The sequence below is a fragment of the Plecotus auritus genome, assembly GCF_963455305.1.
Source record: "Plecotus auritus genome assembly, chromosome: 8".
Taxonomy (NCBI): domain Eukaryota; kingdom Metazoa; phylum Chordata; class Mammalia; order Chiroptera; family Vespertilionidae; genus Plecotus; species Plecotus auritus.
Genome location: NC_137782.1, coordinates 27,525,998 through 27,766,847, shown reverse-complemented (window position 1 = coordinate 27,766,847; position 240,850 = coordinate 27,525,998). Strand labels below are relative to the sequence as shown.

The following is a 240,850-nucleotide window of genomic DNA, read 5'->3' as shown; positions in this document are numbered from 1 at the left end:
GAGGTCGGCAAACTGCGGCTCCCAAGCCACATGCAGCTCTTTGGCCCCTTGAGTGTGGCTCTTCCACAAAATACCACGGCCTGGGCGAGTCTATTTTGAAGAAGTGGCGTTAAAAGAAGTTTAAGTTTAAAAAATTTGGCTCTCAAAAGGAATTTCAATCGTTGTACTGTTGATATTTGGCTCTGTTGACTAGTGAGTTTGCTGACCACTGCACTAGGTAATACAGTCATATGCCTCGAAGAGGGCCCTGTGTTAGTCCCGCCCAGCCACCCTGGTCTCCTTCCTGCGCATCCCTGAGCCCGCATTTGCAAACCAACACCGAGGACGTTTCCTCCCCCTCTCTGTGCACAAGTGGCAGCATTTGATACACACTCTTCTGTCCTGTCCCCCTTTCTTTATGTAAAGCTTGGCTGCTGTTCCGTGTTGGTACCGGTCTAGTGCGGCCCTGCATGTGGGAGAGGACAATGCCTGTCACAGCCCTCAGTTGATGGTACCCAGATGGGCAGGGAAACAGTGAGGGGCCCCTGGGACTCATCCCAGTGGCTGCACGGGAGGGTCAGGAGTGGGCAGATAAGGGGGAAGGACTTAGATGATCCAGACAGGACTGTGGGCCCTTCTTCCTCTGACTTTAGTCTGGATCCAGTGTTTCCAGATGCCCAATGTCTCTGACTCCATGAATGAGGAAAGGAGGGAGGGCACCATGGGCTCTGCATGGTCCTTGCTCTTTTCTCTTAGCAATGTCCAGGCAGGGGCCAGGATCGGCCAGGATGGGGGTGATCTTGAATGCAATTAAGTCCTCTCGCCACCTGGTGGCCACTAAGCAGAAGTGCAGCCCCAGAGAGCGCTGGAGCAAGGAGAAAGGTGGGCTCAAGTCGTTCATTCAGGGCACTCCATAGGAGCCAAGTACTGGAGACAAGTGCTGAGCAAAACAGGTGCGGCCTCTGCCCTTACCTGCCTGGTATCCTCATTGGGAAGACATCAAATGTGCACCTAAAGGTGGGGCAGATGCACTGGTGGTAAATAAGCAGGGTGAGAGGGAGTCCGATGGTGTGATTGCCCACGGCCTGAGAAGCTGCCTGTGAGCAACAACTGAAGAGGTGGGGACAGAGCTGGGGTTGCTAGGACAGCGATTCTAAACTCTGGCTGAACATTAGAAGCACCCGGGGAGATATAAAACAAACCAAAAATGCCAGATGCCACTTCCCTGAGTAATGACAGCCGTCTCTCTGGGGCTTGAGCATCTGTACCTCGCAAAGCTGCTCGGGTGACCCTAATGGGCAGCAGAACTGAGAGCTACTAACCTTGTTGGAAGAACAACCCAGGTGGAAGGAAGAGCGAGTGTAAAAGGCCTGAGGCGGGAACCTGGCATCTTTCAGGAAGAGAAGGCAGGCCAGTGAGGCCAGAATGGAGGGCTGGGGGTGGGGGTGGGGGTGGGGCTGAGGAGCTCAGAGAGGCAGAGGGCTGGCTGAAGTGGGAGGTGAGATGGGTGTATCTGCATTGGTTAAACCTAGGTTCCACGTGGGTGTATCTGATAATTGAGCCTAAGTACCTGAGATATTTAATTGGCTGAACCTGGATACCATCTTGATCTATCTGATTGGTTGAGTGTAGGTCACGTGCTTAGTCCAACTGCAAGGGAGGCTGGAAATGTGAGATTCTGCCTGCTTCTGGTGCAGACTCCTGAGGTGGGGAATTGTCCAAACAAAAGGCCTTGGGTTGACAAAAACATTGATAGCACCCATTGCAGAACTGCCCAAAGTTTCTGTCAGTCAGGTAGGTTGTAGAGAGCAGAATTCACCCAGCCAGTTAGAGCAGAAGGGTTTGGTAAGCCCACAGGGGTGTAATCTGTACAGTGTCAATTTGGCTAGGTTGGGAACTACATTTCCCAGAATCCCTTTCCTCGAATGGTTCTGAGTTAGAATTGACCAAAAGAGCAACTTGTGTGAGATTTTTGAAGGTGGATAGGAAGCAGTGTTAGGGGCAGAAATAGAATTCTGGGGACTAGCTATTAGTTATAAGAAATAAGAAATATTAATCATGCTCTGTTAACTGTGATTGTTTTGTTCTGGTTAAAGAAAGCACATTCTAACCTGGCTGGGAGGTGTACAGGGGACCTGGGAACTCCCCTGGAGATGCTGCTCATCTGCTCCATCCGGGAGGTGCCTGTTACCATGGAAAGAATAACAACCTTGTTGAGGAAAGGAAACAATGGAGTCCGGGTGTCCCCTGCCCTTTGCAAACCCCAGCCCACGTTGCTTGTAATCTGTAGCCATTACACCCATTCTTATTCCTTTTGCCCACTTCCCACGTAACCGTTGTCCTTGTACCCCATATAAACAGCTGGCTTATGGGGGAGGAGTGCAGAGGGGATTTTCGTGGGTGACCTGCGGCGCTCTCATGCTGCTGGCATTATTGGAATAAATGCTCATATATGATTCCACCCTGTCTCTGTTGAATTGGCTCACATAGTGACAGGCAGCCTGGACCCCTTGGTGGTCCAGTTTCAGCAGCAGCCTCTTTTCTTGCAAGGTCACTGTGGCTAAACCTGGCGACAGACAGCTGCAGACGTGCAGCAGGCTCCCTGGCCCTTGCTGTCCTCCGCGCTGCGTCCAGGTCTTCTTGACTCCTGGGTTCCAGTGCCTGGCCCACCCCTGGATGCTTGGCTGCAGAAGTGATGGCTCCCCATTGATTTATCTACCAGTGCCCCACTGCAGACTCACTCGGGTGGCTGGACGTGCCTCACGGCTTTTCAGATTGCCTGGCTGTTGACTCCCTCTTCCCCCTTTCAGACCTCCACTTCCCCAGCTCCTCCCACCACGGGATAAGGTCCAGTGCCCATCAGATGTTACTTACCCCAAACACCTGGGCCATCTAGCTGCGTCCCTGATTGGGTCTGATTGAAACAGGATGAGTATTTACAGAATCACTAGGAAGACCGAGAAAGCCGCACTGTGGGACTGAGTCACCAGTGGGGGTTGGCGTTGGGGTTGGGTGGGGGTGGTGCTGTTCCCACAGGATAGGGTCGGCCCGTGCCAGCTTTGCTCTGGTCAGCACCTGCAGGCACATGCCCCGTGCGCAGCCACCTTTCTCCCTCTGACCTCAGTACCTAATACAGTCTCTGTGACCGCAGCTGGTTGGTGGGCTGTACCTGCTCCAGATCCTGGCTGTGAGGGAGTCTGCGGGGCCGTTCCAGCTTTCTAGCCTCATCAGTTCAGGAAAGCAAAGCAGAAGGAGGAGGGCTGGCTGGATGTCGAACAAGCCAGTTCTCACCCAAAGACGTGGCCGGGGATTACACCTTTGGCTTTGCCATCTGGCCCAGGACATGATGTTAATGCGAAACCGCTGTCTACCTGGCCCAGCATATAGTCCGAGGCCAGGCCAGTTGGGCACGAGACAGCTTGTTAAAACAATCCCGCACAGACCTTGGTTCACCTTGATAAACGGAAGAAGGGAAGTTCATTTACGCAGCATCTTCTATAGTTCAGGCAATTTACGTACAGTGCATTGCAATAACCTGCTTTTTGCAGCTGATGACATCAGGCCCAGAGATTGAGAAAGCTGCCTGAGGTCACACAGCTATTTAGTGGCAGAAGCTGAACTTGACCCCAGTCTGATGACACACAAAAAATGCCTGCTCTTAACCATTACTATACCTTTGTCACTACTGGAGAAGCTTTTGTATAAAAGCCACTCATTCACTCACTCATTCACTCATTCATTCTTAACTAGGTACTCAGTCTCAGCTGGGCAGTTTCATGTGCTGGGGACAGTGGTGGACAAAACAGAAAGAGGTACTGCCAGACTGGTGTGGCTCAGTGGTTAATCATTGACCTATGGACCAAGAGGTCATGGTTTGATTCCTGGTCAGGGCACACGCCTGGGTTTCGTGCAGGAGGCAGCCAGCCTATCAATGATTCTCTCTCATCATTGATGCTTCCATCTCTCTATCTCTCTCCCTTCCTCTCTGAAACCAATAAAAAATATTAAGAAAGAGTAGATATAAAGAAAAACCACACAAAAGCAGACAGAGGTAGATATAGGGTAGTGGGAATTACAAACTGCTCCCAGGGCCAGGCAGAGAATAGAAACCAGAGGAACAAGTTGGAGAGGAAAGAAGACATAGACATGCTTTCTTTTTAAATTAAACGTTAGAATAGATTTGTGCATCATTTTTCTCTCCTTGTAACATGTAGGTCCCTTGGTCTAGTTTTTGTTTTTCCACTTTTGATAGAAAAATATTTCTCCACGATGAAAAACACAGTATGTGTGACTGTGATGCTAAATAGTAACTGATACTTGGCCTCAGTGTGTCGGGGAGACAATAGGGTGTGGTGGGGACTGTGGCAAACAGGCGAGCCTGGAGAGTACCGCAGCCGTGGTGTGGCTCCGGTGATCTGGTGCAAGTGCAGGCCCAGTGTCTCCAGATCGTCCATTTTTTTTTTTTTTTTTTGAGGAATGTTGAAAATTTAGGCTTTGAGTTCCATCTCCCAATTTTAAATAGTTGGATCAAAGTTTGAAAACATAACGTGAAAGGAATAAAACTGGTCTGTGGACCAGATCTGGCCTGTGAGCCACTGGACTGCCACCGTGGGCTGAAGAGCATTAGTTGAGGAGTCAACGACGCTGGTTGGAGTCTAAGCCCTGCCACCTTTCAGCTGGGAGGTCGTAGGTGAGCCACAACACCTCTCTGGGCCTCAGTGTGGCCCTCTGTAAAATGGGATTTATCAACAGCATTGCTTGCCAAGCCTTTTTCTCAACTAGTATTTTCCAAACAATGGGCTGCGAAATTGATTTGGATTTTGACCTGCACCATTTAAAAACAAAATAGAGCCGAAACCGGTTTGGCTCAGTGGATAGAGCGTCGGCCTGCGGACTGAAGGGTCCCAGGTTCGATTCCGGTCAAGGGCACGTACCTTGGTTGCGGGCACATCCCCGGTAGGGGGCGTGTGCAGGAGGCAGCTGATCGATGTTTCTCTCTCATCGATGTTTCTGACTCTCTATCCCTCTCTCTTCCTCTCTGTAGAAAATCAATAAAATATATTAAAACAAACAAACACACAAAATAGAATAGGATCGAAAAAAAGGCTGCATCGTGGTAGTATAGGAAGGCATTGCTCTGTGAAACATTTGAGCTTCACACGCATGACAGGCATGCACTAGTATTTACACACACACACACACACACACACGTCTGTGTTCTGCTGGGTCTTGATGTAATTTGCATTTCTTACTGAGGACTGGGGTCAAAAAGTTTGAAAACCACTGTTCTAAGTGTTGTTCATGTCTGAATGCACTCAATGCTAACAACAAATCTGTGAGGCTGGCTCTCTGTCATTCCCATTAATAACTGAAAAGCTGGGGTTCACAGAGGTGACATCCCCATAGATAGTAAAAGGAAGATCTGGGATTTGACCCAATGCCCACATCTTAACCATCATGCTATCCTTTCTCTCCAGACAGGGCCATGGTGGTTGTGAGGATGAAATGAGCTGATTCAGGTTAAGGGCTTAGTCTAGTGCAGGGGTGGGCAAACTTTTTGACTTGAGGGCCACAATGGGTTCTTAAACTGGACCGGAGGGCCGGAACAAAAGCATGGATGGAGTGTTTGTGTGAACTAATATAAATTCAAAGTAAAGGAGCGGAGGGGAGAGCAAGAGAACCCTCCACTCTTTCGGCTCCGCGGGCCGGGTAGAACAGCCGAACGGGCCGGATCCGGCCCGCGGGCCGTAGTTTGCCCACGGCTGGTCTAGTGCCTGGGACACAGTAGGTGCTTAATAAATGTTAAAAGCTGGGCTTGTAATTGCGACTTCTCCATATGTATATATACTAGAGGCCCGTTGCACGATATTAGTGCAAGAATTGGCCTACCTTCCACTGGCTTCGCTCCCGGCTGCCCGGGAGCCGCCAAGTCCTTGCTCCCGGTCAGAGCACTGCTCCTGTAGCTCCCTCCGCCCCCCTCCCTCCCCCTCATAGCAGGCATCCCACCCCTGCCATCTTTGGTTGGTTAATTTGCATACTCACTCCTGATTGGCTGTGGGCATAGCGGAGTTACAGTCAATTTACATGTTTGTCTATTATTAAGTAATATATATATATATATATATATATATATATATACACATATACATATACATATATATACATACACACACACACACTAATAAAAGGGTAATATGCTAATTAGAATGGGTGACCAGACATCTTCTGGACACCCAACTTCCTTTCAGACAGTTAGGGAGCAGCCATGCAGGCAGGCGAGCAGTTATGGGCCAGGGGTCCCGGATTGCAGAGGGATGTCCGACTGCCGGTTTAGGCCCAATCCCAGTCAGACATCCCCCAAGGGGTCCCTGATTGGAAAGGGTACAGGCCAGGCTGAAGGACCCTCGCGCCCTGTTCATGAATTTCATGCACCGGGCCTCTAGTATGTGTGTGTATATATATATATATATGGAGAGAGAGAGAGAGAGAGAGAGAAAGAGAGAGAGAGGAGGGCTGGGTCTCTGTAGGCCCATTTATAGCAGAGTGGGGGGCGGGGCTGTACGGGCAAAGACACACCCTCACTACCTACAGCCAGTGTTCACCAAATATTCATTTTTTTTTTTTTTTGCCAAGTAGTTAATGATGGAATTTAAAAAGCAGTATTTGGCTGGAGCAAGCTTATCAGCATCCTCAGAAGTTCTGGATATAAAAATAAATCCCCATTTCCCCCAAACAGTTTAAACTATTATTACATTCACAATCAGAGCAGGCAATGTTTAAAGTTGGGCAGAGCACGGGGACCAGTGCTTCCCAGCCCTGTGGGCCGATGGCTCCTGAGGCCACCACAGCGCCCAGTTGCCTCCCGGCACAGACACTCCTCTCCACTGGGATCTCCACGTGGCACAAGTCAGTTTACCACGAAGCCTGGGCGGGGCCTGAAGGAGATGCTTTGGGAAGCCTTTCAAGGGCACGTGCAGGAGGCTCAGGCGGGCCGCGGCATCGCACTGCCCTCTGGTGGTCACCGGAGAGCACAGCCCCGCCTGCACTGAGCTAGCGTCAACAGGGGCTGAACAGTGCTGGGACAATGGTCCAGCTTCTCACTCAGACTCTCCTTTACCCAGAATGACTGCAGACCATGCAACAACTGGAGCCACCTCAAACGCATCATGCGAGAGCGAAGCCAGGCACAGCGGGGAACATCCCGAGGGCCCGTTCACTCGTGTATGAACTAGATAAGGCCAAGCGAAGTGACAAACCAGAAGCCTGTGGAATGTGGGCAGAGGCTGGGCAGGGCCACGAGGGAGCTTTCTGGGGCTCGGAAATATCTTCCGTCTCTATCTGGGTGGCTGGTGCTCACCCAAGGGCAATCACAGGTAAAGACACACCAAGATGCCTACTTGCGCTTTGTGAGTGAACTCCCTGGATTATAAAATAAAGCTAGAAAATCTCCTTTAAGTTCATGGAGAGTCCTGTGACCAAAGGCCCTGCCCCCATCTTTCCCACTCCAAGCCATTCTCCCCACAGTGGCCATTCTCCTGCTTAGAAGTCTGGAGTCCTCGTTGGATTTGGAATAAAATCCCTATTCCAATGAAGTCCAAAACCCATGACCAAAAGGGTCCAGCCAGATCCGACCTGGCCTTGCCCTCTGCCCCCTGGCCTCTGCCCAGGCTTCCGGCCACTCGGGCCTCCTTTCCTTTCCTGCAGCCGGAAAGCCCCCTCCTGCTCACCTGGGAACGCTCAATCTCCCGGTCTCTCCCTGGAACGCGTTCTCCGGCTTTTCTCATCATCCGGGTCTGATCTTGGCTGTCACCTGCGCTGAGGTGACCAGCACCGCATCGCCCCACCTGCAGCCAGGGTCTGAGGAGGAAGGCAGCCTCCATCGCTGACCGAGCAGCACCAGGCCGCACATTCTGAAAGTCAAAATCTCAACCAACAAGAAGACGCACCATGACTGTCCCTGGGACAAGCACAGGCCACTTTGTGGAGCCTGAATGCTGCTTGGGATACACCCCGGGACACTCTCAGGACCACTTTCAACTGGTTTCCTTGATGTTGGCGGGCCTCAGCCTCCGATCCACCTTCTCCTCCCCGGAGGTCACGTGGCCTGCTCTCTCCTCCTGACCTCCTCCTCTTCTTGAAAGGGGACTGAGGTGTGACTCAAGCGGGAAAGCAAGCCTGTGCCGGGTGGTGTGCAGAGGAACAGGGTGTGCGTACTAGTTTCCTGCTCTGGTCTGCGGGCCCTCTCCGCCTTTCTTCTCGCGGGACAAGGCTGGTGAGTGAGAAAGTCGGGGTCACAGTTCGTCTGCCTGCTTCCTGGCGTGTTCCCTGCGCAGGAATGTCAGCTCCGGGAGGGTAGAGACGGCTTCTGTCCATTCGCACCCGGAAGTCGAGAAGAGCGCCTGGTAGATGGTTGACCCCTTGACCCCGCTTGACCGGGTGGGATGAATGAGTGGCTGCAGCACCACCACTCACACACCTGCCAGGACTTTCCTGGTGTCCCAGCCCAGACCGCTGACACCACCACGGCCCTGCTTTGGCGGCAGTGGCTCGGCAGAGGCGAGGCTCCTGGAATGGGACAAGGAGGAGGTCGTCTGATTCACAGAACTGGTCTCCTCAGCCTTCGCACCAGCACCGTGAGGCCCACGGGAAAGGGCTGGTGTTGTCATTTGGGGGGAGACTATGGCCAGAAACAAGCTCCATCTGTCCATCCAAACATCCATGCACTCACTCACTCATCTTCACACAAAACCACACCATCATCCACTCATACAAACAGCCACATACCCATTCATCTCACCACACAAGCACTTGGTCATCAATTCAGCCTTCCATCCAATCATCCATCTACCCATAACTCTACATAGAAAACCATCCATCTAGTCATCCTAACATAGTTAATCATCCATTTACCCATCCATCCTCCTATCACCCAGCTAGGCATTCACCTTCTAATTCTCTACTATCCAGTCACCTAACCAACCATCCACCCACCCACCCAACTATTTAACCACATATTCATCCATCTGTCCAAATGTCCATCTGACTATGATTCCAGTCATACTTCCATCCTTCCTTCCATCTCATCTAGAACGGGATTCTAATAGGTAACAGCATCCACTCGGTGCTTGATCTGGGATGCAGAGTTGAAATCAACAGAACCTGCCCCAAGGGAGCTCAGGGTCTAGCGGGGGAGTCTGTCTCACCCTGGGTGATGGCCTTCTAGCCTCAGAGATTCTAGCTCGGAGACGCCAATCACCACATCATCTACCGTCTCCACCAACGTGGGTACACCAGCAATTAGAGGGGGGAGCCTATACTTGTATTTAGCATCTAACCAGATGGATCTGGGCCCTGCTGGGAACTCTATGAGCAGCACAAGTCCTCAAGATGTCCTCCGAACTTCTCTAAATGACCCTCCTGCCCCATCCATGGGGTCCTTGGCTCACCCACTGGAAAATAAAGTCTTAGCATTAGACTGGAAGGTGTTGTATTTTCCAGCCCAGCCCGCATTTCCCCCAGTGCTTTTAGTAATGGCCCACTGACTTTTCCTTTGGGGGACCAGCTCTCCCCAGCTTGATGTTCATGAGGGATCACACCCCAAATCCAGCTCCATGGAGCCCGTGACTCTGCCCGTGTGGTTTTGCTAGAAGATTCTCGGAGCTCTTTGCCACTCAGGGAAGAGCCTGCCGGGGAAGTAAGGCCACGCAGGGGAACATAATTTGGTCACCTGGATCCAGCTACGCCTGGAGGAGCCATCACCTAAAGTTTCTGAAGACTTTTTTTTGGCTTCATCAAGTCTGAGTTGGATTTTATTCCTTTGTAAGTGAAAAGGTTCTGGAAAGACCAACAGATGCAAAAGCCTCAGGAGTGGCCATGAAGTAATGACACCCTACCCAGTTCAAAATGTAAACGTGGTTTTATTTAATGCCTTTTCTCCATCACAAAGTACCGCCTCCTCCCCAGGGCCCCCTCTTTCTAGAAAACAAGATGGCAGCATAAGGCACGTGCACTGTCCACATGACGTCAGGTTAGGTCCTTAAACACAAAAATAAGCAACAGTCTTCCCACAGCCCCCAATCGCCTCCCTCACCAATTGCTCGAAGATGATTGTCCCCCCCAAAGCACACCTGGAGCGGAGTGCTCCCATTAGAACCCCAGGCCGCTCCACATGCCCGTTTCAAAACAAAACCAGAGCAACACTAAGGAAACCAACCACACGGGAATGAGAACATAACAGCGGGGTAATGAGATTCGTCCATAAATTAAGAAGAAGAAGAAAACCCGAGCCTGTCCCGCCTCGTCCCAGCCCTCCCCCAGACCAGCAACGCCTCGCTTTTGTTCTGTGAGACTCGTAGGAAAGTCTGGACTCCCAGTCAGCCCTTTTCCCCAAAGTTAAACGCCCCAAAGCCTCTGCTGGGGACTCTGCGTCTCCGGACCCACGTCTGGACGGAAAGAACAGCTTCAGGGATGGTCCCGGACGCCTCCTCCTGGCTGCAGGGACCCTGCCCAGGGCCCAGCATCTGGGGGAGGTGAGGCCTGGGTGGGGTGCTCCTGGGAGGGCAGATGTGATGCGTGGGTTCTGCTATAAATACTCCAGCTCCAGGGCGTGCCTCAGCGCCTCCAGGTCAGCGTGGCAGGATATCCGCCAGAAAGGCATGTTGTGCTGGAACATAGAACACCAGCCCCACGGTTAGGCCCTGCTCCGCGCCCCCGCAGCCCCCGGGCGCCGTACCCAGAGTTAGAGCCCTATGCGATGGCAACGCGAGGCAGCAGAGCCAGTGGGCATTTTCCAAACTGGGAGGCACGGGACGTTGTCAGCAAACCGGTACCCACCAGTCAGGCCACACCGGTTTCATCCCCTCTGGCCTGTTCTGATCAGGTCATCCTGCGCTGCCTGATCCTCCACCGAGACCGCCTGGCATTAACCACACAGCGAGAAAGCGAGGGATTTAAAACTTGTTCTCAATCCTGCTGCATCCAGAAGAAAGTCTCAGCGAGGTGCCAGCCCCTCCCGAACACCTGTTCCTCTCCGCGTGAACAGCGTGCCGTGCGGGCAGGCCTCGGCAAGCAGGAGGGGAGGTTTGTTTTCTTTGTCACTTTTGTTTTTCTCTTTTCCTTTTCTTTACAGCAGGTGATGCTCGCTCTGTTACTGCCATGGGATCAAGTTTTCTTTCTTTTAATTTTTATATATTGATTTTATTTTTTAAAAAATGTGTTTTTATTGATTTCAGGGAGAGGAAGAGAGAGGGAGAGAGACTCATCCATTGGCTGCCTCGGGCATGCCCTGAATTGGGGATTGAGCCAATAACCCGGGCATGTGCCCTGACCGGGAATCGAACCAGGGTCCTCCTGGCTCATGGGTCGATGCTCAACTACTGAGCTACACCAGCCGGGCTTATTTATTAATTTATACAGAGAGACAGAGAGAGAGAGAGAGTCACTGTTGTTCCACTTATCTGTGCATTCACTGATTGATTCTCGTATGTGTCCTGACCAGGGATTGAACCTGCAACCTTGGCATATTGGGAAGACTGAGCTACCGGGCCAGGGCAGGATCAATTTTTGAAATTTAATTTATTTTTAATTAAGTAATTAAATTTTGTTGTTGTTGTTGTTAATCTTCACCTGAGGATATTTTCCACTGATTTCTAAAGAGAGTGGAAGGGAGGGGAGAGACACAGAGAGAGAAACATCGATGTGAGAGCACGATTGGTTGCCTCCCACATGCGCTCGATCCTCAACCAGGGTTGGGGGTTGAGCCTGCAACTGAGGTCTGTGACCTTGACTGGAATTAAACCCAAGACCCTCCAGTCCTCGGGCCAATGCTCTATCCACTGAACCAAACTGGCAGGGCAGCTTTCCAATTTTAAATAGAAGTGAGTTGATTGGAAGGAACACATTAAGTAGATAATAGTATAGGTCAGTAATTTTCAACCGCTGTGATGCAAGAATTTTTAAAGCATACAATACCTGACTATTCAGTCAGGGGCACTGACCTCTTTTCCCTTAGACTGTCAAAGGAAAAAAAAATGACAACAGCCAACACAACAATAGCTGTCCAGTGTTAATGAATCAAAATTACACCAATTTTTGGGGTCAAATCAACAAAAAATTTTTTTTGGTGTGCCGCAAAATTTTAATAATTAGTTTACGTGTGCCATGAGATGAAGAAGGCTGAAAATCGCTGGTACAGGTAGTATGCAGATAGAACAAAAGTGGTGGCTGGTCTATGTTAACGGTGAAACCACTCATGTGAGCAAGAAGTGTGTGAACTATTTCCACAGCCTGAGAGTTAGGAGCAGTGTCCTGGCCAAAGCTCGGCTCTACCGCCACCTGCTGGGTGACCTTAAGCAAGTCACTCTGCTGTTTGTAAGATGTAAGCTATTTGCTGTGTCCCATCGCCGTGGCGAGTCACGTATACTAAGTGCTCCATAAGTATTAGCTGCTATCGTGATTATGTGTACGTACGTCATGTCTATTTCTACAAGGACATGCTGTATAAGTAGGACAAAGTCAGGAAGCATGCAGGACAAGCAGTATATGTATGTGAAGGGATGAATTTGGGGGGTCTTCAGCAGTTTAAACAGTAAGTAAGATGTGCAATGTTTTGACACACAATGTTTTAAATAACAGTCTTTTAAATCTACTGTTACTGAGCCAGACACTGTGCTAGGTGCTTTATTATCTTACCGAGTCACCAAAACAAACAAAAACATCTTTTTCCAGTGAGGGAGGAGAAAGAGACGAGACTTTATGTAACTAAAGTTACAGTAGTGGCAAGCTAGCGATAACTAGGATTGCAATCATAGTCATAATGCAATGCATTACTCCACCTAACCCAATTGGGACCCTCTGAGAGAGGCATATGTCTATCTTATCTTACAGACGAGGCAACTGAGGCACAGAGAGGTCATGTCTGGCTCCAGAGAAGAAAGCTGACTGCATTTTTGTCACTGGAAAATGTAACCATTGGCTAAAGTGGTTGCCTGCCCAAAAGCCATCCTTCCTACCCCTTGCTTCCAGAACCCTGAATCTGGCAGCGCCGTGCCCAGATGCAGGCCACGAGCTGTGATAATCTAAGCGAGCAATGCAACCCCATTCCTGTTTGCCAGGGATCTGTCTGGCATCTCCCCGACTTGTGACCTGTTGAAGCCAACAGGGAAGTTGGCTGGGGGCGTCTGGGAAAGGTTTGCTTCCATGATGCGAGAGAAGCACCTGAGGCGAACTCCTACCTCCTTACTCCCTTCCTATTTGGATGCTGTCATGTTAGTGTGTGATGCCTGGAGCTGTGGCAGCTGTTTTGAGGTCACGAAGCCGCAAACCAGAGAGAACAAGGCCAAAGGTAGAGCAAAATGATGGAAAGGGATGCTTGTGCCCCACTGAAACATCCCAGGCACAACTACTTCCAATCTGGTTAGGTAAGCGAGTGCTTCCCGTCATCACTGCCTAGTTCCGGCCACCTGCCGCTCACAGATACCGAGCCTCCTCAGGACAGTCACTGGCCTTACATTACTAAGTCGCTAGAGGGAGCTTGCTGAGCACGTGGGTGCTCGGAGTTCTTGTGAGAATCCTGCTGCCCCGAGGTTCGTGCCCCTGGGGTAGAAACTGCAGATGCCCTTTCAGGTCCTGAGAACATCAAACCCTTTCCTGCCTCTGGGGTCGCTGCCTCAGTACTCGGCCAGCGCTTCACAGCCCCGCTCATCCCCACCTTCCCGGCTACTGTGGGCAGGATCATCGTCATCCAGAGAGATCCGCGTCCCGGGCCCTAGCGCCTGTGCATGTGCGACCTTACATGGCAAAAGGGGTTCTGTGCACCTGACTAAGTAAAGGGTCTGAGGTGGGGAGATTACCCAGAGGGCAGGGGCTTTGTCTACCACTGTGTCTCCAAGGGGCCTCGGGATAGGCGGCGACCACCTGTGGGGTTCACATCGGAGGCTCAGGTAGTAAGTCCACAGATGAGAAATAAACACGATCATTTTATCTCGTGCTAAGTGCTCTGAAGGAAATAGAATGGAGGGTAGAACGCAGCTGAGGGGAGGGTATCTACCTTTGCTGGCCGGGTCAGGGAAGGCCTCTGTGGAGGGGGTGACATTTAAGCAGGTCCCAGAGGATGAGAAGGAGGAACCGTGCAAACGTGTGGGGTGGCAGTTGAGACAGAAGGTTGCAAGTGCAAAGCCCCGAGGAGGGTGGGAGCCTGGATGTCAGGTTCGCTGCAGCATCGCATGGCTCCGGGCACATAATAGGTGCGCAAGCAATATTCGTGGGAGGAAGGGAAAGAGGAAGGAGGGAGGAGAGGGCAGGTGTGTTCGTCAAGCAAAGTCCTCAACAAACGCATCTCTCTCTCTCTTTTTTACAGATGGTGGGCTGCTAGCTGGTCAGAACCAGCCTTTGACATTTAGCACAATCTCTTGCTCCAGGGAAGCAGAATCCTATCCATCATGGGCAGATGCCATCTCTTTAATGGCTTCCAGTGGCTCAGCTCCCCTCCCTCTCCTCGCCCCGCCCACCCTTCCTTCCTCTGCAAGGGTGGCTTCTGGTCGCCACTCCTGTCCCCCTTTAAAGACGGTCATTCACTTTTCCAGGAGGATATGAGCACAGGAGGGAGGGAATGCTTCCGTCGCCTCCATCCCCCCCGGGGCCTGATGGGTCCAGAGCGCAGGCGGATTTATCACGTGTGGAGAGGTGGAGACAAATGACCCACTAAAATGGAGATATTAACAACACTGTCAGCTGAAACAAAGCCCTCTGTCCTGTTGCCATATTTCAGGCTGCTCAGGTGTCTGGTGGCCGGGGCTAATGACTCCCCCCCCCCCCCCCCATCAAGCCAGGAGAGCCGCTGGCACACAGCGCTCCTCACTAATGGGCAGAGCTGCTGCTTCCGACACTGGGGAGGGTTTTAGGGGAGTCGGTGTGTGGGGGGTGTGCGCCCTAGTCTTCTTAGGTGGACTCCATCTCATCTGACAAGCTCAGGGGTGTAGTCTGACAGGGTTTGAAACTCCTAAGTCTGTCTCCTTCCTGCCAGGTGCTTGGAGCAAAACGCACATCAGTTTGCCTACACCAGCTGTGTGACCTTAAGTAAATTAATTAACCCCTCTGAGTATCAAATGTGTCTCCTGCAAAATGAAGTGGAATAATACCCACTTTGCAGGGAGGTTTTAAGGATTAAATAAAGTGATAATGGCAGTAGTAAAGAGTTGTAGTTAAGGGCATGAGTGTAAATAATTCTCCCGTTATTTCTCTAATAGAATCATTAGATATTGATGTTTTGGGCAGTTATATGTTATACTATCATTAGTATTTCATTTCAGGACAATAAAGGGGTCATTTAAATATATCTGTGCCCTATCCAATTGGGCATTTGGCAGTGGCTGGTCCAAGGATGTCCCTGACATTCTCCAGGTGAGAACGAGAGGGTGTGCTCAGGCCACAGGCCGAAGCTGCTCTCCCACCCAACTTTGATAGAAGCAAAAAGCTCAATATTCAGTGTCCCGGCTTAGGACAGAGCTTTCCACTCCATCTGCACTGGGAGAGGGAGAGGAAGAGGGGCTCTCGACGCCCCGGGCCCTGGCAGTGGGCTGCGGGCAGTCTCACCAAGCAGACTGCGCGCGGGACCTGGCACGGCGCTTCTGGAACTCCAGTAATTCAGGGATAATTCCCGAGACTCAGGCCACCACTGTGGCCGTATCCTTGTGTATCACCTCTATCACTGTCATTTATGTAACACTTTTCCCTCTAATCCAATTCATTGTTAAAAGTGAAAGCACTTCCTCTTAAAGCAAGTGCTCAGAGTAAAAGCTGAGGTCCTCAGAAGGGCCCCTCACCGCCACCACTCCCCACTTGCCTGGGCCACCTCTGTGGCCACGCTGGCTCCCTGCAGGGGGCTCCAGCCTGCAGGCCTCTGAACTTCTTGGTTCCTCTCTTGGAATGCCCTCCCTCTGATATCCACTTGGCTCACTTCTCTTCCTCCTCCGTCTTCAATCAGATGCCACCTCGCAGGGAGGCCTGCCTTGGCCACGAGCTACACTTGCAACCTGCCCCACCCCTAGAGTCCCCTCTGTTCCCACTCTCTGCTTTATTTCCCCCCAAAGCTCTGCTCACTACCTGACATACAGTTACACGTAGGTGCTTATTGTCGCAGCCTGTGAGCTGAGGGAGGGGTGAGAGCGCTGTCTGTTCTACTCACTGCGGGATCCCCAACAACAGTGGCCAGCACACAGTAGGTACTCAGCCAATGGAGCTTACACTGCAGCTGGAGGATTTGTGATTAAGCCACTGATTACATAGATAATCCTTTCATGACAAGTGGGGACAATGTCCTGAAGGAAGAATAAGGACCGTGGGGGTGGGGAAGGGGGTCACCGGCAGGACTGATGTAGCTGGAAGGGCAGAGAGGGAGCCGGTCTGAGAACTCTTCACGGTCTGAGAACTCTTCACGCAGGAAGTACTGCTGGGCTGAGACCTGAAGGATGGGGGGGGGGGGGGGGGGGGAGAGGAAGGGGAGAGAAGGAGCCTTCCAGGTGGAGGGAGCAGTGTATGCCCAGGTTCCAAGCTCTCCTCTCCCGAGCCCCTCTCCCACACACTCGGGGCCCTCCCTCTCCTTATGGTTCATCCTCTGAGACCCTAAACATGGCTACATTTCCTTGGAATTTGTTGCTGGGGGAAGAGGGAGGAAACCAGGCCCGAATGAAGCTCTGTGACATTAACAATCCACTTCCCAGGCCTCTGGGAGGGCCTGAGAGGGCCTGCAGGTCCCTGGGACACTGTTGACAGGCTCGGACCCAGGCCTTTGGCAGCTGTTTCTTTTCCAAGAACAGAGCTGCGGCTACCAGGACCCCCAGCCCCTCTCCTCCCGGGCCTGAGATCACATGTGGGACTTTCTTTCTCATTAGCTTAATGCTGTCTTTATTAACTGGGAAGGGTTCCTGGAACATACGATCAGTGAGTATTACATAAAACACACACGTGCCCCAGCCCCACCAGCCTGCCCTGACAGAGCATCTCCTGCTCAGAGCAGTTGTCCCAGAAACAATCCAGGGCTACCAGGGCGGCGGCCAGAGGCATGGAGGGGGATTTGCAGAAGGAAATTACTCAGGATGCTTCTGCGATGTGCAAATGGGAACGACCGGCAGCAAAGAGCCGGAGGGGGCCCAGCCAGCAGCAGGTGTGCCCAGAGCCCTGGAAACACGAGATGGCTCCGGAGAGGAGCAAAAGCAGCTGCGAGATGGAAGAAGTACCTTTTTTGCTCCCTGCTCCTCTTCGACCCCGTCCCCGATCACGATGTAGACGGCTTTCCTGCCGAACCTCTGCATTATCCGCTCGAAGCAGCTCTCCTTCCCTGCATGCACGGAAGAAGGAGAGGGAGGAGAGAAGCTCGTGAGGCACAGAGCGTGGTGAGTGAGGCGCGCTGGCTGAGCCCTCGCTGGGTGCACTGTCCTCCTAAGGGTCAAGTGTTCATCATCTCACCTTCCAGCAACTGAGGCTCACACGGTTGTCATCCCCATGTGACCGATGACAACCAGAGTCACAGAGAGGTTAAGGGGCCTGCCCAGGGGGTCACAGCAGAAGAGGCAGCACAGGGTTTGCAGCAGGCTCCGGAGTCTATGCAGCTGTCTGGGGTAGGAGTGACGGACCCATTTTCCAGATGTGGTCATGAGGCTCGAGGGGTGAGGCGATTTTCCCAGGATCCCCAGGCCCACCTGTGATGACCGCCTCCCCTATTCACCTTCTTCCCAGTGTCTGGGCAGCAGCGTAAGTCCAGACACGATGGATTCACATCTTAGTTCATCCTGATTGCGTCAGCAAGTTTGGTAACCATAACAACAACAAAACAGCACTAATAACAACGAGTGACTGCTGCACTCTGACTTTACTATACACCAGGCTCTCTGCTAAGTGCTTCACCTACATCAGGCCTGCTCAGCCTCAGCCTGTGGCCCTTTGGGCCGGACACGTCTGTGCTGTGGTGCATCCTGTGCCCTGTGGGTCAGCAGCATCCCTGGTCTGTCCCCCGTGGCTGCCAGTAGCAACTCTTCCAGTTATGAAAATGAAAAATATCCCCAGATGTTCTCAGCTGTCCTCTGGGAGGCACCTTGCCCCACTGTTGGGAACCACTGACCTACATTAACTCACTCATTGAACTAACACAGCAATCCTGGTGAAACTGGAATCAACATAATCCCATTTTAGAGAGAAAGAAACTGAGGCTCAAGGTCGGTTAGGTGCCTTGAAGATGAGTGGGATAGTAGGAGGAGGAATGAGAGTAATCATACAATAGCTCCTATTTTTGAGTACCTGTGCTCTGCTGGGAACTGCTCAGTGTTTTACACACACTATTCATCATATGCTTAGAGGCATGTGAGCATCCATTTTACAGATGGGCAAGCTGAGGCAGAGAGAGGTGAAGTCACCTGCCTTAGGCCAAGCGCAGGGCCAGGATTTGAACCCAGGCTGCCTGCCTCCAGTGTCTGAGCTCTGAACTCCTCTGTTAACACTGCTCTCAAGGGAATCAACTCTGTTGCAGACCATTCCTCCCTGGGGGCCTGTTTCCTCCTCTGTGGGAGCAGAGGCTGGGTCAAAGCAGGGGGTCATAACTGTCATCTGACTTAAAAGAATTATACGTCCTTGCCCTTTGCCACTGCAGTGCCTCTCACTAGAGGAGGTGGAGCCTGTTTCCCACCCCACTGATGCTGGGTTGGCCATGTGACTTGCTTGGACCAATGACATGTTAGGGACCTGCCATGAGAAATGGGCGTGGGTGGTCTGTCTTGGCCTCCTTCACTTCTGCCGTGAGAAGAGCGTGGCCCTGGATGGCCGTTGGTTCCACAATGAGGAGCTATGCGGAGCAGACCGGAACGTGGAGTCAAGCCCAGCAGAACCACAGCTGACTCACCAACCCCGGAGTGAGAAATGAAAACTGGCTGCTGTAAGCCACCGAGTGTCGGGATGTTTGTTATGCAGCATTATCGGAGCAGAACCTGACTTGAAACAATTACGATTTTTAGGTTAAAACAGGGGGCTGGTGACCAAATTCCTGTCCTTTCTCAATGATGACTGTTGCAGTTCTTTGATCTTCAGGCTCCCCAAGTGGAAAACAAGAGTCGCTCTGCCACTTCTCTGACGGCATTCGATCCCTCGGACACAGGGGTCCGCTGCAGAATCTCTCACAGCCGTTTGGGGCGTGACTTCCTATGATTTCAAAATCTAAAGGCACTTCCACGTGATGTTCACACCTAGAATTTTAGTAAAGGCCAAAGTTGCTCTAAGAAAATGCTTCCAAAGTACTACAAATTGGCTTTTTATCTCCAGAGAAAAAAAACCAAGGGTAAATATTTCTAATGAAAAACATCTTAACTAGATTTGTTATTTATTTATTTATTTTTCCATCACCATTTATCCCATTCCTGCCCTCTCCTACCTCCACCTGATAGGTTTATTTTTGAATTATTTATATTGTATTTAGTTTTTTTTGTATTTATATTTTATTTTTGTATTTTATTTATATTGTATTTAGTATTTTTTTGGAATAAAAAATCCCAGTTCTCCCACACATTAAAAAACCCCAAGCAAACCAGTATTACTTGCCCTGATACTGTTAATTTTTAGTCACTAAATCCTCTTATCTCATAAAAGCTTTGAGCGTAAGGCTTGTTCTCTTTGTTAGTAACGGAGATTACCAAGCGTTAGAGAGGTGTTAAAGCCGGTGAGCACTAAATGGAGACTCTCTCCTGAAAAGAGAATTAAAAACTTTTCTATGTGGTTCAAGGTTAAATTCAAGGTTATCTGATGATTGTATCACCTAAATTAATCCCCTTATGTACCATGCTGTGGTGGGAACTGTTTTCCTCTTTTTCCTTAGTAATAGAATTCCATGAGCTCTACCTGTGCTCATAGTCACTTAGCTATGGACTACATTTCCCAGCCTCCCTTGCAACTAGTTGCAGCCAGGGGACTAACTTGAGCAGAAGTAACTTGCACTCCTTCTGAATCTTGGCTTTAAAATATTGGATGGGCTTTACACCTTCCTCTTTTCCACCTCTGCATACACTGGCAGGTCGACGTGGCAGGTCGACGCTGATTTGACCACATACGTGAGGATAAAACCGTAAGGGAGGGTGGAAAATAAAATGGGGAGAACCTGGGTGAGTGTAAGGAGAGGGTTACCCGCCAGCCTGGATCACGCCCCTCCGGTCAGTGGGCCTGGGAGGGAGAATCAGCTTTGACTCCGATGTAAGCCTTTTATTTGGGGTGTTCGTTAGAGCAGGTGTGCAGGTATCCTAACTGTGGAAAACTGTGTTCCTAACCAAATTCCGGTTGTAAGGGTTGTTCTGGGGATCTGAGCCCTGCCCTTGGACAAGTTCTGGAACATCACTAGTGCCATCTTCCTCGAACTTCCCATGCCTGGGGCCGAACGCTACCCCCGCCCTGCGTTGCCTGGGGGCTGGCTCCCCTTACCTGTCTTGGTGGCACTGTAGATATTCTCGATAGGGAACACGGAGCCCAGTCCATACAGCAGGACTTTGGCCAGGGCAGGGATTAGCTGAGTGGTGGTGACCAGCACGTTGACACAGTTGGGCCTGAGGACAAGGGAGATTGTAGTCAGAACTCCAAGGAACCACAAGGCCAGGCCCTCAGCAGCCACGGCAGCTACTTGCTCAGCCATGGCACAAGGTGTCCACGGTGAACTCCGTTTTACCAAGTGTCTGGAAAGTGCCAGTGAGGATCTGGAGAGTCCTATTCCCCCGAGTGTGGAAATGGGAGGAAGGAAAATGAGGGCTCCCACTTACCGGGAATGGATGAGGTTCAGTGCCTTCAGGGAGTGGGTCAGCCAGAGGTCAGTCAGAGCTTCCAGCTCAGCTCTGAGCTGCAGCCAGGTCTCTCTTTTGGGAGCGCCTATCAAGCCTATGGACACGGGGAAGAAAGATGTGGCGGCTGTCATTTTAGGAAGGCCCGGGAGGGCTTAGGACTAGGGAAGGGGAGTCTAGCTACCTTGAGGTTTCAAATCAGATGACCCCCAAAGTCAGCTTCACTCCAGTAATCTTAATCTTATTTTGGGATTGACTGATTGATCCATTCATCCATCCATCCAACAAAAATTCAGAAGTGCCTTCTGCATGGTCAGTATTGTGACAGGCACAGAACATACTGGGATAAACAAATTATCCCAACTATAGAGCTTACACTGTTACAATGGAGACAACAGTTAATAATAATAATAAAAGATTAACATTTATTGAGTGCCTACTGTGTGCAGGGCCCTGTGCTTTTAACATGGCATTTCATTTTATTGTTACATGGACCCTAGAGGCGGACACTTTTTATTTTTTACATTGAGATATAACATTAGGTTAGCCCAGTGGTCGGCAAACTGCAGCTCACGAGAAGAAGTGGCGTTAGAAGAAGTTTAAATTTGCCCTAACCGGTTTGGCTCAGTGGATAGACCGTCAGCCTGCGGACTCAAGGGTCCCAGGGCATGTACCTTGGTTGCATGTACCTTGGTTGCGGGCATATCCCAAGTAGGGGGTGTGCAGGAGGCAGCTGATTGATGTTTCTCTCTCATCAATGTTTCTAACTCTCTCTCCCTCTCCCTTCCTCTCTATTAAAAAATCAATAAAATATATTTTTAAAAAAAGAAGTTTAAATTAAAAAAATTTGGCTCTCAAAAGAAATTTCAATCGTTGTACTGTTGATATTTGGCTCTGTTGACTAATGAGTTTGCCGACCACTGGGTTAGCCAGTTAAAGAAACAGGCTTTGTGGGGCTTTGTGACTGGCTCACCATCGAAAGGAAATAATGGAGAAGGAGACAGGCAGCTGACCCCCGGAGCCCACTTTACGGTGTTTCTAAACCTGACTGTCATCTCTCAGCCATCAGTGTCCTTAAGAGAATGTGCAGACTCAACAGCCCATGGCCCTGCCCCACTGCCCTGATGTCCTTCCATTCCAGCCGAGTGGCCTCCTCATTGGTCCTTCAAACACCAAATATGTTCCTGCCTTAGGACCTTTATATGCCTCATGTCCTACCCTGAACCACTCTTCTTATCTTTTTTAATCCTCACCTGAGGACATGCTTAGAGAGAGAAAGGGAGGGATGGAGAGAGAGAGAGAGAGAAAGCGAGAGAGAGAGAGAGAGAGAGAGAGAGAGAGAGAGAGAGAGAGAGGTGAGACTGGGGATAGAACCCACGAGCTTTTAGTGCACTGGATGATGCTCAACCAACTGAGCCATGTTGACTGGGCCCACTCTTCTTATCTTACCTTGCCTTTTTGCCTTGCTAAATCCTTCACGCTCATCATAAATGTCCTTAATTCTGGAAGGCCTATTCTGGTCAGTTCCTTCTACTTTATGCTATCCCAACACACTGAACCTCTTCTTCTCACAGCTGTAATTTAAAGTGTATCTGTGTGATCATATGTGTGGTGTCTGCCTCGGCCATTGGATGGCTGGCTCTATGAGGGCAGGAACCAAGTCGGTCTTGTTCACGCCACAGTACCAGCCCTAGAGCTGGGGCTAACGTGGCTGGTAATGAATCAGGATGTGTTGAAGCGAGAATGATTCACTGGGACAAAGCGCTGCCTCGTGCCTGTGCTATTTAGACAACATCATCTCCATTAGAAGACCCTCCCCGTGGCCTACAAGGCCCTGTGCCATATGGGCACTGGCCTCTCTCATCCCACCTCTTACCACATGCCCCCTCGCGGCAGCCACACTGGCTTCTTTATTTTCCTGAAAAGCGCCAAGTTCTTTTGTTCTTGGGGCTTTTCGTTTGCTATTTGTGGTAGACATGGCTAGCTGCCTTCTACTAGCCATTTCTCTCTTTAATAATTAACACAATAACGCTATAACAATCTCATTAGTAACAAGAACCATGATTTTGGAGCTAAGTACCTGGCTGCCAAGCTAGAAGGCTACATTCCTCAGTCTCCACTGCAGCCTCTGCAGGCTAGTTCTGTGATGCAGAATCAGCTAGAGGTGGGGGAGGAGGCAGCAGAGACTGCATGGGGGGGAGAGGAGGGGGCTGCCCATGGCATCCTGCCAGCTCTGAGCTCCCGGCCTGTTGACACGACAAGTAATTTCCCCTCAGTTTATGGGAAAGCAAAGCAGCCTGACAGAAACCCTGGGTATTTCCTGGGGCTTAACCTGGATGGGGAGCAGATGGCCTCCGCTGGCTGACTCCATCCCTGTCTCTCCACCCAAGCTCCCTTCCTCCCCTCTTTCTCCTTGTTGGGCTGGGTGAGCGAGCAGGGCTGACCCAGAAGCTCCCTGCTTCACTCCTGTATAGACAGACGGGTGTGAGAGGCCTTGAATGTGGGTGAGGTGGTGGAGCTGCTGGCCCGAGCTGTGTGATGCGGGGCAGGTTACTTAACCTCTCTGACCTCAGTTTCCACCCTCACACACACTGATGATAAAACCACTTAACTTATAGGGATGTTGTGAAGAGCAAATAAACTATTAGACAAAAAGCCCTCAAAACAAAGTCTGGCATAGAGTAAGTGCTCAATAAACATTAGTTATCCCCAGGACTGCATTCGTCTGCAGCCACAGGCGAGACAGAAGGTCCCGAAGAGCTGATAGTCCCTCTGGGAAAGTGGAAGACCCAGGAGATCCCGAAAAACTCCCAAGCAAAACTGGAAGGAACTAGTGACACATGCTACCATTGGTTATTCAGTGCTATGAACCAGGCACGGAGACAGGCCTTTTGTCTGCATTAACAACAAACCTCTCCATCACCCAGGAAGCAGGATTATTTTTAGCCCCGTTTCGTAGACTTAGAAACCGAGGCTCAGAGAGACTGACATAGAAAGTGCCAGCACTAGGACTGGAAGTGGATTCTACCTGGTTTGAGGAGGAGGGAGCCTCGGAGCTTTGGGGCCAAGGGCATATGGTAGACACCACTAGCTTTCCCTTAATGGGCTTTTCCCTTCAAATGCCTCCGGGGGTATCATCTCCTGAAGATCCACGGACTTAGAGGGTAGTGAGCTAGGGCAGTGGTCGGCAAACCGCGGCTCGCGAGCCACATGCGGCTCTTTGGCCCCTTGAGTGTGGCTCTTCCACAAAATACCACGGCCTGGGCAAGTCTATTTTGAAGAAGTGGCGTTAGAAGAAGTTTAAGTTTAAAAAATTTGGCTCTCAAAAGAAATTTCAATCGTTGTACTGTTGATGTTTGGCTCTGTTGACTAATGAGTTTGCTGACCCCTGAGCTAGGGCCTGGGGACTATGAGCCTCCCCTGCCCCAGCCCCTCCCAGACTGCTTGTTCAGTGCGATAAAGCACCGCTCTCCTGCTCCGAAGCCGGCAGCTTTCACGTTTGCCGCACATTAGCGTCACCAGGGGACCGTATATATCCTGATGCTGGGGCTGCGGGCAGACCGAGGAAATCAGATCAGACATCCCTCAGGTGGTGCCAATAGGAGCCAAGTTCGAGAACCAGTGGCTTCCAGTGCTTCTTTGACTTTGTTGCCACAGATTACCTGTTGTCCTGAGATCTAACAAGCACCCAGGTGATGCTCATGTGGCTGGTCCACGGACCACAATCTGAGCAGCGAGGGCTGAAACCCCAAACTGGAGTGTGCGTCAGAATCACCTGGAGGGGTGACAAAAACCCATGGCCGTGCCCACCCCAGAGCTTCAGACTCCACAGGTCTGTGCGGGGCCAGGGAACCTGCATTTCTAGCACCTCCAGGCGATGCCCATGCTGCTGGCCGAGGACCACACTTGGAGAAGCAGTGGTTGTGAGGGAGGCCTGGGGTTCTGTAATCTTGAGCAACATGTGTCCTCTACTCCTCAGCCTCCTCCCCACACAGTGACGGTGAGGACACACGAGCCCTCTTCCGGGGGCAGCATGAGGATGGTACTGCGTGAGCCAATACCCGCTACCCGCTCAGAGCAGCGCCTGGCACAGAGCCCGCGAGGTCAGTGACAGTGGCCATCCTCGCTGCACTTGCCGTGGTGGGGTGTGGCCCGCACACCGACAGGCCCGTGACCAGGTGGGCGGCCCTCTCCTGGCCCACTCACCGCCAACGTTGTTCTTGTAGGTGTTGTACATCTCCTTGACCCGCCGGTAGCGGAAGGCCAGCTTCCTCATCCAGTCCACGCCGCCGTGGACGCCGGAGCCCAGGCACAGGTTGGCTCCCGGGGCCGAACTGTGGAAGCCATCGGCGGAGAAGTTGTACGTGCTGGGGAGGGAGAGGGGGCAGGAGAGGGAGAAGAGGCAGTGTTAATGGGGGAGGAGGCCCTCAGAACCGTGGGTGGGGCTCAGGGGTCCACAGCCCCCCGAGTGTGTAAGGTGCCGTGTGCGTGTACGTCTGGGAGCAGCAGGACCACAGTGTTATCGGCTTCCCGAAGAATCGGGGCGCCTTTTGCTCTTGCCTAATCAGCATCCGTTTTCCTTTCTTTTGGTAGGAAATAACATGTCTATTTTCTTTTTGGGGGACTAGCCCTGTCCCTGTGTGCAGAGGCCACGCTAGGGAAAGTCCCTCTTTCTCCCTTTAGAATTTCTGGATGAAAGAGAATTAAAAAAAAAAAAAAAAAAGGTTGGATTTGGTTCATCCTGACAGAAGAATCCATAAGAAAACTGGTTCCCACTACTGTGATCCCCGAATCTGTCCTGCTCCCCATCCCTTCTAAGGCCAGCCTGCTGCCCCTGCTCCCCATTCTGTGAGCACCTCCATATCTTGCCACAGAAATTCCCTACTTTAATCTGTTTACTTGTTACCAGAGGCAGAGTGGATTGCTGGTGCTTGGCAGGTAGAACCCCGCCCCGAATGTGGCTGCTGGGCCAAGGAGTTCCCCGTGCGGAGACTGGGGCGCAGTCAGAGCCGCCCACGGAATTAACCAGAGTGGCCGCTGGGAGCCAGGGGGACGGTGGGGAGGTTCCCACCCACGGCAGCCACAGCGTGAGCGTGGGAACCCCAGCTCTCCAGGGCGCACGGCTTTCCTTCCCCACCAGAAGCTTTGGGAGTAAATCGCGGGGAGCGCGCTTGCTTTAAGGTCGCGGGGAAAACCCGAGAGTGTGTAGCAGGAAACAGTCACTCTGGTACAGGGCCGCCGCAGGGTGTGGGTGCGGCTGATGATTTTCGCTTTGCACTATTTGCTCTTTCTGGATTTCCTACAAGTTCAGGAGTGAAAAAGACAATTCATCTTTTGAAAAGATGCAATGCAATAACAATGAAACAACACTTGGAAATTGTATCTTAAGTACCTCCTGTTTAGCACCACTGCTACATGGAGATAAAAAGAAATTTGAGCCTGGCCAGCATGGCTCGGTGGTTGAGCATCGACCTGTGAACCAGGAGGTCACAGCTGGGTTCCCGGTTGCAGGCTCGATCCCCAGCGTGGGGTGTGCAGGAGGCAGCCGATCAATGATTCTCTCTCATCGTTGATGTTTCTCTCTTCCTCCCTTCCTCTCTGAAATCAATAATAATAAAAAAAATATATAAAGGAATTTGAAAAGTGTGATGTGGGAACCAGAACGCGGCGTGATGTGACACGTGGCCATCATCCACAAAACTCAGCCTTACTCTGAGCACAGGCCAGGCCTCCATGCCTGGATGTAAAACTCTTTAAATCATCTTTACATTCTTGTCCATTTACATATGCACACAGATCCACATAAACATGTACGCACTGCTCCCTGATGCACATACACCTGTGCTGTTCACAGACATCGTGTGAGGGTCACAAAATGGGAAGCAAGAGAGTCACAAGGGCAGAAAGTGGTTAGTCCGAGGTGGGGAGGCTATGGCGATTTTAGCCTCTTCTCTGCTCTTTATTGAATGACTCAAATTTAGAGAGACCTGCGGAGACATGACTGCTCTAACCACGCGTCTGCATAGACACTTCCTCTTTCCCGTGAAAGGTATGACAGACAGGCTGCTTCTTCGTCCCTCTCGGCTCTTGGCTGGGGTGCTGGTGACCAGGGGCTAAAGATAAATGAAATGCACTCAACGAGTCAAGGGAGCAGAGAGCATCTCACCACGGGACAGAGTCCTTTATCAAGGACTCGCTGTGCGCCGGGCACCTTTCCAGCACCTTCTTAACCCGCCAGGAAGGGGCTCCAGGCCGTCGTCCCATCGCAGCCCCTGGTTCCCGAGCCCACACTTCAGTCACCATGTGGTCCTTCCTCTCTAGTGTGAAGGCTGCCATCATGCTAATTTCTTTTTTGCTTCCTGTCAATCTCATTTCCAGTTTCTGTTTAAGAGTTTGTGGAAGAATGGCTTCAGACCACAAGTGGTTGCTCCTGCCCATTCAGTGGCCTGAGCAGTGGGGGCTGCAGGCCAGTCCTCGGGGAACCGGGTGGGCACAGAGGGCACCTGCACCTGCAGACCCAGTGCCACCTTGGGTTGGACAGCAGTGAACCCGGGAGCTGGAGCTGCCCGTCCGCCTTAAATCCCTCCTCCTCGCCAGTCTGCTCGGGATCTCGGCCGAGTACAGGGCAGCCAGGACCTCCCGTGGGTGCTCACGGAGACGGTGCCACGCGTGTGCTGCACTTCCCGGGCCAGCACCCACTTCAGACCCACCCTGTGAGCTTGTCCACCTGGCACAGAGGAGAGGTGCCACACGGAGCTGTGGTAGGCAGGCCCTGAGATCAGCACCCACGGGAGGTCTTGGCTGCTGGAAGGCTGTCTGACCTGGTGAGTGCAGGTGCCAGGAGCGAAGCTGCCAGCCACAGAAGTGGCCATGGTGGCAGCAGTAAACTTCAGCACAGCCTGCCAGACAGCCGTCCTGGAGGCTATGACACTGATGGGCTTTTGGGGGCAGCCAGGGCATGAGCTGCCCCCACTGAAGCTGCTGGCAGGTTCTCTTCAGATGACGGAGCTGCCGTCCTTCCTGTGCAGATGAACTGTTCCATTTGGAAGGAAAGGCTGGTGCCATCCCACTGGCTCCTGCTGCAAGGAACCTGAGGACCACTCCCTTCCTTTGCAGGACATCAGAAGCTCCAGACACTGTGAACATTTTCCTTTAAGTTCCCACAGAAACCCAGAACTAAGCCGTGTGGCTGTCTCCAGGTGGTGCAAAAAGGCGAGATAATTTACTCTTGAAAAAGAACACTGGGAACTCATTGGACACCCTGGGGAGCTGCCTGGATGTTCTGCCAAGAGGTGGAGGGCAGGGCAGGGTGTCCATGAATCCTGCTGCCCCTACTCCAGCTGCGTGAGGTTGGGCAGGGAACCTAATCTCTCTGTGCCTCCCGCTCCCCACTGTAAAACGGGGCTGATGAGAAGGTGAAGATGCAATGAGTTAATCCATGTAAAACATCCAGAACAGGTTTTACATGATGTCAAGTAAGGATGTTATCAAGGTTGGTTTTTATTGCTAATGGAAGAAAAACAACAAAAGACAACAAGGGGTGTTCGATGCTTGGGGTCTAGCACATAATAGGTACTCAATAAACATCTCTTGAATGAGTAAGTGGGAAATTCAGGTTCTAGGGAATAAAACACCCTTGGGCCATGAGGAACCAGACAGCTCAGCATGAGACAGGGTGCAGAGGAACATTGCTCTAAATTCCAAGCCAGCTACAGGTGAAAACTTAAAAAAAACGGAACCATCATTGCTCATAGCAATGACTTCATGGAAAGGGCACAGGTACCCTGGGCCTAGGGCTTATTTACTCCATCAATTGAGATGCCCGGGCTGGCATGGGAGCCTTGCTCCTTGCCAGTCCTGATGGCGAGGGGTTTTCTGAATGGCTAGTTAAAACGAAGCAGCTGCCTCCCCGCCCCCCCTCCCCCCCCCCCCCCCGTCACTTCTAATTGTGCTGGGCTTGGAGAAGACTTGCAGGGCTCAGTCACAGAACCTTTGGTGTCCTTTTCTGGAGTAGCTGGAAGACACACACCTAGGAAGCAAACACTAAGTGAAGTTACGACAGGCCCCATAAGCAAAACATAATTTGGTCTAATATTTTTGATGGGCCTAGAGGCATTGAATTGTGATAATTTTGGATAAGCACAGGTTAACTATGGCTCATTTTTATAAAGTTTCTCTAGGGGCAGGTTTGGAACATTCTAGCCACATTCTTCTGAAAACTGTCTCATTTTGAGCAGCTGGGCACCTGATTTCTGCAATCCATGTCCTAGGAGTGTTTTTCTCTAGGAACCAGATAAACATACCACTTATTCACTCAAGAAATATTTTTCTCTCTTACCGACTGTATTAACTTTCATATTAAACTAGAGGCCTGGTGCACGAAATTCGTTCACTGGGGGCGGGGGTGGAGTGTCCCTCAGCCCAGCCTGCACCCTCTCGCAGTCCAGGTCCCCTTGCTCCTTACCGCCCGCCTGCTTGCTGCTCCTTACTGCTTGGCTCGCTGCTCCTTACCACTGACGCGGAGGCAGGAGAAGCTCCTGCCACCGCTGCTGCATTTGTCAGCCATGAGCCCAGCTTCTGGCTGAGTGGTGCTCCCCTTGTGGGAGCATATTGACCACCAGGGGGCAGCTCCTGTGTTGAGCATCTGTTCCCTGGTGGTCAGTGTGCGTCATAGCAACTGGTCGATCTGTCGTTCTGGTCATTCTGCCGTTCGGTCACTGGGCTTTTATTATATAGGATAATATACACTGAGTGGCCAGATTATTATGATCTCTGAACGCATAATAATCTGGCCACTCAGTGTATATCTACACTAATAAAAGAGAAACATGGAAATTGACCGTACCTCTGCTATGCCCAGAAGCCACGCCCACCAGCCAATCAGGAGCGAGTGTGCAAATTAACCCAACCAAGATGGCTGCAGCCATGTAGCGAGCAGGAGGCTTGTGTTTCCCTGGCAATGGAGGAAGCCAAGCTTCCCGCCTGCTGTGGCTGGCCCTGGCCTCTGCTCAAGGCTACAAAGTTTCAATTATAGAAGATAAATAAATCCCAACAAAAATGGTGGCAGCCACGGAGCTGGAGCGAGCAGGAGGCTTGGGTTGCCCCCAGTGATGGAGGAAGCCAAGCTTCCTGGCCGGCCCTGGCCTCTGCTCAAGGCTACAAAGTTTCAATTGTAGAAGATAAATAAATCCCAGATACCAGGGCCTCTGCTTGGCTCGTTGGGGGGGAGGGGCGTGGCTGGCCTGCAAACCACCATAGGCCCCTCGCCCAGGCCGCCCCATGCCCCAAGAGAACCCCCACCCTGATCCGGGACACCCTTTAGGGCAAACCAGCCGGCCCCACCCGTGCACCAGGTCTCTATCCTATCTAATAAAAGAGTAATATGCAAATTGACTCTCACTCCAACACACAAGATGGCTGCCCCCATGTGGTCAAAGATGGCTGCCCCCATGTGGACACAAGATGGCCACCACAAGATGGCCAGCAGGGGAGGGCAGTTGGGAGGGACCAGGCCTGCAAGGGAGGGCAGTTGGGGGCAATCAAGCCTGCAGGGGATGGCAGTTAGGGGTGACCAGGCCAGCAGAGGAGGGAAATTGGGGGTGATTGGGCCTGCAGGGAAGGGCAGTTGGGGGGACCAGGCCTGCAGGGGAGGGCAGTTAGGGGTGACCAGGCCTGTAGGGGAGGGGAGTTAGGAGCAAACAGACTGGCAGGGGAGCAGTTAGGCATCAATCAGGATGTCAGGGGAGTGGTTAGGGGGTGATCAGGCTGGCAGGCAGAAGCAGTTAGGGGCAATCAGGAAGGCAGGCAGGCGAGCAGTTGGGAGCCAGCAATCCTGGATTGTGAGAGGGATATCCGACTGCCCGTTTAGGCCCGATCCCGATAGGGCCTAAACATAATAATCAGATTATTATGCATTCAGAGATCATAATAATAAACGGGCAGTCGGACATCCCTCAAGGGGTCCCAGATTGGAGAGGGTGCAGGCTGGGCTGAGGGACACCCCCCAACCCTGTGCATGAATTTTGTGCACCGGGCCTCTAGTCCTATATAATAAAAGGCTAATATGCAAATTGTCCCCTCGACCAGGAGTTCGACCAGCAGGCAGGTTGGCCAACCACCCATGTCCCCTCCCCCTGGCCAGGCTGGCCGGACCCCACCCATGCACAAATTCATGCACCGGGCCTCTAATACATATATATGTATATATATGTATGTATGTATATGTATATATATATGTATATACTGAGTGGCAAGATTATTATGCGTTCAGAGATCATAATAATCTGGCCACTCAGTGTATGTATACTAAAGAATGCAATCAAACTTTAGAAGAATATATACCAAACTCTCTTTTTAAAAAATATTTTTAAATTTATTTCAGAGAGCAAGGGAGAGGGAGAGATAGAAACATCAATGATGAGAGAGAATCATTGATCAGCTGTCTCCTGCACGCCCCCTACTGGAGATTGAGCCCACAACCTAGGCATGTGCCCTGACCAGGAATTGAACCAGGACTCTTAGGTCTGCAGGCTGAAGCTCTATCCACTGAGCAAAACTGGCTAGGACTATACCAAACTCTTAATGGTGGTGATTCTGGGAGGCAAGGTCAGGAGTGGTTGAATTAAAAAAAAAAAAGTTTTTATTTATTTATTTATTTTTGAGAGAGAGAGGAAGGGAGAGGGAGAGGGAGAGGGGAGGGGGAGAGGGAGAGAGGGAGAGGGAGAGAAAGAGAGAAGTCAGTGAGAGAGAACCATTGATAGGCTGCCTCCTGCACACTCCCTACTGACATGTGCCCAGACCCGGAACCAGACCTCTAGGTGCATGGGACAATGTTCAACCAACTGAGCCACCTGGCCACAGCTGAATTTTTTATAATGTGCATGTATTACTTTAGCAAACAGGAAATAGAGAGAGAAACGTAAGTAGGCTCACGGAGAATTTGTGGAAGTCTCAGCCTCAATGACTTGAGGGGATGTGGAGGAGGCTGCAGGGTGGGGGTGTGGTTTCTGAGTGCAGAGAAACACAAGTCCCAGTTCTGGCTGGAAGCAGGCGTGTCTTGTTCTGATAACCAGCCCGCCCCGCCTCTCCACTTCCTAGTAAAAGGCCAGTGCGATGACCAATCCAAAGGGGCATACTTGACTCCCCTCCACCAATTCCTACCTTAAATCTTGGCCATTGTCATCAGATGAGACATCATCAACGTGGATCTGGTCACAATCCTATGGGGAATTTGGCAAGAAGGGGAAAAGAGGGAGAAATGTGACTGGTTAGATGCCACCTTTAAGAATTGGTTTCATAGAGGAGGGGTAGGATGAGCACTGGACTGTGAGGCAGAGCCCTGAATTCTAGTCCGAGCTTTGCCACTAAAGGTCGATGACCTTGGGCAAAGTCTCATCCTCTTTTACCTTTGGTTTCCTTATAAACAATGGGTTGGCTATAAGGATATAATTTATCATGCAAACCAAGGTAGTTTTGCAAGTAAGAGGGGCTGCTATTAATATTACATTGGGAGGACAGGCACACAATGAGACCACCCTGTCCGTCCGCTCCCAGGCACACCAGGACATATGGTGGAAACCTCTACTTTGTTCCAGGTGTTTCCTCTGCTTGGAATTCTCTCCCACCTTCACCTACTTAGTGAACCTAGTATTCTTCTAGCATTAGCTTCTGGATGTACCCCCTTCCCAAGTCCCATGACCTGTGATCATTGCCTATTGAGCACTTACTATGTGCCAGGCACTATCCCAAGGGCTTGCCATTCAATAGACTCCAATGACATGCTGCTTGCGACCACCCATAAGTCTCTCAGTTCCCTTGGGGAAACACTTTATCAAATGTGGGTTAAGACCACAGGGAGGGGAATGATGAAGGTGGGCACATAATCCAGGCTCAACCAATCAAAGGGACCTGGCATCCCTCTGGTTAAAGTGATTGCTTCAGGGAGAGCATGTGGTCTAAGTTGGACCAATGGGAACGAGCCATGGGACTCTGGCTGGGACTTCTGGAAGAGAGAGGTGCTCTCTGGGAGCTGGAGGGAGGGGTCACATTGTTTGGTCTCCTGGATCCAGCCATAACTGAAACCAAGCCACCCGGACCATGGTCAGCTGAATAAAGGTCCCCCAAAGATGTCCACGTTCTAATCCCTGAAAACTTATATGGCAAAAGGGACTTGGCAGATGTGATTAAGTTAAGGATTTGAGGTGGGGAGATTATGTGGATACTCCAGGTGGCCCCAAATGTAATCACAAGGTCCTGTAAATACGAGGCGGAGGGATATTTGATGACAGAGAGGATAAGGAGATTGGAGTGGTGCCCTTTGAAGATGGAGGAAGAGGCCAGAAGGCAAGAAATACAAGAAGAAGCCGAAAAGGCAAAGGACAGATTTCCCCTCAGAGCTCCAGGAGAACCGCACCCCCCGCCCCCTCCCCATGCTGACACCTGCAGCCCAGTGAGACTCACGTTGGCCTGCTGGCTTCCAGAACTGTAAGAGAATACATTTGTGTTGCTTTAAGCCACTAAGTGTGCGGTAATTTGTTACAGCAGCCAAAGGAAACTGATACCTTTTCAGTTTAAGCTAGAGGGGTTGGATTTCTGTCACTTTGCAACCAGGAGTTAAGAGTGATGCTACGCACCCCACAGAAGCTATATGCAGTACACACCAATCCTGTCAACTCCGCCTCCATCAGAGAGTACATCTGGATATGCTGATGCGGCAAAACCTGTGAGCCTGCTGTGCCAGCCCGTTAAAGCTCAGGCTCCAGAATCTTACCGCCTGGGTTTGGGTCCTGGATCCAACCACGTCCCAGCTGTGTGACCTCGAGCAACCAGAGGTCGGGCTGGTACATGGAGATAATGATGGAACCTTTTTCACAGGGTTGACGGGAGGAAAAGTGAGATGCCTGGCACGCAGTAGGTGATACATAAATGTGAGTTCTTATTATTGCAAAGAACACTGTGGGCAGTAGATGGCGATTCCAGTTGTGAAACTCTTCGGAGAGTGCTGGAAAAAACTGGGGGACAGCGAGGGACCCCTCTGGAGCCAGCAGATAACTGGCCTACACCTAAAGCCTCTTCTGCTCATTATTTTGTGTTTCCTTTCTTCCCAAGTATAGGACTCTAACTCATGTTTGGTGGTCTCAGGTATAATTTATGACCCCCTCCCCAAAGTAACTGAGTTCTATGGTGCACCCCAAAATTACAAAAATCTCACTGTCATGTTAATATTGTAGCAATTAGCCACATGTGGTTATCTATAGTTATATTTAAATTAATTAAAATTAAATAAACTTCATAATTCAGTTCCTTAATTCAATTTTTCTTTTATTTCCCCCCCCTTAATCCAATTTCAAGTGCTCAATAGCCACACGGACCTAGTGGCTACCATAGGGGATGGTGCATGTATTCCCATCATCACAGAAAATCCTATTGGGATATTGAGGGACAAAAGAAGTAGGCTGACAACTTATCTCCTATGCTGGTAAATTCAATTAGGGAAGAGCTGACAAGCTGGCTGGGAGACATAGCTTATTTAGCTACAGTGCACTTAACGTTTGTTTCTGGAAACCATACCCAGGTGTAAACCCAGGGAGTCTCCGTGTCTCTGTCTCTGATTTTCAGCTACTTTGAGAATTTACAAGCCCCGGCAATGTAGGGCTTGCATTCCTATATCCAGGCAATCGATGGCTGGGACATCCAGTTCCCCAGTGTCTCCTGGGTTTTCTTCATTTTACATCACCTGCTCACTTGGCCTCTGAGGACATCCGAGTTTGAGACCTCTGGTCCACAGTCATCGGACAGAGATGGAAGGGTCTTAGGATCAGTGCTCCTGGCATTTTAATGAAAACTATTTAAAAACCAACGCAGACTTGACAGAGCACAGAGAAAATGAAATGAATAGCAGATTACGCCCAGCCCTTTGCTTTGCCTGAAAGTGGAAAAACACCTCCCTGTGCCCTCCAGTCCTTCGCTCAAGCTCAGAAGCTGCTCTGGGGGTCACAGGCTCCGGCCCCCTGGGCAGGGCTCCCTGTTCTTTCCCTGATGTCAGGGGAAAGGTATGTGGGAGGCTCTGGTTTTCTCATTTGCAAGGGGATTGTTGGGGGCGCTAAAGTGTGACAACAGTAGCGATCACATTTCGGACTTGGTAAAATACCATGACGCTCAGCGAGACACTACCTCATACTCCACCAGCTGACCTGGATTGAGTTACCTGCAATGGGGGAGGGGGACAAGACGAGGACATAAGGACGGTGCTGAGCTCTTGGGGAAGCGGGTCCTATGCCTCTCAACCCTGCTAATGGCTTCCCCGGGTCAAAGTGTGATTATCCTGGGGGGTCTGAGCCGAACCAGCTGGCAAAGACAGAGGAAGGGACCCAGGGGGACATGGGTAAGGCACCGTGCAATCCTGGCCTCAAATAATTCTCACTTTCTGACTCAGAGAGACACCCGCCAAGAGCCTGTGCACGGATGCCCATCATTCCAGTGAGAAACTGGAAAACACCCGAAGTTCCCAGGATTGGACCACAGCTAAATGAAATATGGTCCACCCAGTCAGGGGAGTCCTACCCAGCAGTTCAGAAGAACGAGGTGGGTTTTCATGTTAGCACGTGGAATTATTTCCAGGACACCCTATCGTGTGAGAAAAGCAGGCTGGAGACCGTAACAGCCATGGAACAGGACCTACCGCAGAGGGTGTCGTAAGGGTTCAGTGAACCATACAGGTAAAGCACTTTGGAAGTGCTCTCTCACAGAAAATGCCATGTACACGCTTGGAAAAATCATTGCTGTTATCACCTTTCTGCATTCTATAGGCCCAAGCTCTGTGCCTGGGACTGTCATGGTCAAATTAAATCGAGGTCACCACTGAGAGAGGCTCAAGGGTGCCATCCTGCCGATGCGGCCGTTTAGAAGCAAAGCAGGACACTGACTCCTCAGCTCACTCTCCATGCATGCTCTGCACTCATGCACCCCAGGAGCCAGGCAGACGAGGGCTGGGGCAGACACGCTCAGGTCCACGTGACTGAGACATGTGGTGCCCTTGGCGTTCAAATGCCCCTCCCTGGGCTCCAATCCCTGCCCTGCATTTTCTAGATGTGTCATCTCGGGCCACTTGCGTAATACCTTTGAATCTTCAGTTGTTGTTTTAAATAAACTCTTAATGTTAGAATAGTTTTAGATTTACAGAAACGTTGTGAATAGAGTATAGAGAGGTCCCATATCTCCAAGCCCAGTTACCCTCATTGTTAACATCTGATAGTCACTGTTAACACCTGATAGTCATAGTCACAACTAATAAATAAACATCACAATATTATTATTAACTAATGCCAGTTCTTTATCCGTTGTTTTTCCACTAATGTCCTTTTTTTCTCTTCTAGGATCCCAGCCAGGGAACCCCATTACATTTTGTCATCTTGTCTCTTTAAGTTCCTCTGAGATGTGATAGTTTCTCAGAATTTTTCCCTTGGTTTTGATGGCAATTTAAAGGCGTATTAGTCAGGAATTTTGTAGAATGTCTCTCAACTGGGATTTGTCTGATGTTTTTCTCATGGTAGGACTGGGGTTATGAGTTTCAGGAAGGAAGATCTCAGCGGTGAAATGCCATTCTCATCACATCGTATCAGGGTGCATGCTATAGGCACAGCTTATCGCTGTTGATGTTGACCTTCATCACCTGGCTCAGAAGTGTTCGTCAGGTTCTCCACTGTAAAGTTATTCTCCCCCACCGCCCCACATTATACTCTTTGGAAGGAAGTCACGATGCAAAGTGACTCCACAATCAAGGGTAGAGGATCTAAATAAATTATCTGGAGTTTTTCTATATGAAGATGTTTATTTTCCCACACCATGTTTATGGGGTGTCTTCCCTGCTCCATAGAATTAGCCATTTATTTAGGAGCCCTGGTTCTTTTTACTGGAAAATGGTATTAGAAACCAAGGTCTGGAGGTGGGTGTGCTTGTTGCTACAGGAGTGTCATGGCTTCTGAGCCCCCTCTAGCCACAGAGCAAGGTCTCCAGTTTTTCTTTTTAAAAAAATTATGAAACATGGGGCCCTGAGAATGTAGTCCGGTTGGTTAGAGCATCGTCCTGATATGCCAAGGTTGCAAGTTCTATCCCTAGTCAGGGCACCTACAAGAATCAACCAATGAATGCATAAATAGGTGGAACAACAAACTGATGTTTCTCTCTCTTCCCCCCCGCCCTCTAAAATAAATAAACATACATGTAAAATTATGAAACAGGGTGACTGTATCCACGTCAGGTGTGTTATGAGGCATGTGGCAGGCCTACTAAACGGTCCCAGTTAGGGTCCAGAGCATCTTTCACCAGAGGTCTGAAACGGAAGTGCAGACAGGCTCCAAGTGGAATCACGTTCAGAGTCACAGGGCACCAGCAGAGCGATCTGAGGGATTGCAGGGACTGTATATCTGTCATGTGCCCAAAGTCCTAAAGATTTAGGTTCAGGGCGACACTGGTCTCATAAAAGGCGTGGGGGAGGATTCAATTTTTCTCTTTGTTCTGTAGTTTGTGCAAGACGAGACTTAGCCTTTCCTTCAGTGTCTGGTGGACTCATGTTTAAAACTAGCTGGTGCCTTTTTTTTGGATTACATCCTCAACTACCATTTCAATTTCTCATGACCACTGGTTTCATTTATTTTTAAATTCCCTCTTGAGTTAATTTTGGTAATTTGTATCTTCCTGTAAAGTGTCCACTTCATCTAGGTTTTCAAACTCATTGGTATAATATTGTACATGGTATTCTCATAATTTTAAAATAAGGATCTCCCCTGAATCTGTAGCAATGTCCAGCCTTTCATTCTGAATGTTGTTTATCATCAATCTCTTCTTTTTCTTTTCTCTTTTATTTCCTGTTCATGCTTGCCAAAGGCTCCACGACCTTCACAGTCTTTTTCAATGACCACTTCTTGTTCGTTTTCCTGTTTTTCTAGTGAATGTAATTCAAGGCTGGATGTTGTTTATCTGGATCATCCTTTATCTGCATCCCACAGGTATGGATACTTAGTATGCTCATGGTTGCTCATTTCTGAACAGTAAGTTCAGTGACTAATATTTATCAAACAAACCCTTTTCTGATTAAGCTGGTGACAGCCAGGGTTCCCCAACCTGCCCTCCTGTGGTCCGATCCCATTACTTTTTGTCCTTGGCTGCCTGGAGACACAACTGCAGAAAGGAAATTGTTGACAAATTTGCTTGAGAAAAATGACTCTTGTCAGGGCCCAGATGGGCTCCCTGGCCACCCCTCCTTCGAGGCAAGTATATTTTTAAGTGCAATTGCTTAATGCTGCTGCTCAACTAGCAGAGAGGGGCCTGCTCCCTGGAGGGGAACCGGGCCATCTTTCTTGTGTTGTCTAAATGTTTAACTTATCTTAAGAGCATTAAAGAGGCCGAGGGCCGCACTGCATTAATGGCCAGTTGGGCAGGACGCCTTGGAGAGCAGCTCAGCGCTGACACGGTGAAATATTACCCTCCCTGATAGCTCCTGCGGAACGGTAAATCACGCCTGCCCAGACCCCAGCCACTCCGAGTCCCTCCACAGAGGTCCTTCCCAAAGCTCCGTGCATGTGGACACGCACCCCTCCAGCCTGCCGCCTGCCTGGCCACGCCTGCATTGGACCAGAGGTACCTGCTGCGGAACCCTTTAGGTGAATCTTGTTTCTTATGAAGGACTCTGCCGCAGTGCATCTGAAAACTACCTCCCAAGGAGAACAAATGCCTCAGCTCAGAAGTCAGCTTGGCCTGGGACCAAATCCGCACACTAGCTAGGCGACCTGGGAAAACGACCTCTTTGGGCCTCACCTTTAAAACAGAGATTTAAAAAATCTCCACTGCAGGGTTGTTATGAGGTTTCAGTGAGAAAATGCATGTGTGATGCCTGGCACGGGGTAAGAGCTCAATACATGTCAGTGCTGGGCAAGTTAACCTCGTGGAGCCTCAGTTTCCCCACCTCTAAAATGGGGCCATCTGGCAGTATTTACCTCCTGTGGCTGTTTATAAAGGTTAAATGAATGAGTGCAGGTGGGCTCTCAGTACCTGTCAGCTGTGGTCGCGTTTAGTATTCCCCTAAATAAAGAGGAATCCACATCCTCCTTTCCAGAAATGCCTTCAGACCTTTTGCATGTTGCTTTGCTCACCTTCAGGGTGGGGAGCGAGCGTGCTTCTTCCATTCAGTGTGGTTTTGGTGGTGGTTATTTGTGTGACCTTTGTTTTGCAAATACAATGCGCAGATATGCTGACTCACGGAGGAGTTTTCCATCTTTCACCCGCCCTCTGTGTCTACGCTGGGAATTTCTCCTCCCCTTGCTGCCAGCGCTTGCTTGTCCTCCTCCAGGCTTCCTGGCTACTCCATCCATCCCTGCTCTTCCTGTGAACCCACCCTCTCCAGTACTATGTAAGTCTAGATTTCCCGTTGGGAATCTTCTCTCTCAAACCAGATGGCAAGCATTTCCCTGGGAAAATCCACAGCATAGCAAGTAGGTAAGTGCAAGGACTATGGGGCCAGGCCACACGGGCCTGAATACTGCCACTGCCACCTGTGTGACTTTGGGCTGCTCACTTAACCTCTCTGTGCCCCAATTTCTTCACCTGTAAAATGGGTTTTATGGAGTGAATTTTTATAGTCCCCCCAGTATGGCTGTATTTGACGATGGGACCTCTAAGGAAGTAATTACGGTCAAATGAGGTCATAAGGGTGGGGGCCTTGATCTCATAGGATTAGTGTCCTTTTATTAAGAAACATTAGAGCACGCTCTCTCCCCCTCTATCTGCACAGGTACTGAGGAAAGACCAGGTGGAGACATAGTGAGAAGGTGACCTTCTACAAGCCAGGAAGAGAGTCCTCACCAGAAACCAAATTTGCAGGCACAAGAATCTGGGAGTTTTGCCCCCAGAACTGCAAGAAAATTAATTTGTGTTGTACATGCATCCAGTCTGTGGTTATTTTGTTATGATAGCCCGAGCAGATTTATACAATGGGGATAATAATAGTGAGGATTAAATGAGTTAATATATAAACTGCTTAAGACAGTGCCTGGCACAGCACATGGTAACTTCTCAGTAAATTTCAGCAATGACTACTGTTATCACCATCATAACTGAAAATACAGTCCATATCTTATAAATTAAAACTCTACAGAGTTACACTGTCTGGTAGAACTTTCTACAAGGATGTAAATGTTCTGTTCTGTCTGATACAATAGCCACCAGCCACATGTGGCTATTACATTAAAATTAGCAAAAAAGTTGCCTGGTGGCATTGTTTAGTGGTTGAGAGTAGACCTATGAACCAGGAGGTCTACACTCAACCATTCCATTCCTGGTCAGGGCGCATGCCCAGGTTGCAGGCTCAGTCCCCAGTGTGGGACATGCAAGAGGCAGCCAATGATTCTCCCTCATCATTGATGTTTCTATCTCTCTCTCCCTCTTTCTTCCTCTCTGAAATCAATAAAAATACTTTAAAAATTACAAAAAGAATCAATAAAAATGTATTAAAAAGCCCAGCCAGTATTGCTCAGTGGTTGAGCATCAACCCATGAACCAAGAGGTTGCTGGTTTGATTCATGGTCAGAGCACATGCCCAGGTTGCAGGCTCAATCCTCTGTAGGGGGCGTGCAGGAGGCAGATGATCAATGATGTTTCTCTCTCATAAATGTTTCTCTCTATCCCTCTTTCTTCCTCTCTCTCTAAAAATAAAAAAAAATCAATAAAATTAGTTAAAATGAAATACAATGAAAAAGTCAGTGCCTCAGTTGCACTAGTCATATTTCAAGTGCTCAGCTACCACATGTGACTAATGGAGACCGCACGGGACAGGGCAGAATGGAACATGTATGCCATTGTAGAGAACCCCATTGACAGCACTGCTCTACAGCACTGGCTTCCAAAGGTTTTTGACTGTGACCTTCAGTAAGAAATACACTTCCCATCACACAGAGACTTACATGGCTGAAACATACCTTATATTACTGAAATAAATTTTAAAGCAATATTCACCACTACTATTTGTGGTATATCCTATATTCTATTTTATTCCTTACTCTTTAATTATTTAAGATATTATGCTGGTCTTCACCCTTTATGTGGGTCATGGTTTGCTCTTCTGCAGTACTGATACTGAATTATACTGAGTGGCCAGATTATTATGATCTCTGAACACATAATAATCTGGCCACTCAGAGTATTGTATATATATATTTTAGAGGCCCAGTACATGAATTTGTGCATGGGTGGGGTCCGGCCAGCCTGGTCAGGGGGAGGAGACATGGACAGTTGGCTGGCTGGCCTGCCTGCTGATCGAACTCCTGGTCGAGGGGACAATTTGCATATTAGCCTTTTATTATATAGGATATACACTGAGTGGCCAGATTATTATGTGTTCAGAGATCATAATAATCTGGCCACTCAGAGTATTGTAAAATCAGGGGTTGGGCAAGCTAGTTATATTTTCTAACTTGCAGTAAAATAAAGATCTAACAATTTAAACTATTTGCCACTCTACCATGTACCCCTTGCATAGTACCAGTGGCACCTATAGTCCTTGTTGGGCATGTAAAGTATGCCAGGCTCTGGGCTGACTGCTTTCATCCATCTCCCACCATCATCACAACTGTGGAAGGTAGAGCCTTTTCTTCTAACCATTTAACAGATGAGGCAACTGAGGCTCAAGGAGAGAGAGCAACTTGCCCAAGACGCAGCCTGGAGATGGTGGAGCCAGGACTCAAAGGCAGACTGAAACAGGGGCGGGCAAACTTTTTGACTCGAGGGCCACAATGGGTTCTTAAACTGGACCGGAGGGCCGGAACAAAAGCATGGATGGAGTGTTTGTGTGAACTAATATAAATTCAAAGTAAAGGAGCGGAGGGGAGAGCAAGAGAACCGGATAGAACAGCCAGATCCGGCCCACGGGCCGTAGTTTGCCCGAGGCTGGGTTAGAAGGTGCTTTTCTTTTTTTAAAATATATTTTATTGATTTTTACAGAGAGGAAGGGAAAGAGATAGAGAGTTAGAAACATCGATGAGAGAGAAACATCGATCAGCTGCCTCCTGCACACCTCCTACTGGGGATGTGCCCGAAACCAAGGTACATGCCCTTGTCCGGAATTGAACCTGGGACCCTTCAGTCCGCAGGCCGACACTCTATCCATTGAGAAAAACGGTTAGGGCAGAAGGTGCTTTTCTTAAACTCAGAACACACATCCTGAATGGCCTGAGATACAGCTGAACGTGGCACCTACCTTGTCTTTGATATGCCTCACAGGCTCTCCTCCTGAGTGCTCTGGGAGTCTGGGAACCACTTATCTAACGCAGATACCTGTTTCCACCCTTGCCTCCTCCAGTCTGTTCTCCACCCAGCAGCCAGAGGGAGCCTCTAAACCGTAAATCAGATCATATGGCTGCCCTGCTCAAAACCCTCCAATAGCTTTTTGTCATCCTTAGAATATTATCCAAAGCCTAACAGCCTAACGACAGCACAAAGGCCCCATGGGATCTGCCTCTAACCCCCACTGATCACCACAATCCTTCCTGCTCCTTCTGCTCCAACTACCATGTTCGTGTAACCTACCCCAGGGCCTTTGCACTGCTATTCTCGTGGCCTGACACACTCTTCACCCAGATTCTCACCTCCTTCCCTTCTCTGCTCAGATGTCAAAGAAACCTTATGGGATAAGCCAAGAAAAATAACAGCTCCTGTAGCCATCACCTCCCTGACTCTGCTGGCCTCCCTTGGGAGCCCTCCACCTGACATTATATATTCAGTTGTTTATGGTCCGCTTCCCCAGCTGGAAGGTCAATGCCTTGAGGGTGCGGATCTTGCTGTGTTTGTTTGCCTCCAAATCCACAGCACTTAGGGGAGGGCTGGCAGAGGGTGAGTTCTCCCTAAATGGCTGCTGCACCCGGGAGCTGACCTCTTTGCAGCCAGACGGCAGGCTCAGAGTAGAAAGGGCCTGACTTTGTTCCCTAAACTGAGCATCCTGCAGGAGCCTGGCCTCCCCTGGGCTCCCACAGGCCCTGGGCCTCTCCGCAACCCCAGCGGCCTCCCTCGGAGCCACAGCACGCTGCCTTTAGATTTCCACAGGACCCCCTGCACCCGCAAGCAGTATGTTTTCACTTGTGTGTGTCTTAACGTCTCCATCGTGTAACATGGCTTCAATCCTGCCGAGAAGCCCTGGGGGCTTCTGGCACTGGGGGCATTTTTGAAAAAATTTAGAGAATAAAAACAAACTGGCTTCCCCGAGCAACTCCAGCTCCAGCTGGTAATTAAGGTCCTTCTCCAGGAGGTGCAACCTTGCCTTGGGGCCGGGGAGGAACAGAAGGAGGGCAAGATGCTGAAGCATGGCTCCGAACACACACCAATCCCGCAAAATACCTGCTCTGAGCCTCAGGTTCAAGCAAGACTGACAAAAGCCTGCTGTGTGTCTGGCGCTTTTACTGCCTGGGAGCGTCAGACTCGTGTATCTGCCTGTCCACTTGGTATCTCAAACCCCACGTGCCCTTGACAGAAGGATGGACTTCCCCACCGCACGCTCATGTCTTCCCTGGTTGGCCCATCTCAGAGAATGGCACCATTGGCCTGGTGGGACCAAGACCAGGGGTCCCTCTGACGCCTCTCTCTCCTCATCCCCACACCTACCCCGTCAGCAAGCCCTCTGGGCTTTACCTCCATCCCTGAGCCACATCTTCTTCCCACCTTGTTCCATCCCATTTTTCCTCTTTTGCTTGGACAACTGCAATATCTCCTTCTGGTCTCCCTGCCTCCACCTTTCCCCTCCTATTGCTAATTCTCCATGTATTAGCCGGAATGGTCTTTTAAGAACATAAACCAGGTCATGTGCACCCCCAGCCCCATGGCTGTCCACAGTACTTGCAAATAAACTGATGTCTGTGACCATGTCGGGCCCACGCCTAGGACTCCAGGCTCATCTATCCCACTGATCCTGCACTCCCTCCTTCACTGCTCTCACGTGGCCTCTCTGACCCCAGATTATTTCACACGTGTGCTTACCTCAGGGCCTCTGTACTTGTTGCTCCCACCTGCCTAGATCTCCACCCTGCTGGCTCAAGTGTCACCCCCTCTAGAGGCATTCCTGGCCCCCGTGAGAATGCTGGCCACCACCCTACCCCCTCTCACCCATTGCTCACTATCATATCTCATTGTTTTATTTTTTCCACATCCTTTTCACTACCACAAATTCTCTTGTTTATGGATCTGTTTGGCTGTTTACTGCCTGGGCCAGGGAAATTTTGGGTGAACCAGGCAGGCATGATCCCTGCTCTCAGGAAACTGACATCCTAAGGAGGAGACAGGGAAGAGTTAAATCTACTTTTCCACACAAGGCCAATAGCTTCCATTTTTTTTGATAAAGTGAGTTTGGTTTCTTTTGCTATTTGCAGTCAGCGAAGCCTTTATTATGCTAGACTCCATAAGCCCTTGCTGAGTTCATCTGACATGCTTATTTTGTTTTGCTCTGTTTTAGTTTCTCTCCCTCTTCTTCTATTCCTTCTCCCTCTCTCTTTTACCCCCTAGGACATGAGAGGTCATTTCAACAGAAGCCTGCACACTGCCTTTGGCTAGGGACACAGTCCTGGGCCCTGATGCTACTGGTATTCTCTTTCTTCATCAACAAGTTTCTACCTCAGTCCTCTCTTTGAAACACATGGTGGGCAGAGAGCAATGCCTTTTCATAGACAGGAGGGCTGAGGCCCAAGCAGCCTGCCGAGACTGGACAGAATGTAGACGGATGCTTTCAGTGAGGACCTGCCCCCTGGGACTAGCGGGCTGCAGGCTGGGAAGGAAAACCCGAGTCCCTTCCTGATGGTGAACAATAGCAAATGATCTGGCTGGTCAGGATGGGTTTGGAACTCAGAGCCTTTATATTTCTACTTTGCAGTTTAGTCTCCAGTGATTTCCCAGATTCTGGGGGAAAAATTCCTACTAGGATCAGTAAAATTGTTCTTTCGCAAACAGTTTTATTTTAGGTTGCCTTTACTTTTCAATCTGGTAAACCAACAATGAGAATATAATTTATAAAGCCAGAAGATCCCTACATTACTCCTCTTATCAGCCAAAACAATCCTTTTCACCTTAGAGAAAGCTGCTTGCTCTTTCTTTGGGGGAGGTAAGCAATGCATATTTCCCTCTTTGCTTTGGCTACCAGGAAGCTCGGGGATTAACTCTGGACTTAACGTCAATACTCAGCTTGAGCCGGATTTTTGGAGTACAATGCCTTACCCTAGCTTTCTATTCCTTTGCTGTAGTAGTTCCATTGAAAATACGTTTTCCATTTGAAATTATGTCCAAATCTTTTTGACACAGGCTGGATATAAGCAAATGAATTAAACTGATTTCTGAAGCTCCTCTCCCACTGTGTCCTATCTCCTTTGAAGGGTGCTTATGGCACAGAAGCAGATACTTTAAATAAGCATAGTCCCTCTGCTCGCTCTCTCTCTTTGTAAAACATGTTTTCAGGGGGATGTAAATTGTTTTTAAAACCTTCCATCCTGGCCCACTGCTAATTATTACTGACCCAGGAGGATCTGTACTAATTTGCCTTAATCAAGTTATTAAACAGCGAATTTCAGGAGGAAGAAACTCTGCAGCCTTTATTGGATTAGTAAAGCTGCCAGGGGACGTCGCCGCGAGAGCAGAAAGGCCCATTAACTGCTCTGGGACGCTGGGGAGATAATCCGGTCAAGTGTGTTTTCAATAAACTGTCGCTGGCCATAGTTTTGTGCCTTTTGGGGGGTTGCTAGCACAAGTTTCTAGCCTCCAAAGGAAAAAGAGGGGGTGAGGGTGGGGGAAGAAAAGGCAGCATCTCTTCCCCCAAACCAGATGTAGGGGGTTACAAACGGTGAATATGGAATGAAACAAGCAATTCCAAACCTCCAGGTCATTGAAGAACAGGTGCGTGTCTGCAAGGTTGAAGATCATTTCTTCCATCATCAGGCCGATGCGCACGGACGTCGTGGTGTCCTGCCAGAAGGAAGAGGGAGGGCCATGAGTGAGTGAGCCTTGTCATTACAGCCTCCCTCTCCCTCCTGTCCCACCTCCAAAAGGCCTTTCCTCAACCGCAGGGCCCGCGCCTGGCCTAAGTCGTGTCTCCGCGTGGTGTCAGGGTGCTAACGTTATACAGCTTCTGAGCTTTCCCTTCTAGCTTTTCATCACTGTATTTACCATCATAGTATCCAATCTCCCTCAAATGCCCCTGGAATTGCAGCTGTGTTCAGTGTTGTGAGGACCAGAGTGGCTCTAATACAGAGGGCCCCTAGGAAATGTGTCTTCAGGGAGGCCGAGAGATTTCGGGAAGGCAGTATAAACCATGTATAAATCACTGGCGAGCTGGGATGCTGGCTCTCTCTTTACAACAATCTCTCTGTGGAGGCTGCCTTATTCCTCCTGGTATTTTAAATGCCACTGGTACCTAACAATGGAGATTCATTTAAAAAACAAATATACAAACAAAACCCATTATGGTGCATCCATACCAGGGAAAACGAGACAGCCACTAAAAAAATGAAGTCATGCTAGCGCTGCTGACATGAAACTGTCATGAAAAAATATACCATTAAGGGACAAAAGGTAGTGATGTCACAGTATCTGTGGGGAGCACAGTGGACAACACAACAGCCCATTCTCACGCTCTGTCTCTTTTCTGTACACATGGCGTGTAGACTGCATTCCTCTTCACCCATATTTGGGATCCCTTCCTGAAGAGTCTCCCTGTAGGAGGTGATGTCTACCAGGGGTTGGCAAACTGAATCTCACCTGTTGCCTGCTTTTGCATGGCTCATGAGCTAAGAATGATTTCTGCATTGAAACATTTTTTTTTTTTTTTTTAGGGAGAGGAAGAGAGAGAGAAACATTGATGCAAGAGTGCGACATTGATTGGCCACCTCCTGCACATCTTTCCCTGGGGATGGAGCCTGACTGGGAATCGAATCAGGCAAACTTTTGGTGCCTGGGATGATGCCCAACTAACTGAGCCACACCAGCCAGGCTGATTTCTGCAGTTTTCGACAGTGTTTGTCTATGACTACTTTTGTGCTTTGAAGGCAGTGGAGAGTCATTGCAACAGTAGTTGGTCTATGTTCTGTAGAGCCTAACATATTTACCATCTGGCTATTCCCAGTCTGCTGGCCCCGATGTAGACCATCCCTATAGAACTCAGGTGTGATCATGTGACTTGCTTTGGCCAATGATATCTGAGCAGAAGTAATGTTTCACTTCTGGTCAGAAGCTTTAAGAGTCAGTGCATGGTTTGCTGTGCTTTACATAAAAGCTACCCTGACAGTCTGGGTTCTAGAATAAAGATGATATGTGTTAGGGCTGCAACAAATCACAATGGACATGTACCATCAATGAGAGGTCGATGAGATTTGGGGGATGTTTGTTACTATAGCATAAACTCACGGATCCAAACTGACACATGTGGAAAATGTGCAGCATAAGGTGTCTCAAACCTGGCTGTACACTGCAATGATGTGAGGAGCATTTAAAAATCCTGAGGCTCGGCACCCCACACTGTAAAATCAGAATTGCTGAGGGTGAGGTCTGGGCATTGGGAATGTGTAAAGCTCCCCCACGTGATTTTAATGTACAGCCAAGGTTAAGAACCACTGATCTAAGAGGATATACACACTTAGGCATATTCCTGGTTAATATCCATTATATGTTTTCTCTGTGCCACTTTATACATATTAACACTTAATTCAGACAAAGCTCTTTGAGGGGAGCACTACTGTTTTCCCATTTTACAGATGAGAAAACTGAGGCTCACAAAGGTTAGGTAACTGCCTCGAGGTCACATGGCTAGGAAGTGCTAGGATCTGAACCCAGGAAATCTGGCTCTAGAGCAGCACTGCTTTTGAGGAGGTCTTGGACGGGCCGGCGATGGGGTGCAAAGGGGACCTGTACTGTCACTCTGTATACAAAGGCTGTATTACTTCTGTTATAAAAATAAAAACGACATCAACCCTTCTTGACCCTTAAAAAAAAAGGGAAAGAGTGTAGCTGGTGATCTCAGCTTCACACACAGCACTGTGAAGAATGAAGCCCAGGAACGCAGCCATTAGGGGAAACACCTCATCAGAGCCCCAACCGCCAAAGCTTAGCACTCTGAGTCCTGGCTGGATGTCGCGGGGTAGAGTACTCAGTGAAAAATGAAGAGAAAATGAGGAAAACAAACTTTTCAGGGCCAAGGAGGGAATCATTGTGTGACCTGGGAAAAGGTTTTTGGGGTGTTTTCACACATTACTCATACCCAAACCATTTCACCTCTGCAAACTTGCACATTCCTTGTAGGCCAGGCTGTCTGAACACCTAACCACCGATGGCCGGCCCTCGATGCACTGACAGGAAGCAAGAAGATGCTGCCATCCACACTCATCCGCTGAAAGGATCGACTTAGAAAAATGTCAACTCCCAGGCCAGCACATAAAACAGGAAAAGTAATTATTGTGTACAAAATGGCTTATCTGTGAAACATATTTGTGTAGTTATAAAAGGCAAATACTCTATGTTGATAAAGTGATTATTTATTGATATTGGGAGGAGGTGAAGAGAAAGTGTGCATGTGTGTGATGGGGGCAAGGATGAGAAAAAAAGAGCTGAATTGTCTTCTAGTTTGGGAAGCCAGAGATCATGCCTTAAATAGACAAAAAGAAAAACCAAGAAGTAGTAACATAAGTAGGTTACTTGGAAATTTGGAGGTAAATACCAAAAGAACTAGCAAGAGTTCAAAGTTGTCACCTCTAGGCAGGAGAAAGAAGGGGGGGTGGTGGCACGGGGGGCTGCCGTTTTTCATTAAACTTCCCTTTGGAGGACCATCTGAGTTTTAAACTATATGCATATATTTCTTGGATTAAAAATCTAAATTAAAAATAAAAGAAAACATTCTCAGTAATTCCACTTCTCATTATCTATCCTAGAAAAAAGCCCATACATGTGAGCAAGGAACATATAAAAAGATGTTCAATACAGAATTGTTGATAAATAGCCAAAGAATTGTTTGTCCAGCCAAAGGAGATTAGAGAAATGAAATATCTCTCTATATACAAGACTAAATGACTGAATGACTGAATGACCATTTGACCGGTCACTATGATGGGCACTGACCACCAGAGGGCAGACGCTCAATGCAGACATCCCCCGAGAGGTCCCAGGTTGCGAGAGGGTGCAGGCCAGGCTGAGGGATCCCACTGGTGCATGAATTCATGTACTGGGCCTCTAGTAGTAGTATATTCAACAATATAAAACCAAATTCAATTGAAAGAAATGAACCTGACTTCCACGTATTGACATGGATACACACAAAAAATATTGTGTAAAAAAGCAGTAGTCTTCTAAAAGTTATACACTGCATATTATTACCATATATTAGAAACACATAAAATGTTCTTACATATTTTCCATGGGCACTTACATATTTATAAATATCAGAAAGGATATACCTAGAGTCAGAACAGTAATTACTCCTGGCAGACAGAGAGGCAGGAACAGGAATTAGAGGTGATGATCAAAGTAAACCAGCATTATCTAGAATATTCTGAATTTTTTTAAAAGAGAAGGGATTCAAATAGTTATGTGTAATTAAAAATTAAAATAGCCCTGGCTGGTGTGGCTCAGTTGGTTGGGTGTCATCCCATGCATCGAAAGGTTGCCGGTTCGATTCCTGGTCAGGGCACATGCCTGGATTTTGGGCTCAGTCCCCAGTAGGGGGTGTGCAACCCATCAATTCTTCACTCTGGCATTGATGTTTCTCTCTCTCCCGCTCCCTTCCTTTCTCTCTGAAAAATCCTATATAATAAAGAGGTAATATGCAAATGGTCATTACACCTTGATGCGTAATGACCAGCCGTGACGTGTAACGGTAACGACCAACAGCAGGAGGGCGGGGCAGCGAGCTGCAAGCAGCTGAGAGCTAGAGGAGGGGGCGGGGCAGCAAGTTATCAGCGGCAGAGAGCTATGAGTGGTGGTGAGCTGGGCCGCCAGCTGAGGTAAGCGGCAGCGAGCTACTCAAATAAATAAATACAAAAATTCAAAGGTGCCCAAATGTTTCTGAGGAGAACCCCTAGGATACCAAGCTATTCCTTGAGCATTCTCGTTATTTCTGGTTTTCTTAAAATCTGCGTGCATGTTGCTTATTAGATTGTTTTGAACTGTGGAGGTGGGACCCCTTTTCAAGTTGTACAGAGGCAGAAAAGTCTGGGATAGCCCAAGAAAAGCACAACTGTCCCAGTAGTTAAGTAATGCAGAGTGTTACCCTGGGCAGACCACTTTATCCCAGCAGAAGGTGGTTTTCCAGGCTTGCAAAGACTGAGAAAATAAGAAAAACAAACAACAACAAAAAACTGGTGGCGACTCGGCATTAATGAATGTGAAACACATCTGGAATAAGGGTAAGACAACAGCCATCAGTTTCATCGTGAGCGGCCTGCTGAATACATCCCTAATATAACCCAGAAACACACCACCCTGGTGTGGGCTTCAGTCACCCTGTGCAGCTCAGAGGGTGAGGACCCTGTGTCTGACCTAGCATGTCACCCAATGAAATAAAGCTTCCACACCATTCCTCAGCTAATAAAAGGCCACTGACCCATTCAAGTCCACTCTGATCCCTCTATCATCTACTGTTGTTATGAGGATGACATGAGATGGCACGTGTGTAAACACCAGCGTGACACGCAGCAGGCTCTGCAAGCGCCCCTTATTGTCAAAATCCTGCAACCCACTTTCTCGCACCCTTAAGCGGAGAACACGTAATCATATGGTACCATCTCACATGAATACCATTTTCTTCATCATTATATACTATTTGGAGTAAAGATGGAAAATCAGTGTTTAATTTCCTAAACAAGCAACAGCAGAAAGAGATTTGCTTTTAAGAAATGATCAGTTTAAACCAGAACAGAGAACTGAGAAAAGGGAATTTTTCCAACACAGGCTTCAATTTGTACCTTGTCCATCCAAGGACTGTGCTGGGGGCTGGAGGGGTTGGGTGGATGGAATGTCATCTTTGAGAGTTTGGGGGTGGTTCTCTCCCAATGAAGGAACCAATCTGATTAGGGCACTGCAGTTTTTTTTTCAGTGTGCCCTAATGTTCTACAGATTCTCAGGGTTTGGTTTTGATGATGGCGAGGTGGGCTATGCACCCATTCATTTAGGAGGCTCAGAGCACTGGACACCCCCTCCCCGGGCCCCAGGCAGAGGACCTGGATGCCGTTCAGTAACCTAATTATTACGCATTCTTGGCAAAGTTCTCTTAATTAGAAGAGTTGGTGGGGACTTTCACCATATGGACTGCTCTCAGATCTGCCTTGAGGATCAGTAAATTATTTTGTGATGTATGGTTGCAATTCCTGGATGGAGGGGAGAGGGTAGGAGTGTAAAAAAAGACTTTCTTTTTTAAAATATATTTTTATTGATTTCATAGAGGAAGGGAGAGGGAGAGAGAACCATCAATGATGAGAAAGAATCATTCATAGGCTGCCTCCAGCACGCCCCCTACTAGGGATTGAGCCAGTAACCAGGGCATGTGCCCTGACTGGGAATAAAAAACCATGACCTCCTGGTTCATAGGTCGATGCTCAACCACTGAGCCACTCCGGCTGGGCAAGATAGTCTTTCTAAAATCAAAATTAATCTGATGTCACAATCAAATGAGGAAAATAGCATGTGGATTCTTGGGGGTTTCGAAACCCAAACGCAAAAGTTCATCAGGGTTAAGATGAAAGCAGTTGTTTCTATCAAGGGTCTCCACCATCCCCAATTTCCAAAGCTCCCCAATTTAAACTGCACCCCTACAGGTCTACTTCCCAATCCCCATAGATCAGGAGGCAACCATTTTCATTAAAAACAAGTTGTTTTTAATAACCCACAACTCTATTTATCCATTAAAGAATTTCCTTTTCTGAGTTTTCTAAGTTTTATAATAGATGGTTCTAAAGGGTGTTTAAGTCAAAGAAATGAGATCCACATACTGTTCAGCATCACAACCCTTTGAAGGCACACCCCGAATTCATTTTGAAATTGGCTTTTATGACTATGGTTTTTTTGGATTCTTTCACAGCTGACTGAATAATAGTAACAACAACAACAATAATAACAATGATAACAATAGCCAATATTTATTGAGTGCTTTGGCATATATGTTAAAAAGGTGGGCTCTGACCCTGGCTGGTGTTCAGTGGTTAGAGCGTCGTCCTGTAGACTGTAGGGTTGTGAGTTTGATTCCCAGTCAAGGGCACGTACCTTGGTTGCAGGCTCCATTCTCAGCCCTGGTTGGGGTGTGTGGGAGGCAACCAATCAATGCACCTCTCTCACATAGATATTTCTCTCTCTAACTCTCCTTTCTCCCCTCCACTCTCTCTAAAAAAATTCAATAGAAAAAATATAACCTCAGGTAAGGATTAACAAAAAAAGAAAAAAAAAGAAAGAAAGGTGGCTCTGGGCCAGACCGCTTATAATCCAGGCCAGTTCCATTTCTTACCAGCTAGATGACCTTGTACAAACTGTGTGCCTCAGTTTCTCCTCTGTGAAATGAGGTTACTTACCTCATAGGATTATTATGAAGATTAAACGAGTCTTTCAAAGTGCAGGTAATAATCCTTTTAGTGAAAGTCTACTTTAACAACCAGTATTAAACAGGAAAAAAGGATGGAAGAAGTACAAGAGAATCCAGGGGTAGGTAAACTATGGCCCACGGCCTGTATTTATTAAACTAGAGTTTTATTAGGACACAGCCATGCCCATTTGTTCACGTGTGTTTATAGCCGCTTTTGAGTTACAATGGCAGAGTTAGTAGTCACTACAGAGCCTAGCTTAAAGCCTGAAATATTTACTAGCCCTTTATGAAAAACTAGAGGCCTGGTGCACGAATCCGTGGGGTCCCTTGGTGTGGCCTGCAGACATTCCCCAAGGGGTCCTGGATTGCAAGAGAGTGCAGGACAGGCTGAGGAACCCCTCCGGTGCACGATCAGGGCTGGGGAGGGACCGTGGGAGGGCTCCAGGGCATGTCTGGCCCATCTCTCCCAGTCCTGATCGGCTGGACCCCAGCAGCAAGCTAACCTACTGGTTGGAGCGTTTGCCCCCCTGGTCAGTGCACATCATAGTGACTGGTTGAACCGTCGAATGAATGGTCAGACACTTAGCATATTAGGCTTTTATTAGATAGGATAGTTTGCTAACCCCTAGAATAGATGACAAAATGTCAGAGTATGTCATATACAGTAATGGTGAACTTCTATTTCAGTTGGAGTATGTGTGTGTGTGTTTTATATTGCGATGACTATTACTACTGTTACTATGTGACTTGTTCACGGTCACCTCTAAGAGGCAGTGTGGGGACAGGAGCTCAGATTCCATAATCCTCTGGCTATGCCATGATGCCTGTTCCGGCTTCCCTGCTTCGAGAGCGTGTTGGCCTCCCATGGCCCAGCTGCATGACAAGAAAGAAGAAGTCCCCTCAGGCCGTTATAGTATCTGGTGGTCTCCATTTGAACTGAGCCATTTAAATGATTTCACTTGGGGTCCTGTCTGTGCAGGAAAGGTTTAACTCAGCAGGCCTGGGGTGATCAAACCCTGCACATTCCTAGGAAAGATCTGTCTTCAAGACTGGCCTTTGGCTGGCTCCTGGTAGATGAGCTCTGAGCCCTGAGGCCACGCAGTCCCAGTTGCCCTGATAGTTTATGCTAACAATGTGATTTATGGGGAACACCTGCTTTTGTTCTGGGGGGCTGGCATCTGAGTAACGGAGGTCAATCCCAAAGGCACACATGCCTATGTCACTGACCCCAGTAAGACCCTGGACATCAAAGCTCAGGTGAAGTCCCCAGGCTGGCAACACTTCCTGCGTGTTGTCACATGTCAGTGCTGGGAGAATGACTGGAGTGTGGGCGCTCCACTGGGAGAGGACACTGGAAGGTTGTGCCTTTCTCTCGGACTTCACTCCATGCCCCCTTTCCCTTCGTTGACCTTAAGATGTTTTCATTGTCATAAACTGTAACCGTGAGTATGATAACTTATAGGTCCTTCTCGCTACTCATCCAGCTGGAGGGTGTCTTGGGAACGCCCACTGCAGTGTCTTTATCAGACACCTTGAAAAAGAGGCAGCATGATATTGTGGAGATACGTAATCTCTCTGGGAACGAATCTTCATGTCTGTAAATTAGCGGTTAATCATTCTAGTAAAGAACATACCCAGACTTCAAAGGCCTGGCCGGGATCATAGTGACTGGTTCAGGATGGTCATGTGGTCAATGGTAGCCAATGAAAATTGGCTCTAGGACTTTAGCTATAACTATTGGGAAAGAGGAACCTTCTTAATTCTAGAGAGGCTGAGTTGATAGACTCCACACTTGAGGATGCTGGTAGCCATCTTATCATGAACACAGGTGGAGCCTTCTTGGCAGTACACACATATTCACATGAAAGTATTTGGGGATCAGATCCCATTGCTCCTGAGGTCTAATGTATTTTTCCATGTATAAGATGCCCCCCACTTTTCCAACCCAAAATTCAGAAATCAATATTGTAAACATTTTGCTGGTTTTTCTTTTAAGGCCTTTTTCTTTTTTGGCATCTTAAGGAGTTATTCTTCCTGTTTTCTCCACTGTCTGATCAAACACTCAGTGGGAGGAGGTCCAAATAGTCTCTCTGCAGCTCTATTTCCATGCTGTTTTGCATAGCTGATTACATTCAGTTTGAATTTTGCAGAGTAAGACAATCGCTTACTGTTATTTATCTTTTTATTTTTTAACATGGCTCAGAACGCTCCGGTCCCTGTTGCATCTGTGCACTCTCCACCTCCACCTCCACCTCCAATTACAGCATCAGCTGATGTCAGTAACAATAAGGCTCATGATTGGAGGAAGCTTGTTTGACAAGGTATGGGCAGCTATGTACCCTCGTGGCTCCCTCCTTGGGTGACTTCCGTGTATAAGACACCCCTCGATTTTCAGTCTAACGATTTCAGAAAAAATAATAGCGTCTTATACACGAAAAATATGGTACTTCTGAACATTTCAAGTTACATGAGCAAATACATTTTCCTTTTGGGCTTAAATGATGGCACCTCTAATCCCCCCACCCAAGGTGATATAAGCCAGATGCAAAGAAGGGTCTGAGGTATTGTCTTAGAGCACATCTGTATGCTCTTCCTAGTGTACAGCCAGCGTGGCTCAGTGATTGAGTGTTGACCTGTGAACCAGGAAGTCAGGGTTCAATTCCCGGTCAGGGCACATGCCAGGTTGCGGGCTTGATCCCCAGTTGGGGCATGCAGGAGGCAGCCAATCAATAATTTTCTCTCATCATTGATGTTTCTATCTCTATCTCCCTCTCTAAAATCAATAAAAATATGTAAAAAACCCCAGAACCCACTAGCTTCCCATGGCCTCTGAGTAAAGCCAGCATCCTTCAGTGGCCACCATTTACTTCTCTGCTCCAGCTCATTTCTCTGCTCCTTGAACATGCCAAACTTACTCCTGCCTCAGTGTCTTTGCACTTGCTGTTGCCACTACCCAGAATTCCCTTTCCCTAGGCACTTCCAAGGCTGGTTCCTTTATGACATTCAGTTCCCACAAAGGACTTCTCTCATCATTTCATCTAGAGCAGGCGTCCTCAAACTATGGCCCGTGGGCCACATGTGGCCCGCCGAGGACATTTATCCGGCCCGCCGGGTGCCACTGCCTGTCCTGCTTAGCAGCCGACTTGTCCCGGGCCCGCAGTGCGCATAGGAATTTGTTCATAGTTTTTTTTTAAACTATAGTCCGGCCTTCCAATGGTCTGAGGGACAGTGAACTGGCCCCCTGTTTAAAAAGTTTGAGGACCCCTGATCTAGAGTAATCCCAATGCTCACCCTCCACTCACTCTACATCTCATTATCCTGTTAAAGTTTTAACAGCATTTATCATTATCTGAAACTAGAGGCCCGGTACACGAGATTCGTGCACCTGGCGGGGGGGGGGGGGGGGCAGCTCCCTCAGCCCCGCCTGCACCCACTCGCAGTCAGGGAGCCCTCGGGAGGTGTGCAACTGATGGCTTAGGCCTGCTCCCCATGGGCCTAAGCAGGCAGTCGGACATCCTTAGTGCTGCCGCAGAGAGGGGAGAGGCTCCTGCTACCGCCGCTGTGCCCACCAGCTGTGAGCTGGCTTCTGGCTGGGCGGTGCTCCCCCTGTGGGAGCGCACTGACCACCAGGGGGCAGCTCCTGCATTGAGCATCTGCCCCCTGGTGGTCAGTGCACATCAGAGCAACCGGTCGTTCTGCCGTTTGGTCGATTTGCATATTAGCCTTTCATTATATAGGATAACCTTATTTTAAAACTTTTGATTTTTGATGCTTCTACCTCAACCAGAAGGCTCTATGAGAACTACTGCTATGTCCCTTGTACCTGATACATAGTCCAATACACAGCAGGTGCTCAGTTAAGTATTTTTTAAATGAGTATATGAATGTGTGTGAGCTTTATATACATTATTACATTTTCTCCTCAAAATATCTTTTCCTATTTCACAGATAAATCAAGACTCAAAGCAACCATGTGACTTGTCCAAGGTCACTCTGCTAATAAGTGTCAGAGTTGGGATCCAAACCCAGGAGTATATGCTGAAGAACCCCCCCAAGTCTTAACCTTTTTACTCACTGAATATGTCTTTGTTGGAACTAATAACATCAAATAAAATATTTTATTAGGGAAAAGAAGCTTAAGGCAGATTATCATCAGATTTTTTAACAAAAATAAATGCCTCATTTAAAACGGTTGAATATCTATTTTTAGTGAAATGAATGATCCACTGAATGAAATTACGCTTCCATCCTTGGAAGAACTGATAAACAACTGCCATGAAAACTCAGCCCTGATTCTTGTCCCAGGTCTCAGGCTGGCTTTCCTTTCTACAACCGCTGGGCTTCGGGAGGATAAAGGTGGGCCCGGGGGTGGGAAAGATCTCCCCTTACTGCCTCTGAGCATTTGTGCTTTCATTTCCTGGACTTGATATGGAAAAGCAAAGTTCTCTTGTTAAATCCTCACTCTTCACTGCCCTCCTCCCTGCCCCAATGCCAGGAATGGCTGTATGGAAACCAGACACCTTGGCCGAGATTGGAAATCAGATCACTTTAGCCGACCCTAGAGGGCCCCAAATCCCTTCTTTGCTTCCCCCACTCCCCTCCCCACACACTTACTGGTACCCCTGTAACTTTTTTAGGATGTCATCCTAGGAGTCAAAAGGAGGTGTGATATGGAAAGACCATTTTAGTAACCAACCTTAGGGCCTCTCTGGGTCCGTTAATGGTATCAGATGCAATGTTTCCAAAGCAAACTTCCAGAAAGAACCCGACCGACCGACCAACCACCCAACGGAGCAAACAAGAAGCAGAAGACAACTCGATGTAAACGCCGTCTGGTTCTCACAGTGACCGCGGCCAGCTGCTTCCAGGTCCGTGTCGCCTTTATCAGGGCTGTCTCAGGCGGAATGCCATGGGCAGTCCTTTGAGATGAGGACAGGCAAGCCCAGTCTCTACTCCCAGATGCTTGAGTTCTGACACCCTGCCCATTAAGCTCCCTCCCAGTCCTAGTCCTCCGAGCAGGCCCAGTCCCCGGGTGAGCCCGCCGGGGCTGTTTGCTTCTTTTTCCTGCTCCAAATGCAGCTCTGAGCGCTCCCAGGAAGGGAAGGTTTTGGTGGCTCCCAAGAGGCACCGGGAGATTCCTGATCACTTCTCAGCACGAAGCTTCTGGAATGACGGACTTCGTTTTAACCCTGCTTCGTGCTCCTCATGAGGCCTTGGTGAAGGAAGCTGGTATAGCAAGCAGAGGTAGGTGTTGGGAATTGGGACGCAGTTGTCAAATAGTCCTGTGCCAGCAAGGTCATCCATGGCTAATGTTTGGGTGAGAACTGTTAGCTCCTTAGATGTGTTTCTGAAAAACTTCTGGTGGCCTGGTGAACAGTCTAAATCACTAAGATAATTAATTATTTTTAAAGATGCGGTTTGGCCCAGTCTTTACGGGGTCTGATAGGTGAGCACATTAATATTGCTTTTGTGTGCTTATAAAATGTCTCTAGAATGAGAAATGTGAGTGTTCAATAAATCCGGGATTTTCAGCCGCGGCACAGTTGACATTTGCGCCAGATCTTTCTTCACTGAGACTGTCCTGTGCACTGTAGGGTGTTTAGCAGCCTCCCTGGCCTCTACCCACTAGATGCCAGCAGCACCCTTCACCCAGTGACAACCCAAATGGTCCCTAGACATTGTCACAGGTATTAGGGAAGCAAAATTGCACATCCCCCCCACCAACCCCCCGCCCACACACACACTGGAGAACCACTGCTCTAAATGATTAAAATAATGAAAAGGCTTGAGCCTTAGTGTCCATCAATCAACTTTGTACTTACAGAGTGGGCAACCTTATTAATGAAACTGACTTTCTAACTAAGTGATGAGTTAAAAAAAAACCTGAATCTGTCAACCAGCTGAGTGGAAGAAGCTGTTTTCCTGTCTCGCTGTGAGACCCTCGCTGCACGGAGACCTGTCTGCAAGCCCAGCTCTGCCCTTCCTGCTGGAAGGTGGGTGACTGGGCAAGTCGCTGTGCCCGTTTCCTCGCCTGTACCGTGTGGGCAGCTGTAGCATTCCCTCCTAAAGTGAGGGGGAGAGCAGGTGAGCTGATGTATTACGGAAAGCACGGCAGTGGGTGTGGGCTCAGAGCTAGTCGTCCGGGGGGTGAGTCCTTATTCACAGAACAACTTCTTCTTGGGGGCTCCTCAGCACTTGCACTTGGCTGTCCTTTTCTCAGGTACTACCTGAAGGCAGGTCAGGGGATCACTGCAGGGTTGGAGCTCGGCTTGGCATGTTTCCATCTGGCCCTTCCTCCTCATCTCAGCGCCCAGACTGCCGTGAGCCAGGCTTGTGTCTCGGTGGGACCCTGTCTGGGCTTGCAGACTTTTGCTGCAAAGGGCAGACGTGCCCACTCTGGAGCCAGCTCACAAACACAGGCAGCCCGCCACCTGCGCTCGCCTCGCTTTTCTTCTGTGAGTACCCTGCCATCCCAGGACAATGAGCTTCTGCACCTCTCCTGGAATGGAGACCTCTCCCCCCTCCCTCTTAAAGAAAAAACACACAAACACACAAAACCAATCAAAGCCATCATACCATGCAAGCCAACTGGGCCTTTAAAAATATCACTGCCAAGTAGCTGTTTACAAGCTGAACAAATAATTACTCTGCCACAAGGAAGAAAAGTATTAATTAAAGCTATTCATTAAACCAGCCTCCCTATTCTGTGGGGCTTATCTCTTGGAAGTGTCAGCCAGAGGTTAGGGATGGATTAACACACAATGGAGGGCTTTGCCAGTTAAATCTCCTCCTTGTGGTTAGCTTTGAATAATAAAGTTGTCATTAAAAGAGAGAATTTAATGGTTTTAATTGGGTTTAATTACTTGGAAACTCCTGGAAAACAGATCAGCTTGTTTAAAAGAGGAAGACAAGAAAATGATGGTTGTAAAGAAAAAACAGGTTGATTCACATGTTTAAACAGTCAAGATAAAAAACACACAACAACCCAGCCGTTTCATAGAACACAGAAAATAGACCTTAGCTCAGCAAATGGGTCTATTTGTACTAACAAGAATTTTACCAAAAGAGCTGTAAGATCAATCCCATCATTGCTGAATCACAAAAGAGTCAAGCTGACTACAGCTGATAAAATCACGGTCAAATTCAAGAGAACAAAGAAAGATGTCTAAGCAGGTTCCTCTCTGGGAGCTTTACACAAACGCAAACGCTCAGTCTCTCAGGTCGGTTTATCCTTTGAAAAATGTTCTTTCAGCTGGAGGTATGTACCAGCGTTTAAAGCATTTCCTAGGATATACATTTAAAGACAAAAGCAACAAAAAAATAGACACATGGAGCTGCGAATGTAGAGTAGGAAACCAGCTGTCCCCATGTGCCCCAGCTGAGGGGGTTCTTGGGACTTGGGACCTTGAGTGTTTAAAATGTGAAAGTTCCAGACAGACCCAGATGAGATGATCACCCTAAACGCCCAGGACCAGGGGGCACTGCAGGGCATGGAGTTTACAGAAGTTCATACCAAGTGCCTAGAACAGAGCCTGACACTCAGCAAGCCCCTGTTGAGTCTGTCCAGCACCAACACTCCTCAACACGGTGAGTCTTCAGGGAACCTTCAGCATGCCTTTCACGGAGGGGGCATTCTTACACAAGCAGCAACACGCTTCCAAAGCTGCAGTTCTTTAAAAGACTTTTATTTATTTATTCATTCATTATTATTGATAATATTTATCCATTTAGTCTACAAAAGCTATTTACTGTGTATCAGGCACAGTATCAAGCACTTCACATGTATTAGCTCATTTAAACCTCCCCCACAGATCCTGTGAGGTAAGTATCATTGCTATTAGACCCATGTTACACAGGTGGAAACTGACACAGGGAGGCACAGTGACTTGCCTGAGGTCACTGGCTGGGGCATGGAGCTGGCTGTGAAGCTGAGCAGTCTGGCTCCAGAGCCCATGTTATAAACCTTCTCTATAAAGGGCCAGACAGCAAATATTTTAGGCTCTGTTGCCCATACGATCTCTGTCACAACTACTCAACTCTGCTGTTGTAGCAAAAAAGCAGTCGTAGATAATATGTAAACAAAAGGGCATGGCTGTGTTCCAATAAAACTTTATTAAAAAAAACAAACAGGTGGCGTGCCAGATTTGGCCCACAAGATGGATGTAGTTTGCCAGCTGCTGGTGTAGACCATTATGCTAACTGGCTCCTTGCTCTCAGACAAGAAAGTCTCTTGCCCCATGGAGCTTGCATTCTCTTGGAGGGGGAGGGCCGGGAAAAACTAAGACACATTTCAGACAGTGACAGGTGCTCTGAAGAAAATGAGACATGAGTATTGCTGGGGGGGGGGGGGGGGAGAGAGAGAGACAGAGAGAGAGAAAAAGAGAGAGGGAGGAGAGGGAGGCACACAGTGAATGTGTCTGTGTTTGTATGTTTTACAGAGGACTACTAGAGAGGGGTGGTCAGGGAAGTTCCCAATGAGGAGGTGACATCAGAGCAGAGACCCAAATGAAACAAAGGTGCCAGCCAGGGGAAGGAACAGCCAGTGCGTGCAAAGGCCTGAGGCAGGGACAAGCTTTGTGTGTTTGAGAAGCACCCCCACAGTGTAATGTCTGACATGGGGAGAAACAGGGTTAGACTGAAAGTTTTGAACTTGGGGGCCTTGTGATTGGCTGTGGTCAGCCCGGATGCAGAGGGGCTTAGAATCGCCTCTGGAGTTCTGGGTCTGTTTCCTTCTCTGCCACTTGCTAGCTTGGTAGTCTTGGCCTCAGTGTCCTTCTGGGTAGAATGATGATCTCCATGTCTACCTTGTAGTTTTGTCTTGAGGACCAAGGATATGACTCATGACCTAGTGCCATACATGTGGGGAGAGATTTATAGTTTTTATCCCTATAATTGAAGGTGTCTGGGTATGGCTTATATACTACTAACTGAAAGTCACCGTGAAAGTAAATACTTTTTTTTATTTAGCTCTAGACACATAAATTTGACAATGGACGAAATGGACCAGTTCCTCGAAAACCACAACTACTAAAACTCACCCAGGATGAAACAGCTACAAGTATGAAAGAAACTGAATTCACAGTTAAAAACCTCCAAAAACAAAGTCTCCAGGCTCAGATGATTTCACTGGAGAATTTTACCAAACGTTTCTAGAAGAATTAGCACCAGTTCTCCACGATTTTGGCCGGAAAAGAAAAGAGGAGGCCACGCTTCACAACTCATTTTATACGGCCGGCATTTCCCTAACACCAAACCAGCTGAAGAGAACCTAAAAAACACACGAACAAACAAAAACACCCCAATTTTTAAAGTAAAAAAATGTTCATTTTTTACCGGCTCTGGGAAGTTTGTACTCCTTCAGCAGTTCCCACGGTGTTTTTGGGAAACAGACGATTCTCAGACTGGTCTTTTGAGGTCAGTGGGGCAGCAATGGTTATTTCAGTTTTACAGATGAGCAAACCTCTAGCTAGATAGTTCCAACCTATTTTCACCAGCTCAAAGAGAAACTCCATATCCCCGAGGCATATCTCTACGGCTTTACCTGTTCTGGACATTTCATATGAATAGAACCACACAACCTCTGAACTTGCATGTCTGGCTTCTTTCACTTAGCATAATGTTTTTGGGGTCTGTCCGCATTGTAGCTCAAATCAGAACTTCATGCCTTTTTACAGCTGGAAAACATTCCATTGTATGAATACCCTACGATGTGTTTATCCATTTATCCATGGATGGATTTTTCCAAAGAGATTCTTAAATTGCATATTTCTACTTTGAATTAGGCCCGCTCAGGGGAATGTGCATGGGAGTGTCCCCCTCACCCTGCCATCAGAAAGGCCTACAGATTCACTAATTCACAGAGGAAGTATGGGAAGCAGGCATGGTGTGTGTGTGTGGCGGGGGCGCGGCGGGGGAGACCTCCTATTTCCCCTAAGACAACCACCTTGACACCTCCTACCATCCAGGGAGCAACACCCTCATCACCAGAGGCTCGCGGGATTTCCAGCGATCTTTGGACAGCTCAAGAGCCCTATTGTTGGGCAATAAGTACCGTAGACAGTGCAGGTGAGGCGCTGGGGGAGACAGCTTCTCAACCTGCTTAGTTAAGTGTGAAGGAAAATTGTTCCCATTATTTAGGTTCGTAGGGTGCCTGGGATATTTTTTCACCACTTAGCATTGTGAGCGGCAACCCCTATATTTACAGAAGACAAAAGAGCTTCTCACTCTACCCCAACCGGCAATTTGTTGTAGGTTTTGCATAGGAGACTTAAATCCCTCTTATTACTATCATTTTTTCAGATGCCCTTCAGCATTCATTGAAGGGTGGGACTAAGAGAAGGGGTGGAAAAAGTTGGCAAAAGACGCCTGGGGAAGCAGTTGGCATGTGTTAGATTTGTGGGCGGAAAATGAGAGCACTCGGGAGCCTTAACTAGCCCGAAACTCTCCACCTAAGATGAGTGATTCTGCGAGGTCTCTCTCCAAGCAGCAGTGAGCACGGGCCTTCAAAGGCAGTCTCTGCTAATGAGCACTTTCCTGACAACCCCAAACCATCTCTAAAATATATTTTATGTTGGAAATAATCCTTTAATGATCTAAAATATATAAGCAGAAGCACTTGGCATGGAAGCCCCCTGGCTCAGGGAAGCGCTATTACAGGGGATTAAATCTACAAAGGGTCGCCCCCTACCCCCCAGCCCGTGGCCCCTGCAACTGTCATTCACCTCTAGGACATCTTTCAAAGCTCCAGCCTCCTCCTCAGCCACCCCTGCCAGAATAACAACTGCAGATGTCTGCTTCTTGCCCTTACTGGATGGAAAGAAGTGACGAGTTAAGTCACCATCCCTAGTCCTACAAAGCAAATAATCATTGCTGGAGAGGGCCAATCAAAGCCATCATTTCTTTATTAGCCACAAAGACTAAATGCCTTTTACTTAACGGAAAAAGAACTGGGGGTGGGGAGGGGGAGATTTAAATACAAGGTTTAACCCCCAGTGGGGGAAAGAAATCTCCGACTTCCTCAGAAAATCCTTTCCAAATTGTATTCATCTTGACTTAATCCACATCTACCGAGTGAATTAGGCAGTATTTATTTTGAAAATCTATTTTATAGAGTTCCAAGGACTCTGTTTTCCTTGGGCAGGGCTGGAGGCCGCGGCAAGGGAGGGCCCGGCCAGGCCTGAAATGTCCAAGGTGCTCGCCTCACATGGCTAACACAAGGTAAATAAACACAGCTGAGCCCGGAGAAGCGGGAAGGTTTTCTCATTAAAGAAATAAAATAAACAGATGTCCTTAAGCACTTTGGCTTGTGTTTTGTCAGAGGATGGAAAGCTCTGGATGGCTGAGGGCAGAAGTGAATTAGAGCTGCATCTCAAGGTAGACGGGGAAGAAAGAGAAGGAAAGACTGCGGTCCTCTGAATTAACTAATAGTCCTCCAGAGAGGGCACTTTTGATTTGAACCTTAGCAACTTCTACAAATAGTTTTTAACTGCAGGGTCATAAAAGTATTTTTTTTTTTTTTAATTTCTTCTCAGTTTGTAAAGCAGTAACGGACAGGCCAGGCTGTGTATCGCCAACTGGATCTGATTACATCCCGATGGCACTGTGCTGGGGATTGGATTCTGGAATCCGAGCCGGGACCCTGTAATAACACGGCTGAGGAATGGTTCCGGGGAGGACTGGCTGAGCGCAGGGTCACAGGGGCCAAGCTCTGGCCGGGCGCTCCCTACCCAGCCTCTCCTAGGTGCACGGGAGGCTGGCTGGATCCATGGGAAAAGCTGTCACCAGGTGAATTCATGGCTTACATCTCACTTCACAGACTAATATGTGAAGGAATCACCTGGAGGTCAAGTTTACATGTCCATCCTAGTTCAGTACCTCTGCAATGGGACCCGAGACTGCATGTCTAGCAGATGCTGGTCCCTGGACCACATTTCCGGAAGCCAGGAGGGCTTGTGTTACCACAGGGGTCTGGCAGGGAGGAGTTTCAGTTCTGATAAGAAATCTGAGCAATCACACCCCCTCGATGTCTTAGTCTGGGTCTCCCCGAAGCATCCCCCAGCCTAGGACTCAGGTGCAAGCAGTTTCCCGGCGAGGCGACTCTGGGAAGCACTGGTGGCAGAGCATGGAAGTAAGGGGGAGAGGAAGGAAGTCAACAAGGGTGGGTGAATGAGCAGGCTGCTGCTGTGGGCAACTGGGGCTCTGTCCCTCTGGGTGACATGTGGGAGACTGTGAAGAACATTCCTGAGTGTCACAGGTACCCAGCCATCATGCCTATGAAAATGGGGAGGCTGCAGGGATAAAGGTGGGGCCTTAACTATGCTGCTAACTGAAAATTCAATCCCAGCATGTTTATTTATTTATTTTATTCCAGAGAGGAAGGGAGAGGGAGAGAGAGAGAGATAGAAACATTAATGATGAGAAAGAATCATTGATCAGCTGGCTCCTGCATGCCTCCTACTGGGGACTGAGCCCGCAACCTGGGCATGTGCTCTTGACCAGAACCGAACCTGGGACCCTTTGGCTTTGGGACCCTGAGCCAAACCGGCTAGGGCTATTAGCAATGATTTTAGAATTCAAGAAAATTCCAGGGGACACAACTAAACCTGTGTTCAGGCTAAAGCTAACCCTGGATTGCCAGTTTGAAACTAATCTCTTCAGATTGAGCAGGGCACCTGGCCCTTTAAAAGTATGACACAGAAGGAAGTCCTGGAAAGGATTCTGCTCAGTAGACAACAAGGGTCACCTGGCCGGATCCCAGGTCCTCCACCTGCTAAAGTGTCAGTGGCCCCAAGCATCGAGGAGCCACTTGTTAAACACTCCACAGCCTCTGCTGAGCCCTGCTGTGGGCTGAGCTCTGGATGAGGCCAGGCCAGATGGCACGCAGCATCTCGGCTCTGGAGAGACGCTGACAGGCCTCTGTGTTGTCACAGTGTGGAGACCTGTTCCTTCGAGGGCAGGTACCCTGGAATCTCTTTTCTGCCATGCTTGCAATCACACACGCTGAAAAGTCCCTATCCACAAGCTATTTATTTATTTGTGTATTCAACAAATATTTGTCAAGTGAATGTGCCAGGCACTGCTGGGTGCCAGGGGATGAAGCTATGGACACATCAGACCCAATCCCTGTGCTCCTGGAGCTCACAGGCCAAGCAGAAGGGTTTATTCCAGAGCCTCTTATTTTCTACCCCAGTCCATTCCTGAGACTCCTGGGGGTGCAGCTTAGATACATAGTTAAGAGTAGTGGGCCACATCCTAACTTTCATTCCTTCCCAGCTGGGTAACCTTGGCTGACTCACTCCACCTCGGAGCCTCAGCTTCTCCGCAAATGGGCATAGTAGGAGAAACCATGCCTCATAGGTTTGTGGTGGGGATTCAATGAGAGAGAGGTGTAAGGCTCAGAGCAGTCCTAAAGGAATCTTGCCACACGGTTGTCTGTGCTGGTGGGGAGTTAGCGGAGCCTGGTGTCCTTCCTGTGGGGGCTGCGGATAAGTAAGACATGGAACGCTGGGTTCAGAGCAGCAGTTTCTCAATAGCAGCATGATGGACATTGGGGGCTGGATAATTCTTGGTTGTGGGGACCATCTGTGTGTGGCGGGACATGGAGCAGCATCCCTGGCCTCCACCCACTAGATGCCAGCAGCACTCCCCTAAGACGTGACAACCACAGATGTTTATGACACTGCTAAATGTCCTATGGGGCTACATCACCTCCAGCTGAGAACCACTGAGCTGGGCTTGTGGCAATGTGGAAGCATCTAGAACAGTGGTTCTCAACCTTCCTAATGCCGAGACCCTTTAATACAATTCCTCATGTTGTGGTGACCCCCAACCATAAAACTATTTTCGTTGCTACTTCATAACTGTAATTTTGCTACTGTTATGAATCGTAATGTAAATATCTGTGTTTTCCGATGGTCTTAGGCGATCCCTGTGAAAGGGGTCGTGACCCACAGGTTGAGAACCGCTGTCAGGGGTCGCCTAAGACCATCGGAAAACACAGATATTTACATTACGATTCATAACAGTAGCAAAATTACAGTTATGAAGTAGCAATGAAAATAATTTTATGGTTGGGGGTCACCACAACACAAGGAACTGTATTAAAGGGTCCCGGCATTAGGAAGGTTGAGAACCACTGATCTAGAACCACCGTGCAGAGGGGGAAACGTGAGAAGCACAGGGTACTTAAATAATGCCATTGACATACGTGACAAGTTAATGCACACAAAAGAAAAATTCAAGTTTTACAGGAAAGCAAACAAGAAGCTACACATTAAACCATGGAGGGGGCGGGGGGAGCACAAGTGGCTCTAAAAGGAAATACACCCACCTGTTCTAGTGGAACAAGAAGGGGCCCTATGTGGACAAAGGATGTGAATAACTGTGTCTGCCTTTCAGGCCCAGCTTATTAAGAACATTCACAGCAGAGCACTTGGCATATAGTGAACATGCAAAAAAGGGGAGAATTTGTCCAACAGGAATTTGCTAGTTGGCAATAGAGTGAGAAGAGATCAGGTCCCTTCAGAGGGAGACCATGGACAGAAAACAGAACATCCTTGTAGCCTAGGGGGTGAGAATAAGGAATCACGTTGCATCTGTGGTTGGTTCTGCCTTCAAAATATATCTGCTTTAAAGGACACTATAAATAAAGTGGAAAGAAAAGCTACAGAATGTGAGAAAATATTTGCAAATTGTATGTCTGATAATGGACCGGTATCCAGAATATATAAAGAACCCTTACAACTCAACAATAAAAAGACACACTAAAAAATGGGCAAAGGATTTGAATACTATAGCTATTTCTCCAAAGAAAATATTACAACTGGCCAATAAGCAACAGAAAACATCATTAGTCAGTCCACATAATTAGTCATTAGAGAAATACAAATCAGAATTACAATGAAATACCACTTCACATCCACTAAGAGGACTATAACCAAAAAGGCAGACAATAACAAGTGACGGTGAGTATGTGGAGAAACTGGAGCGCTTACACATTGTTTATGGGAATGTAAAATGGTGCAACTACTCTGGAAATCAGTCTGGCAGTTCCTCAAAATGTTAAACCTCGAGTTACCATATGACCCCGCAATGCTACTTCTAGGTATACACCGAAGAGCATTGAAAATGTATGTCCACACAAAAACCTGTACACGAATGTTCACGGCAGCGTTGTTCATAACAGCCAAAAGTGGCAGCAGCCCAACTGCCACGTGATGAATGATGGACAAAATGTGGCAGAATGGAAAATTATGTGGCAACAAAAAGGAAGCAAGTACTGTGCATCTACAACATGGATGGCCACGGAAAACATTATGCTACGTAAAAGCAGCCTCACACAAAAGACCACATAATGCAGGATTCAATTCACACACAATGTCCAGAAGCAGCAAATCTATATAGAGGGGAAGATCAGTGGTTGTCAGGGGCTGTGGGGAGGGGGAAATGGGGAATGTTTATTAATTGATATGGGTTTCATTTTGGGTGATGAAAACGTTTTAAAATTAGACAGTGGTGATGGTTGCACAACTCTGAATATACTAAAAGCCACTGAATTGTACACATTAACACAGTAAATTCATGGTATGTGATTATATCTCACTAAAGCTGTTATTAAAAAAACACACACAACTGGGTCTGGAATTGAGTTTCCAATTGGTACTGAGCTGTCTGGAAGGCAAGTTACAAAGAAGGAGCCTGGGCCGAGCCACTGTGAAGCCCAGGACTGCTGAGCAATCCCTCTCAGAATCCTGGCCACAGGCAGAGACTCCTGACCACCTTGCCTTTGCCTGATCTCAGCTGGAAAAAACAGAGTTCAGGGACAGGGCGGGAGGAGGAGAGGTCAGAAAAGAAGTGGCAGTTTCTGGCTACGCCAGCTCTCCAGGGAACTCCTAATGGATCCACAGCATGTGGGAAGGTACAGACACCAAAGGGATGCTCTGGCTCTGAGAACGGGGTAGGCAGAAATGGAAAGGAAGTGGAGAGATGACAGCCTCGAGCAGCACATGCTCTGACTGGGAACAGGAAGAGAGCCCGGTTTCTGTTTTAAAACTCAAACATTCTGTTTTGAATCATTCCTTAATCATTTTAGGTCTGTTGGTCTGACTTCCCTAAGTAAACAGTGAGCCACCCCTTTGGCTGGGACCACAATTGATATGATTTCTGCTTCCTGTACAGTTCTCAACACAATGGCCACAGGCAAATGGCATGGATGTACAGGGGTCTTCGACTTCAGAGCCAATTCTGGACCTCCATAGTCTTCACTCTCTTCTGGAAAGAGCACTTCAGTTTCTTTTGGGGGACCACTCCTTTTCACAGGGTTCATTTGGTTGGGATGGAGCTGACCTGATTCTCTACTCTCTCCTTGCCAGAAATGGGCTGTTGATCTAGGCTTGCCAATCAGAGGTTGGTGAATGGATGGACATTTGACCCAGTTTGGGCCAGTGAGATTTGAGCCTGAGAGTTGTGCTGGAATTTGGGAAGTAGAAGGTCTCCTTTTTAAGTTGGGATTGCTGAGAGGGAGCCACTATATGAAGAAAGTTGGCTGAGGGGTGCAGAAACACTAAACTCTGAGAATATTGCTTGAGCTCCTGGATCCAGCTCAACCTGAATCCCATATACCCCTGGAATTTTCATTTCTTGTGATCCAGTAAGTTTCCATTGTAGCCTAAATACTCCATTCTTCACACTGAGAGTCCTGATTGATACTAGCTATTGTTTTTTCTTTTAATTTTTAAAATTTTATTTTTATTGTTGATAATACTAGATATTAATAATAAGCTCCACATGGCTGCAGCTACTGGAAAAGCACAAAGAGAAAGAGCTATGGGCCAAAAGTCAAGGCCAAGTATTTTAGCTCTGTTATGAATACCCTGACTATACAATCTCCCTGTGTCTCAGTTACTCTGTCTGCAAAATGGGGCTCACACTCTCCTGTTCCTCTCGATCTTCTATAATTCTATGACTTTCAAGGTTATAGTCCAGACTTCTCTTTGGATCTTCAGACCCGCAAATCCAATTGAAAAGAACTTTTGAACAGCACTGATTTTATTTTTCCACAATATTTTTCTTTCATTGTTCTTCCTCTTATTACATGGTACTTTGTGCTGAAAACTGCTAGTTGTCTTCCAATATCAATTCTTCCTTTCTCCCTCTGAGAAAAATAGCCTCTAAATTTTAATGGGGCATATGACTAGACTACACGTCTCAGACTCCCTTGCAGCTAGGTGTGGCCATCTGATAAAATTCCAGCCAATGGGATGTGAGTAGAAATGATATGTGTAACTTCTGGGTCTGGCCTTTAAAGAGAGGGACAATAAAATAAAACAAAATGAAATGAAAGATAGAGGGGTGAACTCCCCTTTTCCTCTTCCCCTTTCTAACTGGCTAGAATCCAGACACAGAGTGACCTATGTCTTACCTTGGCAATGAGGGCAATGCTCCAGGGATGGCAGAGAGTAAGACAGAAGTTCCCTGGTGCCCTATAGCAGCCTTACCAGCTTGAACTGCTACACCTGTTAGGCTAGGGCTGTGGTCGGCAAACTGCGGCTCGTGAGCCACATGCGGCTCTTTGGCCCCTTGAGTGTGGCTCTTCCACAAAATACCATGGCCTGGGCGAGTCTATTTTAAAGAAGTGGCGTTAGAAGAAGTTTAAGTTTAAAAAATTTGGCTCTCAAAAGAAATTTCAATCGTTGTACTGTTGATATTTGGCTCTGTTGATTAATGAGTTTGCCGACCACTGGGCTAGGGGAATTTTCTATCTTGTTTAAGCCACAGTTATTTTGAATCTCTCTCAGGGTTGCTGGATTTAGTAAATAAAAAATACTCATTTCTCACCTAAGAAAGAGATGGAGGAGGGAGGGGGGAATTCTACAAGAGTAATGAAGATGGCACAGGACACCTAGGGGCTCCAATAGCTTCTCACCTCAGTTTTCCCTGTACATCCTGAGAGCACAAGGAGGCAAGTGAGCCTGAAGTCTGACTCTTATTCTGTCCTGGAGCCTCAGTTTCTCTTTATGTACTATGAAGACTAATTGGGCATGATGGTCTCCTAGGTCAGTGGTCGGCAAACTCATTAGTCAACAGAGCCAAATATCAACAGTACAATGATTGAAATTTCTTTTGAGAGCCAACTTTTTTAAACTTAAACTTCTTCTAACACCACTTCTTCAAAATAGACTTGCCCAGGCCGTGGTATTTTGTGGAAGAGCCACACTCAAGGGGCCAAAGAGCCTCATGTAGCTCGCGAGCCGCAGTTTGCCGACCACTGTCCTAGGTCCTTCCAGCTCTGACATTCTGTGGTTCTGTAATTCTAGGATGAATGTTGAAATTCAGATGCTAGCCCTAGCTGGTTTGGCTCAGTGGATAGAGTGATGGCCTGCGAACTGAAGGGTCCCAGGTTCGATTCCTGTCAGGGGCATATGCCCGGGATGCTGGCTTGATCGCCAGGGTGGGGCATTCAGGAGGCCAATCAATGATACTCTCTCATCATTGATGTTTCTATCTCTCTCTCCCTCTCGCTTTCTCTCTGAAATCAATAAAAAATATATATTTTTAAAAAGACATGTTCACTCAAAAATGATATGTCATTAAAAAAAAAGAAGGAAATTCAGATGCTAATGGGGCCAGCAGGGCCCCATAAACAAATTAAATAGGTCGGGTTGGGGCTGTGGATGGGCTGGAGAGCATACGGCCTGATAATAAGGCAGTTGCTACTCTGCTCCTGCTGATAGCTGCCTTTGGGAATGTAGGATTGACAGACTTTCTAATTTTTCAAGAAGAGCTAGAAATCTAGATTGTTTTGGTCTGTGCAGTCTCCTGATTTTTAAGTGTTGGCAACAAATTCACATTTTTCCAAGCACTCTAGAGACCAAACTAAAAATGTCTGCAGGCTGAATTTGGCTGGCAGCCATCAGTTAGAAGTCTTTTGTTTTGATATTATTTTCCTTCCTTCCTTCCTTTATTCAACAAATATTTATTTGATGCCCACTATGTGGGGGGCACTGTTCTATGCCCTGGGGATAAAGCAACAAACAAAACAGGAGAAAGAGTGCCTGTCGTCACACAGCTTTCATTCTAGAGAATCATGCTGATTCATTCATGCCACAAATATTTATTGAGCAATTCTGGACCACGCATTGACTTGTTGGGTTGATAAAATAATGTTCATGGTCCCTGCCCTCACAGTACATATATCCTAGGAGGGATAAAGACAGTAAGTATAGAATTATAATTATAAATGAAAAATACAGTGATGGGGAGAGATGCAATTTAGATGGAAAGTCCTCTTGGAGGAACTGAAAAGATAAATAAGATTTGACCTTGTAAAATAACTTTATAGATATAGCAAAGGCTTCTAATGTGCCTCTTTCCCATGTCCCCTCAGTCGTCACCATTCCTGGACATGCAAAGGCTTTCCTTGCCCTCAACCCATGATAGAAGGGAACCTGTGGATAAATATCCCAGCACCCTCATTCTTTGGGTGAGTCAACTCTGCGGGTTCCTAGTGGAATTGAACCCCAGTTACCATAGTAACTATTTATGCACACTACATGGGCTACCTCATTTCCTCCCTCTGCATCGGATGTCTCTTGGAATCCACCCCCAAATAAACGAGCTGCACTCATTTGTCTGAGGCTCTGTTTCTGGAAGAAGTCCAGCAGATATGGGCGAGAACGTGGCAGGTTCAAGGACAGAAAGCAACTCAGGACGAGTAGGAGGAGATGGGGCTAGAGAGTGGGGCAAGAGCCAGCTCCTGAAGAGCCCTGGCGGCTGGGGTTAGGGCTTGTCAATGGGGAGCCCACTGATGGCTTTTCAGTAGGGGGAGTGATAGGACCAGGCTTGTGTGGGGGGCTGTGAAGGGCAAGAGTGGGAGCTGGGAGACCAGATAGCTGGAGGTGAAGGTAACTGGGATTAGGTGTTAGGGTTGGAGAGGTAGTTGGCAATGAGGAATCATATGGACCAGGTGGCATGGGGTTTTGAAAGCAGCTCTTTCCTGGCTTTGTCCCTGTCTTGAGGGAGCCCACAATTTGGTTTAAGAAGTGGTGGTGGGACACAGACACAAAAATCATCCTTAAGATGACAAAGCCCTATACAATTCCCGAGAACCGATTGCTGCACAAGGTGTGCAACTTCAGAGTGGGCTATCTCTAAGGGCAAGAAGAGTGAAGGAATGCTTTTTTGACTTGACCCGGTTGAGTGTGGGTAGAAAACCCATACAACACCCAGACCTAGAGAGCAACTCACTACAGCAGCCCCTTGGAACAGCCCCACTTTTGGCAATGGTGGCCAACTCCACTCGGGTGTTTTTTTTGCAGCTCTTGACTCTGCCCTCCTCTACCTAACCTGTGCATAGACCAAACATGCATGCCGGATTTCCCGCAGGCACTGCTAGACATATTAACGGCATTCCTACAACCATAAGAGATTTCTGCACCACCAACACCATTTTTATATTCTTTACAACATAATGGCAGACGATAAATCTATCTTGCTAATTGCACATCCAGCTTGTTATACCTCTCATAAAAACACGAGCAGCTGGAAAAGCCATGAGGTGATGTCAAATCATATTCCTGGTCTCTAAACAGAAACAGAAATATTTTCCAGGCGCTGGCGAGTCTCATAGTTCCTACCCATGCGTGGAAGCAGCTGCCAATAGGTCGTTCACCCCGGATGAGATGGGAACTCACCAGTCCTCGGAAGCTCCACCCTTCCACCCCCACCTGTCTCCCTGTAGAGATGGCAGACATCCGGTGCATCCACATGTGGTTTGTTGGGAAGCCCACAGGGTGAATGCAAAGAATCAGCAGGGTTTGGGTGTTAGCAATTGGGCCCATTTTTGCATTCTTCAAGTGGTTTCAATGCTTCTTTCATTCACCACCAATCAGCCGACAGCAATTGCCCAGAATTCTAAGGGAATGGTTCCCCAACATAATTTGTCAAGGATACATTTGCAAAGCTGTTGCTAAGTTCCATGCTGGAGCTGACAAAATGCCTCCCCCTCATCTCAGAAAAACGGAAGGAAAATTAAATTCATCTACTGGAGACACTAAGATAAACAACAGGGAAGAAGAAAAAGATTTCACCTCCTTTTATTGAAAGCTAGGATTACTGGTTTGGGCTGCAGCGTATCCTCTTAGAAAGAAGGTAGCCAATGACTATGAGCTTATATCTTATCAAGTGAGTTGGTGAATGCTTCATGTGTTGGAAGAAAAGGCATGGGAGACAACAGAAGGGGAAGCTAATTAAATTTTCACATGTCAAGGGAAAATTCCGTAGGCTTTCTCCAACATAGGCAGACCCAAAGGGCCTGCTTTTGTTAGAGAAGCTGCCTCATAAACTGCCCCCACAATTCCCTGGACAAATCAGCTGCACACAAGTCATGTTGGAAAAAAAGACAGACAAATGGATTCTTACCTTCCCGTATCTGGATGCAAAAGTCCCCGTGAGTAAGGAGTGAAAAATAATTATTGTCTCATCCAAGTCCCACACGAACACACGCTGTGATAAAAAGAGAGGAAGAGAATGGAGACAAATGGACTCACTTGCGTCTGACTTAATGTCTGCAGGAAGTAATTCCCTGGAGGAAAAAGAAGTCTTGAAAAACATTATCTTTAAGTTATAAAACATTCGACCTACTGATGTGTCCTTACGTCCCCATCCAACCTCAGCTGTGTAAAGAGTATGCTGATGGCCAAGTTTTGGGATCCTCTCAACCCAGTCAATGCCAGAAACCAAGAAGCCCGTTCTTGCCTTCCACATAAAAGCTCAAAAAAGGAAAAGTTCAGCCCAGAAATAGCAATAAAGATCATATAGCTCGTTTGACAAAATGAAATATTAGCATTTTACATTCACAGCTCACCATAAGTCCAACTACTTCTGACCATTTCTCTTTTTAGCAATTCTGTTGGTTAACTCTAAATAACATACTTATATCTTTGTTTATTGATGTGCCAACTTTAGACAACATTTTTAACTTGGCAATCTGAAAGATTTGGGTTTATTTCCCCCCATATATGAATGCCTCTATTTTCCATTCCATCAGCTTTGGATATTCTTCCTTGGCTAAAACAGTAAATCCAATATGAAGATATGAATATTGGAGTCCCTAGCCTTTCCCCTACTTCCTCCCCTCTCAATCAGCTTTTGCCTTACTTCAGCATTGTCAGTGTGGATAAACTGGTTTGTGCATTTGGTTTAATAAGTACACTTAAGGCTTCTCTGCTCTGTCTATATGTTGCTTTTACAAGTTGGTAACCAGTAAAGAGCACTCACATCTTGTGAAGACTGTTCACTGCAAAGCCAAGTAATATACTAGAATTTCACTTCATTCTCTATGGGTCAAATGTTCTAACTCCAGAGCCAAGATTGTTCTTACCATCAAGGTCATAGTCTCCTTTTTTTGCACTCCATCCAATTAAAATGATGCCATCTCTCAGTTTGTTCACATAGGAATCATACCTGTTAGATATAACTGTTTGTTTTTGCTGGAGTTTATTAATTGCCTTTATTTTTTCTCATTTCTATTAATGTGCCTTCATTAGAATCTCAAATTCAGCCACACCCTCGGTATCGAAGTTGTCCATCCTCCATGACAGAATACTCTAATATGGTGTGGATCATTTTAGCTTGCTGCATAGCTAGCATGACTGTTATTTCTGGGTCAAATCTGCTGTTTCCTAGATCCCAAATCTTTTTCTTGCTTTTCTTTCTTGTTGTGCTTGAGTATATCTTTGAGTTTCTTCTTCTGAAAGGGTTCATGGAAAATAATTTTCCAGAATTCTTGCATATCTGGTGATATCTTCATTTTGCTTTACAGTTCCTGTGGGTACAGAATTCTAATAGGAAAACAATGCCCTCTAGTCCTTTGAAAGAATTCCTCAGCTTGTGGTGTCGACTGTGATTGATGAGTAGTCTGATGTTTCATTGGTCCTCACTCCTTTGTAGGTTTTACTTTTTTTCTCTTTAGAATTTTTTTAAAAGGATCTTTTCTTTATACTTGGTATCCTCAAAATCCCATAAAGATATATCTACGCGTGGTCTTTTTTTCATTCATACAGTTCACATTTCCGATCTTATTTCTTTAAATAATTTCCTTCCATCTTTCCCACTGTTCTCTCTTTCTGGAATTTCCAATAGTCAAATTAGACATCCTGAGTTGATGCTGCTTATCTTTAAAAATGTATTTTCTATAATTTTATCCTTTTTGTTGATAGATTTCTTAAACTTTCTCTTCCAACTCTTCTATTAAACTTCTGATTCTTGCTGACATTTAAAAATTTACACTTACTCATTGTTTGTCTTTGAGTGTCCCTTTCCCAATACTTCTGCCTCTTAATTTAAGAATGCAAAATCTTGAATCTTTATTAAGAAAAACAATCAGAATTTTAAACATTTCCTTTCTCTTTCACCTTTCTTGATATTTATTTTATTTATTTATCTTGGACCTTATTTTTCATACTGTTGTCCTAATTTTCCTGGTGATCATTATTTTTAAGAACAAAAGGCCTAGTGATCACTTATATAGCTAGTCTTGGGCAAGGTCAGAATGGGGGACAAATGCACCTGCTAAGTATGCCATTGTCAACGAGCCAAGTTTAAAACCTTTCTGGAGTTCAGTGGCTGTATTTACTTCTTAGCATTTGCCACGCCCTTAAAGATAAAGAGAAGGGTGATATCTAGAAGTAAAAAGGTCAGTTAGTGCAGGGATTTTCAAACAGCAGACCTGCATATTATTTTTGTGAGTTTTTTTTTTTGTCTCGTTATATATTTATGTATATGTATATGCTGGGTCATGATATTAAGTATAGTTCTTACTTTGGGTCATAGTAAAAAAAATGTTTAGCCGAAACCGGTTTGGCTCAGTGGATAGAGCGTCAGCCTGCAGACTGAAGGGTCCCAGGTTCGATTCCGGTCAAGGGCATGTACCTTGGTTGCAGGCACGTCCCTAGTTGGGGGTGTGCAGGAGGCAGCTGATCGATGTTTCTCTCTCATCGATGTTTCTAACTCTCTATCCCTCTCCCTTCCTCTCTGTAAAAAATCAATAAAATATATTTTAAAAAAATGTTTAAAAACCACTGTTTTTGAGGAGGGCTTCTGAGGTTTAAATATGCAAGTCCTAATTTATCTGAACTAACTAGGTTGGTTAAACTTAGACATTTTAGTAAGAGAGTTAAAAAAAATCAGCAAATATTTTCAAATTTAATGCAGGCTCAATTAATTTACCTACATCTCCTCTGAAGAAGGCCTGTTCCTGTCCCCCACCAGCCTCCATCTATCCCCCTGGCCTAGATCCTTAGTGGGCAAGTTCCTGGGGGCCATTCTGCAGGTAATCCTATTCCCTAGCCCACTGGGTTTGATCTAGGACAGGTCCCTAACCCCATATGAGTCAGAGGCCTTGCCTTGGGAACTTAAAATTAGGGCCTAGAAGGAAATTAATCATCTTTGGGTGGTTGTTGGAGGCTAAATGTGAAGGACAGGGAAGGCAGAGAGAGAGGAACAAAGAGGTGAAAGATGGAAAGACAACACTTTTGCAGGACCTGGCTTCAGTTAGAAGCAGAATGAGACTGGCCTGTGTGTCTCAGTGGTTGAGCATCAACCCAGGAACAAAGAGGTCACCGGTTCTATTCCCATTAGGCACATGCCTGGGTTGCGGGCTTGATCCCCAGTAGGGGGCATGCAGGAGGCAGCTGGTCAATGGTGTTTCTCTCTCATCGATGTTTCTATCTTTCTATCCCTCTTCCTTCCTCTCTCCTAAAAATCAATAAAAACATATTAAAAAAAAAAAAGCAGAATGGGCTGTGCCCAGTAACCTGTGCATGGGGCACTCAAAAGACATGCTTGCTTGGAGATTCCAGCACCTTCACTGTGGCATGTGGGGAGAGAAGTGTAAATGCAGTTCCTTGCCCTGGCTACCTATGGTCCTAGGTCTTGCTGATACTCCACTGTACCCTGTCCTTGGGTTCTAAGAGAATCTGTGTATCCTTAAAATAAATTCTGCTTTTTCGTTTTAGCTAGCTCAAGTTGGTTTCTGGCACCTGAAGTCGAGGAATTTAAACTAATACACACTCAGAATTTTCCTCCTTTCCACTTCTGTACATAATTTCTGTCTCATGGGCTTCAGTCATTAGCAAAACTGCCAAGACTTAGGAGGTGCGACCGTGCAAACCCTCCCTGTGACAAGAAGCACAGAAGTGAAACACAGCTCACACCTTTTCAACTGTTCCTGCCCAGTGGTACTTACTTTGGAATCAAGAAGCAGATGTTTCCAGAATAATATCACCCTGCAATCCGTGACTTCCATGCCACCTCCACCCCCCTCTCAGTTTAATGAAAAAAATGTCTTTTTACCTCACCATCCCCTACCAAGAGCAGAAACCATGTTAGCTAACTGAATCACCGTTTTTAAATACTAAAGTATGCATTTCTCTGGGTGATTTCTACAGTTCTGCAACTTCAAGCTGGTAGAAAACCCTCAGGAATATGGGAGGGCAGAAAGTAGGGACAACCTGGAGTCAAAACATTTTCTTTTGCTGAAGGGATTGTGCGATGTCTCCCCAATTTTGGAAGGTGGGGGCCTTTAAGAATTAGAGGAAAAGCAAGGACAAAATCCCCTGGATTGAGAATAGTCCCATTTGACAGGCCCCCAGGGTGGTCAACTCTCAGAGGAGATGGCTGCTGGAGGTTGACCAAATGTAGGGGACACGCATGATGTCTGCGTGATGTCCCAAATACTTAACACCTAGGAAGACTGGGACAGACACCAGTTGTAAATAACCACTACAGCCCTACCAGTGAACACCGGCTAAGTAACACAGCCCTACCAGTGAACACTGGCTAACTAGTACAGCCCTACCAGTGAATACTGGATAAATATCAAATGCCCCAGCCGTGAGCATCTGTTATTTGGGCCCCCAGCGCACCCCCCGCCCTGTTACAAGAGCACCAGTTTGCTTCTTTGTCCACTGTGTGCTGTCTTGGCGGACGGTCCATCGGAGGCAAGCATAAGAGCCATGCCAGGCCCATGGGATGCTGTCTCCTTGCATTGGAACATGGAGTGACGTGGCACTAGAATCAAATGGTTCACCTCCAGCAGGGGCTGGCATCCCGAGGGTTTCCTGTGACTGTTTTTTCTAACCTTGGTTTCACGACTTCCTCCCAGTAAAAGCCTTTTGGCTTCAGTAACCAGAACTGGATTCTGTTGCTTACAACCGAAGGATTGTAGCTAATAGTCCAAGGTTCTTGTCCTCAACAAGGATTTCCATGCCTGATGGACAGCATGGAAACCCCAGAGAGGGGTGGACTTGTACTGACCACAGCAGGCACTGACAGTGAGGAGGGTGGCAGTGACCAAGCCACACTGGACATTAGAAGCTCTTCTTCTGTTTCATGAGACCACTTAAATCCCGAAATTCTTATACAATTCTGGGAGGAGAGGGGCCCGAATAATAAGATGGTATTTCCTACCCACCTAGATGGGATGGGGACTCAGGGTCAAAATTACCTTGATCTTAAAGAAATGATGAAAATGGTCTTTCGTAGCATATCTGAATTTGCGGGCTGAGCTTTGTAGCTGTTACATGAATTGGACAGGATAAGGAATAGGGATGTGATGATGCATTTGAGTTTTTGGCACTGACACTGACTTTGAAATACTATACACATTCCTACGGCACACTCAAGCCAATGAATGACTGCCTTTTGCAAATAAGTACAAATTACTGCACATGCTCATTTTTCTCCCTTGACAGGTAACAGTTGCCTCTCTCTATATATTTTTTTGCATCCATCTGGCCTCTGTACCCTCTCCCTCTCTCATGCTATTCTTTTTTGTTTTTTTGAAAATGTCAGTGCCTGACCAATAATCCTACACCTGCTTTCTTACAATAAAGATTGGTGCATCCCTTACATCAGCCGTTCTCAGCCTGGGGCATACGCCAGAATAACCTGGATAGCTTAAAATCCTGATCCCTGGGTCCCATCCTCAGGGAGTCTCATTTAGTTGATCTGGGGTCCAGCTTGAGAACAAAGATTTCTCAAAGCTCCCCAGGAGATTCCAAGGTGCAGCCCAGGCCGAGAACCACGGTCTGAGAAACTCAGAACCATGCGTGCTCATCCGAGCCAGCCTCCTGTCTCCAGGCAGATAAATATCTAGGCCACATTGGAACCACTAGGGGAGCTTTCAGAACTCCCTGCAATGTCTATGTAATTACTCTGGGTGGGGCCTGGGCATCTGTATTTTAAAAGCATCCCAGGTGATTCTAATGTATAGCCAGGGTTAAGAACCACTCTGACCCAGCGGAGAAGGTCCGCTGCCCATTGTCGTGTGTATCAGGGGCTCCCAGAGTGTGGTCCTCAACCCAGCAGCGTCAGCAGCATCAGCAGCATCTGGGAAGTTGTTAGTTGCGCAAGTTCTCAGGCCCTGCCCCAGATCTACTGAATTGGAAACTCTGGGGGTGGGGCCCAGCAGACGGGGTTTTCCTTAGTCCCTGAGGATTCTGCTGCTGCTTATGCTTGAGAACCACACTGTTCCACACTGTTCTTTACTAGCCCGTCAGTCAGTAGCGTTTCCCTATGGCCAGCCTAATTCTTCCCTACTTTTCCTCCAAGGGCTCTTTTCTCTGTAACTGGGCTTTGTGAATGCAAATGGCCATTCTCCTCCATGTACTTGGACAGAGCTCTGTCCCCTGCCCTTCTGTTCAGGCCACAGATGAAGATTACATTCACCAAGTCAGAGGTAGTTGGAGTTACCTCGATCTCGTTGTCCCCTGCTGGGGAAGGGTCACTGCTCCGCTTAGAACGGCCTCGGAGCTTCCCGTCGGAGGCCCGATGTGGCCTGTCTGTGTCTCCCTCTTTTGCTGGCGTGGAAGGTCCATTGTGCGTGTTATATTCACCTGGTGGAGGAAAGGGAAGCTTTGCTGAGAGTCTCCTCCCAGGATATATCACATCAGAACTGTCTAATGCCACAGTGGTGGGTCTCAAATGCAGCATCGAAGGAAAAGATGATGTAGAATCAAAATTACTTGTCAGGCTCTTAAATTGCCCATGCATACTCATTCATTCGGCCAACAAACATTTACTGAGTAGGCATAGTTTCAGGCACTGATGCTCACAGCACCTAAATTCTAGAGAGAGGAGAGACATTAGACAAGTAAATATATAATGTGCCAGGTGGGGACATGCCTTGTAGAGAATGAATAAAGTGCATGGGGAACAGGGAGTGCTGGGAGTGACTAATTTATACGGGGCTAGTCAGGGAAGGCCTTGTTGATAAGTGGGTATCTGAACAAGGATCTCAGTAAAGTGAGGGTGAGGCCACTGGGGGAACAAATACACTAATAGAGGAAGAAAAGAAATATTTATATGTGGCTGGGCCTCAAATTCTTCTACCATTAAGAGACGCCCCTCCTTTGGGGCTAATGGGGGTGTTAGAGAATTCTCTATGTTCCTCTCCCTATGCAGCTTGCTCCTTTAAGCTTTACTTGTTGAGAGACTTGTCCATTTGAGATTTAAATGAGATTATATACATCCAACACAGGGCTGGCAATTAGGAGATGCTCAACTCTACCCACATGCATGCAAGGATCAGTCAGAAGGTGCAGGACAGAGCGGGGCACTGGCTGCTTCTCATCAATATGGTGTTTTTGGACACGGGGTGTTGAGAGGCTGCCACACACATGCCCTTGGGCAATTGTCTTAGGACCCCGAACAAGTGAGCAGCACCCTCCTGGGACTCAGGTCCCAAAGTCAGCACCCAAGTTGTATTGTTTTTTTAAGCACATACGTTTTCTTAAAAAATATGTTTTTATTAATTTTAGAGAGAGGAAGGGAGAGAGAAACATCAATAATGATAGAAAATCACTGATTGGCTGCCTCCTGTACAACCCCTACCGGGCATGTGCCCTGACCAGAATCAAACCATGACCTCCTGGTTCATGGGTCAAGCTCAACCACTGAGTCACACTGGCTGGGCTAAGCATGTAAATTTTAAATACATGGTTTTAAAAATTATACTTGATTATCTTTATTTAACTAATGAGGGAACTAAGGCTTAGTGAGATGATGAAGTCTGTGGTTACCCTGCAAATCAATGTTAGATCCGGAGCTAAAACTTGGGCCTGCCCTTGTCACTAGAGTGACAGAACTGTAGACCAGCATGGAATCTTAGAGGACATCCCATCCCACTTTCTCACTGTCCAGCTGCTTGTTTAGCTCCCAAATATAGACTCCACCTCTCCTTCCATAATTGCCAGGGCTTGGATCATCAGGGGGAAATGCTTTTGTCTAAAATACTTGGCAATGGACTGAGTTTTTTCCTACTCTGAAAGGATTATTTCCCTCCAAAACCCTAAAGACTGAACTTTGTTTATTTAATATTTATAAAACTTCTTAGCAGACTAAGAACATGGTGAGAAGAGACATGATTTTGAGTTGTCAGGACTGCTCGGCTGTCTCCAACTCCCCATCATTTTCAGGATACAGCATCAGAGGTTCCCAAACATCGATCTAGCAAAGACTTTCTTCTGGACTATGAGGAACAGGCAGTAAACATATTCACAGATGCTTAAGAGTCACGTAAATAAGGTTTATCCTCATTGACTTGGTAGTTCTAAGAATGGGAGCTTAGAAAACATTTGTAGACACCATTAAAATCCAAGCAAATATTATTAAGCTAATATTATTAGCTACCTAGAAATGTCTAAATAAGGTATATGTAAAGCCAACTTATTAGAGGTGCCAAAATAAGCAGTCCTTTTCCACACATTATACATTCTTGAGAATGAAGGGTCAAAGTTCAAGGTCAAATCAGGTACACAGGCTATGTATGTAAACCTTTCTTGGAGTCATTCCACTCTTTTTATTTCTCCCTTTTTATGTTTTTTACTTATTTAACAGCTTTATTGAGATATAATGGACATACAACAAATCACAGATATTCAGAGTGCACAATTTGATAACTTTTGACATACATATAAATCTATAAAACCATCACCATAGTCAAGATAATGAACAAATCCAACACTTCCAAGAGTTTCCTTATAATTCCTTTGTAATCTCTTCCTCCTCTCTGCCCTGGCAACAACTGATCTGCTTTCTTTCAGTGTAAATTAGTTTGCATTTGCTAGAGTTTTAAACAAATGGACTCACACAGTCTGAGTTCAAATGCCTGAGAACCAGGGGAGCTGATGGTGGAACTCCCAGTCTGCGGCTGGTGACTTGAGACTCGGGAGATCCCTGATGTCAGTTCTGGAGTCCAAAGGCCAGAAAACCTAGAGCCCTAATGTCTGAGGTCAGGGAAAGATGGACGTCCCACTTCAGGAAGTGAGAGAGACTGCTTTTCCTCTGCCTTTTTGCTCTCTGTGGGTCCTCAGTGGGTTAGATGAGGCCCACCCACATTGGTGAGAGCATGTTTTTTATTCAGTCTACTGATTCACATGCTCATCTCTTCTGGAGACACCCTCACAGACACACCCAGAAATAACCTTTTACCTGTGATTGGGCATCCCTTAGCCCAGTCAAGTTGACACAAAATTAACCACCACACATGGGTTATTAAAAGTGTGTTATTTACCTTCCAAATATTTGGGAATTTTCCAAAAATTGTCTGTTATTTATTTCTAATTTAATTCTACTGTTTTCAGAGAACATTATTTATATGACTCGAATCCCTTTAAATGTAATGAAACTTGATTTAAAGCCCAGAATATGTCTATGTTGGTAAATGTCTCATGTGTACTTAAAAAAAAGTCTTTTGCTGTTGTTGAATGGAGTGGACTACAGACTGTCTGTAACATCTAGTCTCTTCTTTCCTCTAATTCCCTCCCCAGAGAAAATGTTAACTGTTGCCTTTGAATCCTTCCAGAAATTTCCTATGCAAATATGGGTATTAAACTATACTTAAAAAAACCCCAGGATCTTTTTATACACATAGTCCTGCACTTTGCTTTTTTCCAACTCTCATAATCACTCAGAGAGATTCATGTTAGTGTAGATATGTCTAGCTTACTCTTTTTTAAAAATATTCTTTCTTTATTTCTTTATTTTTATTTTATTAGCTTACTCTTAAAATTTTTTTAAAATTGATTTTTAGAGAGAGAGAGGAAAGGAGAAGGAGAGAAAGGGAGAAGGAGAGAGAGAAACATCAATGTGAGAGTGGAACATCGATAGGCTGCCTCCTGCATGCCCCCTACTGGGAATTGAGCCCACAAATTGGGTATGTGCCCTGACTGGGAATTGAACCAGCAACTTTTCAGTGCATAGGACAAAGCTCAATTAACTGAGTGAGCCATACCAGCCAGGGATCTAGTTTATTCTTTTTAAGAGATGTATAGTATGTCACTGGTGATGCACCATAAACTATTTAACCAGACTCCTGTTAATGTCATTTCCAGTCTTTTGCTATTATGCTGCTGCAATAAATAACCTTTTCACTTAAGTCTTTGGACCTATGTGGGAATTTATCTTTAAAATAAATTTCTACAAGTAGAAAAATTGGGTTAAAGAGTACACACATTTGTAATGTTGTTAGAGGTTGCCAAACTGCATGGAGGAGCTTCCAAGTTTCTTCTTCTTCAGAGATTTAAAAAACTTTTCTCCTATTGACTAAAGGAAATGATCTAAGAAGTTTAAAAAAATCCTCCCACTTCTTTTTAGATAATTTGTATCATACTTAAAAATTAAAAAAAAAAAGTTCTGAAGCCACACTACTGATTTGTCTTTTCTCTTGAGTAACGTCAGATGTTCAGGTTTTGCCCTTTACATCAGCAAATTGCCCTGCAATCATCTGCAAATTGTTGGGGCTTCATATGAATGTTAGTGCATGTCCATGCAGAGTGCACTGCAGCGGGGCTGGGGGCTAGGGGGGAGACGAGCATCAGGCCACGCGAGTGAGCGAGATCTAGCTCTAATAAACCTCTCGAGCCTCTGGAGCTTGGAACCAACCACTCAAGGAGATCCTGAATAATTTCAAAAGTGGAGTTTTTATGGGAAACTGGAGTGCCTGTGTGTGTGTGTGTGTGTGTGTGTGTGTGTGTACGTGTATGCGTAATGCTCTTCCTTTATAACGAACACTGGGGAAAAGAGACGGGATCTCGGTTGTAGCTGACAATTATTTATGTCACTAGATTTTATGTGCGCTTATTAGACTCACAGTAAAAACCATCTCAACCACTTATCATTGAACTGTAGACCAAGGGATAAATGAAGAACAATAAAGAAAAATTTCAAAGAGACACAAGGAGCCTTTATGTTCCCTTCTGATGGGGAACAAAAATGACCTTTCCACCTAACCCAAATTCTTGTGAAGTAAGCCTGTGGAATCCAGTTCCCCATCAAATCATAGAAAGGGGAATTTGCTTGGAGATTTCCTGATTATATTTCCTTTCTGAAGCCAGTTTGGGGAGGCCATATTCTGAAAAGCAGGATGGTTCAAGATACTTCAAGATTATGACCAAAAAAAATTTGTTAAATTTCATACCCTTCAAAGGAAGCATTTTGGAAATTGCATTCATTAAATACTCAGTAATGAGATCACAATGACCAAAATCAATGCTCAAGCCCTAAATTTCCTCAAAAGTTGACTTAAAATGCTTGGCCATATTGTCTCCATGTATCGCCAACCCAAGGACATCTAATTCATCCTCAGGGAGGAAAAATACAAGGGCTAAAAGCAACAATTGCACAAAGAACCCCAGGAAACAAAGAGATGTTCTTTTTCTAACCATCAACCAATTAATATTTATTGAATGAATGTCCACACACCATCATGCTAGCTTAGCTCTACAGAGCTCCATAACATCAGTAGGTTTCAGACAAAAACAAACAAACAAAACACACACAAACACACACAAAACCAAAACTCAATGATATTTCTTTCCATTTGGATGTTCTAATTTATTACTGTCAGTCATTTAATGTTGATAAGCCCCAACCATCTCATAAAGAGAAGACATGTGTGTAGAAGACCTGTGGAACAAATGAATCCACAGGCTAATGAGTTAGTTGCACAGGGATATGCATCACCAAAGGGCCAAGATATGAACTCTCCCAAGTGTTGCTCATAATCTAGGTGGGTTCCATAGGTTGAAATTAGAATTTTTAGGTAAAAATTTCTGACTTTTAAATATGGGTGCAATTACACACACACACACACACACACACACACACACACACACACACACACACGCCAACAAAATATATCTGAAGACTAGATTTAGCCCTTGGGTGACCAGTTCATTACAACTGAGACTTACATCCAGTCCCTCCTTCTTGTAAGAGTTCAGACCACAGCCATGAATGACCACAAGAGAGTGACTGTACATACCTGGAAGCGATTCAGAACTCTGGTTGGGGACATTGTGTGATGCCTCCTGGAGGACGTAGGTGGACGTGGAGATGGGAGAAGGGCAGATGCTGCTGGCTGGGACGTAAGGAGGGTTGTAGGATGAGCTGTAATACTGGGAGTATTGGCTCTGAGGGAAGCCAGGGTAGGAAGGATAGTCCTGGAAAGGGAAACATACAGGTGGTGAGTGAGAAGGTGGTCTGGTCTTGGCCCTTTAGTAGGCCCGGTCACAGGCTGATAAAGGCGAGGGGCCTTGTGGGATGGGTCTACTCTCTTTGTCCCCCATCAGAATAAATGCTCTATGAGGGCAGGGACTTGCCCCAGAGTCAGACCTCAAGAGAAGGATGGGATGAAAGAGATTACCAGTTGGGAAGTGGGGAAGTGAGGTAGTGAAGGAAAGAGGGGAAAGCAGCCAATCCAGGAGCTTTAGGTGGGGACTGGAGGGCATTCTTCCAGGGAAATGCTGGGATGATACAAAATACATATCTCAAAGGATCTCTCCAAGGAGCAAGGGAGCTGGGCTGTTCATATGCCAACTGCAGCCAGTCTTTGAGAGCTGCTCCCAGGGGATATCAGTTCCCTGGCTCTTCCTGCCTGCCCCACACACTGGTTCTAAAAAACAACCCAGGAATGCAGAGATTGGCAGCTGGAGGTCAGCAGGTGCACCCTGAGGGACATGAGTGTGGCCTGGCAGCATCTGTCTTGCTCACTGCTGTATGCCCTGCACCCAGGACAGCGATGGGCACATTCAGGCTCTCAATAAATACTGGATAGTAAAGAACAAATGAATGAGTAATAAAGACTACACACTCACATACCCAGGAGACGAGTTGATATTTTAGGTTTATAAGGGGTGCAGATACCTACATGGCATTAGGGACCCAGAAACTTCTATGAGGGAGTCTTGGAGAGCAAATCAAAGAATGCCAATCCTCTTTTACTAAGCTCTGCTCAAGCCAACCAGACCTCCCAACTCTTCCATAGTAGCCGTTGTTTCAAACCTGCTTCATCACCAGAAACCAGTGCTTCTCAACCTTGCAAGGAATCGTGGGACGTTCAGCTTCTCGGGCCCCTCACAGACCTACTGATTCAGAATTTCTGGGGATGGCATTTAGGGATCTGCATTTTTGACAAGCTCCCATGGTGAAATAAACTAATACTCAGAATAAAGAACTGTGCCTTAAAAACTACTCTTTTATTTACAGGTATTTTTATCTATGTATATATTATACTGCAAATAATACAAAAATATGTGAACTAATTTTTGCATATTCCAAAGTTGAAGTCACTTATATTCTTCAGCTCACTGGAGAAATAGTGCATTCCCCATATTTAAATATGTTAAACATTCCTAAAGGCCCTCTACCTCGGGTAGTTTTAACACTAGCCTGAAAGCATGTTAATCTTTGTTGTTGTTTTGTTAATTCTCACCTGAGGATAATTTTTCCATTGATTTTTAGAGAGGGTGGGAGAGACAGACAGAGAGAAACATCACTGTGAGAGGGACATATCTATTGGTTGCCTCCGCACGCGGCCCAGATCGAGCCTGCAAATGAAGTAGGTGAAATTGAACCTGGGACCCCTCAGTCCGCAGGCCAACACTCTATCCACTGAGCCAAACAGGCCAGGGCTTAATCTTTTGTTTTGAAATAAGTTTAGACAGAGCAAAGGTGCACAGTGTTCCCGTATACCTTGGGCAGGTCAATTCTGAATGCACTCTCTAAAGCAATGGTTCTCAACCTTTCTAATGCCGCGACCCTTTAATACAGTTCCTCATGTTGTGGTGACCCCCAACCATAAAATTATTTTCGTTGCTACTTCATACTGTAATTTTTCTACTGCAGGTAGCAACCCACAGGTTGAGAACTGCTAGCAGGGTCACCTAAGACCATTGGAAAACACAGATATTTACAGTATGATTCATAACAGTAACAAAATTACAGTTATGAAGTAGCAACAAAAATAATTTTATGGTTGGGGGTCACCACAACATAAGGAACTGTATTAAAGGGTCGTGGCATTAGAAAGGTTGAGAACCACTGCTCTAAAGTGAAACCACGGTAATCAAACTACAAGCCAGCATTCATCTTTAAAGTATTGACTTAGTTCGATTTAAGCTAGCATTTATAAAGCCCCCACTGTGTGCCGTTCGATTTAAGCTAGCATTTATAAAGCCCCCACTGTGTGCCGGGCACTCCACACTCGGATGCTTTCACCCTTGAGAAGCCCATGGTCTGCGAAAGAGCAGACACCTTGCATTCCTGCATTCTAGTTTCAACAGTCAATGGGTGTCTTTGGCTCAGGTCAGTATGTAATATAGAATATCACCTCTCTCATCCAATTTCTCTGCCTCTACCATGTATCTTTCCAATGGCCATTTACAGTCTCCCCTGTGGCATCCAAACCCAGGGAAGAAGAGACTGGGATTTCTGGTGGGGGTCATGGGCAGGAGAAGGCATTCTGGGTGCCCTGATTTAAGGGGACTTTTAAAAGAAAGAACTGAGACAACAACTGGTGGGTGTACCTGGTGCACACTTCCGAAACCTGCTGCGCTGGTCAGTCCATTCGCTCCTTGATAGATCCCTGCCGTGCCTGCGGGAAAAAGGAACAGGGGCACAGATGAGGTTTCTTACAGTCAGAGGGGGATATGGAGGAGGATGCTACAGAAAGGTGCAGTCTTCAAAGTCCAACATGTTGGGAAGGTGGAACCTGTGACCTTGGCAAGTTCCCAAATCTCTCTGAACCCCAGTTCTCTCAATCAATGAATAAAATAATACCTCATCAAAAGATTGGGTTATAAAGAAATGAGATGAAGCTTTAAAAACGATTTATTTTAAAAAATTGTGTGGAACATGTACATACAATTTACCCTTCTATTTTTAAGTGTACAGTTCAGTGGTATTCAGTACATTCATATGGTTGTGCAACTATTGCCACCATCCATTCCCAGAACTTTTTTCATCTTGTAAAACTGGAACTATTTACCCATGAAACACTCCCCAATGTACCCTCCCCTCAGTCACTGGTACCTACTTTTCTACTCTGTCTTTATGAATTTGACTACTTTAGGTACCTCTTATAAGTGGTATCATGCAGTGTTTGGCCTTCTGTGACTGACTTATTTCATTTAGCATAACCTCTTTAAGTTTTATCCATGCTATGGTACTTGTTAGAATTTCCTTCTTTTTAAGGCTAAACAATATTCCATTGTATGTATAGACCACATCTTGTTTATCCTTTCATCCACTGATGGACACTTGGGTTGCTTCCACATTTTTGCTATTGCAAATAATGCTGCAGTTTTTTTTTTTTTTTGTGTGTGTGTGTGTGTGTTTATCATTTATATGCTGTAAAATTTCCCCAATCTGAAGTATCAGTTGAATGATTTTTAAAGTCAGCACGATGCAGTTTTAAAACATTTCTGTCATTCCAAAGTTCCCTTGTGCCTATTTTCAGTGCCCATTTCCCTTCTCCAGCCTCAGACAGTCACTAATCCATTGTTGATACTAGAGTTTTCATTTTCTAGAAATTTCACAGAAATGGGACCATACACATGTGCTTGTATCTGGCCTCTTTCCTTAGCTGATGCTTTAGAAGTTTGTCCATGTCTTAATGTATATCAGCAGTTAATTCCTTCTTATTGCTGAAATAGAGACCTGGTGCATGAATTCATGCATAGTGGGGTCCAGCCAGCCTGCTCTGATCATGCAGATCGGGCCAGGCCACCTATGGGGAGGGGATGCAGGCGGTTGGCTGGCTGGCCCCACCCCCGATTGGGGTGGAGGGCCGATCAGGGTTGGGGCTGGCCAGATGGAGGGGCTGCAGGCAGTTGGTGGGCTAGTCCCACCCCTTGGTCGAACTCGTACGAGTCCAGTGGTCGGCAAACTCATTAGTCAACTGAGCCAAATATCAACAGTAGAAAGATTGAAATTTCTTTTGAGAGCCAAATTTTTTAAACTTAAACTTCTTTTAACGCCACTTCTTCAAAATAGACTCGCCCAGGCCGTGGTATTTTGTGGAAGAGCCACACTCAAGGGGCCAAAGAGCCGCATGTGGCTCGCGAGCCGCGGTTTGCCGACCACTGTCCTAGTCGAACTCCACGTCGAGAGGACAATTTGCATATTAGCCTTTTATTATATAGGATAGCATTCCATGGTATGGAAACACCACATCTAGTTTTTGGCTATTATGGAAAATGCTGCTATAAACATTTGCATACACATTGTTGTGTGGATATATGTTTTCATTTCTCTGGGACAGATCCCTAGGAGTAGCACTGTGGAGTCATGTGATGAGTTTGTTTCACTTTTTAAGAAAGGGCCAAACTGTCTTCCAAAGTGGCTGTGCCATTTTACCTTCTAGTTTCTCCAGCACTTGCTTTTTCAGTCTTTTTTATTATAGCTTTACTAGTAGGTATGTAGTGGTAACTCGCTGTGGTTTTAAGTAGCATTTCTCTAATGACTAACTATGTTGGGCATTTTTTTATGTTTATGAGCCATGCGTACACCTTCTTTGATGAAGATCTAGTCAAATCTTTTGCCCATTAAAAAGTTAGGTTTATCCTCATTACTGAGCTGTAAGAATTCCACATATATATATATATATATATTCTCCCCCCCAAAAAAATATATATACTTTGAATGATTATAAAGTCAGTGTTTATTAACATATAGTTCATTTTAAAAATTTAAAAGAATCTACAGAAATGAATACTTTGTTTTTTTATCAGCACCCGCTTCTAAAACTGATGACCATTCTGGTCTAGGCACTGCTGATAACATGCAATAGAATCGCAAACATTAAAAATAATTTTGTTTGGTATTTGTGTGCCCTCTCTCTCTGTCAACTGTTGCTGGTTCTGTACTGTAAACTTTATCTTTTATGTATCCCCATAAAAAAGTCTAGTGGATAAATTTTCTTTGTTCAAAACTTACTTCACCCATTATTTCAATCAGCTAAATCTGAAAGGGAGTGAAAACTGAGTTATCAACTGTTAAAGTGTGTATACATTTTCCCCAAATGTATTTCAACTGGGTTTTCAAACTTCCAGTAGCGTTTTAGGATGAATTTCCTTTGTTCAAAGTTTAGTCTGGCTGAAAAGAAACATCAATTGAACTATCAGTTGTTAAAGTATGTATACATGTTTTTGGGACACCCTGTATATACTGGATACAAGTTCTTTATCAGATATATGATTTGAAAATATTATCTCCCAGTTTATAGCTTGTCTTTTCACTTTCTTAATGGTGTATTTTGAAAAACAGAAGTTTTTTATTAAAAAAATAGATGAATCTTTTTTTAAATTACACATTTTATTCCCCCATCCTTATTTATCCTCTCTATGCCCTTTTCCACCTCCACCCATTCCCCTCCACCCCCTCAATGACCACACTGTTGTCCTTGTCCACGAGTTCTCTCTTTTTTCTTTTTTGCTCAATCCCTCCACTTCTACAACCTCTGCCCCTCTCCCCCACCTCCCAGCTGTCTGCTTGATCTCTATGAGTCCGTCTCTATTTTGCTTGGTAGTTCAGTTTGAAAAACCAAAAATTTTAAGTTATCAATTTTTTCTTCTATAGATCTTGCTTTTGCTGCTTAACCCAAGGTCATTAAAATTCTTTCCTATGTTTCCTTCTAGAAATTTTATGGTTTTAGCTCTAACTTAGGTATGATCTAATGTAAATTAATTTCTGTGTATGGTATGAGGTAAAGGTCTAAAGTAACCATTATGCATATGGATATTCAGTTGTTCCAGCACCACTGTAAAAAGTTTATCCTTTGCCAAAAATTAACTGACAGTAAGTGTGAGAATTTATTTTTGGATTTTCTCTTCTGTGCTACTGATGTATCTATCTTATACTAATTCCTTCCTGTCTTAATTACTGTAGCTTTACAGTAAGTTTTTTTAAAAAAGTATTTTTATTGATTTTAGAGAGGAAGGGAGAGGGAAAGAGAGATAGAAACATCAATGATGAGAAACAATCATTGATCAGCTGCCTCCTGCATGCCCCCTACTGGGGATCGAGCCTGAAACCCAGACATATGCCCTTGGCTGGAATCAAACCTGGGACCCTTCAGTCCGCAGGCCGACGCTTTATCCACTGAGCTAAACCAGCTGGGGCTACAGTAAGTTTTGAAATCAGGTTGTATAAGTTCTCCAATCCTGTTCTTATTTTTCAAGATTTTTTCAATTTTAAAATAAGCTTGTCAATTTCTATTGGCCAGAGGAAGTGGGACAACATTTTCCAAGTATGTCAACCCAGAATTTTATATCCAGAGGGCATATCTTTCAGGAATAAAGAGAAAATCAAGACATTCGCAGATGATGGGAAACTAAGAACCTGTCACAGCAAATCTACCCTGAAAGAATGGGCACAGGAAGTTCTTGAAACAGGAGGTTTAAAACAAAAGAAATCTTGAAGCATCAGGAAGAAAGAAAAAGAAAAGGAAAAGGATAAAAATATGGGTAAATAAAGCCTTCTCTCTGTATAGTTATGTCACCAACTCAATATATAGGGGGTGGAGAAAAGTAGGTTTAGAGTTTCATATGAAAGTAATATAAATAATAATAAATAAACCTACTATGAACCTACTGTAAACAACCGTAAACCTACTTTTTCTCACCCTTATACAATTAGGTTCATAACAGTTCGCTATATTTGTGGAATTACTTTTTCAAATGTGCTTTATAATGATACTAGAGGCCTGGTGCACGACATTTGTGCACTCAGTGTGTGTGTGGGAGTGCTCTGACCACCAGGGGGCAGCTCCTGCATTGAGCGTTTGCCCCCTGGTGGTCAGTATGCATCATAGCGACTGGTTGTTCCATCTTTGGTGGATTTGCATATTAGCCTTTTATTATATAGGATAAAACATTGAAATGGTTCCAAGGTCAAATCTACAAGATAAACTCTAACCAAGTGTGGGGATGAGAAGGCTTATGTGCTGGGCACTGGGAAGGTAGTGGAGCAGTAAGCTGCCAGTAAGTGCTTTCACTGGGAACTTGGGGGGTGCAGGGAAGGGTTCTAAAATGCCAACTGGGGAGGGGGCAGGGCCAGGGAAGGCTTCCTAGAGGAAATAAACTATTTCTGAAGGATGAGCAGGAATTAGCCAGGTAAAGAGAAAGAACCAGAAACATGGTTCTTTCTCTTTACCTGGCTAATTGAGCAGGAGATAATGCCCAGGTGTGTCAGGGCAATGTCACACCTGGGCATTATCTCCTGCTCTCCACTACATGGGGGCCTGTCTAAGGCCCAGAAACCACAGAATTGTCCACAGCAGTGTGGCATGCTGCAATCCCATTCTATCCTCAATGGCCTGTCTAGACATGTCTGGCAGAGCTTTAGGCCAGCCTATTCCATTCAAGGTCATGGGGTCCTGGTTACCATGGCAATCCTATCTGCCAAAATTTAGGAACACACCTGCCTTAGGAAGTCTCCTGGATGCCTCCTTTTCTCACTCCATTTTGTTTTTTTGCTTTGTGTCAAATGACGCCTTAGGGCAGGTTTGGAAGCAAACAGACCACCATCCTACCCTTTGGTATTCTTTGTCCAAAACAGCCTCTCCTTTGTTTTCATTTTGTGACCCAGGGGCATCTGAAGAATGGACAGCGGCACAAACTGAAGTTTGCTGAGGGAAGTCACAGAGCCCCTGCAGGGAGAGAGCCCTCCCATGCCAGAGAGGATCCAGGAGGAAGAGGGCATGTGGCCCCAGAAATCTTGTGCCACAGAATGTGGTCTCGGGAGGGTTTTGTAAATGGACTCAACTTGGACTGACTTCTTGCTTCTGTGTGGCTGGTGAAATAGGTATTGAGGGCTGGGGAAGGCAAGGGCAGGCAGAGCAAACATCCTCTCTTAAATGTGATGGTGGAAGGGACTGCTAGGGGTCTCCTTGTACCCACTCACCCCTTCTCTTTCATATTAATAGAATCTCTGCTTTTAAGCTGGACACATAGCTGATTAGAATAAGCACTACATTTCCTGGTTTCCCTTATGGCTGGTGCAGCCATGTGATGAATTCTAGATAAGGATAGAGCTGAAGACTGTGACATTAAGCAAAATAATGAAACAATGCATAATGAAACGAATGAGACCACAGGCTAATTGAGAGAAACAAGACTTAAGTTTCTATGGCATATTTCTGGTCACAAAAACATCACCAAACTTGTAAATAAAATACCCCAAACACTTCTAATATTAAACATTGAGATAAATATGAGCAATACATATATTTAAGAAAGACAAATGAAAACAAATAAGAGAATTCTTTTCCAACCCACTTTTTCCTGTTCAGGGCTGGAGGTGGCTGGAGCCAATCCTGGCAGCTCAGGGTACAAGGCGGGACCCACCCTGGACAGGATGGCCTTCCATCACAGGGCCACTCACACTCACTCACACTGGACAACATAGACTCGCCAATTCACCTCCTGTGTGCATCTGCGGGATGAGAGAGGAGTATGGCGTCCCTGGAGAAAACACACACAGACATGCGGAGGCTGTGCACACTCCACAGACAGTGGCCCCAGCTGGGAATTGTTTTTCTCATCAATGTTATAGCAACATTATTGGAGGACGTGCTGTAACTTCGTAAAAGAGTGGCCGCCCACCTGTGGGAGAACTCCTGCGAGCCTGGCAGCAGGTGTGCAATCAAGGGGCACTTCAGGGCCTGCCCAATTCCAGAGCCGATTTCACAGGGTGGGTTACCAGTGGTCGGCAAACTCATTAGTCAACAGAGCCAAATATCAACAGTACAACGATTGAAATTTCTTTTGAGAGCCAAATTTTTAAAACTTAAACTTCTTCTAACGCCACTTCTTCAAAATAGACTCGCCCAGGCCGTGGTATTTTGTGGAAGAGCCACACTCAAGGGGCCAAAGAGCCGCATGTGGCTCGCGAGCTGCAGTTTGCCGACCACTGGGTTAGAGTCTAACTGTTAGACAACTGGAAGCTACATGTACAAGGGTATGTTTAATTGGGGAGATACTACAGAAAATGCCAAGGGGGCGAGTGCTTTCTGGGCTTTTCTCACTTCCTGCCGAAAAAGCACTCCCCCGGTGGCCGGCCCCCGGTGGACAATTTGATTTCACTCTTTCTTCCTCCACCAGTGATTCCTCCCCACGTAATCACAAGTGGGAGGTGGAAAGGGAGTCCAGGAATAGGGGCGGAAGGCAAGTGTGTCAGGGCAATGTTTTGATAAACACTGGGACTTCTCTTCTGTTGTCATGGGATGCCCAGGTGGGCAGAAAGAAATGAGTCATCGGCTCTTAGGTTCCAAAGTTTAGGTCCTAGAGTCTGGGAGGATTTAAGGAACAGGCTAATGCTTCTCAAACTGTCTGGGAAGGACTATATTTTAAATGCTTAACTCTTTGCCCATGCCACAGGCAGTTCACCGTGTGTAGACAACCCCCGAGCTGTCTACACTCTGTGCTGGGAGACAAGTCCCTGATTACGTGCTTGGATGTTGGGGCAATACCTAATTGCCCTAAATGTCTCTCTTACTCTTAGTTCCGTATTTATGTATTGCAGGCCAGTAGCAGTCTATAGACTGACCCTATTGGAGGTCTAAATAAGAATCAGATTGATGTGGGCAAATAGCTTAATAAGAAATGTAAGGGGGTAGCAATTCTTCTGGCTAGAGGAATGGGGTAGGGTGGGAGGGAAGGGAGAGGAGTGGGTAGAGAAAGAGAATGAGAGTGAACATGAAGTCCTGGGCAGAAGGATTCTATGCTCTGTACCCACACACAGCTGCTGAGAAAGCAGCAAGACCCCCAAATCAGAAGTGGCTGAGTGTGCTGACCTAAGATAGGCAGAGCTCAAACCTTACAGGCCCAGCGGGTGAGGGAAGGAGCTGGTACAGGCACAATGATAAATGGCGACTGACACAGGCCTTCAGTACTGGGGAACAACAGGGGATGGTGGGAATTGTGGCAAACTGGAACACAGTTTTTATCTAAGGGGGTGGCAGTTTGTACCGGACAGTATTTGGTATTCCCAATTCCTTTCTCCCTTGCTAGCTTCTTTCTTTGCTTTCCCAGTTTCCCTTGCAGCTCCAGGATGGCCATGTAATCTAGTTTTGGCCAAGGGGCTTCTGGGAAAGACTTTTCTTTTATTCCTCTGCTGGCTCCTCCCCTGGATTATATGAGGATGCGATGCCTGGAGTTACAGCAGCTGTTTTGGGACATGAGGTCACAAGTGTAAAAGAAAAGGCCTATATGTTGAGGCTGAAGGAGTGAAAGAATAAAGAGAACCTGGTCCTTGAAGATATAGTTGAGCTGCCAAACCAAGCTTGGGGTCCAGCCTTCTTGCTAAATACACAATAAATGTCATTATGGTTTAAGCCAATGTCAGTTGGGTTTTTTGTTACTTGCAGCCAAAAGCATTCCTAACTGATATAATGCTACTCAGCTCCAGTCAACCTCTGTCATTTGGAAATGAGAGTCAAATGTAGCCAGGCCTTCTGATTTTTCAAGAGAAGTAAAACATTTTGATTTGCACATGAAATTTCCCAATTTTTTAAATGTAGATGACAAATTTAAAATAGTTCGACAAACCAAAATGAAAAATACGTCAGCAGGGTAGATGTGGCCTATGGATGTACAGTTTGTGACCTCTGGTCTGAGCAGGCAGAACAACCAAAGACTCCTGTGCCCACCGTGTGGCAGAAACAGCAGAGGAGCCCCAGGCTGGGAGGGGCCTCATGGGCCAAGAGAGTGGACCGTTCGGCAGCAGCCTGGTCCCAATGACAGACAGAGGTCGGAGGAGCCCCCGGCACCACAACACACTGGCACTGAGTAAGAGTCCAGAACCTTGGCCAAAATTCTGGAGGGTTTGGGGAAAGCACAGAAAAATGAAACTTTCCCACTAGCCCAGGGGAAGGGTGGCTCAAAATAGAAATTAGGTTGAAATGCCGAAAATAAAGTCAGTTCTATTTTTTAGCCCCTTGAGCTCACAGATTAAGATTATACACATTATACAACAGACCGAAGAATTCATTATGTCCCTGGAATTGTGCCTCCAGCAGTGGCAGGGCACCTGTGGTGGCAGCCCATCACCCCTTTGTTAGTCTGTAAAACATTAGATGCTAGTGTTGGGGTCATTCAAGTTCACGGGCACATTTCCACATTAGTCTACCCAAGATCCCTCTTTTTTAAAAATGTATTTCCTCTCATTCTCCATCACTTCACAGGTAAGAATTCTAGTGTCTGTGCATATTCTTGGCAAAGAGGGCACTAGTGTTTTGTGGGCAAGTATATAATTTCTGTAAGTTCTACAGTACGTTTCATATGGCTTCTTAGTTTCTTGGCCCAGCATTAAGTTCTTAGGCCCCATCCATGTTGCTGTGAGAATGCTTCACCTGTCACCCTGGCAGCTGCCCAGGCCTCCCTCGTGGGCATTCTCCATCTCTTTCCTGCCGTCTGGTCTGGGAGATCACGTGGGATCTCTCCGCCCCCTCCCACCACCACAAGCCTGAGTGAACATCCTTGGACCTGTCCCCTTGGGGCCTGAGTTTCCTCAGGGTGAGTTCCCAGGAGTGGGACAAGACCCAGTGTCCCTCAGGTCTAGGTGAAAGCTCTGGGCATGGCTGCCAGGTGCGCGTTCCCACCTGCTGTGCCAACAGTTCCCATGTCCCCCCCCCCCCCCCCCCCCAGTTGTCATAGTCCAGTGGTCAGCAAACTGAGGCTCGCGAGCCACATGCGGCTCTTTGGCCCCTTGAGTGTGGCTCTTCCACAAAATACCACGTGCTGGTGTGCACGTACAGTGCTATTGAAAGAGTACCCTAATTAAGTTAATAACAATGTACCTACCTATATAGTTTAAGTTTAAAAAATTTTGCTCTCAAAAGAAATTTCAATCGTTGTACTGTTGATGTTTGGCTCTGTTGACTAATGAGTTTGCCGACCACTGTCATAGTCCCTCTTGCTGATTTCTGCTGTCCCGATAGGACTAACATGCCAGCTCATCTGTTGTCTGTAATTTACATTCCTCCGACTCCCGAGGACTCTGCACATCCTTCCTCTTGGGGCTCGCTGCCTCCTCGATGTCCTCCTCTTTTCAAGGAGGTGGTGACAATCCCCATGAAATCCTGGCCTTCTCCTGGGCCAAGCTCAGCTTTAACTTAATCCGAGCCCCTGGAAGCCTCTGTTACTGGCATTAGCAGTTGGACAACTAATAACAATAGCCCCCATTTACTCAGCACTTACTACCTTCCCCAGGGCTAGTCACTTTACACGCTTTATCTTGTTTAATCTGCACCACAACCCTAGGAAGCAGGTCCTACTAGGAAGTGCAGAGCCAGGGTTCAGGCCCGGGTCACCCTGACTCCGAAGCCCAGGCTCCCAGCCAGCGTGCAGCCCTGACTTTGGAGCAGCTGTGGGACTTGACACAGGTCACTGCCTGCCTCAGTGCTTTCAGGTCAACCCGATTTCACTGCACCCACAGTCTGACATGCCGTCCCAGGCAGCAGCACCAAGAAGGCCTCACGGATACTCTCAAGTGTCCCCTCCTCAATGTTCCTGCTTGGAACCCATCCTACAAAGGGACCTACTGTGCTGCGTCCACAGTGACACTCAAATGCATGTATTCATTCATCTGAACCAAGTCTTCCTGAGGCCAGTATCAAAATAAAATTGTTTAAAACGTATCAGAACTGCAAGTGAAAAAGTTCTGGATATGTAATTGGGTGTGCGTGTGTGATATAAAAAGAAGTCAGCAGTTACTGCATAAAGTGAAAAAGCCCCAGTAGGAGGAGAGAGGCGAGTCTGTTATGAAACCCTTCTGCTCAACTACCCCAGCATGGCCCAGGTTCCAGAAAGGAACAAGCCACTGATCTTCACAGGTCAATTTTTCTGTTTTGCTTTACCAAGAATACAAAGCGGTGGGGCCAGGGCTTGTGCTCATTCATCTGGGTATTCACTCATTTATTCACTAAATCTCTGCCAGATGACAAGTATGTGCCAAGATTTCTATATCGAGAAAGAGCTGGGCCCTGTCTTCTTGGATCTTAGGCCTGGAAGCGGGTGGAAGACAACAGAATCCACATGTAATTGATTATTTGCCCTGGTGATTATAGACAAGTGGTTGAAATTTCTGTGCCTCCGTGTTCCCACCTGTAAAACGGAACTAAGCATAGTTTATTTATTTGGTTTATTATGAGGCTTCTGGGAGATATATGGGGCAGGGCCCAGCACAGAGTATTCAATAAGCTGGGATTCTTATTGTTTGTGCGTTAGTAATCACCACTGGAGATGTCAAGAATTGTAGTATTTCATTGATTCACCATTTAAAAAAATATTCACAAGGCTAAAAGTATTCAGGGAAGGTTAAAATAAAAATACAAAACAACTTGGATAGGACCAAACAGCTGATCCTGAATGAAAACAAAAGGATTTTGGGGACGCAGACTGAGCGCTCAGCTTTGCAACCAACACTGCCAAATGGCCCATCTGCCAGGAAGAGAGGAGGCGTCCACATCCGTCTGGCTGACACTGAGTCGTCTAGTCCATTTTGCCATCTTAACAATCCACACACACACCCAGAGCCCGCCCTGCATCTTTGCTCCACGTGCAGTCCAGCCCACATCTGTGTTTAATAAAATCAGTTGCTAAATGTCACAATGGCTTCATTCACAGGTAGCATAAAGCATATTTAACTGCCAATAAAACAATCCACATTCCTGAGAATGCCATTTCAGATAGGCTGCCCTGTCACCGTGTCTCTGCCACACGAGTCGGAATAATGCCGGGGCAGAGATGGGGGAGAAAGGGGCCAAGGGGCGCAAGACTGCTGCAGAGGAGAAAGCACCCACGCGTGGATCTGTACATGCTGGTGTGGAAAGATGTCCCACATGCAGAGCAAGGTGGACAAAAGCCAGCTGCAGAATTGTGAGGCTGCTCTGAGCACACACGAGACTAAACGTTGCTATTTGTTCATTTCAGTTGTGCAGAGTATTGATGAAGTTGGAGGGCCTCTTAGAGGAGGTGGTGGTTGAGCAGGAGCTAAATGGATGGGAAGGAACCAGCCACATGAAGGTCTGGGGAAAGAGCATTCCAGGTTGAGGGAAACAGCAAAATGCAAAGGCCCCACAGTGGGAGGAATAGAAAGAAAGCCAGTGTAGGGAAAGGGAGAGAAAGTGGGGAGGCAGTATCCACAATGAAGTCAGAGGATTTTCAGGAGCTGAATCACGCAGGGCTTGGCAGGGGGAGTCACAGCAAGGCACTGGCATTTATTTCTGATGCAACGGGAAGCCCCCATTAGAGACTTCTAAGCAGGGGAGTGACATGATCTGATACAGCATGGGGAAGGGTTGACTGTGTGACTTCATGACTGTGCAGTAGAAACAGATCAGGGGGTCACAGTGGATCCCAAGACCAAATGCATTATTTTTACTGCCAGGATCCCCTCTGGAGGGATTCTTGGGAATGGTCAACCATAAAGATCAGAGTTTCTGAGGCAAATTATAGATGTTGGAGAGAGATTTCACTGAGAGAGTGTCCTAGGAAAGCAGTGAGGTTAGACATACCTTACACTGTCCTGGTGGAAATCTGGCAAGGGCGGAGTATGTGACCTGGACCAATCAGTGCATCACATTCCCCGGACCACCACAACTACAAGTCCCTTGCCTATGGTCTATGCATAGACCATCGGGCTGTGCCTCTGCACTAAGCACATCCAATGAAAGGGAATCTGCAGACATTGCTTGGTAAGAAGATGGGAGCTGCTGCAGCCACCTGACCAGCACGAGGGCCCTTGGGTATTTATATATCTGCCCACCTCACAAAAGACATAACATACCCACTTTTTACTGATCAGATATGCCCAGAATGTCCGTTGAAAGATCAGCATGGATGATGGCATCATTATCCTTGATGGTCCTCCTCCTCACATAGATCTAAATATCATCACCAATTTCTGTGAACAGAGCCTCTTAAATACCATGCAAGTCTATCCACTTTTCTCCATCTCCTCCACCACACCTCCACTTCCACGCCTCTATCATCTCTTTACATGAGGTCTGCAATCTCCTCACTGATTTTCCTGCATCTGTCCTGAGCCTGGTTCAATCCGTTATCCTCTTAGCCAGATCAGTAAGAGCTTCTCTGGCTTCCCATCGCATGTCTAACACTTCCCTGTGTCCACAGGACTGGTGTGACCTGCCTCTCCTTTGACCTCACTGAGCCCCACCTTTCCCCCTGTTGTGGGTTAAACTATGTCCCCTAAAAAGATACATTCAAGTCCTATACCTCAGTGAATGTGACCTTATTTGGAAATAGGGTCTTTGAAGATGTAAGCAAGTTAAGATGAGGTCACAGTGGATTACGACGGGCACTAATCCAATGACCCATGTTCTCATAAGAGAGAAATTTGGACACAGACACGCAGAGGGAAGAATGCCATGTGAAGAAGGAGGCAGAGACTGGAGTGATGAATCTATAAGCCAAGGAACAACAGGGACTGCTGGCAACTCCCAGAAGCCAGGAGGGAGGCAACGAAGGATTTCCCCAAGAGCCTCCAGGAGGAACTGACCCTATAAACACCTTGACTTTGGACTTCTGGCCTACGGAACTGTAAGAGAATAAATTTGTTGTTTTAAAGCAGCCAGTTTGTGTACTTTATTACAGCAGCCCTAGGAACCTCCCCCACAACATCGCCTCCCTCCCGTGGCCTGGGTGGCTAGAACATCATTTTAGGATGCCCGCGTTTGCTCCTCTCTGCCCAGAATCCCTTCTTGTAGCCTAGCAGGTCTCAAATGTTAGTGCGCACAGGAATCATCAACAGATCCTGTTACAGACCAGATTCTGCAGGTTCGGGGTGAGACCGAACACTCCCAGGTGATGCGATGTTGCCAGACGGGGTACAACAGTGGAGGCTTTGACCCCTCCCACACTGGCTACTCCTCCTCAGTCAGGCCTCAGCTCAGATGTGACCTCCTGACCACTCCCCCCACACCCCCTCCCCCTCCCTCCCGCTACAGCACCTTACACATTACCCTGGTTGTTTTTTCATTGGGCACCACTGGCATCCTCTGAGCTCTGTGCTTAGATACACACTGACCGTCTATCTCCTTCCCACTAGGGTGTGAGCTCCGTGAGAGCAGGGGCTTCGCCTTCTGTTCATTGTTTATACCCAGTTTGTAGAAGAGTCGGCAGTTCTCTGGAAATAATTTTTGAAAAAAGAAAGGAATGTCTGTCTTGTTCTTGGCCCTATTTTCAGCTTCTAGCACAGTACCTGGCATGTAACAAACATTCAGTAGCTATTTATTGAATGAATAAATCAAAAAAGTGAGTGAATGGTCCATGACAGTTTCTGATTATGGAGCATGTACTATGTGCCAGGAATGATGCTAATTCCCTACCTTGGTGAACCTAGTTTATCCCATTGACAAGAACGAAACAAAGGCTCTACTGTGGTCCCTTTTCAAGCATTTCACCAATATTTAGTAAGCACCTACTGTGTGGCAGTCTGTCCTAAGCACCAGGACACAGCAATGGCCAAGAAGATAGAAATCACTGCTCAGTGGAGCTGACATCCTAGTGGGAAATGGATGACAGGGAATGAGTATGTGAAATAATGTGTTGGATGGCGATAGGAGCTGGAGATAACCAAAACAAGGGTGGGAGCTAGAAACATGGGGTACATACAGGTTGAGTGGCCAGGGAAGGCTCGACATTTCAGGAAAGATCGAGGCCCCGGAGGTGAAGCCACCTGTAATTCATAGCTCAGAGGTTATAAGTGGCAGAGCTGGGGTTCGAACCCGGGACTGCCTGACTCCGGGGCCTGCTGTTTTTCATCTCAGAGTTCTCCTACTTCCAACCTGCAGGAATTTCCACCGACTGGAAGGTTCATTAACAGTTTCCGTGGGTGTTTGATTTCACCTAGCTCAAAATTCCGTTCTCCTCTTCCCCCCAGTGCGCGCCTCGCTATTGCACTCACTGCACGGGGTTCTGATCCCGCCCCCCCCCCCACCCCCCCGCAACAGATGGCTGCCTGCCGGGCCGTTTTGATCATGTTTGGCGATGCCAGCCGCCTGCACGGTGGCTGCGCTGCACTGAAGCCCTGCAGAGAGCACGTTCATAACTCCCTGGCAGCCAGGGCTCAGCACGAGGGGAGGGTCTGTGGAGGCCAGCGGCTTGCCCTGGGACATCTGGTTTGTGACAGGATGGCCATCCAAAAAGCCACGGTACAGCCTCTGGTCTAAAGTTTCCTGGCCGTAAAGACAAGCTTCTCCAAATTGATACTTCTGCAAATAGGAGGTCAAGTGTTCACCAAAATGACCTCCCAGGGCGATCCTCAAATGCCTCATGAGATCACAAATCCTACATCTGTCCGACTTCATGGGCAAAGAGCCTCGTAAACGGTGCACTGCTCCCAGGCCCCCCTGCAGGAGCACTGGGCTTGCCCTCTCCCTATGTCGGAGCAGACGCCGCCCTTCTGCAGCCAAAGCTGCCTGTTTCCAGTGTTTACCATTAGGAGTGAGGCTCCTCCGCGGACCTGTGAATTCCAAGGGGGTCCATCTAATGCACCGCGGAGGATGTGGGAGTAACTTACGCAAAGACCACACTTCCCTACGTGTCTCCCACTTTCAGATCAAAGCCGTCTTGTTCTTGGTCCTCACAGCCATAATTCACTCCTTGCCCTGAAACCTCACGTTGCTTTTAAATATTTGATGGTCCGAGCAGCTGCGGACCTTGACTTTCATCTCGGCTGGATTTATTTCCCCTTCTCTGGTCAGCTCTTCCAATCTTTGTAGCTTAAATTATTTCCAAAGTTCCAGAATTTGGGTGCCATTCTTCCCCACGTCCACCATCACTATGGGTGTTTTTAAGGCTGTCTTAAAACGCAGGGGGGTGGTCACATTTACAGAGCACATTCTAGGCATGAGGTCAGCCTAAGCGACAGACGAGGCCTGACCATGAGCCCTGCTGAATGTTGTGGGTGTATCTCCCCACCCTTTCATAAGGAAAGCATTTAAACCCATGGATGATGGGGTATGGACTCTGAGGGTCAAGGTTAACATCACTGGTAATAAGAAAGACCCATGTCATATAGCAGCCCCTGATAAGATGCACTGAGGGCATGATATCACTTGTGTGGTCTCCTGGCCCCAAACGCACAACCTCAATTTAATCACAAGAAAACATCAGACAAAGCCAAATTGAGGGCCATTCAACAAAATGCCCGACCACTATCCATCAAAGGGTCAAGGTCATGAAAGACTGAGGGTCTGGCACAGACTGAAGACCAGAGAGGCACCACAACTAACTGCCATGTGGGATCCTGGATTGGATCCTGGAACAGAAAATGGACGTTTGTGAAAAAACGGGGGAATTTCAATAAGGTCTGTAGTTCAGGTAAGAATTGTGCCGCTGTTAATTTCCTGTTTCGGATGACTGCATTATGGTTCTGTAAGATGTTCACATGGTGGGGGGGGGGGGGGGGAGGGAGGAAGGTACCCGGGAGCTCTCTATACTGGTTTTGCAACTTTTCTGTAGGTCTAAACTTCTTTTAACATGAAAAGATTAAAAAAAATGCAGATTCTGACTGACAGAATACATGACCCTGTGCAAGTTACTTAACCTGTGTGCCTCAATCTTGCCATCTATAAAATGGGTATTCAAAACAGCACCCACCTGCTAGGGCTATTGTGAGACTCCAATGAATGAGTACATGTAGTGTGTGGAGAACTGCATCTGATACTCAGAAATGCCAGAACAAATGTAATCCACTGATAGCATTCTTACTGCTCTCATGCTCCCATTTCCCATTTTCTGGGAGAGAATGAGGTGAAATATGGACAGCAATTCAGTATATTCTGTCAGCATATCAACCTGCTACATTTCATGATATCTGCCAGGGAATTACTGCATAAGATTTTAAAAAATAATACAAGTTTAAAACTTCATATAAAAGTACAGACTGAACAAAACTGTGAAGGAAGCTCTGGAAAATTGGGCCTATTTTCTCACAAGCAATCAGACACTGCAAGTGAGTAGTGCATACTCAGATAGATGGAGCGTGTGCTCTCCACGTGCCCACACTCCCCTCCCTCCCTGCTGCCTCCCCAGCACTAAGGAAGCAGCCTACCACCCTTGGCCTATTATCTTTCTTACAGTTAAAAAAATATTTCTGTGCAGCTGTGGTTGGCTGAATAATGATTCTCAAAGATATTTATGTCTTAATCCCCAGAACCTGTGAATATGACAAAAGGGACTTTTCAAATGAGATTAAATTAAGGATCTTGAAGGTTAGGTTATCCTGGATTACCCAGGTGAGTTCAATGTAATCATAATGGTTTTAATAAGAAAGGCAGGAGGGTCTGCATAAGAGAGGAGATTTTATATGGAAGCAGATGTTGGAGAGATGTGCTTTAAAGGTGGAGGATGGGGCCACAAGCCAAGGAATGAGGCAGCCTCTAGATGAAGTGGATTCTCCCCTAGAGCCTCTAGAAAACACGGCCCTGTTCACCCCTTGATTTTAGATTCTGACCTCTGAAACTATAAGGTAATGAGTTTGTGTTGTTTTAAGCCACTAAGTGTGTGGTAATTCCTTACAGCACCTATAGGACACTAACGCAGCACTCATGTCTCTAACAAAAAGAAGGAGAGAAAAATACAGCAGAGGCCAGCCCACTTTACTCACTTCCGTGACCTGCCCTATTCATGTGGGCATTTGTGTTTGCTGCCTCCAGGCCAGGAGTCTCATTTCATTCATTCATTCATTCATTCATTCATTCATTCATTCATTCATTCATGTATGCTTTATATTACTCACTGAGGATACAATGGAGAATGACACAGACCCTGCCCTTAAGGATCTTACAGTCTAAGTCAGGGGTGGGCAAACTTTTTGACTCGAGGGCCACAATGGGTTCTTAAACTGGACGGAGGGCCGGAACAAAAGCATGGATAGAGTGTTTGTGTGAACTAATATAAATTCAAAGTAAAGGAACGGAGGGGAGAGCAAGAGAACCCTCCACTCTTTTGGCTCCTCGGGCCGGATAGAACAGCCGAACGGGCTGGATCCGGCCCGCGGGCCGTAGTTTGCCCACAGCTGGTCTAAGTAGATATTCAAGGGGATTAAACATAACATTTAAGCTTCTGAAAGAGAAAAAATCGTCTTTGAAAGATACACGAAATACATTTAGAAAATGGGCAAGTTGCCCCAATGTTATTTAAGTTTTGTCTTCACGACAATCTGGAGGAATAGCTATCATACCCTAACCGGACCATCTTAAAAGTAAGAAAAGTGAAGCTCAGAGAAGTTAAGTAACATATTTTAGGTTGCACAACTGGCAAGTGGCCGGCTAGCTCCGGTAGGAGCCTCAGCTTGTTCTATTTCTCCATCGGGAACACACCAGGCTGCTGAACTCTTGAACTCACCTTTACAGTCTGCACTTCAGCAGTGGCACATTTTATAGCGACAAACCTGGCCCGGAGCTGGCCCTGCACTGGGCTGTTTGTGGTTGCAGCCACTTTGTGACATGTTATGAGCAGATGGAAGGACTAGTCCAGAAAAAGCAGAGCAGCACTGACTCCACGCTTGGCTGGGAGGACTTGGACCCAACCCACCTCAACAGGAACCTCTCATCAAAGCTCATGCACTGGGCATTTATACCAGGAGAGGCTGGGAATTCCAGTGGACAGCCTGCAGCCGACTACTCTGTGCAGAGATGACAACAGACATGGTCACTGTCACCCTTGGGCATATCCAAATGCGAGTCCCTCTTATCAGCCATGGGTGGCAGAGCCTGATAATTGTGCCCAGTGTTTGTTCCTTCCTTCTCTGTCATAGTAACAAAGCCGCAAGGTGAGTTGGGACCATGGCTATCATGAATAAATACTACATCTCCCAACTTCCCTTGCAGCTAGGCATGGCCAAGTGTCTAAGATCTAGCCAGTGTTGTGTGAGTAAATGTGTGGTATGCAACATCTGGGTTATACTCTAAAGGAAGGTAGGACTCTTTCTTCCCCTTCATTTCCCTTCTCTCTGGATGGGCAAGGCCTGATGTGAGCAATCCTGGGTCATGTGAATGAGGGCAGCAACTAGGGATTGTGGAACAACAAGATGGAAGGGGTCTGGGTACCTATCTTGGTGGAGCTGCTTATACCCAGACTGTTACATAAGAGAAAAATAAACTGCTATCCTGTTGAACCACTGTTAATTTTGGTCTTTGTTATAGCAGCTGAGCACACACCCAATGCTATTCCTAAACCCTCATACACCACTGAAGCCAAACTAAACTCTCAAAGACAGGGTCCTGCCAATATTCTGAAAAATTGCTTTGACAGCAATTCCACTACTTATATAATTGTCAAGGAAAAGAAGTTGGGGGAGAGAATGGGTAGCCCCAGACAAAAATTTGTTCTAGTGACAAATTCATGGGAACACTGCATTCCAGCTATTCTAAAAACTTGTAAGAAGTTTTTAAGACAGAATGTTGTAGGTTACCTTCAAATACAGGATGGGACAAAAGTAGGTTTACAGTTGCTCGTACAGAAAATACAATAGTTAATAAATAATCCTATATAATATAAGCCTAATATGCAAATTGTTCTACCAGGAGTTTGATGCTATGACAAGTGCTGACCACCAGGGGGTGGCACGGATCATGGTGGGTGTCAACAATGCAGTGCTGGAAGCAGTAGAGGCACTGCCGGCCCTGATGGGCCCCAACGAGAGCGGGACTGTGGTGGGATGGTGGAACAGGTGAGCGGGCAGCACCAGGCCAAGGCGGGTGCGAGCGGGGGTCCAATCGCCCTGCTGATCACCCCAAAGACAGTGATCAGCAGCGGCAGTGGGGGTTGGGGCTGCCGCCCAGGTTGCCAGATGAAAAGGGTTGTCCCCTGCCCTGCCACTTACTGGCTGTGTGACCTTGGGCAAGTCACTTCATCTCTCTTTCCCTAAGTTAAGAGTTTTTGTTTTTTTTTTAACTATGAAGTGATATTGTGCATAGCCTGGTGGTTAAGAGCAAAGACTAGGGTCAGGTAGGCTGGGTTCAATCCTGGGTCAAAGCACGGCTCCCAGGCGCTGAGGGAGCTGGCGGGGGGCCTGACCCCAGGATGGTGAAGCAGGTGAGGGGGCGGTGCCAGGCCACAGCGGGGTGCCAGGCGGGGCTGTGAGGCTGGGGGCGCGAGCTGGGGCCTGATCCCCACAGGCCACCCCAAGGGACCCCATCCATGCACGAATTTGTGCACCAGGCCTCTAGAAATACAAGAATAAACTCTGTTTTGCATATTCACGACTGTAAGCCTACTTTTGCCCCACTCTGTGGGGCTGCAAGGAATTCCTCTGAACCCTGTATACGGATGCCATTCCTCCCATCTAGGGCTGGCGCTTCTTCCCCTCCTTCCCTTCTCCTTGAATGTGGGCTGGCCTTATCACTTGCTTTGTCCATGTGGCAGAAGTCATGTCCTGGAACTTCTAAGCTCAGGCCTTTAGGAGAGCTGGGAGCTTCCACCTTCTTTTTCTTAGAACCCAGCTGCCATGCCGTAAGGAAGCTTATTAGACACCTGGAGGAAGAGAGACTCAAGGAGAATCAAGGTGCTTAGCCTATGGCAGCACCAACTGCCAGGTGAGCGAAGATGACACTCCCAGACATCTCAGCTGAATGTGGTGCAAGAGTGACCCCAGGCATCACCAGGAAGAGCAGAAAAACCACCCTGCTGAGCCCAGTAACCCAAGAATTGTGAGGAATAATACACTGTCGCTGTTTTAAGCCACTAAGTTTTGGGGTGATTTGTTACCCAGCCAATCCATACACAGGAACTATTTTATTTTTCTTTGTATTTCTCCAGGATGAGTTATAGTTCCTCAAAACCCCCTGTACTCTTCATAGCAATGACCATAACTGCAATCATTTCATTAGTGGATTATCTGTTCACTATACTTAAGTGGTGAGAAGCACTTGGGGAGTTACTCAGACCTAGATTCAGAACCAGGTTCTTCCACTCCCTGCTTTGTGATCTTTTGGCAGGTCACTTTGCCTCTCTGGGACTCAATTTTCTCGTCTGCAAAATGGGAGAAATATTAATACTTACATCATGAGAGATGAAATGAGAGAATGTTAGTTAAGCACCTGGTACAGTGACTGGTACAAAGCATGTCCTCAATTATTATTTGTTGATGAAGAAATGATAACAGAGTTCTAATAATACTCAATGGTTGCATGAATCAACTGCTTACTGTCACTGTCTTAGTGAGACCTCGCCTGATTACATGATAGAAAGGTGCTACTTGCTGTTCCTACCACTACATCCCTGATCCTCCTGATGACTCTACTGTGTTCTTTATCCATAGCATTTATACAATATAATATATTGTATAAATATATTATACACCCTACAATATAATGTCCTTATATTACCTATATTGGTTTTTGTCTGTCTTTTCCACCACAAAAATAGATTTCTTTTGTCTATTTTGTCCCTTGCTGCACCTAAAGTGTCTGGAATCATGCCCAGCATGCAGTAGATGTCAACAAACATTTGTTCAACGAATGAGTAAATGCAGTAAGTTTTCATTGGGACCATGAGGCCCTTCACTTTTTCAAAAGACACTTCAACACCATATGTTGAAAATGGTCCTGAAGACTAAGTCTTTGATGACTCTGGTGTGAAGGGTGCCGCTGGGAGCTGTGTAAAACCAAACACAAAGGCCGGATGGGAAGGGCTATGCTGGTAAACACTGCCCTGCTCCGCTCCACACAAATAAGGCCCACGAACACCTTCCCAATGCCCTCTCTCAAAGGACACAGATTAGGTCTGTGGTTAAAATAACTTTTTGTCTCTGGACTTCACTGGGATCTGAAATCTCATCATGTTGAGCTATTCTACCTGACCATTGCAAAAATGAAATAATTATTCAAAAGCCGCCCAATACTGATTGGGCAGGTGTCAACTCTGTTGACTCACTCACACGGGACAATGATGATGATGCAACAATCTTAACTGGAAAAATCTCATGCCAGGAAAGTCCCTGTGAGCTTTATTCATATTAACTCATATAACTCTCATAACAATTCTACGAAGTGGGTGTTGTCATCAAGCCATTATACAGATGAGAATACTTGGATCAGAGAGGTTAAGAAACTTGTCAAAGGCCACGCAGCTAGAAAATGCTAAGTTAGGCCAAGTTATAAATGAAAGAAGTACTGCCTTCTGAGTGCAGCATTGTAGGAAGGATGTGGTCCACATTCATGGCCATGGGCAGCTGCGAAGAAGGAAGACCGGCTCCAAGGCCGCCTCCTGGGCTCGGCTGTAGCTGGAAGGCACCTGACACATTCTTCCTGAGACTTCTACGTGACCTCCCCAGGCTGAACGTTTGCTTCCCCTTTTAAAACATTCCCTTTCCATAGGTTCCCTGACTATGCCTTCTGTGGGGCTTAAATATACATCTGCACCATGCTGAACTTTCATTCCCCTGGAGTAAGTTTGCCAGTAAAAACAAAAGTGGCCTCAACATGTAGAAGTTCACAGAAAAGCCCTTTTATGGAAAAATGTAACATTCATGCTCTTGGGCACTGAGCTCTGTAGGAGAGCGGAGGGAACATTCCTTTATCACAGCTCCATAGGCTGGAAGGGGTCTCAGGGGCTGACCCGCTCTCCCTCCCCTCCCTCTTTCCCTTCTTTAAGCATTTATAGTTGTCTGATGGTTGCCTACTCAATGTCCATTTCCTCAGCCCAGGGACAATGTGACCACAGGTGGCCATACAACACAAACCCAGCCACTAAAACAAAACCTGAGAACGTCTGCTTTCCGGACCTGGCTTTGTTCCTTCTGGGTTCTCCCTTCTCCAGCCTGCCTGGAATCTGGAGATGAGGGTGGAGGAGAAGCAGCCATCTTATGGCTATGAGGTGGCATGAATTAGGATGAAAGCTAGAGGCTAAGGATAGCAGGGAAGACAGACAGAGGGAAGCTGGGACGCTGGGCTTCCTGTTGCGTGTGGCTGAATGAACTCTACAATGTATGCCAGATGCTCTGGGTCCTGTGAGATAAGGGGTATGTCTGTTACATAGAAGCTCAAATATAGCCCAATTCCTGTACTTTACAGATGGGGAAACTGAGGATCAGAGTCAGAGACAGAATTAGAACCCAGATTTATGTGTTAAGACTAAATTGATGAGTCCCTTTCCAATTCTCTTTTAACCTCTCTCATAGGCAGCCTCACTCAGCGGTTCAGAGTTTGGACTCTGGAGCTAGACTGCTTGGGACCAAATCCTGGCTTCACTGCTCCCCAGCTGAGTGACCCCAAACATGTTATTGGCCCTCTCTGTGGCTCAGTTTCCTCCTCTATAAAATGGACACAGTAATAATTTCTATATTATACAGTAGCTGTGATCATTTAATGAAGCAGCATCTGGAACACAGAAAGCATTACATAAATATTAATTATTACTAGGTCACAGAGAAAATCTCTAATACTCACTAATCTCCCTTTTCAGCTAAGAGAGAACAGCCTTCGGGTTTGGAGCCTTGGCTAGAATTTAATAATACTGTTGTATTTTCAGGGATTTTATTTTTACTGATTCCTTCCATTTATGGCAAACAATGCTAGCTTTCCACTCAAGGCAGGGCTATAAATTTGCCTTTTAAAATGAATTTATTTTAAGCCAAAAGAAGTCTGTAAATTAAAAAAAAATAGTACAGCTGGTACTTAAATGTGACAAAATCGTGGATATGATATTTGAGTGCCTGAGGTTTGGGAAGCACTTTCTGGACCAAGGAAGAAGCATCTGCAGCACCCACTCTGGAGATGCCACTCCACGGCCATGGCAGACATCACTAATCAATCCCTGCATGCCTTCCCACGGAGGCCAGCAAGGCCTCAGATGTTTATTGAGTGAAATTCACCAATGGCTTTGTGGATGGGTCCAGTTTTCTCTGACAGAATCAACCTGACCCTGCAATTTGGTGATGGAAAGACCAGAGTGTGTTGTTGTCAGTGGCTGAAAGGCCACGAGACCTGGTAGGTTTAGGACTGGGTTTTTTCCATCCGTATAGACAGTGTTGAATGTGACTTGCACAGACTATATCTGGAAGGACACCCAAGAAACTGGTGACAGGGGCTGCTCCTGGGGAAGAGTTGTGAGTGGCCATGGGGCAGGGCATGTGTTAACTATTCAAAAGCTCTAATATACCATGAAAGGAAAGGGCATGCGGGGAGGGGAAGGGCTCTGGTAAGTCAGAGTTGCCAAAGTTTCTCACTTTCTTGAGGATCAGAAGGGACCTTCAAACACTGGAGAACTGAAAGCAGGTTTGTCTAAGAATTCCAGCTCCCGGGGTGGGGGTGGCAGCTGAGCTGCTTGTCCTGTTCCAGCAGGTCAGGGGGTGTTGTGCCCGTGGCTGGCTACCTAACTTCCCTGTGGGAGGGTGGTTTATTCCTCCAATCAGGCTCAAGCTGCTTACCTTTGGGAGCCTCCTGGGGTGCTGGCCCCCTGCAGCTCTGAGCATACAGCTGAGGCACACGGAGGGGTTACCTGAACACATGCCTCAGTGATAAGCCCCTGGATCTCTCTCCCCTCCTCTGCCCCACAGACACTCCCATTTCTAGACACAGTTCAACACAGTGTTAACAACATTGAATGTTAACCAGCAAGCCTGAACTCAGACCCAAGCTCCACTACTTGCTAGCTGTGTGACCTCAAGCAGATGGCTTAATGTCTCTGTGTCTTAGTCTCCTCCTCTATCACATGAGGCTAATTTCATCACTTACATGTTGGCATTGTTACTGTCAACCGTATAGTGCACTGAGACCAGCTACTGCTATATGGTTGTGATTAAAAAAAAAAATAATATATATATTTCAGAGAGGAAGGAAGATGTAAAGAGAAACAGGAACATCAATGATGAGAGAGAATCACTGATCAGCTGCTTCCTGCATACCCCCTACTGGGAGTCGAACCTGGGACCCTTCAGTCCATAGGCCAGCACTCTATCCACTGAACCAAACTGGCTCAGGCTATATGGTTGTGATTTTTATGTGATGATGAGTGCATCACAGAAAGGGAAATGACAGAAGCAACGGGCCGGCATGTGCTGAGTGTCTCAGAGGCCGCTTACCAAGGAACTTACCCAAAGTCCCCTATTCAGGAAGATATGAAGGTGGGAAATAACGGGATCATATCATTCTTCAAAGACCACTGTTCCCACTCCCCTATGGAACAGTATTTACAAACTGGGAAGACCCACTGGTGGGCCTTGAAATGTACCTAGCAGAAGAAACCACCACAGTAGAAGAGATAGACTTCAGTGCTGAAAATGGCCAACGCTTGTCTGATGCATGGTCCATGCCAGGCAAGGCTAAATGTTGCACCCTCCCAAGTAATTTAGTGAAGAAGCTGAAGCCCAGAGGAGTTAAACAGTTTCCATGGTCATGCAGTGAGCAGAAAAACCAAATTGAACCCAGGCAGTCTGGCCCAACAATCGGCATCCTTTATCACTATAAGATCCCCTGCCTCAAGGGAAGAGAACAGAAAATACTTGGACTTGCAAACGTTTTCTGTCAAGGGTCACACAGTTAATATTTTCTGCTTTGGCCATATGGCCTCTGTTGTAATTGCTCAACTTTGCCCCTGGAGTGTGAAGGCAGCCATCGGCTGGGTGTCAATGAATGGACGTGGCTGTGTGCCAATAAAACTTTATTTGTGGACAATGAAATTTGAATTTCATGTCACTTTTATGTGTCTTCTTCTTCTGATTCCCCTCCTCCCCCAACCATCAGAATGTGTAAAAACCATTCTTAGCTCCTGGGGGTACAAAAATAGATGATGGGGCCCTAACCGGTGTGGCTCAGTGGATAGAGCATCGGCCTGCGGACTGAAGGGTCCCGGGTTCGATTCCAGTCAAGGGCATGTACCTTGGTTGCGGGCAAATCCCCAGTGGGGAGTGTGCAGGAGGCAGCTGGTCGATGTTTCTCTCTCATCGATGTTTCTAACTCTCTATCCCTCTCCCTTCCTCTCTGTAAGAAATTAATAAAATATATTAAAAAAAATAGATGATGGGCAATTGGGCCTGCGGGTCCCACACCTGGTGTAGGTCAAAAACTGGAAACTCATTGATACAGAGCCTTCATCCACACCTGCCCGCTTGTTTCTAGAAGCCTCTACTCTCTTCTTTAAAAAGGCCCCTCAGGAGACAAAGGCGGCACAATTCTCCATCTATGAGCAATGTCAAATTTCCAAACACTTAAGAACAGGAAGTAGAATGGTGGTTGCCAGGGGCTGGGGGAGGGGAAAATGGGAGTTGTTATTCAATGGATATAGTTTCAGTTCTGAAGCATGAAAATGTTCTGGAGATCTGCTGCACAAGAATGTGCAACATTATTGTAACAGTGCTGTACTGTAGACTGAAAAATGGTTAAGATGGTAAATTTTATGATATGTGATTTTTAGCACAATAAACACACACACACACACCCCTCAAGGTTCCTTCTGGCCTCTGTGCATTTGTCCTCGGAGCATTCGTGTGGGCAGAAGTAACATTTGATCTGTCCCACTGCTAAGTGTCAGACCCCCTCCTGCCTGGCAGGGGACAGAGGGGCCCTTCCCTGACTTTTGGCCCTCTTGTCTAGGGCCACAGGAAGCCAGGAGTCTCCCAGCCTGGGTCAGGACAGGGCCACTAAGGGGCTGCTCACCCTCCTGCCTGTCACCGCGGTCCGTGCCCTCCTTTCTCCTGGACGAAGGAAGTCACCACCTCACTGGTCTCCCTGCGCTCAGCCCTCTGGGGCTGACAGAGTACTCTCCACGTGGCAGATCCTGCTAGAACCAGCAGTGTGTTAAACTGTGTCCCCAAACCTCCAATTCCTGTCCACCCAGAACCTCAGGATATGATCTTCTTTGGAAAGAGGGTCTTTGCAGTAATCAAGGTAAGGATTAAGATGAGATCCTCCTGGGTTAGGGTGGGCCCTAAATCCAATGAGAGACAGAAAAGGACGATACACAGAGAGGAGAAGACTGAAGTGAGGACGGAATAGAAACTGGAGGGAGACATCTACAAGCCAAAGCACTCTGGGAGCCCTCGGAAGCTGGAGGAAGCAGGAGAGAATCCTTCCCTACAGCCTTCCGAGGGAGCCTGGACTTGCTGCACCTCGATTTCACACTTCTGGCTGTTGGAACTGAGACAGAATACATTTTTGTTGTTTTAAGCTACCTGGTTTGCAGTAATTTGCGACAGCAGCTCAAGAAAGTAAGACAGAACCCGAGTCCCATTCTGTCTCTCCCCTTGGCATCATCTCTTCCCACCCCGACCCTCATTACCTCCACTCCATCCACGTTGGTCCCTTTACTGCTCCTGAGGCACGCAAGTGCACAGCCCCCTTTGCAGGTGCTGTTCCTTCTGTCTGGAATGCCCTTCCCCAAGGGTTCCCTTCTTTTCCTTTGGTCTTGGCTCATCTTCTCAGAGAGGCTTTCCCGATCTCCTACTCCTACCTCAAATAGGAGATGGTCTGTACCACTTCTAATCTCCACCTCTATTCTATTTTTCTATATGAATCCATCGCTGTCCAAAACACTCAGGACAGAGAATCTCATTTACTGTCTATCTCTCCTGTGAGTATGTGGGCTCTGCGAGGGTGGCGTTTCTATGTGTTGTCACTGCTGTGACCCCAAACCTGGGGCAGGGTGACTACTATGAACAAATGTTTGTTGACCGATGAGTGAGCGAGTGTGGTGAGAAGAACCCTGGAACCTGTGACTATGTTGGTTTACGTGGCAAAAGGGAATTAAGGTTGCAGATGGAACTAAGGTTGCTGATTAGCTGACCCCAAAATAGGGAGAGCATCCTGGGTTATCCAGGTGGGCACCATGTTACCACTTAAAAGTGGACAAGGAAGTCAGGAGAGAGTCAGAGACGGATGTGACCACAGAAGGTCAGAGTGATGAGATGCAAGCAGGGCTTGACCCACCGTTGCTGGCTCTGAAGATGGAGGAAGGGGCCATGAGCCAAAGAATGTGGGTGTCTCCAGAAATTGGAAAAGGAGAGGAAACACATTCTCCCCTAGAGCCTCCAGTAGGAACGCAGTCCTGCCGACACCATGGTTTTAGCTCAGTGAGACCATGTTCGATTTTTTGAGCTCCGGAACTGTAACATAAATTTGTGCTGTTTTAAACCATTGATTTTGTGGTAATTTGTTGCAGCAGTCACAGAAAACAAATAGACTAATACGCATCAACAATAATAATACCCAGGAAATGTGGTGTTTCCTCTGTGCCATGATCTAGTCTCAGAGTCTTACACGAACGGACTCATTTAATCCTTGTGACAATCTCACCACGACACAATGAGGAGGTGGAGATGCCTACGCTCTGAGTCTTACAGATGAGGACACGGCCCAGGAAGGTGACGCTGCTGTCGGTCACGCAGCTATTAAATGGAAGAGCTGGGGTTTGAACTCGGGTGGTCTGGGTTCAGAGATGACCTGAGCTTGTGTGTGCAAAGTGGTAGAACCTACCAGAAGGGGACAATTAAGACAAGGACTTTGGATTCAGGCCTGGAGGAGAGTCCTGGTGGGTGCTGAGCCGGAGGCAGAAGGAAAAATGCTCGTCCCTATATTCACTTACTGACATATCCGCCCATATTTTAAACCAAGTGGGAAAGTTGTTAAACACCCTACAACAAAAAGGCATGACTATACATAACGCCCCGTGTTGCTAAATTTGTTTGCACAACCTTCACAGACCCCCCTGGTGGGACCCGTTGACCGTGTGTACTGAAGCCACGGGGTGTTTGGAAACAGCTATTCCCCGGCACCATAACACAAGGTTGTAAAACAAACACCAACAGTATGTCTTTATTTAAAATGTGGGTACTTAGTTTAAATATTGCACTACAATACTGATCTTGATAACTAGTTTCTGGCACCCCCTGAAATGTTCCACCTGGGAGAACGTCTTGCTTCCTTCACCTGAGTCCCAGTCCTAATCCTGGTTACGTCACTTCCCAGCTTTGTGACCTTTCTTCCTTGGAGCCTCAGCTTTCTCCTCTGTCAAATGGCAATGAACTTGCTACAAGCACTTCAGTGAGGACGGAGGGAGTGAATGCGGGCAATGTGCTCAGCCTGGCGCCTGGCCCTGGAAACCCTCATCGTGTATTAGCTACTTTCATGATGATTCAGCACCTGCCACTGAACTGGCCACTGATTCCCGGTGCCATGATGAGGTTGGTAGTCACTCAATATTTATCAAACAAATGCTGGCTATCAGGACACATGATCAGAGTCGCCGCCTCAGGGTTCTGAGCTGCCAATAGAAGAGAACAGAGACACACGCTGGCAAGACATCCATTATGAAATTGTTCCCCCTTGGGGAGGGGGTGGCGGGTGGTGGCAGACAGAAGGGGCCGGTTTTAAAACAATAAAGTCAATTTGGTACGGTCTGCTTCAGTGTTTTGAGATCTTTGAAAGAGATATTGTGTGGCTATGGGAGGGGGTGGTCAGGGACGGGGTTGTATTTATACTGTAAAGAGCGAGCCCTGACCTTTGCTGGCAGCGGCCTCTCCTCGGTGAACTTGCCGGGGTCTGGACTGCCTTTGCCGCCACAGTCTTAGACTGAGACTAATGCAAGCCAGCTGAGCGGCGGGGCCTTGACCGACCTCTTTTGCTTGGGTGGTTTCAATTTTTGCAGAGCCCAGCTATCTCAGGGACAGAATGCAGCCCTCAGCCCCAAGCCTCTTGCTGCTCATGTAGGGACCCCTGGGCGGGTGATACTGTGGGTTGAACTGTGTCCCTGAAAAGGTATGCTCAACTCTTAACCCCTGGTACCTGTGAATGTGACCTTATTTAGAGATGGGGTCTTTGCAGATGTAATCTAGTTAAGATGAGGTCATACTGGGTTAGGGTGAGACCTAATCCAATGACTGGTGTCCTTATAAGAAGAGGCAGATTTGGGCACAGCACAGAGGGAGGATGCCATGTGAAGACTAAGGCAGACATTGGGATGCCAAGGGTTGCCAGCAGCCAACAGGAGCTGGGAGAGAGGCATGGAGTACCTTCTCTCTCAGAGCCTCCAGCAGGAACCAACCTGCCATACCTTGATTTCAAACTTCTATTCTACAGAAGTGGGAGACAACACATTTATATTCTTGAAAGGCATCCAATTAGTGGTACCTTATTACGGCAGCCCTAGGAAACTGATACAGGCGATTGGGTTGACCTGCTGGTATTTATCAGTTTTCTTTCCAACTCTGGTGGGCACAGGACCATGGGCACAAGGACAGCCTGGCCTCTAAATGGCAAAATTCAGGAATGTCTCCTGGCCCTGCCACTGGGAAGCTGGGCCACCCAGGCAGAGCGTGTCCCCTCTCTGAGTTGCCACGTCCACATCTACGCAAAGAAGACATCGACTAGGGTCGTGTATCCAGACTTTACTCACCTCCCGGCCCCCTATGTTTCTGCCATACCTTCAAACAACCTGTACTATTATTTTACTTAATACTTCTCTTAAATCATCTTCAGATTGACTCACAGTTTTGTAAAATTTAGCTTTTCCCTAAACCATAATATCTATAAAATCACTCCTTGTTTTTACTTAAATAAATTTGAGAAGACTTTACCTCACTATTGTAAAGAGAAAATCAATACCACTCGCCATCAATAATAAAAACATAAAAATAAAAAATACATAGAAAACAAATGTTTACCATTCTAGCTAAATACTGCTGCCTACCAAGGGCCCTAAACCTGGGTTCTTCCTCTCATTTTGTTCAAGATAAATATTTGCAGGGATCAGGAGGCACTAAAGACATACTGATACTAAATAAGACGCCTATTTGTTTTATTATTGAATCAGAAAGCCTGAAAGAGAATAGAAAGAGATGTAACTTCTTCACTATGTGGACCGACGACTTTCATTGCCACTTTCATGTACCCTGTAAAATAATCTATGTGCCAATAAATCAGTCAGGAGAGGTTATAATGTGCTGTGATAACAAACATCGTCAATATTTTAGGGGCTTAAATACAATCAAAGTATATTCTCCCTTCATGCTGTATGTCCACTGAGGGTCAGCAGGGCTCACTCTGCTCATTGGAGTCACTCAGGGGGCACCCAAGACACCCCCATTCCAATCTGAACACTGTCAGAGATCTTAAATGGTCTCATGTTGGCTGCTGAATGCCCTGGCCTGGAAGTGACATGGTCATTTCTACTCTCAACTCAGTGGCCAGCATAATCAATTGCTCCTCCCCCAACACCCTGCCCAGCCACAAGAAGGAGCCAAAAATGCAATCCTTCCACTCTAGGTCATTTTGGGTCAAAGTAAGGACTCACCCAGATCTAGGGATGAGTTGACATAAATCAATCCATATCAGGAGTTGGCAAACTTGGTCTGTGAGCTGGCTACTTCCATGTGTAAATGAAGTTTTCCTGGAACACAGTCACGCCATTTGTGCCTGTATTGCCTATGGCAGTGTTCATGGTATAAGGGCAAAGCTGAGTAGTTGTGACAGAGACTGTATGGCCTGCAAAGCCTCAAAATATTTCCTCTTTGGTTCTTTTCAGAAAAAGCTTGCTGACCCATGTCCTAGGAGATCCCTTCCATCCTTTCTATAAGTACAGTTCTAGAATCTTGAGTTATATCTGGTTTTGACATTTGATTTTGCTTGACCTCTATTCCTTTAACCTTGAGTGATTAAAAATACTCCAAGGACCTGAGTCTCAGCTAATATCAAAGACAACTTCTCAAAAAAGTATCACAGAATTCTTCAAACACAATGGCATATGTTTAACAAGCACATACTATATATCAGAGATTTTAAATTTAATAAATCTTTATTATTCAGATTATTACAATTGTTCCTCTTTTATCCCCCCATAGCTCCCATCCACCCAGTTCCCACCCCACCCTCTGCCCTTACCTCCCCGCAACTGTCTTTATCCATAGGTCTACGCTTTTTGCCCAGTCTCTTCCTGCACATCCCACACCTCTTTCCCCCTGAGAATTGTCAGTCCACTCCCTTTCTATGCCCCTGATTCTATTATATTCACCAGTTTATTCTGTTCATCAGATTTTTTATTCACTTGATTTTTAGATTCACTTGTTGATAGACATGTATTTGTTGTTCATAATTTTTATCTTTACCTTTTTCTTCTTCTTCCTCTTCTTAAAGAATACCTTTCAGCATTTCATATAATACTGGTTTGGTGGTGATGAACTCCTTTAGCTTTTTCTTATCTGTGAAGCTCTTTATCTGACCTTCAATTCTGAATGATAGCTTTGCTGGGTAGAGTAATCTTGGTTGTAGGTTCTTGCTATTCATCACTTTGAAAATTTCTTGCCACTCCCGTCTGGCCTGCATAGTTTCTGTTGAGAAATCAGCTGACAATCGTATGGGTGCTCCCTTGTAGGTAATTAACTGTTTTTCTCTTGCTGCTTTTAATATTCTCTCTTTGTCTTTTGCTCTTGGCATTTTAATTATGTGTCTTGGTGTGGTCCTCTTTGGATTCTTTTTGTTTGGGGTTCTGTGCGCTTCCTGGACTTGTAAGTCTATTTCTTTCACCAGGTGGGGGAAGTTTTCTGTCATTATTTCTTCAAATAGGTTTTTAGTATCTTGCTCTCTCTCTTCTTCTGGCACCCCCATAATTCAGATGTTGGTACGCTTGAGGTTGTCCCAGAGGCTCCTTACACTATCTTCAAATTTTTGGATTCTTTTTTCTTTTTGCTTTTCCAGCTGAGTGTTTTTTGCTTCTTTGTATTTCAACTCTTTGACTTGATTCTTGTGGTCCTCTAGTCTGCTGTTAGGTCTCTGTATAATATTTTTTATTTCAGTCAGTGTATATTTAATTTCTAGTTGGTCCTTTTTCATATCCTCGAGGGTCTTGCTAAATTTATCGGCCTTTTCTAGGAAATTCTTGAAAAACCTTATAACTGTGGTTTTGAACTCTATATCCAGTCTTTCCTCCATTTCTTTCATTTGTGATCTGTTTGTCTTCGCTTTTTCGCTGCTTCCCTGAGTTGGAAGAGTAGCTTTGTGTGGTAGTGTCTTCTAGGGCACAGTGGCTCAGCCTCCCCAGCTACCTGAGGTGGACACTCTTGGTGCACCCCTTTGTGGACTGTGTGCTCAGCCTTGTTGTAGTTAAGTCTTGATTGTTGTTGGTATCACTGGGAGGAATTGACCTCCAGGCCAATTGGGTGTGAGGATCAGCTGTGTCTATGCTGGGAAAACTTCTGTGCTGGAGACACTCTTATGAGACAAGACTTGCAAAATTGCAAAAACCTCTGTGCTCAGCTTGGATGGGGCAGAGTTTCAGGGCAGAGCAGACAGCCTTGGTTTCCCATCAGCCCTGCCCTATGAGGTCCCTGGGTCTCAGTGTCCCTTGGTAATCGCTGCAAGCACCTCTGAGAGAAAGCCGCCTTCGAGTTTTGCCCACTGCCAGACAGTCCACTTTCTCCCTGAATGAGTTGGGGTTCCCAGAAACTTGCCTGGAACTGGAGTTCAGCGCAGTTGGGAGCTTCTGTCTCTCTCCCGCTTTAAAAAGCCAGCCACGCACTCAGCCTCCCGTGCATTCAGCAGTCAGTCCTCTCTGTGCGCGCACACCTCCTGACCTCTGCCTTCCGCAGCTCCCGAGTCTCAGTGTGCTTTCTCTTTTCCTGACAGTCCAGATTCCCCCCGAATGAGTCTGGTTTCCCAGTGTCTCGCCTGGGACTGGAGTTTAGTGCAGTCGGGAGCTTCCTTCTCCCTCCCACTTTAGAAAGCCAGCCACGCACTCAGCTGCCCGTGCACACAGCCGACCGTCCTCTCCATGTGAGTGTCTCCATACCTCAGCCTTTTGCAGCTCCTCTGAATCTCAATGTGCTTTCCTCTTTTCTTCTAGTTGTAGAATTTCCACTCAGCCAGCTTTCCTGTGGTTCTGGATGGTGTCCGTTTTGTCTTTTAGTAGTAGTTTTGATATTGTTGTGCGAGGCAGCAGTTTAGGTGTTTACCTGTGCCGCCATCTTGGTTTCTCGCCCTCACCCCTTTCATCTTTACAATCCTATGAGTAGGGAAAACTGCTGTCATTCTAGCTGAAGAAGCTGAGGCACAGAAAGGCTAAGTAACTTGACCAAGATAACACAGCTTGTTAGGGGCAAAGTTGGAATCTAGATCTTGGCAGTCAGGGTCCAGAGGCCACATAGTCACTTCACCACTGTTTGGCTTTGCTTGAGACCAAAGTCAGAGCACTACCAGTTAATGCTATTAATAGTGACTACAACACCTACCATATCTATCAAACTCTCAGAACCTATATAAAAAGATGAGAAAATCTCCCCAAAGAAAGTTCAGGTGTGAATGTCCCTCTCTGTTCTATTTCTCCACAGCAACTCTAGATATTGAGATTATTTTATAGAGATTCAACAAGTCTTAAAAATGGCTCTCCTTATTGGGAAAAGCCATCTCCATTAATTAGCTCACTGGTAGACAGAAGGGACTAAACATTGGCCATCTACTGCTCCAGTCTACCCACCATGTATTCCAATTTTGTCTTGCCCCAGGGGTGGGCATGTGACTCAGGTGGGACCAGTCAAGATCCCTTACCACAGGGCTGGTTGAAGAACCAATTAGAGATCTTGTATGGAGTTTTTGAAACTGGATCTGGAGGAGAGGAACCTCTTTTCCTCTGGGTTTCAAGAACATGCATAAGACCCTAGGGGTAGCTGGCATGACTGTGGAGAACATGAAAAACCAGAGAGTCTCACTGATACACCCAAACTCATACAGCAGTTAGTGGTAGACCAGGCCCCAAACCCTCTCTGGAATCATTTGAGCATGAGTTCTATAAGCTCCATGCATTCTCCATGGCTAGGGTGTGTCCTGTGAAGCCATGGCCGCCCTGGATTATGCTGTGGTCCTAACATAATTGTTAGTGGTGTTCCCTTTCATACTGAAAGTATGTCCAGGTTTGAACAATAGTTATGTGGTCACTCCAACCATTACACTACTCAAAAAAATAATATTTTTTTCTTCATTTTAACTTAAAAAAAAAAGCCAGAAACTTAAAGGTAGTTTACCAAGTTACATTTTTTAAAAAATGTTTTTTATTTTTATTGATTTTAGAGATAGAAGAAGGGAGAAGGAGAGAGAATGAAACATCGATGTGAGAGAAAAACATCAATCAGCTGCCTCCTGCATACTCCCCATAGGGGACTGAGCCCACAACCTGGGCATGTGCCCTGACTGGGAATCCAACTAGCGACCTCTCAGTGCACGAGATGATACCCAACCTACTGAGTCACACCAGCCAGGGCCCAAGTTACATTTTAATATATGTTCTCAAGAAGGAGAAACTAGCCAACATGTCAGAATAATGTGAATACAAATATACTCTTTGTGGCATCATCTATTAGACCAGGGGCAGTGAACAATTTCTGTGAAAGGCCAGATAGTAAATATTTTAGGTTTTTCAGGCCATGAGTTCTCTGTTGCAACTTCTCAGCTCTACAATATTGTCTCATACTGTAGACAATATGTAGCAGCTGTAGACAATATGAACATGAATGGGCGTGGTGGTTCTGATAAAACTTTATTTATAAATAGAGGCTGCCAATTGGTCAGCTATAGTTTGCTGACTCCTCTATGAGATGGGAAAAGCTGGTAACTCCTTAAGTGCCCATCATTATGTGATTTGTTAAATAAATTATGGCACACCGATTCAATGGAAGTCATTCCAAAGCAGGTTTCCAAAGGAAGTTCAATGAGATGAGAAAACACACATAACATTTAAAACCCACAAAATCTAAATTTATGGATTCAACATAATCTAATTTTGCTCCAGACTATACATATGCTAAATTAAAGACATAAAGGGAACTGGTAGAACCAAAGATAAACCAAAATAGCTTAACTGAATGGTGGGAGTGCAGATTACTAATAAAAATTCCTTTAGTGTGCTTTTATGGTACTTTCCAATGATTCCACAATGAACATATACTTTTAAGGTGGAGCAGAAAGAAATGATTAAAGGAAATTCAGCCTTCTCATTACAAGCCATCACCAGAAAGGACCTTATAGGTCAACTTGTCCAGAGTCTCAAACTGTAGGTCACGACCCAGGAGTGGGAGCATATCAATTTGAGTCTTGACCAGCAATGCTTTAAATGGAATAGGACTGTGTTTTGTTTCCTTTTTTTTTCCTTCAGTGACCAGAAGAGAAACTATCAGAGTACAGAACTAAAGAGTGGATGTTTTTTCTGTAGAACCTTTGTAACTGATCGTGCACACAAATATCTGCACAATGGGTGTGACTGGCTGTGAGGTAAAATGTATTTCTTAGTGTGGACTGTGATCAAATAAGATTGAAAGACATTAATTTCTAGTCCAACTCTCTCATTCTACAGATGGTACAGCTGAGTCTCAGAGAGAGGATATGTTTATACCTGACATTGTTTTGTGCTGGGCAAACACCAGAAGATGAACTCCCTGCCTCCTTTTAAGAACCTGCCCCAACCTTCCAGGCCAGGGCAATGGGCCAGCCCTTCCAATGTACGGTATCAAATGTCCACATGATTAATGACCCCATGGCAGGTCACAAGGCATGAGAGAAGCTAAATCCTCAGCAACAGCAAATTCTAAAACTCTGGGCGCCCACGGTCACAAATCCCACCCTCCCCATGGTGGAGTCTTCCTATGCATCTTTTTAGCCCCATCCTTATTTTGGTCCCAGGGGTCTGAAACGAGACCAGTCAGAGAAGCCTGGAGAATTTAAAGGTCAGGCAGCTGATTGGGGCCCAAATGCAGCAGCAGCTGCGATGGCCCTGGGCTATGGCTTTGGGGGTTGCACAATTCTTTTCAGCAGCCAGTGCTTGGAGACTGCAATTTAGGGCTGGAGCGGTAGAGACGGCAGGTCTGGGGAGACCTGGCGAGGCTTGCTGAGGTGGAAGGGGCCTCTGGTTGAGATAAATACACAGAGATGCGGATCCCAGTACAGAGTAGCAGGGACAGCAAATGGCCCAACAACCAAAGATCCAGTGCAGCAACCAATATTCCTGGTAGCAACTATACTGTGGGACAGACGCGGTACAGAGACGGTGAGCTTCGGAGGAGCTAAAAATAGTGAGACATTGGAAACAAGCTAATTGTCCTTCCAAAGGAGAATGGCTAAATAGCCAACACTAATGAAGAGCCCTGACTAATCTAGGCACTGTCCTAAAAACCCAGGTACATATCACCTGGTATCCAGCTCTCCAAGAGCCCACGAGGTCGGCTACTCCTATAGACCCCATTTCACAGATGAGAAAATCAAGTCTCAGAGATGCTATTTGCTTAAAGTCACACAGCCAGCAAGTGCTGGTGCTGGTGCTGGGATTCAAACCCAGTGGTCGGCTTTCTCTATGGAGTACTAGCAGCCAGAAAATAGAATAAGGGTTTATTTGAACTGACTTTGAAAGAACTCCAATATATGTTATGTATTTAGTGAAAAGATACAAAAGGCAATTTTTAAAACAAGATGTACAGCAAGATCTTATTTGCTAAAAAAGAACAATTTTCCAGTTGTGGGAGGAAACACACACCCACAGCCATACCCACATGCGTGCGTGCACACACACAGAAAAATTACAGAAAGTCACACACTAATATTACGTATGTGATTGAAAAGAAATATGTAAAAAATGTAAAAGCAGTACAAAAAGGCGGGGGGTTGGGGTCTGAAGTTTAAGCCTGGGGCCTGTGGGCACTGTTGAATATGAAATAATGCAGGTAGAGAGCACCCTACCAGGAGGGAATCAGAGAAATTCCCAGCAAATCCCCTCATTCCTCTTTACTTACTGAACTTTTAGGAGCAGAAAAAGTGAGATTTGTTTTAAGGGTGCAAATGATGTACCCCACAGTCTGACTGTGGCTTCTCTCTAGCAAAGATGGATTTGTAGTATCTGCTTGTCTGTCTGTGTCTCTCTCCTAACAAATGGCTTCCAGCCTGTGGCTGTCTCTTCCCTCCCCTCGCTGCCCACCCACTGCCCACCCCTTAATTACCGCTTTCAATTCCTGAGCAGAAGGCCACTGCCCCGGGCTGGGAGCAGCCCTGCTCTCCACTCTTATCTCTGAAGAGTTACCCTGGTGGGCCTGTACCTCCACTAGGACCCTCCATACCAGTGTCTGCAGTTTTTGTTTTTGTTTTTTGGTTCATTGCTGTTTTCTTTTTCTCACTCTTCTCTCTGACCCCAACATATCCTGATTATCAGAGAGATTTTTCATGTAACATTTTCAACAAATTTTGCAGACATACACCTTGGTATGAGCTTAGTGTTCCTATTTCACTGACATGCTAGAAATAAAAATGAAAGCAAATAACACTAGAGTGACAACATCAAAGCCTTTCTCTGGGTCTTTGTTCCTTTGGGAATGAAAAGCTAAAGATGATTCTAGAATTCTTTGGACGGAGTCCTCAGGCCCTAGCGAGTGCTGTTACAGGCAAGCTCTGTGAATGTTGGCTCCACTGTGCCCATGAGAAGGACTGGAGGGAAGGGAGAGTCAAGGATGGGGTGGTCCCTGCCTCTGCGAGACTTTCCTCCTGGTCTCCTTGCATCTTCCATGACCCCCAGATAGTTCACTAGCCCCACAGCAGCCAACTTGTCTTTCTAAAATGCAAACCAGATCACCCTCCCTGTTTTGAAACCCCTGATGGCTGCCGGTGCTCTCAAGACAAAATACAAATGCCCCACGTGGTCACAAGGCTCTGGGAAGTCTGCCTCACCCACCCTCCACCTCTCTTCCCCCTTGTGGCCAGCTGCTCGGCCTCCTGTCTGCCAGGAACATGCATGACCCATGGCTGCTTTTCTTAATTTGCATGTTATCAGTTCCACTGTCACCAGCTCAAAGACCCTGCCCACTAGCTCAAAGACCCTGCCCACCACCCAAATTAGACCCCCCTTCCTCAGTTTCTCTCTGCTACACCTCCCTGTTTATTTTCCTAAGCGCACTCCTCACTCCTGGCATCATGTTAACATCCTCTTATTTCCTTGCTCACTGTTATGGACTGAAGTGTGCCCTACCCCCCTAGTCCCATGTTAAAGTCCTAACCCCCAATGTGAAAAGGTATCCTTATAAGAAGAGAGATAACATCTCTCTCTCTCTTTCTCCCCCTCTCTGGCGCAGAGTAAAGGTCATGTGCAGACACAGTGAGAAGGTCTTTAAACTAGGAAGAGAGCTCTCACCAGAAATGGAATCTACTGGACACTCAGTGTTGCACTTCCAGCCTCCTGAATTGTGAGCAAATACATTTCTGTTGTTCAAGCCACCCCGTCTATGGTATTTTGTTATGGCAGCTAGATTGGGCTAATATACTGTCTTTGTCCTCTCATTGGGATATACATTCCATAAAGACAGGGCTTGACTGTCAGCTCAGGGCTGTAGGACCTGCACCTAGCATGCTGCATGGAACAGAGCTGGTGCTCAAGAGTGTCTGCTGAGTGAATGACAGATTGCCACCAATTAGTAACAATCATTATGATGCCATTCTGGCCCCGAGGGCCCTCTGCCCTGGAAATATGGATAAAAGTCATGGTGGGCCATCACGGTAACCGGGGAGTTATAATGTGGCTCTTTTACCTCCTTTCACCCTATCTTTAATGTGCTAACCTCTATCTCTTTCCTGTTGTTTTTCAGTTTCTCTTAAACTGACTTACTAAACCATGTTATCCAAGTATCTTAATTTGTTTGTGAGCTGTAGCCCTATGACCTCTGAGATTACATGTCCCTGGAGGCCATTCTGGGTGATTTCCTGAGGACACCACCACAACTGTCCGTAGAAGGATGGCTGTCTTTTGTTTGGAATTTACCAAGAGCTATTTCCCCAAGGGAAAGCCACGTTGCTGACGGCCACACTGCTGGTAGTGTCTGTGTTGCCCACACAGCCATGTTCTTGTGAGTCTTCACATACGTGTATCTGACTGTTACATTATGCAACCTAGTGTGGTCATGCTTGGGTAGTTACATGTTCTAAAATATAGTTTATAAACTCCTTCATTTTACAGTAATAGCATCCTGTTTGACTTTTTACAAATATGCATAAGTAGATTAAATTATATCTGAATTAAATTTCAAGGTAATAGAGGGACTCTAGAGATAGCCACCTTCTCGCTGTGTCCTCATGTGTGCAGGAGGAGAGAGAGCTCTTTTGCTCTTCCTCTTCTTATGAGGACATCAATCCCTAATCTAACCCTGGTTACCTCCCCAAACCCCATGTCCAAATACGATCACATTGGGGTCAGGACTTCAACATATGGATTTTAGGAGAACACATTCAGCCCATCACACCTGCTAGTTAACCTCCCCGACCCCAGCAGTAACCAGGCTATGAGTTGGCTTTGAATTACTCTTTAGAGTTGTGCTGCCCAATATGGCAGCCACTAGCCACATTCACATTTAAATTATAATTAATTAAAATGAAACACCACGAATAATTCAATTTCTCAGTCGCACTACCCACATTTCAATGCTCGGTAGCCACACGTGGCTAATGGCTACATATTGGACAGCGCAGATGTAGAACATCGCCATCATCACAGAAAGGCTCACAGAAAGTGCTGCCTTAGTAAGCCATTTACTAAACACCCTCAAAACCAACTCAGTCTCCCCAGCTATTTTCATGGATCATCTCCTGTGGCTTTTGGAGATGGGGGCGACCAAATCAAACTTGTTATATAACCAGAAAAAATAAGACCATTCATTTAACCTCTGTATGTCCTAAATCCAAAAGACTTCAGCTCGAGCAGGAGGCAGCAAGCCTGCCAGCACACACGAAGGTGACAGGAAGGTGACCACCAGAGAGGAGGTGTTGCATGGCACAAGAGTGCTGACATGTCAGAAAACCTCACCCACGTCATCGTGTGCAGAAGAGTTGCTGATTCACACCAGGAAACCGGACGTCAGTCCAGGAACCCGCAGGATGCCAAGCCTGGCTCCTGTCTTGACCGACATAGTGAGACCAGACAGACGTAGCCTGCTCAGAACTGGCTGGGCCAGGACAGCCTGAAATTTATGGCTGCCAAGAGGAAATAGAGAAATAATCTACTTCACCAGGAGGCCACTGGGTTCCAAGGCAGCTCTAACCACACCCACCATTCAAACCCTCAGGGACATGCCTCACTGATGAAGTAAGCCAGAGGTGAGGACCAAAAGGGGCGAGCTATCTGGCTTCCCAAGTCACCACTTGGGAAGCAATTTTCTCCTTCCATTCCTGGTCTCATGAACTGTGGTTCAGTTAAGAAAACATGGCCCTGGCTGGGTAGGTATGTTGGCTAGAGCATTGTCCTGACACGCCAAGGTTGTGGGTTCAATACACATTCATGGCACACCAATGAATGCATAAATAAGTGGAAAAACGAATTGTCCACTCTCTCTCTCTCTCCCCCCCAAAAAAAAATCAATTTAAAAAATTGGAAAAAAAATGGAACCACATTGCAAGATAAAGGCATAAGACCAGTCCTACACATGTTCAATCAGTTGCCAATATTATAAAAAAATGAGATTTTACATTGGAATATAGTCTTGAGGATTACCTTGAAAAATGGAAAGATTTGGCCTCTCTGGGGTTCCATTCCAGGGTAACACTGGTTCCCCAACCCTGATGGGCCGGATTCTCCAGTTTGCCATGGCTCCTCCCCTCCCCTGTAACATCAGATCTCCTCACTTCTCTCTTTTATTTAGAAGAATAACATCCCAGAGCAGGTTCAATCCATAGAACTATAGAATCATTTTAAAAAGAGTAACAATTTGTTTCTGGTTTGAGATGAGAATATTTATTCACAGTTTGCCATTTGTTTTTGTTTCATTTGATTGTTTTTGTTGTTCTGACTTTACTTCTGGTGTTCTTTGCTATGCAAAAAAAAAAATTATAGTCTGTCAATCTTTTCATTGATGACTTTTGGATTTCTGAGTCATGGCTGGAAAAGCCTTTTCTACTCCAAGGTTATAAAAATTTTGCACATTCTCTTTCTAGTACTTTTATGATTTTACCTTTGACATTTAAACTGTTGGTCCATTTGGATTTTTTTCTGGTGTACAGTAATAGGAGTGGGTCTATTTTTCATCCCAGATGGCCAACAAGTTATTCCAACTCCATTCATTGAATATTCCACCTTTACCCACTGATTTAGATGCCATCTACCCTATATTCTAAATTCCCTGATATGTTTGTCTCTTTCAGGATCATAGTCTCCTGTTAGTCAAGCAGTCTGTTCATACATTAGAACTACACTGTTTTGATTATTGTAGCTTTATCATATGTTTGGATATTCGTTTGCCTTGCACCTCATCACTCCCCTTTGGCATCATTTTCCAAATCTAATCTCCTAGTTCACAGAAAAGGTAACACAAATTGTCAAATATCTAAAAAGACAATCAGCTTTGTATCACACTTACTAATTAGTGTTAAACTGAGATGCTATTTTTCATGCATCAGATTGGCAAAAACTCCAATAATGAGAAGATGGGGTTGATGAAACAGGCACGTTCAGACAATGCTGGTGGGTGTTTAAATCGGTAGACTCCATATGGAGGTCACCTGGAGCTATCTACCAAATTTAATATCGACTTTCCCTTGACCCTGAACTCCACTTCTGGAAACTTGTCCTTCAGATATAATTGCAGAAAACAAAATGATATACAGATAGAGTTATTCATAGACACATTGGTGGTAATTGCAAAAGACTGTAAATACCCATCAAGGAACTGGTTAAATCATTTATAGCACATCACTCAATGGAATAATAGGCATCTGTGAAAAGAATGACTTAGAAAGTTCTCCAAAGTATATAGCTGAACGAAGAAAGCAAAGTGTAGAAGAGTGGGTATAGTATGTTACCTATGAAAATAAGAATACACCCAAGTGTTTCTGCCATAATCTGAAGTCATACTGAAAGGCCGTGCATTGGGCAAAATTGTGCACTAAAATAAAGGGGCTTATGAGTAAAAGTAGGCTTGGGCAGACTGCTAAAAAACAGTGCAGCATTATAACCAGGGCATTAACAAAAGCAATACAGTCCCAATAAAAATAACAGAACAGTGAAAAAAATAAATCTATAATAATAAAAGCATAATATGCTAATTAGACCGGACGTCCTTCTGGACAAAGCCACGGTGGCAGGGGTCGAGGCAGAGGCCCCCAGTTGTGGTGGGGGGCTGGGGCTGAGGCAGAGGCAGAGGCAGCTGAGCCCCTTGCATGAATTTTGTGCATCGGGCTTCTAGTAAGTAAATAAAAAATACACCGTGGAGAAGACTTCGCTTTCAAAAGGAGCTGAAGGTATCTTAATGGAAGGGAGTTCAAGGACAGTGGAGGTGCTGAATGATGGAAACAAGGGCAAAAAGTGCGAAGTTTGGGGGAACTGCAAAGTAAGTTCTTCAAACACAGAGCATGTGGCCACGCTGAGGTCAGAGGAAGAACACAGGGCACCAGGAACAGAACGGAATTCCTGCAAGGTTGGTTTCCTTTCCTGTGTTGTGCATTTTGCAGTCACTGTGTGGACTGAAGAGCACGCTAATGAACCAGTGCAGCATTGCTTCTTCTTCTGGTCGAGACTGAGTCTGGGGACTGGCTTTACCCCCTCCCATGAAATAATTTAAAACTAGATTTCCAAGACATTGGGCATCAGACAATGAAAGACAGTGATGCTTGAGAGAAGGGAAATGAGTGTTGAGCCATATGACTGCCCCAATGTGGAAAGTCCCTAGGGAGAGGACCCAGGTGGTGCCCAGCGGCCTCTGAATTGAGAAGATGGAGCTGCCAGTCCAAGGAGGCCAAAGTGGAGAGAATTAACTGAGCAGAGTGCCAGAAAAAAGGGAGCGGCGCTGCGGGAGACATTTCCCTTGGGAGTACTGATTAGCACATACCTGTAAGGAAATTACTCAAGGCTGGAAGAGAACCACCTCAAAAGAGTAGAACAATCCTCAGAGCTCATAATAAAGTCTCAAATTTGTACTCCTTTCTTCTCTGACCACAGCTACATAAAACTGAGAGTTCAGTTCCTATTCCCACCAGCCAGAGTGGAAACCTCATAATTCATGGAGCACTGGGTAGAATACTCAGAAAGGCTCCCTCACTAGTGGAAAAGACTGGTTAGGTTGAGAGAGCTGTAGACCAAATGCTGCTCTGCTCTCCCTAACAAAGCTTAAAGCAAGACCTGAAAGACTCAAATTATTTCCATGTAACTTAACTGCTTCCCAGAACAAAGCTCAAGAATATTTATAGGAATATAAAAATGTCTAGCACTCAACAAGGTAAAATTCACAATGTCTGTCATCCAATCAAAACTTAGCAGGCATGCAAAGAAGCAAGAAAATATGACCTTTAGGAGAAAAATCAATGAATATGAACCCAGAAACGACACAGATAGAATTAGTAGCTAAGCAAATTAAAACAGTTATTATAACTATATTCTGTTTGTTCAAGGAGCCAGAGGAATGACTGGACAGACATGGAAGGTATTTTTTAAAAGTCCCAAATCAAGCTTGTAGAAGTTAGAACTATGTCTGAGATGAAAACTTCCTAGGGTGTAATTAACATCAGAGCAGATACAGCAGAAGAAAAAATTAGTGAACTTGAAGACATGAGGGTGTGTGTGTGTGTGTGTGTGTGTGTGTGTGTGTGTGTAATATTTGAAGAAATAATAGCTGAAAAATTTCCAAATATGATGAAAACTATAAACTCACAGATCTAAGAAGCTCAATGAACCCAAAACCCTATAGTCCTGAAGAAGACTACACCAAGGCACATTAAAATTAAACTGCTTAAAATCAGTGATAAGGAAGAAATCTTAAAAGCAAGTGAATCAATCCACCTTCAGAATTATACTGGTATCATTACCTTACTTATGACTCATGTATGAGTTAATTATTGTTATAGGAACATGCAATATAATGGATTGTGTACATGTTTGCTTCTATTTGCAAAAGGAAATTCTGGATGGATCCATGGAACCTGGTTCAAGTGCTGAACCGCTTGGGGTTTAGGAACTGAGTGGATGTGGGATGAAGGTGGGAAAGCAATTTCTGTAGCTGTGTAACTAGGTAAATGTGTAACCTTGCTCAAAACACTTATATAAAAGAGGAGTAACTTTAAGTGTATCTTTTCTTTCTTATTACAAAAGGAAAATATATCAGCGGGAGGGGAAGAAGGGAGTGATGACTAATGGGCATGGGTTTCCCTTCGGGTAATGAAAAGGTTGTGGCATTAGACAGTGGTGATGGTAAGTATAGCAAAACCACTGACTTGTACACTTTAAAAGGATGAATGTTATGGTATGTGAATTGTATCTCATAAAAAATAAATTAACAAAAATACAGAAAAAAGGACTATATACACGTTCACCATGAAAAAATTAGAGAATCAAAGAATTTTAACATAGCCCGGCCAGTGTGGCTCAGTTGTTGAGCATTGACCTATGAACTAGGAGATCACGGTTCGATTCCCAGTCAGTGCACATGCTGGGTTGCAGGCTGGTCCTCAGTGGGGGGTGTGCAGGAGGCAGACAATCAATGATTCTCTCTCATCATTGATGTTTCTCTCTCTCTCTCCCTCTCCCTTCCTCTCTGAATTAATAAAAATGTATTAAAAATAATTTTAACATAGGAAGAAGCCTAAAGATCATTGCAGCGAGGCCTTCCCTGTGAGTGCGGAACATTCGTTTGGTGAGAGGGTCCCTGTTTCAAATCTACCTGGGAAAATCGACAAGTGAATTCCATTCTTGGAGAGACACAGGCACGTCAGTCTGCAGGAGCTCTGAAAGTCCTGCAGCAAAGACATCTATTCAACTTCGAGCCACACGCTATTTACCAAATGTACTTGATGTATGTGACCATGCCCTTCTCTGACCTCTTTATTTTTTCAGTGAGCGTCAGAGCTGTGAAACACAGACCGTGAGAGTTCAGTGACTTGCCCAAGGCCACACAGATTTTGCATGCCAGAGATGGTGCTAGATTTCATAAATCTGACACAAACTGGCTTTGGAAGTCTCAGGCTGAGTTCACTTGGCTTATAAATCCTTTCACTGGCCTCATAATTTTCCTACATGTCCTCGAATCCCATACTTCTGTATTGCTCCTGAATGGTTCACTTTGGGTTCTGAGCTTTAGCATTCATGTTCCCTGGTTTTTGGTAAATACAAAAGTGACTTCCATGGAAGAGGGTTCCTAAATATGTTTAAGTTCCTCTAAAATGAGGGGTTTATGCTGATTCAACAGTCTCAGGTTTGGATTCCTCTTTTCTCTGACCACAGCTACTTAAAACTGAGAGTTCAGGGAAGAGAAATGAATATGGGAAGAACACAGACCATCAGACATGAAATTAGAATAACAATAAAATAATATCTGTGGAGTACTTAGTTTATGGCAGGTGGCGTTCTTTTTTAAAAAAATATATATATTTTATTGATTTTACAGAGAGTAAGAGTGAGGGATAGAGAGTTAGAAACATCGATGAGAGAGAAACATTGATCAGCTGCCTCCTGCACACCTCCCACTGGGGATGTGCCCGCAACCAAGGTACATGCCCCTGATCGGAATCGAACCCGGGACCCTTCATTCCGCAGGCCGATGCTCTATCCATTGAGCCAAACCGGTTAGGGTGGGGGTGTTCTTAATACTTCACAACCATTAACTCATTTATTCAGCACCCCATGCATTAATATCCCCATTTTATGGGGGAAAAAACTGAGGTAATAGTAAGTAACTTGGCTCAATGTCACATTACATAAGTGGGAAGTTAACTTAGTTTGACTTGAGAGTTACTGCTTTTAACTACCATGTTACGAAAGGAGTAATAACAAGGACAACCAGGCTTTATGGCCTCATCTTATGTGCCCAAGAATCATTCCATTTAGTCCTCCTGGCAGCCCCATTAGGCCAGCTCTCCTGCTATGATGCCAATCCCACAGATGAGGAAACTGAGGCACAGAGAAGTCGAGAGCCTCACCCAAGAGCCATGGTGTGTGGGACAGAGCGGGACTGACTGCAGCCAGGTCCAGAGAGCTTAGCCTCTTACAACACACTCTCAAGATGGCTTTTTTCTTCTCTTTTTAATCTTTGTGGTCATTTCTGTGAACAGCAGTGTTTTGGCAGGAGAAGCCAAAAAGAAACAACAACAAAAACCAAACCCATAAGAAATACATTTCAGCTATAAAAACCCTTGGGTGAACTTAAAAAAAGAAAATAAACAATCATGCAAAGGCTGGGCGAATGTTGTGAACTTTTCTCCTTTACGTTTATTGTACATTCGGTGGAGAGGCAGTGTTATCCAAACAGATACAGATCTCAAACCGGGGCCTTGAAGGGTGATGGCTCTGCAGAAGTTTCTGAGATTTGGTATAAGACCGAGGGGGTAGGCCTTGGGCTTACCTACTGCTTGCCATGTGATTATACATAAGCCACTCTGCTGCAGTGCCTCAGTTTACTCATCTGTAAAATGATGGGGTGGTCCTTACTTAGGTTCTTTTGCTTCTACAAAATTATAATTTTAATTTTTAGAAAAGAAAGACCCATTTTAGCTTCTAAGCATGGACTAATTTCACTCCAAGTCAATGCTTTCAGGCCTAAAATTGAGTCTCAGCCTCCCTCTTCATTCCCTCAACCACGGTCTTCCATTCTGAAATGCGCACAGAGTAGTTGGGAGAGTTTATTTCTCCTCTGGAGCAACTTGAAAAAAAAAGTTAATAGGAAGCACATGGGCATGGTGTGTGAGCGTTCTGTGTGTTTGTGTTTGAAAAAAATACATCAGGAGGAATATGTCAGGCTTGCAAAATGCCTGGGCTGTCTCAAGAGTGGTTTATGGCCATTAGCATTAGACTGAAGGCACTTAATTGGGACAAAGTCCAGCTGCTGCCGTAGCCTTTCTGGCTTCTTGGCCATAAGGAAGATTAAGAAAATAACCTGGATTATTCTCATGGTGGGGCGGGTGAGGAAGAGCAAGAGATCTTTTTTCCATTTGTGAGGGGTTAGCGGGGATGGTGGTGGTGGTGGGGTGGGGTGTAGGCCAGGCTAACCCATGGAGAATCATCTCCTAGAACAGTGGTCAGCAAACCATGGCTCGTGAGCCACACGCGGTTCTTTGGCCCCTTGAGTGTGGCTCTTCCACAAAATACCACAGCCTGGGTGAGTCTATTTTGAAGAAGTGGCGTTAGAAGAAGTTTAAGTTTAAAAAATTTGGCTCTCAAAAGAAATTTCAATCGTACTGTTGATATTTGGCTCTGTAGACTAATGAGTTTGCCGATCACTGTCCTAGAAGAATCTACAAGAGCTGGAGGGCAGGATGTTGTGGTGGTTATCCTCCTGGGCTCTGGAGTGCAATTGCCTGGCTTCAAATCCCACCACCACAGCCATGTGACCTTGGCCAAGTTACTTTGCCATTTTGTAGCTCAGTATCTCTACCTGTAAGAATGGGATCATGATAGAACCTATGTCATCAGCCTATTGGGAAGATGAAGGGGAATGACGTATATGCAGAGCTTAGGAGTCCCGAAGGAGTCCTGGAAATAACACTAGGAGGATCAGCATGGGCTCCAAAATTTCAGAAACCCGAGTCAGAATCCCAGCTCGGAACACTTGGACTCTGTGATCTCAGGCAAGTCACCTCTCCTCTCTGAGCCTCATTTTCATCATCTGTAAAGCAGAGCTGATGGTGCCCACCTCCCATGGTTGCTGTAAGGACCAGAGGGGAAATAACATTATTCGTCATAGCCTGGTCCAGGGAAGGTGCCTGCTTCACCTTCTAACCTCATTTTCCTTACTCACTATACCAAGATTCACGAGTCTGCTTTGGAGTCCTTCAACAATGAGAGCCTTTTCCTACCTCAGGGCCTTTGCTGTCCCCTCTTCCTGGGCTGTCCTGTCTCCAGCTGCTCACATGGTTGGATCTTTTTTATCACTCACCACCTGAGTAATGTCCATCACCATTCCCCAACTCATTGCCCATCACACTGCCCTGTTTTTGTCTTTTACAAGCTTTACCAATATTTATAGCCACCTATTTATTTGTTAATTATTGCCTGTCCCTCTCCTTGAGAGAATTGTCTTTGTTGACTGCTGTACCCCCATGGTGACAGGCATACAGCTGGTGCTCAGTAATAGAGAATAAATGATGAGTGGATGGGGAGCCATGCCTATATAACTTAACTCACTTATTACACAGCGGGGTGGGGAGGGGCTACCAGAATGGGGGAGGGTGGACTATGTTTGCTATTCAACCTCTTAGATGTCTTAGATGCCCAAGGCAGTAAGTTCTGTTGCTATTGGCAGAGCTGGAAAAAAAAAAAAAAACTGGCTTGAGATTGGCCCAAATGCAAGTTCAAGTTCAGTGTCTTCACAAACCTTTATTATTGAGATTGGTACCACAATTCACTCTGTACTTAGAGAAGGTCCCAGCAGCTTGTACCCTTCAAGGGTACTCAGAAAGGCCACTGTGGGATGACAGAGGTGACAAGAGAGGAAGAGGAGGTAGGGCAGTACCATGACGAAAAGCATGGGCTTTGGAGTTGGGATTCTACCAGACCACCAAGAGACCCGATTCAGTCTGTTTCCGTTGCATTTGTAGATCAGTCATTCCCTCTATGTCTCAGTTTCCTCTCCTGGAAAATGGGAACAATACCAGCACCAATGCTTTGGAGTGTCATGAAGACTGTATCAGATAATCCAGCAACATCAGGTGGCATGTGGTGTCTGGCCAATGTCAGCTGATGGTGTCACCAGCAGTCTGCTGCAGACTTTACATGGAAGTATTCCAAGTGCTGGGCATCAGTGCTCAGCGCCTGTTTCTCCTACATACGCCTATGATTATTTGCTGAATTTTCACAATGATTTTACCTAAAAGGCTGGACTTGACATTCATTTTAAAGAATGTAAAGTGACAATATATGCAAATAGTTTTTAAAGAGAAAAGTACAATCACTCATTAGCCCACCACCTTGTCATTACCTCTTCAGGTTTGCACATAACTTTTCTTGACCCTTGGTGGTCATTTTCACCAGCTTTCATGAAGAAAAAAACACCAGGATGAAGATCTCCAAAAGTACTGTCACCAGCCCTCTGTTCCATGCATCAGCCCTAACATGCTCCCAATGGTGGACTGGAGAAGAGAAGGGGCCCATTGGGGGTAAAAGAGTGGAGGTGGACACAGGAGAATCTCGTAGGCCAGTTTCTTGGTCCATTTGAGGAGGGAGTTATGCACTGGAGTTCTTTCTTCTCCTCCAAAGGCCACCTTATGGGGATGCAGCCTTCAATCTCCTGCTGAAATAGCTCCTTTATTTGCCTGGCCACTATTCCCACCACCCAGCACTTCTCTGAGTGGGCAGTGAACTTCCTGTCTATCACACTTAAAATCAAAGCCAACAGCCCTCAAGGCCTGTGTGATTCAGCTCTGCCTTCTCTCCAACACTCTTACCTCCTATGTCCCCGACTCTACTCCAGCCTTGCTGGTCTTAGTTCTGTGCCTCAAATATGCCAAGACATTTCCCTCCATACAGCGTTTGCACTGACTTTTCCCTCTGCCTGGAATGCTCTTCCCATAGGTCTGCACATAGCTGGCTTCACTCACTCTTTGGGTTTTTGTCCAACAAAGAGTCTTTCCTGATGACTCTACCTAAAGTTACATATCCAATGCCTCTTGACCCCCCCACAACTGCTCATCACTCCCTATCCAAACACCACACTTATTTGCTTCTATTTGCACTCAACTCCTCCCAAATTAGTCGGTTTATTTGTTGCTTTGTTTAGTATCAGTTTCTATGAGGGCATATCTCATATCTGTTCTGTCCACTGTAACTCCATTACTTGAGATAGATCCTGGCACATAGTAGGTACTCAAATCTGCTGAATAAATGAATGAATGATACCCAACTCAGGCAATGCCTTGGAGAGGGCAGGGGGGGGCCGCAGTGCCACACTGACCGTGCATCTGGTAGGTGTACGGGCTCTGTCCGGTGGGTGGGGTGCTGAAGCTGGAGCCATAGCTGAGGAATCCACTCTGGCCGGGGGAATGGTTCAAGCTGTCTTCTGTCTTGATGCCTTGGAAGGAGGAAGAAGAAGCACCAGGGACACGTGATTAGGATGCTCCCTTGTCACCTGCAGAAGAGCTACTGAGTCAAGACAGCGTGCAAGTTTATCAGCTTCCAAACCAGGAGTTGCAAACTGTTGGCTTGTGAACCAAAGTTAGTCTACAGACATATTTTGCTAAGCCTGCATATTTTTAAGGAAAATCTGAATTTGTTTTTGTTTAAAAATCAGGAGGATTTCACCCCAAAATCTGGACTTATGCTTTCTCTTGAACAATGGGATGGTGCTATGCCTGTGTTCCCATGTGACAACAAGCTACCAGAGGCTTCCCGGATTGTGTACCCAGGTCACCCTGGATCCTGTGCTGTCTCTGAGACAATGAGGCTGGTTTTAAGGTGCTATATTTTGCACCTGTGGCCAGCTTCCTGCTTCCTGCTTCCTGCCTGGCTCTGAAGGAAGTGAGTTTACAACCCCCTACTCCATGGAGCAGCACCCTGTATGGTTTAAAGTTCATCAGGAGTTTGGGTGAAGGTGTTAAATGAACCATCCTTCCTCTATAATGATGATTCCACTTAACCCTAAGACACATTCTCTGTTTTTTGTCTTGGAGGAGGGGGAGGTGATGCTTATCCAAAAGCCACAGTTACAAATATCCCTTCTGTTTTGGCCAAACACTGACATCTTCTCCAAACTGCAGGCTCCAATCCCATGAGCAACTGGCTGGGGAAGGGACTGTATCAAGGGACGGGGGGCCAATCCACTATCAAAAGACCAGATATTGTATTTTCATTGAAAATGTAATAAACTTTGATTATTTTTGTCCATCTTATAGGTACAAAATAGTACTTTGATACTATTTAAATGTGTGTTTTAAAAAGAACATTTCTAGTTCTGGGGATGGTTTTATAATTGTGGTTTCCCTCCTTCTCACCCATTCACTCCCATAAATGAAGAGAATGCTTAGAGGGGTAAAATGATTCCTTGGTGACTAGGACTAGGTTTCTCTTTATGAAGTAACATACTGATACTTGCCAGCAGGGTTGTCAGGAGATTAAAGGAAGGGGAAAGAATAAATGGATCAGGCTCTGAATGAGGAACTTAGCAACACACATCTCTTTCATTCTCACAACACTCCCACAGAACAGGCAGTATTGCTTTTCCCATTCTAAAGATGTGGAAACTGAGGTTCAGAAAGCCAGGCTTCTCAACGGGGTCTCACAATTGGCCAATAATTCTTAAGTCAAGGTTTTCCCTTCCTTCTCTTGCTGTATCTCAATAGTGGGTGTGAAAGGATTTTAGGCAATAGATGGTATAGGACTTCAGGAGCAATCATGGTGACAGCAACAAGCAGTATTACAGGCACTTTCTTTTGCTCAGTATGATAAGAAGGTTAATGATGTATAGTGGGTGTGAAAGGATTTTAGGCAATAGATGGTATAGGACTTCAGGAGCAATCATGGTGACAGCAACAAGCAGTATTACAGGCACTTTCTTTTGCTCAGTATGATAAGAAGGTTAATGATGTATAGTGGGTGTGAAAGGATTTTAGGCAATAGATGGTATAGGACTTCAGGAGCAATCATGGTGACAGCAACAAGCAGTATTATAGGCACTTTCTTTTGCTCAGTCTGATAAGAAGGTTAATGATGTATAGTGTACCTGGAGTCAAATCTAAACTCCTTGGGTGGCTCCAAGGTCCTACATGACCTCTGCTCACCACTCTGACCTTTGCTTGCTCCACACTTCCTCACTCACTCTTCTCAAACTGTGTGCTCATTTGTTTTAGTGGCCAGATAGAAATCCAAAGTATGAATATCACTGTTTATTCAGCCAGTCCCCTGATGATGGACTCTAGGTGGATTCTAATTTTCTTACCATCACCACCTGTGACAGAATGGACATGCCTCCTCACGCAGTGTTAGAGTGCTTGTCTAGCTTGGATATGAGAAGTGGAATTGCTGAGTCCAAGAGCATGTACATTTTTCATTTTAAATAGATACAGAAAAAACTGCGAGAATATGCTCATTCATTCATTCATTCATTGCACAAACATGCAAACATTAATTCCACAAACACATGCCAGGGTTGCAAACTATGGCCCATGGGCCAAATGTGACTTTCTGCCTGTTTTTGTAAACCACGTTCTATTGAAACACAGACATATCCACTCACTTGTGCATTATCTGGCACTTTCAAGCTACAATGATAAGAGTCCAGTAGTTTTAATACTGTAGGGCCTGCAAAGCCAAAATTCACTGTCAGGCTTTTTTACAGAAAAAGTTTGCTGGCCCCCATGGCACACAAAGAAATGATAAACAGAGGAATGATAAACATCAATTCCAGGGCTGTGAGTATCTCTTAGAAGAAAGGAACAGAGCCTCCCTTTACATTTTATTTTTTAAGTTGGATGGTCAGTTTATATGGGTATCTGCAGTGTTACTCTTTATGCTTTTACATATGTCCTTGAATGTTGCATAATCAATTGAGAAAAAGACTCAATACTCCTAATCTCCTTGCCTCTAGTTTATTCAATTGTGTTATTTCCCGGCAACTACATAAATAAAGGTAATAATGCTAGCTGCCAAGGAGCATAACGAAAGTTTCCTAACACGATTCAACAAGGTTTCTCCAGACAGTGAGCAAACACTGCTTGCTCAGGCACTGGCATATGTGAAGGGCAATGGCTTTTCATCCCACCTGTCATTATTCAGTGACAAGGACATCCCAGGTGTACATAGCAGCCTGGCTTCTACGCATTGATTGAGCATTTTCTGTGGGCCAGGCCCTGTGAGCTAAGCCCTTCATGTAGGTCAGGGATTGGCAAACTATGGTCCATGGGCCAAATCTGGCCCACTGCCTGCTTGTGTCAATAAAATTTTATTGGAACACACATTCATTACATACTCTCTGTCTGCTTTTACGCTCCAGTGGCAGAGTTGAGTAGTTGTGACCAAGACTGTGTAGGCCACAAAGCCGAAACTATTCACTATCCGGCCGTTTACAGAAAACGTAGCCGGGCCCCTATGCAGATGATCTCATTGCATCTTCACAGCAACCGCAAGGAGGCCAGACGTGGTTTGGCTCCACTGTATGAACGACGGAACTCACCCAGGGCCTCAGGACCAGCAAGGGGCCGCGGTGGGGTGTGAGCCCAGGATGTGCGTGCTCTTAACACCTATGCTGTGCTGTCAGAGAACAGACTCTCTGAAAGTAACTGAAACCATACAATGACTTTGAACCAAATTAATTTCCCCCTGATGCCATGTTTTGTCTGGGAATAGGAGTTTCTCTTTTGTGCTGAAAAATAATATGGCTTCATTTTTCTTGGCTGTTGGCCAGGCGGGTAACTTACGTGTGACTGTATCACAAGTCTTCTAGCACAGGAGGGACAGAAAGTTAAAAGTGGTGCCCACACCTGTTGGCCAAGGTCTATCACAGGTAATCCCCCAGGATTTATGGAATGCACACTCTGGCAACGAAGCTTGGTCTTGGGCTTGGACTTCTGAGCCAGGCTGTCTGGGTTTAATTCCACCTCTGCTACCAATCTGGGTCACCTTGGGAGTTATTTGCCCTCTCTGAGCTCCCACTATTTATCCCTCAAAAGAGGATAATGGTGGGACCTTCCCCGTAGGGTTAAGGAATTAGTGGACATATAGCACTGAGAACTGTGGGTGGCAGCCGCTCAACCAGGCTGACCATTATCAATGCCTGACCCGATGCCCACAGGACTTGCCACTGCCACCTTTAGGACTGCTCTTGAATCTGTCTATTTCTGTGTGTACTGCCCTGTCCTGGGCTCCCACCACCACCCCACTCCTTCCTGTATCAGTCTCCCCTTGGCCTGCCTGCTTCTCCTCTGCTTCCCTGTAATCCAACGTCCCCATAGCAGCTAAGTGACCTGGAAAGCACCCAGAATGTACCCTACAGCCCTCAGTTTATACACCTGCCAATGAGAGTTCCTGTTTTACTTGTAATAAAATCCCAAATCCTTCCAAGGCCTCTCGGGCTCTGCCCACCTTGTTCCCCACTGTGCTCCAGCTGACTGGACTTCTTAGACTTGCCAAATGCCTTCCCATCCCAGGCCTTCCAACTTTGGTCCCCTCTGCCTGAACGCTCTCCCTCCTGAGCTTGCTCATGCTCATCTCTTAGTGCTCAGCTCCTCATCTAAAAGGGCTGCATGGCCCTGTAGCCTAAATTATTCTTCCTTTACACCATGTATCCATATCATGACATCACTGCTCTCCTGGCTCCCCAGCTTGCTAACTGCAGATCTTGGAACTTCTCAGCCTCCGTAATCGGGTGAGCCAGTTCCTATTGTCTGTCTGTCTATCTATCTATCTATCTATCTATCTATCTATCTATCTATCTATCTAAACTATCTATTTCCATCCCATTGGTTGTGTTACTCTGGAGCATCCTGGCCAATGCGGACAGGTGAGCAGTGGATGGTGGGCCTGGTTCACTGAGTCTCTACTTCTTAGCAGTAAGGTTCTGACAGTCAAGGTCTGTAGCTCTGTTGATTTTGCCTTCCCAGCATCCAGTTCTTCTTCTGACACCATCACTGGGCCTTCCTTTAAGAGAACCATCCCTCCTACTTGTCCAATCCATAGGCTTCAGCCTCCTTATCTCTCACACCCCAACCTTCTTGCCTTGTCACATGACCCAATTTGGGCCAGTGAGGCTCAATATGGGATTCTGGTGGAAGTACTGGGAAAGATGAGTTCTCCTTCCACTGGGAGTGCTGAGCTGAAAGGATGCAAACTCAGAGTTGACAGGCACCATCTTTGCTGCCACAGGAGAAGAACCTATGTGGGAGTAAAACCAACTCAGGGGAAAACATCTGAATATGGAGTGAGATGTATTCTTCCTGACATCATTTGAGCACCTGGACCCAGCCATTCCTAATGTCAGACCCCAGGGTGTTAATCATTAAATTTACATTTTCCCCTAAGCCAGCTTGGGTTAAGTTTCTTACTCTAGCAATCAAAAGAGGCCTTGATAGAGTCTTTAGAACTTGAACCATATTTAATGTGTCTGTCCTTTTCTATCTCTAATACAAAATCAGGCTGGAATCACTTCTGATTCTGCATTTAACTGAGGCAATAGGACAGAAGAAAGATCATGATATTGGGGCCCCACCGGGAAGCAAGGGCTTTGACTGGTACTCACTGTAAGAAGGTATCCCATAGGCTTGTGCCGGAGGTGGGTAAGCTGTGTAGGGGGTGGCCTGTTGGATCCCCGTGCTGTACTGTGTCTGGCCGTAGGCTGCCATGGCCGTGGGAGGCTGGCTGGACAGGACACGTGGGCAAGGTCTGCATGGAAGGAGAGAAGATGAAATCTCCAAGCCCAGCCCAGCATCCCCTCCCCCTTTTTTGGTATCAATATCACCATTTTCCTTTGGGTATTGACTCTTTCCAGGGCAGAGACAATGGGCAAAAACTACAGCATTTCCTTTAAGATCGGGAACAAGACAGGATCATCTGCTTTCACCACTCTTATTCAACATTATTGGAAGTCCTAGCCACAGCAATCAGGCAAGAAGAAGAAATAAAAGGCATCCAAATTGAAAAGGAAGAAGTAAAACTGTCATTATTTGCAGATGACATGATACTGTATATAGAGAATCCTAAAGATTCCACCAAAAAACTACTAGAATGGATAAATGAATTCAGTAAAGTAGCAGGATACAAAATAAATAGCCAGAAATCAGATGAATTTTTATACACCAATAATGTACTATCAGAAAGGCAAACTAAGAAAACAATCCCATTTACACTTTGCATAAAAAAATACCTAGGTATACATTTAATCAAGGATGTAAAAGACCTGTACTCAGAATATTATAAGACAATGAAGAAAGAAATTGAAGATGATAAAAATAAGTGAAAGTATATACCGTGTTCATGGATAGGAAGAATTAACATCATTAAAATGTCCATACTACCCAAAATAACCGACAGATTCAAAGCAATTCCTATCAATGCTTATTTCAAAGAACTAGAACAAATGTTCCAAAAATTTATATTAAAGACCCCTAATAGCCTCAGCAATCTTGAGAAAGAAAAATAAAGTTGGTGGAATCATGTTACCTGATATCAAACTATACTAAAAGGCCAATCAAAACAGCATGGTACTGGCATAAAAACAGACATATAGATCAATGGAACAGAATAGAGAGCCCAGAAATAAACCCACACCTTTAATGGTCAATAAATATTTGACAAAAGAGGCAACAACATATAATAGGGTAAAAATAGTTTATTCAATAAATTATACTGGCACCCTAGCTGGTTTGGCTCAGTGGATAGAGCGTCGGCCTGGGGACTGAAGGGTCCTGGGTTCGATTCCAGTCAGGGGCATATGCCTGGGTTGCGGGCTTGATCCCTAGTAGGGGGCATGCACGAGGCAGCTATCGATGATTCTCTCTCATCATTGATGTTTCTATCTCTCTCTCTCCCTTTCTCTCTGTAATCAATAAAAATATTTAAAAAATGATATTGGAAAAATAGGACAGATACATGCATAAAATGAAACTAGACCACCTTCTTATACTACACATGAGAATAAATTAAAAATGGATTAGAGACTTAAATGTTAGATTTGAAACCATAAAAATCCCAGAAGAAAACAGACGGTAAAATTTTGAACATTTCTCGTAGCAATGTTTTTTCTGCTATATCTCCTTGGGTAAGGGAAACAAAAGAAAAAAACAAATGGAACTATATCAAACTAACAAGTTTTTGCACAGCAAGGGAAACCATCAACAAAATGAAAAGACAACCCACTGGATGGAAGATCATATTTGCCAATGATACATCTGATGAGGGGTTAATATCCAAAATTTATAAAGAACTTATAAAATTCAACACTAAAAATACAAACAATCTAATTAAAAAATGGGCAAAGGACCTGAATAGACACGCCTCCAAAGAGGACAACAGATGGCCAATAGACATATGAAATGATGCTCAATGTCACTAATCATCAGAAAAACGAAAATGAAAACCACAATGAGATATCATCTCACAGCTGTCAGAATGGCTACCATCAAAAAATTAACAAATAACAAGTGCTGCTGAGGATGTGGAGAAAAGGGAACCCTGGTGCACTGTTGCTGGGAATGCAGACTGGTGTAGTCACTGTGGAAAGCGTTATGGAGTTAACTCAAAAAATTAAAAAGGTAACTGCCTTATGACTCAGCAATTCTAAAGAAACTTGAAACACTAATTCAAAAAAGAATATATGCACCCCCATGTTGACTGCAATATTATTTACAATAGCCAAGATTTGGAAGCAGCCCAAATGTCCATCAGTAAATGAGTGGATAAAAAAGCTGTGGTACATTTACACAATGGAATACTACTCAGCTGTAAAAAAGAAGGAAATCTCACCTCTTTTTGTGACAGCATGGATGGACCTGGAGAGCATTATGTTGTGTGAAATAAGCCAGTCAGAGAAAGACAAGTACCATATGATTCCAGTTATATGTGGAAACGAATGAACAAAATAAACAAACAAAATAGTAACAGACTCATAGATACAGAGAACAGCTATCAGAGGGGAGGTGAGGTTTGTGGGGACTGGGTAAAAATGGTGAAGAAACCCCACCAAACCTCATAGGCACAGACAAGAGCGTGGTGATTACCAGAGGGAAAGGGGGTGTGGGAGGTAGAAGAGGGTAAAGGGGATAAATGGTGACAGGAGGAGACTTGACTTGGGGTCATAGACACACAATAAAATATACAGATGATGTATTATAGAATTGTACACCTGAAACCTATGTAATTTTATTAACCAGTGTCACCCCCATAAATTCAATAAAAAAAGAGTACAGAAACCTCAAAAAAAGTCCCTTTGGGCTTACATCAGCTGGAGTCAATTTCTGTTTCTTGCAACCATAGAGCACAAATGGATTCTGCACACCATAGTGAGTGACAGGTTCCATGAAGGGCGAGGATTTAAAGGGCTCCTTCCTAAGACATTTACACTAATAAAAGAGAAATATGCAAATTGACAGTCACTTTGTGACACCCACCAGCCAATCAGGAGTGATTATGCAAATTAACCTGACAAAGATGGAGGCAGCCCCGCCCCCCAAGCCACTCTGGGCCTCTGGGCAGCATGCATGTAGGCGCCAAGGGGCCGGGTGGGGTGGGACGCCTGCTATGAGGAGAAGGGCGGAGGGAGCTACAGGAGCAGCACTCCAGCTGGAGCAAAGACTAAAGGCGGCGGCCAGAGCGAAGGCCTGGTTCCCAGGTGCCGGAGGAAAACCGGTGCTGGCAGCCAGGGAAAGGAAGGCCTATTGCATGAATCTCGTGCAACGGGCCTCTAGTCTGTAATAAAATGATTACTACCAATTACTGAGTGCTTACCACGGCTAGGAATTGTCACTGAGGCCCAATGCGTGCATGAAATCTCATCATATGCTCATATCAACTCTCTGGGTGTGGGTGGGGGTCTTATAACCTCTTATTTTAGAGAAGAGAAAACTGAAGCTCAGAGACCTGAAGTCACAGCCAGAAAGTGGGAAATCTAGAACTTAAAACTCTGGAATCTGACTCCAGAGCGCATAGTTACACTTGGAGCCATGAAACTTTGTTGCTTCTCAATACTTTGTTGAAGCAGCAATAAATAAAGTCAAGGTGGGCTGTTCTAACAGGAAGGGGGCAAGACGGTGGCCCAGGGGCCATGTGCAGTCCATGTATCCATGGATATAATTTCTTTGGCCAGTAGTTATTTATTTGAATTCATTGCCAATATTTTAAAACTGGGAGGTTTGGTTCTCTCCCCTTCCTCCTTATTACCCACTTCTCTTGCAAAGCAGAAGCTTTGGCAAGCTGAGTCTGCACTCTGGTGTAGCACCATCAGCTGGATTTGAGTAGCAGCCACCTCTTCAGACTACCACACTCTGTCAGCAACAGTCTCCACTGGGACCACTTCATGCTGAAAACAGCTAACCATTCTCGTGCCTTTCACATGCCAGGCACTACGGTCCGAATTATTATGTGGATTGGCTCATTTAAACCTCACAACTGTGACAACCCTTGGAGGTAGTGACAAATCATATCCCCATTTTCCAGATAAGAAAACAGGCAAAGAGAGACTAAGCAATGTACTAAAGGAACCCACAGCTGATACAGAATTTGAACCCTGCTGGCAGGGCCATGGCCTTAATTACTGCGCTATGCCCCCTCACCCTTCAGTTACATACCTGGACACCACAGCCATGTGTACTTGACATCCCGTATCTAACTATTCTAACCGGCATGTTTGCCAGTAAATGTTAATGAGATTCCCCAATCTGTATCTAATTCTATTTTGGTTACATCGCTTTAAAGAAAACCTGTTTGGTTCCAGAGTCCCTCCTACATAGGAAGCCTCATGGCAGGTGTGAGACGGATGCAATACTTCATGCAATGATAAAAAGATGTTCTCGTGTCTTTCTTTTTGATTACTCCTGTGATAGAGGGTTGGGGAAGTGGTTCCAAAATGTATAAGAAACTCATTTGAACTGGAGACGCCAGAACCAATACGAGAAGGCGTTTGACCAGCCAATATTTTCTTTCTGGGAGGTGCCTGGAAATGCACCCAGTTGGTTGGGACCTAGCAGTGAACCTTATCGGAAATGTTCCCAATGGACAGCTGTCCTTAGAAGTAGAAAGTGGAAATCTGAGATGATCAACTCCTGCTTCCCATCAAAACCAATTTACCCCACTCGGATTAAACTGGGGCTGAAATGAAAACCTGGAGAAAAGATGAGGGAGCTCTCTAATCCTGAGGCCATAAAATAAGCTAGGAAGATTTAACAGACCTCGGTTGCTACTAACAACCCCCAAAACATCTGGAGGGAGAGGAAGGTTGGGAAAGGTGCTCCTTAGAAATAGCTTCTCCAGGGTTGTCAAGGGAGGAGCACGTCCAGATAAGGAGTTGCTGGCCATCCCACAGGCCAAACCCAGGGGGCTCCCCAGGGCAGATCACTGAGTGCCCTGGTAAGCTGTGTCCCTCCCTAAGCTCCCTCTGCCCAGCACACATCTCCCGTGGAGTGTTTCTGCAGCTGGCATGCAGTGTTGAGATTTCTGATTTACTGGCCTGTCTCCCCACTGGATTGGAAGCCTTCTGAGGCAGGGACCTCCGAGACTCCAGGGCTGTGTATGGGATTTGGTACCGAAGTGTGTTGGGTGAATGTTGGAGCAGGAAGGAGGGTGAGGGAGGGAGATGAAGAGAAGAAAGGAAAGAGAAAAGGATGGGGAGGGGATAGGGAAGGAGGGGAGGGAGGAAGGGAGAGAGGGAGGGAGAGAGAGAAGGCCAAAGAGAGGAGGGAGAGAGAGAAAGCAGTGAAAGAGAAAAGAAGAGGAAAGGAAAAAGGAAAAAAGAGAGACAAGGAAGAAGGGAGGAAGGAACTGAGAAAGAGTCTATGCATAGGAAAGGAGAGAAGAAAGGAAAAACTGAAAAATGAACAAAGAAAGATAAAAAAACCCACAACAGCTAACACTGAAACACTGTTCCAAGCCTCCTTCTAAGCGCTTTTTACATTTTAGCTCATTTCATGGGACAGGCATCATGACTGTCTCTCTTTTCCAGATGGTGAGACTGAGGCCCGGGGAGGTGTGTCCTTTGCTCAAGGTCGCTCAGCTAGTAAGTGCTGGCCTTGCAATTCCTCTCCAGGGAGTCTGGCTCTAGGTATCTGTCCTCCAAGAAAGAAAAAGGCAGAGGGTGTGAGGAGACAAGGCAAAGAGCCAAGGCAAGGGTACTCACCTTGCCAAGAGCTGGGACACACGTGGAAGGGCCGATGCGGTGATGCCTGGAGGGGAAAAGACAAAATGGAAGGGCTTTAGCGACCAGAGTGGTGTCCCACAGCAGTTTTGACTTCAGATGCCACTTAAGTGGGGAGAAACTTAGAGAGTTGCTGCCTGGGACTTTCTCAACCACAGTAGCTTATGTGAGGCACATCTTAGCACTCTCCTTGAAAGCCCCTTCTGGGAGAGCTCTGTCTCTAGCACTGATTGAAGGACTACAGAGAATGACAGCACCTCAAAACATCAGCGTGGGATCCATCCTCCCACCCATTGCACAGGGAGAAACTGAGGCCACAGGGACAGAAAGAAGGTGCTTGACCAGGTCATATGACTAGATAGCGGCACAACTGGGACCTGAACTTGGTTTCCTGACTCTCAATATCCATTTCCCTTCTTCCGGTGACATCACGTTGATGTTCCTCCTTTCCTTCCCCAGTTTCAGCCCATGGGGTTCAGGTAGGGCTGGCCTCAGCATGGAGGGGAAGGCACCTCTCAGATCATCTCCTAGGCTCCAGCGAGGGTATGCAGCAGGGAGATGGCAGTGGCCTGGGCTCCTGACTCATCCAAATCTCTGGGCACACAGCATCCAATCATCAGTGGCAGACAATAAGAGAAGGTGACAGAAAGGTGCTAGAACTAAGCAAGGAGAGATGTTTGCAAGAGGATAATTTTACAAATGGACAGTTCAACTCTATGTCATCTTTCATAGCACAACTCAGTGTCCTCACTGTGAGGCCCTGGAAAATCCTAGATATCATGTCTATTGATGGCGCCAACCTGCCAATGCACACTCTTTGATGTGTAGGGCAGTGGCTCTGAGCCTGGGCCTGATCCTGTCCCAGTCCCTGAGCTGGAGGCTAGAAGACCAACCTGCAATTCCAACTCTACCACGAGTAGCAGAGACTTTGGGCAGGCTGCCTAGAGTCTCTGGACCTCAGTTCCTCCTGTGAAACGGGGGAAAATCTTTATCTGACAAGGATGCGTGAGAATTAAATGAGAAGATGACGATGATATCCATCATTGACCCAGGGCTTGTGATGTGCCAAGCTCTCCTCTAAATACGTTATCTGGATTAATTATTTTAATCCTCATCATCACCCCATGAGCAGGGTTCTAGTCACATCCTTCTGTTACAGATGAAGACCTGGAGGCACAGAGAGTTACTCACCCAAGGCCACACATGTCATACAGTGCAGATCTGTGATCTGAACCTGGGTGGTCTGGCTCTGGAGTCGGTCTTTGCAACCAGGACACTGCAGCCCACAGTGATGGTCAGCATACTAAGAGCAGCTCTCACCCACTGAGAAGCTCACTACATGCCAGGCCCCAAGTTCACTGCCTGTATGCATGATCTCATTTAGTCCTCACATGGTACAAGGCAGGCAATGGCATTCTCCCCCGTGTACAGATGGAGGAACTGGGGAGTGAGGGGAACATGCAAATCAAGCCAAACAACCTATGGGCATGGGACCTGGGACTTGAACCCAAGGGTTATTTCACTGCCAGGTAATTTCTCCTAATCACCAGATGAGTTAAATTATGAGTTAAAAACCACTGGGGTGAGGGTGGGGTCCTGAAGTCCATTTAGAGAGCTACAACTAGAATTAAAGAATAAAAGAGACAATATCAGTGTGGAACACTCATAGTAATAAGGAAATGTGTGAAGCTTTTGTTCCAGCTATAGAGATGAGAATGTGTTGTGTGTATGTGTGTGGATACAGAATGGCAGTGTCAAAAACAGATTTCTTATTATGTGTCGTATTAAAAGAAAAGTTGGAGCAGTCTAATATCAAGGGAAGCCCCTGGCGCACAGTAGGTGCTCATTCAATGCTAATTTCCCTACTCCGGGTTTACTGCTCTGGGCAGGGCCTCCCACACCTCCTTCCTCATCCCCCCTCAGGACTAGAGAATGAACTGTCTCATTCTGAAGCAGCCACAGTCTCATTATTGGTAAAAGCCTATGATTTGAGTGTGTTAGGTACATAAGTTACTGAATTAAACATTTTTAATATGTTTTCTTTAATAAATATGTAAATATTCACATAAACCTGAATCTATGAAAACATTCCTATGGGCTGGGATCAACGTGGCAGCCAATAAATCTGAAGCGAGAGTCTTTGCCCCACAACCGTTCTGCCATGATTTGCATGTTCCCCTCACTTGGCTTCCTCTGTTCCTCTGAACTGTAGAGAGATCTGCCTTCCTCCCTCCTCTCCTGCTGTGTAACCCTCTCCCATTCCCACCCTTGCAACCCTGGGAAAACTGTGCAAGCCAGACACAAGTATTCGGGAAGTGTAAAGATGGTGTGGGATGTGTTAACGAGTCTCTCCATGATGCCAAAGTGTTATAGACTCTGGCAGAGGGTGTGAGGGGGGGCAAGTGTGCCGCGCCAGCATGGCCAGGTTCGATGAGCCTGAGGAGGGGCGGTGAAGGATTAAAGAAGACAGACAAGAGAATACAGCTGGGGCTAGGTGGGATCACTGTGCCTGGAAGAGGAAACAGTGACCCAGCCTGCAAGCCAAAGCTTTATTTTATAGTCAGAGCACACAAAGCAAAACAAGGGGAGTGGTCAACATGTTTACAATGTTCTTGTGAGTTTCCCCTTGTTTTGGCAGCACTTGCTGCACCTCCCACAGCCCAATAGCTACCTAGGAAGGAACTAGGGAAGACTAGAAGGTCAAGCTTAATTATGCTACCAGGGCTCTGCCCTCCAAGCTGGGACTTGTTTGTGGCCCTGCCACAGGTCAGTCCTATGCTTGGCCCTATAGCCCCTCCCTACAGGCAAGCATTCTGGCAATCTAGGGGAGTGGTCACATGGCTCATGGTCACCCCATCGTATACATGGGGCTGTGAACACAAGGGGCAGATAAGCCTCTGACTCCTCTCTTCAAGTGAGCCCCAGGCATCTTTGGGGTGGTGAGGACAACCACATTCAGCAGCAGCAGCTCCTTTGATATTTGTGGGGTCTGGTGCCTAGTAGATGGAGATGGACTTCCTAGTGATCACAACTTCCTGCTCTTAACCTTGTCAGTGTCATTGAACTTGCCATGATGGGCGAGGGTGAGGTCAAGGGAGGAGTCATTGATGGCAACTCCTATCCACGTTGCCAGTGGTGGAAGCAGCCCTGGTGGCTGACTCACCAGAGCCACATCTGTTGACTCCATGCTCCACCGTGTGTCTCAGAGGGAGTGGCTGGCACATCAAATGGGGCAGGCAGCTCTCAAGTGGAGAGGGGCAGAGAGCCTCCTCCATTTACTTCTAAATTTAAAACTCTAAGCCTGCTCCTCCTCCCCAGCTTCCCATGGGTGAAGGGAGAAAGATGAACTCAACAGATGGGCAGAGCCTCTGGGATGAACTCATTCATTCATTCATTCATTGCCCATCAGGTACCAGGCTTATGCTAAGAATGGGGTTCCAGTAGTGAACAAAAGCAGTCAGGGTCCTGCCCTCATGAACCCTCCTGCTGAGCAGAGAGATGGGTGGCAAACACAAATTACATCAATAAGTACTTCATTATAATTATAACAAGGTACAAGGCGGAAAGTGGATGGTGTAGAGCAGTGGTCGGCAAACTCATTAGTCAACAGAGTCAAATATCAACAGTACGATGATTGAAATTTCTTTTGAGAGCCAAATTTTTTAAACTTAAACTTCTTCTAACGCCACTTCTTCAAAACAGACTCGCCCAGGCCGTGGTATTTTGTGGAAGAGCCACACTCAAGGGGCCAAAGAGCCGCATGTGGCTTGCGAGCCGCAGTTTGCCGACCACTGGTGTAGAGCATTGCACCTGGAACCTTAATGGCACAGCACTGGCCTGGGGATCTTGCTAAAATGCAGACTCTGCGTCTGCAGGGCAAGGAAGCTCCCAGGTGCTGCTGACGCAGCAGGCCCAGGAGCCACACTCTGAGTAGAAGAGTCTAGACCTGTGGTCGGCAAACTGTGGCTCGCAAGCCACATGCGGCTCTTTGGCCCCTTGAGTGTGGCTCTTCCACAAAATACCATGGCCTGGGTGAGTCTATTTTAAAGAAGTGGCGTTAGAAGAAGTTTAAGTTTAAAAAATTTGGCTCTCAAAAGAAATTTCAATCGTTGTACTGTTGATATTTGGCTCTGTTGACTAATGAGTTTGCTGACCACTGGTCTAGACCGTGAGCTAATAAAGAACTGCAAATTACAAAACGGTATCACAATTCTGGGTTAATAAAAATAAATCTCCATTCCTGAAGTTACAAACTCAAATGCATATTGGGACCAAGAAGGTAATATAAATGAGCAAAGTCAAGATCCAACTTTAATATGAGGAAACTAAAGCTGGGGTCTGTGTGTGTAAGTGCACACTTATGTGTGACTGTGTGTGTATGTGATTGTGTGAAGTAACTTGCCCACATTGTTCATTCATTCATGCACTCAACAAATGTTTATTATGCACCTACTGTGGGCTAGATCTGCAATTCAAATCTCAGCATTTGTTAACTTAATATTCCTTCTGAAGAAAGCATGTGGACAAGAAGGGGTCAGATCCAAATTCAAATCCTATTCTGCTTCAATTAAACTGTGTGACTTTATGCCTGTGACCTTCTCTCTCTAAGCCTCGGTTTCTACATCTGCAAAATGGGGCAACATCTCATTCCCGCACAGCTGCTGCAAAGATTACACAGGCACGTACCTACCAAATGGTAACTGCTCAACGTGCAGCAGCTATTATTAGCTTTCCAGTCTCCTGGGGCCCTCGCTTAAGCCATTTAAATCCAGGAGCCCAATTTGAATGTTCACACTTTTTTCTTTTTTTTTTTTTTTTTTTACTTCTCACTGGCAGGATTAAGAAGCTAATGATTCTGAAAGCAGCAATCACTATTAAGATGTCTAACTGGCCCCCAGGGGTTGCTTCTAACTGATCTCCGAGAGATGAGATAATTTCTAGTGAGATGTTCTGAAGCAGGTCTTTGCCATAAAAGGTGCCTGTCTATAACTGTATCAGCTCATTTCCTCCATGTGGGTGGTATAAATTGCTCCCGGACCAGGGACAGGGACAGTAGGAGGGAGCACTGTATTAGGAGTTCAGAAGTGAGTACCCCAACTTTGACTTGCATTGAGTGACCATGTGACAGTGAAGAAGTCATTTGTCCATCTCGGGGCTGTTCCAGAGGACTGAAAGGCATGAAGCCAGAGTATCCCAGAGTGTGGGGATTTGAGGGGCTATGCATATACACCCTTTTCTATTTAAATCATCACAGACTTATTTTAATGAGTATGAGAATCATAACAAGTCTATCAGAGTTGTAACTTTTCATTTCCGGAACTGGCCTTAAGTCAACCTTTTAAAATGAATTTATTGAAAGGGAGTTGTTTTAAAGAAAAATGAGTAAGCAAGTGACAGTATGACTATATGGTAGAGAAAGTGGCTTGAGAATGTGTGAAGTTTGTGAGATGCCACCGTAAGTAAAAGTCCTTTACCCATGGAGGGCATTAGGTAATTCATAATACTCAGTGCCCTTTTTAAAAAAGAGGGGATTAGTAATTTTTTTTTAACACTAAACTAATTCTGTTCTGTGCCAGCAGGGGTCATTCTGGGTGCCAACTCACCCAGGAAGCCAGTTGAGATAGAGATGGGAAAGGTGAAGGTGACCTGTGGCTGCCCAGGTGAGGATCTGTGCAAAGCTCTGGGCAGCTCAGTCGGGCTTGGGTGGAATGCACAAAGCCTGCCAGCCCCAGGCTGGAACCGGTGAGACTGAAACTCACAATCAGACCTTGCCAGGCCCAGGGCAGAGGAGTTGCGTTGCAGGAAGTCTGAGAGAAGATGACAGCCCAGCTTGTTCCATAGGGTGGTGGTTTCGCCTCTCCAAGGAAACACTTAAAGAGATTATAGCCTTGGCTTTTGCAAAATGTATCTGCATTTTTAAAAAAGATATTTTTATTGATTTCAGAAAGGAAGGGAGAGGGAGAGGGAGAGAGAGAGAGAGAAACATCAATGATGAGAGAGAATCATTGATTGGCTGTCTCCTGCATGCCCCTCACTGGAGATGGAGCCCGCAACCTGGGCATGTGCCCTGACCGGGAATCAAACCATGATCTCCTGGTCATAGGTCAACACTCAACCACTGAGCCACACTGACTGGGCTGTATCTGCATTTTAAAAGAAAAAATTTTCTCTATTCAACTTTACTTTCTTAGTTCTGTAACTTCCCTGCCACCCTTCTTCTAGAAGATGGAATACGATTCAAATCCAATTTTCCCTTGAATGGTAATGAAGGATAGCTAATATTTCTCAAGAGGTTCCAACTGGTCAGGCACTGTGCTAAAGGATTGCATGGCTCTTATCTCTTTTATTCCCACAACAATCCAATGAGGAAGTTATATTATCTGTACTTTACACACCTGGAAAATGAGGTTGGGGAAGTAAAGGAAACTTTACTAAGGGTTCAAAGCCAATATCAACCTGAAGTTATCTGTGATTCCTCAAGACTGTTCTGTATTCATCCATGCACTTGCCCATCCTTCCATCCCATCCATCCATTTTCCATTCAGCTATTCATTTATCCATCCATCCACCCACTCATCTATCCACCTATCCATCCATCCATCCATCCATCCATCCATCCATCCATCCATCCACCCACCCACCCACCCACCCACTGACCTGTCCATCCATCCACACATCTATCTATGCACCCCCCACCATAAATAATTTTGGGGCATCTACCATGAGCCAGGCACTGAGCTATGTAGTCATTTGGAACAGAAATGTAAATACATAAATAGAAATTAAAAATTGTCTTTGTCTTGGAGGAATTTAGCATCTAGAACAACAGTTCCCAACCCTGGGTGCACAATAAACTCATTTGGAGAGCTTTAAAAAATCCTATTGTTTAGGTCACACTTCTGACCAATTAGACTCTCTGAGGATAGGATCTGGACATTAGCATTAATTTTTTTTTTTTTAACTTCCCAAGGGACTCCAATGTGTAGCCAGATTTAAAACCAGCACTGGGGGGACTCTTCCCCCTTCCCACGTGGGAGTCAGTTCAGGGGCCCTTTTTCCCCCTCCCTACTTGGGAGTCCATTCTGTGGGACTCTTCCCCCTCCCTACGTGGGAGTCTGTACTTGTACTTCAATAAATCTCCATCTTTGCAATACCAAAAAAACAAAACAAAACAAAACAAAAAAACAACAAACAAAAAACAAAAAAAAAAAACAGCACTGGAACCTGGTCCTTAGATTGTGGTCACTGGACCAGCAGCATCAGCTTACCTGGGACTTGTTAGAAATGCAAATTCTCAGAGTCAACTGCCCAAACCTTTATAGAATCAGAAATGCTAGGGGTGGGGCTCTGCGATGTGTGTGCTAACAGAACTTCCAAGGTGATTTGATACACAAGAGGATTTGAGAACCACCAGCTAGCACCTTGCTACTCAGAGTGCGGGTGGACCAAGCATTACCTGGGAGCTTGTTAGAAATGCAGACTCTTAGGCTGGATCAGAATCTGCGGTTCAACAAGGTCCCCAGGTGATTCTCTGCACATTAAATATCAATGACTGAGTGAAGAAGTGGGGACTCTGGAGCCGAAGTGCCTGGGTTTGATTGCTGGCCCTACTACTACCTGTGCAACTTTAAGCTGGTTACTTAACTTTACCATGCCTCAGCTTCCGCACCTGAAAAGCGGGATCCTAGCCTAACAGGAGAGTGATATTACATGAGAAACAGTCAGTGTACTCCTGACGGAACAGACTTGGGAGTCAGACTAACCAGGTTCCATTGTGGCCATCGCTAAGCTGAGCCCTCTGACCAAGCTGCATAATGACCCCGTGCTGCAGTTTCCCCTTGCGTAAAGGGAGGTTAGTAAGTCTCCACCTCTCAGAGTTGTGGGGATTGAGTGCGTTCAGACATTAACGTCGGGCACATGGCCCAGTGTTCGCTCCAATGGTGACAGAGGAGGAGGAGAATTAATCTAGATTTACATTGCTCTGAGTACAGAGTATGTGCTCACAAAAGTTAAAGACACAAGGTAGGGACTCACCTATGGGACAACTGCCCCAGGCTCCCACTGTGGCAGCCAGGCCTGGGGTCTCTAAAGCAGTCAGCATTTCAAGAGAAACTGGAAATCCAGATTTTCATCTGAACTGTCCCAAGTTTTATAACTTTTATTTAAAACATGGTGTAACCACCCCAACCCCCCTCACACACACACACACACAAACAAAAACGGTATGCCTGAAGGTCAGACTGGGCTGTGAGTTGCCAGTTTGCAACCTGCAACTGTGGCTTTGAACTCACTGTGGTAATTGGAAATCAGAGGACAATGACAATGGAATAATAAGTTAAACCATTGTACCACGCCCCCAAGCTGGGCCAGGCACTTTGTATAATATTACTTCATTTAATCTTGCAGTAAGCACCCTGTGAAGTGGGTCATGATTATGCCCCCATTTGACAGAAAATTGAGAAAACTGAGGCACAGAAAAGCTCAATAATTTGTCTAAGACCATTGGGCGGGTTGGCAGTAGAGCTGGGACTCAGACTTGGGTCTTCCTTACTCGCAGCCTATGCCTTGTCCCATCTCTGCTGGCTCTGAAATGAAGATGATCTTAAGGTAACTTGTGCCTCTCTCTATAGAAAGAAAAGGATGACTGACTTTGAATGGGGCTCAATACATCTTCTCAAATTCTGTAAGAGCCCAAGGGCTTTACACGCACGCTCCTAAGTGCCAGGGAGAACGAGGTGGTGTTCTCTGCCCTGTGGTTTGGGCATGATAGCCCAGCCCCTGTTGGTGGCACTCAGAGAAGGGTTGTTCCAGCTTCATTACCGGCATGGAAAGGAAATGTCATAATCTTGGTGACATCAATAATGACTCCCAGAAGCCTGGAGTTGCTTAAAAGCAAATTCCTTGTGACATTATATTACAACTAGAGACACATCTGGTTTTCCACAACAGTTACATAGCATTTGTGCCCCATGAGCTGGCATCAAACCCAGATGGTGAAGGAGAGACAGCCGGGGGTCCCAGAGTACCGGCAGCGAATCCCACAGCTGGTCCAATAAAGGGTTAAGCCCAATGGTAAACAGAATAGCTTAATGCCTTTTGTTAACTCCAGCTCTGCCAGGAAGGCTGACAGATCCCCAACAAGCAAACAATAGCTGGAATTGTTCTAGTGAAAACTCGTCTGGCTGCATCATTTGCCAATAATTTTAAAAACAGCGTAACTCTCCTCTGCTTCCTTGACTTCAACCCGACCTGAAAGCAAAAGGTGGATGGGTTCCTGTCCCAACACCAACCCCCTTTAGACAAGACGCCTGCTTGGATGCCACGATGGCAGGAGGGCGCGGAAGGACAGAGGGGAGACCAGGCCGGCCCTGGAACACACCCAAAACTGGCTACATCTGGGGAGGTGTCAGCAATTCTTGGAATTGGAGACCAAGACAGGAAGTTCAGAGCACGAATGAACACACTTTCCCCGCCAATGACTAGACAGAATTGTCAGCAACGTACGCTAAAGTTTTGGTCCAGAGGCAACAATCTAAATGACCGGAGGAGAAATTGTTATAACGACGGTACTTGCGAAAGGATGGGTGTCTAAGTCCGATAGCCCCTTACTATATTCCGCCGGGTGGGCAGGGACCACCTCCGGTCCACCACAGCTCATGCCAGGAGGCCTACCTTCTGTGCCACTCAGAGTCCGGACATCGGCGTCAGCAGTAAGCTTCAGTTTACCCACACAGGTGCTGTTTACAGTAAGACTGGGTGAGAGCACTAGTTCTAGCATTTCCTTGTACCTGAAAGACAACAAAGGGAAATGTAATTTATTCATCAATTATGCATGCTTACTAATGATTTCTCTTTCTTTCCCTAAGAGTATAAATATGAAAGCTGATTACCTAAACCCAGCCGTCTTATAAATTCTACATAATAAAAATTCACTAAACTTTTCATCAGAGGGAAATGAGGCATTGAAATGAAGTACTTGCTTCCCTCGGGAGAATACGCCCACTTGATTAAAACTTTCCCCTCCTTCCTACTATATTTTGCCATTAGAAAAGTTATAGTTTGGTCTCTTTCAAATGTCATGTGAATGAGCTGGAGTGAGCCAGGGAGACTTGTTGGGAGAGGAAGGGAGAAATGGTAGGGAGAGAGTGTTTGAATTTAGATTCCTCAAAGCCAGAGATGTGGGGAGAAGTCCGAGTGACTGTAGTTAAGAGGGGAAACGGATAAGGTATTCCACGGTGTGACTTGCTCAGATGGAGAAAGGCTCCGAAGGCATCACTGATATTTAAGTCGCTCTAGGGGGCAAAACTCACAGCCCATCACTGTGGTCCCTCCCCAGAAAGAATACACTAGCTCCTGAATTACTCACAATTTTGATAAAATGTGAACGGAGGCAGGGACAAGTCTGCTGGGCTGTTTGATTGAAAACTTTTCCAACCCTTGCACTATGTCAGTACTTATTCCTCCCAAATTCCTACCCACTGTGGTTAGGAAATGAGGTTTCCGGTTCATGAGCACAACATTGTACATGGCAGTTAGCAAAGGAATCAACTACAACCAGCAACGTTTGGCACTGATTCAAGTTGTCCTCAGAGAAAGGCTAAGTTTACTGACTGCACATCCGTATCCAAGGTCAGGATCTGATATCATTGTGTTAATAAACACCACGTACTGACTGAAGGCGAAGTGGTTATGAACTCAGATTTCTTCATGAAAAGGTTGTGGGTTCAAATTCCAGCGTCACTACTCCCTAGCCAGAGCAAGTGACCAAACTGCTTTAAGTCAAAAGTGTTCTCACCTGGACAGTGGGGATTATCAAAGTACCTCCTTGATGAGGTCATGGTGAGATGGAAAGAGATGATACATGTAAAGAAAGGACTTCGCAGTGGCAACCTAAATGCCCATGAATAACCAGGCAGTATGCTCACATAATGGAATACAACACAGCTGTGCAAAAAAGCTGAATGAAGCTCCACATAGCACAACAGACAGATTGCCAGGCAAAGTACTGAGCAAAGAGGTAGGAGGGTACCCAAGGTGTGATACTACTTCTATGAAGTGCAAAATACACAAACTGATATTATATACTGTTTAGGGATACAGACACATGCAATAAAAATATAATGGTATGTATAGGAACAATAAACACCAATTTCAGGACAATGGTTAACTCTGGGAATAGTAGGGGGGAGCGCAATTTGGGAAGTGGTACCTTGGGAGTGTCAACTGTGTGTGTGACATTTTCGTTCAGGGGTTGACATTGACTGTGGCCCATCAAAATCTAGCCTGCCATCTGTTTTGTGTGACCCATGAACTAAGGATTACTTTTACATTTTAAATGGTTGAAAACAATCAAAAGAAGAATAACATTTCAGGATGTGAAAATCATGTAAAATTCAAATTTCAGTGTCCATAAATAAAGTCTTTTGGCACATAGCTCCAAATTGTCCACGACCACTTTCATGCTCCAACTTCTGAGTAATTGTGGTAGAGACCCACAAATATTTAGTATCTGCCAGAAAGTATTTACCAGCTCAGTTTTAGTTTGTAAACAGGGTGATGGGCATACTACTATTATCCTCTGTTACCTGGTTACCTCTGCTACCTGGCACCTTTGTGTGCCTGAAACACGTAATTAAAAAAATTTTTATTGATTTTACAGAGAGAGGAATGGAGAGGGAGAGAGAGAAACATTGATTGGTTGCCTTCTGTGCACACTCCAACCAGAGATTGAACCAGCGACCTGGGCATATGCCCTGACCAGGAATCGACCTGGTGACCTTTCCGTGTATAGACAATGCTCAACCAACTGAGCCACACTGGCCAGGGCTTGAAACACCTAATTTTTTTTAAAAAAGAAATAAATCAGTTATTCTAGGATATACACATAGGAAGGATTTTATATATACTTTTTAATCTGATAAAAGAATTCCACACAAATAAGCTTCTCCTGCTTATATCTTTACATTAGCGGATACACATTTAGTTCCTAAATGTTCCCAGGTATGCACGTATGCTGTGTGCCTGTTTTCTTGTTCCCCGAATGCCAGACACTCCAGGAGAGAGGCCTAGGAGTCTCATTCTTTGAATACTTCAAACATGTTGTATGGAGCTCAGCAAATAGCAGAGGTTGAACCTATTGTCTGACTGTAGGTGCCAGAAATTTGCATTTTATCTAAACTCATTCCCTTCATCCTTTTGCACAAAGGTTATTCAGGGTTAAAAAATAAACAATGATGTAAAAGATAGCACTGGTCTCTAAATATCCAGATGCTATGAGTATGGGTATTAGAGGCCGCAAATTGTGAGCTAAATGACCAAATCCAGTTAAAAACAAAATGAATTGTCTCTCTGCATCCTCAGGGTTTAAAAGTCATTGCCAATATTTTAAAGTAAAGCAATTTCATACAGAAACCTAGATTTTCAGCTTCTCTTGAAAATGGAAGAATAGTACCACATTTCTGCGTGACAACAATTAGCTGGAGTTGAGTAGTGGCAGACCAACTTAGTGAAGGCATACGGGCTCCAGTTTGCCACAGTCCCCACCCCTCCCTAGTGTCTTACATTTGGCCCTCCTTTTCCATTTATATTTCCTCCTGGTCTTTATAGGACTTTGCATCTGAAACCCATCAGGAAAGCCTGACAAGAAAAGAAATAGTAATGTGACTTCTGGCCTCAGTCACATAGCTTATTTATTTTACTGAGTGTTGCTGTCATCCTCAAGAGCTCTTAGCACATCCAAACAGCATTTGTTGACATTACAGCAGAGCAGGAATGTGTTTGTGAGTTTTAACTCTGGGACAGAGTATTGCTGCTAAAGCTTTTGGTGTCTTCACCCCTTGCCTAATATCCTTGCAGGCCAAGCAACATGAAAATCATCTGTATTTTCCCAACAGCACTTGACACAGAATCTTATTCATTCTGCCATCTGATTGACACATGTGGGGATAGGAAGAAGGAAGGCATGGAGGAGGAGAGGGACTGGGAAGAAGGGAGGGAGGAAATCTAGAATTGAGTGATTAGCTTCTTTCAACAAGATTTTAAAAAATTCCTGTATATCCTCATGTTTCCAATTCGTCCTACATAATAACTCTAATGTATTAAATGTGTCTTCTTAAACGATGTCATGTTGTTTTATGTGTGACAGACATGTTTTAATTTACATGAATAGTGTTGTCTTTGAGATCTCATTCCGTTTATTAGACTTCACCCCCAGTCTGCACTATGACTTTAAAATGGATACATATTGCTGGATGATTCTCTAGCTTGTGGCTAGAAGTCCATACTGTGCACCTGCTCTATTTATTTATGCATTGCCCTAATGATGAACATGTAGGAAGCCTCCATCTCTCAGCCATCATGAACAATGCCGCAATGAACATCTTCATTTGAATATAATAAATATTTAAAAAATATAAAACATAATAAAGTCATAAAACATATTTATGTATACACACATAGATTCTTAAAATGGATATATCTATATATCTATATATCTATATGTGTGTGTGTGTGTGTGTGTGTGTGTATATGGAGGATTTCTGTGTCATTGGGTATATGTGAACTCAACTTCGCCAAGTACTAGCAGACTGCTCTTCATAATTCCTGTATTAATCTAGATTCTCACCACAAGTGCATAAGCATTCTAGTTTCATAAATTCTTTGTTTAAATTCTTTTTTTAAAAAATTCTTTATTGTTTAAAGAATTACATAAGTCTCCTTTTCCCCCCCATTGACCTCTCCCTGCACGCTCCCGACTCCCAGCACATGTCCCACCCCGCTATTGTCTGTGTCCATTCGTCATGCTCATATGCATAGTTACAAGTCCTTTGGTTGATCTCTTACCCTCCTGGTAGTTTGATAAATTCTTGCTAACACCTGGCATTGTCCACCTTCCTAATTTTTGCCAAGCTGAAGGGGTGGAAAATTGTACCTTAGTTGTTTTAAGATGCATTTCTAAGATTACTAGTGAGTTTGAGCATATATTCAACCCAATAATGGGGTATATGAGTTTCGGAGAACTGTCTATTTGTATCTTTTATCCTTACCCATTTTTCTACTGGATTTTTTTGTTTGTTTTCTCATTGGGTTGTTGGAGTGCCTTGTAGAATTTAGAATTCTATGGTTTTAGATGCTGTAAGTTTCCTTAATCTTTCATTTTCTTTATTTATGGTGTTGTATAGAATTAAAAATGTCATATATTTGCCCAATAAGTTTTTTCCTCCCCTAAATGTAAAAATTCTTTCCCTAACCCTTGGACATTAAGTTTGCCTACATTTTAACTATTGACATGGAATTTTTTCATATTTAAGTCTTTAATTCATCTGAAGTCTTCCACTTAGTATGATTTAAAGTTGCATTTCCCTCCAATATTGGAGAAAATGAAAAGAAACAATTTTTCCTAATATGTATTCAACCCTCTAACTGAATTTACTCCTCAGACATTCTGGGATAGTTTTTATTTTGGTTTAATCTCATTACACAATGAAAAATAAAAGCCACAAAACATTATTTTAAGGCGCCGGAGGACAACCAAGGCAGGGCGTGAGGGCCCAGGATCCCAGAGAGGTGAGAAATGGACTGAGTTAAGTATGACCTCTACCACTTTTCCTTGCAAGACATTTGCCAATTTATAAGCACAGAAGAAGAAAGTAAGGGTTTAGAGTTTTCCAGTCTCATTAGGCTGGGGAGACAAAAATTGGCATTCAGGGCTACTGAACTATGGCAGTTAGCAAATATCCTAGAGAAATGAGAACAATAGAGAAGTGAGCCTAATGTTGTTGACAGTTACTACCTTTGAGGCATTTGCTGATTCCTAAGCTGGGTGGGGTGAGATCCAGAGAAGCCAAACAGAAAGGGGTAGCTAAGAAGGCAAGAAATGAAGCAGAGCTTTTGGCAAAGGCATATTTTAGAGTTCATGGACCATTAAGGATGAGAGGCCTTGGTAAACACACCAAGCTTTTATTTTTAATTTTTAAAAATTTTATTTTTTAATTATAGTTTAACATACACCAGGTTTTTAATTGACACCCCTGAAGGGTTATTGTCTTGGAGCAAGGGCACACCAAATAGAACCTGCCTTGAGTCATCTTAATCCCTTACTGGATCAAAGTGATTTGCCTCCTACTATCACCACCTACCAGAAGAAAAGTAATTTTCCTCTTGGAGAAGATGTCATCTTCCAAAGTCACCATAATTTTTATACACAATGTTTAGCATTTAATAAAAATCACCAGGCATGCAAGGATATAAGATGAAATGATAAAAAACAAAGACAAAAATCCAAATCCATGTAAGATTCAGATATGGGGATTATCAAATATGGATTCCCCATCAACTTTGATAATATAATCAAGAAAATAGACATAAGGTGTAGCATGCCACTAGAGAACTAAAATCTTAAAAAAGTCAAATGGAAATTCTAAAACTGAAAATACAATAACTGAAATTCAGAATTCAATAGAGTAGTTGAACCACAGATTAGATATAGCAGAAGAAAAACTAAATGAACTGGAAGATAAGTCAGAAGACAAATCTCAGAAAGAAGGTTGAAAAACAGGTTAAAAAAAACCATAAAAGCAACATGGGACATGGAGAAAAGGTCTAACATACATGTGATAGAGGCTATATAGAAGGACAGGAGAGAGAGAACAAGTCAGAAACTACATTTAATAAAAAACTGACAAACATTTCCAAGACGGATGAGAGATATCAAGCTCATGGAATGAAAAATTTCCATACCTCCCAAGCAAAATAAACAAAGAGAAAACACTCCTGGGCATATATATCATAGTCAAACTGTACATGTGTGAAAACATATTAATCTTAAAAGCAGCCAGAGGGGAAATAAAATACAGGTTATCTATAAAGAAGGAGAAATAAGACTTCTCAATAGAAATGATGACTATCAGAAAAGAAAAAAAAAAAAGAAATCTCACCTGCCAATGTAGAATTTTATGCCAGGAAGAAAATCCTTCAAAAGTGAAACAAGCCAATATTAAGATTATTTGCCACCAGAAGACCTACACTACAAAATAATGTTCTGGGAGCATGAAAATTCTGCAAGGAATAGGGAACTGCATAAAAAGGTGACTATGTGAGTAGGAGAGGGATAAACAAAGTTAACTTGTTTTAAGGACCTTGCATTTTCCTGGATGTGATAAAAGTACTAATTTATAGTAAAAGATTTGCCAAGGATGTATGCTATAATGTTAAGGGTAACTAGAGGACAATAATTTAAAAATGGCTACTAACAAGCTAATAGAGGAGAAAATAGAATAATAAAAATGCTTGAGTAATCCAAAAGAAGGTAGAGAAAAAACATAGAGGAGATGGAACAAATCTATATATATAAAAGCCAAGCGACCAGAACGACCAGTCACTATGACGCACACTGCAGCCAATCAACAGGCCTGATGGGGGTGGGGTTGACCAGCCAACTCCCGCGTCCCCTCCCCACCGCCAGGTGGCCTGATCAGGGCAGGCCGGCTGGACCCCACCCGTACACGAATTTGTGCACTGAGCCTCTAGTAGAGAAATAAAATGAATAATTTAAACTCAAAGTTATCAATAATTATATTAAACTTAATACACATTTACAGCCAAAACCGGTTTGGCTCAGTGGATATAGCATCAGCCTGTGGACTGAAAGGTCCCAGGTTCGATTCCGGTAAAGGGCACGTAACTTGGTTGCGGGCACATCCCCAGTAGGGGGTGTGCAAGAGGCAGCTGATCGATGTTTCTCTCTCATCGATGTTTCTAACTCTCTATCCCTCTTCCTTCCTCTCTGTAAGAAATCAATAAAATATATATTTAAAAAAAATACACATTTACATTACATTGAAATAATTACATGAAATATAAACAGAATAAATTAAAAGACAAAGATTACAAGTCTGGATTTAAAAAAACTGATACATGATTATTACAAGAGACCCTTTTAAATATAAAGATACACCAAGATTCAAAGCAAAGTATTGTAAAAATCCATTTGAAGCAAACACTAATCAAAAGAAAGCAGAAATAACTTCAAATAGACTTGACTATTAAAACCATTATCGAGATTACGAGGGACATACAGTAATGATAAAAGAATCAATCCAGCAAGATATAGCAATTAAAAAGTTTGCCCTTCCCCCAATTAATTTGCATGGTATTGACTCCAAAAGGAAATAAGCCACTTGACTGAGTCTAGATCTTTGGTAGGCAAAGCAAGATTGAATCCAACAGCCCTATAGCAATTCAAACATCATCCTGTGGAGGCAAAGAAATAGATAACACTAACAAAGCTGAAGCAGTAGAACTGTGATGCTCACAAAGTAAGCAGGACCTTAATTTAAGAACCTGACAATTGTTCTTTCTTGTTATAGGTTAGGAGGCTGCTATCTTGCAGAAGCAAACCATTCATCAAAAGTATAGCAATATGAACAGAGAAAAACCCTTCCAAAAGTTCTAATCATAGCTCTCATTTCTCAGGCACCTCTTACATGCCAGGCAATTAAACTGATCACTTTTACATCATATCCTTTAATTCTCTCAACCATGGAGAGAATAGTTATCTATCCTCTATTACCTGACAGGCCTACTAAACACAGATTTAGGTCTGAGTAAAGCGTAGGCACCAAGGAAATGTGAATCATTCCTATTTAGTGAACATATCCTGTTCTGCCACGAAGATCTAAAAAGCAGCTTTTAAAATTTCAGCACAGGGTGAGTTTTATGTTTGCGTTTTGTGGGTCATATTGTTTTATTGCTGAATTGCATGGGGCAGTGGAAGGGGGAGGCTGATCTCTTCGGTGTTTTGAGGCCTCTGAAGGTCTTAACAGGCCCTGATTATAGTGCCCTTTTTACAGATAATTCCAATAAAAATAGCTAACACTTAAAGAGCACTTACTCCGGAGCCAAGAGATCTTTGCATATATTGGTTCACTTAATCCTGTGAAATCAGTAGGGATGAGGAGACTGCGGTTCAGAGATCGACCTGGTGGTTAGTGCTAGAACCAGAATTCACAAGTAGGCACTCTGGCTCCAGGGTCTGTGATCTTAACCACAGCTTGTAAGTAAAACTGGGTCAGAATTTGAACTCAGGGCCCATCCAGCTCCAATGTATCCCCTAAGCCACCGGGTCAGAACACCGGCTCTGTCATCTGCCACAGGGGCTCAGATTCTAGCTCTGTGTCTTACCAGCTGTATGACCATAGGCAAGTTATTTAATGTCTCATCTATAAAGATGAAGAAAGTAAGAGAGCCCTTCCTGGCAGGTTATTCTACAGATTAAGTGAGAGAAGGCACGAGCGAGTGGGTGCTCAACTGTCATTTGAGGGGTAGCGACTACTGACATGATTTGCATTCACACAGACAAAAGCCTGAAACATACATTCCCGGTGGACACTGGGACCTGTCCTGAAGATCATCCGACAACCACTGGTTCCTATTGTGGCCTGACGGACAGAGTTGAGTTCGTTTACAATTTAGGGGGAGGCCTCCTTCCCATCTTCCCCTCTCCCCGCCTCACAATTACCTGAAATAGGAGACCAGCTTAGCCTCTTGGCAGGGGAGGGAAGAGGGAAATCAGTCTAACAGAATCTGGAGGGGGCGCAGCGAGGGGGGGGGTAAGGAGGGGGGATAAGGAGGAGGGGATAGAAAGACTTAGCTTCTCTTTCATGAAGGCAGGGAAAGGAAGAAAGGTATGGGATTCATTTACAAAAAGTTTCTGCCCCTGCTGCATTGTTGCAAAACCCTGATAGCCCCGCTGCTTCCGAAGCAAGCTAAGAGCAGCAGAAAGAAAGAGGCATTCGAAAGCCCCAGCCCTCTGGCCTTTTTCTTGGCCGGCTGCTGCCAGCGGCTTGCACCATTTGTTACCCTTGTCACCACCCCTGTCCCCAGGGACTGAGAAGCATTGGGGGAGTGTGAGGCTGCTGGAGGAGCCTGAGAGATGACAGCTGGAAGGTGGGGGGTGGGGGAGACTTCAAAGGCTGGGAGGGATCAAAAGCAGATGGAGGGTCCCAGGCGGGTGGGCAGCTCACCTTTCCACACCCCCCCTGAGCACACTAGCTACCTTTGCTGAGAACAGTGGCCCTGCCTGCTGGATGGAGAGGACAGATGGCCAGTCAGCCAAGGGGACTAGAGAGAAGGCCAACTCCCAGCATCTTTCAAGGACTTAGAAATCCAAACGTGCCGACAGCAATCACAGGTTTTTCGTTGGACAACAGCTGTGGCCCCAACCTGCACATTTCTGGCCGCCTCCACACCCCCCGCCCCCATTTGATTTCAATTCTAAATATATCTGCTAGGCACAAACTGGTTCTGCCCCAGTCTCCCCCATCTGAGGGGGAGAGTTGCTCACATTAAAAGCCCAGGATTGTCCCCCTCCTCCCTCTCCGTCAACTCTCATATCCAATCCATCTCTAGGTGTCATCAAGTTTACCTCCTAAACATCCATGGAACTCACTGACTGCTCTCCACCTCCATGGCCATCACCCTCTCTGCCCTGGACAACTCCCACAGCCTCTGTGCCCATCTCCTTGGGGTCACTGTGGCCTCCCTCCAGTTTGTTCTCAGCGCAGTGGCCTGAGGGACTGCAGACAACATAAATGAACCTGCGTCCTCACCTTACCTTACCGTCGCTTACAACCTCCAATGCTTTCCGTTATTCTGAGAATGAAGCCAAGACACAGTCTTGATCAGGATTTCCTTCAGTCCATGTCTTGTTCCAGCACCATGGCCTTTGCACATGCTATTCCCTCTGCTTGAAACACCATTCCTTCCTGCTTGCCCTTCAGAGGTCTCAGCTCTGGCATGATTTCCCCAGGCCCTCCCTGAGTACAGCCCGTTCCTCTAGAGCAGCTTCCACAGGCCCACATCCCACCCTCTCATAAAGCAGTCACTATAACAATTTTTCCAGGTGTATGTAAGTTAATTCGATCGGTCTTCCAGACCAGACTATAAGCAACCTGATGGCAGGGATATTGTCTGTTTTGTCCCCCATTACATTCACTAAATCTTCTGCAGGGCCTGGCCCTTGAGAGCTGTTTAATAAATATTGGTGGCATAACAGATGAATTTATTGTATGAATAAATATATTTATTCAACCAGTATTTACGGAGTTCCTGCTATATGTGCTGGTCACTGCTACTGTCACCACCCTAGATGGGATACTCATTAATATTCCTGCCTGGTCCCTCTAGACATGGGTTTGAGACCCCCTGGTTCATTCTTCTTCCCAGTGTTAGGACTGTATGTAGGACATGGTCAGAAGGACATGGATGTTGGATGCTACTGTCCCCAGGCCATCCCAGAAGGGAGAAGTGGTCCAAAAGCTCCTGTCCAGGTGACACAAGGTACTTGTTAATTGTGGTTATGAGCCTGTGGTTAAGCTCTGCCTGGTTGTCATGTCTTTTGTAGCCCTGCTCCACCCTATCCCCCCATAGTTTATTATTTCCAGCTTTATTAAAACATAATTCACATATTATATAAGTTTAAGGTGTACATGAGATGATTTGATACATGTATATATTGCAAAATTATCTCGGTGGTCCTGCTTTGAGCTAAGAAAGCAGGAGGAGAAAGCGGAAACTTCCAGAGACACAGCATGGAGTCATCACTAAGAAGGAGCATGCAGGAGCAGTGGGGTCCTGGGTTTGGCCTGGTGGGTCTTGTGGCAATAGCATCCTTTCTTTCTTTGGGGGAACTGCCTCTCCTCTACTCTCAGACAATGTGGCTTGGGTGGGGCTGAGCCTGGCAATTAGCAACTCCCATCCCCCCATCTACAGTGACTGGCTCAGGGGTAGTGGTCACAAGTCAATGGGACCTAATGAGAGGCCCAGGGTGAGCTCCTGCAGAAGAGATGCCCTTTCCCACTGGGCATGAGCCTTGGGAGGTGTCTATGGGGAGCTGCTGGCAATACAGGGACACAGCCTACATTTGAATAGCACTATCTTAAAAGACTGTGACCCCCATTCTTTGGAATTCAGTGTGAAAGAGTAGGAATCAACTACCTACCAGTGAAATTTGGGGGCTGCTGTTACTGTGACCTACTTCTATGTCCACGGGAAGACCCCACATGCTACAATGGTGCAGTCACACGCCTCTTCTCCTGTCCACATCTCCATCCCTCCTCCCCAACTCCCTTACAACAGGGAAGGTATCACTTAATAGAAGTTGTGGGGGCAGGGCTGGGATACATAGGCAACGAACAAGATACTTTCAGTCTCCTCTCCAAAGGCTATGAAGAAGGCAGATAAAGTAGGGACACAGTGGATGCTAAATTCATTCACCGATTCATTCATTCATTAAGTCAGGCTGCCAATCATTTGGCATCACTGCCTCTATTCATATCACATACAAAAAATGAAAGTCTGCTCTTTTTACTAACTTATTTCACTTCTTTTTTGAAGGCCAAGGCCTGTTCCAGGCACAGGGAATACAATGCCAAAGCAGACAGACCTGTTCCCTGCTTAATGAAGTCGAGATCTAGAGTGGGACTTGTTATCCAGTCTTAGGTGGCATTCATCAGGGGTGACCCCAGGGAGCTGGGATATGGACAGCCTAGTCTCATAGATGTGTCTCCTCAAGCAGAGAACATAACTGCATTAACTTTTCTTTCTTAAGATAAAAATTTAACCACCCAGGTAATATCTCAAAACATTTGTAAATAAATTTAAAAATTTTAGATAAAATTAAAGTTGCCTTTGGCCACGATATCCCACTAGCAGTATCTGCAATTACTAACAGGATGAATAGCTCTGAAGACCTTTCTCTGGTCATCAACACATACAAATGGCCAAATACTAGTATGTCCCTATGTACAGTATTTTATCAACATGTTTTAACCAATGTCATTGATCTGTACATCCTGTTCCAAGACTTCTTTTTCACTCTAATCATAAAACTATCTTTTTAAAAAATACATATTTTATTAATTTAAAGAGAGGAAGGGAGAGGGATAGAGAATTAGAGCCATCGATGAGAGAGAAACATCAATCAGCTGCCACCTGCATGACTTTGGGAGGAGTCAGCAACCAAAGTCCATGCCCTTGACCAGAATTGAACCCGGGAACCTTTAGTCCAAGGGCCAACACTCTATTCACTGAGCCAAACCGGTTAGAGCATAAAAATATCTTGATGTTCTTTCCATGTCAGGATGCAGAGATCTAGCTTATTCTTTTTCCCTGCTGCACAGCATTCCCAGGTATGTCTACACCACAGTTCCACAGCATTCCCAAGTATGTCTACACCACAGTTCCTTTCAGCCAGTCCCCAGTTTTCCCAACTTCTGTTATTATAACTAATGTCACACGGATGGCCTGGGACAGACCTTCTTGGGCACACATGCATGTAGCTCTCTAGGTGTGATACCCCAAAGTAAAATTGCTGGGTCTACCTTTGAAATTGTCAAGGACACTGTCAGAGTGGCTGATCCAATTTATATTCCCAATTGTCGTGTCCTGTTCTCACCCTTGCGTTGTTTCTATTCCCTGATCTGAAAGCTTTTATCCAAAACCCTCGTAAGAACACATAGCAATTATTTTAATACACCTCCTCAGAGTCAACTCCTCACCACCATCGTTCAGCCTTATGTTGTAGGGAGTCCTGTTGGGAAGGAGAACCAGCCAGGGTCTAGAATCTTAGCTTCAGACTAAGCTCTCCCACCCAGGCGGATAAATTCTCATCATGTGAACTTGGTGTAAAATAAAAACGGTTGAGGGAGAGTTTTATCACACTTCCCTCATTCCTAATAGCATATGAAACAAGGGCCCTTTGTTTTGGCTAATCCAGTTTTGCTGTCCATGGGATGTATTTTTTAAACTTTTTATTTTGACTTCATTATAGATTCCTAAGAAGTTGTAAAAAATTGTACAGAGAGGTCCTGGGTATCCTTCCCTCAATTTCCCCCCAGGGAGTACATGCTACACAACTGGAGTACAATATCAAACCCAGGAAATTGACATTGGTGCAATGTGTGACTGTGTAGAGCTCGGCGTCATTTTATCACACATGTAACTACCATTGCAACCGATACAGAGAACTATTCCATCACCACCAAGATCTCCCTATGCTGTCCCGTCCCAGGCTCACCAAGCCCCGCCCCCAGCACCTCCAATCCCTGACAATCACTAATCTGATCTCCAACTCTAAGATGTCATTTTGAGAATGTTATGTAAATGCAATCATACAGTATATGACCTCTTGAGATTGGCTTTTTAAAAAACATGACTCAAGTTCATATGTCTGCATTTTACAACGCGTTTTCCCAATATTCCCTAGGCCCACAGAGACAGCCTTCAAAAAGTACCCAATGTGCGGTGACCAACCAGGACAGGACCACACACATTCTGCTGATTTCAGGTTGGGTTCAACAGGGCCCTGGAGCGAGATACAGAACTTTATAGAACATTTCTCATGCAGAGCCATAGAAAAAAAATGAAAAAGGAAAAAAAACACACAAAAAACACCCAACCCAACCCACAACCATCAAAACAAAGCACAAAATGAAACACCGTGACTTTGACTGTAAGGGAAGGCCTGGCCCTGCCAGTGATGGCTGGAGAATGTCAAGTGCTGGAGGCGACTGGGAGCCTCAGCACCGGCCCCCCAAGAGACAGGAAAGGAAGCAGCAGGCTGGAGGCTGCATTCTCTTCGGTTACAAAGGCATTTTGTTTTGACTTTACATCCCCTACCCTTAGTGGATACCACACAAGCATCGCTGCCTGTCACTGTTCCTCTCCTTCTTGCTCACCCAACCACAACCAACCGCAATGACCTGGACCCATTTTAAACCATCTTAAAACCATGGAGAGACTCATTCTGAAACTCCAGACTAGGGCATTTTAATTAAGTGAAGGGGAATGGATGGAAGAAAAATACTGGAGAAATGGTGAGAGAAACTGAATGCTAAAAACTGAATATTAGAATACCTTCACTCTCCCCAAATCCTTATTCGTGCCCCCAGGAAGCAATGACCGTTACCTGAAAGTAAGAATAGTCCACATGCAGTAAGTGCTGTCTAGGAGCCAGGCACTGTTTTAAATGCAATTCACGTTTGAGCTCACTTAGTCTTCCCAGTAGCCCCTACAGGAGAGGGAAAACTCAGATCCCATCTTATAGATGAGGAAAGCAGGGACCGGAAGTTTAGGTCACTTGCTTAAAATCAACTATAAGTGGCAGAGATGGACTTAAAGCCAGGATGTCTGACTCTGAATGTTCTCCTCTCCTGCCATCTGCCACTGACAGCAGCAGATGTCTTAAAATTAATCTTCCCTAATGACTGATCTCCTCTAATTACATCATTACCCTGAGTTTTTAAATGTTTTTCTTCTTGTTTTGAGGTTGTCTCAATTTTATATAATTTCATACAGTGAGGTCTTTTTCTTTTTCCTCTTTGTTTGTTCTTTTTGTTCTTTCTTTTTTTTTAAGTGAAAAATCTCAAACATATGCAAAAGCAGACAGAATAGTATAAAACGAATCACCAAACACCAATCACAACCATTTTCAAGATTTTATCACATGGGTCTCTTCTAAGCTTTTTTATTTGTTTATTTTTCTCTTCAGTGAAGTTTTAAAACCAAATTTGAACTTGAAGTCTTTTCTCTCTGCCACATTGCATTAGAAAATATGGACATACCTAACAAAATTCACATCCATACCTGTGCCATCTTAAATACGATCCCTACTCTACCTCTCCCCCAACTGTCTCCACATGGCCTTTTAAGGTTGGTTTGTAAGATTCGGGAACTAAACAGAGTCCACATGTTACATGTGCTTAGGTACATTTACTTAATCTAGAATAGCCTCCCCTCCTTTTTATGCAGACTATTGACATGTTGATGGAACTAGGTTGTTTTGCAGAATATCTCACATTCTGGATTTTTTTTTAAAAAATATATTTTATTGATTTTTTACAGAGAGGAAGGGAGAGGGATAGAGAGTTAGAAACATCGATGAGAGAGAAACATCCATCAGCTGCCTCCTGCACACCCCCCACTGGGGATGTGCCCGCAACCAAGGTACATGCCCTTGACCGGAATCGAACCCGGGACCCCTCAGTCCGCAGGCCGACGCTCTATCCACTGAGCCAAACCGGTTTCGGCAAACACATTCTGGATTTTTCTGTTTGCTTCCCCATGGTGATGTTAACTTATTTCCCATATATTTACTTTAAAATTAAATTAGGTTCAGAGTAATTGAAGGGTGGGGCAGTAAAGCTTCAAAGTTCTTCCCATTCATTGCATCAGAAGGAACACAGCGTCCAAGTGCCCCCTTCTACGGATACGAATAGGGGTCAGTGGGTGTGGGTGGCGACACTCTCCTTCTATTTTAAAGTTCCCCACAAACCTCTGATCTAATGGTTTCATCACTTATGGGATGAATCAATTATTTCATTAGGGGCTTATAAATTTAAAAAAATTAAGGGAGAGAGAATATTAATACATATTCATGGCAAATTGCTGTCACAAATCTTTCTCCACTGTATTCCCCAACCAGCCTGTGAGGTAGACGGAGCCAGCCAGAACCTGGAACAGTGGGGTGACTACGCAGGCTCCCTCGTGTGCTTAGGTGCCTGGGTCAGACCCCAGCTCTGCCACTTCCTAGTGGAATGGGATCTGGCTTGATGTGTCTGCCTCAATTTTCTCATCTTTCCAGTGGGGATACAAACGGTAGCACGGCCTAGGGCTGTGGTGAGGATGAAATGACGTACTACTTGTGTAGTTCTTAGGACAGAGCAGGATCACAGTAAACGCTCTCTCCACCCTACAAGGGAGAGGCCAATTGTTAAATAAGTGTCCTCAGGTCCCTCTGCTAATGAGACAGGCCGAGCTGGAGCAGAAACCTCGTGCCCCTGCATTACGTGAAGTCAATGGAATGTTTTCCCACATTTGGAAAATAATTGCAAATAATTAGGAAAAAAACACCTTTTGGCCATAATGACTTCTGGATGGCTTAATATAACCCCTAAGCCAAGGCCCCACACAACGTGGGCCCTGAGCACCCCTCCACTCTCATCTCCTTACTGCCTCTCCTGCAGGGATACTGCCCTTCGGCGATTACTCAAATATCTCATGGTTTTTCACTTGCTGTTCCTTCCACCACAATTCCTCTTCCCCAGCTCTTTTCCTGACTCCCTCCCTCACTCCATTTAGGTGTTTTCTCAAAGGTCACCTCCTCAGGAATGACTTCCCTAAGCATATTATCAAACCCATTCCCCCATCTCTCCAACCTCCACCCCACTCCCTGCTTTCCATTCCCTGACCCTGCTGTATTTGTCTTTACAAGTCTGATCGCTATCTTAAGTTATGCTGCATATTTATTCGATCACTATCTGGGGTGGGGGTGGGGCCTTGCATCCTTGGCATCTAGGGCGGAAATTGTAAATGGCACTAAACATCAGCCAATAAGTAGTAGTTAAATGAATGCTGAATAAGGACCCCACAGCCTCTTAGCCTCTACACAGAATCTCACATGCACCATTCATCAACAGCACTTGAAATATTTAACATTTTGTAACATGTGTGACCCTCTGCATCCCCCTCTGCCCCACATTTAATAGTAAACTGTATTATAATGGTGTTTGTACACACAAGGGGGAGGAGTTTCCAAGTTCTAAGTGAAGGCTAAACTCAACAGCTTGAAGCATGGACCCCCCTTCTGAGATCTGCCCTTGGCCAGGTTTAAAATCCCACCAGAACCTGCTGGGTAAACTAAACAATCCCCGAAAGGGTGCATCTTGGGGCTGAAACAAGTTTGGGGCTCTGAGTTATGTGGGCTCATCTGATGACGCTTCAGCTGACAGCAGCACTGAAGAACCCTGGGAGTCTGTCATTTCTGATATTCACAAGGACTGAAGTCAAATATTCATTCCATAAACACTATGGAGCACCCACTATGTGACAGGCACTGATCTAATTCCTGGTTATCCAGGAGGGGGCCAGACAGACGGCACCACTGACGCCCAGAACCAACACCCTGGTAGATTTCACTGCGGATCATGGAATTTACTCTCGCTGGTAAAATCCAGCTAGCAGTTCCTGTTACCTGAACACAGACAAGACCGAGGGGCCTCTGAGCCAATCTTCACATTGAGAAAGGGCTCCTTGTGTGCCAGCACTACGTTAGGTGTTTACATATACTGGCTTATTTAATTCTCAAAATAACCCATACGATAAACAGTATTGTCTCCCCCTTTCACAGAAGAGGAAACTGAGCACCAGGAAGATGAAACAACCTGCGCGAGGACACAGAGCTACGCACGTGGCTGGTGCGACACGTCTTTCAGAGCAGAGGTTCTCAGGGGGCGGGGGGGGGGGCGGTGATTTTGTCCTCCAGGGGTTGCCTGGCAATATCTGGAGACGTTCTTGGTGGTCGCAATCGGGGGAGGGTGCTACTGGGATCTCGTGGGTGGAGGTCAGGTCAGGCATGCTGCTAAACATCCTGTACTGCATAGCACGGTCCCCACGACAAAGAAGCATCTGGCCCCAAATGTCCTAAGTGCCAAGGTTGAGAAACCTGTTTCTGAGCAATGTTTGTTCCTTGCCACCTTGGGGTGTATGCACAGCTGTTCCCTTCGCCCCGGATGCTCACCCTGCCTCTCTCATCTTTAGGTTTCTGCAAAAATGTTGCAATGTCACTGCTTCCAGGAAGCCTTCCCTGACCTCTACTGGTACCACCACCTCCCTTACTGGATTAGCTGTCACTGCACCCCGAGCTCTGCATTCATGGCGTTCGGTACCACTGCAATGAATAATTAGATGAGTATTTAGTTGTGTCATGCTCACCTCTCCCATTAGGCGCTATACGGTAGCCATGAGCCACCTGTGGTTTTTGAATATTTGAAACATGGCTAGTCCAAACTAAGATGTATCCCAAAACCCCCTGGATGCCAAAGACTTAGTACAAAAAAAACAAAGTAAAATCATATATTAGTAACCACAGAAATGTTGACTATATGTTGAAATGATAATGTTTTTGACAATTTAGGTAAAATAAAATATATTAACATTAATTTCTCTCTCTCTCACCTCCCCCCCCCTCTCTCTCTCTCTCTCACACACACACACACACACACACACACACACATTTAATCCTCACTTGAGACTATGCTATTATTGATTTGAGAGAGAGAGAGAGAAACATTGATGTAAGAGGGAAACATTGATCTGTTGCCTCCATATGCACCTGGACTGGGGATTGAACCTGCAACCACTTTGGTGTATGGGACTATGCTCCAACCAACTGAACCACCTGGCCAGACTCTCTATATTTTTTAACGTGTCTACTAGAAAATTTAAAATTACATATGTGGCTCACATTTCTGACTCCCATTACATTTCTATTGGACACTGCTGCTTGAGACCTTAATATGGTCCACAAGGATAGGGAGCCTAACAAGACTGTTCCCACTCAATAGCCAAGATGTGGAAGCAGCCCAGGTGCCCATCAGTAGGTGAGTGGATGAGAAGCTGTGGTACATCTACACAATGGAATACCACTCAGCCATAAAAAAGAAGGAAATCTTACCTTCGGCGACAGCCTGGATGGACCTGGAGAGTATTATGTTAAGGGAAATAAGCCAGTCAGAGAAAGACAAGTATTGTAGAATTTCACTTATATGTGGAATCTAATGAACAAAATAAACAAACAAAACAGAAACTGACTTATAGATACAAAGAACAGACTGATAGCTATCAGAAGGAAGGGGGTTGGGGTGAAAAGGTGAAGGGATTAAGCAAAAACAACAACAACAACAAAACAACCCTCATAGACACAGACAACAGTATGGTGATTACCAGAGGGAAAAGGAGGGTGGGGGAGGTAGAAGAACACAAACGGGACATACTAGTAAACGGTGAAAGACGGAGACTTGACTTTGAGGGGTGAACACCCAATACAATATATAGATGATGTATTGTAGAATTGTATACTTGAAACCTATATACTTTTATTAACCAATGTCACCCCAATACATTTAATAAAAATAGATAAATGAATGAATAAATCAATGAATGAAAAGGGAGTGGTTGAATAAAAAAAAAAAAAAAGACTGTTCCCACTCTATCCCTAGACCTAACAACAGTGCCTGGCACAGAGTATATGCTGACTAAATATTTTGAATGAATGAATGAATGAATGAATGAATGAAGTGTAAGAGATATACTAGTAAGAGCTTGCTTTGTTGGTATCCTGGTTGTCAGGAACAGTTTGCTTGTATATTGCATTTTAAAGCTCTCCAAACATTCATCAAGGGCTACACTTCACCTGCCTAGTCCGGGTCAACATAGACACCAGCTCTCTCTTCGGACACAATCCACTGGTTCCCTTGCTTCCTTTGCTGAGTCCACACCCCAGAAGAGAAGATGAGGCTTGAGAGAAACGTCCTAGAGCAGTGGTCGGCAAACTCATTAGTCAACAGAGTCAAATATCAACAGTATGACGATTGAAATTTCTTTTGAGAGCCAAATTTTTTAAACTTAAACTTCTTCTAACGCCACTTCTTCAAAATAGACTCGCCCAGGCCGTGGTATTTTGTGGAAGAGCCACACTCAAGGGGCCAAAGAGCCGCATGTGGCTCGTGAGCCGCAGTTTGCCGACCACTGTCCTAGAGAAACAGCCAGAGTCTCCCACAAAAGTCAACAGACAGTGGCTTGGGAAGTCTGTCAACCTTGACTGAACACACACATTCTAGAAAGGGCCACTCGTACTTGCAGGGAACGGCATGGCAGACGGAAGCCAAGGAGGGCAAGGCTGTGCCAACCTGGGGGAGTCAAGAGGCCAAGAAGTGTCTGGAAGGCTGAGCAAGCCTGGGCCCGAACCAACCAGGTGGGGTCACCTGTCTCCGTCCTAAGCCAAGGAAAACAGTTCTCTGAGACACGACGAGAAGCAGGTACACGAGGTCAGACTCAGGAGCTGTGCAGCGCCGGGGGCCCAGGCTGGCACGGGAGTGGCCCTGGGGGGCTGTGACTCTGCATCACTCTTGGAGGCTGCCCCCTTCGAGGACCAGGGTTCTGGGGCCCCACTGGCCCCAAAGCTCTAATTTGGGCCCACTGCTGGGTGGGGAGAGGGATTAAGGATTTGTAGGGCCAGAAGAGAAACCAAACTTGGTGTCTTGGCCCGTTTTAAATGGGGCTTTAGTTGCTCAGGAGTGATTTGGCTGTGAGCCTGCACCCCAGTCCTGGTGCTCGAATTACTGTTTGACCCTGAACAAGATCAACATGTCACACTTAGAAAGGGTTCACAACTGAGGCCCGGCTCAGTGCCAGGTGCTTGACACACAGTGCCTAACAGTGAGAGTTAGTACTCATACCGCAGTTCAGCAACCCAGAGGGCAAGTGGCAGAGGCGGGATTCGAGCCCAGGCAGCTCCAGTTCTGTTCACCCGTTCCATGAGTGTGAACCCCATCTCTGCTACTTACTTGCTACATCAAGTTGGGAAACTGTAGTACACCACTAACTATGATTTAACCAACATTTACCACGCTCCGGTCACTCACTGCTCTAAGTGTATTATTACTCATTGAATGTATTACTCATTGAATCTTCAGGACAACCCTTGGCTATTATTGCCCCATAAATTCAAACTTAGGCAAAACGGCTTCCAGGTAACCACTACAGAGGCTGGAGAACACAGGCTCCAGAGCCACACTGCCTAGCTGGAGTCCCAGATAGCAACTTGATGGTACCCTCCTTGGACCTCATTTCTTTATCTCTAAAATGGGAATAATAACAGTACGTACCAATGGAGTTGTTGTGAAGGTATCCTATATAATAAAAGAGTAGTGTGAAAATTGTCCCCTCGACTGGGAGTTCGCCTGGGAGTTCACCCAGGGGGCGGGGCCGGCCAGCCGGGGGGAAGGGAGGGAGTACCCGGCTGGTAGCCAGCAGCCGCTAGGGACCCTACAGTGCATGTATTTTATGCTCTGGGCCTCTAGTTAAATGAATAAATACTTGAAAGTGTTTAGCAGAGTGGTTGGCAAAGAGAAAGTGTTCAAAGAAGAGCCCAATATCCATCATGCCTGCATACCTGGGCCACAGGAGAGCTGACAAGTCAGACTCCCCAGGGAGGGGCGGGAGGCAGAACCCAAACTCAACCTCCAACCCTCCAGCCCCTGCACTCCCCGGGCACTTCGTGTGGACACCTGCATCCCTTCAACAGCTACCTGCGGGCCCTCTACACCCGACACCACTCAGGTCTCCTCCTCAATCCCCGCTGACCAACTCCAGCAGCCCGTGTGGTGCTTCCCAGCCTTCACACTCCCAGAGTGAGATTTTAAAACATAAACCTGACCTTGTCATGCCCCCATTAAAACCTCTTTAATGACTCCCCATCACTCTTGGGCTCAATTCCAAACTTTCACAGGGGTGAAAAACAGTGGCTTTCAAAATCTTTGAGACTCACAGTAGAAACACATTTTACAATGCAGTGCAGTGTACACCTTTATAAAACTTGAAATAAAACTTTCAAGAAACCACACTGAACTCATATACAACACCCATGAGCACTTTCTATTCTATTCTTTTTTTTTACGATTCTCCAGTGCTGGCTGTGGCCCACCAAATTCATGTCATGACCCACGGATACACTAAGACCTGCAGTCCGAACAACACCGGCTTAAGAGCTCTCGGGCGCAGGTCCTGGCAGCCCTTTGGCCTCATTTCTCCTTACCCACTCCTGGCAGCCCAAGTTCTGGTCATGCTGAAGCCCCAGCATCATGTTCCCTCTTGCCACTGGGCCTTTGCACATGCTGTTCCCCCTGCCTAAAGCATTCTCCCTACTTGTCCATATGGCTTAGCCCAGTGGTCGGCAAACTTATTAGTCAACAGAGCCAAATATCAACAGCACAACGATTGAAATTTCTTTTGAGAGCCAAATTTTTAAAACTTAAACTTCTTCTAACACCACTTCTTCAAAATAGACTCGCCCAGGCCGTGGTATTTTGTGGAAGAGCCACACTCAAGGGGCCAAAGAGCCGCATGTGGCTAGCGAGCCGCAGTTTGCCGGCCACGGGCTTAGCCAAAGGCTACCTCCAGTCCTCACTTCGGATCAATTGAATTAAATATTTCTGGGGGTGAGGCCTGAACATCAGCATTTTTAAAACTCCCCAGTGAGTATCCAGAGCCCCTTAGATCCAAGAAGTCACCCTGTTTCATTTCTTCCACAGCACGTAAGACAATCTAAAGTAGCTTATGTGTTTGTTGATTTGTTTGCTTGTGTTGGATTTCTTGATATCCCTATCCCTTCCCCTAGGGCTGAGGAAGGTGCCTGCGCATGTGATACTGGATTGGTCTTAAGCCAAACCTCCGAGAAACGTGATGGAGATGAAAAGTCGGCTTTTTGGCGGCATCTTCGCAGCACCTCCTAGGATGCTGGCTTTCTTTCCAGTAGCTGCTGAAATGCTCACTTGTTTAAACCTACAAAACACACCCCAAATCCAGCATGGCTCAGGTGGCAGAATGGTGATTAGGGAAGGCCCCAGAGCAGGGCTGGCAAATGTTTTCTGCAAAAGGCCATACAATATTTCTGTAAATATTTTAGGCTTTGTGGGTCACACCATCTCTTTGCAACTGCTCAGCTCTGCCATTGGAGAGCTAAAGCAGCTCCATGTAAATGAATGAGGACTGTCTTGTCTCAATAAAATTTTATTTACAAAAACAAGCAGTGGGCCAGATTTGGTCCTTAAGACATAGCTTGCCCATCCCTGCGCTAGAATGTAGGGCTTAAGGGCTGGATTAATGAAGCTCAGCGATGTAACCTTAGGCAAGTCATTTAACCATCCATTAAGCTAGAAGGTATCTCGTTCACAGGGTGTTTGGGGAGAGGATTAAATAAATTAATGCACGTGAAGCACTCCAGATAGTACCTGACATTCAGTAAACACATCAATACGTCTTAGCTGCCTTATTATCACTGTCTGAAAGCAGAGAGTCCTGAGATCGATCCTCGCTACACCTCTTACCAGGGTGTCCCTTGGGCAAAGTGTCTCTCTCAGCCTCCATCCCCTCAGCTGTAAAATGGGATAATAATAGTAGCTGCCCTCAGGGTTGCTATGGGATGAAATGAGCAAATATATGCCAAGTTCAAAGTAAGTGCTCCACAGCCGAAGTCAATAGTACTGCATTATTCCCCAGAATGATACTGACAGAAAAAAACAGAAGAAATCAAAACAAAACTTGGGTGAGTTGCAGCCCCTGCTGTGGGCTCAGGCTCCGGACCTGGCCTGAATCTGGTAGGTGTGGCTGGAGGGGCCCTTTTTTCTTTTCTTGCAACTCTTTCCACACAACCCCTATTGAGATTTCAGAAGGCAAAGAAAACACTGGGCCGGCAGTTTCCAACACTCCCCTGCACCACCCGCTGCGTCCGGAGTTCCTGCGGACTTCAGTGGGACTGGATGCCTGGAGATTTTCAGAGAGAAAAGATGCCCTAGATCAGTGGTTCTCAACCTTTCTAATGCCGCGACCCTTTAATACAGTTCCTCATGTTGTGGTGACCCTCAACAATAAAATTACTTTCGTTGCTACTTCATAACTGTAATTTTGCTACTGTTATGAATCGTAATGTGAATATCTGTGTTTTCCGATGGTCTTAGGCGACCCTGCTAGCGGTTCTCAACCTGTGGGTTGCGATCCACAGGTTGAGAACTGCTGCTGTAGAGCCTGACCATCAGAAAACACAGATATTCACATTATGATTCATAACAGTAGCAAAATTACAGTTATGAAGTAGCAACGAAAGTAATTTTATGGTTGGGGGTCACCACAACATGAGGAACTGTATTAAAGGGTCGTGGCATTAGAAAGGTTCAGAACCACTGCCCTAGATGGTGGTTGGGTTCAGAGACAGTAAATGGACAATGGGGGAGGGAAAGGTAAGAGAGAACTCTCTGACACTTTCATATGCTGAAGTGGGGACAGTGAAAAGAAAGTGGGTGTGCATGCTTGTGTGTGTTGGGGCAGAGGGAGGGTCCAAGTATCAGTGATGCTGGAGGAAGGAGAGGACAATGAGGGGTGAGGGGATGCCATGAAGCCCCACAGAGGGGCAGTGCCTCACTATGATCAGCTAAAACAGTAATGGGAGCGAGTCTGACCCCAGGGGACACTGGGCAGTGTCTGGACATTTTTGGTTGTCGCAACTGGGGGCATCTACCTGCCGATTGGACTTGCCTCTGAAGCACTAAAGGCAAAGCTACACAATAAAAGGAGCCTGGGTCCCTGGACCACATGCAGAACACCAGTCTACCAGGAACACAGTTACTGGTCTTACATTGTGAGAACTCAGTTGTGACTGTGGTAAGCTCTGAGACTACAGGTTTTATTGTTATAGCAGCTAGCGTTACCATAATCAATACAGATAGTCTATCCACACAATGGAACTTTATGCAGCTGTTGAAAACCATAGTAAGAGTATCCCAGTTGTCTTGGAAGTAATTCCATGAATATCATTGAGGGAAAATATAAGATGCTAAGCATGTGTAATACATTCTTTTAAAATATATCACGTGCTTAGCATCTTATATTTTGTGCCCACATCTAAGTGCTCACATCCAACCACTGAAGGAGGTCCTGCTGAAGAAGAAACCGGGGATCGTCCACTTTTTACTCTCTATACTTCAGGGTCATCTTAATGTCTTCTGATGAGCATGCTACTTATTTTTGTAATTAAAAAGAAAGCCAGTAGAGGAAAAAACAGTCACAAGAAACTTGAACCCTAAGGAATGTAAATGTTGCTGGCAAACTAGTTTGTTGAGAGTGATTCTTAAACCTCTTCAGATTCTCTAATTGCCAAGCTGGGGCCTGGCTGGCACATAGTAGGTGCTCATTAAACGTACGATGACTGCATGAACAAGTGTTGAAGAAAATGAATAACACAGTAAAATAATGAGAAAAAAAAGACAGAAAAGAAAAGGAAAAACGTAGCTCTCTTTGCTCACCAGCAAGTGCCAAGACATCAACCCAGGCTGAGAAAATGGCCACAGGATGTGCTGATATTCCAGTCTGACCTTTAGAATAACCAAAGTTACTGTTGGAAGTTACTGCTTCTTCCTTACCCCCAAATCAAAGAAAACAACAAACAAAAACACTGAGAATAAGTCCTCTGCCAAAAAATGTTCGGCTGGCAGACCACCAGCCCAGCCTCCCCTGGGCCTCGTGCACACCTCGTAACAACTGCGCACCATCAGAGCCCACGGCCCTCTGGGTCCAGTTCAGGACTGATGTGAACTCACACAGTTCAAGGTCGAGAATGAGATCATGAGGAGGACGAGGTGGCACTGGGTGTTTCCTGGTGTTTGGGGAACGACACCAGGAAACACAAGTTTCTTCATTCGCTCACCAGCTCAGAGGAAGGAGCATCTGTTTATGTTATTGCTGTTTTAACACAGGTCGCTCATCAGCATGGTATTTCTGGAGAGAGGCAGCACAAAAATCACATTAATGTAATCCCTCAAAGGGAGCTAGCTGCCCAGAGCCTGTCTGCTACGCAAGTCTTTTGTCCATAAACCACAAGTTGAAATGAGATGGAATTTAGAGAAAAACACAGCTGTGTGGGTTTCAGGATTGCTCCTTTACTGTAAGCTCCTGAATTTACTGATTTTATTTATCTTAATTGTTCTCCTTCCTCCGTCCCTTCTCCCCCCAACCCCCCCCCTCCCGTCCACAAATATTTATTGACCTTTTACCACGTGCCAAGCATTGTTCTAGGTTTGGGGGATGGAACAATAAACCAAACTCCCAGCCCTACTGGAGTTGACATTCTGGTGGGGGAGGCAGACGATACATTGGGGGACACATACATATTCTAGACAGGATGACCAGGGAAGGCCTCTTGGAAGAGGTGACATTTGAGCAGACACTTGACGTGGATTAACAAGTGATACAACAAGGAGATAAGGGTGAACCACCAGGCAGAACAGCATGTACAAAGGCCCTGAGGCAGAAATGAGCCAGGCATGTTTAAAGAACAGAAAGCATAACAGAGCAGTTGGAATGTGATGGTGAATGGAAAAAGGGATAGGAGAGCACAGGGAAGAAGTAGCCAGGGGCCAGACTGCACAGGGCCTTGTAGGCCTTGGCAAGGTTAAGAATATTGGGAATTCCCTGAGAGGTTCTGAACAAGAGTGGCATGATCATTCTCAATGAGAGGTTCTTGGTTTATTCATAAAATCCATGCCTATTAAAGGAAATTTGTAAATCATAGGAGAGAAAAAGGAAGAAAAAATGCCACCCATGATCTTAACAGCTACACCAGTGGTTCTCAACCAGAATGATTTTACCCCCCAAAGGGAAACTTGGCAATGTCTGAAGACGTTTTTGGTTATTATAATGGGAGGAGGAGCTGGGTGCATCCAGTGGACAGATGCCAGGGATGCTGCTAAACATCCTATGATGGACAGGACAGCCCCACAACAAAGGATCAATGTCAGTATTGCCGAGATTGAGAAGCCCCACTCCAGACCAATGTCTGAAACATTTCTTCTACCCCTAACCTCACTAGTTCCTTTATACATTTCTTTTTATGGTAGATAAGCTCCTACTGAATTTTCTATGTTGATGTGCCCTTTCCACAGAACATGAAAACAATTATTCCCCAAGATTTTTACCAATACCCATGATGGCATCATATTCCTTAGGGTTAGGTATCATAACTCATTAACATGTTGTGGTGGTTATGGGCACAGCTTCTGGGCCCCTCCTACCAGCTGAGCTAACTCGAGGAGTTACTGAGGCCTGGAACCTCAGTTTCCACATGTGTAACATGGGATTGAGAGTAAACCTGCCTCAGAGGGTCATCATACAGATGAAATGAATTAGTGTATGCAAAGCATCAAAAGTGGCACATTATTAAGTACCGGAAAAATATTGGCTATTATGATTACTCAACTATCTCTCCTTTACTTTTTCTAAGTTTTAATATTAGAAATAATGCTGTTAAAATATTTTTTTAAAATAGAGTTCCAAGACTTCAAACATTGGGTCTCTTAGAGTGGAATGATATTTGAAAATTGAATTATATGACTTGTGCAAAACTAAAACATAATGAAATGGAAATATTGATGAAGTCCCATTTTCCATGCATTTAGACACAGAATGACTTACTTTCATTCCCCTGGGGAAAGCTCTTAAGTTTTGCATCTTAAAATAACTGGGACTGCAACCTCTTCCATTGAAGTCTCAGGATGGCCTCCTTCCATGCTGACCTGGTGTGAGGTTCTTTAGAGGAAGTGATTTTTAAAAATATATGTATATTTTTATTGATTTCAGAGAAGGAAGGGAGAGAAAGGGAGAGAAAGAGAGAGAGAGAGAGAAAGAGAGAGAGAGAGAGACAGAGAGAGAGAGAGAGAGAGAGAGAGAGAGAGAGAGGATAAGAAAGAATCATTGATCAGCAGCCTCCTGCAAACCCTGCACTGGGGATCGAGCTTGTAACCTGGGCATATGCCCTTGATTGGAATTGAACCCAGGACCCTTAGATCCACAGGCCAATGCTCTATTCACTGAGCCAAACCAGCTAGGGCTAGAGGGAGTGATCTTACAGGAATTGGGGGCTGGATGGCAGGACTCAATCCCACCCCTGGCCTCCTTGCCCTTCGGAAGAAGAGCTCCAGGTGGCGGCTCAGGGTGAGGGGCAGCCTGTGGTGGAGTCGGGGCCTCACTTCTCCTTTGCACACAGCCTCTCCATGTCCCACCATTACTTTTAAACAAGGATGCACTGAGAGCTATTTCAACTATTGAGCACTTACCCTGTGCAGGCACTCTGTTGTGTTGCCTGCAGAGTGGAGAAAAACATGGGTTCTGGAACTGCCCTGCTGGGTACACACACCGACTCCAGCATTCATCATGCACAAGCCACTAGGCTTCTCTGTGCCATGCTTTCCTCATGTGTCGTAAGCACATTACACTCGGGTGGTTGTGAGGATTCAGTAGGTTAATACATGCAAACCCTTTAGGACCATGCTTGACTTTTGGTGAGCCATCAGTAAATGGAAAGTATTACTATGACCTCATTTGAACTTCCTGGCGACTCCATGAGGTGGGTGCTATTCTTAGCTCCCATTACGCAGATGCAGGACTGAAGCAAACAGAGGTTGAGACCCTTGCCCAAAGCCACACGGTGAGCGGTACAGTCAGAGGTTGCTACCAAAGCAATTTGCTTCCACTCTTAACCTCTGTCTCTACACAGACAAATGCAGAAAGGCCTTAAAATGGATATCAATGTTAACACCTAAACAAAAGTATAAAGCATTTAAGCCAATCTCAAGCAGTCCATTCATTTAATAGTTACTAAGCACCTACTGTATACCTGAGAGAATGTGGGGATGGAGCTACCCACACCATCTAGCTCCTAGTTCAGTCTGAAGATGGAGCCAAAAAAGTGGAGAACAAAGAAAGCAACTGGAATCTTTTTTTCCCTTGATCCGCACCTGAGGATATGTGTTTAATTACTTTAGATAGGTAAGAAGAGAGGGAGAGAGAGAGAAAGGGAGAAAGAGAAACATCCACATGAGGGAGACACATCCATCGATTGCCTCCTGTATGTGTCCCGACTGACAGGGCATTGAACCCACAAAGATGATGTTCCAACCAAATGAGCCACCCACCGGGCAGCAACGGGAATCTTGATTGCATCATCGGAGCCCTGATCCAGCCACACCTGAATGCAGCCCCAACCCTCGAGCTCATACATTCTATTTACTGGCTAACCCAGTTTGCATTGGGTTTTCTGTCACTTGTAACTGGAAGTCTTGACTATGAGAGCAGGTTTGCCCAACTTATTCTCATATGTAGTAGCAGGACAGCTTTTAAAGTACTAAACCCTCCCTAACTCCCCAATTTCACCATTAACTTCACATTTTTTCCATAGAAGAAGCTGGGTTGTCTATGTTTTATAATACATTTCTGAGTTGACCCCTTAGCTCTTAAAAATAGGGTTTTAAGTGCCAACAGAAATTTAACCTTGTGTTTGGAGCATGGGAGACCCTGCTCCACTCCATATTGGTGGCATGTCTCAGGAGGCAGCATGGATGGCCTAGTGGTTAAAATTTACACTTGACCTGCTTGAATCCCAACTCTATCAATAATGACCTACATGATCTTAGGCACATGACTCTGAGCTATAGTTTCCTCATCTGCACAGTTGGAATAATGTTAGCTCCTACCTCCTGCACCTTTTGAGAAAATGAAATAAGATACTGTATATAAATCACCTGACATAATAAATAGTAAATGTATACAATAAAACAGATATATGATGAGCCGCACTTCCTGAAGTATAGATTTCAACACTACATTTATGGAGCGATCATCTCAAACATTTCCTGTGAAGGGCTGAATAGTAAATATTGAGGGAGAACAGTCTCTGTTGCAACTATTCTACTTCATCAATGTAGAGGGAAAACAACTTCAGACCTTACAGAAGTGAGTGGATGCGGCTGTGTTCCAAAAAAACCTTTATTGATAAACTAGAGGCCCGATGAATGAAATTCGTACAAGAGTAGGCCTTCCTTCCCCTGGCTGCTGGCACCAGCTTCCCTCTGGCACCCCGGACCCTGGTTTCTCTTGCAGCCCCGGTTTCATCTGGAAGGTCGTCCAGAAGGACATCCGGAAGGACGACTGGTCTAATTAGTATATTATGCTTTTATTATTATAGATTAGGCAGCTGGCCAGACTTGATCCATGGGCCAAAATTCGGTGACTCCTGCTCTAGGGGATCAAATAAAGAAATAGAAACAGGCTGAAACCATAGGATGTGTTAGATTCACACAGGAAGTAAAGATAATTCCTATTAGAACAAAGCCCCCATCACCTACATTAGGGGTCAGCAAACTATGGCCCATGGGCCAAATTCCAGCAGCCATCTCTTTTCATCAGTAAAGTTTTATTCATGTCTGCGTTGTCTATGGCTGCTTTCATGCAATGACAGTGAAGTTGAGTAGCTGCAACAGAGACCATCGCATAAAGCCTACAATATTTACTATCTGGCTCTTGACAAAAAACGTTTGCTGATTCCTGGCGACATGGCCTTCTGCATACCCAGGCTCATGATCAAACAATGGTGTTTAGGGGCTCAGGGTGGACCCAGGGCCATATCCTGAAAAATCCTTAGAACAAAGGGAGAACCAAGCAGGATGATATTTTTAATAAAGTAAATAGGGCAGAAACTAAAAACAAATCAAAGTAATGCCTGGCCCTGCACCCTGGAGTGATTTTGACCGCAGTGACGCTCAAGAAATGAGTTCACATCTAAGACGTGTGCCATAAATGTTAAAATAACAAGAACAATAAATAGTAATAAAACACAAAGCCACGCACCCGTCTCCACAGGCAAGACCTCCCAGGGTTTGGAGCTTAGAAGTAAGAAGGGAGCAGCCCTCGCCACTGATGGCCCGTCTTGGCAGAGCGTTTGACGGTCCTACAGGGACCCAATGGGCGAGGTCCGGAGGAGGAAAAAGTTCAAATACAAGCAGGTCTGGAGAAAGACGACCTCGGTCATGAAAACTCGAAATCCTACTGGGAAACAGAACCCAGATCCTGAGGTCAACACTTATTCTTGAGACCCTTGGTGCTCAGGGCGTGGCCTGCGATTTGAGTCAGCTCTCAGAACACTGGCTTGTCCCGCTGCCAGCCAGAGTGGGACAGCTCAGTGCCTTCCACACTGTGAGGCCTCACCAGGGCCACTGTTACCAGCTGATGGCTTGATCGGAATGTCCCAGCCCTCCATCCTCTGCAGGGAAGAATGCAGAAGGCCAGAAAAGCGAAACCAAAACACACCATCAGATCAAGAGCTTCCTACAAAAGCTGACTAGGCAGATAGGAGCAATTATTCACTTCTTTCTGCAAAACGCTCAGCTGGCCCCAGAGGTGAAAGACAGAACCCATCCCAAATACGCTTATGACCAGAGTGGAGTCATGAAAAGTCTACCCAACCCGAGCTTCCCAAGTTGCCCTGAGCACTGGAGAACGTGGATGATGGTAACAGTACTTGCGATGGTCTGCACTCCTGCAGGCTCCCAGGGCTCAGGAAACACCCTGCAGAGCATCTTGGGGAACTCGGTAGAAGGCAGGCAGAATAATTCCTTTTACAGAACAGAAGCACTGAGGTGTGGGAGAGGTTGTTGAACTCTCTGAGATGTCTTGAAGTTGGTTAAGAACAGGGAGCTTGAGCTTTCTAAAAACCCATCAGACAGTCCCGGAGAGTACGGCCCAGCCGCCCCAGCTCAACGTGGTCAATTTTCACATAGCACTTAGGGAATGGCAGGTACTGTTCTAGGGATATTCCGTAGACGATATCATTTAATCCACAATACCCCTAGGATGCAGACTCTGTGATTATCCCCATTTTACAGATGAGAAAACTAAGGCCCATAGAGGCTAAGGCCGCTGGCTAATGGGGGTGGGGGCGCACTTCCTACTGCTAACTGCAGGGGGCATGTTCTTTTTTAAGAGCCAAATGAATTGGCAGGAGACATTTGGCGCTGGATCACTCTTCCGCGTGGAGGCAGTCCTGGGTACTGCAGACATTTAGCAGCATCCCTGGCCTCTACCCATGAACAGATGCCTGCGGCATCCTCGCCCCAGTTGTGACAAATGAAAGTGCCTGCAGACACTGTGAAGTGTCCCCTGGTGGGTTGGGAACCACTGCTCTGCATGGGTTGCCCACGGAATGCTCCCTGTGAGGCACATCTGTTGGTGTCCTCACTTCATAGATGGGAACCTGGCTTGGGGAGGGTGAGTTGCCTGCCCTTGCCCAAAGTCACACAGCTCATGTCAGAGAAGGGACCAGAGTCCAGTGAGCCTTGCTCCAGAGTCTGGGTGCAGAATTCCTCTCACGCCCAACCACGTGGATAATTACATCTTCAAGGCTGGTTGTTGGAGGCCCTCGAGATGTTCCATTTTGCAGCTGGATAAACCCAACTCTCGACTACATGAAAATATCCCCAAGTGTCAGTGGGCCCTTTGCCCCAATCCCCATCTTTTCTCTCAAAGGGTATTTCCGTTATAAAAAGGCGCCTTTCCTCAGATTGTCTACTGCACCCTTCTTGGTGAGGAATGTTCTAGAAAGAATGTTAATAATAAGAGTGCTAATAACAGTCACTTCATGGTCGACAAGCACTTTCATAACATTAAGGGCCAATATCTATAGTGTACTAAGCTCCAAGAGCTTTTTAATATTTCACCTATTCCTTATGAATGAGGCTTGAGGCAGGCATCCTCAAACTGCGGCCCGCGGGCCACATGCGGCCCGCTGAGGACATTTATCCAGCCCGCCGGGTGCCGCTGCCTGTCCTGTTAGCAGCCGACTCGTCCCGGGCCCGCAGTGCGCATAGGAATTTGTTCATAGTTGTTTTTTTTAAACTATAGTCCGGCCCTCCAACCGTCTGAGGGACAGTGAATTGGCCCCCTGTTTAAAAAGTTTGAGGACCCCTGACTGGTAGAGGCTATGAGCATCTCCATGTTACAGACGAGGAGACCGAGGCACAGAGAGTGGAAGTAACTTGTTCCAGGTCACACAGCTGGTAGGTGGCAGAGCCAGCACTCTTAACCATGGTGCCGAACTGCCTCTCTTACTAATGCTCACGAAAGTGTTCTAGGCATTTATTTTCTTACCACAGCCCTGGCATATAGATACTAGCACCCTATTTTAGGTACTTAGAAACTGAGCCTCAAGAAGATTAAAGAGACCGCTTAGGCCACAGAGCTAAGGAGGGGCAGAGCCAGGATTTGAACCTAGGAATTTGGTTCTAGACCGTGTGTAACCTACATCATGTCACTAAGTCCTTCTAGGATCTCTGGGGTCTCCGTGGCCATTTTACAAAGACTTATGTTATGGGTGGGTGACTTGCTCTTAGTCAGGCAGCTCTTAGTTAGTGGAAGAGCCAGGATTTGAACCCAGGCCGAGGGGATTCCAAGGCACAGCCCCGCCCACTGCACCATACAGCTGCTAGCCTCTGTGCTGGTGCCTCTGACCAGACATCTCTGCCAAATACACCCTGGCAGCCAGCAGGCTCGGGGCTTTGGAAAGATGGGTGTCTTGCACATCTCCTACTACTCCTAGTTGTTTCCCTGTGTTCACCACAGGAACACTCAGAAATGATACTTCCAGGTGGTGAGACAGATGGCAAGTCAGGAGGCTGAGGAGCCGGCAGGCAAATCTTTCACCTCAGGGTCATGGCTTGCTCTGTAGGTCACACCACTGCCCTCCCACAGCTGCTGGGGCTTCACCCAGGAGGGGCCTGGGGGTGCTCAGGCCTGGTCAGTGGCAGACAGCTGGCCACAGCCCCCAATGCCACCAACTGCCTGGAGCTGCTGCCCCTCCCTCAGCTGCCCATCACCTTCCCCTCCCAGAGTCCTCTGCTTAGGCCTGGCCACCCTCACAGAACAAAGCATTTAATCCTCTGGGGGACAGAGGCCGACAGAGCTGGGCTTGAGCCCTGGCTTTGTGCCTTTTTAAAAATATCCTTATCATCATTCGAGTTTTGTGCCTATTACTGGGTGACCTCAATAATTGCTGTTCTTTTTATTTATTTTCTTATTTTTTATTTGTAACAGTAGTTTTTACAGAGTGGTTAAGACACCCAGACACTGCAGGTGCGGGGGAGAATTTAATTCTCGGTCCCCACTTAGGACCAGAGATTTTGGGCAAATGGTTTAGCCACTCTGTGCTTCTGTGTCCGTATCTGTAACAGTTCATCACGATACCCACCTCAAAGGCCATTAGGAATATTGTGAGGTGACATAGCAAAAGCACTTACAATCACTTCTGGTACATAGTAAGTGTTCAATAAACGTTAGCTAATGTTTATTTGTGTGCCTGTCCATTCTGCTTAGGAAGGCCTCTATTTATTTATGTTTTTAAATTTGGGTAAATCCTTGAAAGGCCAGATCAAGCCTTTTCCCCTTCAAGAAGATTTCTGAGATATCAGGGCAAGCACATTAGACGTCTCATGTATCTTCTCACAGATCCTTGCACGATATTGAACACGGAGATATTTCATCTAATAACTAGAGGCCCAGTGCATGAAATTTGTGCGTTCAGGAAGTCCCTCAGCCCAGCCTGTGCCCTCTTGCAGTCTGGGAGCTCTTGGGGGATGTCCAACTGATGGCTTAGGCCTGCTCCCCGCAGTTGGACATCCTTAGTGTTGCTGCGGAGGTGGAAGAGGCTCCCGCCACCATCGCTGCGCTTGTCAGCTGTGAGCCTGGCTTCTGGCTGAGCAGCGCTCCCCCTGTGGGAGCGCACTGACCACCAGGGAGCAGCTCCTGCATTGAACGTCTGCTGCCTCCTGGTGGTCAGTGCAGGTCATAGCAACCGGTTGTTCCGCTGTTCGGTCAATTTGCATATTAGCCTTTTATTATATAGGATAATTATGAATAGATAAGTGTTACTGAGTACTTACTATATACTCAGCATTGTATCTATGCTTCACATAAGTTATTTTACTCTCTCCTTAAACTTTGTTTTAAAATATACCCATTTTTACAGGTAAGGAAACTGAGACTTACAGAGGTTAAGTAACTTGTCTGAGATCCCAGCAATAATAAGTGAACAACTGGGACTTGGTAACTTCACTGGGATGGGCAAACCCATCTGGAAGATAGAAGGCTAGAGTTTCCACTGCACCATCTCTTACAAATAGCAGGCAGGAAGCAAGGAACTCTGACTTCTTCGAATATCAGCCCTGCTTTCTCACAGCAAACTCCTGCTACAAACAAATTAGTTTTTGTGGTAAGGATTTACAGTAAGTCATTCTCTTTCCCTGGAAGATGCATGTATTACTCATCAGGACCCTTTCCATTCAACTAACAGGAAATTTAGCTCAAACTGGTTAAAATAAAAAGGGGAACTTACTGACTCACATAACTGGAAACCTTAGGAGTAGCTAGCCTCGAAAAAGATGCCCTAGTGACCTCTGCTTCCTGGTCTGTGTCACGCCCCTGTGAAGTCTCCTCCCACATGGTACCAGGGTTGGCCTGTGTGACCAATAGAATACGGCAGAAGTGAAGATATGTCACTTGTGGGATTAGCTTATAAAAGATTGTGGCTTCCATCTTGGCACGTTATCCCACCTCTTTTTCTCTTTCTCTCTCATCACTCACTTTGGGGAAATCCAGCTGATGTGTCATGAGCGGCCCTATGAAGGAGCCTACATGGAGAGGAGCTGAGGTCTCCTACCAACAGCCAGGCGTGAGCTCAGTGATGTCTACCCTGCATGCAGCCCCAGCTGACAGCTGATTCCAGCCTAGGACAGACCCTGAAGCAGAGGACCCAGCTAAGCTGCATCCAGATTCCTGAACCACCAATATTTGCTTTTTAATATATATTTTTTTTAATTTGGGAGTCACTCGTTATGCAGCAATACATAATTACTGCACACACTAAAATATCTGGAGGTGAAGAATCAGGATATCTGCAAGTAAATGGTTCAGCAACAGTGTGTTGAGACAGAGAGCGATTAAGCAAAATATGGCAAACTTTTAACAACTGGTGAACCCATGTGACAGGCACATGATGTTCATGGTACCATACCAGTAACTTTTCTATAGGTTTGATATTTTCCAAATTATAAAGCTGAGGAGAAAAAGAGAGGAGTTCAGCCATTGGAGCCAGGCTATCGGTACTCTTATTTACCAGCTGTGTGCCCATGGGGTTACTTAACATCTCTGTGCCTCAGTTTCCCCATCTGTAAGTGGGGATAAAATAGCAGGATTGTGGTGATGGTTAAATGAATTGATGTATGTATAGCTCTTCAATCAGGGCCTGCTTCCTCAAAGAGTCAGGTTTGCTACATCATCTCACTCTGTGCCGGGAACTGGGCACAGCGACCTGGCAACTAGTAAGGCTATTTAGAAATTTTGTAGGATGAATGAATGAAAGAGTCAATTTTCTAACGAGTGGTTTGTAGCCTTCTCTCCGTTTTGAAGAGTTCCTCTGTTAGCTGATGTGGCCAGAAAAATCTCTCTGGAATTCAAGAATTCCAAAAGGCCTTACTGGAAGCATGTCCTGAAAAGTTGGATTAAAAAAGAAAAAAAATCAAGGCATGATGAAATGTGTGCATTGGACTCCCAGCTAGAAAACCAAGGAGGAACAGACAATTATAGGTTTCTGTTGCAAACAACAAAGCCATTCTCTAGCCTGGCTTTCCCATTGCCAAGCAGAAAATCCCCACCAATCCCCAAACAAAAGTCTGTATAAGGCAATAGTAACTAATTCTTACCAACTGTGTCCACTGTTCTGGGCACTTTTCTAACTGCCTTACATCTAGTAATTCATTTAATCCTACAACAACCCTAGAAACTAGTACTATTATTCTTTCCATTGTACAGATGAGGCACAGAGAGGTGAAGTAACTTGCTCAAGGTCACACAGCGTTGGAAGCTGTGATCTCGGGCAGTCTTGTATCAAGTCCTGGTAAATAAAAAATGTGTGACAATAGTAAAATCCTATTCTCCCTGAAGTTCCTCCTATACTAGTAAGTCCGTGTACATGAATCCAACACCAATGCCCCACCCAGCAGAGTTGCTTTTTCTTTGGCAATGTGAGCTGGATATGTCTGTATTTTTTATCCACATGCAGGGATTCATTCCTTTGCAATCAAACTGCTCCAGAGCTGGGTTGTCTTTTTCTTCGCATGGCATGACTGTCCTAAATTAAAAGGGTTCCCCATTCAGCCTGGCACTTAGCTAGGCCACTTAAAATCACTTAGGACTTTGCCCTCAACTGACTTTTTCAAACAGCTCCTCAGGCATCACTGCTTCTGGGACCTGAATAGGGTGTTGATCACAAGAGCTTCCCTCTTGTAAATGGAGCCACAAATTATTCCCGGCACAAGAAAGAGAAGAATTCCCCAAGTCACGAAACTGCAATGCCGGCTATATTTATATTCTGGGAGCAACAGAACTGTTGAGGTATGGGGGACACCCCTCTGGTTATCCTGGAGAAGTGGGCCAGGAAGAGGAACAAGCCTCATTCTTCTGTCCTGATTAAAAAGTTTGGGGAAGTTTTCCTCAATGTCTTTCTCCCCACCCAAGGAGCAATATTTCATATCCACGTGTTCTGGGGAGAAAAACATATGCCTTTTCATGAGTGGGGGAGGGGGGATGGGGGTAATGGGGGAATGAGGACACATATGTAATACCTTAATCAATTAAAGAAATAAAAAAAAGACATGTGCCTTTTTAGAAGAAAATAGTGTCCCTTTTGCCCCCAACCCAAATGCTATCATTTCCCCTCAAAGTATCTGATGAGAAAATGATATTACTGATAACAGCCACCACTTAATAAGCCCCTTATTACGTTATAACTTCACTTAATTATCACTATCACTCCTACTTATTAAAAATGTACTTTTACTGCTTCTCATAATAATAATATCTAGTTACTTGACATATACTGAAACTGTTCTGTGTGCACTTAAATGATTTATTTATGATTTATTTCATTTATAGCAGCCCTGTAAGGAGGTACTAATATTAGCCCTATTTTTTCAAATGAGGAATCTGAGGCACAAAGAGGTGATGTCATTTGCCCAAGGTCACACAGTCACTAGGCGGTTTACCTCTCCACTGAAGTACATGCTATTAGGGTCACCATTTTCCAAGTGAGGAAGAGGAATACCCTTGAGGTCAGTCACAGTAATAACGGAAATGAATAACATCACCATTTATTGAGCATTTCTTATGTGTCAAGCACTTTGCTACCATGGTCCCACGAGGTTGGTGCTATCATTAAGCCATTTAATAGAGGACACCGAAGCCCAGAGAGGTAAGGCAGGTCATACAGCCAGCAGCGCATGGAGAAACAAGGATTCGAATCTAGGCCGAGCAATTCTGTTGGTGGCAGCCTATGCGAACAGATGCTACAAAATTGTGCCCAGGAGGCTGCCCTGAAGGGGTACCAAGCAAGACTGAAAATCTGCCTCAAGCACTCACTCTGTATGGTACAGGCTTGGCTTTGTGGAGCTGTGATGCAGGGGAAATGTGCTCCACACAGCAGCTGTCTTTCCTTTCCTGCCTGGACTGGAGCACCAGCCCCTCCCCCCACCCCTGCCCCCAGACTCAGCGTCTCCATTCCGTCTCCTATTGCTAGAAAGTAACCAGGGACTTTGTTTAGTCACACCCTCAGCCGTGGGCAAACTACGGCCCGCAGGCCGGATTCGGCTGTTCTATCCGACTCTCTTGCTCTCCCCTCCACTCCTTTACTTTGAATTTATATTAGTTCACACAAACAATCCATCCATGCTTTTGTTCCGCCCCTCCGGTCCAGTTTAAGAACCCATTGTGGCCCTCGAGTCAAAAAGTTTGCCCACCCCTGCCGGTGCTCAGCGAATGTATTGGGTTACTGAATCAATTCTGAAACACAGATTAGACCACAGCACTTTCCTCTTTTAATCGCTTGACATTCAAGGACTCTGGTCACGGGCCCCTGCTCAATTCTCCCACCTGGCCCACCTGCCTATCTCCCAGCCCCTGTGTTCCACCTCCGTGAGCTCAGCTCTTTACGTTTCCTAACCATGTCTGCCTACACCTCTGGGCCTTTTCTCATGCCGTTCCCTCTAAGAATCCCTTCCCTCTTCAGTTCCCGCGTCCCATCCTATAAACGCTCATTCAGCCCACACAGTCAGGCTCAAATAAACCATGTTCTTCCAGGTCCACTGGACACCCGTTGTCTGTACCTGCCCCGCATCTGTCTTCTCTAAGAGTGTCCCTACTTTCCTTTGGAGAACCGCTCGCTGTCTTCACGCTCCGTGTCCACATCGTTTGGAGGGAGCTGACCCACCTCACGGTCCTCGCAGTGGTTTAAAGGGCCCACGTCTCAAGCCTGGCCAATCAGAGCCTTCCTCCACCCCTGGACATTTCAATTGGTTCAGGGACTGGCACGTATTCCAAGCCTAGCCAATCAGAGCCTTCCCCATGTCTGGCCATGGTGATTGGTTCAGAGATGGACACGGACCTAATATTGACCAGTGAGCTAATGCCCTGCCTTTGGAGCTCTGGGGAAAGAGGAACCCTGAGGTTGCGCTGTTGCTCTCTGAAGCCACGTGGGCGCGCAGTCTCCTTTCCCGCCTAGTCACGGAGGTGTGACCAGCCAACCCCGACGGCCGCTGAGCCGCTGCACATTTTCTTGTGCTGTCCCCAGCTCTAAGGGGTCCCTTTCTGCCTCACCCTCTGGACCTAACATTTGTTGAGTCCTTACCACATGCAAGGAACAGGGCCAAACACTTGGCACACCTTTCTTTTAAATCTAAAATGACCCTAGGAGGAAGGTATCGATCAGTCTTCCCATTCTACAGGGGCAGAAACTGAGGTTCATAGAGTAAACCCTTTTGCCTATACTTAACAGAGCTGGCGTTTAAAACCCATTCCAGATCTCACAGCCTCGGAAACCACACATGATCTGATAGGGGAGGCAAAGGGGTGGCCCCAGGATAGAGGTAGTTAGCCAAGTGGAGACAAGGAGGTGGATAAAAAGAGGGTATACCAGATGGGAGAACTAGCAGACAAAGGTCTGGTGGTGGGAATTCAGGTGGGGCATACAACAATTCCATCTGGCTGATGTGTTGTAGGGCAGAAGTAGGCTATGGTTGTGGGAGGGTGGGTGTGAAATTACAATCAAACTACTTAATCGCATCCCACCATCCTCAGTTCCTGAGAGGTCTCCTAGCTAGGCAGGCCGAGCCGTTAAGGCAGCCCTGTGGCTTTCCTGGCTGCCGAGCTGGCACCCTGAGGAAATTTCAGGGCATAGAAGATCAGAGCACCGAGGACACAGTGTTCGAGCTATTTGTGGCCACATGAATTAATAATCTCTTCCATGTGCAAAGATATTTCCATAATTCTACTGAGACTCCTTTTGGTGGGGAAGGCGAATGCTTGGATGGCTTCTGCTCGGGACACTCAAGCCAAATGCGGCTACTCCTGCAGGCCGGAGATGATTGCACAGTGGTCAGCGAAAAATCGACCCAAATTGCAACCCCAGGCTCGACAGCAAAGGAGCAGAGTCAGCCACTTCAGAGATGGTGCCCTGAAATATGTCACGGGGCCCCGCATTCCAGGACTGGGTATGTGAAATAGATACATGCTATTTTACATTTGCAAATAAGAATAACAGCTCAAAAAATAATAATAAATAAATCAAAGAAGAATAATAGCTCATATTTATCAAAGCTGAATATCATCTACCTGCCAAGCACTGTTTTATTCACATTATCTTATTTAATCCTCACAACAACCCTATGAGGAGATATTATCATTAGCCCCATTTTATAGAGAAGAAAACTGAGGCCTGGAGATGTTAAGTAACATGCCAGAGTTTCCAAGATGGTAAGTGTATTAAGTAAAGGCATTTGGCTCCAGAGCCTGTACTCTCAGCCACCATGCTACCAGCCTACTTTTTCCCCCCTAAAGACTTAATTTTATTTTTAGAGTAGTTTTAGGTTCACAGCAAAATTGAAAGGAAGGTACAGAGATTTCCCTTATACCTCCTGCCCCTACACATGCTTAGCCTTAGCAGCTTCCACCAATAACATCCCTCACTGGAGTGGTACATTTTTGACAATTGATAAACTTAAATAGATACATTACCACCCAGAGTCCACAGTTGACATTTAGGGCTCACTCTTGGTGTTGTACATTCTGTGGATTTGGACAAATGAAAAATAGCATGGGCCGGTCTTTATAGCATCACAGAGAGTAGATTCACTGCCCTGAAATCCTCTGTGCTCCACCAATTCATCCCTCCTTCCCCCAAACCCTGGAAAACAAAGATCTTTTTACCATCTCCATAGTTTTACCTTTTACAGAATATCATATAGCTGGAATGACACAGGATGTTATTGGCTTTTTTCAATTAGTATTATGCATTTAAGGTTCCTCCATGTCATGTCATGGCTTGATAGCTCATTTCTTTTTAGCATTAAATAATATTCCAGTCTATAACCACTCACCTACTCAAGGACATCTTGATTGCTTCCAAATTTTGGCAATTATGAGTAAACCTGTTAAAAATATCTGTGTGCAGATTTTTTGTGTGGCCATAAGTTTTCAACTCCTTTGGGTAAATACCAAGGAGTGTAATTGCTGAATTATATGGTAAGAGAATGCGTAGTTTTGTAGGAAACCATGGAACTGTCTTCCAAGTGGCTGTACCATTTTGTATTCTCACCAGCAACAAATGAGAACTCCTATTGCTCTACATCCTCACCAGCTTTCGTTGCTGTCCAGCCTATTGTAAAAACTTAATGAAACACCAGGATCTCCTCTAAGATGTCCATAGTCATTAAAAAAAAAAAAAAAGTTTGGTGTGGCTCAGTGGTTGAGCATCGACCTATGAACCAGGAGGTCATGGTTCGATTCCTGGTCAGGGCACATGCCCAGGTTGCGGGCTCGATCCCCAGTGTGGGGCCTGCAGGAATCAGCCATTCTCATCATTGATGTTTCTATCTCTCTCCCTCTTCCTTCCTCTCTGAAATCAATAAAAATATATTTAAAAGAAAAGGTTTAATCTAAGTTTTAGTCCATCCTGGGGTAAACTTGGAATCAAATCTGGGCCCACGTCTTCAATCAGCTGGTTTACTAAGTTCAGTATTGAAAAGACTTATCTCAGCTCTCAGCTCAACTGCCCTGTGTGAATCCTTCCCCTTCTCTCAGCCTCAGTTTTCTCATCTTCAAAGTGGACATCATGACCTCTAGTTGGCAAGGTGATCAGAGGCAATACACATGACATGTCCAATCACATGAGGCCAGTGGTTCGCAACTGAGGGGTGGTCCTGCCTCCCTGGAGACATCTGGCAACCTCTGGAAACATTTTTTGTTATCACAACTTGAGATGAGGGTGGGGGACGCTACTGGCCTCTACTGGCCTCTAGAGCTGCTAAAACATCCTACAGTGCTCAACCCCCATGACAGAATTATCCAGCCCCAATGTCAGTCCTGCAAGGCTGAGAAACCCTGTGGTAGGCATTCCAAAGTGACCTCTGTAGTTAATATTGCTTAGGGTTAGGTGGGTTGATACTGACATAAATTCCTAGCACTGTGCCTGGCACAGAATTAACTCTTCAAAACAGCTCGCTTTCTCCCAGTCCGCCTCCCTTCCATTAAGGCCAAAATGAGAGGAGAAAAGAACAAGTGACGCATGCAATTGTTCATTAGTCTCTCTGTTAGCATGCACCTGTGTCTTCTCTGCAGAATTTCTCAAAATGTACAGTCTGGAAACCAAGCCACAAACTCCTTTTCTGTCATCTTCTCTCTTCCAGTTATCTTCTGGTCTTTTCTGCCGTAGCACCCACCTCCCCATCCTCTCCTCAAACCACACGAAGTCTCACCCTGGGCAGGGGACAACAGAGCATCGTGTATATGAGTGAGAGTTGATTCTCAAATAACAAGCAAACAAATAAACAAACAATAATACCAGACAGCCACCCTCTCTTTAGAACAAAGCAAGTCATTTCAACTCTCTGAACCTGTTTCCTTATCTCTAAAATGGGATTAATTAAATACAGGAATATTTAAAAAGCTCCTTAGCACAGAATTCAATAAATGGCAGCTATTATCATCTGTCTTTAATTTTTACAAGTTTTTTATTTTGCCCTAGCCAGTTTGGCTCAGTGGATAGAGTGTTGGCCTGTGGACTGAAGGGACCGGGTTCGATTCCGATCAAGGGCACAAACTTCAGTTGCAGTCTTGATCTCCATCTTGGTCAGTGCAGAAGGCAACCAATCAATGTGTCTCTCACATCAATGCTTCTCTCTGTGTGTCTCTCCCCCTCCTTTCCACTCTCTCTAAAAATCGACAGAAAAATATCCTCGGGTGGGGATTAACAAATTTTTTTTATCAAAGTTTATGTAAAAACATACATGCAGTTTTAAAATTCATATAATACAGAATTGATACTTAAGAAAAATCTCACCTCCAGCCTGCTTTTCCAGGGGCAACCACTGTCAACATTTTTAGCTGTTCTTTCTGGTAATGAACTCCACATCTCCAAAAAATATGCTGACACAGTCATTTCTTTCTTTCTTTTTTTCCCCCATTTCTTGATGTGTCAGTTTTAGGTTTGACTTTACACGCATTCCCCTTATCCTGTTTCATCCAAATCAGAAGCATATTTTCATAGAATCACAGAATCTTAGCAATGGAAAAGACTTTGACATAATCGAATCCTGATACTTCCAGACTTTTACATTCCACAAACTGGTAATTTTATAGAGGACACAGGAACATCCAAATACAGGAAGAACATAGTCTCCAAGGACAATCTTTTACATAAACATCAATTCCATTTTTCAGATTAAAACTTCCCTACTCTGTCCTCTTTGCCCTGGCACGTGGAGCAGTGTTTGTGAACCCCTGCTCCAGTCCGCATCATAGCTCAAAGCTAGAACCACTGCATCATCACCAGCCAGGCTTTGCTTGAATGCTTCTGAGGACGGTCCACTCACTACTGCATGAGGCAGTCTCTTTGCAGCATTAGAAGCTCTAACTAGGGTAAAGTTGGAACTGTTCTTACAACCGTTTATCACATGACGAATTCATCCCTGAGAACTCTCATTTCCTCAAAAAAGGGTCTTTTCTCCAGTATGCTCTCAACCCACAAGCTTATTCTCCTGCCTCTTGCCCTTCACTAAAGGTCACTCCTATCTCACTGTGCCCCTTCCAGCCTCCAGATGGGATCTTCCTTCTCCAAACATTCCTCACCTCCTTCAGAGGAGATTCCACGGGACTAGGATACTGACCCTTCCACAGTTGGTCTTGAAGGCCCTCTCTTCCTTTCAGCTTTAAGGACCAACTTTAGGTGACTATTATTATTATTGTTGCTGTTGTTATTGGTATAACTTATTTGTGATGGCAAGCACGTCTCCAGGCCTGTCCCACCCCACAGTTCCCTGAGCCTGCTCCAAACCCTCAAAAACAATGCTTCCATTTTGCTATTTTCTCACGTTTCTCTCCCTCTGATGGCCTGCCCTGGCTAAAAGTAGCTGTTGGCAGCAGGATCCGCATTTCAAGTAGCCTGGGGGGGAGAGCGGGGCCAGAACACAATGTGCTCTTGTTGCCTGGAAGAATTTGCTTGTAGTTCAGAGGCAGAGGCCCCCGACATTAGCACAGTGCCACTTCCGGGCCACACAGCCTTCTAAGCCCCAACATAGAGCAGTCCCTGAAAGTTGTCCCTTCCCCTCCATCCACATCCTGACCCAGCAGGAGTGGGAAGGGAGACCCCAGCAGCTGCGGTCAGTTTTGCACGAGCACATGGGACATCACCATCCCCAGCATTGGTGATTGCACAGGCCTCCAATCATAAGGGGATACAGTGCAAACGTCCCTCTCCCACCCCACTCTCCCCGCAGAGCCGCTTTCATCAGCTTCCTGTGTATCCTTTCAAATTGTCTTTAGGTAAATAAGGAAGCAAATAGAAATGTATATTGCTATTCACGCCACCCCTATTTTTTAAACAAACAAGAGCATGCTACACGACGTCCTTTTTGTAGCATTTCTCTGGGGGCTTTTACCAAATTTGTGTCTGGATATAGAGTAGCGTCATTCTCTGTCACTGCTGCGTAGTACTCCACTGCGTGGATAGACCTAGTCTATGCAACCAGCTCTCTCTCTGTAAGCACCTGGTCCTTCCTGAACTTCCATGGTTAGAAATAGGCTACAATAAAGACTTACAGGTGTTGCTTTGCACAGGAACAATAGCAATCAATTCCCACCAGTGGATGCTAGGTTAAAGGGTGGTTGCATTTGTCATTTGGAGAGATCCCGCCCAACTGCCCTCCAAAAGGACCCCCAAAAGACCAGACAGATACACACTCTAACCAACAATAAACGAGTGTTTGCTTCCCCTCAGCCTCGCCAGAAGGGTATGCTGGCAAACGTTGGAATTTTTGCCCATCTTCTGGGTGTGGTTTTAATTGTGTTTCTTTTTCTGTGAGTTGCCTGATCGCATATTTCTTCCATTTTTCTAACAGATTATTGTTATTGTTTCCTTATCAATTTCTCTCCAGCGTCTATGCCTGCCTTGGGACTCCTTCTGTGGTTCAGCGAGAATCAGCAAGTGTTTGGTGTTAACAACCATCTAGCACCAACTTGAGACTTTCTTCTGGAGTTAAAGGAAGTGAACGTGAATGGAAATGAGGTTTTAAAAATCACTGAGTGATTTAATGTTATCCAATTCCCTATCGGCATATCACCTAAAAACCACACGGAAGGTTGGTTTCCCATGCTTTGGGACATACTGGTTTAGTAGATAAGAGTGGGGGTTCTGGAGAGATTGACTTCTGTGAGAACATTGCTTTCTACTGATTTGCTAAGAGTCTTGGGGCACCTTCCCCTCCCTGAGCTTCCACTTCGTCTTCTGTGAAAATGAGCATGTTAACCGCATCTGATGTTAGGGGTCTCTGAGGAGTAAATCACATAACATGCCTGTGTCTCGCTATTCAATAAATGCCACGTACTACTATTATTATGAAATATAGTTTTTGCTGGTAATAATTTTTATACTTTTTATTTGGAATTAATTTCAAACTTACTAGTACAAAGAATACTTGTATATCTTTGGATGCACCTGCTGTTAGCATCTCATCCCGTTTGATTTGTCAATTGCGTGCTCTCTCTCTCCACATATGCGCATATATGCATGCACACACATACCCATCTGTTTTTTTCTGAACCATTTAATAATAAGTTATATACATCATGAACCTTTACCCCTAAGTACTTCAGAGTGTATTTCCTAAGAATAAGGGCATTCTCTTACATAACCACAGGACAGTTATCAGCATCAGTGAATGTAACACCACTAAAATATCCTACCCAATCCACTCTCCGAATCACAACTTGTCAACTGACTCATGTCCCTGATGGCATTTTCCCTCCAATGTAGGATCTGGTCTAGAATTAACTGCAGTTACTTGTCATATCTCTTTAGGCTCCTTTAGCATTTCCCCTGCCTTTCTCGGTCTTACGACATGGGCATTTTTGAAGAATAAGGTGCCCTTTAGGAAACAGAATGTTCCACATCTGGCTTTGTCTGCTAGTTTCCTCACAATTATACAGGTTATGCGTTCTCGGCCAGAACACTGCTTGTCTGACAGTGAGTCCTTCTCAGGGAACCACATGGCCACCCTCCCCTTAAGATGATGTTAATATCCACTCACTGTATCATCTGATTTGGCCACTGCACAGTGGCTATTTCCCGCCTTGAAATTAATAAGACATCTATGGGGAGATCCTTTAAGAGCATGCCAATATCCTAATCCTCATCAACACACCCCACCCCAGATTTTGTATCTATGGGTGACTCCTGGCCAAACCAATCTTTACCATAATGGTCACAAAGTGATGTGTTTCTAACCCAGCCCTCCCCCACATTTCCAGCTGGTCCTTGTCATTCTACTGTAAACTATAAACCTCCCTCCTATTTATTTACTTATCTATATTGTATTGATAAAGACTCATGGATTCATATTTTCTCAATGGTTTAGAAGTCAAATCTGATGCTTGTTCCAGATGAAAGCCAGCTGTTACATTTCAAAATTCACTTATTTGAATATAAAACCATCCAGGTCCCTATAAATGTTTTCAGAATGTAGAGTACATAAAGTGAAAAATAAAAGTCTCCTCCCACCCCCATTCCACGTCCCATAGATACCTGCAGTTAATGATTTCCCTCCCATCTTCCAGAACTTTCTATGCATCTAAAATTACCAGGAGTCTTCCCTGACCTCGCTTGGGTTGTCCTTCAAATCCCTTTGCACGCCCCTCCTCTGGGGTAGAGGTGCCCTGGTTATTAAAAACTGTTTTTCCCCAAAGTGAAAGTTGGTGAGGATGCTCCAAAGAGAAAAGAAGCAAACTTGCTTTTCCTTCCCTTCTGTGCCTCAGATCCTTCATCAACAAAACAGGCCAATGTTGTCTTGTAGAAATATGAGTCCAATTGCTATGAAAAGGCTTTCGAGAGTGCTTTATAAGTGACAGAGAGTTTCATTACGATTAAAGGAAGCAGGGCAACTCAGCAAATGGGACAAACTGTATTAGTCTGTAGCAAGTGGGAGAAAGTCCATTCAAACTTTTTTGAAGCAAATGAAAAAGAACTGAATAGCCTGTGGCTCTAGCTTTTGGGATAGCTGGATGCAGGTGCTCAAGTGCTGTCCTCAGGAGTCTTTTGCTCAAGTGATGTCATCAGGACTCCAGGTCGCCTTCATCCTCAGGCTGGCCTCGTCTAAGCAACTTGGCCACATTCTACCAGGTTAGCCAGCCAGAGCAAAGGAGGTACCTTTCCCCAAGAACTCTGGCCAAGTTCCCAGGACTGGCTCCCACTCAACTTGAGTCACATCCCTGTCCCTGAGCCAGTCCCTGAGGGCTGGGGGATGGAATGCTGTGTCTGGCTGGATCTATACCTGGAACTGGGGAGTAAGAGCTATACCTGGTCACGGGTCTACACCTAGAACTGAGGAGTGAGATAATGCTCTGTAGATGCAATGGGAACCAAAAAGGGAAGGAAAGGAAAGAACACCAGAAGAGGAATGCAAGCGAGTCTTCATTCACTTCGGAGGATGCAAATGGAAACCGGAGAGAGTAAGTGTGGATGTCCTTTTAAACTGTAAAGTGCTGCCAGGCATAAGAGTTTATGCTCTGGGCCTCAGCCCGGGACCTAGAACGCAATCCCAAGTAAACATCTGGGCCTGTTTTGTCTCACCTACTAGTCTCTAAGTTCCTTGAGGGGAGGAGGGCTGGGGTACTTCAGCCTGAGTCTCCATAGCTGCTATCACAGCATCCCCACCCTGGAGGCTCCCCAGTTAAAAGCCAGCCAAAGTTTGGTCAGAGCTGGATGTCCTGGCAGGGTGTGGAGAGGTGGTACCCGGCCAGCTTCCAAGCCGGGAAGAAGTGATAGGGATCACAGTGGGCAGACCTTCCGAGGTGAAACCCCACGCCACGTGTAGTTACGATTACCAGTTAGATGAGGGTTCTGGATTGGTCTAGAAAAGGCAAAGACCATCTGCATTGTGCTAACAGTGAAAGAGGCGAGCAGAGCTCCAGGAGAGATGTCACGCCAACCAGAGGCATCCCGGCAGCTCCTGTTTGTCCCAGAGGAATGGTGGCCCTGCCTCCCCAGCGGCACTTGGAGTGAGGGACACAGGCCTGCCCTCACCCCCAGAAGGGGAAACGGTGAGTCCAAGGAAAGTCTTGAAACCTCATACCATTTCAAGAAGCAGCTGGAGTTGTCTGAGGATCCTCAGACTCCAGGATTCCACCAGCTAGAAAGTCTCAAAAAACAAGAAAACGCTGGGAGAACCAACGCAAGAGGCTACCATTTTGGTCTGCTAAGTAAAGTGTTTAAAAACCACAAATGTGCAATTGTTTAGCCATAAAAAGAAAACATGATACCTTTAAAATGGAAAGGAAATAAAAAGAACAGTCCGTTCTTTAAGTTGGACCCGTCTAGCTTTATGAAATGCTCTGGATCTACCTCCTTCCCCTCACTTTGCTGCAGGCCCGATCAGGTTGTGGTCTGACCTGACTCCCATGTGCTGGTGTTTGTGCTGGTTGGTGCTTGGCAAAAAGTTCCTAGGCTTTGTGCAGCCTGAGAGTCATGAGTTCGAATCTTGGCTTTGCCACAATCTACAGGGTCGGTTGGCCCCTCTGAACCTCTATTTCCTCATCTATCAAACGGGACCACCATTCCTGCCTTGCACGATGCCCATGCATTCATTCGCTACTATTTCGTGAGCACACTCTGCTGGATGCTGGGAATACAACAATGAAATGACAGGCACAGTTTAAAAGTCAGACAGAAGTATGCAAAAGATCACACAATCATGTATTTAATGAGAAGTTTAAGTGCTCTGAGGAAGTACAAGATGTGACAAACTTCGGGGTGAGCTGGCCTTCTGACCACTTCCGAGTATTGTGAGGATTAAATGAAACCAATCATTCTTGACTTTGTCACATCCCCACCTGTACATGTTTTTCTTTAAATGGACTCTTATTCTCCCGTAAGTAAATTGAGCCTCGTTCTAAGAAATACCACTCATTCATGTACTTGATAGGCTATCTCGCTCTACTTCTTCCTGACACACACTGAAATGAACGTGTCAGTATTGAAAGAAAGTTCCCAAGCCCACTTTGGAAAGCAGAAAGGCAATCTTCTCACGAGGTTCTGGCACACAGGTATTCTGGAGACATTATTCTCTTTTTTCTTGGTCAACTCGCCCACACAAAGAGGGATGGTTACTTTTAAAAATTTGGTGCCCTCAACCCTTCTCTCCGTGAGCCCTCCGATACGTTCCAGAAAGAAGGTCAATCTTAACCCAATCTTAACCCAGCTCCTGGATAGATCCTGAAAGGAGAGTTAAAACCACCTTGGGTTTGCACCCTGGCTTAAATTTACAGCAAAGTCCAGAAGCGGCAGTCCCAGAGCCAGGGAAAACCCACTTTCGTCCAATTCTATTCAGGGGAAATCCCATAAATCAAGAACACATCACATATGCTTGCACACACACGCACACACAAGCATACTCATACATACACTCTTTCTTGAGTAATTAAAGATTATTTAAACTTTTAAAAACTTAAAAAATTCAGTTTAATAGCATTTCAAGTTTCAGAGAAGTGGGGCAGATTAAGGTCACAGAAGTTTAATTCTGCCTTAAAAAAATAAGTGGAGACGATGGCCCTGGCATGCAGGGCCCACAGCGTAATGTTGGCAGAGAAGGGAAGGTAGCGTCAGTGAGTGAAGGGGCTGGCTCTTTTAACACTGATGTATTCTGTTTGCATATTAAATTCATAGGAATTTCTTTCCTTACCATAATAATGCTTTGTACCATTAAGAGGTTTTTTATTTTTTTTAATTTGATTTGAGAGAGAGAGGAAGGGGGGAGAGAGAGAGAGACAGAGAGGGAGAGAAAGAGAGAGGGGGAGAGGGGGAGAGAGAGAGAGAGGGAGAGAGAGAGAGAGAGAGAGAGAGAGAGAGAGAGAGAGAGAGAAATACCAATGGGTTGAACAGGCCCTGATGGGGGATGGAGCCTGCAAACTAGGTATGTACTTTGACTGGGAATCCAACCCACGACCCTTTGGTGTAGGGGATGACACTCCAACCAACTGAGCCACATCGGCCAGAGCTGTACTATTAGTTTTTGAACCAATAGCCACTTCATTTCATCTTTTATTTTTTCACTAGAGTCCTGGTGCATGAATTCATGCACAGGTGGGGTCCCTCAGCCTGGCCGGTGATCAAGGCCTATCAGGGAGCAATTGGGGCCTATGGGGGGCGGGGCCACAGGAGGTTGGCTGTGGGAGTGCACTGACCACCAGGGGGCAGCTCCTGAGTTGAATGTCTGCCCCCTAGTGGTCAGTGCGTGTCATAGTAACCAGTCGACTGATAGTTCCGGTTGTTCAGTCGTAATGGTTGCTTAGGCTTTTATATGTATATAGATTTTTGACAAAGACACACGTTCAAGAAATGTTTTACTTTCCTCTTCATATCACCATAAGAAGACTAGGAAGGGAAGCTCTATAACAGCAACTGACATTCAGCCCCAGTGTCCAAAGATACTAGAGGGAGGGGTGGGGACTGTGGCAAACTGAAGACGTGCTCTGCTAAAGGAAGTGGTCATTACTGCGATCCTCAGCTGTCACTATGCAGGAATGTGGACCTCATTTGGCTGATCTCCCACTGGACCAAAAGAAGCCAGAAATCTGGGTTTTTTATATGGAATCTCCTGATTTTTAAATGCTGGCAACTCATTCAAATCAAAATACCCTCGGGCCAACAAAAACACATCTGTGGGGTAGAGGTAGCCACAGGCTGCCTGCTTGTGACCTTGGACAAAGGAGAAAGAGGAGTCTGGAATCCAGAGATCTGGGTCTGGCTGAGATTGGAGACCAACATAGCGTGTGGCACTCCTCCCTGGCCTCTCTGAGCCTCAGTTTTCCCATCTGTATAATGCCAGGGGGCCTAGATAATAGCCACGCTCAGCCATCTCAGTCTGCCCGCAAAAGCCGTGAATGGAAAGACTGGCGTATCGACACCATGAAAGTGGGGCATAATTTGACACCATTTCAAACACTGGTAATTCAACGAGAAATGTTTCTCTTCCCCGGCTGAGGTTTTTGGAGGCAGTGGGCGTGTTTTTAAGAAAACACAACACACCAAGTCAGGAATTTCATCAGGAAAAACGTGGCAGCCCCGAATGGGCTCACATCTGGGGATTTGCTTGTTGAGAGAACATGCCGTTCTGTCTTCGACAAATGACAACTCAAGGCAGGAGGCTCTGCGGGGCCGAGGTCGGCTCCTCTGGGAGCCCGGGGAGCAGAAAATGGCCAAGGACCAGCCGCCTGGTGCGCACAGCAAAAACACAGAAAGAGGCCTCCAATCTCCAGCACCCCCCTCTCCCCCCCAAAAAAAAGAAAGGAAAAGGCCAAACCTCAAAGCTCTCAGTCACCATGTGCTTTTCAATCCCCGGCCTAGCGCAGCTTCTAAGGTAACTCAGCTTTTGTCTAAAATTGAGCCTAACTTCCTAATTCCCTCTCTCAACCAATAATAGTCCTGAGACACCAGCACCCCCTCCCTCAGCCCCATGTGTGGGCGCGGGGCCAGGCACAGTGCCCTATGCACATTAATCAGAGAGGAACCCTTTAATAAGCCCACTCCACAGATGAAAACACGGATGCTCAGGCAGGTAAAGCTGGTAAGTGGTGGGTTCAAACCTATGTCTGCACAAAACCAAAGCCTCCTAAGCTATCGACTACTCATTTTTTAAGTGTAAATTTTACAATGGAATATTAATCTTCATGGGGTTCATCCAATAACATTGTCACGGAAAGAGGCTGGCGATGGAGCCACTGAGCAGAACCAACTGTGCTTGCAGTCACGGCTGGAGAGCTCCTGCTGCACAAAGGAGAGGGGCTCGGTTCCTCGTTAGTTCCTTTCCAGGGTTTCTGTGCCTCCACGTCCTCAAAGCAAAGGGGAGCAGTGGGGCCGGGAGAGCCCGGCAAACGTGGCAGGACAGCACCGTGCTAGCGTGGTGGGGTCTGGCCTGGCCACGCTGGTTAACCTCCCCGGGTTGCTGTCACACCCTCTCTAAAACAGGACAATGGAGGAACCCACCAGTGAGGATGGGAGGCCATGGTGCATGTAAGCACTTACTCAAGGCCGGGTTCATAGGAGTGCTCCAACCTGCTCCTCCCCCTGCCAGCCCCATCCTCCCAAATGCTTGGGCAGGACACCTTGCCCAGATCATTCCCTCAGCAAAGGCCATCATCTCCACCTTCAAAATATACCCAGGGTCCCTTACTTCTCACCACTACTGCTGCCACCCCCTGGCCCAAGTCACCGTCACCTCTTGCCTACACAGTCTCCTCTTAGGTGGCCTTGCTCTGCCTTGCCGTCTGTTCCCACGGCAGCCAGAGGGGTTCTGCTCAAGGTAAGTCAGACCCTGTCCCTCCTCTGCGTGGAGCTCTCCTAGGGCTCCCGCCTCATTCAGAGTAGAAGCCAAAAACCTAACCATGGCATAAAATGCTCTGGCTACTTCCCTGACCACATCTCCTGCCCCGCCCCCCTCACTGCTCCAGCTACCATGGACTCCTGGCCCTTCCTGAACCAGGCTCTATCCTATTAAATCAGCCATAGTGAAAGGAGCTTGAAATCAGCCATGGTGAGAGTATTTACACAACAGGAAGTGGCAAACACTACAATTCAGTGCCTTTGCTTTCATGAAAGCCAGGTTACTAGCACAGCACTGCAGTGACCACTGTATTTTAAACTAAAATTAAACTAGAAACACTACCCTTCCCTATTCTCCCCTAATACTCCCTGGTCACCCACCCCTGCTTCATTTTATTCACAACACTTAACACACTGTTATACTAAATATATATTTGCTTATGTCCTTGTTTATTGTCTGTCTCTCTTCCACCAAAAACACAAACTCCAAGAGGGCAAGGTTGAGGTAAGCTTTGCTCTTAGCTTCTTGTCAAGTGCCTAGAACAGCAGCTGCCTCATAGTAGGTGTTCAGGAAATATGTGTTAAATGAATGACTGGCACCTATTATCATTATTATAAGGAAACCCAAGCATGGATATTTCAGACACTGGATGGGCTTTGGAGCACTGGTGAAAGTCAAAAAGAAAACATCATGTGGCCCCCAGTACTAGCCTACGGGACTGCTCTCCCTCCCGGGATATTCGTGTCTTCTTGGGTTTCCATGGCAGGCCCCCGTTACCAACTGCAAAGATGCAGTCTTGAGGAAATTCACTCTGTAGCTTCACAGAACCAGAGCTAGAGGAAGCATCCATGAGCCAGCCTTGATAGCCGCCCATTCACCATAGTAAAACCCACTGTTTGCAAATTTTTTCCAAGTAGCATCTACCGTGGCCTCTCTAAGGTACATGTTGAGAAATTCTCCAAAGACTCTAAGATTGTTCAACCTCTCATCCAACGCTAAATTCCTTCTCTAACATCTTAGACAGGCAGTCTTAAGTGGCCTCAACAGTTGGCAAGTCCGCCTATGATTAAGCCAAAATCAGCCAACTCATAACCTCACTGCCAATTTGGGCCTATGGGGACATAATTCAGATCAGTTTTTCTTACTTATGGTGAGAAAACTTTTTTTTACTAAACTGATTGTGGATGCCTGGACCTCAGGAAACGATTTACTTCTGAAAGGGGTAAGGTCCATATGTGGACATGTTAAATGCCATCCTATAATGCACAGGATGGACCTCCACAACAAAAATTGTCCAATCCCCACTGTTCATAGTGTCAATGTTGAGAAAACTTGACTTTACCCAAAGACACATGCTTTTTTTTTTTTTTTTTTCTCATTTCCTTAGCACTGATGACCAACTTGGTTTATACTTCATTTTCATACTTTTGTTGGAGACTTGGCTATGGGAAACATGTCCTTTTCCTCTTAAATCTACTGTAGAACAGCCATCTCAACAGTAAATGGTGACTGATCCTGAGCCTAGGGTCAGGGAGACAATAGGGAGAGGTGGGGATTGTGGTGAACCGAGAACTCATCCATCTAAAAGAGATAATCATTTCCCAGCCCCAGTCAATTGAAATCATGTGGAAACGTGGGCACAGTGTTGACATATCTTCTGATATTTTTCATGGAAGCCAGAAATCTGCATTTTTGTGTGAAATGTCCAGATTTTAAAGTACTGGCTCCCTTTTCTGCTTTAAATATTCTGCAGACCAAATCAAACGCATCTTGGCTGCTGGCGTGCAACCTCTGTTGCATCAGATGTTACTGCAGTGTCACTAGATGGAACGTGGAAAAGTCCACGGAGGCAAGAATGGAGAGCAAAGCTCAAAGGAGGAGAGGAACCATGGGCTGATCACCGGAGGCCCCAAGAATGTGAGCCCAGCATAGCCGGCTCACTCCTCCCACTGCAGGTGATACTGAAGCATCTCCAACTTCTCTGCCAGAGTCCAGTGCATCTCCTACACTAGGCTGGTGTCCCAAAGACTGAGTGCGAATTTTGTACAGGACACCATGAGAGATGACCCCCCTGAATGCCCTTCTTTGAAATAAGATGATCCTCTAGGGTTGTGGGAACAGTCAGTAGCATGCCTTAAAAGTTCCAACCTCATAGGAGTGTTTGAGGAGAAAAGATGATTCACCAGAGCACAGCGCAGCACCCGGAAAGACTACGGACTTCACACAGGGCACTGCAGGCCAGTAGAAGTGGAGTGGAGAGGGCCTAGAGGTGCATTAGAATGCCGTTTTTGGGGTCCACCACCCCACTCCCAGCAAACGTTGCTGACTGCAGTTTGGAAATCTATCCCTTTCCTACTCCATCCCTAGTTCCAGAGGTGGCACACAACAAAGTACAGAATCCTTCTGAATTAAGGATTAATTAAGAAATGGGTATGTCACCTACATTTGAGTTCTTGAACCAGCCATACCCGAATGCAGGACTCCCCAGAACTTGTCATTTCCCCACGTCAATAAATTTCCTTTTACTGAAACCATATCGAAAGTAAGTTTTCTGTTACTTACATGCAGAACAATCTCAACAGCTATATGGCCTCATGGTCAGGATTTTGCTGACCCTGAGCTTTGGGGTGGGGAAGGCGGGCTATGGATTCAGAGCTGTCAGCTTGGACATCTCGGTTCTTTAAAGCTCTGAGAGCTGAGCTCACTTCTGCACCCCACTGCTCCTGCCTAATTACTCAACTCTCCAATCTCCTGTGTGGCATCCTTCACGGCCCCCCTTTTTTCCACTTTCATGTCTGTAGCCATTGGAAACTATCACCCCGTCCCTTGCAATGTGAACAACACAAGAAATGCTTTGCCATTCTAAACAGTGGCTGACAACCATTTGTGAAACCTGCAAACATTTCACCACTCCTAAATCAACCCCAGATGACAAAATCATCATCATCATGAAACTAACGAAAACCCGAAGGAGGGTGAATTTGGACCACGTTGCCATTACCCATGATGAGGGGTGATCAGGAAAAAAATCCTGAGAAAGACATAAAAATGAAGCAAACTGATTGCTCCTTGGAAGAAGTCTCAGCCCTCCTCCCCAGGAGACTCAAGTCCTACTTTTTCCTGGAAACAATTTTTTAGCATCTCTTGGCATCCTTCTGGTCAGGAATTGGTAAAAAGAAAAGAGAGAATGAGAGAAGGCGCAATGCCTTTTCACTGAAATTAGATTCCTAGGATCTGTGGCTGTGTTTGGGAGAGTGATCACACACTGTGAGAAAGTATGTGCGTTTTGGTGGGTCCTCGTGGTGATTTAAAAATCAGGACACTTCTCATAAAAAATCCAGAGTGCAGTGTCCTTTGAGAAATCAGAATACATGGCAATACAGGGTCTTCATTCCTCATCGCCCTGCCCACTTCATTAACTTTGTTATCTGTCTGGCCACTTTGGGTATCTGAGCTTGCAATTATTGATTTCAGATTTAGGTCCTATGTATCTATTAACAAATCATTTCAATATTATAATAATCTTGACTTCGGACGTGTCTGATTGACACAGAATGGCTGTGGGATTCGAGCACGGCCCTCCTCCATGACCTCATCTCCCCCTGCCCCTGAACCACTTGATCTCCCAGCCCCATCAGCCTCCAGGCCGCTTCCATCTTAGAGCTTTTGAACTTGCCCTTTCCTTTCTCTAGAGTGTTCTCCCCCAGATATCGGCACCCTCCCTCCTTCAGAGCTGTGCTCAGTGGCCGCCTGCTCAGTGAGGCCTCCCTGTCCCAGGTCCATTCTATCCACCTTCTCTTAATTTTCCCACACAGGCTTGTCACCATCTGACAGTCTGTGTCCCTTACATGCTTATGTGCTTATATTTGGTCTTTCCACACTTAATTGCAGCTCCATGAGGGAGTGGGTTTAGGTTGTGTTTGTTCACTATTGTATTCTTCGTGCCCAGAGCAGTGTGCCTGGCACACATTTTTGAATGAATGAATGAATGAATGAATGAGGAAGTTCCGTTTTCTATATTCAGGAGGAAATGGAGGTGGGAAGTGAGGTGGAGGAGGAGGAGGAAGGTGAAGGAGGCAAATCCAGGAAGTCTGCCCCCCTAGTCACTGAAAATCAGGCAGATCTTTCTAGAGAAAAAGACATTGTCCATGACAGAAGAAAGGGGGTGAGAAGGAAAATGAAAATCCTGAAACTGGAGCCTACGGCAGCATTGCAGTGCCAGGGTTTTGATGTGTTCTTCTCCACCTCTGAGCCAGGCGACCCAAAGTCCCAACTCTTCTTGGGACAGGGTGGGGGTCTCTGTCACAGACTGGCCTTGTGACCATGGCAAGCCCTGCCCCGGGGCCTCAGTGCCCTCATCTGTTCTAGGCTGCCGACTGAGGACTTGTCCTGGCAGCGTCTCACATGGGGACGCAAAGAGCCGGTGTCTCTGGCTGGGTCTAAAGTCACCTGGAAAAGCCTGAGCTGTTTTCCAGCGTGAGCCTACGCCCCAGGCGCACTCCCCTTCTCGTCCACAGCGGACTGTACCAAAGTGCATTTGTGCCTCCCAAGAAGATCTGACTTCTACAGTTACTTTTTCCTCGACGGGGAATCAATAGCTTTTAACCATCACTTTTGCTGTGTGTCAGGTGTTCCGCTCGGCAGGTCATAGTAGTTAACTCTTATGATGTGGATTCACTTCATAAATGAGGAAACTGAGCCTGTAACAAGTTATGTAAACCCAGGGTTATGTGGCTCGTTAGTAAGTAGTAGACTCTGGATTTGAACCGGGACAGACCAGGTTTTAACCCCTGCGTTATGCTGCACTTGAAAGTTAATAGGACACACGAATACATCCTTGTAAAACACCGAAAAATTACTACTAAAACCAACGCTGCCTTTGTTTCCCTCTCATGCCTATCACTAATTAATTAATTGTCCAGTTAAATCAGTGGTTGGCAAACCGCGGCTCGCGAGCCACATGTGGCTTGCAAGCCGCGGTTTGCCGCTCTGTTGACTAATGAGTTTGCTGACCACTGAGTTAAGTGAAGGTGAGACAGAGGGTGATTTAATTCTTCCTGTGGTGGTTACAGAGGCAGGGAGTGCAGGAGTTATGAAGACAACCTCTGGAACTATCCTCCTGCACACAAAGCCTGGCACTGCTGCTTATTCACTGTGTGACCTTGAGCAAGTCACTTAACCTCTCTGTGCCTCCCTTTCCTCTTCCTAAATGGGCATTCTAATAGCACTTCTTTGGTAGAACCCTTGTGAGGAATAAATGAGTTGGTGCCTATACTCATTCAGAACAGATCCTAGCATTGAGTAATCAAGACGTTATTTTTATTAACAATATAGTCATCCAAAGGGTAGTCATTCTTCTTGTAAAGATAGGAGACACAGACTAAATGTATTCAGACACTAGCGTGCCCTGATACAACTTTACCGACATCCTTGAGAGACCTCATTTATTTCATTCTATTCCCCTGAGAACAGAGTATAGAAATTCAATTCTGGTTAGGAGAAGGATGGTTATTTGGGCATTCATTCATTGTAAGCAGCTTGCGGGGAAGAGTTTTAGAAGTCAATGATTTCATTTAAATGAACAGGTATTTGGAAAATGTCACATTTTCAGATTTGTGTTTCTCAGACTTTGTTCATGAATCTGCCACACCTGGGTGCCACTTTTGCTAGTTCATTACCTGATGGGACTTGATTTTAAACCATTTTTTGTCTTAAGCATTTAAAATGGGTGAAACCATTTGTTTGAAATGCTTGTTCTCTCTTTTCCAAATGCATGATAAAACAAAGACAAAAACCTGCAAAAAAGTTCATGCATGTTTCCAGTGAGTGGGGAGAGGGTACACGCCCCATTGGCAAGAAGACTGCCCTTCAGAGACTAGTGGACCCTTCTAGAACGTGTACAGTCTCGAGATGCAGCTACCTGAGGAACAGTCGGGAATAAGTCCAGGGGCAAGTAATCTTCACTTTCTTTGAGCACTTCTGGGGGTGTGGGTGCAATTCCATAGAACCCTAAGCACAGCAATCTCGGAACGCACACGCTGTGTTCCCGCCATCAGCGTGCTTATGTTGTATAACAACCCCCATCGAGACAGCATTTGCCCCATGAACGGGGGAAGAGTTTGGAGCTTAGAGGACTCCCGTGACCTGCCCAACTTCACACAGCAGGTGGGGGCTGGAGCGTGGGGTCGACCTTACCCCTTCCCCAACAGCTGCCCAACCTCTGACAACTCTGCTTCAAGGGCCCGCATGATAGCCAAGGGCCTGGCCTGGTCTGAGGAGGAGGGTACACCCCCTTGGTCGGCAAGACAACGCAAAGGTTCTTAAAAAGACTGTCACCTAGAGAAGGATGTCACAGCCCACTGCCGTGACTTTTTCCACTTGTTGTTCGAGAAAGAGTCCATCCATTCTTAATAAGACAGGTAAATGTCCAAAAGACTCGGCCTCACTGAGGATGAAGGACGCTGCAGAAATGTCAGACTGGACCGTAAATAACCCACGGGGGTCAGGGAGAGGTCTCTGCGAGTGCCGGTGTGCTTGCTCCAAAAGGGCTGCAGGTCGTGCGGGGTTGGGCCTGGGCTTTGGGCCAGAGAGACCTGAAATGGGATGCCACTGGACAGCAGCTACTCCACCTGTCCCAACCTCAGTTTCCCCACTTGTTCAACAGGTACACATATGTCACGGGATTTTTGTTCTGGTTGTAGAAAGGATTAAACGAGTTTTGCGAAGGTGTCTGACACCTCATAACTCCTGTGAGAGACTTTCAAATCCACTTCTTCTCTCTCCAATTCTCCTCCCTAAATACTGAGGTTATTTTGATTCAAAACTCTTAAGTAAAGGCATACTGGTATACGTTAATTCTTTAAAGTCCCAGAAGTCTGGAGAAGTTTCATTCCTGCGGTAACAACACAAGGTTAAAACACCCACAGGGATATCTAACTCTTACACATTAGCATAGCCCTATGCAACATTTAACTCTGTTCTGCGAACAGGGAAACTGAGGCACAACCCAGCAGCAGGGCTCCCAAGTCCCGGCTCTCCATCATGCACCCATCATGCACTGCACTATAAATGTAAGTGAAGACCAGGATTTAGACTAGGTTAACTGGTAGAGCATATCAGATCTGGGACATTCTGAGTGGGTACCATTCAACGCCGGGGTTAAGTGCGGGCCATGCGTCTTTGGCAGGATAAGGCAGCAGGAAAAAAATGAGAAAACTTTTGTTTTTCTTTTTCAATTCATTAAGGTTTGTTGGGGTGAGCAAGAACCTCATTTTTTTTCTTCCCATGACTTCCCTTTTATTTTAACGGGGAAACGTGCATTTCAAAGACTGCTCAATAGCAGCGTTGAAGTCTCAGGTTCAATCACAATGTCCCCATTGTGGCTGGGGGACTCCTTGGCCTTTAAGCTTGGGTTATAAAAATTTGGTCTGAGCCCAAAGTCTGGCTTTAATAGAATATTTTAATTTTGTTTAATGAATATTATTTTAAATCTGTTTGGCAGTTTTAAAATGTGTTCTTTTATTTTCAAATTAAAATTTACTAATGTTCAGTACTTTCTTGGTTGTGGGGGTGCAGCAAGGAGTGGGGGTGATAATAATACAAGCTACCATTTATTGAGTGCTTACTATGTGCCAAACACCCTGCTCCGTGCTTTATGTGTGCAACCTCTTTTAACCCTCACAACCACCCAGTGAACAGCGGCCCTGTTGCCTCCACTGTCTGGAAAGTTGAGAGGGTCAGCTCCTAGCCCACCAAGGTGGCAGAGTTAGTGAGCAGGGGACTTAAGGCTCAGACCAGATCTGAGTTCAGGGTCTGTGCTATTAACCACAGCCGTAATTTCCTTGATATTGAAAAAGGACTTGACTGACCAGTACCTTAAAGGCATATCACTGACCTAGGATACAATTCTCTGTAACTTCGAGGGTAGTAATAGCTGGCTTGAGCACAATGGCTAGCTTATTAAGCATTCAGCATAGACAGGCACTGTAGCAAAGTGAGGTGTTTTACATGTAATACCTCATTTAAATTCTCACAAAGACTCTTTGAAGCAGTTATTATTGTTGTTTTTATATTATCCCAGTTTCATAAAGGAGCAACTGAGGTCCAGAGAGCCTAAGTCATTTTCTTAGGGTCACACAGCTTAATAATAATAAACCAGTAACTGACACTGATAAAATTCATACTACTTGCCACATACTATTTCAAACACTTTATATTTATTAACTTGATCTCCACAATAGCTCTTTGAGGAAGGCATATTATTATCCAGCCTGTTTTACAGATGAAGAAACTGAGGCAGGGAAAAGTTTGGTAACTTGCCTAATGTTAAGTAGTTGGTTAATGCTGAGCAGGGATTTGAACCCAAGCAGCCTGGTCCCTGGGTTCATGCTCTTAATCTCTAGGCTATAAGTCAGAGCTAACGCTTGGGCAGTCTGACTCCCCCCGACCCCTACATGTTCCTCACCACCTCTTAAGGAAAGCAGAAGGTTGACATCTGTCTGAGGCAAGAAGTGGGCCATGGCATTGCCCGACACAGTTCGAGGCGCAGAAGCCAGAGTACTGCTCTTACTGACTCAGGCGTGGCTTCGCTGGCTGAGGCTCTGCAGAGTTGGTCTTTCCCTCCATCCTGCTGCTTGAACATTGGAAAGCTCAAGAAGTGATATCGCTGCCCTCTGAATCCTCAATGGGAAAGAGAGGCAGTGAGATATTGGTAAAAACACACTGGGATCCTGCTATCAGAGGTGCCAGATTGGGTCCTTCTTGCTCTGGATCCCCAGGAATCAGCCTAGCACCTAGAACACAGCTCAGTACATACTGTTGAAAAATGAGTGAAAGAATAAATACATTTGTAATTTTCTCCCATCACGTGCAATGTATCAGGCATGTAGGAGACATTTGGTTAATAATAAATCAGTGAAATGGTCTATGAAATGTCCCAAGAGCATATTCTTCCTTGTCAACAAAATTTGTCTTGTCATATTGCAATAGCTCAGGAGTCAGCACACCTCTTCTGTAATGGGCCAGAGAGAAAATAGATTAGGCTTGGCAGGTCATGTGATCTCTGTTATTGAGTTAACTACTCAACTGCTGTTTTAGCATGAAAGCAGCCACAGGCAACAGCTCAGACCAGCGAACTGCAGGGAAGCAGCCACCAGGTCAGTAGATTCCAACTGGAAACCTTCCTCAAGTCCTACAGGACAGGCTGGAGAGTCTGTGAAAATCAGCAGGTGTCTCGTAACTCAACCCAACTTTTGTTGGCTGAACCCAACCTGCTCATCAGTTAATAACCCCAAGGCAAAAGCAGCTCTCCTAGGCAGGCAGCAGGGCAGAGGAAAGGTAGCTCTTATAATAACAGAGGGACAGGCCTAGGAATCAAGACTGGGTTCAGTCCTGGTCATGACACAAGCCGTGTAGCCTTGGACAAGCTGTTTCACCTCCCTGAGATGCAGTTGCTGCAGCTGTAAAACAGGGATAATAAGAATAATAGCACGTTCCATCGAAGGCTATTTAGAGACAAAAATATAAGTGTTTGCTTAGCACATAAGTGTTCAATAAATATGGGCTACTTGTTATTTCCAAATAAATCTTGTGTTCTCTTAAAAACAAAAGCCAATTTACTAAAAATAAGCCTGGCTGCCAATCAACACACACACACACACACACACACACACACACACACACACACACACACATACACGCTAGCAGAGCTGCAGGAAAAGACATTTCCAAAATCAGCTTTCTAAAGACACTCTAGCAAGGCATTCCAGGGGTCCCAAGCTGTCAGAAAATCCCCCACGTTAGCTCAAGCCCCCAATCTCTCTGTCTGCTTCTATGTCCTTTTTGTCACTTTGCCTTTCTTGTTGGTGCTAGAGCAAAATTGAAGACATTTGGAGCGTTTCAGACATTTGCTGAATTTAAGACATTCTTTCTCCTTCCCCTGCTCCACACCCCAACATTGACGTCTCCAGGGAGTATGGCATCTTTAGCCAGAGGACAGCTCAGGCCCATGGCAGACCGGAGGTGAATAATCTTCTCGGCTCCATTCTTGTTCACGGCTGGATGGGACCAAAACTCTGTTTACAACACAAGGGGCAAGTCACAACTTGCAATGCCACATGACACCATCCCAGCAGCGAGTCACCGCTTCCTGCTACCGCACCAGTCACACAAAAGGCCAGAGGTGTAGGAATCTGGCCGCGTACTCCTTCCCCGCCACCCGCTTCCGGACCAAGAGGGACACTCAGACCTTTGCTAGAGAGACAAATGCTTCTAGAACACACTGAAACCAAAGTCCCTGTACATGAAAACAGTACACACCCACAAAAGAAAACAACCTCTCTCTGCATGGACACCCTTGCTCTCTCTCCTAAAAAAAAGTCTTCTCCCTGCGTGGAATTCCCATCAGCACCTGGCTGGTACCAAGCAAGGGGATGCCGTGGACACTCCCCCTGTCTCTCCGTATTTCGGGGAGCTGCCAATCAACAAGACCTAAACGTTGGTACTTATACGTTGCACCCCCAAATGCTAAAAACAGGTACATGTTCGCAGGAATAAAAAAATTGTTCTGGAAACTATTCATACCTTCATCACAAAGTGACCACAGGAAGGAGATGGGAAGTGAGGAAACCGACCAGAAGGAACACAAGACATATTCAACCGTTGGCTTCTGTGCACCCAAACACCAGGAATAAAACCTGTGCTTTGTTGTGAGGGGTGGCTCCTGAACCCACTTTTTCTCCTGAACAGTAAGAGGGGTGATTGAAGGAGGTGGAAATCCCGGGACTCCTATCTCACTTCACCCCAAGAATGTCTTCAATTGTCCTCAGAATCTAAATCGAATGGAGATTGTTCAAATCGTGGGCTCAGAAACCCCCTTTCTGTGTCCACTTCAGCTAAACAGGTCTATGAGGCAGGAATTGAGACTTGGCCTAGGTAAGGAGAACTGGTGATCTCCCCCCGCCCCGCCCCGTTTTGGTGACCTTCATGGGGCTTATTTATACACTTCAAGCTCATGACCTAATACATGTTGGTTTGGCTTCTCTTCTCATAATAGCAGCCTGTAAAAAGCTTTTGAGAATTCCCCGTGTTTTCTTATTTTGGGTCAAGAAAATAAAATCTATATCTAAGTACCCTTCAAAAAATGGTCTGCACAATCTAAAAATTTGGAATGTTTCCACTAGGGCTAAGGATATCTCTTAAAGCCTCAAAGATCATCCAAGTTCAGACCAACATTTGCCATTTTTAAGGTGCGATATTTGGTAACGGCATATGTGAGAATTAGCTAAGAGGGACTTTTTGACATAAGTCAAACAATGACATTTAAAACTCACGTTAAAGCAATTACTGTGCGGAATTTTCCGTGTTTTTCCCATTTCTTAAACAGAGTGTATATGTTTTCAACATATTTCTTGCTGTAATTTTCTTTCTTGGCAAACCTACATCTTACCATGAAACCCAAAGTATGCACGCTTCAGAAACAATAATGGTTGAAACAGACCCGGCTGTCGCAGGCATGATTTTTCTTTACGAAATTAAAATGTCTTTTGGCTAACACGCTGTATATTTCAGCTATGAAAGACAATTCTTGGGAGATGACTAGGAAAGAAAGGGGAGCTGACAGATTCAGCTGATGGGAGACCAAAGTAAGTTGCTATATTCACACAGTAGTCAGGTTCTCTCCAGTGCCTCATTCTTTGGGGGAAAGCGATGTCAATTTTTATCATTTTGCTTAAGTTAAATGCACAGAGAATTGAAAACTCTCCCTGGAGTGACTATGAGCAGATATGTATGGATATGCTACATCTGGGGATGCACAAATTAAAAAAAAAATCTAACTTTACACTCACAAAGAAAACAGAGGGGGGAAATCCAAAGCCATTGAAATCACACACATTTTCATGTTATCGACGCATCACTACTGACACTAAATGACAACATCATTTCTAGCCTCTTTTAAGTGCTTCGTTCATTTAAAAATATGTTAAAATTAGCATTATCGGGGCAAGACAGTCGGGCCATGGGCACATTCTGAAAGCTGGTAAGAATGAAGCTGTCTCCCGGCTAGCTGTTCAGCGAAGTTCCTGCTGCAAATGTCTGCATCTACCCGAAACGGAGGCAGACTTTGCAAAGCAGCTTGAGCAGACCCATCTGCGCCCTAACTAGCATCATCAGAAGGGCGATGACAGCGATGACGAAGCCCCTGCTCCAAACCTGGGACGTGTGCAGAGACATTCTCATCCATCCTGCCAGGCTGCGCCCCCTGACCCTCAGCCCGCCTGTCCCTGATTCAGGCAACCTATGGCCTCCCTTAACCCTCAAAGTGGCAAAGAGAAATTTTTCCAGTTACCTGACTCTTGGGACCACCTGTTCCAAATTATTCTTCACTCTCCAAATGTTTATAATCTAACCCTCAAACAACAACCCACCCAATAGCAATCTAGCACCTTCCAGTAAACTCAATTTGGGCTGCCTCCCGTAACATTTTAGGGCCTCGCCACAGCCGATAAATTTATTGACTCTTTTTAGGAACTGAAATGTGTGGTGTTTTAGTATCGAAGGAACAAATCAAATTAGCCCTTGTAAATAAACAGTCATTTTCCCTTACGGAACCACACACACACACAACCTGCTAAATATCACGACTCACAAAGGCGTATAGCTGTGTTTTCTAAACAATATGATTTTTTTTTCCTGTTTTAAAACAACAACAAAGAACTTCAGGGCAGCATCAGAAAGTAATTGTGGCCGAAACCGGTTTGGCTCAGTGGATAGAGCGTCGGCTTGCGGACTGAAGGGTCCCGGGTTCGATTCCGGTCAAGGGCATGTACCTTGGTTGCGGGCACATCCCCAGTAGGGGGTGTGCAGGAGGCAGCTGATCAATGTTTCTCTCTCATCGATGTTTCTAGCTCTCTATCCCTCTCCCTTCCTCTCTGTAAAATATCAATAAAATATATTAAAAAAAAAAAAAAGAAAGAAAGAAAGTAATTGTGCTCACCCGGCCAGCATGGCTCAATGGTTGAGCATCAACCTATGAACCAGGAGGTCATGGTTCAGGAGGTCATGGTTCGATTCCTGGTCAGGGCGTATGCCCGGGTTGCAGGATCGATCCCCAGTGTGGGGTGTGCAGGAGGCAGCCGATCAATGATTCTCTCTTATCATTGATGTTTCTATCTCTCTCTCCCTCTCCCTTACTCTCTGAAATCAATAAAAACATATAAAAAAATCATAATTGTGCTCCCTGCACATAAAACCATCCAAATTCAGCATCTCTCTGCAAGGGGAATGAGGGCATAAATGTTCTCTGGGCCAAGAGTTCATAGCGCACGGTGAAGGCCGAGGTCTGAAGGCCTAGATTCTGGTTTCACTTACTGGTGGCCTCTCACGAGTCACTGGACTTGAGACTCAATTTCCTCGTTAACAAAGTTGGAATAATAATAATAGAATAAATACCTGACTCAAAGGGTTGTTGTGAGAACCCACCCTAAAAACACGTCTCAGCATCGCCTCCAGGCCTGGCATACAAGTGGTAGCTGCTTCCCCCATGATCGTTAACACAAGGATATAATTTGCAAACGGAGAGAAATGGCAAAGGCACCAAGATGACGAAAATGAGCAAAAAGGGGCAGCAAAAATAAATTTAAAAGATTGTGTCTTTTTTCATCCTTTTCACCCTAAAGACAACCTGGCAGGTACTGTCATATCTTGAAATTGATTTTAAATCGCACACAATAAAGAACCAAGTCCCTGCCCTTCTTGATTCATTTACAAGGAGACAAGTGAGTCTGAGCCAGTTACACTAAGTACTTGCCACTGAATGAGGGGGGCTGTCCTCGGATTAGAAGAGGTGCTAGCCAAACACCATTAGGCCAGTTAAGATCTTCAAATAGCAAAAATGAAGCATTGTCTCTTGGCTAATTGTTTCCCTACCAGAACCTTCTTTTTGTCTTGTGTGTTTGGGACTGTTTGAACTGCCACATTGATTGGGGGGAGGAGGGAAGGGGCTATTAAGAAAGCTGTTATGATATTGGGGGATGGGGATCAGGGAGGAAGGTGGGAAGTGTGGGTGAGTGTGTATGTGTGTGTTTTCTGTCAACAGGCTGTGTTTTCTCAACTGTGGGGTTAATTCTCTGTAAAGAGATTCCTTTTGAGTGGAGTCCACCAACTCCTTTTGCAGAGCAGCTAGCTGGGAGAAAAGTTTCCTTCCACTAACAAAACCAGACTTGGCAAGAGTCAGAGGGTTCAGCCTTTGGAGGCAACCGAATAACCAGCCACTTCACGTCCACAAACGCCACAGATAAGCACTACATAATTAGGCGAATTCCTCCTTTATATAAAATCTTTGGGGGAGAGGGTTCCCCTCTCTCCTGAGGAATTCCTGTCTTCTCACCCAGCCTACACACACACACACACACACACACACACACACACACACACACAGCACTCAACGCTCAAACACACACCACATGTACCTCTGACCTGTGGCCACTGCATGCAATGTCTTACATGCAATTTAAATACTGACCCTTTTACTTCTTCCCCAAGCATTTTTACATGATGGAGGCCTGCCCCGCCAAGACAAAACCTTACCCCAGTTGTAACTTCCACCCGTCCTCTCCCAGAGGCTGATGCTTTTCTCATGGTGTCCGTGGATATTTAGGGACAAGCAAATATCGAAACAAGATATCTCACTCCCTTCATTTGCTCCTGACAGCCCCGGGCTCTCTCTCGGCAGAGAGAGGCATCTGTCACGAGCTGCTGGGAACCCCACTTATGCACCATAACGGCCTGCGATTTTATTATACAAGGAGTTTATTGCTGGCCTAATTAGTTTCAAACTGGGCATTCCAGCTGAGGACACCTAAAAAACATCTGGTAGAAGGAGCGAGAAGGAGTCCTTGTTCTGAGCCGGTTATGGTTGGATTTCTGCATAACTCGGGTCTCCTGCACCGGACACAAGTTATCTTTGGAAAAGTAACTGAAAAAATAAGGAAACGGTTTCTTCTTTGTGGGAAAGGAGTCGTCTTGTCATGGGGGAACCAAAACGTCTTAAAGTGGACGTGCTCGGACTGTGTGTACTTTCCCCCAAGCTGCTGGGATCCCAATAGCTTGCTCAAACCTAATGCAAAATGTACTTGGCTACACCACAGGGCGGTTTTGCTGAGGACTGTTTCGCTCTCCCAACAGCAGCTAGCACTTTATCAATTTATCCGTCTGGAACACGGCTTGCCATCTCTTACATGCAATTTAAAGCAGAAGCAATACCGCTGATTTGAAACAGCGTGTCTTGGGTGTTTTTTGCCAAATGGTAATCCTATAACAAGTCAACAAATCATATCTCTTTATATGTTCAGTACAACACAAAAGACATGAAAAGAAGATTCTAAAACGTAAGTGATTAGAGCATCTGTTGTCTAAAAATCCCAAAGTATTGGATCACATCTTTGTTTTCTTTATTTCACTTTAACTTTCTTTAGTTATTTAATATCTGGGAAAGAGATTTATGTGTTTACAGAGTCTTCTCATACCCACAGCCGCTGCACTCGATGAGCTATTTCAAGATGGAGGAAAAATGCTAATTCCTTTAAGAGAAAATAATAATATTGTGAAGCCTAAGTTGCAAGAGAAGAATGGAGTAACTATTAAAACTATGTATGAGACAAATGAACTCATTAAGAAAAAGTTCAGCTCCTTTCAAATCTAGCCAGCTCTGGTTGAAATGGCAAAATTTGGAGTTTCCTCCAAAGGCCAGGAGATTATGAATACAAACACTATTTATAGGTAGTCAAAAGCAAGATTCAAGCCATCCTCATTTGTTACATAAAATTTTTGTTAACTTCCCTTAGTCTGAGGATGTCTAAATGCAAGCAAGTATAAAGCTTAAGGGGTTTAAAGTTATGGGGAGAGATAAGTGGGGAATAAGTAGGTAAAGTTGCCTGCAAGATTTTTTTCACAAAGATTTTTTTTTTTTAAAGGAGGGTCCTCTCTCTCTTCCCCCAAATGGGGCATCGACGGGTAATACGGCTAGCTACTAGCTCAGAGCTCATACCCTGGTAGCAGAAATTTCACTCAAGCAAGAGAGGAAGGGCTCATGAAATTAATACATTCGGTTTGAAATACAACAACTGTCCGCTGGTCATAATTTCCTTTGGAAGGTAGCTCCCTAACTCAAACATAATTCAGCACTCAGATTCTTACTTGATGTTTGTAAATCATTCTACCTCCCCTCCGCTCTGGCGAGCAACTCCCCACTCTGATACTCACTCATTCCACTGCACCTCGTAATTAAAAGGTACCTCCACCAGGAGTGATTTATACCTTCACGTTATAAAAAAAAAAAAAGTAATTAAAGATTACGTAGCATTTCGGGGAAAGGGGAAGAAAAGAAAATAGGATCCATAAAAATGCGGCATTGGTCTAGTCACGTATTTTTTTAGAAAAATAACACTAATTCAGAACGCAGCCTCGTGCACGCTTGTCACTCACTGACGAGGCTTCACTTGGGGGTGACAGGGACCTTGCACCGCCAAGGCGCCCCACTTTCAACAGCTGAGAAATGCGCATTGAGGATTCTGTGATGCGAGTATTTGTATTTTCACCAGTCAAGCTTTCCTAGCATTCTTTGAGCTTATAAACTATTCATTTGGGGGCAGGAAAAATACTTACGGAGCTAGGGCCAGCACGGCATTTTAACCTGAGACGCAGGGCTGGAAAACAATTCCATTCTCTACTTTCTCCCATTACAACAAAACCCTCGCCTCCTTCTAAGCATCCTTTGGATGTAAAGTTTTTTAAGTTTCAACTCCAACTTCAGCAAGCGCCAGGACGCCCGCTCCCTCACAAAGCCGGAGAGCCGGACCAGCGCAGGCCGAGCGCAGATGAACTTTCAGAAAGAAACGCAGCCTCAAGGAGAAGGCTCAGCGTGCCGTTCCAGCCCCGGCCCGGGAATCCCGGCGGTTGCTCCTCGGTTACCCCATAAAGAGCGCCCGAGGGCGTGAGTTGGGTTCCGGCTCCCGGTGCCTCCTCGGTCCGATTGGGGGAGCGCCCCTTTCGAGAACCACCCGGGCCGTAAAACTACCCAAACGCAGTCAGTCCAGACGCGTCCACACCACTTGCGCGACATGCACTTGTCCCGCGCGGGAGTGCAAACTTCAGGGTCGTTGCTCCCCAAACGCACGGGGAAACCGAGGCCGGGAACTGGGACAGACTTTCTCGGGAGAGGATCTGTCCACTGTCCCGGCTGCCCTTGTACCTCCTCAGGCCTGGGAGCCCCGATTGACCCGTGCGCCCCTGGGCACCCCGACAGCTGCGGAGGCCCAGGCTGGGCAAGTGCTACCGAGAGGCGCCAGGCGAGGGGGTCCGCGTCGACCCCGGCCGGGCGAATCCGCGGGCGGCCCGGGGTGGGCGCCGCGGGAGGTACTCACCGCGCGCGCAGTGGAGAGAGCGCCCCGGCGCGGTGCGGGCTGACGGACCGGCGGGCGCGTGTCCGAAGCGGCGGGCGACTGCGGCGGGCACGTTGCCGCCGCCGCTGCCTCCGCCTCCTGGGCTGCCGCGGCTGCTTGCTCCGGGAGGACTGGCCCCTTCCCCTCCCTGAGCCGGGCCCTCCCTCTGCCCCCGCCCGGGTCCCCGCGCGGATGCGTGGGCGCGTGGGGGAGCCGAGGCGCGGCGCTGGGCTTGGCGGGTACACACCTCCGGCGCCTGGACGCGGGCGCGGGGCTCCGGCCCTGCAGCTGGCGCCGCGCTGCTCTCAGCGCCTGCAGCCCAGCGGAGCGCGCTAGCTCCTGCGGGTCCTGGAGGGAGGCGAGGGCCCAGCTCCTCCCCACCCACCGACACCCCACACCTCCTCCCTCTGCAACCCAGGCGCGGCCCCTGAGAAAGGAAAGACTGCTTGGAAGGAACCTCAACAATTACACTGAATTCATTCATTCATCCACCTATTCATTCAATGTACATGGCTACTGTGCGGGGTACAGCACCTGGGAGATTCAACTAAATCAAGGTGGACTCGGGTTTTTTGCCCTCCTGCAACTTATATTCACATGGGGACACAGACCATAAACAAACAAGTACAGAATCAAGACAATTGCAGAAAGTTATAATTACTGTGGAGGGGGAAATTATGTGCTGTGGCAAAGGGACAGTGATCTTAGCCAGCGTAGTCAGGGAAGACCTCTCTGAGGAGGTGGCCCCTGCATTATGAGAAAGCTCCATTGCTGGTGATATCTGCGGGAGGAGAGTTCAGGGATCTCCTTGCACCCATTTTACAAACAGGGAAACTGAGGTCCCTAAACTTAATTGGCCTACCCAAAGTTAGTGGTATAATCCCCTCTACACACACTCTCAAATTAAGGCACCCACTTACTCATCCTCTCATGGCCACCTTTTCAATCTTCCCCACAATAAACTGTCTTGAACAGAGTCTATGTGGCATTTTTCTCCCTCACACCACTTTCTAATGTCTATGAACCCTGTTGTAGGACACTCAGGATGCCTCAAACACTGCCAATCAATCACTGCCAACAGGATGCTTCAATCACTGCCAACAATACCAATCACTGCCATTTGTTAAGCTCAATAAAATACAGGATGCCCCGATAAATCTGGATTTCACAGAAACAAGGAATGAATTTTAGTATAACTGTGTCCTATGCAATAGGTGGTACATACACTAAAAAAGTATTCGTTGTCTCTCTGAAGTTAAATTTAACTGGGTGTCTTATTTTTATTTGCTAAAGCTGGCAACTCTAAGCCCCACCCTTCTTTATTTCCTTTAATCTCCCAAAGAGACTGAAAGGTAGAAGCTGCTAGCATGCCCCTTTTACAAATGATCAAGTCTAAGTTCAAAGGAAGCAGAAAGCAGCTGAGCCAGGGCTGAAATTCAGGTCCAGCTGACTCCAAAGCTCTTGATTTTGAGATAATGACATAGAGCCTGTTGTAGGGTTACTGGGAAGCTGATGAAACTTAAGCTCCTGACCCCTCACTTGCTGGGCCCCTTTCTAAGGCCTGGGTAGCGGCCTAGAAATGTGTTCACATGGTCGCTTGTTCATGCAAGATTAACAAAAGTCATTTGCTTTTGACATTTAACAGCAATCAGCAGAAACACCATCTCTTTCTACTTAGATTCCCCACTATAGCACTTGACCTTGAGTAGGGTGGGGTGAACTGGCCACTGGCATTTTGGGGATTCAGTGAAGGGAAAGTTGATTTGAGACTTTGTGATGTTTGTGGTATTTTTCAGCTTCTTAAAATCTGAATTTGTTGTGATATCTTTTAATTCAAAGAAATATTCACTTTTGTACCTTAATTTTGGACTCATAATTTTGTATTCTTTTTCTTAAATAAGACCCCCAAATTGTGTATGCAGCAGGCCCCATATACCTGGATCCACCTACGGTCATAGCCTCTTTCTTTCTTTCTTTCTTTCTTTCTTTCTTTCTTTCTTTCTTTTAATTCTGAATGGACATATCACTACCATTCTTTTTAAAAATATATATTTTATTGATTTTTTACAGAGAGGAAGGGAGAGGGATAGAGAGTTAGAAACATGGATGAGAGAAAAACATCAATCAGCTGCCTCCTGCACACACTGGGGATGTGCCCACAATCAAGGTACATGCCCTTGACCGGAATCGAACCTGGGACCCTTCAGTCCATAGGCCAACACTCTATCCATTGAGCCAAACCAGTTAGGACTCCAACCTCTTTCTACTCCCAAAACTTCAGACAAGCAAATGTATTCAGTAAGCACAGTTGTTCTCCCATGAGCTGGGTGAGGGGTAGACGTGCTGCTTCTGGGTGAAGATGATTCTTCTGCTTTGGACATAGGTTCTTGGCCTTGATTTTCTCACCTCTAAAATGAAGATAACAGTACTCATCTTGTATTATTATTGTGACAATTCACTGAGATCATGCTCGTAAAAACACTTCGTACTATGACTATTACTGGCGCTAGCAATTGCTCAACAAATACTATGACTGTATATGCAACTTCACTTCCCTCACACCTTTGCAAAAAGCTCCAAGTCATTATCAATGGAGCGCCTTAATGCTCTTCAGAGGTGTTTAATTTATTTTGGCCCATGAACCTTAACATAATGTTGTTTAAAGAGTGTTAGTAGGCAGAAATTTTTTTTTCCTTGAAGGAATAGAATGGAAGAGACTGGAATAGAAAATACCAAATGAATTACATGCAATGAGCGAGAGAGAGAGAGAGAGAGAGAGAGAGAGAGAGAGAGAGAGAGAGAGAGAGAGGATACTGTGGACCAGGATGGGAAATGTGTTTGTTTCTTCTTTGCAGATCATGGGGACAATGTTGAAGATCACTTGTTAACTAAGGGTACTCTATGGAATACAAAGGGTCAATTGGTTTCCACCCAACCATTTTACTGGCTCATTATCTCATACATTACAGCCACACCCCGCAGCCCCCTGAGAGATCTACAGGAGGCAGGTGCTTATTAGTTTTATTTTTCCTTCTCTTAGGGCAGTGGTTCTCAACCCTGGCTGCACATTAGAATCTCCAGGGCAGCTTTTAAAAATCCCCATCCTGGGGCCCCACCCCAGACCAATTAAACCAGACTCGGGGAGGGACTGAGGCATCCGTGATTTTAAAGCTCCCCTGGCGATTCCAGTGTGGAGCAGAGAGAGAGAGAGTGAGACGCCCTGTCTTTGGAAGAATAAGGACTTGACCCCAGATTCACAGTAGATGAGGTAGAAGCTGAGATAAGACTTAAGGCTCTCAATTCTTCTTCAAGTCATTGAAATCTGTCCACCTTCCCATGTAGGAGTGCCCCCTTCGCATCTCTTTCTTTCCCTTGATTTCTTCTTGTGAAGTAGTTGGGCTCTAATGACCAGCATCATAATCCCAGACAAAAAGTGAAAATGCTAAACTATGAAGCAGATTCTTTGGAGGGTAGACCACAGACACGCCTACCCTGGAATAAAACACTTTTTTCCCCCCGAGAGTCTTCCAAGTAAGTGTCCTCTGAAGCCAGAAGACCAGCCTACCCTTGAAAACTACAAACTTCACAATGTGTCCAACATGCATATACACATCTCACAAGCACATGTATGTATTCTCCATGCCAAATCATGCTTTATTTCTATACACATTTCTTTCCCGATGTGCAGAGATCTCCTCTACAGAAAAAGCACTCCATTTAAAAAATTCTTTTATTTAAATATTGGCTCTTTTCAAAACAGATCTGAGGCAGCATGCAAAAACATATATATGGCAACAGGGAAAAGAAAACAAGAAAATCAGTGAAGGAACATGGGGAGGAAAAAAGGTGAAAGCGAAGGGTGAGGTTTTCACACAAAATGTGGGTGAGGAGGTCCTGGATACTTGTCAGTGGTGGACTGAGAATTAGCTGCTGAGCTTCCTGGCAGCCAGTGCAAAGCAGAAAATGTGATCAATTACACCAGTGCCTTTCTCACTTACTGTTCTTCAAAAGGAAGCATGTTGCACTCATTTCAGCAGCATATATGTACACTGAAAGTAGATTGAAACAAAAAAGATCAGCATGGTCACCATGCAAGGATGACACACACATTTGTGAAGCGTTCCATATTTTTATAGATGAATTCAAAAGAAAAAAGATCAAGTATGCATAGAAACTCAGTATGAAAAAGGAGGTGAAGGATCCCATCCCCAACTTCATGCCTCACAGCTTTCTCCTGCGGGTACTTGTAAAGCATTTTAAGTATTTACTTCCACTGTAGAAAAGTATTTGGGGGCTTGGGTTGACGTGTCATACATTATACTTTTTTCCCACTTAAAATTACAGGAAATCAACTCTTGGGCATATTTTTAGGCAGAGCATCAGAATTTCAGGATCACTAATGTCCAGTGGGAGACATTTATTCCCATATGGAGAGGGACCTTCCAGACACCCACACATGCTGTCCCTTGGTCCACACCACCCTACAGACACAGTCCCATGGATTTCACCTTCACTCCATTCAGGACTCTGCTCATATGTCTCCACCCCAGACAGGTCCTTTTGACCACTCTGTCCAAAGCAGCATCCTCAGCCAGCACATGCATTTATCACTCCACAACACTATACATCACACATGTTTATCTGTTCACTGTCTGTCTCTCTCACCAGATATCAGCTCCATGTGAGCAGGGACTTGACTGTTTTGCTCATGGTTATGCCCCCAGTGCCTAGAACAGTGCCTGGTACACAGGTAGGAACTCAATCAATAGTGGATGAATGAAGACAAAATACAAATGAAAGGATACGGCTCTTGATGTTTCTCTAAATGACCACAGTAACACTGCCCTTTCTAACTTCCTCTACTGCCTACCCTAAAATAAATAAAAAGAAATAAAGGTGATTCAGAAACTCATTCTTTTGAAGAACCACAAAGAGCTCAAGGTAAGGTCAAGGTTTTCTTCTCTTTTTCTTTTATGCTTTCTCTTTCTAGTTGTTCTTCAGCAAAGATCTTGAGGACTCAAGATGGGGAATAGAGAGTAACCCAGATGGCTAAAGTCCATTCTTCCCTTCAGGGACAGGAGGCAACAGAAGTTGCCAAATGAGAGGAGGATGAGATAAAGCTTTTGCCGGTTGATGGTAAAATTCAACAATGGAACAACAGCCTTTATGCAACTGCCCAGATCCTATAGTACAACTGCCCAGATCCTATAGTTATGAACAACTTTCCAATAGATCTGTATGTGAAGAGCACTTATACCACTCCAAGCAGGTTCTTGCAGCTAAGCTGGGGTCAGGCTGGCTTTTCAATATTAATCCCCAGAATTTCTACCCCTCACCTCTTTGGCATTTCCTTCCAAGACATGCTACTTTTTGCTTTCTTTTTTCCTTAAGGAGAACAAGCATATAGGATGGCTTTTAAATACATTTTCTTTTTGCTTTTAGTTGAATATTATCTTTGATGGTGAACAAAGCTGACTGGTCTTCAGAGGAAACACTGAGGTTTCCAGGATCCAACCGATATTGTTCTAAATTCTAAAAGAAGTTGTGTCCTGAAGACATAGGGAGTATTCGAAGAGATTACAGAATTCCAAGTTCAAAGGTCAGACTTCTGGTCAAGATGGCAGAGTAGGGAAACACTGCGCTGACCTCCTCCCATGACCACATCAAAATGACAACTAAATTATAGAACAACTGCCTTGAGAACCAGCTGAAGTCTAGCTAAACAGAAGTCCTGTAACTAAGGACATAAAGAAGAAGCCACACTGAGACTGATGGGAGGGGCAGAGATGTGAAATGGGCTGGTCCCATACCCAAGCGTGGCGGTTGAGAAACCCAAGGGATGTCTTGACTGCAGAAGTACCCCTGAGGAGCTCGGGATCCAGCCCCAAACTGAGCTCCCCAGCCAGGGGCACCAGAACCAGGAAGTCAGGAGTCCCCATAACATCTGGCTGCCAAAGACAGCCAGGATTGCACCCCCGTGGGATGCAGGGCTGCCGTCATAGTCCTAAGCATTCCTCTTGAGGAGTTTGCCAGTAGACTCATTTGATCACAGACTCATTTGCTCTGAGCTCCAGTGCCGAGGTAGCAGCTCAAAAAGTGCCAGGGACATATGGGGAGGAACTAAATTGACTGGCTGCAGGAGGAGGCTGGAGGGGCAGGAGTCAGGGACGCTCTCTCTGGTGACAGAAGCATGGGCAGGTGCCATTGCTTCTTTGTTCAGCCCTTCCCCATCCAGCCGCAGGTTCAGGTGGGCCCCAACTCTGAGCTCTCCATTAGCCAAAGGTCTAGAGACCTTCGGAGAGTGGAACATTTTGAGAGTGAAAGGGATACTGTTTATAATAAAGCATAAACCAGGACTGTCCCAGGCAAACAAGGACAGATAGCCACCCTGCCTAAGCAGGATGACTTAGATATGTCCTGAGAAGCAAAGACGTCTCAAATTTAATCGAGTAATCACATGAGAGATAGTTGCAAACTTTCATGAGTAGATCAGGGGCTGTGAGCAGCCCTTCTTGCAATTATGAAATTGACCTAACAGTTCTCGTTATGGTTCAGGGGATCTCATCCACATCTCTGACAATCCTTCAGTGCCCTGAACCAAATCGCTGGTTGTTATGCAACCTCATCATACTGAGCAATGGTCTCCCCAAACCCATGGGATGATATGATGGATTCCTACATGGATATTGAAAACACTTTCTCTGGATGTCTGCAGTTTCTTATCTCTACTCTGCTGGAATCTCTAGAAGATGTGCCAGGGACCTCTTTGGCTGTTTGGTGAAGTCTAAGGGCATCATTTGAAAACAATGTTGCTAAATACATAAAAATGCATGTAATGTACACATGGTGGGAAAACTGAATATCGATAAGAAAAAAATTAACATAGATTCTTACCTCATGTAATACACAAAAAATCAACCCAAAGTGAATTACTGACCTAAAGGTAAAGCCTAAAACCATAAACTTTCTAGAAAATAATACGGGAGAAAATTGTTGCAACCTTGGCGTAGGTTAAAGTTTCTTATAACACAAAAAGTACAAACCACGAAAGAAAACATTGATAAATTAGACTTCAACATAATTTAAAACTTTTGCTCGTTAAAAGACAAAATTGAGAAAATAAGAGGCAAGCCACTCACTAGGAGAAATGCAAAACATCTATCAGACAGATATAAAAACATATAAGAAATGTATAACAAATTCATGAACATATTTTACAACTCAATAGTAATACAACAAATAACTCAATTTTTTAAAAGGGCAAAAATTTTGAACCATTGCTTCAAAAAGGAAGATATACAATGGCCAACAGGCACATAAAAGATGCTAACATCATCAGTCTTCAGGGAAATGCAAATTAAACCACAATGAAATACCATTACATAGCCATTAGATCGGCTAAAATTGCTAAGACTGAATGTAGCAAATGTTGACAAGGATGTGGAGCAACTAGCCTCTCATATGCTGCTGGTGGGAATATGAAATGGTACAACCAATTTGGAAAATAGTTTGTCAGTTTCTTAAAAAGTTAAAAATCCCCCTACCATATGACCCAGCCATTTGACACCCAAGAGAAAGGAAAACATAAGTCAGCACGAAGATTTGTATATGAATGTTAATAGCAAGTTTATTTGTAACAGCTAAAAATTAGAAACATTGTAATTGTTCATCAGCAGGTAAATGATAAACTAATTGTGGTAGATCTATACAATGGGTTACTACTCTGCAATAAAAAGGAATAAAAGCGATGTATGATATACACTCAGCATGAATGTCAAAATCATTATGATGAGTGAAAAGACTCCCTCAACTCTCCCTCCACCCTCAAGAATCATAATGCATGATTTCATTTATGTAAAATTCTCAAAAATGCAAACTCATTTATAGTGACAGTGTGGTAGAAGGGTGGATTATAGAGGGGCACAAAGAAATGTTGGGGGTTTAGTGCCTTGATTGTGGGGATGGTTTTATGATATATATGTAAAAAATGATAAAATTTAACACTTTAAAAACTTCCAGTTTATTATGCTTCAATTAAGCCTCAAAAATATTAAAATATTATATTATGGTCATGAATTTCCTTTTTTTGCTGCAAAAAGAGGGCTTCAGGTGGTTAAAAGAATGGCTAGTAGATTTGGGGAGAGGCTCAGGTAAAAGCCAGACACAGGGGATGCAGAAGGGCCTCTGGCTCCAAAGGCTCCTAGTAGTGCCTGAGGGTGAGCCTTTGGAAGATACTGGCCCAGCCCAGCCTGGGGCCGGCAGCCTGTGGAGGTGAGTCAGGTGTGGCCCATCTTCTTGATGAGTTTCACCTCCTCACCAGGAAGTGGTTCTGCAGGAGCCACAGGATGAGGGGCTGTGCGGGCAGAACCCAGGGCCCACAGCTCCAAAGGGCCTGGTTCAGGTGCCTCTCCAAGGCCAGGCGGCTGCCATGGTCCTGAGTTTTGCCCACTCATCTTGGGGGGGCATCAGCGCGTCCTGGAAGAGAATGCGGCCGCCGCGCCGGTTTTGCAGCTTTAAGAGATGCTCAGCGCCCTCATGCTTCTCCCAACTCGCAGAAGAAGTGGCCCCCTGCCCTGGAGAGCCACATCATCAGGGTCGAAACAGAAGCCCAGAGAGAGGTAGGTGCAGGCGCCCGGCAGATGCAGGCTGGCCAGGCGGTTGACCACAGCCTCCACCTGGGTGGAATAATAGATGAATCTGGGAGCTCATGGTTGTTCGGCGATAAGGAGTTAAGGTAGGAAAAAAACCTGGTGTGTTGGCTGATCCCGGAGGTGGTTCTGAAGGTGGTGACAGGATAAGATGCAGGAGAGTGGACAGAGGCTGGAAGAAGGGGTGTCCCTGGGTCTGCTCCATCCTAACACTGTTGAAGCAAGAGACAGATCCCAGACCACCAAGGGCACTCGTCATGAATTTCTTTATTAATACATCAAAAAAATAAGATCTAACAGCAGGCCTAATAGCTTCCATAACTTGGAAATAATGCTGAATATAAAAGATATTTTAGGATATTTGTAACAACCATAATCTGATATGAAAATACCTGTGATTTGTATTGATGATAAGATCACAGGTCGTGCTAATGCTACTGTGGTTAGTTGCCACATTCATATTTGAAGGGAATGCCACATTCAGTAGAGGTTGGTGAAAATAAATATCCCTTTTCCCATCCACATTTACCGACCCCTCAGAATTCTATCCGTGGACCCAGGTGAAGAGTTGAGTTGGAAGCAGCCTCAGTCACCTGAAGGTAAGAATATCCCTAGAAGGTAAACATCTTTACATCCCAGGAATATTTAGAGCTAATTATAGAAATGTCCAAAGAAATGTTATCAGTAAGCATATTTTGAGATAAGATTCAGAAATAAATGTGGAAGACTTTGACAGGGTCAAAAATCATGATATTAACATTTTTTGTTAAGAAGGAATCTGTTCATATTTAGCCCTGACTAGTTTGGCTCAGTGGATAAAGCGTCAGCCTTCGGACTCAAGTGTACCGGGTTCGATTCCGGTCAAGGGCATGTACCTTGGTTGCAGGCACATACCCAGTAGGGGGTGTGCAGGAGGCAGCTGATCGATGTTTCTCTCTCATCGATGTTTCTAACTCTCTATTCCTCTCCCTTCCTCTCTGTAAAAAATCAATAAAATATATTTTTTAAAAAAAGAAGGAATCTGTTCATATTTAGTAATTTACATATTTTTAGAGGCTTATGTGTAAGAGATATAGGACTATTAGAGTAACATATTGATCAGACATGTTGAGTATAATTTAAAATGTAATTGAGTCATTGCTTAAACATACAATTTTAAAATTAAAGTCTTACTAAGTTTATATGCAATCGTTGGAATGCTGAAGAGAACAGTTGCTGTATAAGTGTGATTTATTAGATCCATAAGAATGGATGAAATAAGTAGAAACATTGGACATTTGAAGGCTTGCAAAGAAAATCCAGAATATCAACTTTAGAAAAAGCAGTTTAAAATGTTTAAAGGCATTGAATTAGCTAAGCTTATAAATGGGGCCAAATATTAATCAATGACTTCCTTGAAAACAATGGCTGATTTGGGTTCTTCTAGTCTTAGAACAATAGATTTGAAAAGAAAACTTAAAAACTCAAGCTGGAAAACAAGGTTTGGGAAATTGTCATTTTAGTAATTCCAAATTATTTCCTAGAATTTGTGCACAGCTTATTCTGATACAAATCCCGTCCAAACTCTCATAAGACAGAGTGGATGACTGAAAATAGAATGAGCCACAGGAAATCCAGGATCCTTCTCTCATCCCGTGTTTATTTTTCACCTAAGCGTCTCTCCTGTCCCCTTATTTGGGCCCCTGCCATGGAGGAGTTAGTCACAAAGACAAGAAAATTCTTTTCAGTGACCTGAGGAGAAGAAAGGTCACTCGTTATACTGGGCTTAGGAACAAATTTAAATTACTGAACCACTTAATTTTTCAAAACAGTGGAATCTAAACAAATGCTAAACTGGTGAACAAATGTGCATTCATTGCCAAAACCCCAGTTGGTTTGGACAACATTTTCCCCTGGTTCCTTCAGTAGAGCTGAATCCCTTGGCCTGCCCTCTCTAGCAGTGTATTCCCCAGCGGAATAAAGCAGTCTGACAATAAGCATTTTTAACAATCTACAACATTAATGGCCACTAAATGCCAGTATATTAACTTCCCTTCTCACAGAATTACTGGGAAGATGTAAAATGAAATAATCTTTTTATGATCTCCCCAATTTGACATAATTTCTTTCTTTACTAGATAATCCCCTTTCAGCATTCAGTGACTGTGCTATTTAGGATATCAATTTGGTTGCTGTTACAAGCAGACAGCTCTCAAAAGTGGCTTTTATTTGACCCCTTTCCCCCCTCATTTAAAAGTCTGGGTAGGTGCCCTCGCTGGTATGGCTCAGTGGATAGAGCATCAGCCTGTGGACTGAAGGGTCCTGTGTTCAATTCCGGTCAAGGGCATGTACCTCGGTTGCAGGCTCCTGGCCCTGGTCCGGGGCATGCCGAAGGCAACCAATTGATGTGTCTCTCTCACATCGGTGTTTCTCTCTGTCTCTCCCTCTCCCTTCCACTCTCTCTCTAAAAATCAATGGAAAAATATCCTCTAGTGAGGATTAAAAAAAAAAAAGTCTGGGTAGGTGATTGATGGCTGGTTGGGTGGCTCCACAATCTAGGATCCAAGGTCCCTCTGTTCTATTGCTCTGCCATCATCAACAAGTGGCTCCCATTTTATAGTCCAATGTGGCTGCTCTAACTCCAGCCATCACATCTGCATTCCAGTCAGCAGGAAGAGGGGAAGAGCTGTTGGGCTCACTCCATTCTCCCAAAGGAACTGCCCAGAAATTGCCTCCATTCACATCCTAGTGACCTAATGATATGACCACCATGCTTAGCTGCATGGGAGAATGGGAAATGTAGACTTTAAGCAGATGGACAAAGCCAAGCTAAATACTGTATTACTATGGTAGGAATGGAGAACATGTACTGAGTGACAGCTATCAGTGTCAATCACATTCTCCATGAAACTCTCCATGTCACTGAATTTTGTGTGCATTGTGATTTCTCTTGTGAAACATTCCTTGTAAGCACGAATTGGTG

The 240,850-nt window shown here is 45.8% G+C and overlaps 1 protein-coding gene across 1 annotated transcript; it reads right to left on the bottom strand.

Annotated features, from left to right (window-relative positions):
* Positions 1–9,872: 9,872 nt before the first annotated feature.
* On the bottom strand, positions 9,873–229,382 carry EYA2 (EYA transcriptional coactivator and phosphatase 2). The gene is made up of 16 exons (XM_080684634.1): positions 229,223–229,382; positions 159,073–159,188; positions 149,383–149,428; positions 143,797–143,939; positions 138,523–138,639; positions 88,218–88,285; positions 85,676–85,853; positions 80,104–80,246; positions 73,771–73,854; positions 45,675–45,764; positions 31,941–31,999; positions 24,987–25,147; positions 20,763–20,877; positions 20,431–20,552; positions 17,214–17,314; positions 9,873–10,642 (listed from the first exon to the last, which is right to left on the bottom strand). Exons 2-16 carry the CDS (start codon positions 159,176–159,178, stop codon positions 10,562–10,564), a joined length of 1,614 nt encoding a protein of 537 aa, XP_080540760.1. The 5' UTR covers positions 159,179–159,188; positions 229,223–229,382; the 3' UTR covers positions 9,873–10,561.
* Between the last annotated feature and the right edge of the window lie 11,468 nt (positions 229,383–240,850).

Coding starts and splice junctions, on each gene's coding strand:
- EYA2 (XM_080684634.1), bottom strand. CDS start 159,178: ATGCTAGAACTAGTGCTCTCACCCAGTCTTACTGTAAACAGCACCTGT. Junction 73,855..80,103: donor CAGGGGACAACGAGATCGAG/GTAACTCCAACT, acceptor TTTTTATCACAG/CGTGTGTTCGTGTGGGACTT. Junction 45,765..73,770: donor TTGCATCCAGATACGGGAAG/GTAAGAATCCAT, acceptor TCCTTCTGGCAG/GACACCACGACGTCCGTGCG.